The sequence below is a fragment of the Neovison vison genome, chromosome 3 (genome assembly GCF_020171115.1).
Source record: "Neovison vison isolate M4711 chromosome 3, ASM_NN_V1, whole genome shotgun sequence".
NCBI lineage: Eukaryota > Metazoa > Chordata > Mammalia > Carnivora > Mustelidae > Neogale > Neogale vison.
Window position 1 is genome coordinate 136663551 of NC_058093.1, and position 287488 is coordinate 136951038.

Sequence of the window (287488 nt, forward strand, 5' to 3'; positions counted from 1 at the left end):
AACATGGTGTCACATAAAACGGAGTCAGTCTGTAGTTGAAAAATTAATGTTTATTGCATTTATCAAAGTAATGTACAGAAGTGACATTTTTAGAGTCATAAAAAGCATTTGTTAAAATCCAGTACCCATTTATGATTTATTTATTTATTTATTTAAGAAAAACCCTACAAGCTAGGAATAGAAGGGAGCTAATAAAGGGCATCTACAAAAAGGAAAAAAAAGAAAAGCAGTACTGTAGGAAGCATCACACTTAATTGTGAATTATAGAAAACTTGACTCTCTTGCTATCACCACTTCTTTTCAACTTTAGACAGGAATTTCTAAGTTTAGAGATTGAAAAGGAAACAAAATTATTCTCAGATAACATTGTATATGTAGCAAATCCAAATTAATCTTAGAATTTGAATTTAATAAGGTTACAGCATGCAAAGTTAATCAAATCATGGTGTATATCTGAGCAACAATTAGGAATTGAAATTATGAAAACAATACCAATTATAATTGCATCAGATATCTCAAGTCTGAAAGATGTGCAGACCTTCACATAGAAAACTAGGATACATTACAAAGGAAAACCTGAGTAAATAGAGAAATGGGCCTTGTTCATGAGTCAGAAGATGGTTGAAGTATCAGGTCTAACCGAGTTGAATCTAGACTTAATGTAATCTCAAATCTGATATGTAGATCTCTGCACATCTATGTGTATATTCTCTAATCCCCAGACACAAAAAAAGATGCTTAACTAATCGATGATTGAAAAGAAAAAATATTTTAAAGTTTGCATCTATTTTTATAATAGTATGTTTCTCCTAGCTGTATGTTTCTGTTCATATACATAGAAATGTAACAAGTTTTTTTTCACCTCATGTTCATTTTGTCATTTGTGGTTAGTGAGATTTTTATTTTTATTTTTAAATTTTCTCTCCCCCTTTTATCTTCAGGTATATTTTCAGATGTCACCTTTTCAGTGAGAGATTCTCTGGTCGTCCTATTTAAAATTGCAATCCCTCCTGATGCTCCTTATACCCATTCCCTGCTTTATTTTCCTCTGCAGCACTTACCATGTAACATGCTGTATAGTTTCCTATTTTTCTTACTTGTAGTTTTTTCTGCTAACATGTATGTTCTGTGAGAGCTCGGATTTTCTGGTCTTTCTTTCCTCTCTCTCTGCTGTATCTTAGTATCCGGAACAGTGCCTGGTGCCTGATGGGTGCTCAATAAATACTTATTGAGTGAATGAATCTGTAATTTTTTCTCAATCTGAATACTTTACAATAAGTATGTAGTATTTTTGCCCCCCCCAACCAGTCCCGCACATTTTTACTTTAAACAAAGAAAATTAGGAATGAAAACAAATACATCAAGAAATTAACAGTGGCTAAATCTGGGTGGTAGCAGTATGGATGTTTGCTAAGTTTTCCTTTGTTTTTTTGGTTTGTTTTTTGCTTTTTTAAATAATTTTTTTAAAGATTTTTTTTTTAATTTATTATGTATTTGACTGACAGAGATCACAAGTAGGCAGAGAAGCAGGCAGAGAGAGAGGAAGGGAAGCAGGCTCGCTGCGGAGCAGAGAGCCCAATGTGGGGCTCGATCCAAGGACCCTGGGATCATGACCTGAGCTGAAGGCAGAGGCTTAAACGCACTGAGCCACCCAGGCGCCCCAAGTTTTCCTTTGTTTTTATCTTTAAATATTTTAATTTCCCGAAATAAGCAAAAGTTTTTAGGGAAGAATTACAGTTGGGCCAAGAGCTGATCACAGGAATTTGTCTCCCCCTTTGGAGCTCTATAATAATAGGAAAGCTTTTAAGAGAGTAAAAAAACAGAACGGCGTAGATAGTCATCAAACAAATGTACTTGGGAAGCGTGCTCTTCCCCCAAACTGCCCTTGTGCTTTTGGGAATGCCCTTGGCCTCCCGCTACAGGAACCAAAGTGGGGACATCCTGTTTTTCCTCCATCACAAGGCAACCCTCATGGGCACCCGACCAGCCATGATGCATCAGGTGCTGCCATCCAGGTCCATCTGTCTTGAGCACCACAAAGATGGCAGGATGTTAAAAACAGAATCAGCATCACTAGCATCTGACCCGATGGGAATCTGGTAGCTCATGGTGAGACAGCGAATTACACGATGGTCTGTGGTCCCACAGAATGAAGTGCCCAGTGAGGACATAACACGGGAACTCCTTCCTAGCTATTATAGAACAAAATGAAGGCAAGGACTGCTGTTTTGAGGTTAGGGCAGGGAGAGAAACCCAGGGATCTAGGACTATAAATATTCCTCACATTCACACTATCAAAAAATTCAAGTGAAACTTGGTATTTGTGCAGTTACCAAGTGATAGCAGTTGAATTCAGATTCAACAAGTTTTGTGGAGTTTTTTGATTTTTTAATGTGAAGGTAAGGAAATTTGGGAGGCAAAGAGCAGGGTGCATAGTATTGGGATGTGCATATTTATAAGGATTTGAAGGATTCTGAGTCTTGGGACATACCTGGAGCACTCTGGGCAGGAATGGAGTATTTTGATGTTCAGTCAAGGAAGGGAGAGCCGAGTTTCAGAAATGATCAAGTCTTAATGATAAGGGTTCAATCAACAGACTGAATTTAGAATTTCAGTTTGAGCTGCTGGGAGTGGTTTTAATTGCTTCGGTGGTTGAAGAAACAACTCGACAATCGAATCGGAACTCCATTAATACATAATGCAGAAGGAAGAACCCAGTATCTTTAGGAAATAGAAATGCTGGCATGGATTCATCTTTTGAGAACCTTCCCAAGGCTTCACTGTTCCCAGGGGAGATTCATGACCCAGCCCCCTAACCGAGCCTTTGATAGGTGAAAGGAAGACATTCCCAATTATTTTACTGGCTCTTTGATTTCGTCAGAGCTGAAAAGATCCTTTGGTTGCAGAAGCCATGTTATGTCAATTAACCATTACAAGCCAAGTGGACTTGTCAGCATATGAGGCAATTAGAACGTGCATGCGTGACAATTAGAGCGAGCGTGACAATTAGAATGATCTTCCCCACGGAATTCATAAGCAATAATTCAGTGATGCTGGGATCCTTGGGACCAGAGTAAATGAAGGTGCTACTTCCTTAGTATGACCAAAAAACCAAGCCTGGCCTCCAAGAGGCCTGACCATCATGGCTTAAAGCACTATTTTCTCTCTTGATTGCTGTGGATCAGGAGCTCACGGGGTCTAGCTGGGAACCATGCGCACAGATGTGGTCAGAGAGCGGCTGGGGCTGGCATGGCAGAGCGATGAAACTCCGGGGGCAGTAGGGGCAGCTCCATGAAGCCTCAGCGCGTCCCCAGGCAGTGTCTACGTGGAGCTTCCGCCAGGTGGTCAGGACGAAGGCTTTGAGATCCAAGTATTCCAGAGAGGCAGAAAACTTTGGCAGTCTCTGTAGCAGTCTCAGAAGTCACACTGCATCACCACTGCCGTACTGTATTGGTTGGAACAGTCACAAAGGCCCTCCAGTTTCTAGGGGAGAGGATATAGATCCCACCTGTCACTGGGAGACAAGGCAACACTGTGAAAAAGGCATTTGAGTTGAAAGATATCGTGGCCATTAAAAAAGAGAGAGAGACGTACAAGAACCAAACCTAAAAAACTGAAAGTGCTTACTCCTGGTGGAGTTGAGGGTTTGAGGGTCAGGAACTGCTGATTTATATTACCAGCCCACTCTACTGTGGCCAGTACTCTTTCCATCAAAAAATGAAATGAAAAAACATCAAAACCACCCAAAGATAAAGCAGTGTCATGGTTAAAAAAATTATCAGATATTATCTAAACCATGTAAGATAATATACACGAAGAAGAAAAGTAGGAGTATGATAGAAATCTAGGTTCGCGTAGAACTGAGACGTACTTGGCTTTGCCCCTAATGTGCCTGCCTTCAAGAAACAGAGTTCAGTTCAACAGACAAATGAATCAGCGGTTAGAGCGCAATGCTTTGAGTTCATGGACAGGTCTGTGTGGAGACCCAGGGGACTGGAGGACAAGCACTGAAGAAAGACTAGAAGTAGAGGGTGGAGAACCCTATTTGCCATCCTTGGGGAGTGACTGACTCTTCACCTTTCTGTTCTGAAAATTAATCATGGGAAAGATGAAGCATTCACCCTCCATTCTCGGGAGGAACAGCCATTTATACCAAGTTGACAGAAAACTGGTGCTTTTTCTCTCCCCCTCTTCTCTCTGCCTTCTTTCTCTCTCTCTCTCTCTCTCTCTCTCTCTCTCTCTGCTGTAGAGAGAACAGCAAAATTTAAACTCTCCTGTGGCAACCCCAATGAAATAATTGACCCAGGCAAATATCAATGGATGCTAAAACTACCGCATGAAACAGAATATTTACATGGGATTTGTTTCCTATGTTGCCTGAATGACAAACCACTCAAAATCCATGTTGGCCTAAAATACCATTTATTTTTTTGCCGTGGCTGCAAGTTAAGCAGAGCTCCATGGACAGGGCTTGCCTCTGACCATGTGGTGTTGGCTGGGATAGCTTGACCTGGGCTGAAGAATTCAAGATGGCTTCACTCCTATCTCTGATGCCTCCAGCTGAACTGGGGGGACCTCTCTCCTCTTCATGCTTTCTTACCATTCAGTAGTCCAGCCCGAGTTTCTTTACTGGGCAGCTTGAACCCAAGAGGGCAAAAAGAGAAGCTTTAAGGCATCTTAAGGCCTAGGCCCCAAAATAAGGATACACCACTTCTACCACATTACAATTACTTAAACTAAGTTACAAGGCCAGTCCAGAATAGGGATGAAAAAGATTTCTACCTCTTGATGGGAGGGGCAGAACATGCTAACAGAAATGGGAGGAATTATTGGTGACAATCTGCCTACATTTCATGGTGTCACTCCCAGGTGACCTGCTGATTACAGAGGGGAATATGATCTTTACAATGGAGAGAGACGCTCATCACCACCTTACCCAAGAAGTCCAATTAAATTGAGCATCACTTACAGTAGACAAACTGATATGTGCTGCTGGGTAGGAAGAGATACAAAATGTGCTTATCCTACCAAAAATGTGGGATCTGAATCTCATCTTGAAACAAAAATGTTAGCCATACACCTAACAGCAGGGTTCCAGGAAATTCAAGGGAGAGAGACATAACATCGGGAAGAACCAATCAGACAAATGAGAATTATAGGGCATCTACTAGATAACCAGCCTGGTCTCCACAAAGTGGAGACCATTAAATGAAATAAAAGGTTGAGAGACTCTTCTAGATTAAAAGAAACTAAAGACAAAACCCAATAACCCAATGGCTGTCATGCCAAGACATTTGGATGTAGCCAATCCTTGATATAGGAATAGTTGTGTCTTAGAAAGTTGCCAGACCTCCAAGACTTCTATCCTCTTTTCCCAAAGACTTCTAAAAAATTGTCAATAGATTCATAACAGGAGATAAATGTCTAGTGTACCAAGTAAGTCTGTTACTGGTGTTCTTATTGCTTATGTCCAGAGACGTTCCTTAGCTCTCCTCTTCCACGCCAGGAATACAGTAGAAGAATCTTTGCAGAAGGCTGGACATCTCAGTGCCATCCTATCTGAGGATTGGCCACTGGTGTGTGTCCATGGGTCCAACCCTTAGAACTTGTGAGGTGAGAGATTCTGTCCCCATTCCTTCTTGGAGCCTACAAATTCTCTTTTCTCCTCTTGCTCTCAAAGGTCTTTCACTTAATCTCTTCAGTGACAAGAGAAATTAGGATTTGTTAGGGGGAGTCAGCCAATATGAAAACATTTTGCAGGCCAAGATGCTTTTGTCTGTGTACACCGTGCAAGTGAAGCCTGATATCCTCACATGACACAGGAAGAGAAAAGCCAGAGAGGAAAAAAACGCATGTCTTAATGATGCTGCCACACGTTGTGAGGTCATCCCAAGATGTTCTATGAAAGGTCTGAAGCCAGCTATCTCTCTGGGTGATAGCATGAGTAATAATTTAAAATTTACTCTTTATTTTCTTATTTGTTTAACTTTATGAGGTGAGCATTTGTCATTTTTACTGTAAAAAATACATGACATAAAATTTACCACATTTTCTATTTTTATATGCCCAATTCAGTGGCATTAAATACATTCACACTGTGTGGAACCATCACCACCACCCATTTCCAGAATTTTCATCAACCTGCGTGGAAACTATTAAATAATAGCTTCTCACCCCACTCCCCCCAGTCCCTGGCGACCACTATTCTACCATCTTCCTCTACGAATTTGCCTATTTTACGTACCTCATATAAATGGACTCATACACCATGTGTCCTTCCGTATATGGCTTATTTCACTTGGTGCAGTCTCTTCAAGGTCCATCCTTGCTGTGGCATGTTATTAGAACTTCATTTGTTCAAGCTGAATAATATCCCATTGTATGTACATATAAGCCACATTTTGTTTATTCATTTATCTGCCAGTGAATATTTATCTTGTTTCCACCTTTGGCTATTGTGAGTAATGCCGTTAAAGACATGGGTATTCAAGGATCTCTTTGGGTATATACCCAAGAATTGAGGCCCTTTTGGGTGTATACATAGGAGTGGAACTGCTAGGTATGTAGAATCATCATATGCTGAATCATCACATGGTCATTCCACGTTTAACTTTTTGAGAAACCACTACAGTGATGACACCATTCGGTATCCCCATCACCAATGAGTTTTGCCACATCTTCACCAACACTGGTTATTGTCCATTTTTGTTTAATTTAGTTTTTTTATAATAGTCATCATAATGGATGTGAAGTATATTTGTTATTTTTCAAATCAGAAAAAATGTTGTCATCAACAATTTATGAGGACCTAGAATGAGGTGCTTTGGGGTGATGACCGCAGGTATGTGACCCCATCACAAACCTCTGCTATTCATTCAGTCAGTCATGTGAAGATGATCTCGATAACAATTTTGATATTTTAAAATCATGAATATTTTTTGCATTAATTTTTAATATCATCTTAAAATGCCATTTATGTTGATGACTGATTATTTTGGAATCCCACCAAACTTTGTTCCTGAGTCAAGTGCCTCAGTTGCTTCCCCATTCTCTTGTCCTACCATGTTTGTAGACTGTAAGTATGGTTGAAGGTACTAGAAGTAATGTGAAATGCAGTTGACTAGGACTTTTCTTTGCTAAACCTTTTAAGTGAACAGTCACATGTGTTCTGCACTAGCTTTTGAGAAAAGAGCTCCTGCTCATGTGCAGAAAAGCATCATTTATAAAGTACTACATGTAGCAAGCAACAAAGAAAAGCATTTGGAATTTCCTAAATAACTTACACTGAATGTAAGCTTTTTTTGTAGTTGGGTCTAAATTCTAACCAGGTTTATTTAACATTTTGGGTAATTCAAATGCTAGAATTTTCTAGCATTTCTAATACCAAAGAAGGGAAGTTGCCAGGTTAAGGGCTGGGTGTTACGTGTTGTCACAAGTTGAGTTCTCCAGAAGCCAACAAGAGGAGTTTGGGGGGCAAGATGATCCCCTGTGAAGAGAAGGAGGAGGAAGCAAACTAGGCAAAAAAAGAAGTCAAAATCTACAATTTGGGTAGGACTCAGCGTGGATGGTTCATCTCTGCTGGTGAGGCGTCACTCACTCGGCGGGCAAGTTGGTGTTCATGATGCTGTGGCAGCCATCTTTGGAAAATAGAGTTCCCTATGAAAATACTTCTCCAGACGAACCACTGTTACACTTTTAACAAAGAACCTAATAGTTTTGTCATTCTTTTTCTCAATATTATTATATTCATTATTTTTAAGTCTCTGGACTCTAACAGCCAATGATTAGAGCTTGCATTTTGCATGTGTTTGCTTTGGTTAGGTGTCATTTCATTCTCCTGACTGGGTTGCCACAGAAAGGAAATAAAAAAGGACACCAGGCATTCAACACAGTTTGAGGAGCGTTGCTGAATGCACTGATCTCAGCCGAGATGGAGAAGGGCAGTGCTGCCTGCGGGGTGCCAGCCAGCCCTTCATTACACAGAACAACCCGGATGTAGCAAGAGCTGTGGTAGCAGGAGACAATGTGATCCCGTCAGTCAGGAGTGTTCATTTCCCTCTTCGTTTCTTCAGGCTGTCATTAGAGAAGTTGATGTTGTCTTATTTGCCTCTATAATTACACCTCATTTGGCCCCATATCCTCTACTTCCTTTGATAATGTCTTAGCCCTTTCCCATAAACAACAATAAAATACACATCCTTCCCCTTCCTTCCCAACTCACCTGATTTGAGTCAGTATTTCTTCATGCTTACCTTCGTGGTGTTAAATGTTCATACTTGGATGACTTGATTTGTCAGCTTGAAACGATTCCTTTGGATTTCAGTTATAAATGACACCATTCATGAAGTCACTCCCACCTTCCTCATCCTCCTTCTCCTCCTAAAATGCATTTCTTTGATTATTTTTTCATTGTTAAGCTATATACCAATTACATAGCATTCTGTTCCCTAGCTCCTACATTTGTTTTAGTTCTTGTTCTACTGTTAAATATATTTCATTTCTGAAATTCTCAAAAGGCAGTATCATACTTTTCCGGTTATCTTTCAGCTGGCTACATGCTGAATATTTGTGTCCTCCAAAATTCATATGTGAAATCCCAGTGCCCAACAGGACGGCAAGTGGAGGTGGGCCTTGGAGAGGTGATTTTGGTCTCACGAACGGGATTAGTGCTCTTCTAAAAGACAGCCCAGAGAGTTCCCTTCCCCCTTCTGCCACATTAGGTCACAGTGAAAAGACATCGTCTATGAACAAGGAAGTGGGCCCTTACCAAACACCGCACCTGCCAGCGCCTTGATTTTGGACTTCCCAGCCTCCAGAACTGGCAGAAATAAATCTCTGCTGCTGATAAGCCAATGAATCTGTGGTATTGTTTTATAGCAACCCAAAGGGACTAAGAGCTCCATACTTGCCTCAAGAAACATTCATGGGAAAAACATTTCCTTACTTACTGCATGCTCAGTGGGTGAAGTACAGATTAGCTGGGTAAGAAACCTTGACTCAACATTCTTTCTTTAAGGATCTTATAGATGTATCTTTGTTCTCTTGTGTTGAATGTCACCATGGAGAAATCTAAAACTAGTCTGATCTCTTTTATAAATAAGCGACCCGGATTTTTTTTTCCCCTGACTGACCAAAAATCACCATTCTTTGAAAACCCAGTGTTTTTTCTAATGGTTTTATAGTTTTACATTTATGTCCATGATTCCTTCTGCATTAGTCAGGGCTCTCCAGAAACAGAACCAATAGAAGATGGACTATAAGGTATTGGCTTATATGATTATGAGGGCTGTGAAGTTCCAAGATCTACAGGTGAGTTGACAAGCTGCAGGCCTGGGAAGAGCCAAGATTTCAACTCAGGTCCAAAGGCAAGAAAAAAAGCTGATGTTCTAGTTCAAAGGCCAGCAGGCAAGAATAATTTTCTGTTACTTGGTGGAGGGTAAGCTTCAGGTTCTATGTCAGCCTTCAACAGATTGGATGGGACCCATCTACACTGGGAAGGCCCATCTGCTTTACTCACTCTACTGATTTAAATGCTTATATCACTATATGCACTCTTGCTGAAAAACCCAGAATACTGTTTGACCAAATATCTGGACACTCCAGAGTTTAGTCACAGTTACATAAAATTAACTATTGGGCCATCTGAATTAATTTTTGTGGAAGATGGAATGTCCAGGTTGAGGTTTATTTATTTATTTATTTTTTGGTCTATAAGTGCCCAATTGTCCCAGCACCATTTATTAAAAAGGCTACCTTTCCCTCCATTAAAGAGAGGAGAGGTCAAAGGGAGAAGCAGACTCCCCGCTGAGCAGGGAGACTGATGCAGGAGTGGATCCCTGGGCTCCAGGATCATGACCTGAGCCTCAGGCAGTTGCTTGGCCAACTAAGCCACCCAAGTGCCTATTCTTTTCAAAATAAAGTTTTAGCTCTTTTTGTTTCTTCACTTTTACATACAAATTTTAGAATACTCCTGCCTCTATCTACAAAAAAATCTAGCTGGGATTTTGATAGAAGCATATTAAACAGTATATTCACTTGGAAATGTTGATTGTGATCAAATACACATGACATGAAATCTACAATCTTAATCATTTTTTAAAGTCAACAGCTCAGTAGCATTGAGTATGTTCATACTGTTGTGCAAACATCTTGACCTTGGTCTCCAGAATTCTCTTCATCTTGCAAAATGGAACCTCTGTTCCCATTAAACACGTACTCTCCATGCTACCTTCCTCCCAGCCTCTGGAAACTGATATTCTACTTTCATTTTCCCTTCTTACTTCATTCTTTCTCTCTTTCTGTTTCTCTCTCTCTCTCTTTTTTTTTAAAAAGATTTTATTTATTTATTGGACAGACAGAGATCACAAGTAGGCAGAGAGGCCGGCAGAGAGAGAGAGGGGAGGAAGCAGGCTCCCCACGGAGCAGAGAGCCCGATGCGGGGCTTGATCCCAGGACCCTGGGATCATGACCCGAGCCAAAGGCAGAGGCCCAACCCACTGAGCCACCCAGGTGCCCATGTTTTTCTCTCTTTCTTTCTCCCTTCCTTCCTTCCCTCCTTCTTTCTTTCTATAATCTTCTCATTCCCACCAAGCCCGAGCCTCCAGTAACCAGCATTTTCTTCTCTGTTCCTATGTGTTCTGCTTTTTTTTTGTTTTAACGATCCCACATATAAGCAAGATTATGAAATATCTGTCTGTATTTCTGTGAAATCTTTCTATAGTCACTTAGCATAATATCCCTAGGTTCCTTCCTGTTATCACAAAGGGCAGGATTTCCTTATTTTTAAAGGCCAACTAATATTTCATTGTGTATATATTGTCTTTATTCATTCACCCATTGATGGGCATTCCGATAGTTCTCCCTGTTGGTGAAGTCCTAACAGGGACTATATTTGGGCTGGGCGGATACAGAGCTGCAGTGGTTGATGGGATTAGGTGAAAGTCTGGATGAAATGCAGAACGTCTGAACTGCCTCCGTGTGAAGTACTTGTGTCTCCTTTATGTGACTGTACTATGGGAATGGATTTTGTGTCTGACGGGGGAGAATTTCCTCTACCTAGTACTGTAAAACACAAGGCAGGCAAATCTGAGCTCCAGGCAAGATTGCCTGACCCTCTTAAATAGGACCCGATAACATTGCCCAAGCCCACATACATTGTTTTTAACAGTATGGGTTACCTGGTAGATAAGAGATGCGGTAAGACCAGTGTCTAGTTGGCTTCTTTGGATTTTGGAGGGTGCATATTCCACATCTGGAAATACTACTAGATCGTACCTGTAACACAACTAGAAGGAAGTCCTAGAATCCTTACTCACACTGGGGCTTATGGCAAAAGGCTGTGAGCATCCCCTATCAATGACTACTGTGACTTCAGAGAATTTCCATCTCAGAGCCAATTACTAGCTTGCCACGGGACATTAACTGAAACTGCCCCGTTGACTGAAGGACATAAAATAATCTGGAAACCTGAAATACATAAAATGTCTCAGGTGATGTCAGAGAAACAGTCTCATGGAAAAAGTAATGTCTAGACGAGTTCCATGATACAGCGGAGCTGGTTTTGCAGGAACATGGTACCAGGGGACAAGGAGGTGCATGTGTGTTCGCAAGCAGGTAGAATCTTTTCCCCTAGGGCTGACTTTGGAACCACCTGAGAAATTGCTAGACCTGTAGGCCCTTGGGCAGTGCCTTACAAACAGCTCTCTGTGGACCAAAAAAGAACTGCTTGGCTTACAGAGGTCAGTCTCAAGGTGTATAGATCACAAGATGTTTGGAGGCCGCTGCTCTGATAGAAGAAGATGAGAACAGATCAGTCCAATGAGCTGATTTATGTGGTGTGACCCGTATGTTTGGGTTTTGAACCAACTCATGAGCAATGGCTAATGTCTTGGCCATGTGGTTAAGTACAAGAGCAATGGAAAACTTGCCTCTGTTCAAGGGATGCTATAGGGGGCACTGCCTATGGGAATCACTATGGCCATCAAGGGGAATATCAAAGGAGGGCATGTCACTGTTCATTAGAAGAACCTTCTTTTAGGACTGAGAGGTGATTGGAACCAGCTGGTGAATATGCTGTTGTGCTTATTTGGGTTGGCCACCTGGGTCCATGGCATGAATGGATATGGGGATGGGGTGGGGAGTGGCACAGCAACACAGAGATGGGATGAATCTAGACATTGTCCTCTTGTACCCTCTGGAGATGCCAATGTGAACCTTTTTGTGGGCCACCCAAACTGACAGAGGCTGCAGATGGCTGCGGAACAGATTCCCTGGGGAAACACAGAGCTGGTACCTGGACTGATGCTGGGAGCCCTGGAAGGTTACAGATGTGGTTTGACAGGAAGAGACACACTCTGGACTGGATTTTGCAGGCCTAGAGTTAGGAGCAAATGATCAAAATATGATAAAAGGACTGGACTAGATGATATCATAACAACTTGGACCACCACTTCCATGTCTTCAGACCAAGGAACGCGCTTTTCAGCACACAGTGTCCAGTCACGGGCAAAGAGATAACATCAGGCGCAAGAATCATGTTGCATATCATCTTGAGTAAAGGTCTGACAGAGAATTGGAACAGGCAATTGAAACATTTATTGTCTGAAATGGGGGAGGGAGGGGGCGCCTGGGTGGCAAAGATAGTTAATCGTCTGAATCTTGGTTTCTGCTCAGGTCATGATCTCAGAGTCATGAGGTCAAGCCCTGTCGGGAGTCACGCTGGAAGAACAAGAACAAAATGGCGCATGCGCTTTTGAGGAACTAGATGTGATTGGCTGACAGCTTATGTAAGAGGTGCATGAACACTGCGAGACCCTTAGGTGGTGGAAGGGAATGAACATGCGCGTGCTGCATGTAAGGGCTGCTCATTGGCTGTTGCAAACTGTATATATATGTGTGAACTTCCGTGTAGGGTAGGAGCGCGGGGCCGCGGGAGCGGTAGACCAGCACGGGTTTCGGGGGCTGCAGCACGCGTGGCGCAGACCCCCGCGGCCCCGGATGGGGCTGCTTCGAGCGGGGCTTCCCAGGGACAGGACTGCCCCCAGATCGCGGAGCAGGAGGAGAGGCTATGAAGAGAGCGCAATAAAGAAGCTTGCCACCCTCTGTGCCCCCCGGGTGGTTCTTGATGGCGAGAGCGACAAAGCCCCGTATTGGGCTCCACACTTAGAGAAAATCTGCTTAAGTTTCTCTCTTCCTCTGTCCCCACACCCACCCCCATGCACTCTCCCTCTCTGGAATGAATAAATAAATGTTAAAGAAAAGAAAGGAAAAAAAGAGGAAAAGGAAAGGAAAGAAAAGAAAAAAAAAGTAAAGAAAATGGGGCGGAAGAAATAAAGGCACGAAGGGCTGACGTCTACGTCTTCCTGAACGTGTTGCCCATTCTGAGAGATTTCTCCACTCTTCTGGGGAGTCTGGAGAGGGTGAGGGAGAATACCGGTGCGACTACGCAGCTCTTCCCACGCAGAGAAGATGGCATGACCTTACTTCCGGGTTTGTTTCTTTTTCTCCACATTGCCTCAACTTTCTTCTTTTTCTCCCCGATACAGTGATCTCAAGGGCCAGGGCTTCAAATTCAGGTGGTAGAATCAAGGATGATCCCCAAGCAAGAAACTCTAACTCTATTTTTAAACCTTTATACTAGACTTCCAAGATATTAATGGGGGTGATGGTTACGCCTTCCCTCCATCTGATGAAGTTGGGGTTGACAGCGAACGCGGATGTGTTGTGTGGTGGTTGCCGGAGAAAGACCACAGGTTGTGCGCCTCTGTCACCTTCCCCCATATGAATGGGAATGGACGGCGGGGGAGGCAGTTGCTCAATTAGTAGCAGTGCTAGGAGTCTGGAACAGCCTAGAACTAGGCTGAACCTAGCCTTTCTTCCATTGGGAGAAAGTCTGGGTAAAAATAAGTCACAAATAGACAGAAGGAGAACTAGTAGCTGAGGGTAAAAGAACAAATAAATGGGCTATGCGACAAACATAATCCAGTGTTACATCAACACCTTGAAGGAGGCTCACAGCAAGAGATGATATTGTCTCCTATGAAAGCTCAATTATACCAGATGTCTTAGGGGGTGGAGAGCACCCCTGTTTCTAGAAACTGATAGAGTTGAATGGAAACCTGCAAATCTGAATAGAATGACTTTCGGAGACATGTGACGTGATGATGAGCTGGACCAGTTGTTGATGACTGAGTGACATTCCAGTGACAGGCCACTATCTTTTGGCTCTTATTTTTCAGGTTATGTCTACAGCCCATCTTGTGATATGGTGTAACACCGGCACTGTCTTATAGGAGTGAAGGTAGGAAGATTGCACTACTGATATTATTGATCAAATCTATTGGGAAATTGAGTTAAGAGCCTCCTACTCTACCCTACCTCCTCCAAATGTTAGGGCATGTGTTTGTTTTGCTGTAGGAGAGCTTTGGATAAAGGCCAGGGAGTGGCCTGTGTAGTCAAGAATCTGGGCTTGCTGGAAGTTCTAGTCTTTGTCTTTGTCTTCTTGGAGGTAAGCTGTGCCATAGCTAATAGAAGTGCCTTTGTTTAGATGAGGTAGGCCAGTCTGGACTTTGAGGTGGGGGCTGATCATGCCAGAAAGACCAACCATGTGATTTAGGTGGAAAGTTGTATCATCAGTTGACTAAGACTGAGTTCAGCCACATGTGTAATCAGTCAATTGTACTTACACACTGGAAACACCAATAAACACTCTGGACACCAAATAAGCCTCCCTGGTTTGCAGTACTCGGTGCTATTATAACACACCCATGCTGGGAGGGTCACCTGTCCTGACTCCACGGGAGGTGGCAATAGGAGGCCTCCATACTTTGACCTCCGTACTTCCTCGCTTGGCTGACTTTGTCATGAACCACAACCACGAGAATAACAGCTCTCTGTGCGTTCTGTGAGGCGTTCCAGAGGATTATCAAAAGTGAAGGTAGTTTGGGATGTTTCTTTAATTTTTACTTTTTTCATTTTGAGGGGAACCCCCAAATTCATAATTGGTGTCAGGAGTCTTGGGGACTGTGCCCTCAAGCCTTGTCATTTGCCTAACTCTGCACAATAAATTAAGAAAGAAGAAAAAATGAGATCAATTTGCCCCTGAGTTCTTGCATGTTTCTAAAAACAACAACAGAAGGCAAAAGCAAGCAGGCAAACAAACAGATGTTCCTCATGCAAATCAAAACCAGAAGGAAACGTCACACCCCCTAGGAAGGCTATAATGAAAAAGACAGATGGTAACAAGTGTTGGTGGGGATGTGGAGAAACCGGAACCTCATACGTTGTGGGCGAGAATAGAAAGGTCTGGCAGCTCTGGTTAAACACAGTTACCCTAGATCCAGCCATTCTGCTCTTAGGTGTAGATCCAAGAGAAATGAAAGCGTAAGTCCACCCGAAAGCTTGTACATGAATGTTCACAGCAGTAGAAATCCTAATAGCCCTCAAATGGAAAGAGCCTCTTTCTGTCCATCCGTTGGTGAACATAATATGTGGTATACTCATACCAGGGAATACAAGTTGGTGATAAAAAGAATGAAGGGCTGTTGCATTGTACAACATGGGTGAACCTCGAAAATAATATAAGTGAAATAAGTCTGACAGAAAAGGCCTATATTGCGGAATTCCATTTATATGAAATACCCAGCTTGGGCAAACCTAGAGACAGAAAGACGGGTGGTAGCCTAGGACTGGGCAGGGGCTTGGGAGGAACCAGGGAATGGGGGCTGATGGATGCAAGGTATTTGGGGGGGGGTGTGGGCGAGTGTAACTAAACGTTCTAAAATTGATTGTGGTAGTGGTTGCAGGAGTCTGTGACCGTACTAAAAACTGTTTATTGTGCGCTTTAAATCGGTGAATTGTAGGGGATGTGAATTAGATCTCAATAAAGCTGTGCTTTGTTTTATTTTGAACGCAGCCTTGGGAAAGGGGATGGAGTCTTAAGCTCAAGGAAATTCGATCCGAGTGGCTTTTTAGGCTCCACGGTAAGGCTTTCCCGGTCCTCTGAAACGCGATCGTGGGCTGTGACCACGGTTCGGAGCACGCCTAGAAGGCCTGACATGGAGCCGGGAGGTCGGCTTGATCTCAGGGTTCCCCCCTGCGACAGGGTCTGCCGGGCCCCAGGCCGCGGCTTCGAGCGCCCGGGATCGCGTTCCCCGCTCCGGCGGCAGCCCGGCGCGAGCGCGGAACCGGGTCCGGAGCGGCTCCCGCCCCCAGACTCGGCTCGGGGAGGCCTGGAAACCGGCCTCCGCGGTCCTAAGAGGCACCCCAACCCCACCCCTGAGCGTCGCCCGGGCCCTTCGGGAGGCGCTGGCAGGTGGCGCCGCCGGGGCCCCGCCGCCCCCGCGCTCGGGGACACCCCGTCCGCCGGGAGGTCGCGGGCCGGGCCCCGCGGCTCCACCACAGGGCCCCCATCCTCGCGGCCCCGGCCCCCGCCTCCGGGAAGCGCCGCCCCGCCGCGGTCGCGCCCTCGGCCGGCTCCGCCTCTTCCCCTCCGGCCGCCGCCCCGCCCCGCGCCGGCCGCGAACCCAAACAGCGGCTCCTGCTGCGCGCGGCCGCGCGTGATCGCCGCGCCGCCGAGCCCCGCGCGCCCGCCCTCCCGGCCCGGCCCGGCCCCGCCGAGCGATGCTGCTGCTGGCCGCCGCCTTCCTCGTGGCGTTCGTGCTGCTGCTCTACATGGTGTCACCGCTCATCAGCCCCAAGCCCCTCGCCCTGCCCGGGGCGCATGTGGTGGTGAGTGGCCTCCTGTTGCTGCGCCGCCGCCGCCCGGCCCGCTCGGCCGCCCCGAGCCCGCCCCCTGGCGCGCCGGCCCGCGACCGAGGCCCAGACGCCCGCGTCCCTTTCTCCGCCGAGGGCCACCTGCCGCCGCGCGGCCCGGCCCCGTCCCTGCGGGGGACGGCGGGGCCCCGCCCTCCGCCGCAGCTGGCCCTCCCCGGGGCGGGAGAGCGGGGCGCCGGGGGCTCGGGAGCCGCTCGCTAATCCCCGGGGCACCCGTGGGGCGTGGATACTGCAGCGCTCGGTTTTCCCGAGGAGTCCACCGAGGGGCGGAAAGGCTGAGAAACTTTGCCAAGGACACCGCGGTCGGTGGCCGCGCAGGGCGAGGCGCGCGGTCCCGGCCGGGCCGCGGGGAGGCGGGCGGCGGGGCAGGCGTCCCAGCCGCCGGGACCCGCCGAGGCAGCTCGGAACGGGCAGACGGCCTGTGCGAGCGGCAGAAAGAGCCGTTGCCAGAGGAATCCAGGAAGTGACTCACCCTGGGGGGGAAAACCGCCCCGAGCCCGGGGGGCTGGCGGTCCCGGCTCGACGGTGTCGGGACGCTTCTGTCCCGTCTACACGGCTGGCCTGTCGGAGCTCGGCCCCCGGGTAGGCCATGGTTTCGGAGTCCGGCGGACGAGCTCACCGACCTGCTGGTGCGGGAGGATGCGGGTGGTGTGGGTGGGTTTGGGTCCTTTCCTACCGGAAGCGAGTGTCTTCAGAGATCCCTTTCCTGCAGGTGTCGGCACCTTCCTTCTCACCTGCGCGCAGCCCTTTGCCACTTGCTGTGGCTTTCGCATCGGTTTTCTTACTCGGATCTCACCAGCCCGAGGCACACCGAGGTGGGCGGTGATTGAATAAGGAGAGTTAGTTACTGAGCGGGCGGCAGGAATCCTGCCAGAGGGGACGTGTGCGAGCCGGTGCCGGTCGAGACGGAGCCTCCCTACCGAGCTGACCAGGCTGGACTGGTCATTCATTTTAGTGTGCTTTAGAGCTGGACAAACGTTTGTGAATGAGAACACATATTTTTCTTTACATGGTCCTTTGTAAAAATATTAGTATGTTCCCAGCTCCTGCTGTTGCTGGTGTGCAGGGTGGATGAGGTTAGTGTAAATTCATTTCGAAAGAGAGCGAGAGAAGCCAAACTTTCCACGGAGGCCAAATTCTGAAAGTGTCACATCTCCAAGAGAACTTCTGCCTCAGAAGCATGGCTTTCAAAGTTGAAATCTTGCAGAAGTTACGCTTGCAGAACGTAACTTGGAAAAAAAATGTAAAGCCAAAAGCAGGAGTGAACATTTCGATTCAGTATTTATAAGGGAGTTTCACTTAACCTTGACTCCAGTCCTTCTCGCTTCATTGTGCCGCAGGCCCTGAGTAAGATAATGAGTCTGTTGGGGTAAACTAAGAAGAATTTCTTATTTTCACCATCCCATTTTAATACGCCACTATAAATAATGTGAGGATGACATGAATAATTCACATGATGTCACCATCTGTCTTCTTTTTTAATGTCACAAGACGAGGGAAAGCGCCATTCTTTTTCTTGAGAGTTGTTAGGACCGGACCAGGTGGTGTTAGGAAAGGGAGCTAGCATTCCGAATGTCTCCTTATGTGAAAGCATGAACAGACTTAGGTCACAATTATTGCTTTCTATTTAGAACAGTTCGAATATACTAGTGTTATCTCCCTAATGACAGCGGTGATACTGCAGGAGTCTTACAGGGTATGTACTTGTGTTTAAAAACCTGTTTAATCGACTTGGGGAGAACTGGAAAATCAGGTCCTTCCTTTTTTGGAGATGGCTGGGAGCAGTTCTTGCTGCAAACCACCCTGTTTCTTGTCCTCAATAAGAGGCGTATGCTGTGATGAAAGAGATAGAAACATTTAAATGATATTTTGCATTGAATCCTAAGAGGCAGTGATAAGGAAAGAAATTAGGCTGTTATCTTTCACACCTGGGCCCAGTTCACCAGTTGTCAGGCAACTCCATCCGTGTTTCCCACTTTTCTCAGCCCTTTGGAAAATCTCTTCCATGTTGTTCTGCCATTCAGAATAGCACAGCCTGGACTTGGCTGATGTATACTCTTACGTAGTCTTAGATGCTTAAGCATTAGCTTAATTAGAAGGTTAGTTTCTCACGAGGTAGAACCGAAAGATCGAAGCCTTACCCTTGCTCTTAAGGAAAAGACTTAGAAGTGATCAGGTTGAACAGTCTCTCGTCTGTGCAGTGCTTGGACCCCGCCAGCTTACCTAGCACGGTCTAGAAAAAGGACAGCAATCACAGCAGGAGCACTTTAGAGAATGTAGGTTTTCTCAATACCCTTATAACTTCAGCTTCCATTAATTTATCGAATAACAGATAGGGAAACTTTACTTCCAATTTTTTGGCATTGTCTATTTCAGAGAAATGGTACCCTTGCACCACTCTTGGAAATGAATGTTGGCTGAGTGCTCATTTCGCAGCGGCTTATGCCAGGTCCCGTGCTCAGAGTAGGGGGGATAGATTGGACTCAGTGCTCGTCCTCAAGGAGCTTACAGTTTGGTCACGGAGCTAAGATGTGTACACAAAGTGGAAAGGGACAGGTAAAGGACAGGACTGAGTGACAGAGTCAGAAAGGAGTCCTGGAGGACTAGGATAGGGTAGGTAGGATTTGGATAGGTAGGTATGCAGGGGATGTTGGGTGGAGGGACATCGAGGCAGCAGTAACACCATCATAACGACGGCCGGGGGCATATTAATTGCTGTGGAATTGGAATGTCTGGTGAAATTTCAAAAGCCAAAATCACCCGTGAAATATCTCAGCAGCTGGGCGCCTGGGTGGCTCAGTGGTTAAAGCCTCTGCCTTCGGCTCAGGTCATGATCTCAGGGTCCTGGGATCTACTCCCGCTTCGGGCTCTCTGCTCAGCAGGGAGCCTGCCTCCTCCTCCTCTCTCTCTCTGCCTGCCTCTCTGCCTACTTGTGATCTGTCAAATAAATTTTTAAAAGTCTTAAAAAAAAAAAAAAAAGAAATATCTCAGCAGCAAAGAGCTCCTCAGAGGCAACTGTTGGCTGGGGCAGCAGGTAGATTTTTACAGTAACCTTCTGGAGATCATTGGTTAATTACCTGCCAAGGAGGTCTCTTCAGTGGTGAGGACTTGAGGCTAAAGAGAAGTAGGGGACCCTCAGCATCCATGGAAACTGGTACTTTGTATAGAAGTGGCTTTGTGATAATTTTAAAATCATTGAGATGGGGTCAAGGATGTTCATTACAGCATGATTTATATCTAACAGTAAAACATTTGAAATAATCCAAATGTCTGTTAGAGGGAAATCGTCAACTAAGTTTTAGTACCTCTCCTCAATGTAATATAGTGGAGCCTTTTAGTTTTTTGACATAAAACATTTTGATATGTATTTTTTTATTCTATTCTATCCTATTCTGTTTATTTATTTTTAAAGATTTTATTTATTTGTCACAGAGAGAGAGAGAGAGAGCACACAAACAGGGGGAGCAGCAGGCAGAGGGAGAATCAAGGTTCCCGCTGAGTGAGGAGTGCAATGTGGGACTTGATTCCAGGTCCCTGGGATCATGACCTGAGCCGAAGGCAGACGCCTAACCAGCTGAGCCACCCAGGTGCCCCGATATGTGTATTTTTAAAGTAGGATATGATACCAGGGAAGGTCAGATGCTTCTCTCGTACTTCCCCACTCCCTTCACCCGACAACCCTGGGCCCCCATTCTCTTCCCCTATAATATATAATTTCAAAGGAAAAATGACTAGAAAGATAATACTGCATTTGTCTATGAAGTTTAATGTATATCAAGCCCTTCCTATTTGCCAGGCACTGTCCTCTTAAGTGCTTGGGATATAGTGGGAGCAGAAATGGAGATGGTATTTTTCTGGCATTTATGAGGCAGTGATAGGAGAAATGGCTGTGAATCAAATAATCACACAAATAAATGCATGGCTGTTTGAGTATGTAAGTGCCAGAAAGGAAAAAGGATGCAGTGCTAGAAGGTGGGTTGTAGTTAGGGAAGGGGCAGTCAGTAAAGGTTTTCCTGAGGAAGTGATGTTTGAGCTGAGATTTTTTTTTTAAGATTTATTTATTTGATTTGGGGGTGGCATGCAGAGAGAGAGAATCTCAAGCACACTGCCTGCTGAGCACCAAGCCTGGCAAAGCAGGGCTGGATCCTAGGACCCATGAGATCATGGTCTGAGCCGGAACTGTGCTCACCTGACCTAGCCACCCAGGTGCCCCTGCGCTGAGATTTAATGGGTGCATGGGAGCCAGCTGGATGAAAAGAGGGGAGAAGAGCATTTCTGGCAGGGAAGTAGAATGTGCAAAGGCCCTGTGGTTGGAGGGGGGGCATGGAACTCAAAGACAGCCAGTAGGGCTGAGCTAGATTGTGAGGAGCAGAATAGTACAAGAAGGAAGATTTTACCTTTTAATATTTCCATGTGATCATATATTTCTTTTATAATAAGCAGTCATGTAAAATATTAGATGATCTGTCCAGGTGGCTCTTCTTTGCATCTCTTTTGAAGATAGTCATACAGAAGATATGCAGTTAGAAAATAAGATTCATTTGAATTTGGACCCAGAGGTAGACTAATGTATTATTTATTAGCTCAGTTTATAGGGCACTTTCCTTCCAGTGAATGCAGAAAATCATAGGTGTGCAGTTAATAGATCGATACTGAAAACAGTCGGCAGCAGGACCCGCTAACAGTGACATCTTCCATATTTGCCCTTCTTTCGTGAAGTCCGGGATGAAGAAACTACGATCACTAAAAGTCTGGTTCTCTTAGATTGGGTTTTTGAGCCCATCGTTATTTTAAATGAACTTCCCGGAGAAGGGAAATTTCGAGAGCTAAGAAGATTTTATTATTTTTGCTTTTAGGTTACAGGGGGCTCCAGTGGTATTGGAAAGTGTATCGCTATCGAGTGCTATAAGCAAGGAGCGTTCATAACTCTGGTGGCACGGAATGAGGTAAGTCTTCTGGGTGTGTCGTTACCCACTTCCTTTTTCGGCTTTAGATTTGCGGGAGAGGCCGTGCCCGTGTCCTGGGATTTGGATTTCTGGTTCCAGGTGTGATTTTTGAACCACTGGTTGTTTCTCATATTCGGGGCAAAGACTTCTCAGTTGAAGCCAGGCCAGCTTCACAAATATTTATTTAGTTTCACCGACTGTTAGGCAACATGGGAGGCTCTGCGCTTTTGGGTGGGAGAGGCCTCAGGGAGCCAGGGAGGGCGTCCACCTGCCAGGAGGAGGCGGCAGGGCGGATCACAGGGCTGATAGCCGCGGCCTGATCAGGACGGGCAGGTGTCTCCCTGGAATTTGCTTATTATCCAGATGATGTCCATCTCTAATGAGACCCACACTCCACCAGGGACTCTTGTTGCTCCCCAGCACTGTAGCAAAACATGTGTTTTTCTGTGTCGAGTCAACACAAGGTCTGTTTTTCTTTTCTTTCTTTCTTTTTTATCCCCCCAGGGTCTGTTATTCTTGCCACAGCTGTTTCCACAGCCAAAGCAATGACACTGTGTTCACACGAACAGTTGTGGAGTCCTCTCGCTCCGGGGAGGCATGGGGAGGCGCGGTGGGGGAGGCGACCATGGCTGTGTTGTCAGCCACCTGCCATTGTTCCGTGCCTGGTGCCATGCTTGGCTCCTGGCGGGTGCTCAAAACAGGGTTGTGGGATGGAGACATGAAGGGAGGCTGGTGGAAGGAATGGGGACGTCTGTGTGGCATCTTTGCCTGGGGACTTCGGATTCTCATATGCCAAAGGAGGGCAACGGTGGGGTGACGGACCACTCAGGTGGGGGTACACAGCTACCCAGGAGCACCTCGGGAAGGGGGGAAATGTTTAAATATTGGCACAGAATTAGGCTTCAATGTTCATAATTTCTTCTTAAAATCAAGAAAGGCAGAATTGCTACTTCCCGTTTGTCCTGATATCTCTAACAGTGAATTTGCTTTGGCATTAAAGCCACTTTATGGGAAGGAAAATGTCACTTTATTTTATTTTATTAATGACTTTGTTTATTTACTTTTGAGAGAGAGATTGAGAGAGCACGAGTGAAGAAGAGGGGCAGAGGGAGAAGCAGGCTTCCGGCTGAGCAGGGAGCCTGATGCGGGGCTCGATCCCAGGACCCTGGGATCATGACCTGAGCCCAAGGCAGACGCTTAGCCAATTGAGCCACCCAGGCACCCAGAAAACATAACTTTAATAAAATGACATTATTTGAGATGTAAACAATGTTGAGATTTGATACAAGATAGATGAAAAGGAAGCAGGGGTGGCCCCAAGTTTCAGGTGCTCAAAAGCTCTTTCTGTGGGTCCTTGCATTGCTAGACATGAATGAGCAGATGAGCCTTCTGGCTTCCAGAAATTCTTTATTTTCTAATATAATTATTTATTCCAATTGTGACAAAGGCAAGTTGTGTCTATATTTATTAATAGAATATTATTTTATTATAGACACATCCATGTTCAGAAGCCCACGTGTCTTTCTGGAGGATTCCCCTCCTCTCTTCTTCTCTAGCTGTCTTGATTTTTTTTTTTTTAAGATTTTATTTATTTGTTTTACAGAAAAGAGAAATCACAAGCAGGCAGAGAAGCAGGCAGAGAGAGGGGGAAGCAGGCTCCCTGCTGAGCAGAGAGCCCAATGCAGGACTCGATCCCAGAACCCTGAGATCGTGACCTGAGCCGAAGGCAGAGGCTTAACCCACTGAGCCACCCAGGCACCCCTGATGTTTTTAAATTACAACTTTTAGAACAAATTGTGAACTGCCAACTGATAAATCTCTCTTCTTGAAAAATGAGCCAGACAAGCAAAATTGAGACCTTGGAAGAATCTCTCAGTTACAGGATGGCTTTTCTTGTTCAAGATTATTCTCGGAAAGTAGCCAGGATTAGGTTTCCTCCATCTATCTAAAAGAGTGATTTTTTTAGTATATTTGCTTTTATGGGAGAGGAGGAAGATATCGGACACTCTCACAAAAGCACACTTGATGTGGGATCACAGGATATAGCAGGGCCATGTGGGGGTTCTTGGTTTATGTCACACTCACTGATGTCAGATCCAAACATTTATTAGCATTGAGATGGTGCCTGTCAGCAATTAGTACTGTTAATTGGGATTTTGCAGTTCATTTATTTTTCTGTTATCTTTCAGAAAACCCTTGCTATCACTTAAAATCATAGCTGAACATAACTTTACAGCTCCTTTCTTTCATACCCTGTGGCCCAAAGCTGTACAGTACAGAGGCTGTCTTGAGAGTTTTCTGAACTTTAATAAATACTTACACAAATAATTGCTTTTTCGCCCCATTTAAACAAACAAGCAGACAAATAGACAATCGCCAGAACTAATCGTTGTCTGTTGCTTTCAGGACAAGCTGCTGCAGGCAAAGAAAGAAATTGAAAAGCACTCTATTAATGATAAACAGGTATGATCCGTCTTCGGGATACATTTTCTGAACTAGTCAGCGCAGCTGTGTAGAGGGAAGAAAAGTGTTGTTTGAACTGCAAATAGTTCATGTAAAGCACGTAGGATTTTCCTAGTTAAGATACGTATTAGACAGTTTTTTAAAAAGTGGAGTCGTTTGAATTATCTTCGAGTTCAGGTTGTTACCAAAAACGTATAGACTTTGACTTACACGCACCAATGATCAAATAATGTTTTTCTAGAAAGTGATTTTATTTCAGTTATTTATTTAAGGTAACTAACTTTATATAAACACTTAAGGGGAAAGGGGCACTACATTTATTTTTTTGGTTATGGTATTTTTTGATGAATAAAATGGTGTGTATGTATATATGTATGGTTCAGTATGAAACATAATAACAGATTACTGTGGCACTTATCACCCAGCTTAAGAAATGAGATGTACTGGGCCCCCGGAGCGCCCTCTGGGAGCCCATATCAGCTGCCCATATCCTCTGGTCTCATTTCTAGAGGCAACCCCTGATTTATATGTTGATTCATCCTTTGCTCTTTTCATAATTTCACTAGAGGGTGTACATAACCCTAAATAAGATACTGTTTATTTCTGCTTCTCTTTGAACTTGATGGCACCATCCTTATTTTTTTGGTCAGACTTCTTGAGGCATACCTCACGTACCATTGAGTTCACCAGTTCAAGTGTACGATTCAGCGCCTACCCGCAGAGTTGCACCACCTGCGCCAGAATCGCTTTAGAGCTTTCCTGTCACCCTGTAAAGAAAGTCGGGACCTTGTCACCCCCATTCCTCCCGACCCCCCAGCCCCAGGCAATCCCTAATCTGCTTTCTGCCTCTGTAGATTTGTAGGACGTCATTCTCTAAGTATTTTTGTGCAACTTGATTTCTTCCCTAGAGACTGCTTTAGAGATATTTCTGCATTGTTGCATAAAGTCTTAGTTTATCCATTTTTTACTGCTATGTAACATTTTCCTGGATATATTTAGAAGACCTGTTGTTCATCAGTTCTACTGTTGGTGGATGTTTTGTTTCCAGCTTTTTGGTTAGTTTTACATCTTGCTGTTACTGAAGTTTTTCTCCATGTCTCTGTGCGTGTGTGCAAGGATGTCTGTGTCTGGAAATGGAATTGTGGAGGTAGAGTTACAGCGCACACGCATCTTCCGCTTCAGCGGAGTGGGCGCACGCCCACCCGTAGTGCTCCAGGCCTCCTGTTGCCTCACATCCTTGCCAACACTTGGTATTGGCAGGCTTACTAATTTTTGCCTTTCGGATGGGTTTTAAATGGTATTTCACTGTATTTTTTTGAAATTTTAAAATTATTTTTTAAAAAATACTTCATAATTTGAGAGAAAGAGTGTCTGTGTGAGCTCAGGGGAGGAGCAGAGGGGAGGGAGAGGGAAAGACTCTCAAGCAGACTCCACATAAAGTGAATGCAGAGCCGGGTGCAGGGCTCGATCCCACCACCCGACACCCCGCGATCCTGACCTGAGCCAAAAGCAAGAGTCAGACGCCTAGCCTACTGAGCCACCCCGTGCCCCACACTGTAGTTTTAGTAGCCTCTTTTTCCCCCTCCAAAATACGTGAGAGCTCTTTCCACGTCAAGAAAAATAAATCAGCCTTGCCTTTTGTAACTGCCGTAGCAGTCTAGGGACCCACTGGTCCGCAGTCGTCCCCCAGGCGGTGCCGCCGCCGTGTCCTCTGCTTTGGCGCCCTGTGCTGCAGGTAGAGGTCATCGTCTGCATCGCCTCGTGTCCATGTGTGGCGTCTTCCCCAGTACCTTGGCTTCTGTGCCCCCTTCCCTGGAGCCCGAGAGCTTCGGAAAGCTGCCATCTCAGCAAATCTCCCCGTTTTCTTTTTTTCCATAGTCATGTGAGTTCTGATCGAGGAGGACGTCTCCCGTCAAAGCGCGGCGCTCGCGTGCTCCTGGCTGAAGGCCAGGCCTGCTGTCAGCAGCCTCTCCCTGCCCTGGACTCGTTCGCCCCGACTCCCGCCCCCGCCTCAGCCATCAGAAGGCTTGAGGTCATGTGGCAAGTTCCTGGCACCTCCGTCAGGGAAAGGGAGGATGGGCTGGGCCGGGCCAGAAGGGCTTCGCTGCACAGCTTAGCACAAGCAGAGCCGCGGGGACACGTTTTTCCTGGTGATTTGTGAACCCCCCCCTTTTTTTTTAAATTTTGCTTATCTGTGGGTTAGCTTTTATTTATAGTAAATGATCTAATACTGTATAAAAAGCCTCATATAAAAATCCTGGTTACAGGAATAAAACCCAAGGGCAGCGCCTCTGGAATATTCCAGGTCACATTTGCGAAGGGGGTCGTTTCCTTTCCTTAGGGATTTAGCTCCTTTGGATGGCGCTCCTTCCTGCATCAGATAAGACTTCCTGCCCGCCGCATCAGGTTGTCGGGCAGCCCCCTTGTGTCGTGGCTTTATTCTTTGCGTCGTGTCTTTTCAGAGCTGGAAGGGAGCTTTGTGGTCACTAGCTTCTGACACCCTGGCCGGAGCAGGTGAGGCCAGCGCCGCCTCCTCGGGTCCCGCCCAGCTAGTGGGTGAAGGGGCAGGACTGGAACCCAGGCCTGCCAGGCCTGCGCCTGTACCTATGCCAGCCCCTTCTCCCGCACCGCACACCCCCTTCAACTAGCAGCCACGCACGGGCGCGTGAGTGGAAGTGGACGTGTGGACGTGCCCTCCTGTGCACAGTCCTTCTGTCTGTCCCCCAGCTTGGCGGCCAGTCTCCACCCAGAAGAACTCACGGAAAGACTGAGAAGTGGAGAAATGCCTTTCTGCTTCTCTCCGCGACCCCCCCTTGGAACACAGAACATTCCGATGTCAGAGGCTAAGCTCTGGATTTGAAAACGTTATCCAAAAAGGGAAATTAAAACAATAGCTCATTGTTAGTCCTCATTAGTATTTTGAACTGCTATTTTATCAATTTTTGTCCAAGTAAGCACGGAAATAAGTGCTTTTTTTCCTCCCCCTTCCTTCTTCCCTTCCTTCCCTTCTTCCTTTCCAAAGACTGAACGGAACTGTTTTCCGTGGCCAGCCCGGGCTGGGCTCTTCCTGGCGTCTGTCTGTACTGGAACCCCTGTGCGTGGCCCCATTCGGACTGGGTGGGCTCTGGGGCTTGATTGGTGACCCCTGGGAGTGGGCGGCCCGTCCAAAGTCAGGCACCTCAAGCTCCCACAAGCCCCGAGGGACCCTTGGCCTTGAAAGATAAAGTCACTGGGCTCAGACTCAAAGTAAGGGGGCTTCTGCGAGTAGGTGGTGTTTGCTGGTCTCTATTCCCCCCCGACGAAGTGGAGCCCCAACAGGGCCATCGGAGCTCGGGGACTGCTCCAAGGGGAGTATTTTTTTGAGCTGATTTATTAGATTTATCGTTTTTATTTTTAACGACCTTAGATGTTAACAGCTTGAGATGCAATTCATATACACTTTATTTATTCTTTATGTAATTTATGTGCTCTTTTTAACGGCCGGAGCTGTAATTGATGTCCAGTAAACCACATCCATGTGAAGAGTACAGTTCGATGGCTTTTGACAGATGTATACGTGTGTAAAAGTGGCGCTGACATCCAGACACGGAACATGTCCCTGCCCGCAGGGTTCCGCTTACCTCCTCGTGGCCCAGGCCTCCCTCCACGGCGGGCCGCAGCTGGTCGCAGAGCTGCTTCAGTCACTGCAGATCAGAGGCATGCCCCGAGGAGCGTTCTACATTTCTTTTCCTTTCTGTTTCCGGGTGAAACTGATAAAAATTGTATGCACTTAAGGGGCACAGTGTGACGACCTGATGCACGTTGGCGTCGTGAAACGCTTGCCCCGGCAAGTTGATGCACACACCCGTCACCTCACGCGGTTCCTTCGCGTGCGTGTCGAGAGCACCTAAGAGCTGCTCTTCTGGGGACCTCACGTACACACTAGAGTCGTTCCTGTTGGCAGTCAGTGTTCTGTCCATGAGACCCCCGGGACTTACTTATCTTACGCCCGAAAGCATGTACTTTGACCCACATTTCTTAAGACATGTTTTTGAGTTTGCGCAAGAGAGTTTTCTGTGAAAACTGCCAAGAAAATTAGGCTCCACAGTTGCGCTGTCAGCAGATTTCCAACCGCGCAATCTGTGCCTACAGAGGCAGACTTCCCAGCTATTGGAAAGAATTGCCTTTACGTTAAAAAAATTCTTTAAAAATTCCTTTCAGACACCTGCGTGGCTTTGATCATTTTTTTTTTTTCTCTTCCTAACAGGTGGTGCTTTGTATATCCGTTGACGTTTCTCAAGACTACAGCCAAGTAGAGAACGTCATAAAACAAGTAAGAGGTTGGGCTATAGCTGGAACTCATTCACTTGCCTTTCAGTTGGTTCTTCCCGTCCTGGTGTGTGGCTGGGAACTGACGAGCATCTCTGGCACTTTGATAGTTGTTGTCATTGATGTGCTACAAAGTGATTCTTCTCTTCTTTTACTTCACGCCTGCTCTCATAAATTTTTCCAGGCACAGGAGAAACTGGGCCCAGTAGACATGCTGGTGAACTGTGCGGGAATGTCACTTTCGGGAAAATTTGAAGATCTTGAAGTTAGTACTTTTGAGGTAAGTAGCCATTTGCTTTTTTTTTTTTTTTTTTTTAAGTTTTATTTCTTTATTTGACAGACAGAGATCACAAGCAGGCAGAGAGGCAGGCAGAGAGAGAGGAAGGGAAGCAGGCTCCCTGCTAAGCAGAGACCCGGATGTGGGGCTCGATCCCAGGACCCTGAGACCATGACCTGAGCCGAAGGCAGAGGCTTAACCCACTGAGCCACCCAGGCGCCCCGCCACGTGCTTTTTGCTCATCGGGCAACTCATACGCTCCAAGCAGAGCAGGGCCACAGGAGAAGGCTTTGCAACTGAAACAGATAAAATGCATTTGGATTTTCTAGAAGCTTTAGAAGGCTGGGGGAAGGTTGGACAAGGTTTTGATCCCAGCGCCATGACCATCCAAACTTAAGAGCTTTGACGTGTCTCTGGACCTTGGTCCACCCGGCTGTACGACCCCCAGCCTGACCTGCATCACGGTGACCATTCACCGCGGGCCTCTCTGCAAGAGGTTCTCTGTGAGCCGAGAGATGCTGGATTCTCACCTCAGCCATCGGGGTTTGGAACAGCGGTAAGCCAGCAAAGTTTAAGAGCAGACTCTTTGGGGTTGCGAAGTCAAGACGAAAAGACAACCCATCCTATTTTGGTTTGTATTTTTAAACAGATTTGCCAGGGACCGTCTCTTAGTAATCTCTGTCAGCTCTCAGTAAGTGGACAGCAGTTGTGCAGTCCTTCTAGAGTCCAGGAGAGTTTTTTAGTGGATGTTGCCTCAACTGTCTTTTCCTTCATGATCCGCGGTAGTGGATTTGGATGTTTTACTCCGCGAAGGTCACGTTTGCGGAGGAGGGCACTGGGGGAGCTTCTGGGGGGCTGGGGAGGCGCTGTGAACTCTCCGATTTAAAGCCCGGTCGGGAGCGTCCAGAGGCAGCTGGGAGCCGAGGGCCGCCTTATCTGGGGCCCGAGTGTCGGCCGGCCCCTTTATCAACTCGGCATGAAAGGCGGTGGTCGGGGCCGCTCGCCTTGACCGCAGGTTATCGGGGCGAGGGGGGCCGGTTCCCGCAGCTGGGTGCAGTCGGCTGGGGAGGACGGCGGACACTGCGGAGGTGGCCCGCGCCGTCGGGTGTGTGGGAGGGTGTGTGGACGGTGTGAGCGTGAGTGAGTGTGTGTGCGTGAAGGACTGTGTGCTTGTGTGTGTGTAGGAGACAGAGAGAGCAGCTAACGGAGGGGGAATGCGCGGACTCCCCCTGACCGAGTGTGGGCGGTGAGCTCACCAGGAGGCCGGTATGGGGCGGGGGGGCGGTGGTGGTGGTGGTGGTGGTGGTGGTGGTGGAGGAGGAGGAGGAGGAGGAGGAGGAGGAGGCTGAGGAGGGCTGGGGGGTGAGGGGTCAGCTTCTGGAGCGTGGTGGGGCGGAGCAGGGGCCAGAAGGCCTGGGCCCTTGAAGGCCACCACGGGGAATTTGGCTTTTAGTCCAAAACCCTTGAAGAGGCCTGAGCCCTGCCAGGCATGGTGTGTCCCGGTGTTGAGAGGCTCTCTGTGCCGGCTGTGGCAGGGCGCTGGGAAGGCGGTGTCAGAGGCCGGGCGGGGGGTGGTGACGTGGCGGCATTTGGGGGTAAACTCGGAATGAGGGGGCGGGGGGTGGAGAGGGGCACACGAGGGGCTGTTGGAAGTGGTCCTGCCCCAGGGAGACCCAGACTTTGGTAACCCAAAGCCTATGGCCTCTGTCCCAGTGACAAGGCCTCTTCCCAACTGCCCTGAATGCAGGCATCAGGCCACTGTACTCGGGGCGTCCCTCTGTCTGGCCCACACCTGCCCCCCGCCTTGCTTTCCCCCCTTGTATGTGTCGGTCCCGCAGCGTTTTGGTCAAGGCTCCTCGTCCAGAAGTCCTGCCGGAACCCACACTGCCAGGTCTGATGCATTTTCTGGAGACATGCTTACCTGTTTATGTAACATGAATTCTCTCTTATTTTTTGACTTGATTGTGTTGTTTTGGTTGCTTATCTCGTTTGAACTCGACTGAGACTCACAGGGTCCCCAGCACAAGGGTTCCCTGCACAGGATGGTTGACTGTGGGGTCACAGCTCACAGCTGGGGGACCTCAGCACGTGCCGCGTGGCTCCCCGGGGAGAGGCCTCTTGGAAACTCGTGCCTGCTTCCTCTGGACTCTGACCCTGGTGCCTCTTGCCCTTGCTGATTGTGCTTCGTGCCCTCTGGCTGCCATAAATCTGAGTCCTGGGTACGACGAGGTGTGGCGTCCAGGAGGCCGCCCTGGGAGTCACTCAAACTGGAGGTGGTCTTGGGGAGCACCGGGGCACCTCTCTTAATTTTCCTGTTTAATAGTTTTCTTCGTGGATTCTTAGAGCAATATCCTGTTTTATCTCCCTGTGGTTGTTAGTGATAATTATTTTCACTTTTTGATTGGGATGACATTGCCTCTATGAATTCACGTGGGGAGAGCTGATTCTTAACAATATCAAGCCTTTTAACCTCCGAACGTGGTATATGTCTCCATTTATCTCAATTTTCTTTCATTTCTCTCAGCAGTCTTCTGTGGTTTTCAGAGTATGGGTCTTGCACCTCATTTTTCTGTATTTCCCATTTTCTGATGCCATTAGAAATGGTATTTTTGATGTTAGTTTCTGAGTGTTCATTGCTAATGTAGAGAAATTCAATTGATTTTTGTGTGTTGATCTTGCAGCCTTGCTAAAGTCCATGATTAATTCTAGTGCTCACAGTAATTCTGGTCTAGATTTTCTGCATTTAAGATCGTGTCATCTGCGTTAGTTTTACTTTTCCCGTTCCCATCTGGGCACCCTTGTTGTACCAGCGAGAACGTCCGGCACAGAGTAGAAGTGGTGAGAGCAGACATGCTTGTGGTGTTCCTGATCTTGGGAGAAAACATCTTTTTTGCCATTAAGTATGATGTTTTGTAGTTCTGTTCTCTTTTGTTGTGTTTGGACCGATGCCCTGTACCAAGTTGAGAAACTTCAATTCCAAGTTTACTGAGAGCTTTTTGGTTTTTGGTTGTGTTTTTTGTTTGTGTGTTTTTGAGAGAACATGCACAAGTCGGGGGTGGGGAGGGGCAGAGAGAGAGGGAGAGGGAGAGAATCTTAAGCACACTCCACACCCAGTGCAGGGCCCAACATGGGGCCGGATCCCAGGACCCTGAGATCATGACCTGAGCCAAAATCAAGAGTTGGATGCTTAACCGACTAAGCCACCCAGGTGCCCCAGCTGAGAGAATTTTTATAAGGAATGGAGGTTGAATTTTGTCAGGTGCTTTTTCTGCATTTATTGGGATGATCACAGAGTTCTTTTTTTAGTTGATATGGTGAATTATACTGATTAATTTCCAATGTTAAACCAGCCTTGCATTCCTGGGCTCGACCCCACTTGGCTATTAATCCCTTCTGTGTTCTTGAGGGATATTAGTTGGAGTTTTCTTTTCTTGTATTGTTATTTTCTGATTTTTGTGTAAAGGTAATGCTTGCATCTTGCATAAGTAGGAAAATAGTCCCTCCTCTTCAGTTTTCTGGAAGGATTTGTATAGAATTGATGCTATCCTTCCTTAAATGTTTGCTAGAATTTGCTAGAATTTAGTGAAGCCTTATCTTACCTTATCTCTATGGAAAGTTTTCTAACTGTAATTCAATGTCTTTAATAGATGTAGGGCTACATTTGTATCTTTTTTTTTTTTTTTTAAGATTTTAAATACTTATTTGAATGAGAGAGAGGGAGAGAGAAGGAGTGGGAGAAAGGGCAGAGGGAGAGAATATCCAAGAAGACTCCTGCTGAGGGCAGAACTTGATGTGGGGCTGGATCTCATGATCCGAGAGTCAGACGCTTAACAGACTGAGCCACCCAGGTGCCTCTGCATTTTTATCTTCCTTTCTATTTCTTTCTTGAGTGACCTTTGGTAGCTTGTGGCTTTCAAGGAATTTGTCCATTTCATCCAGGTCATTGAATTGATAGGCACCAAGCTGTTCATCATATTCCCTTCTCATCCCCTTAGAGTTTGTAGTGATAGCACCTCTCCCGTTTTTTATTTTTTTTTAAGATTTTATTTATTTATTTGAGATAGAGAGAGACAGTTAGGCAGAGCGGCAGGCAGAGGGAAAGGGAGAAACATGCTCCCCACCAAGCAGAGAGCCTGATGCAGGGCTCAGTCCCAGGACTCTGGGATCATGACCTGAGCCGGAGGCAGACTGAGCCACCCAGGTGCCCCACCTTTCTGGTTCTTGATATTGATAGTTGTGTGTTTTATCTTTCCCAACCAGCAGGACTTGATATTTATTAATTTCATGGCTCTTCTCAATAAACAGCTTTTGGTCATATTAATTTTCTGTTGTCTTTCTCTTTTCTTTTTCTTTTATTCCCTCTCTTATTTTTGTGATTTCCTTTTTTCGGCTTACTTTTGTTTTAATTTGCTCTTCTTTTTGTAGTTTTTTAGGTGGAAGCTGAGGTCATGCATTTGAGGCCCCTTCCCTCTTCAAATGCAGTGACCCATGCTACAGATTCCAGCTCAGTGATGCTAAGGCAGCGTCCCACACATTCTCATATGTTGTGTTTTCACGTCAGTTCAGTTACAGATACTTTATCATTTCTCTTTTCATTTTTGCTTTGACCCTTGGATGGTCTAAAAGTGTGTTATTTAGTTCCTGAATATTTGGGAGATTTTCCTAAAATCACTTCCTTGCTGATTCCTGATTTAATTCCATTGTGGCTAGTGGACATACTTGTGTGACTTGACTCCTTTAAGATTTGTTGAGACTTGCTTTTGGCCCAACATGCAGCCTCTCCTGTGGCTGTGCACGTGGGAAGACCATGTATCTGCTGTTTCTCGGGCGGAGTGTTCTCCAGTGTCTTTTGGGTCTGGTTGGCGGAAATGTTGTTCAGGCCTTCCATGTCCTGACTGGTTTTGTGTCCCCTTATTCTTACAGTTACTGAAGGAGGGGTATTGAAATCTTGGATTATAATTGTGGATCTGTCTGACTATGTTTTAAATAGACTTTTAGGGGTGTCTGGGTGGCTCAGTTGGTTAAGCGTTCAACTCTTGATGTAGGCTCCGGTCACAATCTCAGGGTTTTGAGATCGAGCCCCGGGTCGGGCTCTGAGCTGGGTGTGGAGTCTGTTTGAGTCTCTCTCTCTCCCTCTGCCCCTCCCCCGCTCCACTCATGTAGGCCCGCATGCTCTCTCTTTCTCTCAGAAGAAAATAATAAAAACAAATAAATAAGTAAACAGATTTTTAGCTGATACACCTGGGTTTTAGCCCCATGCCTCACCTCCTGCCCCCAGAGGTGCTTCTGGTGCTGCTCAGGCCTGTGGGGCTTCTCTGTGCAGGCCCCCTCTCAGTTCCTCTGTTCCTTGCTTAGCATTCGGCTGTCTGCTACGCTCGTTGTCGCCCACCATTCTCTTTTTCAGCTTCCAAAATGTTCTCGCTGTTCTTTCTTTTCCTGTTGTCTATGCTTCTGTGGGTTGTTGGCGTTTAAAAAATTTGTTATCTTTTCACCAAGATTTTAGTGGGGTCTCTGAAGGGAGCGGAGGTTAACACTTGGGTTCAGCATGCCTTCTTTTTTCAGTACTTTTTTAGAGCATTTTTATTATGAAAATAATGTGATGATATCAAAAGACATTTTGGGAAAGATGGGAAATCCCAGCATCCTAACACAATCACTTACAAATTTCCTTTATTTATTTATTAGAGAGAGAGGAGAGAGAGAAAGCGTGCACATGAGTTTGGGGAGGGGTAGAGGGAGACTGAGAGAGAGAGAGAATCTCCAGCAGACTCCCTACTGAGCCCGGAGCCTGTCTTGAGTCTGAGATCAGGACCCACGAGATCATGACCTGGGCCAAAATCAAGAGTCAGACTCTCAACCGCCTACACCTCCCAGGCACCCCACAATCACTTACCGTTTTCTGTACTTCCTGTGTTTGGTACCCGTGTGCTCGTACTTTTATTTAATATTTGAATTGGCTATAGTCCCAGTGTAAATACAGTATTGTATGCCCTCCACTTTTGTAAACTTGCGGAATAACTATTTCCCCATCCTCCTGGTGTTTCTGGTCACCATCTCTAAAAGCCACGTAACTTCTGTAGACTTAACATTCCGTGGCTGACTCGGGGTTCCGCAATATTTGGTTACACAGGCTGATAGAGCTAGTATTTTTCCAGGACTTTTAATATAGAGTCATTTTGATGCAAGTACTTTTAGACTTCCAAGTTAAAATGTAAGGTTTTTAAGAGTTCCTAGGATGAAGGAAAATAGACTCTTGGTACCTACGTGTGCTCTTAGCCACCATAGCCCAAGAGCCAGTGCTGGTCACGCGCTCACTGCAGCCCCGGGGCTGTGCTCTCCTTGACTTGTGTTTCCTCGTCCAGTTCTCGCAACAGCCCTCTGAGCGAGTACGAGTGTGAGGCCTGGGTTCAGCTGCAGAACTAAGTAGCATGTCTGACTTTCTTCATCACCAAATAGGTAGGAAACGGTCAAGCCAAGGCTTCAAACCCGTCAGTGCTGTTAATCACTCTCCTAGTCTCTTTGTGATCTTTCTGTGATCTTCTAGTAGGATAGGAAACATTTGGGGGCTTTTTCCTAAGACTGTCTTTCAAAAAGTATTACCCTCAAGACATAGTGTACTTTTGGTAAGGAGAAAACTACTCCTGACCGGTTTTCAGCAAAGACATCCCTGCGGTCATGGTGAGAATAGCGGACTAGACTGAGACAGGCTTCCGAGGGCAGGTCACGGGCATCCCGGCTCATTTACAGGCTCATGGCTTCATCCCTTCCCTCCGCACATCCACCGGCTCCCAGTCACTCGGGCTCCGCTGCAGAACTCAGAGCGGGAGAGTGGATAGAAGCCCCATGAAGCGCAGCCTTGAGCCTTGGCCCTTGCTCACCTGCCGCGCGGCTCTTTGTTCCTTGCAGCGACTCATGAGCGTCAACTACCTAGGCAGCGTGTACCCCAGCCGCGCCGTGATCACCACCATGAAGGAGCGCCGCGTGGGCAGGATCGTCTTCGTCTCCTCCCAGGCGGGACAGCTGGGGTTATTCGGCTTCACGGCCTACTCGTCCTCCAAGTTTGCCATCAGGGGACTGGCTGAAGCTTTGCAGATGGAGGTAAGCACTGTGCTCAGTTTCCCGTGTCGGTCTCCCAGCTCAGGGGCGCGTGGTCCCCTTCGGTTTGTAGCCGCTTTACACACGCCGTTGCCTCAACTCAGACATTTGTAGACTTGACGTCAGTGAAGGGTAGTCAGCCCAACCCTTGCGTTCTGCAGGTAGCGTTTTTCATCACATGAGGATAATGATAGAAGCAAAATGGGCGTGAGATGTTTCACTTGCTTCATTTAATACACAAAGTACTACTGTTTACACAGTATTTTTGGCCTCATTCCGTGTGAATATGCATCAGGTTAACCAGATACTTTATTCTCTGGCGGTGTTTCTGTAACAAAAAGATGTGTCCTTAATGACTGAATAATGAACGTAGCATGTGTTTGAGGGAGAAGCTTAAATCCGCTACAGTCTAGCTCTCAGCATTTAGACAAATCATTTAACTTGGTCTGCTTCCTTTTCTGAAAAACAAGAGAGTTGGACTAAAAATATCATTTGGCTCTCTCTCTCTCTTACATCTTACTGTCTTAAACAAATACTGATGAGAGCGAGTGCTTTTTATTTTCCCAGTTAATAGAGCATGTTGTGAAAGAGGCTTAACATCCAAATAAGTGCTTGTCATGATGTGACAACCTTCACACAACCTCGCTTGTGTGAGGCAGACTTCTGCATTGTTGTCAAGTGGGGACGCCTGGGGACACATACCCATCCTAAGTCACACACTGAAAAGGCAAGGTAAAATTCTCTTGTGAGATAGATTAAAATAACGCCACATCGTGTTAAGAGCCCAGAAGAGAATTCATTGTGATCAACCTTCTTGCAGTAAGAGTGTGATTTGGGGATTGTGTTTACTGATTTATATTAGGAGTTAGCAAATTTTTTTCTGTCAGGGCCAGCTTATAAGTATTTTAGCCTTTGAGGGGTAGATGGTGTCTCTTGCAACTACTCCAACCCACTGTGAGAGCAGGAAAGCAGCCGTGTGTGATAGGTGAATGTACAGTTACGGCTGTGTGCCAATAAAACTTTGTTTTTAAAAACAAGTGGAGGGCCAGATTTGTCCCACAGGCCATAGTTTGCTGACCCCTGATTTAGAAAATCCCCAGGAGAGTCCTTGATGGTATATGACAGACCACACTGCCCAGCTGTGGGACAGATGTAGTACAGATGAGCTGTCCAGTCAGTGACACAATCCTGATGTGCCTCTTAGGGACTGATCGACTCTGCCGGGTTCATCAAAGCGGAACCAGCCCCCAATTTCCTTTTTATTAAATGGCTTAATACTCTTAAGTATTAAGAGTATATAGGGCATTATAATGTTTAGCTAATGAGGCCCGTGTGGTTGTGAAATTTCAAAACAAGAATATCAGTATTTCTTTTGAAAGTCCCTTTGCAAATAACCACTTGATTTCTAGAACAGTTCTGTGAGGTATGTGGGCAGACGTGGTTATGCTACCTTATAGATACAAGAACACAGAATTTTCAGTAGTTCATGGAATTGCTCAAAGTGGCACCGTTATTTTGCAATAAAAATAGTAACAAAGTCCTTGCCTCGCCCAAGTCCTCTGCCTGTCTGCCATGGTAGCTGATGTGTCTATACTTCAGGTCAGAAGTTGCTGGATTCATCTGGCTAGTTGTCTCAGCCGTTCACTTTGGTCTCAGACACCTGCTAAGGAAACGACTATTTTAGAAATGAAAAATCTGCTTATTAAGGCTTTTTGTTCCTAAGTCTTGTCTTGCAGAGCTTCTCCAGGGTTTGCTCATTGAGGGCAAAGTGTGAAATCTGGGTGGCCTGGTTTCACTTCGGGTAGAATGGGATGTTCCTAAAGAAGAGGGAAAGGAAGTGAGTTGCTAGTAGAGTCCCCAAAGCCTCTTTGGGACAAGTGTGATTCACACGCTGCTCGTAGCTAGTTTGAACTTGAAGGCTGCTTGACTTTGTTCCATATTTAGACTCCATGAAAAATGTCCCCGTGTAAACACAAAATAAAATTAACATGTACCACGAGGGAAATAAATTCAATAATCAAAATCCAGTTTTATTCATAGCAGACTTGCATCAAAACCATTGTTTCCCTACAAACGTACGGTGCTGGTTTTGGAAACCTGGCTAATTCCATTGACTTTGCCAGGGTGGTTGTGTTTTCTGGGCATGAAACAGACCTTATATAGAATTGCTCAGGCTCTAAGTACTTTTTGATAATCCTTTCTGGTTTAATTAACTCTTAAGCCTTCCTGTCAACCCCATCCTTTGCCCACAAACTAAAGTAAGACCCTAGAAATGTTTTGTGTACAATGAATAAGTTTGAAAGAATGCTTTTTTGTATTTTTTGGTCTTTCTTTTTTTTCTTTAACTCAGTCTTTCAGATATAAATGTAGGATTTAAAGATTCTAAAAGGTAATTTTTTTGGAAAGCAGATTTTTTTTTTTTTAAGATTTTATTTATTTGAGAGAGAGAGACAGCACAGAGGTAGAGGGAAAGGCAGGCTCCCCACTCAGCAGGGAGCCCGAGGTGGGACTTGATCCCAGGACCCTGGAATCATGACCTGAGCTGAAGGCAGATGCTTAGCAGACTGAGTCACCCAGGCGTCCCTGACATGGGTCACAGCCAAAGATGTAGTAGCAGAGACCAGGTAAAAGCTTCCCTCCAAGGCCATCTTTTCCCACAGTGTGAAAAGGAAGCTGAAGCTGACCTTCTGGAACTTTGCCTCCACAGCTCTGCTCCTCTCTCCAGCACCCCCGCCCCGCCCCCCCACCTTCGTTTCGCTGGAATTAGGAACTACACATTTTAGGTGGGATTATTTTGATGATAAATTGGTTCTCGAGCAGAGGGTTGGCCTTCTGGTTGAAATGGAGACCAGGGAGGAGGAAGAAACCGATAAAGGGACGGTAGGGGCGGAGTGGGAGGACAGAGAACGGTCAGCAGGAATGAGGGCAAACGCACGGTGGTGAGGTAAGCAGGGGAATCAGCCAGTGAGGTCCCGGCCTATTAATTCTTAGAGAAGTGGTGATCTCTGGGAGTCAGCATTGTCTTAGCAAGAACATGTGAAACCAAATTAATCGCCTTTCCTTTTCTGCTGGGGTTATGGGGTTAGTTGATTAAAGGAAAGTGATGATGTAGTTTGGTGTATTTTGATTTTTACCAGTTATTTGACCCAGAGTTTTGGGAGACCGTAAGCTCCACGAGGGCGGAGACTCTGTCTGAGTTGCTGGCATCGTATCCTCATTCATAGGCCAATACTGGCACACAGTAGGCGCTCAATACGTGTGTGTTGGATGGAGAAATAAAATGATTGGGTGATTAGCCACTGGAGGTATTCAGCCGTGGGTGGAGAGAGTCATTGTGCTTCATGATGACAGCAGCTCCGGGAAAGGGGTGGGACTGGTTTCTCCCAGCCCTGACAGTCTGTGCCCACCCCGGGATGAAGCTGTTCTGGAGGGCCGTTTCAGCCCTTTGGCAGCCCAGCCATAACCTTGAATCTGAGAAACACGGTTCTGATGAACTGTCTCCTGTTAGCTTAGGCCACAGTCCTTATGTGTCGCAGGAGGAAGGGGCACAGAAGCAGCGGAGAAACGACCGTGTCCCAGCAGATTTGGCCTCAGGCTTCCTAGGGGCTGGTTACTGCCTCTTGGCTTTTGGGGGTTATTTTTGTCTGGTCTGTGCACCACAGAGGGCAAGGCCGTGGGAGACAGATTTTAAAGTCACTGTCTCAAAAACAAGTGGAAGAGAAATCGCTTGCTCATCAACCTCACAGCCTGGCCTGGATCCAGAGCTATTTATGAGCGTAGCTGGGCCTTGAAGCCGCGCGCCCCATCCGTGCTGAGCGAACGAGCTCTCTCCCGGCCCCGGGGCGCTGGAGCTCGGCCAGCAGAGACATCACCTCGGCTGGCGTGCCCGTCAGGGCGGCCGGCCGGGATCTGCTGCCTCCATGCTTCTCCCGACCCGTCCAGCTCCTCCCGCAGGCTTAGAACGCCGCCTCACAGAGGGACCCCAGGAGAAAAAGGCCCGTGTGAAAAGATGGGGCCCCGGGATGCTCTGAGAGGCTGTTGTGTGAGGAAGGGTCTTGTCACTCCTCAGCCCCCGTGAGGTACGTGGGGGCCTCCCCACCACCAGCTGCCTGTCCGCTCTCAGCTCCCCTCGGTGTCGTCCTGGGGCCGAACAGTGAGCCAACAGCGAGTCGAGGGGCAGCAGTTTTGATGGTATGAACTGTCGCCATTAAGAATCGGGGCCAGATGAGAGTGTGGAGCAGGGCCGCTGACCGGCAGCATCTTTGGGAGGGTGTGTCCTGGCTGACTAGTGGGAGAATCTTCTGGAGTCTTCTTGTTCGGGGCGTGTTGATGAGTAGAGAATTTCAGTGGAGGCCTGGTGGTGAGGTAGACAAGCCTAAGAGCCCGCGTTAAGCTGGGGAAGGAGTTTCTGCATCTAAGTAAGGATGAGGTGGCCTTCGGAGAGGTGCTTGGCCGGTCTGGCCCAGGACTCACCAGGGAGAATCCTGTTGGCTGGTTCTGCGGTGGAGGGCAGAGTAACTTCTGATGCCCTCGTGGGCGGAGGCTGGTTGCCTGGGGAGTTCTTGATCAGGCCAACGTCTTAGGGATCCATCTACTTCTCAGCTGGGGCCTGGGGGGCACAAGAAGGGCCTAGGGAGAGGGTTTTGAATGGTCTTCATGTATTTTGTAGATGAAATCAGTAAGAGTTTTAAAGATTTTATTTATTTATTTGAGAGAGAGAGACAGTGAGAGAGAAAATGAGCGAGGAGAAGGTCAGAGAGCGAAGCAGACTCCCCATGGAGCTGGGAGCCTGATGCGGGACTCGATCCCGGGACTCCAGGATCACGCCGTGAGCCGAAGGCAGTCGTCCAACCAACTGAGCCACCCAGGCGTCCCGAAATCAGTAAGAGTTTTAGAGGCAGCCATTGAGGAAGCCAGATTTGCAGTCTGATGGTGGAGGAGCAGACCCGTCCCACTGGCCGGCATGCAAGGCCCCAGTGCTGTCGTGGTCGGGGAGGGGCACCGATAGACTGCCTTTCAGCCCCGGCCTTCCTCCTGGACCGCCCCCAGGGCCTCACCTGGGCCGCGGGGTGGGCAAAACTTAGAAGGAGGTGAATCTCTGTACCTCGGGGCCAGCCGCCTTCTGAAGTAGAAGTTGTTGGGGCGGGCTTTTTGCCTTTCTTCCTAAATGATCTTCGTGGAGTGGAGTTTTCGGACCCCATGAGGGCTGGTTCTCCACCTGCAGAATCACCCTGCTGGTCTTGCCAGCTTCTGAGAGAGTCAGGGAGGTATCTGTCGCATGTGCCCTGCACTGACTAGTGCAGGAAAATAAGGGAAGAAGCGAGATCATACTTTGTTTACTGAAGGGACACGTTTCGTTTCTGAAATGCAGGTGAAGCCATACAACGTCTATGTCACAGTTGCCTACCCGCCAGACACAGACACCCCTGGGTTCGCAGAAGAAAACAAAACGAAGGTAAGTGTTTGCCGGTGTCTGTTTTGATGTTGTAAACCCCTTTCCCAATTTTCTGACTTTCCGCCCATCAGCCTGGAGTCATTTTCATCAGTCAGAAAATTGACTGATTTTCAACTAATGCTATGTAGACGTGTCTGGACTTTCTGGATCTTCCATGTGGGGTCTTAGAGAACACAGCCTGTATTTCCCAAGGCCATGACTTTTGCTAATAATCTTCAAGGGCTTACTTAATTAATAAGCTATTTTCTTGGTGAGGTTGAGTATGGCATGTATTTTTTAACTAACGAGATGATATTCCTTAACAATAATATTCTCTCCTCTGAACTTAAACACCTGATTGTCGATCCTGACTTAGCATTTCAGAAACGGATCTTAGGATTCCCTCATTCTCCCTCATTAACTTCTCAGCTCCTTGCCTGGTGCCCAGCGTCTGCCCAGTGCTCAGGCCAGTAACGGAGAAGCCAGCCTTGGTTCTTCTCCCACACCACTCACCCACTTGACCACACATCCTCTTGGCTCTCCTCTCCCAACTTATCCTGAATTGGACCTTTTTTAAAAGCAAAACAAAACTGCGATGACCAGGACTAGCCTCTTCTGCTCCCCTCCCTCCCCATCCCGTCCGTTCTTCACATGGGGCCAGTAATCCTTTTAAAGAGTAAGTCAGGTCTTGTCACTGCCCTGTTCAAACCCCTCTTGTGCAAAAACAAAAACAAAAAGACCCTTCTTGTGCAGCACAGTCTAATAGAATTCTCTAGGATGGAAATGTTCTGTGTCTGCACTCTCCAATATGGTAGTCACATTGTGGCTCTTGAAAACACTTGAAATGTGGCTAGTGGGACTCCCCATCATAAAACTGAATTTTTTTTAAAGGTTTTATTTATTTTTTGACAGAGGCACAGAGAGAAAGGGAGCAGAGCAGGGGGAGTGGGAGAGGGAGAAGCAGGCTTCAGGCTTCCTGCTGAGCAGGGAGCCCGATGTGGGACTCGATCCCAGGACCCCAGGATCATAACCTGAGCCAAAGTGGATGCTTAATGACTGAGCCACCAAGGAGTCCCCCCTTGCTTCTTTCTGTCTCTGTACAGACTTCACCCTGAGAGGCCTTCCCTGACCCTCTGTATCTCAAAGGTCACTCCCTTGGAATATTCACCCTCCTGTCCTCTGGCTTTATTTTTCTTTATAATGCTTATTGCCACTGGACATTTACATTATATGCAAGGACAGTCCTGCTGAGCTGAACGCAAACTTCGTGCTTTGTTCAAAGGAGCCTCTTCTTTAGCACCCTGCCAGCAGGGGAAGTGAGTGGAGAAGAAGGGAATGGATCAGAACTTACTGCCTTGAATGGGCGTGGATTGGTTTCCTTCTCCTTTATACCAGTGCTTAGTAAGTGTGAGGCTCTGCGGCATAAAAATTGGCACTTATGCACCATAGACTGTCTATTTGCAAAGAAATGTCTACGATTTAGAAGATTTTTTTCCCTTTTCATTTCTCTTTGGCTCTGCCTCTTAAGATTACAACTATTTCAAAGAAGTAAATTTAAGCCAAATGCCCTGTGTTAGAATAAGCAGGGGTCTGCTAAGCAGATTTGCAACATTTGGTAACAGTCTTTTCGTTGGAAGCCAAAGCTGACAAGGAGTGGTGATTTCCCTGTGAAGATTGGATTTTGATGTTAAGTTGGGTTTTTTCCCTCTAGCAGTAGTGTTGAGCCGACTTCTTGGGATAAATGAAACCGTGTGTTGGTGTGTAAGCCCTTTAGGGGGCGCCATAGTGCTTTAAAATCTAATGCGCGTGTGGCCAGGTTGTGCCAGACTGGTCTGGAAGAAGGGACAGGCCCTTTCAGAAGAGTTCTTCTTTGAATTCAGGTTCATCAAGACATATTTGACTTTTATGAAGTGCTATGCTTTTCTAATTTAAGAAAATGCATCCTGTGCTTTTATTTTAATATTCTCAAGCCTACATGGTAAATAAAAGTTACAGTTTCCTGCCATTTAAGGCTTTAGTTTTCAAATGTCTAATTGAAATTCCTTTTTAAAGAATTTCTGAGCACATGTTCATGTCACTGTAAAGAAGATTTTACAAAGAAAAAAAAAAGAAAAAAAGACCTTGTCCACAAGGAACTTAGGAGGCAAAGTGCAAATACACTTGTAGCTGTAATATCTATTAAGGCAGAAATATGCAGAGATGAGAGGAGAAAGAATTCAGGTAAGAATTCAGGAAAGGCTTTTGAACTAGGTGGCTGCCTTTCACCACCTCGGATTTGGGGTTCTGATACAGCAGTCCGATAATGAACCCCCAGCCATGCCTGGAGGGCCCTCAATGTTTTCTGTCCCATCTCCTTGTTACCTCCTCTGCAGGTCTTTTAAGACACAGCTGTGTTGTTGACCAGGGGCTGGGCTGGGGGCTCGCTCTGCCCAGGGCCTCAGCTCCGTCCACATGTCAGTCCTTTGCTGGCCTGCAATGTGGTTGCAGCGGTGATGCTGGTCATAAGGCAGACTTGCTGAGGGCGCGTGGTCCAGGCTCTGTGTGAACACTGGCGCTCAGGTGTCTGCCTGGGAGTTGAGGATGCCCCCAGCCTTGCAGCAGTGACGTGGTCTCAGGCCAGCTTTGCTGGTCATCGCTGGAGCCGAGACCACGCATTGCCCCACGGAGAGCGGCAGGGGCCTCCTTGTTTCACTGCAGCCACCGGGGTGAATTTTATGCAGTGACCAGGTAGAAACTGGTAGAATCCAGACAGACCTGCTTCCTGATTTGAGTAGGAATCTGCTCAAAGGTAGAAAGCTGGAATTCTTTATGAAGTAGGGGAGAGACGGTTGTAAGAATTATTTGTTCTTGAATTTAATGGGTGATAATAGGATTGATAAGCCTGTTCTTTTTAACCCGTTTAGCCTTTGGAGACTCGCCTGATTTCAGAGACCGTATCTGTTTGCAAACCAGAGCAAGTGGCCAAACAAATTGTTAAAGACGCCATAGTAAGTACAATTCTTGTTTTCTTTCTTAATGGTTGTAGCACTAGATTTCTGAAAAGAAAGAGTGTGTTTGTCCCAGAGCTTATTTCCCAACATCAATTACTGTGTCTTTCTGGTCTGCTTCATATGTAATGTCGGACTCTGGTCTTCTTCCCTGAGATGCTTTATTGATCCCATGTTGATTTGGAGGCTCCTAGAAACTAATTATACATTTAACCTGAGGAACAGATTGATGACTAAGGATGCCGGGGAACTACGGTTCTCTCAGAAGAACACGAGACTTCCTGTGCGTGTAAATGGTATGTCCTAGATCCTGTCCGGGGCCCGCTGCCTTTTTATAGCTTTCCCACAGCACTTGATGTTAGAGATTGGTTTTAGGCACTTTATTAAATGCTGGACTTGTTGATGAAGGATTTTTTTTCTTCGACCTTCCTGCTTCTTCCCAGGATCATTTTTGCAAATGTTCACTGACAAGGCTGTGTGCCCAGGCCCACTGGGGCACCATCCTGTCCCCCACTTATGAGCGTCCAGGCTATGAGTTTATCTGGAGTCAAAAGTGGTATCTGTGGAAACCACGTGCCTGCCATTTTGTGGAACCCACAAACGAGCCCACAGCCTTCTGATGACATCCTGTGAACCTGCCCCCAGCACAACATGCACTGATGAGGGGTGTCGGTGAGCATTAGGTCTACACTGCAGGTAGGAAGTTTGAGGACCCTTGGAATGAGGTGTCAGTGAGCCATGCAGCCACCGTGAGGCCCGCACATGCTGCTTAGCCCGGGCGAGGACTGAGTGGGATACAGGAGACACCGGCTCTGGGGAGATACACACACTCGCTGGAAGCACCGGGCGCCACCTGTGTTCAGAGGCCTAGAAAGACGGTCCTGGAGGGTGAGGGTTGTGTTTCCTGCTTCCCCCAGATCAGAACAAACACACTCAGGGTTTTCAGTGATCCGAAGTAGCTGTTTGTATCTCGGTAGGATTCGTCTAGTCCGGTGGTTTTCAAACTTCATTTCTTGACCACTTTACACACGAAACTGGTGACAGGCCCAGTGATGTCTTTCCACGTGTGTGTTTATCCATGGTGGCCATGTGAGAAGTTGAAACTGCATAATCTTTTTTTTTAAGATTTTATATATTTATTTGAGGGAGAGAGAGATAGCACAAGGAGGGGGAGCAACAGGCAGAGGCAGAGGGAGAAGCAGGCTCCCCAGTGAGCGGGCAGTCTGATGTGGGAATTGATCCCAGGACCCCGGGATCATGACCTGAGCCAAAGGCAGATGCTCAACCAACTGAGCCACGTTGGTGCCCCAAAACTGCATGATCTAAAAAAATATTTACTTATTAATCCATTTAAAATAGCCACAGTAAACCTATTACACTTTAATGGGATCTTTCTACAATAGTAATTTTCCAAGACAAAACTTAAGTGAGAAGAGTGCCTTTGTATTACATTTCACCAGTGTCTTTAATGTTTGTGTTAATCGAAGACAGCTGGATTCCCATTGCTGCTTCCACATTCAGTCGGCTGTAATCTGTTTTTTGGAGTGAAGGATATAAAGAAAATCTGCCCTTAGACAGATAAGTAGTTAGGAAAGGGAGGGATATTTAACGGACTTTTCAGATAACTGTGGACATTTTTCTTTGATATTAAACCCAAACTGGGTGAGTAATAGTTTCTTAAAGGTTAATTACCGTGTGGATTTGGAAACTACATTAATGAACTGTTTTGTTCTCTGTTACATTAAATTCCATTGGTCTTTGCACTCTGCATGTTTTGTACCCATTCATGATTTTGTAACATTATGCATTAGTCATTTGGAAAATATGGGTTCACTGAGTTATCAGAAAAATTGTATCCATTCATATTACTGCTGGTCTGATCATGAAAGTCTACATATTACAAAGCTGACAATCTCACAGTGGCAGATAGGTTTTCACAAGTCTTAATTTTTTCCTTGAAAGCTCGGATTTTTAACACTGACTGTAAAGGCTGCCAATTCTCCTTGAAGTGACAGGCTCATTTTATTCATTTTCCACAAAATGTCTTCCAAATACCGAAGTCTGAATAACCGTAGGTTAAGTTTCATAACTTAAACAGTGGGAGGAGGGCTTTTCTGCAGGGCAGCTGTCCGCCTTGGGGACGGAACCCAGTACAAGGCACTGGGTGTGTATTCTCTTTTTGACACCCAGAGTATTAAGAAGACTTGCCCATTAGAGTAGAGATTTAATAAAATGATTAATTTTATTGCTCTATCAAGAACACTTTAAAGCAAAACTGACCTTTTAAAATCTTTGAAAGATTTTTTAAAAATTCCCTTTACTTATCGCTGCAAGTGTGTGTGGCCATGGAGGGGTGCCGCTCCTGTGATTGGTGCTAATGAGGCAGCCGTTTTGCCCATCAGTGCAAATGTCAGTGAAAAGGCAGTTAAGGTCTTAGTATTAGTATGACAGTCATTTTGTCCTCCTGGGTCCCCTGAAAGGGTCTCAGGACCCCCAGCCGTTCTTGGACCTACATTTTGAGAACGCCCTGCGTAGCCATTCTGGCCCATCGGCTGAGGCCACATTCGTTTACGAGCTTTGACATAGCTTGTTACCCTCTCATGCTGCCTAAAGTGGATGCGCTTCATTGTTTCTGCTTTTTTAATTTAATTAATTAATTAATTAATTTTTTGAGAGAGAGTGTGCAGGTGTGCTTTGATGTGAGCAAGCAGGGGCGAGGGAGAGAGAGAACCTGAAGCGGGTTCCTCTCCCAGCGTGTCGCCCCGTGCGGGGCTCAGGCTCACGACGCTGAGATCCTGACCTGAGCTCAGATTGGAAGTTGGACGCCCAACTGCCTGAGCCACTCAGGCGCCCCGCACACTTCGTGGTCTCTGATGTGCTGATTCCTTTCCTGGTTATGATTGTTGCCTCTTTTCTCCTCCTTCTGTTTCAGCAAGGGAATTTTAACAGCTCCATTGGCTCCGACGGGTACATGCTGTCGTCCCTGACCTGTGGAATGGCTCCAGTAACTTCTATTACTGAAGGGCTCCAGCAGGTGAGCTGTGCTTGTAACCAGGCAGACGGACAGACAGACACACAGTGCCTCTCATTAAAACCCAGTGAGCAAAGGCTAACAGAAGACTTGGCAACTTTATCTGCGGTGTGAAGTAGATTCTCTTGCTGTGGCCGCGATGAGAAAGTAGGACATAGTGAAGGACAGCAGCTGAGGGGTTCAGAGAGGGGAGAAGTGTTCTGTGCTCTGGCCCCGTGGAGTAGAGGGGTACGCCGTCTCTGCTCTCGGGGCGTTCACGCGGGTTCTCTTGGGAGAACCGCAGGTGTTTGCGGTAGAGTGAGGTAGGGTACTGGGCATCAGACCAGAACCCCCCTTCCAGGGGAGTCAGGTCACAGGCAGCCATGCTCAGGGAGGTACAAGTCAAGGGTTCACCGCACAGCGTCCTCTCACCCATGCTCGGCTCATCCAGCCACGGAGAAGAGAGCCGCTCGTCGGTGCGCCCGGTGCCGTGTCGGCTGCTGCAGACTCGGGGCAGCCTCTGCAGCCTCCGGGCTCACGGTCTAGTGGGAGTGACGGGACACGAATGCAGCATGACAGGACAGGAGCGGTCCCCGAGGGCTGGCTCTGCACGGCCCCGATGAGGGCTGGCGGAGCGTAGGCGGAGGGCCGGGAGGCTGCCTGGAAGGGGGGTGCCCGCACTGTTGGGTAGTTTATGACCAAGTCCTGAGCTTTGTGTGGTAGGCCGTGTCCAGACTGGACACCCGAAGGACTTGGGTGTGGGCTTTCTCCACTCTTCTGTTCCATGACTTTGTTGACTCTCTCTTAGAGGTGGACGCTGTGTTCTGTGTAAGCTCTCCGAGGGCAGCCCCTTACAGCCCGTGCCTGGCACATAGTGGGAGCCTCAGGTCAGCACGTTCTGTGTGGCCATCTTGTCCCCTCTCCTACTTCCACATGCGTGACGCCCGACAGAAAACTTCAGCCCATAGCTGTTTCGTCCGCTGCAGTTCTGGATAAATTTCCCTGAGGTGTTTTCCCTGGGCTGCGACCTCCCATCCCCACTTCCACATGCCTGCAATGAAGCTGTGTTCCCCAGCATCCCGCCCCACCTCCCCATCGCCGAGCCTGTTACTGCCTCTGTGATCGGGGTCCATGTTCACATCCACTCAAGAGCTTGACGAGGAAGCAGTGTCATCCTGGACCCCGTCCCGCCCCTCATGTGAGGGGTCAGGTCTGTCTCTCCTCTGACTCCCCAGCTTTCCCAGCCCCACTACTGCTCCCCTGGTTCAGGCCTGGGACACTGCGGTCGCCTTTCCGCTTGGGTCTCATGCTCTGAGTCAGACGGTCACCGGGGAGCGTATGGGCCCATAAAATGTTTCGTGTGGTTCATCTGGTATGTAAGTGTGCAGGTTGACATGAAATGGTTTTAAAATTAGATGTCCATGAAAAGTCAGATGTTTCATGGAAAATCAGAAGGCCCAACAGCACACGGTCTGCATTCTCCCCTGGCAGTAATCACGGGGGCAGGTGGCAGCCACTCCTGTTATACGGGACATGGCCCCCCTCCCCGTGGCCTTACAGCACCCTGTCCCAGGTCCGGGTGCATCCGAGAGCCCTCACATTTCCATGCCCCTTCTTCCAAACTGTATAACCCACCCTGCAGGGCAGCCCTTGGCAGCTCCCCAGGCGTGCTGACGGAAAGCTTCCGCTCCATCACATGCATAGCCCTCTGACCTTCGACCTTGCTCACCTTCCTGCCCTCCTTCTCTTCCCATGACTTCGTGTCTGTCTCCATCCCCAGCCTTCCTGTGTCTGACCAACTTCTAGTCTTCCTTCAGGTCTCACGTTAAGCATTGCTTTCCCAGAAAACTGTTCAATTCCTTAGACTTTTAGCATTTTAACTATTTCATCATTTTGGTGTGCTGTGTTCTCATTGCTTTTTCTTGATTTTGTTCCTTTCTTTTTTTCTTCTTTTTTTTTTTTAGTAATAGACTTTATTTTTCAGGGCAGTTTTATGTTGATAGGAAATTTGAGTTGAAATTATGGAGTTCCCATACACCCCCCCTTCCTGAGCCCACAGACTCCCCCGTTACTAGCATCTTGCTTTAGCGTGGCACATCGGCACAGGTGATGAGCCAGTAGGCAGACGTCATTATTAATGGAAGTCCATGGTTTACATTAGGGTTTACTCTTGGTGTCACATGACCTTCTTACGGGTTTTGACAAGTGTACACTGCCATGGACGTCTGGTGCCACATGTCCACCGTCCCCCTGTACAACATGGAGTCATTCCCCAGCCCACACATTCACCGGTGCTCCTCCTGGTCGTCCTTCCCTCCTCCTCCTGAACCCCTGGCAATCACTGAGCTCGTCATTGTCCCTGTCGTTCTGCCTTTGTCCAGCTTCCCTTTGGTTCTTTCATTTTTCAAAGTTATCCTTACATACCCTTCAGAGAACCGGTGTTTTCAAGGCTCTGTGGGAACAACAGTGGCCCCCCTTTGGCCTTCTCGGACGTAGCCACACTGTTCTGTGGCCTGGGCCTCCACGTGTCCATCTAGAGTATAAACTTATGTGGCCGCCTCCACGTCTCCCTCCAGAGCATGTCCAGAGTGTAGACTTACGTGGCTGCCTCCACGGATTTCTCAGCTTGGGGTCAGGCATGGGCTTCCACCAAGAAAGAGGAGGATTTAGCTCCTCACACCCTCTCCCTTCCGTTTACAGCCGCCTCTCCTCCGTTCCCACCCTCCCTTTTTACTTATATTATGATTCTGGTCAGATCTGTATTTGAGATTATCATTGTTACAGCTACGTCAATGCTCTTCACAGCTGAACTCCGTATTATACATAATTAATTTTCCTTTCTTGTATAACCTTTTGTTTCCCCTGAAACTGTTATTGGCTTTTTTCTATGTATTAATAATGACGGTCTTCATTTCCTTTCAGAAATATCAGACATTCTATCAGTTTTCCCTTCTGGAAGCCAACCTTCCTGGAGCCTTCTGAGCTACCCGTCAGGACACACTGTCCCATGTCTGGGGTCCCCTCTGCCTGTCATCTGCTTTGGGGATCCCCTGCCTCCTGTGTCACACGACGTTCCCTTTCTTCATTGACCCCTTAATGTGGCTTTTTTAGTCTTCTAGTGCTTTTCTGAAAAAGGGCCCATGGGAGGCAGCATTTGAGAACTAGTGTATTTGAAAATGGTTTTCTTTGTAGTTCTGTGTCTGGAAAAAAATTCCAGTCAGAGGTGTTGCCGTGAGAGTGTGTGGACAGGAATCCTGGTGGTTAACGGACATCCCCTGTCTCCGCCTAATGTAGTCATTGTCCTCCCCCAGTTGGTCGTCTTTCTAATTATCGAAGAAGCTTGTGGAAGGCAGGCCCTGTGTCTTTCTGCTATGGTGGTAGCACTTAGAATAGGGTCTGACTTTTCTGTTCAGAACGTAAGTCTTTTTTTTTTTTTTTTTTTTTTAAGATTTTATTTATTTGACAGACAGAGATCACAAGTAGATGGAGAGACAGGCAGAGAGAGAGTGGGGGAAACAGGCTCCCTGCTGAGCAGAGAGCCCAATGTGGGGCTCGATCCCAGGACCCTGGGATCATGACCTAAGCTGAAGGCAGAGGCTTTAACCCACTGGCCACCCAGGCACCCCCAGGACAGAAGTCTTAAACCAGAAAGCCTTGATGACAGTTTAGGTATTGGGGATGCCAGGGTGGATATTCTCTAGCTATTAGAACCCAAGGACTGCTAAGAATACCTAATTTGCTTTTTGTATAATTTGAATTTATGAATTGGGCAAACATTCGGCTGTTCTAACTCTGACAGGCACAAGCCGTCCCGGGGTGCAAAGTGGACAGCTTCTGTCCTCTGTGCTCTCCTGATGCTTACAGAGTTATTTTATTTTATTTTAAAGATTTTATTTATTTGAGAGAAAAAGAAGAGAGAGAGCAGGGAGGAGGGGCCATGGGAGAGGGAGAAGCAGACTCCCGGCTGAGCAGGGAGGACATGGGACTCGATCCCAGGACCCTGAGATATGACCTGAGCCAAAGGCAGACATGTAACCCACGGAGCCACCCGGGCGCCCCAGTTCGGGAGTTTTCATCATCCTTGGAGCAGATTAGAAGACATGGCTTCGAAACTCTTTATGGGAGAGGACCTGGAAAGCCGCTGAGGTGAGGTGCGGCCCTGTGCTGTGGGACGAGCTCGGGGTCTCTCTGTGTCTCGCAGGTGGTCACCATGGGCCTCTTCCGCACCATCGCGCTGTTTTACCTCGGAAGCTTCGACAGCATCGTGCGTCGCTGCATGATGCAGAGAGCAAAACCGGAAATTGCAGACAAAACTGCCTAATCCGTACCCCTGGGGAAAAGACTGTTTCTAAATAACTGAACAGCTTGCTGCTAAAAGGGACCCGGTTTTTGGCCTACAGACACGTATGTATCGCTTTTGAATATGTGAGATGGGACCAGTGCTCTTCAGAAACCTGGCTGCGGGCGAGGGGAGAGGCGTGCGGCGCGGTGATGTTATTAACACTATGCAAATACGGAGCAGGAGACCCGTGGCTCTCGGGGGCGGGGAGGTGACGACCCTGTGGGAACGAACAGCATGTGAGCAGGGTGAAGACGGTGATTCCAGAATGATCATTTACATGTGTCTATTCATTCTTTTTTTTTCCCCCCTCTATTGAGATTAAGTCCAGAAATGTACCTTATGAAATATAAGATGCAGCCTTGGGCACTTTTTTTAACCTTCCACGATAGGCAATTTATGGGTTTCTGGGGCTCCCCCCCCCACCTTTGGTCTTTTTAACATGGTGTATTTTACTCAAGAGGAGTTTTACACATTGCGGGCAAGTCTGAGTGTGTGATGATGTCCCTGACTCACTGTCTTCTGGTGGCCACTCGTGGCTTCTCTCTCTCTTTGATCCCATAATAATACAGGGGGATGAGAGAGAGCAATGCAGGGGAAGGGCAGGAGAGAGCGATTTTCCTGTAGGAAAAATAGTGATTTCTTGTCTTCTTTAGACTCGAATGCGTAGAGCACTTTTTGTTTTTCATTCCCGGGGAAAGGCAGCCTCCTAAAATGTTTTCTGAAGAGAAATAAAATCTTAGAAGCTTAAAAGTTTACAATTTCTTCAACAGCCATGAGGACGCGGAGCTCACCCATCCCATTAGAGTGTCTTGTCATTCTTCCCGTCTCTCCCTCCTGTTTTCCTGATACTGCTATAATATTTTTATATATAAAAAAAAGACTAGTTGAAGTTTTTTGACTTGACTTTTTAAATTAACTCGTGAATTAATTAAAACAGGTGAAAAAAATTAAAAAGCGTGACATTCTTCTGGTAGCATATATGTAGCTTTTACGAAAGGCTGATGATCGTATATTTACATTTTCCTCGTTAAGAGAAAGAAGATAGGACAAGGCCGATTTTGAAGATACTCATTTTCGAAAGAAAATGATCACCCATTCTTTCTGTGACTCCCATTTAATCGGAAAACCGTCTCTGCACAGCACGTTAAGGAAGCCCAGTCATCACTCCCACAGCGTAAGCCCTGGGATCCTCTCGGCCCCGTGAATGTTGTTTTCACATCACAGGCTCTGTTGCTCAGTTAGTGGATTTCCACAATAAGTGCCTCTCATGGGTTTTGGCCAACATTCCCTGCTTCATCCTGTCACTGTGTGTGTTCCCTACTTAGGGACGGTCCCCTTCATCGTAATGCTACGCCCCCTCCTGCACACACAGTGTGCATATACTGTGCATACAGAAGATTAAAGGCCTAAAAATTACAGCGAACCTTTTTCTGCTCTTGAGTTTTTGAACCTCTTGACTTTAAGATGACTTAATTTTTTTAAAGTGAGATATTTAATGACTTTAATCCTTGGCATCCTTTTAATGAGGATCTGAGAATGGCATATTTTAACACTGACAAAGATCGAAGAAATTATTTAATATAGAAGTTGCTTGGAATGACTTCATTGCAGTTTGTGGGGGTGGGTGGATGCCATAAGAGTTTCATGAATCTCTCTGTCTTCTGTAGCCATCGTTTGCAAACTACATTAGGTCATACCTCGCAGCCTCTTAAGATAGAATAATGGCTCTATTTCCCTAATTCGCAGAAAACAGTTACACATTAATGCCTGGCTATTTCTCACTTTTATTTTTTCTGGTGAATATTCCTTGTTGGCACCTCCAACTGCTGGTCCAGATGAAAATCTAGCCCAAGATGGTGTCTCGTTTAGTACGATTATTGGACCACAGTTACTTCCGTAGACGTTGTCCAGGTTTCCTCGTCATCTGTTCTGTCACCTCCAGGTAATCTGCTCCCTGAACAAATTTAAGAGCCCCCATTCTGTGGTGGGAGATCCTTTCCTCAAACCTGTTGTAGCTCGGGCATGAGAGCAGATTTTGTGGAGATCATATCATCAAGGAATGGGCTTCTTTGTCAGATGAGTTAAAGGGCCAAAGCTCCGTATCCAAAAAACTTTGAAAACTAAGTTGTTGGGGTTTTTTCCCCCTCTTTTCCTAAATTTGGTGCCATTCTTCATTTGATAGCAAAACCTGACTTGAACTGATGTGTTAGAGTTTTGATTTATCCATTTTATGGACTCTTCATTAATTTTTTCCAGAGAAACAACAATGAGTTTGATTCTAGGTATTGCCCTAGATTCTACGGACATGTTTTGTAATATCCGGCATATGCCCCACATCACCTTTTTCCAAATCTAAAAAATTAAGAATTCTGAAATGAGTCTGGCCCGAACAGTTTGGATAAAGGATTATAGACATTTAGCCACGTCACACAAAGATCTGACTTCCTCCAAAACATGAAAATATTACAAAGGAAAATTGTATTTTTTATCTTTTTTGGCTCAGTTTTTGTACATTTTTTATACTGACTTGTCTTTTTTTTTTTTTTTTTTTGCTTGCTCAGGGGAATTAACAACAACAACAACAACAATGCACACACACACAAAACCCCCTGAGTCAGATTGTTCAGGAAACTGTTGCCATTTCTTTTTTCTTTTCTTTTTTTTTTTTTTAAAGGGGTCATTGATTCAACACTTTGTACTGTACCGGGAAGTGGGTGTGTCCTACCTGTGGCAGGAGTTTGATTACAATTCTGTTGAAGTGTTGGCTTTCTATTTGTGACCAACTACTGTTTATTGTGTGTGTTGGTTCTGAAGTGATTGCCTCTGCTGGGCTTGGTTTTACTGTTTTATTATAGTGTATTTGTGAGTATATTTATTTAAAAAACATGTTGAATGTCATTCATCCATAGAAATTCCAAAATATGTTCAAGGACCCTCTATAATTAAAAAAGATATAAGATATAACCCCCATTTCTTTTTACAAAAACAAAGTCCAAGAAATTGTTCTTTTCTGTTATTTTTTAAAATTTAATTTTCACAGCTGAAAAGAGAAAAAATGAAAAATACTGTCAATAATGGCTTCTTTGCATTAATACTTACATGTGTTCAGTTAGAAGTCTTCTGGTTAAACCATATATCACTGATTCTTAGAAGCGAACTTTGGGAGTGCATTTCTAATATTTAGATGATAAAAGCATTTTGGAAATAGTAGCTTCAATTCGAAGAATTGTATGTCTTTGTCTTTCTGGAAGAAGGCAATACCATGATAATTTTTTTTTACTGAGTTTTATCATCAACAGATTTAATTTTATTACCTCATGTTCTAATTTAAACATGTCTCACTCACATGAGGACACTTTTAAATATTCATAGTTTTTGACATATGATGCTTTGTATCTTTCTCATGTCCTTAGTTCTTAGTAACTCAGCTTTAAAAAGTACACTAACCATAACCTTCCATACTCTGGACTAAATCTTGTTTAGTTCAGCGCAGTGACGGCAGATTTGATATTTTGAAGAGGAGATAATAGCTATTATATTTTACACTTGCTTGATGGGACAACTCTAAAGACATTTTTAAACTGTAAGAATGCACTTGGCTATTTTGATATATATTAGAACTTGTGTTTGCTACTTTAGATGCTTTTGTGGCAAAATTGTAACCTAATTTTCATATCTTGTATTTCTGAATCACAACAAAAAATAAATGGGGAACAAGCTTTACAGATTTGAAAATGTATTTTTTTTTGAAATTTGTGTTTAAGAGTCATTTAAGCAAAACACAAATCTCTTTCATAATATTATTCTAACCTTGCCTCCTAAACATTGACAGGGCTTGATTTTGATCATTTTTTAGGAACTAATATTTTCAGAGTAAGTTACGTGGCATTCAGAGCGCCTATTTCAAATATGTTCTGTGTTTGTGTGACTCAGATATGGGAAACATGAGTAAAAGGTGGTAGAAAAGTGGTAGTAATATTTCTTAATGTAATACATTTCATATAAAAAACAAATAGATTTCCCACACTTTAAACCTGCATATACTAACAATGCAATATTTCTTAGGTTCTGAAGAACACAGAAGACTGATATATAAAATAACACACCTTAATAGCCCTGTCTTTAAATGGGAAAATTTGGTTTCCATCGTGGAGAGATTCCTTGGACATCTTGGTTTACAAACTTGAGCATTCTCTAAATTTGAGCATTGTATATACCATAAACAGCATATGATATCTCTTCTATAATTTTTGTATTTGGATGTTTAAAAAGGAAAAATATATATATTATGTTCCACTCCTGATTTTACACCCTCGATTTCCCTCATTCAACATATACTTACTGAGCACGGCAGCCGGGCCCCTGGGGATACTACTCTGTGTAAACAGTTTGTCCCTCCCAGGTGGTGATTACATTGCTTCTTTCTTCCCTCCCCACTTTCATCTCTCTGAAGGCCCTTACAAGTCTTCTGGACTTCCTTTCTTCAGCTTAGAACCTCTGGATTTTATGCCACAAATGTTTGAGTGTCGGACAGTATTCTAGGCTGGGAAAGCACAAAGGAAAGATACAGTCCCTGTCCTCCAATAAAACTAGCCCATGGCGGTCACTGTCATGAGCGCATCACATTGAATTCACCTCAATCATATGCTGCCCCTCCAGCGGTACACTTCATATCCGCCTTATGCGGAGGCACAGGCACAGAGAGGTTAAGTAACTAGTCCACGGTAGCAACTACTAAGCTATGGAGCCCTTATTCAGTTTTCTGCCTATACCCTGTCCTAACCTTCTTCCAGTGGCACAAGGGGGCTCTGAGGACTGCGCAGGGAGGTCAGGCATGGTCTCATGGGTGGGGGGGTGGTCTGAAGATGAAACTTGAGGAATGAGGATGAATTCCCTCTGAGAACGTTCGGTGTGTTTCAGGTAGAAGAGCAGATGTGCAAAGGCAAAAGGCACGAGAGATCTTGGTGTATTCCAGAAAGCACAGAGTTAATATGGCTGTAAGAAGGGAACGCATAAGGAAGGGGGGGCACCCGGGGGGTAGATTTGCACCAGATCAAGCCATGTAGAGGAGTTGCAATGTTAGCTTCCGAAGAACTTTGGGCAGAAATATAAAATGGCCAGATTTGAGTTTTAAAAAGATTATGGTGCCCCTTGAAATTCAGGGGTTGCTGAGCCCTGAGCCTTGAGTAAAACATTGTTGTTAGTTTGGAAGATCCCATATTAGACACATATTATTATGGGTTGAGTTGTGCACCCTCAATAGATGTCATCAGTGTCTTAACCCCCAGTGCCCGTAAATGTGATCTTACTTGGAAATAGGGTCTTTACCAACATAACTGAGTTAAGATGAGGTTATTCGGCTCCTAATCCAATATGGTTGGCAGCCTTACAAGAAGAGAACCCAGAGAGACATGGAGAAGGCCAAGCGACAACAGAGGCAGATCAGAGTCAGGCACGTACATGCCCAGGCCCCCCAAGGACTGCCAGACACCACCAGAAGCTAGGAAGGGCGAAGAAAGATCTCTCCCTAGAGCCTTCAGAGGGAGCCTGGCCCAGCTGCACCTTGATTTTAGACTTCACACTTCCTGAACTGTGGGAAAATAAATTTGTTTCAAGCCACCTGGCTTGTGGTACTTTGTTATGGAAGCTCTAGGAGATAAAAACAGTCACCTTGGTTTCTCTAAACATGTTCATCAATAAGTAATAACCGGGAGACACTGCTCTGTACCAAATCACTTAAGAAAATAAAAGTCAGGGACGCCTGGGTGGCTCAGTTGGTTGGACGACTGCCTTCGGCTCAGGGCGTGATCCTGGAGTCCCGGGATCGAGTCCCACATCAGGCTCCCAGCTCCATGGGGAGTCTGCTTTGCTCTCTGACCTTCTCCTCGCTCATGCTCTCTCTCACTGTCTCTCTCTCTCAAATAAATAAATTAAAAAAAAAAAAAATCAAAAAAAAAAAAAAAGAAAAGAAAATAAAAGTCATTGCACAGAAGAATGTCAGTTCCTTGCCTATTTCCCCTTCATACAATGGTGTTATCCCGTTGTTTGGGTCTGTGACTGCATTTTGATCCAATGAGGGCAGTAGCCATTTGAAAAATGTAACTCCCGGTGCTTATTTCATTTCACTTATAATGCCAAGTCATGGATTTGAAGGGAAAAGAATTGCCAGGAGTATATTTCCTGCCCTTGCCTTTGTGAACCAGAAGGAAACGGGACTTGCCTGCTATCAAATTCACACAGCAGAATGATTCACCTGCAGTTTTGGCCTAGCTGCAAAGGTTGTTGCTTAATTGTTTCAAACATTTTTTGAGGTTTAGGGCCCACCGTACATGAGTTAAGTAGGTTTGTCAGTTCAACTAAGGCCTCTTGGTTTAGATTTGGTGAAAGTGTTTCCTTGTGATGACAAGGATGGTTTGAGAGCACATAGCGGACAAATCGTTTGCAATCAGTCCTATAGCAGAAGACGGGCTCTGGGGCATTCATGCATTGAGAACAGTGTTACTGTTAGTACCAATGCTAATTGGGAATTAGTATAATATTATCCTATAATAATGACCAACAACAGATGCAACCCATCTGAACGCACATGACACTGTTTAGTGTCAAGAGTTCATAATATCTAAGCTGTGTGGATTATATTGCAATAAAGCTGGAAATGATAAGTTAGAAGACATTTGAAACTGGAAATTAGTATTTTGCATTGCTTGTCTGGGAGATGTTTTTTAAGCAGTTCCTTTTTATGCAGTTATGTGAACTCTTTGTTCTTACCCTCCCTGGTCAGTTCATTTCTTTTATGGATGCATTCCACTTTAGTTTGTCTAAATGGCTTGGGGTCGTGTTTTATATTTTTAACTCACCTTATCTATTAGTCATCAGTTTCCTCTCTGTTAATGAATGGGGTTTTTGTATCCCCATTTTAAATAAAAAGTTTAATAGTAAGACTTACTACGTGCCTATATATAAAACATGTATGCCCAGATGGGAATAATGTCCTTTATGAATTTCATAACCCTTGGAAGTGTTTCTATTCGTGATGGACGAAGAGAACTTTCTGAATGATACTGTTAAACATCAACCAGTAGGTGGCGAAAATTGGCAATAAAAAGCTTTTTGTTTGGCAGACCGGAGAATAAAGGAAAACACAGGCCTTTCAGGCTCTTGATACAATCTCCCTTCCTTGCATCTTGTTCTTTTCTCTCCCTGGTGCTACCCTACTCCTAGAATCCAGCCAGGCAAAGCTGCCAGCGGGGTAGTCCATTGGCTCTGAAAGGTAGAAGTTGTCTTGCGAAGTGAAAAGCCTATATATAATGCCTCCAGGTGGGAGGGTGTTGGAAGGTCTCTGGCAAGGATCTGGGATTCAAACCCAGGACTCCTGGCTCTGGTCAGGTCTCCCTCCACTCCCTCCCCAATACCCAGAGACAGTTACTCCACACACTTCCTACAATACCTGCCCTCACACTTGAGGGTGTAAGCTAATAACCCAATCTGAATGGAGGAATGGTTTCACTCTTTCGATATGAAGAGAATTCAGAACATTCCTGGGGAATATATAATCTTAGTCCAGGACTACAACGCAGCCCTGTCCTGAGAACGGCTGGGGATGGCCAAGATGCCCACCCCTGGGGTAAGTGAGAAAATCTGTCAAGTGAGGCTCTCTGGGAGCAAAGGGGAGGGGGAAAAAAATAAATAAATAAGGAGGCTTTTCTTTTTCCAGGAATGGGGAATCCCGTTTCCTTTTGGGGACCCCTTTGCAGAAGTACAATCTCTTTTCCAGCTCTGTCCTCTCGTTCCCTCACTCCCATGCTGGCTCACAGAAGCACGAAGGTTTTCAATTCCTCTGAAGTAATTTTGGAGGCCTAAGACAAGCTTCTGAGAAGATCCTTAAACTATCATGCTGAGGCATTAGTATAGGTCTCTACTCTTTCTGTGAGGACATACACCCCAGGTCAGTCTATACCCAATGTTCATCTCCAGGCCAGACCCTGCATCACCACCGGCCACCCCAGTCCCACCACCCTCCAGTGCCATGTCTCATGAAAAAGCAGGAAGGAGCATCTTCATTCCTTCTTGCTGGGATAAGTTTATACGAGGCACCCATCCCTACTTGCAAGAGGTTGGCATGTTGTTTGGTTGCCTATGATAAATGGGATGGAAATAATTTATGCTTATTTTGCTCAAGAGCACATGCTTTGATTTGAGGCTAGGAACGAGACAAAATAAAGATGGTGTTGGAACACGTTTGTACACGTTGCCACGCTCATTTGTCACGTTTCTATGAGCGCTCTAGCCCAGCATCCCTCTCTATCTGTATTTGAGCCCTATCAGGTAAGCTGCTGGGCTTTTAGTAAACATTTGTTTTCTTGGCGCTTTATTTGCCAAAGACTTTCTGAGATGATTAAAAAAAAAAGTTAAACGAGCACAACTTGTTTGCCCTCTTGTGCTTTTCTCCTAGGGGCTGTGCAGGCTGATGAATGAAAAGACTGTGGGCTTGCGTGTGTAATATATTTATGTGTGTGATTGTGTGTGTACACGCGCGTTCAGGTAACTTAAGCTGCAGCCATCTGGCACTGGCTGCTAGGCGACCCCACAGGCCTTGGGAAACCCACCCACCCCGTGTTGGGACCTTTTTCAGGGCCTGAGAGTTACCCGGTAGCCCTCCCGCAGCGCCCAGCCCCAACCTAGTGCCAGTCCTGTCAGGGGCGGAGGCAAAACGTTTACTTAGCCATCTTAGAGCCCTTGACGTCCTCGACTCGCCCCTCACGGGCCCGCTGAGGGCTGTCTGGCCTTGGTCACGGATGGTGTCCCCAGGGTGTGTGTTCCGCCTGCACACCTAGGAAGCAACTTGAAAGTAAATACCACGCTCGAGGCTTCCCTTGCCTCTCTCTCCGCGGGCGGCCACGCAGAGGTCCCACTGCTCGGGGTCAGCGTGGGCCTGGTCTCCTCCCTGGCAGCTGCCAGGAGCCGGCAACACGGTGTGTACACGTACACACACACGCGCGCGCGCGCACACACGCGTGCACACTCGGTTAAAGGGGTCGAAGCGATTCTCGGCGCGCGCGCACGGGCGCGCGCGCACACACACACACTCGGTTACAAGGGTAGGAGCGATTCCCGGCGGTTGCGCCCTTGGCGCACCCACCCGGCAGCGGCCCTACCGGCCGCGTGCAGACCCCGGGCGCCCCCGGCCCCTCGCGGGCCCCTGAGAGCGCGCCCGGCCCGCTGCAGGCCCGAGGAGGCCCCTCGCACACCCACCGCGCCGCGGCCGCGCGGGAGGCCTTGCGCCGCCCGCGCCACCCACCGGCCGGGCCCGGCGGGCGGGCGGGCGGAGCGGAGCGGAGCGGGCGGGGCGGGCGGGGGCGTCCCGGGCGCGCCCTCCCCGGCCGCGGGCCCTGCGCGCCATGTGTCCTCCGCGGGGCGCGCCGCTCCGAGCCCGGCCGCGGCTCCTTTAACCCGGGAAGGGGAGCGGGGCGGAGGGGCGGCGGGGCGGCTCCGAGGAGGGCTCTTTCTTTCTTCTTTTTTTGAATGAACCGTGTGACGTACGTACAGGAAACCAGTCGGTTAGAGAGAATGAAGTAAGAGGCCAGCCCCCACCCCCCCCGCCCCGCGCCCGCCCCCTTCCTCCCCGCCCCCTCCCCCGCCCGCCGCGCTCCCGCCCGCCGCTCTCGGTTTCCCCGCCGAGCCGCCGCCGCCGCCGCTGCCAGCGAAGGTGCCGGGCGCCGGGCCCTCCCCGCCGGCGCGGCCGTCATCGCCCGGAGCGGGTGCGCGGCGGGAGCGCGGAGGGGGCGGCCGCCGCCAGCGCCGCCGCGCAGGAGCAGGAGGAGGAGAAAGGGTGCGCAGCCCGGAGGCGGGGTGCGCCGGTGGGGTGCAGCGGAAGAGGGGGTCCAGGGGGGAGAACTTCGTAGCAGTCATCCTTTTTAGGAAAAGAGGGAAAAAATAAAACCCTCCCCCACCACCTCCTTCTCCCCACCCCTCGCCGCACCACACACAGCGCGGGCTTCTCGCGCTCGGCACCGGCGGGCCGGGCGCGTCCTGCCTTCGTTTATCAAGCAGCTTTTCGGAAAATGCATTTGCGGTTCGGAGTTTAATCAGAAGAGGATTGATTCCTGCCCCCGTGCCCGGCTCGTCCGGCGGCCCCCGGTCCCTGTCTGTCTCCCGTGGAGGAGTGAAGCGGTCCCGCGGATAGAGATCCATGTCTGTGCCCGCGCGTGTGTGTGCGTGTGTAAATTGCCGAGAGGGGGAAAATCACAGGACTTCTGCAAATACGGGACTGAAAATTGTAATTCATCTGCCGCCGCCGCTGCCTTTTTTTCCTCGTGCTCTTGAGATCTCCAGTTGGGATTCCTACGGATTGACATTTCTGTGACGGAGAAGTCTGGGAATCAAACTGGAAATTCTCCTAATTTTTTACCCTCCCTCCCCCAACTCCTGATTCATTTGGAAGTTTCAAAGCAGCTATAACTGGAGAGTTCTGAAGATTGATGGAATCTTTGCCTTATGCATTTGTTTTGTTTTCACAAAAAAGGAAACTTGACAGAGGATCATGCTGTCCTTAAAAAATACAAGTAAGTTCTTTGCACAGGAAATTGGTTTAATGTAACTTTCAATGGAAACAATTGAGATTTTAACTTTAAGTGCATTCGAGTAAGTTTAATTTCCAGGCAGTTTAATACATTCTTTTAAGCTGTGTTTCTTGTAGTGTGTATGCCCTGCGTTCTTTCACCCAGTGTATAAAGGAAAATGCACCTGATTTTGACTTAGTTTTCTTTTTGACCTTTCAGCATCGCAGAGGAAGTAGACTGATATTAACAATAATTAATAATAATGTGCCTCATGAAATAAAGATCCGAAAGGAATTTCAGTAAAAATTTCCTGCATCTCATGCCAAGAGGGAAACACCAGAATCAAGTGTTCCGCGTGACTGAAGACACCCCCTCATCCAAGAATGCGAAGCACATCCAATAAAATAGCTGGATTATAACTATTCCTTCTTTCGGGGCCGTGGGGCGGGAGCAGGGGCGAGAGGTGCTGCTGGTACCCGGCTGCTTTTCCTCGGGGGAAGGATGGCGCACGCTGGGAGAACAGGGTATGATAACCGGGAGATAGTGATGAAGTACATCCACTATAAGCTGTCGCAGAGGGGCTACGAGTGGGATGCCGGCGACGCGGGCGCCGCGCCCCCGGGGGCCGCCCCCGCGCCGGGCATCTTCTCCTCCCAGCCCGGGCGCACCCCCGCGCCCGCCAGGACCTCGCCGCCCCCGCCCCCCGCCGCCCTCGCCGCCGCTGCCGCCGCGGGCCCTGCGCTCAGCCCGGTGCCACCTGTGGTCCACCTGACCCTGCGCCAGGCCGGCGACGACTTCTCCCGTCGCTACCGCCGCGACTTCGCGGAGATGTCCAGCCAGCTGCACCTGACGCCCTTCACCGCGAGGGGACGCTTTGCCACGGTGGTGGAGGAGCTCTTCAGGGATGGGGTGAACTGGGGGAGGATTGTGGCCTTCTTTGAGTTCGGTGGGGTCATGTGTGTGGAGAGCGTCAACCGGGAGATGTCGCCCCTGGTGGACAACATCGCCCTATGGATGACTGAGTACCTGAACCGGCACTTGCACACCTGGATCCAGGACAACGGAGGCTGGGTAGGTGCACGTCTGCTTGAGTGTGCGTCTGGGCTGGACGTTTCCAGTCGGGGGCTGAGAATCCGTGGTTGGAGTGTGGGTGGGCTCCTGGGCCAAGGGCAGGCTGATGAGCCAGGGAAATAAAATCAGGGTGCCTGCTTCCCTCACCCTACCCCCGCCCCCCATGAAGGTCCAGATGCCAGACCTATTGCTGATTCCTTCTGGCCAAAAGTGTTTTCCTTGCTTGCCAGCCGTGGAGGGTTAAAGATCCAGCATTTGCTATCCAGTGGGATCTCGGGATAAATGGTATCCTTTCAGGGTTTCTTAGACTGGGGGGTCCAGAAATCCTCCCCCCCCTGCCCCCAACCGCGCGACAACTCATGAGCTAGACTCCAGGTTGGGTTGGCAATCCGCGTGTTAGACAAGTTCCCCTGGGAATTTATTTGCACTACAATTTGGGAACTACCCAGTTAGAAGAACAGACTCCACTAGAGGACCAAGGGCATGCCTTTTCTGGCTCACTTGGTAAGATCTACTCTAAGAGGAAATCCAGTGTAGCCGGCTTTCCCTGGATAACCTAGATGTGTTTGTAAAGAGGTAAGTTGGCTTTTGGAAAGTGCACAAACTCCATCCTGTGGCGTGTGCCACATGGTTCCCAGTGGGCATGACTGAGTGTCTTGAAGAACATTGGGCCATGGATACTTTATCTCATCGGTGACATAATTTGTTCTGGTTGCATACTTTGCATTCTATTTCTGTACTAGGTGTATGACTTTAAAGTTTACTGTAATTTTAGTATCTTTTACTTTTCGCCACCTAGAGTCCACATCATTTGGTGGTCTCTGCAGGAAAAACTTGCATCTACAGTATCCGTAGAAAGCGGAGACACATTAATTCTCAGCTGTGGATGCTGTCATGCTTTGAGGTTAGTTGTACTGATCGATGCCTGTAGCTTTGAAGAACGTCTGTGCGGTGATTTTTTTTTTCTAGTGCTAGATAGAGCTTCCATCATGTTATTATAAAGGTATTGTTTTGTACGATTCTTTGGGGGAGGGGTTCCAGATCCTAAGACTGAAGAATTGTAATTGAGATCTGCATCTTATATGTAAAATTACCAATTTATGGAAAAGTAAAAGAGAAATCTTGTCTGAAGTTTTTTCAGACTTTTTGTTTTAAGGTGAAGAATTCTTTCTGAAAAAGGATGCAATGCAGTCCTTCCTTGTATTGTCTCTAGGGAGAATTACTGATGTTATTATTTTATAGGACCTAACAGGACCACAAAGCCTAAAAATGATTACAAATGGATTCAATTTCAAGAAGCACATTACATATTTTACTACAGTTTACAAGCGTGCTAGTATTAAGGCCAAGAAAAAAGAGAAAAAGCCAAGAAAGTAGATGGCTGACATGAAAATCTGATCCTATTTGATCAAAGTTGACAAAATTCTGATGCCACTTTCAGTGTTTAAAACGAAAATATCCCCATTTAAATTTCTAACAATTAAAATGCTCCTTGTGAATTGTCTTTTCAAGATCCTATATTGTCAGATCTTTAGTAATTCTGGAAGAATTTACTAAAGGGTAAAAGAATATTTTTGTTAAAAGTTTGGTTAAGTAGGTGGTTTTGTTTTTAACCACCATAACCAAAAAGGTAGAGAGTTCCAGACTCCCAAAAGAATCTTTTTAAAACCAACATAAAACTTAAGTTGACAGTTCATATTTTTATGAAAAAAAATTTCAAAATTTTCTTTCTAGTTGAAAGAAATCAAGGTGGTAACTCTCATCTGTTAAGAAATTTAATGAAAAGCTAGGCAACAGACATGCTATGATAGAAATTAAGATAGAACCCTGGCCTTTGTTATGTTGCATTTTACTATGTTAACATCTCATGCAGTTGAGTTTACCTTTTAAGTAAAGGCTCACTTTTAACTCCTTTCGAAATAGAGTCTTCATAGTAGAGCCTGTCTCTCTGGTCAACAGGTATTTGAGATTGATAAACGTCGAGGCTGTATTTTATGATGCCAAACCACAATGACATACCATAGAACATGATAAAAAAAGTTTTTTTGACAAAACCTTTCAGAGTAAACATAAATCATATAGAGGAACAAATAGCTGATGGAAAAATGTGTCGTTTTCAGAAAACATGTTGATGGATGACTGTATAGGAAAACAAAGGAATTTGGCCAAAAAAAGCAGGTATCAGGAAATGTAATCATAAGTGGATACTTTGGAATCAGAGTGGTAGTATTTGAGAGTTACAAATGATTTACCTATCCTTTCAAATGGGCATGACTAACTAAATGTCTGGTTTAGGAATATGGCAAACAGATTCTCCACACCCCCCCAAAATTTGCACCAATCAGAGTTGCGCCCTTAATACTGGATTGTGTCTCACAGTGTTAAGTACTCAGAATGCCCATTGTCAAATGTCAGAAGAGAGCTAGTACATTCTTCCGACTTTTGACAATGACTTGTGTGGCTTCTAGGACTCAGTGGATCAGACTGCATGTAGAATAATGGGCATTTCGGATCTGAAGTCACTTTTTTTCTTTGCTGCTGTTGATGCAAAATCAGCCTTCTGAGGTTAAGGAAAACTGTTTGTATTCTGCGTTCCATAGCTTGGAGAAAGTGTCTTGGGAGGAGAGGCGTCTGAGACATAGCCCCAGAAGCTTACAAATTAAATAAAGACTAAAGAAGAAATTGGGTTAAAACAGAGTGTAGCTTTATTCCTAAGTTTGAATAAGACATTGTGAGAGAAGCAGGACAGAGGGAGTACAAGACACCATTAGTTCTAGGAAATGTCTGAGACCCCGCTACTCCAAGTGGGGTTCACAGACCATCACCTGGGAGCTTCTTAGAAATGCAGCTTCTCAGGTTCCACCCCATAGCCAATGAGTCTGAACCTGTGGTTCTCGGAGATCCGCGTTGTCAAATGCACATAAAAATTAGAGATGTTGACTATTATCTACCATTGGTTCCTGGGGCCATCTTTTAGGAAGAATGACAGTGTGGGATGGATCTTCCACTGTCCCATTCCAGCAGCCTCCCGGGTTTCTAGTATTACCTAGAACACTGAGTATTCCCAGATGTCCACTAGTGTGATCTGATCCTTGGATGAGATACCCTGGAATGAAAGAAAGGAGATAAATTATCGTAAGCTCCCATCTTCTCAAGAATGTTTTTCATGGTAGCTATACAGTTTGCATTGGCACTATTGATCCCAATAAAATAAGTAACAGTAAGTAAAGTAAAATACAGTAAGTAAAAATAAGTAAGCCCTTCTATTCCAATTAAAGGCAGGGGATTTCTCCCTTTTGATAGCTCCATTAGCTCCATTAGTTATTATTTTAACCCTAGTAACATGGTTTGAGTTCTGTGGATGCGTTGACTAACTAAGATTGCTTCAAGGCGAAGGGGCTCTTGGAGGGGAAGTGTCGAGATAAGGGCACTTTGACCATGAGTGAGGTTGATAGCTCCCTCCAGGCCAAGGACATTCAGCTTCATGTCTCATAAGAGAGTGAGGTGTGGGCTACTAAAAGAAAGAGAAGGCTTAAATGGGAGATTAGCTTCATTCTGTTGATGAGATGGTGGCGTGACTTTTCTTTTTCCTTTTTCCTTTTTTTTTTTTTTTTTTGGTCTTTTAGTCTTGGTGGTTTAGGAAGACAGGAACTTACTTCTCCACATCCAGTAGAGGTTAGCTTCCTTTTTATTAGTTGGTCGGCAAGCAGTTTCTATCTTCTGTTGGCAGTCCAGATCCACCAAAACACTTGATTAACTAGAAAGCAATGCCATTCTCATGCCAGTGTAGGAAATAAGTGAAAAAGCATTATTTTCCTGGCAGCCAAGTATCAGCTGCTTATGGCCAATTTTGGCAGCGAAATGTTAGGGATTAAAAATAGTCTGAAGATGGTCCAGTCTTAAGATATTTAATGATGAACTTTCCTTGGGAAAGTGCATCTTTCTCCCTGCTAAGGACCACGTGACTCCCTGCAATAATTTATTCTGTAGGAAAAAAACTACATGGTCGCCCCTGGAGTTTGCAAGTCACGTGCTGTTGAGTGATTGTATTTGTGGACCTTTGTAAAATTTTATAGTTCACTTAGTTCCCTTTTCTGTCATAGGGCTTTCTTTGCCGTTCAATGTCTGTTGCAATCATGGCTTTCTTTCCTGCGTCCTGTTACTTTCAGCTGTGCTTTCTAGTGAGAACTGATTGATCTTTTTAACAGTCCTTAATTGACCTGGTACATTTCAGGTTGTTTAAATGCACAGAACGCCAGGTAACAGAAAGCCACAAGTTGTTGTTTTTAAAAGCAAACTCAGAGTTTTTCCTGAACCTTGTTTCTAGTCCTAGTTGGTTTTTTGGAGGAAGAGTAAACTCCCTCAGAAAGCAGGTGTGTGGGTGCTGTGTGTATGACTAGTGGTCCTGCTCCGCTGTCCCCATGCCCATTTCTGTGGTCGCTCATCGTGTCTTAGCAATAATCACGCAGAGCAGTATCTCAGCCCAAGTGCAGTTGTGCTAGAAAAACAACACTGTCTTTGTCATGTACAAGTAGAAAGGTGCTTCCCCCACCCCGCCCCGCCCCGAGATAGATTGTATTTGAGGTTCAAAGGTTCTGTTAAGCCTTTTTAAGGTAATCTAATATCATCACCTTATTCAGTCATAGCTGTAACCTTACAAGCTGGCCACCCCTTCCCCCAGCTACATACAGGAGACCACTCCATGAATTTATTTCACTAGGAAGCTTTTCTTTTTCATTCTTCTTGGTTTGATTCAAACAGTGTTAGTGCTTGACGTAGAAAGAGGATTAATGATGAAAATCATCCAAGGACTGAGACAACTTTTCGACAGCTGTGATTGCCAGTCTTTATGTACCTGGCCCTGGGTTAGGTTGGGGACACAGGAAAGACAGCTTTTACCCCCGCGTTGGGTGACCTCATGGGCTAGTGTCATAGGTGTCTAAGTGAACTCATAGTTACACGCAACCCTATTAGCATGATCCTAGAGGCTCAGATGTAGAGAGAAAAAGAAAAAAAAACCCAAGTATGTATTATTTTGCATACACTTCTATCTTTGTCTAAAAAAGTTACTTCTAACCATATGGCTGTTCATGTGTGCATTAGGTCTGATTTAAATAGGAGGAGAAATATAGGTAATTTAAAAAACACTGTACAATACAAACACACACTTAAGAGAACTGAAAGGCCAGGGGAGTTCCCTTGTTAAATATTTACCCATTAAACACCCTTAATACACATTAAGAAGACTTAATAAACACCTGTCTTCAATTTTTAAGGTATTTCAGTAATTCTTTGTATTTAAAAGACAATCAAGGCTTTGAATAGGGTGATTAGACTAACTTAATTTGAAGAACTGCCTCTCTTAAATCATCCTTGTATGCAGAAAAATACAAGTTGATTTTGAACAGAACATGGCTCTTCCTTTGGCAGAGATTTAAAAAAAAAAAAAAAAGCTTTTGTTTTCTTTTGTTTTAGGTTATAGTAGTGTTCCCTTTATTAAGAGGCTTCTCTTCCAAAATCTGTTTATAGAAATTTCTAGTCCACTGTAGCATTTGTGGTCCCGAAAGGCAGGTCTTGTACTGTCTAACTGCTTGCACTCGTGGTCCTCCTTCTTTAAGTGGAAGATTGTAAAACTTTTGAAATTACAACCAAGTCTTTTTCCTTCACCAATTTGTTCTGATATATGCTCAACTCTATAGTGCTGACATTGTTTCTCTGCTTTTTACTTGCCAGACAACAGAAGGACAGACAGCTGTCCTTCAGTAAGAATAATGATTACATGACTGTTTCTAGCTCTTTCTCATGGGGACCCTGCCCCATGACTGTCCCCTAGCTGCCCATCATCCCACCCCTGGGAAACCTCCAGGATGTAGCTCCTGTGCCTTCCTGGCACACATAGGGTAGGAGTCACCTGAAGCAAAGAATGTTCTGCCTGCATTCCAGCAAGAGGGATCTGAAGAGGGCTGTGGCCAGAGCTGGAATATAACCTCGACTTCAGTCTTGCTGCCGGCAGCAGGGCAAGGCACAATTCTGTCCACAGAAGGTGACACTTTTTCCTCAGAGATGTTGAATTCCAGCCGCTCTGGGTAGTGGGGGGGAGATAGAATCCGCCAGCAGAACTTTTGCTTGCTCGGATCTCTGCAGTGTGAGATTAGAGGGGTTATTCCCTGGCCAAAGAGAAGTTTTGACTAACTTAATTAAAATAGCTTCTACTCAAGACCACTTCCTCACCCGCCCCTTAAACGTGTTTGAAAGGGAACGTCCCTGCCATGCTGGGGTGACTCTTTGTAGCTATGTACTGAGAGTTACTTGGGTGATTTTTCTTGGGGGATTGACAGGATTCTGTGAGAAACTTCTCGACAGAATGGGGACCTCTCTTCTCCGTGACACACGGAACACGCACTTCCCTGGGAAACTGTTTGGAAAATCTGTGTTTTCATCCTGCTCCTTGTTTTGCCTTCAGAATGTCAGGGATAGAGCCATATTCCATTTTTAGTTAATAATCAGCTCATCGGCTCTCTGGGGCTTCAACATAATGAGTCAGAAGCTTATGACTGACCCCACTCTCCTCTTTTACTATGCCTCCTGAAAACAACCCGAGGACCCACGACGTCAAGTGAAGCTTTAATATTTCAAGGGAGATTTTCCATCGAGGCCAGTACAGCTTTCTCCTGACAGTTCCAATTACTGTATTTCTCTCTTTTTAACTATCTTTTCTTAAGCTGCGGAAGTTTCGGGAGTTTGCGACTTTTAATGCTTGGAGCACCGAACAAAGGATCAGTGTTGCAGGCTGTCTCTTCTTGACTATCTCCGCCGCTTCTGGGCAGAGGACGAAGATGGCTTTAGCTGGCAGCACCGTGAACGTTGTATCTGTGTAGTGACCCTGAAATTGAACAGCAGCCCGCTAGGCCACTCAGGTGCATTTGAATTTTCCAGGAGAATCTGGGACAGATACTTAGTCCTCTTCATTCACTCCCTGTTTGCTGTATGTATTACCCTCTCGCAATTAGAATAGGAATAAAATTAACTGCAAATTATATGCTCAGCTTCAGAGATTGATATTTCATTCCACTAAAGGAAAAAAAAAAAGGCAAGCCCATAAATGATGCCCTTTGGCACTTCTGAGTCTAAAATTTCAGGGCTACCCCCTCGTCATTTCCCTTAGGAATTCCTGCTAGCATCTCTCCCTCTCTCTCTTTCATTTTAACACTGAATGCTTTTAGAGGTGGTGTTGAGTTTTTGTAATAACAAAATTGTAAGTATAGTGAGGCAGAGCCACTTATTAAATATTAAAGTAACAGTATAAGAAGAAAAGAGTATGAAGAAGTCTTATCAAAACAAATGAGCAGCCGTTCACAGAATTTAACTCACGAAAGGCAGGGATGGAAATGAAAAGAGTAATGAAGCTCTTGTGATTTTGCATTATTATACACATTAATATTTTTTTTTCATTGAAAACCTGTTAACTGAGGGTCTGCTATGTACAAGGCTCTATGCCAGGTGTTTTAGTTGAGTAAAAAAATGTGTAAGATCAACTTTGTCTTCAAGGAACTTGCCTAAAAAGATGTAAGTTGCTGTAATCTTTGCCACTCTTTAATGGATGGAGAGATCTGGTCCAGCAGGAAGGGGACCTGGAGGAGTTTCATGCAGGAGGTGGTCAAAGAGGTGTGGGGAGGAGGCATTTTAGATAACTGGACTGGAGAAGTCAGAGCAGACAGGAATGGATGAAGCCTAGTTGGACAATATTGCAAATAGTAAAGAGTCTGACTTGGTTGGGACGCAGAGCTCTCTCATGAGATATGACTGGGTCCTAAGTTGAGACGTTTAAATAAATTTGGTGAAGTGTAAATAAACTTGGTAGACATTAAAATGAGTATCAAAAGGGTTCTGAGGCAAGGCGGGGTGTGTGGGCTTGCTGAACATTGCTGGACAGTGAGAGACTGGGTAAGGGGTTTGAACCATGGTGGCAGAGTGGGGAATGGAAAAGATGGTGCAGATGTGGGGGGCAGTGCTGAAGGGAAAGCAAAGGACTCACAACAGGTTGAAGAAGCAGAAGACTCAAGTCTGAAACCCGGCTCATTCAAAAAGTGTTATGTCCTCAAGAGAAAGAGGAAAGATAAGAACAGTTGCTGTTTTGTGGGGGTAAATGTGATGAAGTTAATTCTGGACATTTTCAGCTTGAGTTTCCAGTAGGATATCCAAGTGGAGATGCCCATTAGCAGTTAGCCTTGAGGATCTGGGGCTCAAGAGAGAATCTGGGGAAGGCTACGATATGCTATTTTCTCCCCAAGCCAGGTAGATTTCCCATTTCCTTCCTGCATTTCCAGAAGTGGTCCTAACTGCCCCTGCTGATTCTATACTGCTTTCCCCCAAAAGTCCTCTACAGACTTCTGTGGATTAGATGGAGGTGATTAATGTGGGCTTGGCTTTCCACTACCAGTTTACGTACTTAACCAGTAATTCAACTTGAGTCAATTTAATGTTGTCCCAATATCCTAATAATAATCCCCATTTGTGCAGATCTTACACAATCAAAGTGTTCTCCTTCATTGGTACTTCATTATTTAGAAAAATATTTCTCCTATCCTATTTAACTGGCACCTAGCAGAGTAGATCGTAAGTATGTACAATAGTTGTTTATTGAATGAATGAATGAATGAATGAATAAAAGATTATGGAAGAGGCACTCTGAGCATCTAATTCATCCCAACCAACTAATGTTCTCCTACTTTCCTTAACTGTGGAGTGTGTCTGTGTTCCAAATGTCCCCACGTCACAGATTTAATAGAAATGAGAAAAAGGAAAACACCTGTGGAGTATTTTGATTTCATCACTTATCACTGAATTGAAAAAAATCTGTCGTTCATACTTGAAGAGAAGTCTCGATTTACATTAAATGTATTTTAAAATTTAAATTGAAAATAATCTACATTAAACCTTCAACTTCAATAGAAGTCTTTAATGCTAATATTAGACACTAGGCTGTGGGTGGTCACCTTAGATCTGTTTATACAAAGAGGGCACACAGCCCCTACATATGTGCGTAGCTACTCTCAGTCCCGTGGTTCAAACCTCAAGCCCAGGAGAAGCCTTAATGGCTGAGATTTTCATCTCCTTATCATTGAAGAAATCAGGGCTGTCCAGGGTTCTCACAGTGGGTACAAGGTGGTTTCCTCCCTCCCTTAATTCGTGTCGTAGCTGCATTATAAAAGAACGACAGCATAGAAGTCACGGCGATAAATGAGCCCTTAGTTCTTCTCCCACGAAAACAAGCTGCCCGTCGAAGGTGGCAGTCAGTCGAGCTCAGTGTTCCCAGAGGTGAGAGAGCCTAAGATTTTACCTCTCCAGACCCAGACCAGCAAGAAGACCACCAGGGGCGTCCTGGATAAAAACCACTGGCCTGGCAGCTTTGGACTCAATGCTCTGTATTGCTTGAAGCCGGAATCACTGCCTCTCTGTGGTTTTAAGAACTGGTGGAATTTTGCATTTTAAGAACCCTCATCCCTTGGCACGAAGCAAACTCAAAGTGTTACTGCTCATCCTTTGTCATCTGTTTGAGAAAGATCGTATGATTTGTTTACTTGTAATGAAGCTTGACCATACTTCTCCAGGGGCTTTTTAAAAAGAAGGATGTGTCAGCTTGCAGATTTGTCCCCATGAATGAAACCACAAGCAAATTCTCTCTCCCTCCCCTCCCCCCTCTCGTTTCTTTAGTGACCATCTGTGCATTACGTTACCATTGCCAGACCCTCTTCAAGTGGCTTATCTATGAGTGAATTCAGAAACTTCAAATTATAAAGGACACCCAGATAATTGGCCTGTTCTCCCAAGGATCTGTCCCCCGTGCTGCTGCCAGATTCCTTCTTAATGAACACATCGAGTGACAGTGGGATTCTTGAGCTTGTCCGCATCCGTGAGAAAATGAGCTTCCCTGCTTTGTAACAGCTTGTGGCTCGGGGAAAAAAAATGACAGCCATTGCACAAGTCTCCTTTGAAAGTCGTCTTCTTTCCCATAAATGATACTTTGAGAACACACTTAAGGGGTTATTAGTTTTCTATTTCATGCTTGGCCTGTGTGTGAGAATAACACCAGCTGTCACTGCAAATCAGTAGCTAAACACGCTTTGTCTGGTTAATGTGAGCATTTAATATTTGGCTCAATTAAAAATTAACTGATGAAAGTACATGTCAAATGGAAACTGAAAATACCTTTGGAAGGAATATTGAAAGGGCATGGCCAATGAGGAAATTAGTGCTTTTAAAATGTGGGGACTTGGGGGAAACTTAATATGAGTCGAGACCCTTGACTCTTCCTACGGACCTCGCTACCTGTTTGACTCAGCACGGTACTGAAAAGGATGTCCTCATTCTTACGATGTAGGACCCAGTGGCATTTCTGTATTTTCTAGAGAATAACTAGGGTGTTTTGTTTTGTTCCGTTTTATGCTGAATGATACAATGAAAGCAAACGGAACAAGGGATCATTTATTCATTTGTTCCACTTTTTTTTTTTTTTAAATGGAGCACGTGGTTAGGCCAGGCCCTGGGAAAGTGGGAGTGCTCCCAGTTTGTGGGGTGGAGATCATCACCCCAATGATGTGGAGCCTCGAGAGAGCCAGGAGAGAAGATAGACAACCACAGCAGCACTTATTAGAGTCCAGGAAGTCTTCCCAGGAGAGGGGGCTGGAGCCTGAAGGAGGAGCCGGAGCTAACCTAGAGGCGTGGGAAGGAGGAGCGAAGTGTGGCCAGCGGGAAGAACCTAGGGAACAAAGGTCAGGGACGCCAAGAGCCAGTGGTGGGTGGGCTGCTGGCAACCGGGAGTCCAGCTGGGCTGGAGCGAGGGAGGAGAGCCAGGGGGCAGATCAGAACCGGCAATGCGAGAGTTGCACTGGGAAGGGTTTATTCTACAAAGGTCCTGCCTTGGGGCGCCTGGGTGGTTCAGTGGGTTGGGCCAATGCCTTCGGCTCGGGTCATGATCTCAGGGTCCTGGAATGGAGCCCCGCATCGGGCTCTCTGCTTGGCGGGGAGCCTGCTTCCTCCTCTCTCTCTCTGCCTGCCTCTGCCTACTTGTGATCTCTGTCTGTCAAATAAATAAATGAAATCTTTAAAAAAAAAAAAAATAGAAAGGTCCTGCCTTGAATGAGACAGGGAGACGCTAGCTCAGCAAATGAGCTAAAGACCTGTACCTGACCTGGACGAATGGTAGTAGGGACAGCGAGAAGCTGATAGCTTTAAGCAATGATTAGGACTAGAACGGACAGATTTTTATTTAGGAAGATAGAGTGATGGACTGAATGCTTCAGAGCATGGCTCATTTCTCCTTCAATTACAGTGCTCTTTTTCCATAATCATTTTGAAAAGAATATGGTCCTCGTCGTAGTAGTTACATGAAAATATATGTTTTTCTTATTTCCCATTTGTTTCAGTTAACCCTGCCTGACTGGAAATTTTATTTTGTTAGGAGTCTCCTTGTAATAAGTCGTCATAAATAAGTTAACAAAACTGTATTTGAAGAAAGAAAGAATTCAGTTTTGAGAGGCAGTTTTCATAGAATCTTCCTCCGCATGAAAAAAATCTCAGGAGTGGGATCTCACCTTGACGGAGGATTTTAAAGATTTTATTTATTTATTTGACTGAGATCACAAGTAGGCAGAGAGGCAGGCAGAGAGAGAGGAGGAAGCAGGCTCCCCGCTGAGCAGAGAGCCCGATGCAGGACTCGATCCCAGGACCCTGAGATCATGACCCGAGCTGAAAGCAGCAGAGGCTTAACCCACTGAGCCACCCAGGTGCCCCTTGACTGAGGATTTTAAAGTTTCCACGGGAATTTTGTGTCTGCTGGCCCCTTCGGTCTTCATGGCGACCCTGGACCAGGCAGGTGTTCTAGTCCTACTTTCTCCGCCCACACCCTTTTTGTCCCCTCTTTGGTCCCATGCAAAGAGAAAGTTCTGGGGAGTTGCGGGGGAGCCAGAAAGGCCAGAGGAGCTGGTACTTGTTCCCAGACTCAGAATCCAGTGGTTCTGTCCTTACACGGCGCTGCTTCTCAGGGTCTGTTTTCACAAGGACACCAGATTCCTCGACAGAAACTTAATCCAGTATATCTAATTTTGAAAAGTAGTATCCTCTGCTGCCTTTTACCTCAAAAAAAAAAATGTCAAGGAAATTAAAATGTAGTCTTTTGTTTCAGGTTTCTCCCCCCCCCTTTCGATTTGGCTTTTTGAAGGGGGCTTCATGTTTATGGGATGGGCAGAGGGGCACCTGACCTCTTGCCTTGTGAGGCCCACACGTCCGCTCACGATGCCGCGGCTGTGCTTGGCGGCTGGGCAGGACTGAGCAGGCAACGCCTCCAAGGGGACGGTGGTGTGAGGGACAGAAGAGTTCTCGAAACTCAGCATGAGGGTTCTGGGACACAGCAGGGCAGGTAGAATTATATGAATGTAGACAGTCACTTTGCTTGTTTGGCATCTAACCAGCAATCTGCGTTTTTGTTAACTCCTAAGATTGGCCTCTTTAGGTAAGCAACATAAAGTTGGTGATGAAAGCAGTTTCTGAATTTAAAAAGCGGTGGAGCCTTCATCAGCAAGCTCCCGGAGCGTCTAAAGGGCATGTGGCTATGTTAGTTCAACCTCATTTATTCAGCAAATACTGAGAAGAGCGCTGGAATTGTAGCAGAAGACGTGGCGGTCAAGAGCTGTCCCTCGACCCCCTCGTGAATCCGTTGCGGACGTTGGCACAGTAAGCAGGCAAATCATCACCATATAAGGGACTACAGTATAGCAGAAAGGGGACAAACTGATGCGAGAGAGAATGTCGATGGGCCTCGTTAACTCTTGCGGGAGTCCTGGGGTTCCTCTAGTGGTACCGCAGATTACACAGGGAGGGTAAATGGCAGAAAACACAATGTTCTACCTTAGTATAACACAGCCCGTGTGTCAGTTCAAGCGTGGGGGGGGGGGTTACATGCACAATAGAGAGTTAGAGAAGACTTTCATTTTTGGCCAAAGTGTTTGGAACCATTTCCCCCCTTACCCCTACTGGTCTTTTCATTTCCCACATTTCTGTGTATCACAACGTTGTTCAATGGCCCCGGCCCCAAAAGCCAGGAGGAAGGAAGGAACTGATTTCACCCCACCACATGCCAGACTCTGTGCTTAGTGCTACGATGGATGGGAGATAATTCAACCCCCATAACCTCTTCTGAGGGTAGGAAGTGGAATTACAGATTGAGGAAGCAGAGGTTTGCAAAATCAAGGAATTTTCCCCAGTAAGAGGCAAAACCAGATCCTTTTTTAGGCAATCCAAGCGGTCATGGATATCCTCTAAAACTTAAGGAATTTTTTTTTTAATGTAAAATAGAAACCTATTAAAAAGAAACACTTGACTGCATGTAACTTTTTGGTTTCTTTTGTGTTTCCTTAGGAAGCCAATTAGTCACCTTTATTTTAGTAAGGAGGAGGTGAAATCTTTCATAACACGAACTTTTAAAAGTTCTTTCATAGTTGAAAAAAAAAAAGAAACATTTTGTTTCTGTCTCTCTCCTCTTTGGCTTCAACAGTCCGTGTAAATAGCTTTTGAAAAATAAGTAGTAATGACCGCTTCATACTGGAGACCAGACACCTGATTCCGAAACTGTCCCAGGGGTCAGCGTGTGTGTGTTGGAATAACAAATGTGCAATGCGTTCCTGGTTCAAGAGAAATGACCTCACTGTCCAATTGTAACCTACCTGATGCCTTAATCAGGAGGTGGGAAAAGTCTGTGGTTTTACCTCTTGGGTCATCCTCAGCCCTCTGCTGTCTTATTTTAGGCATGACCTTAGTGTTTTTTTCCAGAGTCCAGAGGTGGAATGACATGTTACTCAAGCTTACAAGATGATGATGTATCCCTTTTTTTATATTTAGCTGTAAATTTTATTCTACTCATAAACAAACCCACTTTCAGCCACCACGGTGTATCAAGGGAGAGTTGTTTCCATCTCCCTTGGTTTAATTTGGATACATTTGACCTAGAACAGCACAGTGTTTCCACAATAACATTTGAACAGGATGCTTCTGGGCTAGTCTACAGGGTTCAGGGAGTTTTGGAGTGGGCCAGGAAATGACTTTCTTAAAAGAAACCTAAACACTAAGACCTGACAAGATAGGAAACTCTTACTAGGCTCCTTATTAGACGTATCTCTGTTTCCCCTTGCTTTCTCATTAATTTCTGTATCTCTTCGTGTTATTAAACAGTATCGGTTGACTAGTTAACTTAAGTTCATGTGCTAAATGAGTCACTCAAATTCAGAAGGCATAAAATAAAAACAAAATTGTTTGAAGGGGTTTGTTTAAGAAAGCATATATAAATAAAAAATTAAATTAAACGTGTCTCCCAGGCACAGCACGTTATAATTTTTAGAGTAGAACTTCATGGTATTTCATAAGGAAGCAAAAAAGGAAGGGGAATTATTATTCAGGCAGAGAGACAATAGTAACCTTTTATTTATTGAGACAGAGTTCAAAACCAGGCTCCCCAAACCCTGGGATCTGTGTTTGCTGAACTGAACACCCCACTAGCTATTTCCGCTCTCTTCTGGGGACTAGCCTGCTTTAAAAATGTGGGTTCAATATAATTAAAGTGTTTAATTTATAAGCTCTAACCCAACATGATAATGTTTAAAAGTCTGCTTTATGTATTTTTACAAATTCTTAAAATCTCAAGGACTTGAGATAATTAGGACCTTTGTTTTTTAATGGCTTTCTGTGTGACCTCTTAGTGGTAGCAATTGATCTTGGGACAAGAGAGGGGTACATTTGGATTCTGTGCCCAGGACGGGCTCCCTCCTGTCCAGCATGAAGAGGAGAAACCTCTTTCCTTTCTCTGCCTCAGTTGTACGTGCGATTTTTTATAATGTTGACGTGGAAACGAAGAGCACTCGTTTGTCACCAGGATTGTAATTGGTGGATGAAAAGTCTTTATGACCGCAAAGTCCATTAACACTCTGTTTAGTAATTATGACGATTCTAAACACAACTAAGAACTAGGAAGTAATTTCAGCCCCTGCTATGCACAAGGGTAACACAAAGGTTACACGCCAAAGGTCATACCCATTATTCATAAGAGCTGGGCCATCATTCTTAACAGAGTTGGGGTGTGTGTGCTGTGTGTGTGTGTGTGTGTGTGTGTGTGCACGTGCATGCGCCCGCAAGTGTGGGCTTGGAGAGAAAGAGACAGAAATAGACATACCTGATAGTTACCATTTTAACCATTTTTTAAGTGCATAGCTCAGTGGCATTCTATCAATTCTCAGTGTCATCCCATTGCGCTCACCATCCGTTCCAGAACGGTTCCACCACCCCGAACTGAAACTGACTCCATTAAACGCAAACTCCCCATTCCCTCCTCCCCTTGGCCCCCTATAACTACTTTTTTACTGTCCCTGAGAATCTAACCATTCTAGGCACCTCATACAAGTGAATCACACAGTATCTGTCCTCTTGGGTCTGGCTTATCTCACTAACAATATGTTTTCGGGGTTCATCCATGTTGTAGTCTCTGTCAGAATGTCATTCCCTTTTTTGAATTTAAAAATTTTTTTCTTTATTAACATATAATGTATTATTTGCCCCAAGGGTACAGTCTTACACACTTCACAGCACTCACCATAGCACATGCCCTCCCGAGTGTCCATCAACCAGCCACCCTCTCCCTTCCTCCAACCCCCCCAGCAACCCTCAGTTTATTTCCTGAGATTAAGAGTCTCTTATGGTTTGTCTCCCTCTTGATCCCATCTTGTTTCATTTTTCCTCCCTTCCCCCCATGATCCCTGGCTCTGCCTCTCAATTTCCTCATATCAGGGAGATCATATGGTAATTGTCTTCCTCTGATTGACTTATTTTGCTCAGCATAATATCCTCTAGTTCCATCCACGTCATTGCAAATAGCAAGATTTCATTTCTTTTGATGGCTGCATAGTATTCCATTGTGTATACATACCACATCTTCTTTATCCATTCATCTGCTGATGGACATCTGGGCTCTTTCCACAGTTTGGCTATCGTGGACATTGCTGCTATAGACATTCGGGTGCACATGCCCCTTCAGATCCCTACATTTGTATCTTTAGCTTAAATAATTTTCCACTCAGGGTTTTTTTGTTTTTGTTTTTATTTATAATACATCTTCTCACAAGGTCAGTTACCATTTTTTTCTGGTTTGTAGAAATGGCACAGACAGTCCATTAGTCCCGAGTGAGAAGCAGAGCCTGCAAATTATTAGAAAAATTACGTGGAGAGTCTGACTGTTATCCTCTGATAACAAGGCCACGAAGCCCCGCTCAGGAATGCCAGACCCGGCCGTGTGAGGCTTCTCTGTGTGGGGCGGATGGTGACGAAGATCATAGCAGTCCTCGAGGTTGTCCCTGGGTCGTGGCTCAGGCCAGGCTTGCGATGATGCTGGGTCAGCAGGACGGGTCCCTTTCCATAAGGGCGAGTTGAAAAGTTCAGGGAAAGTGGGTAGTCTGTTTCTGAAATGTTTCCCTTCCAGATGGTTAAGATTTTTTAAAAGTTTTGGGTTCAGTCATCTGAAAAATGGGCTTATGGGCCACGATTCATTCCAGAACACAGGGCGAGGGAGGAGGCAAGGCAGTGGCAGTGTGAAAAAGAAGCAGCAGACGAGGCACCCTCACACGTGGGCTCACCTGCACCTTCCTTTTCTTCGACCTCACTTTCTAGGGCCGAGCATGGAAGGGATCTGGACTATGGGGCATGTGGGTGTTGGTGTCTCTGGGGGGGTTTCTGCTGGAGTGCTGTGGCTAAGTTATCCTCACTCTGCCAGAGGGACATTGTTGGCATATTTGGAACAACCAGGCGCCCTGCCACGTGCCCCGGAAGGGCTCGTGTGGCCTGACTCAGAGCATCTGCTCCTGGACTTCGTTTCCACTGCAGGGCAGTGACATATGGCCACTCGCTTGTTCACCAGGCTCAATGCCTTTGAGGTTTCTCTGTGTAGTCTCTGGCCTTGTGGAGGGCAGCCGCCTGGGGAGGCAGACCCTCCATTGGAAATCTCGCAATCCAGTGAGTTCTTCCTGAGGAAGTTAAGGATGGCTTCCTGGAGGTGGCACCTTGCAGGCTGGGCCTTGAAGGTTACATAAGAGCTTGCCCTGTGGGGGATGGGAGAGGGTCCTGTGTGCAAGTACAGAGAGTCATGGGAAGGTTGTGACGAGTTGGGGATGGTGCAGAAGTCAGCATGACCAGAGTATAGGTGTTGTGGGATGGAATGCAAGGAGATGAAGCTGGGGGCAGGGGGCGGGGATAAGCAAGGCTGATGCACCAAGGCCCTGAGGGTCTCCCCGAGAACTTGGATTTGGTCTTTGGTCTTTGATGTGGCAGAGGGCCGGTGACGGTTTCTAGCAGGATAGTAATTTTTGTTGGAGGGGGCAGTCCAGGTGGGAAGAAGGGGCAGGTGTCCCTCTCGGGACGGGGCTGAGCACCTGCGCCTGGACACCTGCCTCTTCTTCCCACCGGGATGGGACAACTGTGAAAGACATTTCAAAGGTAAAATCTGTAAGGTTGTGCATAGGACTTGAGGAATGTGGATGCAACTTGACCATCCCTGACCTCTCGGTGCTCAGCGCAGGGCAAGCCCACAGCGGTGCCCCGTAGACGCTGACCGACCGACCGACTGACTGACTGGACAGTGTGCGTGGATGGTAAGAGCAGCACCGGCCGCGTCAGAGGGACAGCCCGGCCGTATCACGGTAGAAGAGCTGTTTGTGCTGTGTGCGTGCGCCCTGCAGGATGCTTTCCAAACAGCCCATCTCCATGAATGTATTTCTTTCTTAGGACAGTCCCAGGAGCTTGGTGCGCTTTTGTCCTTGTAGATGAGGACACGGGGGCTTGGAGAGGTGACTAACGCCACTGCTTCAGGGACTGAGCTGGGATTTGAACTCAGGCATCCACAGGGTACTCGGTGCCCTTCTCCACAGCACTATGGCCTCTCCCCTTCTGGAGTTTCCTGGAAGCTGCTTGTGTCAAGGCCCCAGGAGTGATGAGCAGGCCAACAGAACCAGCGGCGGGAGGCACAGAAGCCTGCCTAGGAAACCATTTATCTCACGTAGACATACCATCTGAGATGACCTTAGTAGAAATAACAATGGCAGTAATAACAGCGCTGCAGTCCTTTCCCTGGCATCGGAAACCAGCTTTGTAATGAAAATGGAATTTCTCTGGGAAAGAGTCCTAGAAAGAGATGGGCCTTTGAGATAAAATAACAAATTGTAAACTAGCATCAAATTGTTTTCTGTGTGTTTTCCCTTGCAGGCTTGCCTTCTCTGTTGTGTCCTTTACTTTGTCCACTTGGGGCCTACAGATCCGTCTCCCATCCCCCACCCACCCCTGCCCCCTCCCCCACCCCGTGACCCAAAGGAAGAGGAAGGAGCATGCGCATCTAGGGGCAGTGGCACCCTACCTTGAGTTGACCCTCAACGAACCTGGGGGGAAGGGGAAGGGGTCCTCTAGGGGAAACATTGCTTTTTGGAACGGAAGCCTGTGGCTTTCTGGAATGAAGGGTGGGGAGTTTGGTTTCCCAGGTGGCCCACAGGCCGGAACGTGAGCTCCCCGGCTCAGGTGAGCGCGCCGTCAGGGATCGTTAGAGCCCCGACCGAGGCTGTGTTGTCATGCCATAGGTCAGAGTCACATAAAATAAACTCTTGTCATAACAAAAGGACGCGGCAGCCAGATTACATCTCAGAGGTCCTCCACTCCTTTACCCCAGAGGACAGGATTTTCGATCATCGTGGCAGTGTGGGGAAGGGCTTCTATTTTTATGCTGATTCCAACCAGGGGTCTGCCTGGCTCTCCCACCCTTGTAAGTGGTGATAAATAGTGGTGGCCATAGCAGCATGGAGAGAGTGTGGCCTGGAAAGCCAGCCAGACTCTCTTGGCTCCCATTTTATGCAAATTCGCCAAACAGAATGCAAATGATTTCACAGTAATGTGGGAGGTGGGGGGGACAAGTGCTCATCTGTTTTCAGCGGTCTCCCTGGGCTTCTGGCAGGGGCCCCTGTAGAGGCACCGGGGTAAAAGGTAGCTGGGAGGGAGGGGCTCCCACTGTCAGGACAGACCTCACCTGGGATTTCACCAGGGCAGCAGCTTTCCCTTTGGCAGCCTGCAAGCCAGGACTTCTGGGTTTCAAGAATAGGAAAAGGTCAACACGGACTAATGCCTTTCCAAGTCCTTTCTGCCTCTTCTTATCCCATGATCACAGGAGACATCCAAACACTTACCATTCTCACACGTATCGACTGGGCATTGAAAACAGTGTGCTAGGCATCGAAAAAAGACTCGCAATCTTCAAAGCGTGAAACCGTGACGAAGTGTGTCCCAGATCCCCTCCAGTGTCCGGCAGTGCCGTAGCCACTGGGCACGTGATGTGTGGCTAGCCTGGCTGGAGATGTGATTGGAGTATAAAGTACCCACCAGCTTTCAAAGACTTTGTGTGAAAAGATGAAGGCAAAAATGCTTTATTAGTATTTTTAGGTTAATCTTTATGTTAATTGTATGTTGCAGTGATAGTGTTTTGGATATATCGGTTTAAATAAGAATATATTAAACGTGGCCACTCAAAAATTTAAAATTACTCATGTGGCTCCTGTTATATTTCTATTGGATAGCACTGGTCTGGACTGCTAACCGTTTATTACACAGTGCGGTCACCTTTTTACTCCCATCTCTGGATATTATTACATGGGAGGGTAGAAAGAGCTTCCTTTTTGCCCAGACGAGGTATAGTTTAGACAGCTTTGTGGCACGCTGTGTGACTCTTTCCCAAGTGTACTCGCATCCAGGTTCTCATTGAGCCCACGCGTGGTGCATGCAGGGAGGGCCTGGCCACACTTTTAAAGGTGAGTATCTTGAAGTCAAAGAGGAGGCTTGCCCACCTGCCTCAAGAGTTGGGGTTGGGAGTACAACGTCAGACTTTCCACCGCTAGTCCGATGTCTGCTAGAAAGAAACTAAAAACTTCCGGTAGGAATATCTATTTCAAGACAACGGGACAGGATCCCATTTAGAAGTAAATATGTCTGTGTTTGTGAATGTAGCATGTCCTGCCACGGACTGATGTGACACATTCATCCAGGGACGGAGCCAGTACTCAGTGGAAAGGTGGGACTCGCGTCTTGGGAACCATCAGGTCAAAGTTAGGGAAGGGTTTGTGCGTGTTGTCCTGGTAAGGGGATGCTTTCTTCTGTTGGAAGTCAGCTGGGGTCCTGTCCTGTGCCTGGCAGTGTGCAGCAAGCCAGCAGATCTCACCTGCCAGAAAGTTCTGAGACTGAGTTGGATTGTCCACAAGATGGAAGGACAAAGCAGCTACCCTGGACAAAAGAGGCAGGAGATCAGATCCCAGGAGTCCTTTGTGAGTTACTGGACTCCCAGCCCTTCTAACAGCAGATGTGGAAGGGAGTTCCTCGCCCCAGGAACCGGTTCTCTGAATCTCTGGACATCAGCTAGGCGTCCTACCATTTAATTCAGTTTTGACATCGACTACCTGGAGTTGGCATCAGATCCCAAAGCCTGCCCCCTGCTTTAGATACCAGTGTCTGAGCCGCCCACACTTCTGACCCACCAGTTATAAACCAGAGGTTTTCACTACCCTTTCCTCACATTTGATAATTTATTGGAATGGTTATCATTGGAGTGGTTATGACTCAGGAATATACCTGACTTACTACGACTGGTTTGTAATGAAGGATCCAACTCAGGAACACCGGAATGGAAGAAGTGCATAGGGCAAGGAATGGGGGAGGTGCCGGGGAGCTTTCACAACCTCTTGGACCGTTCACCAACCGGGAAGCTCTCAGAACCCTGACAGTTCAGGGGTTTGAATGAAGCTTCTATTATGTAGTAGGTATGACTGATGAAATTATTGGCTGTAGTGATTAACTCATTCTGTAGCCCCTCTCTCTCCAGAAAAGGTTCCGGGGATTGGGGCTGAAAGGTCCATCCCCTTGTCATCATTGAACTTTCTGGTGATAGGCCTCCCCTCCGTCCTGAGGTGATACAAGACCACTGGCCACTAATCATCTAATTAGCATACAAAAGACACTCATCAGTAGAGATTCCAAGGGTCTTAGAAGCTCTTGTGTCAGGAACTGGGGACTGAGGCTGCGTATATTACAACAAAAGATACCGCTATCACTGCTGTCATTCAGGAAATTCCAAGAGTTTTAGGAGCTCTGTGCCAGGAACCGGAGGTGAAGACCAAATGTATATTTCTTATTATATCACAATATCACACACTCAATCCAGACACAGGATGGAGGAGGTACACTTGTAGCGAAGAAGAAGCTATCAAGGTCAGGAGTCTGTGGCTGGTCTAGCGGGTGAGATTAGCCCAGCACTGAGGGCGGGGGGCCAAGAGCCCTGGGTCGTGTCCCAGCCTTCCGAGCCGTTTGCTGTTTGGGTGCGTCGCACGCTCCTCTGAGCTTCCGTTTCTTCATCTGTAAATGAGAGAGTTGGATTAGAGGGCTTCTCACTAGATTTTGTGATTCTCTAAGTTTCGAAGGCTAGGGAATCAAGTAGGGTGGTATTAATATCCAATCAGTGATAGCACTGGGGTTTGGTTTTACTGCTTTTTCTTTTGTCTAATATACTCGGGGGCCCCTGGGATCCGTGGTAAATACCATCACTGGCTTGGACCAGTTATTTGGCCCTGAATGAGTCAGGGGATGGGTCTAGGATTCCCTTAGAGCTTTGGCCTGTGCATGGGTGTTGTAGCGTAATGTCTACAAACATGTATACGTATTTCTCTTTCCTGGCTCTCTTCTCTTCACCCCTGTCCTTTCTGTGAGTCATAATTATTTCTTATCTGATCTCTTGGAAGTCTACCTGTTGTGCAGGTAGCAACTCTCCCCCACGTTGATCAGATGCCGTAGAAAATCACTGCTCGTTCTCTGTCTGCAGCTGTGTGTCCTGCTTTGCACCGCCTATGAACTAAAATCTCCTGGGCTACCCATGAAGACTTAAGAATCTCACTCCTTTCCTTTGTAAAGACTAGGTTTTAATTGCTTTGGGGAGGTGTGGGGAGACAAAAACCCTTGGATCTCGAGGTAGCTATGTACTTCGTAGAACATCACCCCAGGACCACATTCCCCCACTGAGGGTTCCAGCCACCTCTTCCGCCTCATTATACTTTGCCGAGTGCTGAGAAGCCTGGCATCGTTTCTGTTGGAATGAAAAGATTGGCAGAGCTGCCCGAGACAGCAGTAGCACAAAACACTGTGGCAGAAGGTTTGGTCTATACCAAGGCAGCCAGAGTATTAATTGCATTCTCTGTGATCACAAAAAAAAAAAAAAAAAGAAAAAACGCGCTGAATTATTCTCTTCATGTTTTAAGAATGACAGGCTTTCGCTCCGCCAGCTCTAAGTGTCGTGGTATCACATGGCAAGGAGATGCTAGATTTGAAAAAAGAAGTGTCGAAGTGAAGATCTCTGGTAGGCAGCTAGTTCTTAAAAAAAGATCTAAAGATGAGCTCTTTCACAGTGGGTACCTGTAGAAGATAGGAAATGGGGGGGGGAATTTGTCTCCATAAATTTATGCAGTCTCTTATATTTTCCCATTTCGAGATCTTGTTTTAAATTTTGAAATGAGACATTGGAAGTTTCTAGCTACAGTTTGTTTTTGTGGGTGGGTTAGTGAAAACGTGGTCAGGAGGATTTTGAGATGTGCTTCTCTTCCCCCAGACCCTGTACCAACAGGCTGGGGAATAACCAAATGTCCGCACCAGGCACTCACCCGCTTTGGGCCTCTGTGGGGAGCGTACCCCGTTCACACCCCATGCTGACAGTATGCCCCCCAACACACGCCCGGTCCTCGCCCGGTCACCGTCACCCCCAGACCCGCAGAGGATATTTTGTCGAGACTGTTTGTGATGATTTAACTTGGTTGGGAGGAGAATAGATAAAGCAGGTGTCAGCCTGTGTATTGGGGATTTTCCTCTGATGAAAATTGTTGTTCTGTGCCGCACCCCACCCTCCCTTCACAACCCCGAAAAAGAGAAGTATGTGCGTTGCTGATGTTCAGGGTTTGAGGGTGTTTTGGTTTAAAGTGCTCAGGGGATCAGAGAGCATTTCGTTCTGGGTAGTGCGGTCCCGAGAAGTGTTTTGGTTTCATGCGATTAGACCTGTCTCACCAGTCCTGCTGCTTGGGTGTTTCTCTCTCTCTCTCTCTCTCTCTCTCTCTCTCTCTCTCGGGCGGCGGGAGGAGCAGGGGGAGAGCGTGCGGGGAAGCAGCCGCTGAGAGCCTGGCTGGATGCTGGTAGGAGGAGGCTGGGTCCCACCGGCTGCACCGGAGGCTTCGAGCCCGGCTCCACTCTTCTGAACTTGCCCTGCCAAAGCGAGGCTCCTCCGGCAAACACCGGCTTGCAGTGGGAGAGCCATTGTTGACATGACTGGTCATCCGCAACGGGAAGATGCCAGCTCGTGAAGACCTTCCGTCTTCGGGCTTCTGAGCCCACTCCGCTCAGTAGGGAGCTCGTTTTCCTTCCTGGTGCATGGTGTGGGAGAGCACTTCACTCCATGGAAACTTCTGCAGCAGAAGCCTTTTCTGACAGCCCCCTTCCCCCCCACACCCGTTTCACCCACAGAGTCAGGGAGAACCGTTAAGCCAGTGCTCAGTGCCCTATCTCGTGGCCAAAGGACCATTCATTGAAGATGTGGGAGAGAATGGCTCTGCTCTTCTCACCTGCTCAGTGCCACGCACGAGCCCCTCTTCTCCGGGGGAGCCCTGCTCTGGGATCAGAGTGCAAGGCCCTGCCTGGAACTGGGGATGTAAGGCGGTATGTAAAGCCTGCATCATTTCTAATCCATGTTCCTTGGTTCAGAAGAATAAAACCTTTCTAAAATATTGTATTTGTTTCAGTGTCCGCCTTAATCTGTCAGATTGCTGTCCATTCATATCTCTGACCATAAAGGTTACTGTCCAAGCTGGGACCTTACAAGGGTGAAAGGAGGCGTTATTAATTACTACACTGGGACATCGGGAGAAACTGGGATGGTCCCAGGCATGGGCAGCTATAGGCATAAGCCTGGATATTCACCTTCTTAAGGATCTGGCATTACTTTTTTTAAAAAAGGTTTGTGCTGAATCCTTTCTGCATTTTTCTGAAAACCAAATGGACTGTTTTGTAGGTTTCCATGTTGGGACAAACCGCCCTCCATACATCTCCCTGAGAACCACTCTAGCTGACCTGTGACGTCTTTCCCTGGGTGCTGTCTGGACTCCGGGTTTCCACGCCACAGAGCCCCACGGAGCTCTCCCGTTCTGTCTCACTCCCGTGAGCCCAGCACGGCTCCCAGGCTTCTTGGGCTCTAACCCAGCTTTCTTCCCGTGGTATTCCTCTGCTTCACCAATACACCCCCTTGTTTAGGAGTCCAAGATTAGGAAAAAGAGACATAAAACAGGCTCCGCATCTCTTTCAGTATGGTCCCCTTCCACTTTTCCTCTATGGGAAGGGAGAGCATCTAAAACGTTCATGTTCTGGTCTGTTTTAATGAGGAAGAAAAAAGAATACTCAGGAGTAGTCCAGGACCTCAGTGGATAGTGTGCCAGAGAAGGTTCCAGATGAACAAGGTAGTTCTAGGCCGCTTGCTCGCCTTCGTGCTGTTGAATGGGCCCCCGGGTGCTGTACTTTGGCACGTTGGGAGAGGACACCTTGGTTTAACTGCAAACCCCAAGAGGGTGTTTTCTCTGTTCCGCCTTCTGTGAGTGACGCCAGGCGCAGCAGGCTTGTGGCGCCCTGGACACCTGACGAGTATCGGTTTCCAGAGCTGATGAGGGCCTGTGGAAGGGCGCTAGGCCGCGTGTGCCGGTAGCTGTTCAGCCGGGTAATGCTCCCGTCAACACGGGCCTGTGAGTCCTTGATAAGAAGAGGGATGACTTTTTGAAAAACACAGAATATTTTTCTCACAGCCATGAACTTCCATCTCCTCGGTCAAAATGATAATACACTTTGGGAACAATTTAGAGATTCTTTCAACAAATGAAGAATGTAAACCCAGCACATGCGCCTCAAGAATTTGACACTGGAAGAAAATCTGCTTCATCCCACTAAGTAACTCTTGTGAAAACCTCATCCTTTTTTTTTTTTTTTTTTTTTTGCTTTTTCTGCACTTTTCAATGTGCAGCTAAATTAGGCCACAGGAAAAGGATATCGTACCTTCAAAGAGCCAGCGGGGTTGGCTAGGTTCTTTCTATTCGTGGAAAACAGCTGTGGGTGCCGGGGGTAGAAGTCAGGCTTTTTGTTCCACGCTGAGGTGGGAAGGTTCGGTGGTGAGACGCAGGGCTCCGTTGTGGAGGAGGGAGCAGATGCCGAGCGGCTTTATCAACATCTTCTCCGCGTTTGAAATGTGTTGATAATGACCTGGGACAGAGAGACGGGTGGGACGCGGGACGCGGGTGGGAGTAGGAAAGAACATTCCTCCTACACAGCGCGCACATCTCCTCTTGTTTTTCTGTCTGTGGTGGCTGCAGATGAGGTGAATCAGGTTATTCGTTTCCCTGGCCTTCTACCCGGCACGAGGGTTTCTTGAAGCCCGTAGGGGCTATTGGCCTGCCGGGCGAAGCTCGAAGGAAGTCCGTGGGAGGAGGGCCGGCTTGAGCAGCGGGCGACATGCTCCTCCTTCCATCACACTCCCTCTCAGGTCCAAGGCCACCAGTGGGATTCAGCTTGGGTTTTGTTGAAAAGGATTGCTGCTCTGGCCCTTATGGGTGAGATGTGGCAGTGTTTTCTTTGTTCCAAGTTAAAAACCAGGGTTAAGAATTCTCTTTTGCTTTGAAAACCATGTTCTGAGGCGGGCATGCTGAGTAGATGGCTTGGAAGGCCTTTGAATACTGTTTCTCTCTCTTGTTTCCTGACTTTCTTTCCAGGGACATTCTCTACTCCCACAGTTTCAGTAGTGCGCATAGGCGGCTAATTCCCGAATGGCTGTCTCTGCAGAGTCCAGTTCTGTCCGTGTGTCCTAGGTCCTGATGAACCTTTCCTCCCAGGTCTCCTGTGGGCAGCACAAATGTAACGTATCATCACAAATACTTAATGCAGGAATAAACTCATTATCCTTCCAGAACCTTCCTCGGACTCCACCATTCGGCTCCATATGGGCATCCCCATCACCCAGAGGCAGGACTTAGGATGCCTTTCTCGTGCTTCTGCTCAGCCTGTGCAGGGAGCTCCAGGCCCTGCCATCCTCGGTGACTTCCTAGGCTGGCTGCCACTGCCCTTAGTAACTCTTGCCTCAGAGATCCCATTAACCTGCTCCAGTGTCTGCTTCTTCCAGTTTATGCCTTATAACAGACTTGATGAAAATTCTTCCCTGATTAAAAAACAAAGAGGCTCCTCTTCTCCTAGAAGGAAAAGGAGCTTGCTGCTAAGTTCCTCCCTTGCTGGAATGCTCGTCCTTCAGCGGCCCCGGCTGCTCCGTAGCCAGGTTGGCCAGGCCTCAGACCCATCCTGTCTTCTCTGCTCTGGGCATTTTTGTTCCTGCTGTTTTTAATGCTCATAGTGCTCTGCTTCCATCCATGTTTTCCAAAATTCTGCATCTACTTAGTTCCTCTGGAGGAAGGAAGGTGTCCCTATCGAAAGCGACTCCACTGACCTCTACATCTCTACCATGCTTCCAGCCTTCCCTGGGCCTCCCTTCCAAGCTCTGATTCTGCTCTGAGGCACAGATGTTTGCTTTCCTTGTCTTTCTTCCTCTCCTAGGCAAGAAGCATGTGGAGGCCCAGCCTTACCTCTTCTGCATTTGTCTGTTCACCCCTGTGCCTGGTGGTCTTCTACTAATGGGTGCTCAATGACATCTGCCAAAGAAATGAATCAGCAAATGAAGTATAGTGGTCTTGCTGTCCCTTACTTTGAGATTCGTTCATTTCCCTCCTGGCTTCATTCATTCATTCAGCCATTATTTAGCGAGTGCCTGCCTCAATGCGAGGCATCTGGCTCCAGCAGCAAGCAAAGCCAAGATCTCTACTAGAAGGTGCTTCCATTCTACCTTCTTGCCAAAACTCCCCATCTTTGCAGTCACCCTACTCAGATCTTGAAGAAACAGAACTGCAGTTATTTTCAATATTATTAACTTTACATTTTGTTATTTTGTGAATAAACCTTGCTGCCAAGAAGTTCTGCCTTCTTGGTGCTTTGCAACTTTGAGGATCTTGTTCTTAAAATTGGCGACGTATCCCCATGGCTGGGAGGGGGTTGGAAACACTTCTTCTTTTCGCTGCCTGACAACCAAATCAAGGCATTTTGCAAATTGCTCTGAAAGAGTGATAAAAGTCTCCTTGATTTTGAGGGTTTTTTTTTGTTTTTTAATCTGCTGCATTGAAACTTTTGCTAGACTGCTGCCCCTGGAGTAGGAACAAGTAAGTGCTCATCTTCCTTGGTTAATTGCTACATATTATAAAACAAAACCAAAAACAAAACAGCAGTGAATTACATCTGGGCATCAGTAAGAATGGAAAACAACTGTTTTTCAAAGTTTGATCTGTATGTTACCAATAAGGAAGAAATTTATCCTTTGTAGTATAGGTATATGAAAACAGGGTAGTGTTAGTGGAAACAGATTTATGGAGAAAGTGCCTAAAATTTTTATTGGATCCATATCGTTCTCTATTTGTGATTTTGAGTGACTGTTGGTCACAACACACAGACTCGGAATAATGTGCTGTCTTCACGTAGGACGCTCTAGCCACAAGTTCTTTTTTATCGTAGCTGCACTGAAACGGTATTTGTGGAAAGATATTGCTTTCAATGCCAAAACCCAACAATTTTGTTTTCAAATTCCTGAAAACTAAAAAAAGAAATCTTGGTGACATAAATGTTCCAAATTCAAAATGTCCAAAAGTGAACTCATCAACTTCCTCCTTGAGCTGCTGTTCTCTGTCTGTTCTGTCTGGGTAATGATATCACCATCCACCCAGACAAAGCCCATACTTTTAGATCATTTTCAACTCTGTTTTCTCATCTGTGAGGTAGAACTTTCCTGGATGATGTCTGGAGATCCTTCCCAGCTCTAAAAATCTATAGTCTATAGTTCCGTGGTTCCTTCTCGACACGAATTCCCCATACATCTCAAGCCCATCTTTGAAGGGTCTCACGGGGAGAGTTCTGAATTGACCTCACTCTCTTTGAGCACCTGTTCCCAGCTCTGTTCTTTCTCTTTGCCAAAATATCTTCCTAAAACACCTGTTCTAGACCTTGAGAAATCCTCATTTTCTCAGAGCTTCTGTTTCCTTGTTAGTTCGTGGCTGGTCAAGAGTATAAAACTATTAGCTTCAAAAATTCTTTTTTTTTTTTTTTTTAAAGATTTTATTTATTTATTTGACAGACAGAAATCACAAGTAGGCAGAGAGGCAGGCAGAGAGAGAGAGGAGGAAGCAGGCTCCCTGCTGAGCAGAGAGCCCGATGTGGGGCTCCATCCCAGGACCCCGGGATCATTACCTGAGCTGAAGGCAGAGGCTTTAACCCACTGAGCCACCCAGGCGCCCCAAAAAATTCTTAATACCTTCTAAGAAAGTTGGTTCATGGAGAGCCCCTTTGTCTTCCCAATTCAGGTGACTGGTGGGAAGAGCAGAAAAGCAGTCAGTTGCTCTGAGCAAGAAATCGTGCCGTGCAGCTGCTGGGGTAGGAGAGAAAGAATGTTAAGGGAGACAAGAGGATAGCTACAGAGGATAAGAGGTTGTGGGGAGAGGTGTGTGCAGAGGTGGTTCAGGGTGAGTGCTGCCGTGAAATGTGCTGATTATCTCCTCGGTGTCCTGCATTGGAGACCTGAATTCCTTCAAGGCCCTCAAAGCTATGTGGGACACCTTTAGGATGGGTCTTCATATTGTCACGGGAGTCAGGAGACCCAGATCCACAATGGGGGTAGTAACATCTACCCCTGGGGCACCGAGTTTTCATGAGGTTTGGGTCCTAAGGAAATGTTGACCTCCTTCCCATGATTCGGTGCCACCTCCAACCTCTCATGTCACCTTCCACCCCTCACCCCGAAACTGCGCCCAAATCCTAACTCCGTAGCTTCTTATGCAGGGGCTTTCTGGGCTGGCACTGGTCCTCATTCCCGCTTACCTCTCCCCTTCTGTCTCCTCTCTCCTTCCTGCTCTCCCCTCCACCCCCAACCGCCGCAATCTCTTCGTGGAGTCAGTCTCTCCTTCAATGAGAATTAACCTTCCTTTCGTCTGGGTTCTCTCGGTGTTTATATAAGGCACAGTAGCTTTGGATTGTAATCATTCATGTATGTCCCAGTGTGTCCTCCCCCACCAACTGTGTAAGAGGTTCTCAGTTCATATCTGATGAACTGAAATTCTTTCCTGGACAATCGCGTCAACTTTAAGGATCGTAAAAGGAACAGCGAGGCCGTTCTTTTACATGGCGCTCCCGTTTTGTGTACGGGGAGCTCGCCTGATTGGGGGCAGATTTTATCTGAACCATGTCCCGAAGCTGTGACTACCTCACGTGTCTGTGGTCTGTTTTCAAACAGCTGTCATAGGGTCAGAACCCTCCAGGAGACCCTTTTGGGATGCAGTCCAGATACACGCAGTGCAGGACGGGCATCCTGGCCCTGATGGAGCCTGGCAGGCTGCTCCTGTGGAAAGTGGGTGCAGAAGCCCCCGCTTATGGCCGCTGGGAACCGATACGGGTACCTCCCACCTCCTACACCCTCCTCCGGTCGTCGGGTGTAAGTGGCCACCAGAAGGCAGGGAATACGGAGACGTGCTTGGTGAATGAAATCGAGGGGGTGCACTTCCACCCTCCTCCAAGTACCCCCCATTCATTCTCTCTCCGCTGCCAGCACCCCCTTGCTCTCACCGTCCCTCCCTTCTGCAGTGAGCCCCTTGGTGAAAGCCCGGCTCAGCGTTCCATTCCCGTGTCCGATCCGCAGCACATGGCTCGCATATGTTCAGTGTGTGGCCCACACAGGCCTCTAGAACACGTCTCCCGTCCGGCACCTCCCCAGCCATAACCCATGTTGTATTTGCATATGTTCCCCTTTCACAAGATCGCGGGAGGGGGGCGCTCTCTTACCCACATACGGCCCCAGTTAAGGCCGTGCAGCCTTGGGGAGACGACTAGAGCATCGCAAGCGCCCCTTCCACCGCCTGGGGCTCAGTTCCTGAGGTCAGCCAGAGACAGAACACAGCAAGGACAGAGCCCCCACCGACATTTTTCTTCCCACCCAGCCCATCTCCAGGGCAATGGTCTTCAGCAGAGAACAACACGCCCTCATTCCTTGCCAGGGGAGTTGAGTACACAAGGCTCTTCTTGGACGAGTGAGAAGTTCCCCTAATGACCTCTGTTTTTCCATTCAAAGCGAATCCTCGTTCCAGCCCGCTTTCCTCCAGCTGCTGCTGATAGGCCCTTCTGGGTCCCTTGGGTGGCGCAGCCGCAGGTGAGCGGGCCGGGGCCGGCCCTGAGGACAGGGCGAGAGGTGGGGAGCCTGGTCTCGCGAGAGCTCTGGGCCTCCGCGACGCGCTGCCAGCAGCTCCTTTCCCCTTTCCCTGGCGTCTACACTCGCTGGAGTGGAGCCCGAGAGGACCTACTGTGACCTTCCGGGTTCTCACAGTCTGGATCCAGAGCTGCGTAAGCCTGTCTTGGGTCTGGGGGAGGAAAACCCCACACTTCTCGCCTGCGTCACCTAGACTACGCTGCAACCAGAAATGTAGGCAGGAGGCCCCATGGCTTTTTCGGATGAGGTGTTCGAACCTTTAGGGGCAGTACGGGGCTCGGCTCTGGAATTTTAGGCCCTTGAGGCATGGGTTTGAAGGTAACTTTTTTGGATCTAAAGTTTCAAAGCAATCAGCTGGTTTTAAGGTCCCCATAGAGTGTTGGGAGAAGCCCCGCCACAAAGGGCCTGCAGAGGCCGCACACGTGGTGTAGGGAGGGATTCGGAGCCTCACGCCCGGGTTGGGGGTGGGGGGGGGTAGGGCACAGCCGTGCACGGCCACCTTGTTGGGAATGACTCCTGTGGGGAGCCTGAACGCCTTTGGTTCGACTCAGTTCCTGGGAGTATCTCCTTCTGGGGCCCCCAGAGAAGGGAGACTATAATTAGGACCACATTTGGGTCCTTGCACGAGAGCCCTGCAGAATTATGTGTGATCTTCCCCTACCCCCACCGTCCCCCGCCCTTGTTTGGGGAACTCTTAGGCTTCTGAGTGGGGAGAAGGCGATGGCTGATCTGATCCTGGGGCTCCTGAGAGCAGCGGCACCCTCAGCTCAGCCCTGACGTCATTTACCTCAGAGCACTTGAGTGGGCTCCGGGCCCAAGGCCCCCCCCCCCAGGCCTTAGCTTGGCATGGGGGGATCTCCACCCGATATTTGGTCGCTATAGACTATATATGTGTCCCTTCCCAAAATTCATAGCCTTTGGGAGATGAGTAGGTCATAAGGTGGGTCCCTCATAATCTGATTAGGGCCCTTATGAAAGAGACCCAGAGAGCTCCCCAGAACCGTTAGAAGTAAGTTGCCGTTGTTCATAGATCGCTGGGTGGATGCTCTTCGCCCGTAGCAGCCTGGGCTGACTGACACTTGGGGGTCTCAACCTTGGCCACACATTGAAATCGCCAAGGCAACATTTAAAAATCCCAGGCCACGCCTCAGACCAATTTAATCTGGATATATGGGGGTGGAGGGTGGGACCCGGGAATCGATGCTCCCCCAGGCGAAGATTGCCAACACCACGCTTCCAAGCCTCCCGTGGCACACAGGTACCCCTTTTGGTGGCCCGCTACAGTTAGGGTGACAAAAGCTGGATCCCGGTTGCACAGGAAAGGAAAGCTTCTTTTGTGTCACTGAAGGGTCTGAAGTCAGATTTTCCACTGGACTGAGACACAAACGCCAAGTTTATTTTAAAAGTGCTCTTGATCTACCTCAAACTAGGAAGTCTAGAGAATCCTCTGGGAGCCATTTTTTCGCACATTCGAGTGCGCCTTTCGCTTCCCCTGCCCGGAGCCTGATGGTTTTCTCCATCACCAGAGGGGCCTTGGGGCTTACTGGGAATATAATTGAACTGAAAATTCTGGGGTTGTGCACTTGGGTGACTGGGAAAGTGACTGAAATGGTTTTTCACCACCCAGTGAAGAGTGATTTGGAGGGAATGGGCGTCTCTTTAAATTGCCCGCTTTTCTGTCACGTTTCTAGTTTGGGACGTGGGTCTCACAAGCAGAGGGGTCATTCCTGGCTGAATCTGTCCAGTGACGATTTGTCTAAAACTTTAAAAGGAGAAGAGCAGCACGGTACATTTGCATTCAGTTAACCATGCAAACCTTTTTAAGCTAACAAAATAAACAACTAAATTGGTGGTTTGTTTTATTACCAAAATGGTCAAGTGGCGGAGGCAGGAAAGAGTCTACCTCCCAGGCTGTAAAAGGTTAAGTGTTCATGTCAAGGAGGACCAAAAACTTGAAAAGCTTTACTATTTGGTCGAATTTCACTGAAATCAGAAAGTGATCCGTTTGATAGCTAGCAAACAAAAAGACCTTTAGCGGTGACACAGAATGTTTTTAATTCTGAGGATGGGCTTTGCAGAACTCTGCAAATGACATTTGTTTTGGCTTTTGGTGTTTTTGTTGCCATGTTTATTGCCTTTAGTTCCAAGTGGGAGTAGTTTTCTGCTCCTAATTACCCAAAAGGCAAGAAAAAAATAACTAGAATTAAAAAGGGGTGGGGAGGGGAAATATGTCCTGAGAGTTTCATTAATTGCAAAATGAAGTTAAATGGTGCGTTCGATAAAAGTACTTCTCAGAACCGAAGGAAGATTTCTCAGAAAGAGCCCATTAAAGCTGGATCCTCTAAGGCAGTGGAAATCCCAGGAACAAAAGCCAAATGCCTGGGAATTGAGTTTCAGAAGAATTTTTTTGAATTGGTGCAGCTTGGTAATTTACAAAATGGGATGGAATCGCACACTGTTCTAAAATCTGTTCAGCTAAAATGGGATAATACATTTAGCTTACACGGACCACGCACGCTGGCTCTTGCTATTATTATATTATTTACTGCCATTTATCAAGCATTTTCCTGTGGGTCAGGGCCAGTGTTTTGACAGTGGTGATTTCACTTTTGATGATTACAGAGATTCAGTGCCTTTCACAGAAGTCATTAGTAGATCATACAAGGGTCATAATGCCAACTCTTCGGTGCTTCGAGTAAAACCTGTGACGGCCTTTCAAGTATTGTTTAGGTAGATGTTAAAGCTGAGCTTGAAAATAAGATTTCATTTCACTGACATGCTTTATAAATTGGATCTCTCTGTTCAGGAGGAGAAAAGGAAAATAAACGAAGTCAACTTTCTTTATTGCTTAAACCAAGGTTTAAAGTGGATATGGGAGCGGCTCATTTTCAAGGCCACGATTAGGCTCTTGCAGACCAATCTGGGTTTTGAAGATTCGAAGCAGTTCTGATAAACTTCCAGGGTAAATTCTGATCTTTTGGCCTATGAGAGAAATAAGTACTAGTTGCGTCTCATGGATTGAAATTGCTATTTAAAGATAATCGGAGTTGCAGTTAATTACCATTATAGGGTGACCTGTTGCTTAACCTTCTTAATTACCTATGCTGAGAACTTGGGGGTAACGGCGCTAACTGAACTGAATTATTAGGCCGAGAAATATTAAAGCCCTTTTAATCAACGAGAATCTTTAATTTAGCCATCGCCATTACGTTTACCTTAGCTGATGACGGCTGTGGGCTACGGTTACACTACAAATAGAGTATTTGGTAAAGCTGATAATACTGGTTACCGCTGTGGACTCCTTTTAGTTCACTCCTTACCATTAGAAATTCCTGTTGGTGTTTATGTTGAAACATGGAATAACTTAGGGAAATTGTTCACTGATCTTGGATGGAATCGTAAAAACCCAGCAACTACCAACAGCCAGACGGATAAACCACGAGCTTCTACGGGTATCTTCTCTCAGTTGTGCACGTATTAAAGTTACCTTGTCTGGCTTGTGGAAGTTCCTTACAATTACTGTTGCTACCATTTCTGTTTTCGAATTTTAAAGTAGTTTAAAAAATTGTGGCAAAATATATATAAGATGAAATTTACTACTTTATTTTGGAGCTGTTCGGTAGTGGCGTTTGTTCGGTAGTGGCGTTTGTGCCGCCGTCCCCATCATCTGCCTCCAGAACTTCCCGCATTTTCTCAGACAGGAGCTGGACTCCTTAAACACTCACTTGCCATTCTCCTCTCTCCCTCGGCCCCTGGCAACCACCATTCTCTTTCTGTCTCTTAGGAATTTGATGACTCGAGGTCCCTCATATAAGCAGAATCATATTTGTGTCACTTAGCATTATGTCTTCAAGGTTCATCCACATTGTAGTGTGTGTCAAAATTTCCTTCCTTTTTAAGGCTGAATAATATTCTGTTGTATGTGTAGACTACATTTTTGTTGGGTGCGTATCGAGGAGTGGAGCCGTCATCGGGGCAACGCCAGCCAGTTTCCCAGAATGGTTGTATCAGTTTATACTCACACCAGCTGTGTTTGAGAGTTCCCGATAGTTACACTGCAAACTTAGAATTGTCAGTCTCTTTATTTTGGCTATTCTAGTGTGTTCGTAGTGGCATCACACCGTGGGTTTTTTTTTTTTTTCCATTTCTCTGATAACCAGTTATTGATTACTAATTGTTTTTCATGTTTATTGAAAAAGTTCAAGTCTCTTGCCCATTTTTCATCTGTGTCTGGAATAAAATGACTGTTTCAGTGTGTCTGGGTGAGACAGCTACACCAGACGTCATCATGGTGTGGTCACATGTTCGGGATCCCCGAGTAGGATCCCAGGAAATGTGGCAGCCCTCAAGGCAGGTGCTGCAGATGTGTTATGTGGGCAACTTAGTGACAATCAGTGTGGCCTTTAGTGATGTGAGATTTCTGAAGTGGTGAACAGTTCTGAGGGAAGTTCTAAATGACACAAAGTAGATTGCTCCCTATTGTGTTCCCAGATTGTGTGCTTACGCTCATAAGAATCTCAGATCTCAGAGAAGACACTTTGTGTTAACATGTGAAATGCAGTCAGTTTCTCCCTGGAAGGGACATCCAGGGGATGGTGGAAAGTCCTAGGGGATGTGCAACATTTCTTGATCAGGCTGGGCCATCCCACGCATTTAGGTTGTGATCCTCTAAACAGCATTGGCGAAGAGCCTACCAGGACAGTCCCTGTGGATTTCCTAAACGCCCCCGGTGTGGTCTGCTCTCCTCAAGAAACATGTAGACCCCGGCACACTCTCGGAAGGATTTCGGGTTTTGTTTTGTGTGGGATGGGAAACCAATAGATGGTTCTGAGGAGAGAAGTGAGGCGATCTGACTTAGGTTCTGGAGGAATCTCCTGACGATCAGTAGAATGGAGAGTGGGGTTCAGCGTCTCTCAGTGAGAACTTGTTCCCTGAGAGAGAGCTGCAAAGGGGCCGAGCTGACCTCAGTCTTTCCCCCATGAAAGCCTGTCTGTCAGCCCCTGAGCTTCCCAAATCCCCCATCACAGGGCTTCTGTAAGCAGCTCAGCCGAATTGGCTGTCCACCTCAATGTACGGGCCCCGTGGTGTCCCCATGGTGTCACTTGTGCCCCAGACCCTTTCCAAGCACGGGTGTTGGCCGTCCCCTTAGGTAGCTTCCACCGTCACACCCCTCATCAGGTTTTACTCCCCTTCCTGCAGGAAGTGACAGATCTATACAAAGCAGTTATAAGTACTTGAACTTCACACTTGACTTCTTTTGCCAGGGCGGCCTCCCCCTCCAGAGCATACACACCCCTCTTGGATATGCTGCCCTGTGCTCAGGGCTTTGCTTTGGGCCAGCAGTCGCAGGAGCATTTCCTGTAACCGGAATCCCCCATGCCAGGCCTGCCAGACAATAGATAGATAATTGGATAAATCCTAAACTGGAAACTGCAAACAATAAAAGAGAACACTGCACGTAATGTAGTGCGCCCTCCTCCTCGCTCGGCTGTTTACATATGAAACTACTTAAGCAAGTCCTTTATTTTTCAACAACAATGAAACTCATTTAGTCATGAAATTCAGGGGCCCTCTCAAAGTGTGTTTAAGAAAAGAGTCAGGGCTGTATCGTGTTTAGCACCAGAGTGAAAAGGCACGTTCCAAGTTCCCTTCCAGCCTGTGGGCCTGTGGGTGTGGGGATGTCAGCGAGGACGGTGAGGGGGGCTGCTCGGCGCTCACCCTGTGTGGGTGCAGGGGTGCTGGGAGAGGAGCATGGAGTCGTTGCTGTGTGTGTGTGTGTGTGTGTGTGTGCGCGCGGGGGGGGGGTGCTTGTGAAATCTCACATGATTTAACCCGGCCTCAGTAACTCAGTGGTCTTTAGGTCACCCGCACTTTGGCCATCAAAAATTATTTCCAGATTTTTTTGTTGGTCATGGAGTCATGGATATTGGAGCAAAAAAAATGAATGTGTAGACCATAGTGGCTGAATAAATACTTCCTCAGGGACCACACACACACTTAGGAAGGCAGAATCTCTTTCTGTTTTTCAGGGTGTCCATGAACAAATGTCTGGGTTCCTGAGGGTAAGAAGATAATAATAGCGGGACTGTACACGTCACAGCTTGAGCATTGCTGGACTTGGAATTTTCTATCTAAAAAATTATGCTTTTATGTAGATTTACCAGCTAGATGGACGAATGCCTGGATTCAGCCATGTTCCTGAAAGTTTCTTCCTCTGGAGGGAGGGGAGCTCCGGGTGGAAATCGCCACAGGCCGCCCCCCACACAGTGCCTTCGCTCATATGTGGCAGGTGGAAGAAAACTTTATTGCTTCAAATTAAGAGTGGGAAGAATTCAAATATTGACCTTTGTGGGTATCCAGTGTGGGAAAAGTGTTATTTAAAATACCTTTAGAAAAGGTCAACTCCTGTGGTAGATGGGCCTAATCAGAGTTTAGCAGGAAGTTCAGGTATCAGTGTATGAAATGATAGGAATGATCCAAATTTGGCCAAATCAGAAGAGAGAGAGAAAAAATATCTTTCCCTTCTTTTTGATCTGGAGTGAGATTGGAAATAAGAAGAATCAGGGCCTCGAGAATGAGAATGGAGAGCATAGACTATGAACATGGCTTCCTAGAGCCTTTCTTGAAAAAAAAAGTTCAGAGTTTCCCCAAAGTGCCTTTTTCCCCCTTCACAAACGTGTTTTTCTTCCTTATTGAGAAATAGCATCTCAGTAATCTTGGTTCATCCTTTTATCCTCTCCTTACTATTCCTTTGATCTGAGATGCTTAGGACCCAAGAAGCAGAGAGCATCCTGATTAGGAAGGTCTGAGAAAGATCTCGGCTTTGTCTGCTACTATCGCCTCCCAAGTCCAGAGTTAGGGGGGAGCCACACAGCCTTTGATCATGAACCATGGACGGTTAGAACTGGAAGGAACCTCAGAGTCACCTTGTTAACTCCCTCATTTCATAGATAAGAAAAATAAAGAGTTAAAGAGACTGTCAGGACCTGAAGAGCTAATTGGTGGCTAAGCTAGCCATCTAAGGGTAGATTTTTGATGAGGAACTTTCTGAAGTTCTTCAGATAAGCTCATATAACTGACACAGAAAGTAGGAAGGACTCGGAGGTTCTTTTTTTCTTTTTTCTTTTTTTAAACCATAGGCTGTTTTAATTCTTTATGTGTCAATTTACTTTGGTTTGCCTTTGACCTTCACCGCCCCCGCTGAACGCGTAAATTGTGGTTGTTAATTTGCTCTCTTTGACATGTTTGTGAAGGACTCTTCTTTTTAAGGAATCAGTAGGATTGAGAAGGCAGAGTGTTGTGCATTGCATAGCTCTACTTTGCAACCGAATCCAGGGTGACCTTGGAAGTTCTTAGTAGGCTGACACAATGGAAAACCCGGATGGTAGTGCTCTGTGCAAGGTTGCCGGTGCGATCTCCGCCTGCACTGGCTGATTAATTTTGCAGGAAAATCTGACCATGAGAACTCATTCCGCCCCAGCATTGGCTTTGTTCTTCATGTGTCCAATTTATACTCTCTCTGTTCAGTCTTTAAAATTCGCCACTTAGAACTATCCTTTCGTAGAAAATGGACTTTGTTTTTTTTAAATATATATAGAGTTATGGAAATGTTGCTGCATTACCAAACCCTCCTAAAAGGTTGGGAGGCTTATTTTTATTTGGTCCCTGTCTTTCCTGTGATTTGATACTATGTTATAAAGAAGATGTAATGCTAAAGGTCTACCAAGAGATGTACAGCAGAAGCAGCCTCAGAAACAGAAATTGAATTTATAGGCAGTGAGATAGGATAATTAGTTTTTATATTTAAAAATATCCTCAAAGTGGAAGAGTCTGTTGTCTAAGATAGGGAACGGAATTGAGTTTGAGTCCCAGTATCTCAATAATAGTTCGATGGAAATTGTCTGCTTTGTATAAAATAAACCTGTGGTGTATATGCGTATATACAGATGTGATGGGTATATTCCTCTCAAACACATGAATTAAAGTGTCCGATTAAAAACATTCAGACTGCACAAACTGTACTTATAGTTCTTAGCCTTAAATGTTGTTGATACAGCTAAAGATGATTGGATTAGCCCACTGTCTGCCTTTTTTTCTTTGAGTAGTTTATTTGGAGTTCAAAATCAGCCAGAGATCTTTTCTGCTTTTCGCATGGAGGGCAAGCACTGTATCTGATGTTTACTCAGTTTTATGTTTTGCCTCCAGCTGTGGATCACTGCAGAATGTACATTGAAAATGCTCTCCGTAGATAAAATGACGGAGGTCGGGAGTATGAGGTGTCTGCTGGTGTTAGATATGCATAAATTCAGCATAAATTCAGAACCTTCTGTTCTGATAGTGTTTTCGCCACTGGTCTCTGTTGTTCACAATTGGCAGAAACCAGATCTTGGTGTAGGATCTTGTGCGGACTTTTTTATTTCCTGGGTTGCATCGTGGCTCTGGGAGGGCATCCCCTCTGCAATGTGCCGTCTCCCCAGGCGTGGTCAGTGGTGGGGAGACACCCAGAGGAAGCCAGGTCTTCCTCCTCATGGGTTCTCCCGCCTCTGCCTCCGCGCAAAGAGAAGTCCGAGGCCCGTACCCCTGGGTACCTGCCGTCCGGATCGCAGAAGGATTCAGCAACACTGCAAGCTTTCTCTCTTTCTCTCTCTCTACCTCCTGTCCTAAATCTCTGTTTCCAAGGAAGAAAAGGAGATGGTGTATCAAGCCTAAACCTCCGGGTCCACCCTTGTTACGTCAAACTCCGAGATGACGTCCGAAACCTCTTGCCGAACTGAAATGCTAGGTCAGGTGCTGGGGCGGCTCGTGGCCTGGGGCTGGGAAATCTTTCTGTTGGGGAAAGGTAGAAAGGCGGCCTGTTGGTTGGGGTGTGGGTGTGGGTGCGGATGTAGAAAGTGGGGCAGGCTTTGGAACACCATTCACCTTACGGATTGTCTCGGAGGGGACTGATTGCAGAAAAAGGCAAAGCTCAATGCACCTAAACACTAGAGACAGTCAGCAGGAGAGGCCGTCTTGTTCCAGAGCGGTTTTGGTTCAGGTGCCGCTCCTTGTGGTTGCTTGAAGTTTCCAGTGTCAGATCAGATCAAGTTTTCTTTCTGGAGGAACCCACACCTCGCATGCTTGTCCGCCATCTGTTCCTTTCCATTGCAAACTGCTCTTTACACAGTGTTGCTCGGTGTTAATTAGAACATGTGTCTCTTTGTCACTCATCCGGGGAAGGGGTTAATGATGATTTATGTCCCTCTAATTGGTTTTCCTCCAAATGGTTATATGTCATTTATTATTTTATAAGAACCCTAAGAGAATGGAAAGAGGATGAACATCTAATTTTTATTTCCCATATTCTTTGTTTAAGAGATGTGGTCCTCCAAGTTCTTTCTTTCTTTCTTTTTTTAATTTGAGACAGAGAAAAAGAGACTGGGTGGGGGGAGGCGGGAGGTGCAAAAGCAGAAGCCGGGCCCCATGGAGCAGGGAGCCCGACGCCCACTCGATCCTAGGCCCCTGGGATCACGACCTGTGCCAGGGACAGATGATTAACCAACTGAGCCACCCAGGCACCCCAAGTTCTTACCAAGTAGTAATGCACATTTACAGCTTATCAGACAATTTATTATTATTCATGTTTGTTGACATATGTGAATTTATTTTTGAATAGGTAACATGGTCACATGATTCAAAATTCAGAAGATCCCCAAATCCCAAAAGGTGTGCAAGGGAGAATCTTCTTCCTGCTGCTATCCCCAGATAACAGGTTTCCTTTTCCAGAATCTATGTTATCAGGGTTTTTGTGTGTGTGTGTGTGTGTGTTGTGTGTACTTATGTAATTCACGTGTGTGTGTATATATGTGGGTACATGGAGATGTACATGTATGAGTTATGTATATATGTATATACTTATTTTCCCCCCTTTTTTATACAGAGCATGGCAGACATACATGCTCTTTTGCATATGTGCTTTTCACTTAAATGTATTTTGGGATTCAGTGTGTATCAGGAAGTTAGGGGCAAGCATCCTCTTTCTTTGTTAAAGCTACGTTGTATTGATGTACTATTCACGAGTCCCTTACTGACAGACATTTAGGCTGTCTCTAGTTTTTCCTGAGGCAATGATGTTGTGAATCGCTTTATATCACATGATTGTGTGTATCTACAGGAAAGAAATCCCAAAAATGGAACTGCTGCAGCCCCAAGTTGAGTGCATTTGTCATTTTGCTTGACGCTGTCACATTGCCCCTCCTAGAAGCGAGCACTTTACTGCTCCGACAGCTACAAACAGCCTCGTGAACATTTGTGGCAGTGACCAGTGAAGTAGCTCTCTCAGTTCATGGTCTCCTTTATCTCATTTTGAGTGATGCTGGCTAGAGTGAGCCATTCAAAGTAACAGGAAAATACCTGTACCTGGCTGTATGTACATCCATTTCAAAGATGGAAACCTCTTTGTGCTTTTATCCTCTATCCCCTCAAACACCAGTAAACTCTGGTTTCTAATAAATTAGATAGCAGCTTTATACATTGCTATGTTATCGACAGCCTACCTGCTGCAAACGCTGGAAGATACCTAATCCTGTCCTTTATGGGATTACCCAAAGCATATTGCTGAAATCAGATTTCAACCGAAATTATTTTTCAAAATAATGCATTTCTAACTAATCCAATTAGACTTTGATTTGTAGGGGTATCTTATCTGATATCTTTTAAGATACAGTATTTTAAGTCAATTAAACTCCATATATGTTGGTTTTTGTGAAAAGTACATGGATTCTAGAGAAAACACATTTTGACAGATAACGATAGGAAAAATGTCATTTTAGATGAAAAATGGCCACCCTGTCCTTGATATTTTTCTTTGTATTGAGCTTTAGATGGCAGTCCCTCGTGGCTATTTGTAATGACTATTGTCTTGCTATGCTAACTGCATCCATCTAGATGATCCCATGACCCCTAATGGAGAGAGAAATCAGGAAGTCAGTTATTTGGGTTAGGTCTCCTGGCCCATGTTCCTTACTTGCTGTCAAAGGTTACAAAAATCCTGGGCGCCTGGGTGACTCAGATGGTCATGCATCTGCCTTCAGCTCAGGTCATGATCCCTGGGATCCTGGGATCGAGTTCCGTGTCAGGCTCCCTGCTCAAAGAGGAGCCTGCTTCTCTTTCTGCCTGCTTCTCCCTCTGCTTGTTGCACGCATGCTCTCTCTCTCTCCCTCTGACAAATACATAAAAATCCTAAAAAAAAGAAATTACAGGGGCACCTGGGTGGCTCAGTGGGTTAAGCCTCTGCCTTCAGCTCGGGTCGTGATCTCAGGGTCCTGGAATTGAGCCCCACATCAGGCTCTTTGCTCAGCAGGGAGCCTGCTCCCCACCCCCCCCCAACCCGCCACCTACCTCTCAGCCTACTTGTGATCTCTCTCTGTCAAATAAACAAATAAAATCTTTAAAAAAAAGTTATAAAAATCTCTACCAATTAGAAAATACATTGTTCATTTCTTGATGGACTGAACTTTCTATCTTACATTGTTTAAAGGTAAGCTAATAATTTGCACAGTTAGAGATGGGTACTGTCCATGGCATGGATGCTGTCTTCTTTCCCCTGGAAGTCCCTGCCTCCAGTTTCTTCAGGCCATGAAAAGACATGGCTTCTTATGATGAATATAAAATTTAAAAACTGAGCACCTGCTGCATGAGAAATAATAGGGTTTTCCCTTTGGGATAAATCTACTTGCCACAAACTTGCAAATACTGAAACAAACATTGTGCATGGTAAAATAGGAATATTTCTACTGCCCAACCAGGAAATCAACCAGTCTCTAAAAATGAAGTCACTTGAATGTTTAATGACAATTTTGAATTGTTGAAGGAATCCATGCTCCCCTGAAACCAATTTTAGTCCTCCCTCATATCTAGACTCATGAATTTTTAGAGCTAGAAGGAGACATGGAGATGGTCTCAGTTGTATCGGAGAGAAAACCGAAGCTGAGAGAAGTTTAGCATCATTTTGGTGAGAGAGGATCAAAGCTGGCATTCTTGAATCCTGGCCCCGGACCTCACCTGGTGGATTGTTCCAGAAGTTTTGCTTAAACATGATTTTAAAAACTAGAAAAAATGTTTTAAAAAATTAAAAAAATAGAACTAGAAAATGTACACTCTTGATAAATCAGTTCTAAGTTCTCTTAGTAAAACGTTTTGGTAGGTAGACTTAAAGTAGGGTTGATTTTGCCAAAGACCCTCCTCGGGAGAAAACCACAGTATGCCCAGTGACCTGTCAAGCTTATGGAGAAGGCTTATGGGGAAACACAGTCTTCAAGAATGTCCCCCATGTTGTGGAAAATACCCCTGTGGTACAATGAGAACTTTCTAGTGACCTCAGCTGTGCATGAAGAGAGAAGCAGGAGGATGGGAATGTGAGAAAAAATGAAGGCATCACCGTTGGTTATCTGGGATTGGTTAGAAATGCACTGTTTTGTGCAAAGCTTTTGGGAAACCTCTTGTAAAGACTTCAGTTCTATTTTTAGGAAAGAAGGAAGACAGAAGAAAGGCAAAAAGAGAAAAGGAAGAAAGGAGAGAGGGGCGGAGGGAGGAAGCATGGGTCTTACCGCCTCGCACACAGGCCACGTATCTTCTTAAATGTCTCTTCTTGGACCAAAGGGACCGTAGCTGTTTGGTGGCAGCTGCCCTAACCATTGTCTAGAACTTTTAAGTATTAAAAATTTGTCCTGTACCTTCCAGAGCTGTGTTAGCTTCCCAAGCCCTTCATCCAAGGTGTAGACACCAGTAGCTAAATATGGATTACCCGTGTGGCCTTTGAACCTCGACAGGTCTGGGGCTTAATCTACCATCTTCCCTTCTCCTCCTACCGTTCTGTATATGATCTTTTCACTGAGTTGCATCGGAGTCCTCTAAATAAGCCAGGTCAGAACTCTGGGATTGTCCCCAGTTCTACCTGCAACTCCTCTCCCACCCCGCCCATCCTTCCTCCTGTCCTGTCCTCTGCCACAGTCTCCCTTCACAACCTCGTCATTTCTTGAGTGCTGCAGCAATCTCCAGGAGGCCTCTGCCACCCAGGTTTTGTCTCTTTCCAACTTGTCTTCTAGATTGTTGCCAGAGAACGCTTTCTAGGAAAGCCTGTCCAATCGTGGAATTCCCCTGCCTGAAATACTCCATTTGTTTTCCATCCCCCACGGAGATACTGGCCTGACTGACCCACACTCAGTCCTTTACGCATGCCTCTTGCTGTTCTGCATCTTCTCAGGCCACACACCGTATAACCCCCCCTTCCACTCCCCTGCCCTGCCCCACCCCCGCTCTCAGGCGTACCACTGCGTTTTCCTACCCCCTGACCTTTGCACATGCTGTTCCTTCTGAGCAGCACCTTCTGCTTCCCCCCTGCTTCCCTCTTCCTTGTCTGATTCTTACTGATATTTCTGATCTCAGCTTAGACGGCTCTTGATTAACAGACACTTGTGCACATTTACCATGTGCTAGGAGTTTTATGGGTTTTACGTATATTTATTCATTTACCCCTCAATACCTCAGGAGAAACAAAGGATTATTATCCCTATTTTATGGATGAGGAAACTGAGACTTTCTCTGAGTGATAAAGTAGCTTCTCTCATTAGTCTGCTGGTTACAAGGCTGGGCCAGAAGCCGTCTTTCGCCACTGTTTAGCCCTTGATCTTGCTTTGTATGTAGCGTGTTATCGATTTCTATCGATTCGTATATGCATGTGTGTATCCATACATATGGGTATGTGTGCATTTGTATTATTCTTTGAGTTGGTAATATAAACACATATTATTAAATTTAAAAGATACAAAACATACAGTGACAAGGAGGCCTCCATCCTAACCTTGTATCCTTCCCCCTTCTCCCTCCCAAACAGCTGTTGCTATGAGTCTCTTTTGTATCTTTCCAGGGGGTTAGTATAAATATAGATGTGTGCAACATATAATTCTGTTTTTACATTTGTGATAGCATATTCTTCTTGCCGTTTTTAATTTGCTTTGTTTATTTAGCAATAATCCTTGGGGCTTGTTCCATATCAATACATTAAGAGCTTCCTCTTCTTTTTTATGGCTTAATAATAGGCCATGATAGGTCTATATATGTTATTTAATCGGTCTGCTCTTGTGGGATCTTTAGATTGTTCTCAAACTTTTGCTAGGACAGACATAGCTGCAAAGATTGGCTTTTTACAGGTACCATTTTGCACACATATGAGTTTTATCTGCGGGATAAAATCCTGGAATTGAAGTTTGGGGGTCACAGGGTAAGTGCACTGATAATTTTGATAGATAGTACCAGATTGTCTTCGTAGCGGATGTATGTACTTATCCTTTGGGTAATAATTTATGAGAGTACCTCTTCCTACCCTCGTCTGTGTACGTGATGAAACGTTCTGATGTTCCCTGCGCCTGAAAATTTTGCTCTGCATTTTTCTTATTATGAGTAAAGTTTCGTATCTTTTAATGTGTCTGTGAACTGTTTGATTTTCTTTTATATTAGCTGACTATTCATTTGGCTTGGTTGGGTCTTTTCTTATTTATATATAGGCTTTCCTTATATATTGATGAAATTAGCCTTTTGTGTCAGATTTATGTTTCAAATAGTTCTCTGGTTTGTCATTTGTCTTTTGTCTTTGTTTATGGTGCCCCCACTCCCCCACCCCCTCGGGGCAGAAAATTGTTGTATTCGTGTAACCAGGTTTATCAGAGGTTTGAGTCACAGGGAGACTGCCCTGTGCCATGCCTCCTTGGTAAAATTCTCTTCCATGTGCGTGCACGTGTGCATGAAGTTGTGTCAGAGAGAATCGGTGAAGTATACAAGCTTAGAGAACAGATCCTGGGATCCTACTGACCTAACTCTTACCTCTGGCTTCATCTCTAACTAGTTCCACAAACCTGGAAGAAATGTTTAGATCGGTTATTGGTGCCTCCGCCCCGGGGTTACCGTGAACATCAGCTGGGACAATAGGAACGTGTCTTGCGTTTAATTACTGAGAGCGGCCTTTACTCTGTTATTATTTCTTTTCCAAATGCAATCATCGTTGCAGGAGGACAGAAGGCCTTTCTTCTCTTGCTCTGCATTCCTCCTGCCATCCTCCGGGCGCTCCCAGCCCCACTCCCAGCCTCAGCCCGTGCTCTGCTGGAAGCGCTTGAGCGCTCATTTTGATTGCTCCGTGTTTATTTTGATCTGAGAGGGCGAGGGCTGGAGTTCTTGCCGGAGCCACCTGGAGTGCCACAGGTGCTTCTCCAGACTCCTCACTTGCCAGGGGTCTGTCTTTCCAGGCCCTCGAGGACCCTGGCGACTTACCAGACCGTGAAGTTTTGTTTCTTTCCCCGGGTCATCAGTGAGCATGCGCAACAGCCCCCCACCCCACCCCCCGCCCTTGCGTCTGTGCCTTCCGCCTGTGGACATTCTTTCTCTGGCTGTGTCAACAGTCGCCTCACCTCCCATCCCTGCATCTCTGCGGGCCCCTGCCCTCCTTGCTCCAGTCCCGCTCGGAGCGGACTTGCTCCTGTGTGCTCCACGTGGTAGGTGCTCTGAGCTCTGAGCGAAGGAGCAGAGGAGTGAGCCGTTGGGTGCAGGGACTGATGGCAAGAGCCGTGCGCCGCAGGCTGGGTCTCCACTCCCATAGAGCCGGTGGGGCGCTATCACCCAAGGTAGTAAGGTGTTTCGTGGATGATCCCCCTAAAAATTTCTGTGCTGCCCCGTCTGTTCATGCTTCTTACAGTTTTGGTTAGTTGCTGTCAGACTTAACTCCTTTAAAATATTTAATATGATTAAATAATTACTACGATATTTAATGTGCCTGCTGTTCAAAGACACCAGTAATTTGGAGGCAGAGCCAAAAATTAGGCCTTCTTTTCTTGATTTTTATCTCTGTTGGTTCCTTTAATTCTCCTTTGCCTCTTTCAGTATTTCCTTTGTGTGCTTAATTTTAATAGTGGCCCCTTGCCATTCCAGTGGTCGGAAATGCAGTGGAGCAGCAAATAAAGTCATCTCGCATTTAATTTTGCCACGATCCTCGCCACCAGTACAATCATGCTTGGAGCACAAGTGGTGGGCTTTATGGTGGGGTCTGTTGGTTGTGGGTCATGACTAATCCAAAGCTTGCCAGGGTGGGGTCAGGGAGTGAGCCGAAGGGCAAAGGCAAAGGACAAATTGGAAAGAAAAAAGCGACACAGAACTAGGACATCAAGTTGGTTTAATTTTGTGGGCACCTCCAGTGCCATCGGCCATCCAAAAATGAGTAAGTCACAGACCCCCAACTTCAAAGGCAGGACCTCCTGGGTGCTGAGCACCATCCTTACATTTTTATACTCGAGATTTGCCAAGAATCCTAAAAGGTGGGAAACTTTATTCCAAGTTTTATGGATAAGGGCATTGAGTTGATAGGGAGTTGAGTAACTTGTGATCCCAGAGGGATCTCAGAGCCATGGTTATAATGGCTGAACCTGGTTTTAAAGCCCAGAGTGTCCGGGTGCGTTGCATTGCCTTCCAGGAACGCAAAAGGGTAGTGGGTCCTAACAGTGATGTGACTTGTTTTCGGTGGAAAAGTAAAAATAATGATGTGAACATGAGAGAAAGGTACGGTTGCCCTTGGGCTTTCTTTCTGGTTGGAGCTTTTGGCTCTGTAGAGCTGTTCAATATGGTGAGCGTTCAGGAGAGAAAGGTCACTCATCAGCTGTCCTGCTCCCCCAGCCCCCACCTTGATCAAAGAAGTCTGCTTACCACCTGACTCACCTGCAGGTAACAAAACAGGTTTTTAAAATATGTAATAAAGGAGCACGGCCTGTTCCTCTGGCAGTGGTCCCAGTGGAAGTAAAACTGTACTCCACTGCCTGGAACCCTGGGCCCAACGGGTTCATTGAAAAAAGCAAAATGCTCGAGGTTCCAGACTTCCATTGGGATGTTACTAGAACATTCTGGAGCTTGCCCTCGCAACCCTCACTTACCACCACCGATACCTCTGCTGCATATTTGGGGGCAAGTCATTTCACTGTCCACGTCAGGTGCCCCTAAATGTTAACATTCTCTCTGAGTGGGGAATTTTCTTGGGAGGATTTCAGCCTGTCTGTGAGAGATGTCAGTTATCTCCTCTGTTCCTTCTAGAAGTAGCTTCTTTACCCCAGCTTGCGATCTTGTTGTCTTCCTACGTGTTTTGGAAACAAAGTGTGTAGTAGGAGAATTCCTGCTTTGTGAATATTGGATCACTTTGTTCCCTGGCACAACAATCTCTCCTTTGTATTAAACATCCGAGAACAGAAGTTCTAAATAACATTTTTATATTCCCTGTTGATACGGGTTCTTTATTTGGGGACAACAGTTTGGTGTTTGTGCCTCTTAGATTCTGATGTACTTTCCCTTTCTCCAGTGACGACGTCCCATACCCACAGCCTGGAATCGCACGAGTGTCGTGGTGATGAGTGGTTGCCTCCCCTCTGGGGACTTTCTTCTTCCGTCCCTCTTGCCTCCAGTGAGTGACCCATGGCATAATGGGATGACCAACTGGTCAGAGCACAGGCCGCTAACCCGCTGGCCCGACCGTGAGCCGAGTGGCTGAGCCAACCAGCTACCAAGAGACCAGATGGGCAGACAGACCAAAATAGTCACTTATCCACCTCCTTCCTGGAAATGCAGAAGGGCTGCCCCAGAGGTCCAAGAAGGCCTAATTTGGTCAAAAAACCTTCCTTACTCGGAACCGGAGGCTGAGCTGTGACCCTGGTATGAGTTCCCTACCTCCGGTGTTTGATTTTCCCCAAACCCATTTGTCCGTCCACAGGTTGGTCAGCCTGGTCAGCAACAACAGACTGAGAACAAATACCTTAAGGTTAAAAAACTTCTGATTATTTTCCTTTTTGTACTTGTACAGAGTGCTTGGACTTTTACTCCAAAGAAAATACAGAAATATATGTGTCTTCTTCTGTAGGCAAACCCAATATTATCAAAATTCAGTTTTTTAAGACAAAGTAGGACAGTTTTTCCCCCCACGGAAAATTTATCACCACATCCCATAAATGGCATAGACAGCATAATAAAAATATTATTTATTGCCCCCAAATGTTTATATTTCTGGGTAAGGTTCAAAGCGTGCTGGCTCCTTGTGTTTTATCATTTGGGGTCAGAGAAGAGTTTCTTGCTCCTCATTTCTTCAGGAAATATTTGTCTTATGCTTCTTGGGGGCCAAGGATCGTGCTGGTCTTCTCCATGTCTGCTTTGTTCCTGATGGGAGCAGGTGGATGTCGTGGGTGCTTTTCTCAGGAGGTTGGCTCTCACGCACGAGCCAGAAGCTCGTCCAGGGACAGCCGGGATTTCTCCTGGGAAGCTGCACCGACGGGAGGCCCCTTGAGCCTGAGGCACTGGGATGGATTGGATTATTTTCTAAGTGGAAGAACATTCTTCTCCTCCTGTTCAACCTTTCCTTGCAGTCTAAAATGGGGAAATCACTCCAAACAGACAAGCTCAAGGGAGAATAAAAAATACCGTCTTCTAGGCAGCCTGATAGTGCCTGCACTAGTCAGTGTTTGGATAAGGACAAGCCCCTCGAGGGGGAATGGAACCCTTCTCCAGACCTTAATTGATCTTTGTGTTCATTCTGCTTCTTCTAATTCTTTGTGGGAAAGTGATTTGTAGCGCAAAGTGGCTTCTCGTGTGATAGGTGCTGTATTATGTAAGACCGTTCTTATCAAAAGATCATTTCTGCTAGTTTTGATTTTTTAAATTTCTGATCCAGCCCATGTTTATTGTTCTTTTTTCTTTTTATTTCTTCTTGTTTATACAGTCATTGTTCCTCTTAGTTCTGTCGCTTTACCAGCCCCCATCATCTGCCAGGCATATGGGAGGAGATGGGGGCACTTGGTTTCTTTTTTTAATTGTCAAAACCAATTGGCTGGACATCTTCAGAAATGGTCCCTTCTTCCTTAGTGAGTTTGTTACATAATACGGAGCTTCATTAGTTACAAGTCTGACCCCTAAGGAGTTGTGTTGCATTCATTCCTAAGGATTAAAGCCTTCCTAGCCTGATTATCCCTCTGGGATCTGTGCCATTCTGTGTGCCTGATGACCAGGGCGAGCCTGGCTCAGGAACAGGGCAGCTCCTTCCAGAGGTACCCGGTCCTGTAAGAAAGTTCTACAGAAGAGTGGTGATGAAGATCTCTTTTGGTAAAATGAGGTTGTGAAGCCGTCAATCATGTGCCTGTTAAACAATTTATATAATAAATCCAGAACTTGGAGATCCAAAGGGTATTGGCATGTTTTTAGTTATGTTGCTAGGGAACTCTGCCTGTGTCCTCACATGATACATGGCTCTGTGAATGCGTCCGTGTGCATGCATGTGTGTGTATGTATGGAATGGGGAAAACGAGACTGCCCATTGTTAGGTACTATAAGGAAGGACTCGCTAGACTTCTACCATAACTAATAGGACTGAATTTGTTTACAGCAGTAGTAATGTGACCAAGAACAAAGCAGACGAGGAGTAGCCAGGCACGATCAAAGCACAACTAATATATCAGGTTTCTGGAACATCTGAGTCTGAGCGTTTGGTTTTCATCACGATATGTTGAGAGGTGATGCTTTCAAAGCAAGAAAGGAGAAAAGGCCAGCTACGGGGAATGGTAACTGAGACACTCAGAAAGCAGATGCGTGCGCCTGAATGCAGTCGGCCACATTTCCAGGACCCACACTCTGTCCTGTCTTGGGGGCCGGAGGGAGAGTTCTGAGAAAGGTCACGTAATAAAAATCGAGCCCCTCTATGCTTTGTGTTCAACATAGGTCCACACATTTGGTGGCTTTGTGGATTGTGACTTGTTTTCTTGGGAGCACAGTTCCCACCTGTCTTGGGAAGTCCATTCTGGGGGACCTTGCTGCCTGCAACGCGGAAGGGAAAACACTTGCTGAGTCTGGATGTTTGACATCCAGGTGGGGCAGGAAGGGGACCCCCTGGGTGGTTCTGCAGTGTTACCCACGGAAACTGAAGGCTGGGATGAAAATAAAAGCAAACTGTTTCCCCTTGGGCAATGGATCGACTGCAATCAGGATTCTCCTCCTGATAAAATGCTGCCCCTTTGTTCTGCTCCCTGCGTGTTTATCCCTGTGCTGGCTGTGAGACCGTTCATTCAGTTTTCATCCACCTGGCACGGCTTCAGCGCCAAGTGCAAGGTGCTCCCCAGCTGCCGCGGGGAACTGCATGCAAACAGTGGAGCAAATGCCCTCGGTGTACACACACACACACACACACACACACCCCACGTTTGTCTGCTGCGTTCTGCTTCTCTATCCTGGGGCATGCCGGGAACATGATCACACTGTCTTGCTCGTTCTGTGGCGGGGGCTGGTGCCCTTGAACTGGATTCCCCACAGTCATCAATAGGCCTGTTCATGTGGGAGGTGACAACACATTTTGCTGTGGCATTACAGGCTGCTGGGCTCAATGTGAGCATTCTTCTTGGAAGGAGCAGAGGGCACGGGCCTTCCTCCGGCCGGGAAAGTCACAGCCTGCGCCACACAGCAAAGATACTCGATCCAGGCCATGGGGGAGCACTTAGCTTTCCTTTTTTGTGGGCTAAATAAAATTTGATGAGCCAATGTTTGTGATTAAGCCCTATTGTGAGGTTTTCAGATAATGCATCACCTAATCGCTGAAATCTTTGTCAGACACTGTTAATCTACGAAGGAAGCCAGTGACGAGCCTGTGACATCCTCTGTTTTCATTATACTCGATTCTTAATCCTCTGAATCAAAAGGAAGAATTACCATCATCGATCATACAAACCCAGGAAAAGTCCAAAAATACTTTGCGTTTGATTCCGGGCCGCGGGCTCTAGGCATGTGAGCGCAAACACCCGGCCGCCAAGCCACCCCAGCTCTCTCCCTCCAGGCTGGGCTCCAGCTTTCCCTGAGAAGGGGACAGGGTCCTGGAAGTGGGGGTGTCCCCTGGAGTGGAGGAGGCGGGGCTGTGGGGCCCAGTGGAGAAGGTGGTCATCAGTCCACAGGGTGTAGCATCGGCTCTGGAGAAAGCTGACTGGGCTGCTCTGATGACATCACATGGGTATTTTTTTAAGATTTGTTTTAAGATCAAAGTAGCATATGTGTATGGCGAAAAGCCAAATAGTCCGGAAGGCGTTTAATGAAAAATAGTGGCCCTTGCATTGTTCCTCTTCCCCCTCTGGCCCGCTTCCCAGAGGCAGCATCCAACCCTCCCGCCCTTTTCCAAAGTCCTCTTGGTGATCACCTTCGTATCTTTAAGTAATATATGTGGACTAGTCTCTTGGGGTTGAGGTAACCAAGTACCACAGGCTGGGTGCTTCCAAGCAATAGGAACATCTTCTCTCACAGAGAGGGCTCTGTCTGAAGGCCCTGGGGAGGACTTAGCTGGCCTCTCCCAGACTCTGGAGGCGGCTGCCCATCTCTGGCATTCCTTGGCCTATAACTCATCACGCCAGTCCTTACCTCTGTCGCCCCGTGCCACTCCCCCAGGGAGTCCTCCTCTTCACGTGGCGTTTCCCTCTTCTTTGGAGGCAGCAGCCATATGGGATGACAGCCCGTCCAGTGACCTCATCTCAAGTTGGTGACTGCAAAGACCCTGATTCCCACAAAGGTCCCATTCACTGGAACCTCTTTTCAGGGAACACGATTCAACCCATACCACCACTATTTCCAGCTTCTAAACACTTGGCTTTGCTGACCTTGTTCTAGGACAGAGGAGGTTTCTCTGCCTTCTTCAGTCCCATCTTCGCCTTGAGCTTCTTGCCTGTACTTATGTTGGTCTTCTCAGTCCCTCCCCTTAAAGGACTCTGCAGAAATATCAAATTCTTGACACTTCATTTCTTATTCTGTTAACCGTAGAGCGCATCACTTAATTATCCATTAAAAACCAGAACATTAGTGCTCCTGACTCCTCTTTTCTTCCACCCCCCAGTGTCTGTCACCTGCTTCAGGGCTGCCAGCACCGGAGTTCTTCCTGGCTAACTGAATGGTTACACCCTCTGCCATCCATCCTCAGGTGCAGAATCAATATTGGCGTGTAGTTCTGTAGAGAGGATCTATGAGTGGAAAACCGGTAAACAGCGTTTTCATTCATTGTTGTTATGCCGATATCTGCTGGCTTATATTGCCTTGTATGCCCTCTGGGTTTTCATTAAAATGCTTTCTGCCATTTGAAGAATGACAGTATAATGTATGTTTGTAGAGTACTTTAGGATCTATGTTGTATTTAATTTTAGACGGCAGCATACTTCTGTGTTACTGTTTGGAAACTCAGTTTATTAGTACAACTTGCAATCCATTTGTATTACATATTGAAATAAAGCTCTTTGTCTCTTATTAGGAAATGTTCAATCACATGAAACAATACTGATGTGGGTCTCTACTCTTTATAAGTTTTTAACAGCAGGTAATTTCTTCTAAAGCAGTGCTAGTCAAACTTTTGGATTTCAAAACTTTTGTTTTCTTTCTTCCCCCTCTCCCCCTTCTCTTTCTTTCTTCTCTTTCTCTCTTTTAAACTCTAAGGACCAACATAGATGCTAACTTTTTACTTTGCCAAGTTGGGATATTAAGAAATTAGCTACTGTTTGCTCTCACTGGTAAGTAAGTAAAGAAAGTTGAACACCAAAAAGATAGGGGAAACATCATCTCAGAGTAAATGACACTATTTTAAAATAGAATGAATTTAATTATTAAAAAAACACAAACCCACTCCCTCCCTTAATTTTGGGTTTCCTGGGTCAGTCTTGTTTGATAAAGAGGTATTTGGTTTTAATGGATATTGAGCATAAATCTTCATTACTTGACTTACTCTGTGGCTGGTTAAGCCTGTTACGGATACTTGAGGCCTGGGGACAGGCTCCATGTGGGATGGGAAGGTTGGTCACCGTATTTTGTGACCTTTAGCTGTAAATGGGCCCCTGTCCCCCCACTTCATACCCCTCATCCAGGCCAGCTAAGCCAGCTCACGAATGTGGGGTACTGGGCATGGAGGAAAAAGGTGAGTGGAGGGGCGCCTGGGTGGCTCAGTGGGTTAAGCCGCTGCCTTCGGCTCAGGTCATGATCTCAGGGTCCTGGGATCGAGTCCCACATCGGGCTCTCTGCTCGACAGGGAGCCTGCTTCCTCCTCTCTCTCTCTCTGCCTGCCTCTCTGCCTACTTGTGATCTCTCTGTCAAATAAATAAATAAAATCTTTAAAAAAAAAAAAAGGTGAGTGGAATTTGCGATTCGTCATTTTCGTAGACATGGCTCGTGAGTAAGTCACCAATTGACTCATTAATTTCTTGGTTTCTTAAGTGGTCAGAAGGCAGGGTCATTCCATGGCTGACGTGTCACAGCTGGCAAGCCTCAGCGTTCAGCAGATGCATGAACACAACATCTTCAGAGTATTTTCACACTCAACTAAATCTCAGACAGAATGAGGTTACTGGTGACCTTTGTCCCATCAAATACATTTGGTCAGTTAACCACTGCTTCAGTTTTTCCTCTCCTTAAAGGACTTGTAGTTTGGGACATCGCCATCACTCTCCTTCAGGGGGTTCCCCTGCTGTTGAATTTAGTTTTCAGAATGTTGATGTTTTTAATGTTTTTGTGAAATCCCCCAAATAAGAGCAGAGTTCCTTCCGGGGCACGTGTGTGGCTCAGTGGGTTAAGTGTCTGACTCTTGATTTCAGCTCAGGTTATGATCTCAGCATTCTGGGGTTGAGCCTAGGATGGGGCTCTGTGCTCAGCGGGGATTCCGCTTCCAATTAGAAGCACAGAGAGTCTTGTCCCTTGAGGGCTCTTGTCTTCCTGGGGTCCAGTCCAGTTCTGGTAGGGTAGGAAAAGGGGCTCTGCACCCTGAGCATGTCTGAGTTTGGTCATTTATTGGAAACAATGGTCTGGATACAGCGGTCTACACTGTCACTCTATTTCATTTGTGACCAGTAACGTACTCTCCAGAAGAGAGTCACCTAGAATTTGTGGAGCAGGAAGAGGTGACCAGTGCTGGCCTGCACTGCTCTGTGTCCCTCGGCTCTTGGATGTTTGCCGAATCGCCAGTAGAGCGGGGGAAATGATACTAACTTCCCGAGGCAGGGATTGGAGGAGACCTTCCTGCTGCACGTCTCTTGATTCTCCAAATGCCTGTAAGAGGAATTAAACTTGTAACCACATGCTCTCTGGGGCTCCACACCCCGCAGGAGGGTCCCCAGCCAGATCCAGGTACAGGCGGGGCCCAGGTTCACAGCAATGCATTCTGCCCCTCTCCCTTTCACCTGCGCTCGTGTGACCTTCAGAAGCCCTCATGGTCATGGTGTGTTTGTTCCCATCTGATGGTTTTTGCTGATGTCCAGAGAGTGTGGTACGGGTGCCGTCAGGACGGTGCCCCTGGTCACCAGCTTGAAGAGGTGATCTTTGCTTACTGAACCCTAACCCTCAGTGTGAAGGACGAGGATAGTCCAATGCCAAGGTTTGGACGGCTACAAACGACATCTCGTCCGTAACCCATATTTGGAATATATGTATTAATTTAGGATATAAACATTTGGAAGTTTTCAGCAACACCAGACTATAAAAAAAAAACTGGCATCGACGATCGTGATCCCACTACTTGCCAAGGGAAGGTGGAATTCAGTTTGAGCACATTTTAGTTTTTGTCTGATCATGTTGTACATGGTAATTGTTATAAAGCAGAAAAACCACCAGGCATCCCTTTATCTCCCAAGCAAACATTCTAAATAGTCAGGAGTTTGCTGTACATAAAAGGAAGCTTTCTCTTACACTGAAGCTTGCCAAGCAAATTGTGACTCCTAAAAGTAAAGCCCGGAGAAAGAATGACTTAAACAAGCTTTCCGTGGGTGGAAAATAAACACTAACTTTATATGTATTTCAAAAAACCTAAAAGACACAGGTGGGAAATGAAGCCTCGATAAGAAAGAAATGCTTAGTTGGGTGGAAAAAAAAAAAAAAACATTCAGCAGTTTTTGGAACCGTGCAAGTCCAGACAGTTTCTTTCTTTCTTTCTTTCTTTTTTTTTTCTCTTCTGGTTAGCTGCTCATAGCCACAAATATGTGTATTATTTCCTTCTTGCCCACAATTATACTAAGAATCATCTTTCTAATATACTGGGGAATCCCAAATAAAAATCTCATTTTCCTAAAAACAGACAAACCTTTAACTCCAGCAATTAAATTATTCAGTTTTCCTACCTGGAACGTCAAGGAGGTCATTCAGTTGTCGTTACAGAAGTCTCTTCCGACCACCTCAGATACTTCCCTTCCCAAAGTTATGCTGTAAACAGCTGACGTCCTTCAGGAGGGGTTTGCCCATCACTGAGGTTCTGAACGAGCCTCAGAAACCTCCTTCAGGAGGCCTATCCGGTGAGGCAGCTGCCCCAGTTTTGTCATAGAGAAGTAGGACCACAGATAATTTTAACCCTTTTCAGAGTATCAAAAGATATCTATATCTATCTATGTATACACACACACACACACACACACACAATGGAATACTATGCAGACATCAAAAAACCACAAAACCTTGCTATTTGCAATGATGTGGTTGGAACTAGAGGGTATTACGCTAAGCAAAATAAGTCAATCAGAGAAAGACAATTATCATATGATCTCACTGATATGAGGAATTTGAGAAACCAGGCTGGGATCATAGGGGAAGGGAAGGAAACATGAAAGAAGATGAAACCAGAGAGGGAGATAAACCATAAGAGACTCTTAATCTCAGGAAACAAACTGAGAGGGGAGGGGGGTGGGACGGGTGGGATGGCTGTTATGGATATTGGGGAGGGTCTGTGCTGTGGTGAGTGCTGTGAATTGTGTAAGACTGATGAATCACAGACCTGCACCCCTGGGGCAAATAATACATTGTATGTTAATAAAAAAAAATGAAGATATTCTTATATGGGAAGCGACTGTTAACTACTTTGAATATATTCTTATATGGGAAGTGATTATTGACTACATGAAATTTGTGTCTTATCCAAGCATGTCACAATAGTACACCCTGCTAACTTCATAATTGATCATAAGGTGTCAGGTCTTAGCACGTGGGGTCCCATGGCCTGCCCAGATTCTGATCTCAGCTCTTTGGTGCCTGGTTTCTGACGCTCCCTCCTCATCTGCAGAGCGCCCACTCTAACAGTACCTGCCTTCCAAGTGCTCTTGTGCACTAATATGAAGCAAGTGCTTAGATCCATGCCCAGCACGCCCCAAACACCACGGAAATGGTAGCCCCTCTTTTTTTCTCTTTGTCACGGTGAGGTAAACGAGGAACAAATCCAAACCGTACTCAACCCAGGAATAATTATATTTACCATTAAAATATGTTTTTGTCTATAGAATTGGTATCTGCTCTCTGTGTATTCACTTAAAAAAATTTGGATCTGAAACAGCAGGTGCTAGGAAGTTATTTTGCCTTTCCTGCTTCCTTCTTAATTTGTGTCTGCTCCCTGTTCTAGGCTGGGTCTCGATCTGATAGATTGCTTCGTGCAGGATTTCTCTATGTAGAACCTCTGTAGAACTGACCCTATCCCATTTACTTGGATATGGGACGACGGGGAGTAGTAGCTGACCAGTAGTAGCCAATCAGAGCTCTCCCACGAGCACATGAGGACATAGGTGGAACCTGGATCCATAAAGGGAGGTTGGAATGTTCGTGAAGCAGATGATAAAGTCAAGCAGGTGTTGTCAATTCCCTTGAAAGTAACTTTTGCTGTCCATAATCTATGACAGGAATGGTCAAGATTTTACAATTCTCTTTCCTTGTAAATTTCTGCTTCCTCACTGTATCTCAAAATCTCAGTGAATGACAGTCTCGTTGCTGTCTTTTTTGAGGTATGAGGAAAATTTGCATCACTCATATTTGAGGAATAAGAGATTGGTGGAGAGATAAGTTGTTGTTGCCTTGCTTTTGTTTTTAATTTCCAGATAAGCCTAATGCTAAAATTTACCACAGGTACCGACTGAAAAATTTGTCTCGGCATTCAAATACAAAATATTTTTCTTAGTCACTTTTTTCCTTAAGGTTACATAGTCATGCTTGACTTAAAAACTGAAATTAAAATTTTCTCCTTCTATGAATATTGAAACTCTGTGTTATCCATAAGATGAGTTGCACAGTAATTATTATAAAGAGCAACATAAATCCTCCCAGGCCAGTGTTTTATTTAACCTGATTACTTATGGATTTGTGACCATAGTTTATTGCCATCTTTTCATTTTTAAAGATTTACTTATTTATTTATTTATTTTTAAAAGATTTTATTTATTTATTTATTTTTTAAGATTTTATTTATTTATTTGACAGAAAGAGATCACAAGTAGGCAGAGAGTCAGGCAGAGAGAGAGGAAGAAGCAGCCTCCCCGCTGCGTAGAGAGCCCAATGTGGGCCTCGATCCCGGACCCTGAGACCATGACCTGAGCTGAAGGCAGAGGCTTTAACCCACTAAGCCACCCAGATGCTCCGAAGATTTAGAGAGACAGAAGAGAGTACAAGTGGGAGGGGCAGAGGGAGAGAGAATCTCAAGCAGATTCCATCCTGAGCACAGAGCCGGACATGGGCTCCATCCCATGACCCTGAGATCATGACCTGCCGAAACAAGAGTCAGACGCTTAACCCACTGAGCCACCCAGGCGCCCCTGCTGTCATAACAACCATGTGTTGCTTCAGAAATTCTCCAAAAGATAGTACTTATACAAGTAAAGTGGGAAAAAACTGCTTACTAGTATTCGAAGTACTTAAAAAATGCAAATAAAGAAGTTTGAATTTTTAAATTTGGATTACTGACAGATAAATATGAAAAAGATGACTCTCATAGTTTATCAGCTGATCACATGTGCTGGGAGTCTCCTTTTCCCCATTAGCACTAAAATAGTTTTGAGTAGTCGATGTCTTGGTATGTAAAATGAAAATATATTGCTGCCACCGCCATCATCATCATATTAACTGGACTTGTGCCCACCATGGATTCCAAGAGGCATAACCAAAGCAAGTCAGTACTTGTCAGGAGAAGCCGGTCAGCTCTAACGTTGAGTGGTCGTGCAAAACTTTGCAAATACATTATTTGTGATGTGCAATAATACCAGAATTTAGTTCTCATTTGACTGACTTGATTCCATTTTCACCCATTAAAGTTTTTCATTTCATTAATAGTTAGTTCAAAAACTTATGCTCTTCTTCACATTCACAAATGATGGAATATTTTGATGGGAAGCAAAGGTTAACTTTGTGTTCTTCCTTGTAGTAGTGACGATAGTCTCTGCCCCTAACTTCAGATATGAAGATTCCTGGTTTGATGTGTGATTCAACATGCCCTTACTGAGGGCCTCTTTGTGAAGGGACTAGAACGCACTGGTTGGAGTATGTGTTTTGGAGTCAGACTGTTCTTGGCTCAGATCCTGGGACAGCGACCTGCTTGCTGTGTGGTCTTGAGCTTCCTTGTCATGTAAATACCTGACCTACAGAGCTGTCAGGAGCTCAGAGAGGACCAAGGTGTATGCGTATGGCCTTCCATGGCTTCCATTGGCAACCCCACCCCTTCCCACTTGGGCCCCCCTGTTGTAATTCCTGTCCACAGTGTGGATGGGAGAATGGAGCAGAAGTGCTTGACAACACCCTTGCTTTTACAGAGCTAAACATATTGTATGATGACAACTTAAATCAGTGTCTTCACCGCAGAGGCCTTGGTTAACAACTCTGTTAAATTCGGGTGTTGACCTTCACTTTATGATTATTTTTTTTTAAAGATTTTATTTATTTATTAGTCAGAGAGAGAGAGAGAGCGCACAGGCAGAGAGGCAGGCAGAAGCAGAGGATGAAGCAGGCTCCCTGCCGAGCAAGGAGCCCGATGTGGGACTAGATCCCAGGACGCTGGGACCATGACCTGAGCCGAAGGCAGAGGCTTTTTTTTTTTTTTTAAAGATTTTATTTATTTATTTGAGAGAGAGACAGTGAGAGAGAGCATGAGCGAGGAGAAGATCACAGAGCGAAGCAGACTCCCCATGGAGCTGGGAGCCCGATGCGGGACTCAATCCCGGGACTCCGGGATCATGACCTGAGCCGAAGGCAGTCGTCCAACCAACTGAGCCACCCAGGTGTCCCAGGCAGAGGCTTTTTAAGAGCACTTCCAGACCTGACCTTCTGTGAGTCTGTGATATTATAGAGCTACAGGTTAAAGAATAAGAAACTAACAGTAGGGTATTAAATGGGTGGTATCGACCCCAGTAATACATCCTAAAGGAAGAATCAATCAGACTTAATGACAGATTAGAAAAGATTAGCCATTCATCAGAAATTACTCTAAGGTAGCATTCCCCAACACATCCTCTACAAAATACTAGTTCCTCAGGACGGTAACAGACACTAATTAGGAAAAAGTTTCTGAAAATCATTTGAGGAATGCTGAACCGGACAGGTTTCTTTTCTGTAGGACCTCTCAGCAGCTTTCCTACATGCATGTACATTATGATTTGGAAGTGGGGGGAATGTAAGTAATTGTAGAAGCATTTCCAAAATGTACTCAGTCTGGAAACAGAATTATTTGGCATCCAAGTAACATTTTGTCCAACTAGGATTTTATGGGATGTATTTTGCAAAACGCTGCTTTATGGATTTAAACCAGGAATGGTGTAGGATATGGATACTGTTGACTTCACCGACTGAACATGCTCAGCACGTTCAGGGGTCCCATGGAAGCCAGAGATGAATGAGATCCGGTCTTTGCCCTATGTCTGGTGACAAGGCTTCACGTATAGTGTTGTGTTGTTCACAAGGCTAAGAGTAGGGATGCCCTGACCAGAAGACAGTTACCCCAGCAGATTACTGACACAGAATCAATGGAGGCAATATCCTGAGGGCAATGGGTCTTGGCTTCTGCCTTGAATGTATCTCTTTCTCTCTCTCTCAAGTTCTTATAATGGTATTTGCATCCTGTTCACCTCAGAGAAATTCTGAAGGTAACATGAATGTATAGCGTCACAGCTTAGGTGGTTGGAGTGAAACCAGTCCAAAGTTTCATTCAGGAGGGGATTTAACCAAATTTAGTCTGAGTTTTGCTTTCGAGTAAAAGCGTAGTGGTTTGACCACCATTTCAACACAAAATATAATCTAGTCAAGTCAAAATATAATCTAGGGAGAGAAACCTGAAAAAAAACGAACTACACACATAGGCAACGTGCTTCTTTATGAGGGGACGCGGAAGTGAAATGTTGGCCGCACCCTGATGGCATCATCTCTTCATGTATTCTTCATTTCTCATGGATGGGACATGGGCCTTGGGGCAGAGTTTACTGGGATGAACCTTTTCTTCTCACCAGTCGGGTCTGTGGACTCGCTCACCACTGGCTTTTTCTGCCTCTTAGGCCTGAGGAAACATTTTGGCAGTTTGCACCGTTATTTTGCTCATGTTGTGAGCAGCATTTCTCTGACCTTTTGTTATTTACTGAAACAGTCCGGCCTGTTTTCTTTTAAGAGAAGCGTGAAACGAAGGGGAGTCAGTCAGCACAGGCTTACTTTGGTATCAGAAGCCTAACATCAGGCTCCTCAGCTTCAGGTATATTTTTAAAGTTAGGGGGTTGTTGGCCTCCTTGCTTCTTATTTTCATGATTTTAAGGGGTCTTTGAGGGGACCATTTTTTTCCCCTCACTAAAGCACATCATTTACTTAAAACACGTCACCACATCTAAAAACACAACCCGCTAGGAATTTTCTTCTGACATCTTGAGCATGGTGGGTTGTCCAAAGCCTTTTCTGCTTTGAACAGTGATGTGACTTATTCCAGGGGAAGACAGCTCCAGACTGATGATTTGGGGACAGGGAAGCCTTCACTCCTGAGCTCTCATGACCCTTAGGAGTCCATGCAGTGGAGGTGGTGACATCATCTAGGAAACTCTTAGTGTCTCACAGGAGCTCCTTCTTTGTTCTTTCTACTTCCCTGTGCCACCATCCCCGCCATCCCTATCTCCCTGGTGCTTTTCTCGCCCCTGCCAGGAAACTCCCCGTTCATTGCAGGCTGAGCTAGAAGGGTAGAAGAAGCATCAAGATCCCGTTAAATCTTTGGAAATGAGAGCGCGCACACACGCTTGAGTCTGTGTGTGTGTGTGTGTATTCAGATAGTTGTTCCTGTCTCCTCCCCATCCATCTCCTCACCCACTACTGGTCTGTTTCTACCTTAAACAGAAAATTCAGCAGGAATCATGTCTTTCCATTGGGATTCCCATAGTTCTCAAACTCTGCTGTTAGCATTAGAAACCACCACTCAAATTTTTGTCGTGTTTACTCCCTTAGCCAAGTGTGAAATGACCTTGGTATATGTAACCAGCCCGAGTGATTGTTCATGAAGGCTCTTTGTCATTTAGTAATGATCTGTTTGAGAATTGCCGTGGTCTAATGGCCATTGTTTTAGAGATGTATTCTTCATTTTCTCGCTCATTTAGGCAGTAAATAGTTACTGTCCTGTCCTCAGTGTTGGGGATATGCTGGCGAACAGAGGGGACGGGCTGCTCCTGGAGCACATATGTGAATGCAGAGGTAGAGCTGATAAATGAGGAAAGAGACAGGTAAGGTGATAGCGCACAACGGGAGAATAAAGCCCGGTCGCTGGGGCAGGGGAAGGCATATCCGGATCAGAGTGTCACGGGATCTTGCTTTGGCTCCAGACCTGTAAGGTGAAACAGAGCCACAAGAAGTCCTAGGAGAAGCTTTTGAAGACAGAAAAAAAGGAGCTGGGTCTTGGCCTGACCTAGACTCCTCTCTCCACCCCGTGCCTTCACTAATGGCCTCATCTCTGTTTGCCTCGTAGAGCGAGGGCCTGATTGCAGTTTAAACCTCTGTGTCATTAGAAATCCCCACAAACCAGCTGAAAGATGCTGTCTTCCCAGAACGCTGGTTGTGATGCCCGATGCTGGTGAGCCGGGTGTGAGCCATTCAGAACCCGTGACCCCTCCCCGGCCCCTCTCCACCGTCTTCCTATTCAGAGAGGCCACGATGTACAGATGAGAAGATAGGTTGATTTTGTTTCTTAGAGAAAGGTCATAGGAAATACTTCAAAATACTATAAATAGAAAAAAGCAGCAGCCTCGATCTTCAAATACAATTAAGCTAAGGTGGGCGAGCTACTGCCAGAGAAGTGCTAACTTTGTCTTGCCACTTTTTAAACTTTTTGTTTTGCAGTAAATATAGACTCCACAGGAAGTTGCAAAAATAGCACAGAGAGGTCCCATGTACTCTTCATCTGGCTTCCCCCAGTGGTAGCACATTTTTTTTTGAAGATTTTATTTATTTATTTGAGAGAGAGAGAGCATGAGAAGGCGGAGGGTCAGAGGGAGAAGCAGACTCCCTGCCAAGCAGGGAGCCCGATGCGGAACTCGATCCTAGGATTCTAGGATCATGACCTGAGCCTAAGGCGGTGGCTCAACCAACTGAGCAACCCAGCCCCCCGACCCCCACCCCACCCCAGTGGTAGCATCTTGGCTAACTTGAGCTTTGAGTCTAATGTATGTAAAGGACACACCTTACCAATGCCGGGAAATTGACATGAGTGAAATCTCCAGACCTCCTTCAGATCACACATGCCCTCATTGGGGTGTGGACCCCTGTGTGCACTTCGCCCCAGGTCCAGGTTCCTGTAACCACCCCTTCTGTCAGGATACAGAACGATTCCATCACCACCAAGAAACTCCTTGTTTCGTGGCACTTCTGTGTATGAGGAATAGCCTTGGACACCATCCTGCGTCTCCAGTGGATCATATTCTGGAGGAATCTTTAGCGAGCTTGGATGAGTCTGTACAATCTATCACTTGGTTTGCCTCTGTGGTACTTGTAATTGACTGACGGGTGGAGATCCTTGGTCTGACTTGTATAAAGAGCATTTGCAAGCCCAGAACAAACAAACAAAAACACCGGTTTGGATAAATAACTCTTGACTTTCATCCTGGGAGCCCATCAGTGACACCCAACTGATTTCAGAGGCTCATACCCATCATGGGACCTCAGTCGTTTACATCTTCTTCTTCTTCTTCTTTTTTAAGATTTTTTATTTATTTATTTGACAGACGGAGATCACAAGTAGGCACAGATGCAGGCAGAGAGAGGAAGAGAAGCAGGTTCCCTGCTGAGCAGAGAGCCCGATGCGGGCCTCGATCCCAGGACCGTGGGACCATGACCTGAGCCGAAGGCAGAGGCTTTAATCCACTGAGCCACCCAGGCGCCCTCAGTCATTTACTTCTAAGAAGAGCACGACCTCTTCATGCCACACAACTTTGGGGCCATAACCTCTGTACGGGGACTTTTCCTACAGTATTTCTTAAAGGTGGCTGAGGAACACACTGGAAACGGGTTAACAGTTTACCTGGTGAGTAGGTGCGTTCCTCCTTCTACAAGAGAGAGCAAATTACTGAAAAGTGCTTCTTCGTGTGTGGCAGGAAGAAGCCTCTAGGACGTGCATTTAGTGAGGTCTGGAGGTGCAGGCTGACAGGGAGGCGGCTATAAACAGATTGAGGGAGAGACAGCGGACTTAAGGGAAAACATCTGCCCACTGCCTCTGACATCCAAAAGCTGCATCTGTGGCCTCGCGTCAGGCTTGTGATGCTTAGAGAAGGAATGCAGAGGGGCCCGGCACGGGCTCTGAGAGTTTCTTTTTTTTTCCTCGAGCTTTTCAGTTTGCTTTGCCCAGAATGCTGCCAGGGGCTGATGGAAGAAACTCACATGGGCCCACTTCCTGAAACCTAAGTAGCATTCCTTAGCAGCCACCTTTCAAATGATTGATTTAAAAGACATTTTTACCTGTATTGTTCTAGGCACACTAATCAGAGGAACCCACTTAGTTGGCTTAAATGAACCCTCTGGAAATCTCGAGATGGACTCTTCAAAGATCTTGCATTTCAAGAAGTTGTTTTTGGTATTAAAAAAGATGGAACCCAGAAGAGAGAAGCAAGTCATGTTCTCATGGAGCCTCAGGGCAGATCAAGAGCATCTCTCTCTCTCTCTCAATGCTAGATTGCACATCACACTTGTCAAATATGTCCCGTGATTTATGCATTATTTTTTTTTCTCTTCGATCCTTCGTTTGTGTCCTGTGGGCACGGCCCAAAAGGCTGATTCAAAGGAAATAAAGATCAGAGATTCTGCAACCTTATGCCAGGTTCTCGGGGTAGAAGCGAAGAGGGTCCTGGGTGATGAGTTCTGCTCTTCGCTCCTGAGCCTTGACTCTGCTGCTCACATGACCTTCCTGGCCAGTGGCTGGTTCACGTACAGTTCATGGTCAGTGACTTTTCCCATGCAGAATGTCACTAGGACCGTTGTAATGGAGACGGACCGAGCTGTCCTAAGTATTGTCAGCAGCCTTGTTGGACATGCCATGGCTTTATAATTCCCTCTCGGTGTCTACTCCACACAGATTCCCCCCTCTGAACTCCTGTCTTGAATCTTACACATCTAACCCCCAACCAAGATGGCGAGAAGACTCCTGTGTCCCATGGCCACACGGGACATAAGCAGTTGGCAATTTTAGGAAATATGAATGAAGTCTGTATAAATCATATCACTCCAGCTACATGACGCTCTTGGTTGGAGCTCTGTTCTGCAAAACTGGGAGGAGAACGGCCTCCGTGTTTTATAGGGGGAGGGGGCTGTTGCAGGGAGGAGGGATGTGTAAGAAGGCAAGACTAGAAGGATAGGAAATTAAATAAACAGAAGAGAGGAATTGGGGATGGTTTTTGGGCTGGTGTTGCGGAAGAAGCAGTAAAGGATGGTCCCTTGCTTTGTGTGCTCAGAATCTGTGGCATATTCGTTTTCTACTCTGACATGGGCACATGATAGATTCTCAACATTTGGTGAAATAAATCAGGCCATACACTGGTATGTTCTCCATTCTCCATTTTGCACATTTCATCACCATTTATATTTATATATATGTATATGTATATATATATTATTAAGACTTGTGTGTATATATATCTTAACCCTGTGTTTAAAAAGGACAAGCTACGTTGAAGTCAGATTTGCCTCAATTCACATAGATTCAGTGTGGTAGATTTGAACTCAGGTCTTTTGACCTGAGTACCTTCTATTTGCAGTCAGTGTTTCCTATTCCTTTTGCAAGTCAGTCGTTCCTCATTTTCTTGAGGCACCGAATCCTTCTGGTTTTTTGAACCTGGTCCCGGTGCTGAGGAGAGGCTTGGAAAGACTCAAACTTTCCTTTTCTTTTTTTCCTTTCTTATGAGAAGCCTCTAGAACTGTTTCATGATACCCTGGGGATGCCGGACAGTTTCAAGATCCACACCTTAGAGGAGCGCGTCTCAAAAAATGTCTGTGGGTGCCCATGTGTATGTTGTTCGCTGTGTATTTTCTCTTAGGAAAAAAACTGGCTGAATTTTTCCAAACCAAGCAGTTGACCTTCGCCTTTGTATCCTTTGAGCTCCCGTCACCATTCCGATGCAGCTGCTGCTTAAAGGCTTGTATTGTGTGCAAAGGTAGCTGGACAGTGAGAGGACGAGAAGGGTGGGTGGGGCCTGCGCAAACCAGGTCAGGGTGATCAGCCTGGGACATCTTGTTTTCATCAAATTCTTGTAGCTGCCCTTTACTTCTCTGTGTGTTTGCTGGGCTTTTGAAATTCTGTTGTGCTCTGTGTAGCTGGATGTTTTCCAGAGGGTCATCAAGAGAAAGGAGGATGTATCTTCTGCATTAATAACCTTTGGCAGGAAAATCAGACCAAATGATCTGGTAGAGAGCGGGAACGAGGGGGGTGCATTTATTCCCCCTTTCCAGGAAAGTGTCAAGTTCACCATGCCCCAGCACCAGACTCTTTACCCAGTAACTCTGAGATCTTGTATCAAGTTTACTCAGTAATGATGAGGTCAATGGCAAAACTACTACCCCATTTTTGAGGGATAAGAATTTTTCCTTTTAAAGGCATATGATAAACAAAATAAGGCACCATGAAATATACTTGAAGTAGCAGCTAATTTCTGTATGTACTTTACTGGTTGGTGGTTGTTTGTTTTTTTTTTTTTTTTTAAGTAAGTGGATTCATTAATACGGAGTTCCAAAACAACTCTTAAATATTTACATTTTCTGCACTTTATCTAATTATTGATAATCATAGGGAACATATGAAAATTTAGAGAATATACTAAGGTTTATGGCAGAGATAATCACCATAGATCAGGGGTTCAAAAACCATGCCCTGTGGACCAAATCTGGCTTACTACTTATTTTTGTAGATAAAGTTTTATTGGAACACAGCCATGCCTGTTTTGTTTATGGATTGTCTGTGGCTGTTTTCCTATAATAGCAGCAGAGTTGAGTAGTTATCATAAAGATCATATATCTTAAAATATTTACTATCTGGCCCTTTACTGAAAAAGTTTTCCAAGCCCTGCCATAGACATCTCCATGATATTTATTTACTCATTGATTCTTTGAACACTACGTTATAGACACTCTGGGGAAATATAAAGATGAATAAAACAGTCCCTAATGTTCATGAATTTAGAGTGTAACAGAGACTTGTACTTTGAGAGCCATCCGACCAGGTAGACTGCAGCACCTATTATGGGCGAGAAATAATTAAATCGCTGTGTGGTTCAGAGGATGAAGGCCCCTGGCAAAGGGAAGGAATTGGGACCAGCAAGAGGATATCGCTTTTGTAACTGTGGTTCACAGCGACTTCCCAGTGGGAACTTCACGAGAAGTAAGAGTCATTTCCTTCATGGAATTTTATAAATTGTAGTATCCAAAAGGTGGAAGTGATTTAGGATATTACTTAGCGTCCAAATTTCTTTATCTGGAAGCATGTTTCCCCTGTAGTTAAGGGGAAATCATATTTCTAGAAAATGTTTAAAGGTTTGAAGGAAGGCTTTCTTCTTTAGGTGGGAAGACAGACGAAATTCTTTTTCCTTTTTTACTAACTGTTCACTGACCCAAGGAATCTGAGATGGTGTGGGCCTTAAGGAAGGGATCTTCATGTCAGATGAATTTAAAACGAGGTAAAATTTCAGAATGCCACTGTGAATACACAGGACTCTGTGACAGTTCTCTCTCTTTTCTCTCCACTGTGCTGCTGTGTGCACATGGACATGGAGCTTTTGGTAAAGGTCCAGGTCAAATGCCACCACACCCTGTGAAGTTTGCATGCAAGAAGCTTCCTGAACCCTTCCACGATCAATGTCTGCCTCTTCATTCCTGACCTGTGCGAGGGCGGGGTTCATGCCTTTTTGATTTTCATATCACCACTAGTGCCTACCCCGTTATTTGTGTTTTCTAAATATCTATTGGTTTAACACGAATTGAATGCAGACCTACATGGTGCATTCAAAGGCCAAGTGGCTGATTTTGGTAAAAGACCTGAGAAGCTCAGGTTAGTCTAAAAAAAAATGAAACAATGGGGCGCCTGGGTGGCTCAGTGGGTTGAGCCGCTGCCTTCAGCTCAGGTCATGATCTCAGTGTCCTGGGATCAAGTCCTGCATTGGGCTCTCTGCTTAGCGGGGAGCCTGCTTCCCTCTCTCTCTCTGCCTGCCTCTCTGCCTACTCTGTCTGTCAAATAAATAAATAAAAAATCTTAAAAAAAAAAAAAAAACTTAAAAAAAAATGAAACAAGTGAGACTTTTTCCATCCTGCTTCCATTAGAGGAGCAGAATTGTTGGCGAAATTCTGGCCGTCCATTCTCTCTATACTCATAACGATGAAGGTGCTGGAGAGAATGTGGCTTCATTGGGTTTGGGAGTACGACCCTGTGACGTTTTCCCCATGGGAAGCATAGTGTTTTGACTGATGGACCCTGGCTGGTGCGAAAGTGACTCAAAAATAATATTGTACCCCTACCAGGTCATATGAATCTTAGGAAGCACCAAGGCCAAATGTTCCATATTGCTTCCCTCTAAGTAGGAGAACCCCCGGTGCTGGCCCCAGGAAAGTCTCTGGGGCCTTGGCCTCCCCTTTCCACAAAGCCCAGACCATCCTGTCTCTGAATGGTTCTCATTGCTGGCTCTCACCATAGCCTGCAGACCAGTCTCCAAGAGCGTGCCCTGGCTAGAGACTGCAAGAGGGAGGCGGGCCCCAGAAGGCCACCTGGCTTGTCCCCTTCCCATCCATTAGCCTGGAGGGGGCTGTCCAGCCTCGGACAAACCTATACACAGCGCATGCACACTCAAGGGCCGCATTCTGTCCAAACTGTCTACAGCAAGAGAGCTGCCGTCCTCTCTGAGTCCCACAGTATACTTATGAATGGGATTGCTTCATCGTCATCATCTTCTCATGTCAGTAGCTGGGAAGTCAGAAAGCATTACCTCTAAAACGGGGGGGAAAAAGCCCCTGTGGATGCCTGTCTTTCCAGCCAGCTGTGCCGTAACCAGCAAACAGAATTACTTCACCCGTCATCATGGGTCCCCTCCCTGTGGGATCTTTCCCTAGTTCTGATTTAGAACGCTCACTTTTGAAGGCCTAGAAAGGCATAGGTGAGATTAAATTACTGATTATCCCGGAGCCCTGTTTTCACTGGAGCCTTTCTGGACGGCCGCTGATTCTGTCCCGTTGCAAAAGCGTTCGGTGGCATGAATCCACTCGGTTTCTGCCCACATCACTGCATTCCTGGGATGCCTTCACAGGCCTTCGCAAGATCATCTGACAGCCGCCTGTGGGGTCAATGAACTTTATACATAATTAAACATTCGCTGCTGGGAGAATTAATTTTTTTTTCCCTCCCCGAGAAGCAGGGAAGCATACACGCTCTCTGGCCCTCCATGTACTCAGTAGAAGTTCTGGGGCGCGATCAGGCTAGTTTCACATGATTTAATGCTGAACCGAGGAAGAAAGTGATTGCATCCTCTACCGGGCCTCACAGAACGGTCACCACCCACACTGTTTATTCAGACTCGGATCTTGGCCATTTGGGGTTTAAGCCAGAAGAAAGGGGAAGAAAAAAAAAAAAAATCCAGCCCTGGAATGAACGCTTTTGAAACTCTGTATTCTTCATGAAATAAGGCCAACGATTCTTTTAAAAATCTATTTAAAATCAATTACTGGGCTCCTATTTTCATTTATCACGGATTGTTAGCAACAGCTAATTTTCTCCCTTTCCATCCAGCTTTGGGGTTGAGACTGGAATTGGAATCATCGCTCTGTTTTGCCTGGGTATCTGATGCTACCACCAAACTATGTGTGGGTAATTGGGCAACTCTGACCTTCGCCCAGCTTTCCGTAAAATAACAAGGAGAGGCGTGAGGAGGCAGGGGATGGCACGAAAACAAGCCTGTGGGCTGCCAGTGCAGTGTAAGAAGATCTACAGGGTATATGTTATATGTATATGTATATGTATATGTGTATGTATATAATAGGGAATGTAAATAGCATATATATTAGCATAGCATATATAATAATGAGAAGAGTAAGGGAAGGCAAGAGGCCCGAGCCGGTGCCTGGGAACAAGGGCCGATCAGACACAGGGTCCTTCTGTCTCCAGGCAGGATTGCAGAAAGTCGTCTCCGATATGTGAAGTTGTATCAGGTTTCTAACCATCTCTAGAGGAGATCCTGGAACCTCCCTTGGTTACCCACCCTACGATTTGGCAGTTCCTACAACCAGGAAATTCTTTCTTATTCCCAGCCTAAAATGTGCGTGTAATGCTGCTTCAGGGGCTGAGTTGTTGGTCGGGAGCCCCGGCCCCCTGCTCCCCAAACCTTCCCGTGGCGTGGGTGATTATAGGGACGGAACGGGGCTTACTGCTTGCTGCTCAGGTAAAGCTACAGTCCTGTGACCTCCATACCTAACAGTTCCCTGACTCCAAGAGTGGGGACGGCGCTGGGGAGCAGGGGGGAGGAGGAATGTTTACTGGGCATTTGGTGTATGTCACCAGGGGGAAAGAACATAGCTGGGACATGGCCAGGACTGAGCCTCAAAACCCTGTGCAAATACTAAATGCAGAAGCTCTGTTTCAGATTTTAAAAGAAACGGGAAAACAAATCCTGAAAAACAGGGGAGGTAGATTCTAGAATTTCACTGGCCTCGAGATGGCAGTCCACCTTCTCATTCTGAAAGAGCTGAAAGGCAGAGCATGGAAGGGAGCGATCCCGGCCCAGACCTGAAGCTCGCGTCCTGACGGCAGCATCCTGTTTGCCCGGGGTGCTGGGCTCCAAGGCGAAGCGGCCAGAACCGAGGTCACTTTTCTCACTTCCTCCTCCTCAGCAGGTGCACAGTGAAGGGTCAGCCTCTCCACGAAAGAATTACGGATTCATTGAAAAGCTGTCAGATGACCGGGCCAGCCTGTCTTCTTCCCTTTTTATCAAGTTATGTCATGGCCCTTCCCCAGGCTGCGGTTTGTTCCAGAAGGGAAGAGGCTGTCTTCTCCTTCAGCCCCCAACCCTACCCTAAATTGCGCCATGTCCCAGTTCCCTGTGTTACATAAATGACTGCATGAGTGGAGTGAGCGTCGCGCGGCGATGCCCGGGGCCTCTGAGCCCGCGAGCGGTAAACCGTGTGCCCGCCTGTTTGTTCCTCCCTCACCTTCGTCGTCGGTCCCTGAGAGTACCGCTTGCCCCAGCTGCCTTAGAGGGCTCCCAGGAAAAGGGATGATGTCTCTTGGTATCTTTAAAATGTGCAGAACACAATATTTTTTTTTATTATGAACAATTTCAGGCAACAGGAAATATGGAGAATAAGATAGCAAATGCGTGTGTGTTATCACGTTGTCGTATCTTTATGCCGTATGTGCTTTAGACCTTCCCACCCACCTGGAAAAAAGAGAGAGAAAGCACTTCCCCGTCCCATTCCCCTTCGCCCTTCCCAGCGTCAGTTTCAGTTGGATGCTAATGATTACCGTGAGCGACTGCACATTTTCCACGCATGTATCCATAGGCGGACGGTATATTTTTAAATGTTTTTAAGCTTTCAGTGATCTCATTGGGTTTGTGTTCTGCCTTATACTTATAAGATTAATCTGTTGAGAAAGATGGCCCCGCTACATCATCCGTGTTCCATGCTGTGTAGTATTCAATCAGAGGAAGGACATTAGCATTGTCTCTAACTTTTAAAATGCCCTTTTGAAGAATATTATACTCGTTTCTAACTTCGTGACATTGCAGACAATGCTACAACATGCACACGTGCTTTGGACGCTTGTGGAAGAGTTTCTCTTGGATGTGTGCGTGTGTGTGTGTGTGTGTGTGTGTACTACATTTTTTGAAGATTTTGTTATAGGTGTGCTGGGCTGGCTCAGTTGGTAGAACATGTGACTCTTGATCTTGCGGTTGTGAATTGGAACCCCATGTTGGGTGTAGAGATTACTTAAAATAAAATCTCTTTTCGGGGCATCTGGATGGCTCTGTGGGTTGAGCCTCTGCCTTCAGTGTGGGTCATGATCCCAGGGTCCTGGGATCGAGCCCCGCATCGGGCTTGGCGGGGAGCCTGCTTCCCTTCCTCTCTCTGCCTGCTTCTCCGCCTACCTATGATCTTTGTCTGTCAAATAAATAAGTAAAACCTTTAAAACCTTTAAAAAAAATCTTTTTTTAAAAGATTTCATTTATTTGAGAGAGAGCAAATTTATTTATTTATTTATTTATTTATCTCACATTTATTTGAGAGAGGGGAGGAGGGATGGGGGAAGAGGGAGCAGCAGGCTCCCTGCTCAGCCGTGAACCTTGATCCCAGGACCCAGAGACCGTGACCTGAGCCAAAGGCAGATGTTTGACTGAGCCACCCAGGCGCCCCCAAAATAAAATCTTAAAGGTTTTGGGTTTTTTTGTTTTTTTTTTTTTTTTTTTTTTAATAGCAAATGTTACAGTTAGTCTCTTCCTACCTCACCCTGATCTCATCTCTTCTCAAAGGTGTAGAGGCAGACGTGCAGTTTCTGGGTCTGAGGGCAGAAACGTCATCAACCTCGGTGGACATTACCAGGTTGCTCTCCCCGCAGTGTGGGGGGAGGGGGTCTCCTTCTTGTCTTCTCCAGCTTGGCTTCATCAGGCCTTTATGTGCTGCTTATCTGATGGACTGTAAAGGTATCTTACTCTGGTATTGATTTATATTTCTCTGATTCCTGGTGAGGTTCTGCTTTTCTTCCTCGTGAACGTTGGTGGTAGGGATTTCTTTTTCTACATAATTACCTCTTTGTAAACTTTGATCATTTTTTTTGTAGTGGATTGTTTTTATCTTGATAGATTAAAAAAATCCTGGATTTTAAAAAAAATGCCAGTATCATTCCCATACAGTGTTATATTAGTTTCAAGTGTGTCGTGTAGTGATTCAACACTTCTGTACGTTACTCAGTGCTCGTCGCCTGAAGTGTACTCTTCACTCCCCTTCACCTGTTTCCCCGCCCCACTCACCTCTCCTCCCCTCAGGCTGTTCTCTGTGGTCAGGAGTCTCTTTTTTGGTTTGTCTCTTTTTCTCTTTGTTCATTTGTTTTGTTTCTTGGATTCCACACATGAGTGAAACCACATGGTATTTGCCTTCCTCTGACTGACTTATTTCACTTAGCAGTATACTCTCTAGACCTGTCCATGTTGCTGCAAATGGCAAGATTCCATTCTTTTTTATGGCTGAGTGATCTTCCATGGTGTGGAATATATTATGTACAGACACACACACACCTCATCTTCTTTATCCATTCATCTATCGATTGGTACGTAGGCTGCTTCCATAATTTGGCTATTGTAAATAACATTGCACTAAACATAAGGGTGCGGATATCTTCTCGAATTAGTGTTTTCATACTCTCTGTATAAATATCCAGTAGAGGAATGACTGGATTATATGGTAATTCTCTTTTTAATTTTTTGAGGAATCTCCAAACTCTTCCATAGTGGTTGTACCAATTCGCAGGCCCACCAACAGTACATGAGGGTTCCTTTTTTCCCCACATCTGTGTCAACACTTCTTTCTTATGTTTTTGATTTTAGCTATCCTGACAGAGGTGAGGGGGAGAGCCCGTTGTGGTTCTGATTGGCATTTCTCTGACAGTGAGTGATGTTGAGCTTCTTTTCATGTGTCTGTTGGCCATCTGGATGTCTTCCTTGGAGAAATGTCTGTTCATGTCTTTGGCCCATTTTTAAATTGCATTGTTTGTGGTTTTTTTGGTGTTGTGGAAGTTCTTTATATATTTTGGATACTAACCTTTTATTGAATATGTTATTTGTGGATCTTCTCCCATTCTGTAGATTATCTTTTAGTTTTTTGATGGTTTTCTTTGCTCTACAGAAGCCTTTTATTTTGATGTCCCAATTGGCTTTTTTTTTTTTTTTAAATCTTCTATCTCTCAGTGTATTTCTTGCAGTTAAGCTTTGTCTTTTTGGTGTCTTTTGTCACTGGAGTTTCAAAATCAAATTTATTACTACTTTTTCCCTTTTTTTTTCCCCATTGTATCATTCCCTAGCCCAAGATTATAAAAATAGTGACTGTATTTTTTCCCTAACATTTTAAAGTTAACTATCATTCTCTCAGAACTCATTGGTGCATATAGGGTGGATTTGAGTCTATTTTTTTCCCATATGAATAACCAGTTGTCCCAAACCATCTATTAAATAGTTCAACTTTTCCCACAGTTTTATGATGCTACCTCTGTCTCATCTCAAGTTCTGATACATGGAGGGGGTCTCTCTATTACATTGGTGTAGTTATCTATGTCTGCCCCAATCCTAATGTGTCTGAATTATAAGGCTTAAATTAATGTCTTAATATTTAGCAGGACAGTGCCCACTTTACACTTTTTCACTATTGTCTTGGGGGCATCTGGGTGGCTCAGTGGGTTAAGCCTCTGCCTTCAGCTCAGGTCATGATCCCAGGGTCCTGGGATTGAGCCCCATGTCGGGCTCTCTGCTCAGCAGGGAGCCTGCTTCCTCCTCTCTCTCTGCCTACCTCTCCACCTACTTGTGATCTCTGTCTGTCAAATAAATAAATAAAATCTTTAAAAAAATATATTGTCTTGGGTGTTTTTTGACCTTAATTCTTATATGTGAATTTTTTTTCTTCTATGTGAATTTTTAAACCAGCTAAAAATGTCCATGGAAAGGTTTTCTGGGATTTTAATATGAATTACATTAAATTTATATATTAACTTAAAAGGAATTAATATTGATGTTGAATCTTCAACTCTCTGACTGTGATATATATCTGTTTATTTAGGTCTTATGACTTTCAGTGAAGTTTAATAATTTGCTTTAGATTTATTCCTAGGTTTGTCATAGTTTATTGCTATAGCTAATGGAATCTTTTAAAAACTACATCTTCTAATTGATTGTTGCTGATAAGAATGTCATGAGTGTTTGTATATTAATCTTGTCTCCAGTGTTCTTGCCAAACTCTCTTATTACTTATAATTGTTTGTAGTTTCCTTTGGATTCTCTTATGTAGACAGTCTTATCATCTGCAAATAATGCGTCTTTTGTTTCTCTGTTTCTAATCCTTATTTCTCTTACTCCTTATTCTTGCTTTATTGCATCAGCTCTGTATCTCACACAATGATGAATGGAGGGGTGCTGAAGAAAGCGTATTTGTCTACTTTCTGACTTTAAAGGAAATGTGTTCCTGAAGTTAACTGTAGGTTCTTCATAGAAATTACTTCTTAGTTAAAACTTCCTTCTGTTCTTGGTTGGCTAGGTATTTCATTGCATTTTAAAATTGTGAAGTGGTGTTAAATTTCGTTAAATACTTTTTCCTACATCTATTGACATGATTATTTAATTTTTCCTTTTTAATCTGTAAGTGTGCTGAATGACATTAGCTAATGTTAAATCTTTCTTGAGGTTCCAGAATAAACCCTACTAAGGCATCACAAATACACACACACACACACACACACACACACTATCACACATTAATCACATGATAAACATGGTATATATGATACATCATATATGTCAGTCTAAAAATCATATATTTTTAAAGAAATAGTATAGACTTATACACACACCACACTCCTGAATCTGTTCGCTGATATTTTATTTAGGATTTTTGCATTGATATTTTGAACTGAGTTTGACTGTTTTCCTTTTTTGAACTGTCAGTCTATTTCTAAAATCCAGCTCTAGACTGAACTTACAAAAATACATTCAGAAGCATTTGCTGTTTCTCTATTTTTTGTGTTTCAATTTTGGTAACATATTTTTCTAGGAGATTTTTTATTTCATCTGTTTTTAGATTTATTGCTTTAAAGCAGAGAACAGAATTCTCATACTTAAAAGAATAATTACTGTATTTGGAGTTATGGGGTTTTTTTTATGCCTAATGGTGTTTGTTTCTGCCTTCCTTTATTTCTCTAATTCATTCTTGTTGAATATCTACCTATTTTATTAGTCTTTTAAAAAAAAAAATCAACCTTTGTTTTCTTCCTACTCTATATTGTTTCTTTGTTTTTACTTTATTGATTTGTTGTTGTTATTACTATTGCCTTCCTACTACTATGTCCATTTGTAGGAAAAGCATTTTCTTCCATTGTCTTTATTTTATTGCTCTTTATCTTCATAATTTTAAGTTTTTCTTGTTTTTTGATACTGCATTTAATGCTAAGCATTCCTTCTACTGAGTCTAGGGTTTCAACTATTGTTCAGTTCTAAATGTTTTGATACTTTCATTTCTACTTCATCTTAATAACTTAGTGTGTTTTTGAAATTTCAAATGTACTAGGGCTTGGTGGCTGTGGTTTTCTTATTGATTTCAACTTTTATTGTATTTTGGTTGATGGTTGTGGTCTGATGTTAGCAGTTCTTTGAAATTTGTTGGGACTTACTCTGTGGCCTAGAAGCTGGTCAATTTTTGTAAACATTTTGTGTATATTCTTTATTGGGTGGAGGGTTCTCTTTCCATATCCATTAGATCAAGTTTTTAAGATACATTTTATAATCTTCTGTGTCTTTTTCTTCTTTATTGGCTTGGTCTATTAATTTCATGAGATGTGTGCTAAAATCTCTTACTATAATTTTGAATTGTAACATTCATAGAATTAACTCAGCTTTTGCCATATATATACTTGACACTGTAGTGATAGGTATATAACAGGCTTCCTGGTAAATATGCTTTTATTGTTAAGCAATGACCCTCATTATTCCCCAGCAAATGCTCTTGCCTCTGAAGTGTATTTGATTGGACTCATTTATTTATTCAATTAAAAGAAATATTTATTGAATATTTATTATTTGTAGGGACACTTATTATTTGAATACATTATTTTATGTGCAGCGCTGCTGTGACATTATGTTTTAGGCTTCTCTCTTGTAAACAACTAGAGTTTTACAAAATTCAGTCTGAAGATTTCTGCCTTTTAATGGATTAGTTTAAGCCATTTACATTTATTTGATAAGTCATATATTTGGAATTCACTAGGAACCCAAATGTTTTCTATATGCCGTGCTCCTTCTCTACTTACTTTTTCTTCCTATTCTTTTATTATATGGCTTGAGTTTCCGTGTTGATTTTGCTTTCCTTTCCCTGTGTCTATGCCTTGCTCCTTCTGCAGTGCTAGGCCCCCTGGCCATGGCTACCACACTCAGGGTCTAGCCTGAATCCCAAGCCCAAGCGGATAGATTCTTTGAAGACAGAGGACCTACTCAGGAGTTATTTCCCCAAGACTTCTGAGCTGGCAACATTTGTAAAGGATCCAGCTCTCAGTGAAGCTAACCTGAGCAACATGAAGGCCCCTTTGGATGTTCTGCTCCTGATCCTGTGAAAGGGGAAGAGAAGGAAGAGCAGCAGAAACTACGGGAGAAGGAAGAAATGGATTAAAAGATGAAAGTGCGAGCTGAAGGCCAAGGTTTTCCCAGTAGCCCAGGAAATGGCAAGAAGGTCATGATCCTCTTGTAGCACCTGACACCTGGGACTGAGGATGTCCCTGAGCAGTCTGCCTGGTCCTGACCTGGGGACACCTTAGATTGAAGAGAGGGTCAGTTTTGCAGTGGCTGTCCAGCAGGAGGTGTGTGAGCTGATAGCACCCTTCACCCGGAGCTGGAAGCCTCCCACACTCCAGTCTCCAAGGACTCCTCTGAATGGGGCAGTGTAGGCAGGCAGTCCCATGGGTGTGGTGATCCAGAGCTGGTGTGTGAGCTGGATGAGGCAGAGTCACGGGACTTGGGTGGGTGGTTATGGAGATTCCACCACCTTCAGGAAGCTCAAAAAGCCCAGGGGAGAAACAAAGGGAGTGATGGATTCAGAGCCCACCATTTCATTATGTGATGAGCCCAGCAGATACATTCGTGCCTCTCACCAGAGCTCCAGACTTTCCCCACCTCCCTCCTCTTGAGGTTTCTCCCTCACCTTATGTTCCAGGCACAATAAATACGGTTATACCACTAAAAAAAGGATTGCTCTTTTCCTTTTGAGTTGTAATGTAGGTGATTTGTTCCATTATTTTAGTTGCTACCCTTAAACCTAAAAATTGTATTTGAGTAAACAGAGTCTAAAATTAAAGTTTATCTCTATCTCTGTTTGCCTCCAAAGCAATATAACAACAGCCTCCTTAGAACATTTTAATGAAGTTTTTCTCTCTCATGTGATCTGATAGGACACCATTGGATATTTTATCGTCTTTCATTTTGTTTCTTTTTGTCCCCAACCGCTTTTTTCTTTTAACAAATCTACTTTTTAAAATCTATTAAAATATATGCCATTTTATTTACACTGTAGTTAAGAGCATGAGATCTAAAAGCAAACTGCCTGAATTTGAATCCCAGTTTTATTGTAAATTACTTAGAATGGTATCTGGTATGCAGTAAAGTACAGAGTAAGCCCTCAATAAATGTTACAGATGATGCATCTGTTCATCCTTTCTCAGTTCAAATACTTCTAACTGAAGTACATCGTGGGGTGGTTATTTCATCATGGATTTGAGAATATTAAACTATGTTTCTCAATTTCTATCTGAAAATATCTTTAATTTATCCTCCGTGGAATAATAATTTTCTAGGTATAGAATTCTATGTAACTACGTTTCCTTGGCATTTGAAATGATTACTTCATTGCCTTCCAGCACCTATCATTCATCAATGATAGGTGGAGTTTGACTCGTCTGTCGTTTGTTTAGGTGTGTCTATTTTTTCTCTTCAAATGTGCTATAAATTTTTCTTCTTTTTGTCCTTGTCTTTGATGATCAGCAGTTTCACAACAATCCTGTCTGGGTTTCAATATGCTTCTTAAATATAAGGATTCCTAATATTCATCAGTTCTGAAAAATTCTCGATCCTAATCTCTGATTATTGTCTCTCCCCAGCTGTCTTTGTTACAGCTTCGTTAGCCCGCTGTTACATGTATGTTAGACTTTGGGATTCTCTTCCTTATGTCTCCTAACCATTTTTTAATATTTCTCATATCTCTATTTTCCTGTGGTTGATTTTTTTTTCTTAATCTTCCCCTATGCTTTCCCTTCTTGTCCTCCTAAGGTAAGCAACGTAAACATCTGGCATGCATCCTTCCACACATTTCTTGAAGCTCATATAAACTAATGGCACATATATATCCATATAAATTAAATAACAGTATTTTAGTTTTGTTTGCAAAAAAATCCAAACATACCATATGCATTACTTCACAACCTGCCTTGTTCTTTTAGTAACATATTCATGATATCCTTCCAGATAAGTAGATAGGAATTTAACCAGTTTTTACAAATAGCTAAGTAAATTCTAAGGTATGGCTATTTTATGATTTATTGAGCTGTTCCACACTGTGGGTGAACACTTAACGTTATTTGTTTTATGTCTTCATAAACATTGTAGAGAAAAACATCCTTGTGCATATTTACTTACGGGCTGTTTCCTTCATTTCTTTCGGAACAAATTCTTCCCTACCCTGCCTTGCCCAGTCCCCCTCCCAAAGAACATCACTTTCTATATTTTAACTTTTTCTTCAGCAGATATAAATTTATATATACATATATATGTATCACCATATGCCTAAGTAATATGTATACTGTTTTTAAAATTTTTTTATCAATTTTGCTTCATGATGTCGTAACTTTATTCTAGTAAAGACCTAGCTTTCTTACATAACTGTATCCACTGCTTACCCTCTGCTTTCTCCCAGTATAATTATAGTGCAGTGTTTAATTAAATCAACCATTAGTGTTTTCCCTATTTTGCCTATGTAAATAGCATTATCAGTGGAACTTTTTATTTTCATGAAGTTAATATCTGTCTTGTTTTCTCATTTCCTTAGTGTTCTTCATACCTGTTGCAGATTTCTCCTCTATCTTGGATAGCCTCACAAGTACATTTTGCCACAAGGCTAATTCCATCAGTAATCTGTTGGTTCCACTTATTTTCTTGGCGACATCCTTTCTACAGACTTCCATTTTCCTTTTAACTGAACTTTTCTCTAGGCCGGCTGTACACCTGTCATGCTGGGACATCTCTTGTTATTCTAGAACTTTCCATTGCCTTTCTTATGAGTTGGACCCCCTTTTCTGATTTATTCCACTGCTTAAGGGATCATGTTCTCCAGCAGGTCATCAGAATTAAAACCCAGTGCAGTGTGGTGGCCCTCAGTATGTCTTTCTCTTGATCCACCTGGCCCAGTCTGGATGGACTGCTGTCTGTGCCTGGAGCCCAACTATCTGCTCCCTTCACCACTTCATCCCTCTACACCTCAGTCTTAAGTGGAATTGCGTAAAATTCCATCTTCTTTCCACTCACTCATTTTTGTGGCTCCCAGCCTGTATAGCCTATCAAAATGGACCCACGAGAGATATATATAGACATTTTGAATGTCTGTAAAGGTCTTTATTCCTTCTTCTCACTTGATGTCTGTCTTGCACAAGGAAATCTAAGTCAAAAATACATTTTCTTCTGAAGTTTGAAGATGTTGCTCTTACGTATGCTAACTCCCAGTGTTGCAGTTGGAAGACTAAACTGATTCTCATTCTTTATGCTTTGTACCTGATTTTTTTTTCTTTTTCCCTAGAACTCATAGGATCTTGCCTTTTTCTCAGGATTCTAAATTTCACATAATTTTCCTCTTCATGAATCTGTTTTCAGTTATTGTACTGAGCATTCAGTGTGTTCTTCCAATCTGCTGATATTTGCTTCTCTTTATTAGCCCCAGTTTTTTTCCAGAACTCCTATTATTTGGGTGTTGTACTTTCTAGGCCAGTTGTCTGATTTTCTCACATTTTGCTTCCTGTTTTCTGTCTCTTTATCATTTTGCTCTTTGGGTTGTTGGGGGGCATTTCTTAAACTTCAATTTCCAACCTGTCTGTCGGGTTTTCTTTTGTGTTATTGTTTTAAATCTCCTCTTTTCATCTATAAATAGTTGGGTTTTTTTTTTAAGCATTCTGTTTTCATGTGTGTGACATTCTCTTAGCTTTCTGAGGAAAAAAAAATGTATTCTCTTTTGAAATTTTCTCTTCCCTTCATGATCTCTGTTTCCTCCCTGTTACCTTTTCTTCTTTGTCTGTTTTGAACTCTGTTTTTCATGTAGATGGTCTCCTTGCATGTCTGGTAACCCTTGACTATCTGCCTTTATTCAAGAATGAAGAATTAATAAGCTTATTAGAAGCCCTGAGGATGTGTGAGGGGCTGGCTAACTTTATGGAATAATATGTTTATGCCATTTGTTGGGGAACCCTAAAGTCAAACCCTAAAAAGGGGGAATATCAGAGATGGCCAGAATCTCCAGAGAACACTCTTCCAAACTTTCACATGGAGGGTAAAGAATTTCCTGTGAGAGCTGAGAGCTTCAGGGAGGAATAAGACTGGAGGGGTCAGTATTCAGAACACAACTTTCTATTTTGTTTGATGGATGGCATCTCATAATCCAGGAATCTTCCCTCCAGAGACCAAACCTCCATTTTACCCATTGGGATAGAAGCTGCTGTCCAGTAGGATGGAATTGAAGAGGGGACCTGAGATCTGGAAATATAACTGGTTCTTAAAAATCTTTCACTCCATTCTCATTTTAGTTACCTCTCTTCTCTTCTCCATGCCCCATTCCAGACATAACTAGTGCTATCTGTTCCTGGACCTTTAGAACATCTGCTGGTTGGTTCCTAATGTTCCCTGTTCCTAGTTTGGAATTCAGTTTCCTTTTATGGCTAGTTCTATTGCTGTTTGTCCATCTGTTTTCCATCTTCCAAAATCTCGTTACTACTATCTCTTCACCTGTTCTTATCTTCATGGGCTTATGTCTTTTAAATAGTTGTTTCCCCTAGTTTTAGTGAGAATTCATGTGAGACCAACAATAGACATGTGTGTTCAATTCTCTGTTTTTATTTTGAAGTCCTTTGTTACATTTTAGTTGATTTCTTCAAATCTATTCTTCTAGTTCATTAGTTCTATATTTGTGTTATTCTACTATCTAACTTTTCCAGAGTTATTTTAAGAGTTTTATTTTTTAGTTGTATTTTGTTTTATTTTTTTCAAACCTGCCTATTTTTTCATTTCCTATTATCTAAGGAATTTTAGTCGTCCTAGAATTGTGTTTATGTTCATTTCTCATAATGAATGAATCTAGGTTTAGGACTATACCTAGATGTATAGATAGTGTAGATTCTGATTCTACACCTGAATATGGTTCATGTTTTGGGTTTTGGTTTTGTAAAGGTATCCTAAGCTCTGGATATAAGGCAGTTTTCTGCCCTTCACCTTTGGCCTAGTGGACAGAGTGCTTTTAATTTCTTTTTCATGAATAAGGTCTTGTTAAGGCTTTGAGATTTATGAATGGGGCTCAGTTCTGGACCCCCTGCCTCATACAGGACCAATATCATGTCCCTTCACGAGCATTAGAATCTAATCACAATCCTCAGATCTCTAGGGACATTTGTGTAAGTCTGAAACTCTCTATGGGTACAATGGAGTCAACTTTTCATTAAAGCTCTGGTTTCAATTTTTTTTTTAAGATTTTATTTATTTAAGATAGAGAGGTAGAGGAGCAGAGGGACAAGCAGACTTTGCACTCAACATGGAGCCAAACGCAGGGCTGGATCCCATAGCCCTGACTGAGATCATGACCTGAGCCAAAATCAAGAGTTGGACGCCCAACTGATTGAGCCACCCAGGCGCCCCTATGTTTTCAATTTTTATCTTCATTCCTGTATCCTGTGCTTCTTTCTTTTCCTTCCTTTTTTCCTAGCTCTGCTCTGTGATGTTTTCTTGAGAATTTCATGTCTTTGTAATGGGAAGAGACCCACAGAGTCAGCCCAGTGTTAGCCATTTGTTGGAAATTGATGCTCACACCCACTATTGACAATGCTACACCTAGAACATTCTAAACAAAAGCTGGAGTCAAATGTAGAAGGTCATGGATTGCCCCAGATCGAAAGGTTCTTAGAGACTACTTCATCCAACCCTAGCATTTTATTTAAGGAAACTTGGGCTCAAAACTGATGAAACCACTTGCCCACAGACACTTGGCCAGTTAGTGAAAAGGCTGGGGATAGATCTCAGAGGGTGGCCACTTTTTTGCTCACCACATCACAGAGAAGAGCACTGTCATCTTATAGCTAGCACTTGTCTGGTTGCAAGACACCTCGATCAGATGATTGTGACTTAAATCACTGTAAGATTTTGGGAAAGCCACATAGACCATTGTGTTTCTCTTGTCTTGTTTTTATCTTCTGGAATGGAAAGTAATAATGCTTGTAGGATCACTTAAGTCATTTATTCCTGCTTCAATTTTGTTTTCCACTTTTATGTTTTAGAGAACAGTATCTTTTTCTCTCCTTTTTCTTTCCTTTAGGGCCCAGTTCAGGTTTTTGTCATCTTCCAGAACCTTCCCTTAAGACTGAAGCCCAGGGAGGGTTTTTCTCTTCTCTGGCTCCTTTTAAAATTGTCATTTGAACCTCACAGTTGGTAGCATATTATGAATATTTCTGACCTTGTTTAATTACTAGATATGTATGTACTTACCCCCAACTAAATTGTAATGGCTAGTTTGTAGAAATCCTATTTATGCATATTTACCATTCCCCAAAGTGGTTTTCTTGATTAATTCATGAGGAAACAACTTAGAGGAAATATGTTCTCTGAGATAGAGCCTGGCTTTGGTGTCAGGAAGCCTGGATTCTGTCCCTTTTCTCAGCATCAACTCCCTGCATTTGAGCAACCTAACCTTATATAGACAGGCCACTGAAGTCCGACAGTACACTCGTAATAGAGTGGTCATGTAATTTGTCATTCAAACTGTGACAGTTATGAGGGTAAGGGGGCACTATTAATAATTTTGCGGGGACAACAGGTGTAAAGCAGTATCCTCCCTGACAAGCTGGGACATATGGCCACCTTGTGTCATAGATCACCTTGGGCTCTTCAGAAAAATTTGCACAGCTGCTATCAAAATACCAGTCCTCAAGCCCAAAATTATCATTCCTTACACAGGTTTTCATCAAGTAGCACAACTTCACAGGTAATAACATTTTTAGTTTTACCAGAACTTCATGTTTTCTCAGCTACTTTCAAGGCTTTAAATGCTCACTGTAACTGAAGTTGACATAAATTATGGGGTTTGAGACTCAGTACTGCTGAGAGATGCCCTTATTTTCCACATCAACCCACTCTCTGTCCTGGAAGAAAAGAACACCCCTGATTTCTAGAGTCATGAACCTTCTCTTCTTTGGGTGCTTTTTGAAGCATAGGATCTTCCCTCTGCTTTACCTAGTGATAGAGGGAAGTGCTATGAACGGTTGCGGATCCACAGGGGTGGGTGTGTCTTCAAATAATGGTGGATTTGGTGGCTTAGCATAGTGAGGTGAGTAGGTCTTTAACGAGATGTTTTATAACAGCACCATGCCTCACTAGCTGGCTTGCTTCTACAGCTCCTGCCATAATGCTCTGTACATAGTAGGGGCTCCGTAAGGGTTAGCTTGAAATTCTGAGAAACACTTGGAAGAAAGTGCTGGCTAAGTAAACTCACTTACCAGTGCTAGTAACTTCATTTCTGCCTATGCTTAGGAAGTCCTGCCATGGTTGGGCCGTGGTGTTGGAATGCAAAGAAAAACAGATACTATCTCTTCCCTCCAGTATCTTATGATCTAGAGGCAGCTTCAGAGCATAAACAACTTAGTCTAAGAAAGTTCAGGAGAAAGAACGATCAGTTTTGATCTGGGGGAGTTAAGGGGCTTTGAAAAGTGGGATTTTTCTTCTAGGCCAGAGAGGGGAGAAGGCCATTTCACACAGTGGGAAGAGCATGAACAAAAACCTGTCAGAGGACAATTGCTTGGTATGTTTGGGGAATCCCTAAAAACCCTACATGTTTGGAAGACAAGCTTTAATGGGTGATGGGATACGAAAGGCCTCAGTCCCTTGATGTCAAACTTGAGAACTCAGGTTATATTATGTAGACAACCGGAATCATGTAGTTTTGTGCAGTGCAGGGCTATCAACTGACCCATGTGTAGACTGATAACCTGGTGGCAGGGAGACCAGTCATGAAAAGGCTGCTGTGTCTAGGAGAGATACAAAGAAAGGAGGATAAAAAGAAAAAGCCAGATACAAAATACAGGGCTGGCAGTTGGTTGGATGGTGGGCTGAGGAGGAGGGAAGAACCAAGCACAGCACCAGGGAGCTCAGTAAGTGATGACTCCATGAAAAGACCCTAGAAAACCAGAGGGGAGCAGAGTTGGACTGGTAGATATTTCTGGAAAGGTTTGTGAGGAGTTGAAGTGAGATAGTGCATGAAAAAAGCTTTGAACAGTGCTTTGCATAAAGTAGGTGTTTAATAAACACCACATTAAAAGAAGGGGAGGAAAGAGAGAAAGGAAGGAGGGAACTTCAGTCTCCACATTGTACCACAACAGGGAAGACATTTAGGAGATCCAGCAGGAATTGTTCATTAGGGCTGTTCCTGTCAACACACTTGCTAATTATTTCATGTCAGTTGGATATACAGACCAGGAGAGAGCTCAGAAAAAGCTAAAGACCAGAATTTGCTGGGGCCAGACAGAGGGGAGCTTCAAGCCAAACTTGAAAGAAGAGAGAATTGGCGTGATGAAGAGGGTCTGTGGAGATAGAGGGAAGCAAGAAGGCAGACTCGAACACACCATCGGTCCAGGGAGCAAGAAGGGTGCTGGTTGACATGGGGGAAGTGTCCACATGTGGAGAAATGCCATTGGGTGAGCCATGGGGGAGTCGTTTGGAGGAGGACGTTGCTTACTTTCTGATGAGCCTCTCCTGAAATTTGGTCAGAAGAGCCCTGTTCCCTGTAATAACCAGCCCTATTCCTCCTACATTCTTCCTGACCGTTTGGATGACAGGCAAGAAACAAAGAAATCAAGTCACACTGACTTTTTCTGGGTAGTTGTTTCAGGATAACCCAATAAATCCTTTTGTTGGAAGTACCGGCCAGTACTTCGTTTCACAAAAAGAAGGGAAACAAATCACGTTTTACTTCATTTGGCTTCTTGGCCTCAGTCTTTGGTTATGGCGTAAACATTTTAGTTTGATAATTACATTGTTTTTAGAGGGTAATGCATGGAGTGGGTTGCTACAATTGTTTGCCTTCAGTTCTATCACATCTGCTTCAAGAATGCTAGAAAACAGAAAAACAGCTTAGTCAGTTGCTCAGAGCATCAGAGAGAGCGAAGGTGTAAAATCTGGCAGTTGGCATGGTGTCTCATCTCGAATGAGAAGGTCTTGAAGCGGGAGGGTTTTTGGAAGCCTTCTCCTGCCACCTTCTTCAACCTGGTGCCACCATCCCCCTCCTGAATGCTTCTCCTGAAGGGAGTTCCCAGAATGTGCCAACTTTTTAGGAAAAGGCAAACCACAGCTGGATAAAAACTTTTAAGTTAACCTCTCCTGACACTGGTTCCACACCTGTGATGTTTGGTCACTGTATGAAATGAGTGCAACCCTGAAGTTACCTAGGAATGTTTTTATTTGATCTACAGAACCCCAGAGTCTGAGACAGTGCTTCTAGATGACGTATTTCTTTTTTGTGTGGAGAAAGCCTTGTAAGGTCATCTTCTCATGTAATTTTTCTTCATCTTCATCACCATTGACTTATTTTGTCTTTTCCTTCGGGTGTCATGCGTTGTCTTGATATGGGTTCCAAGAAGTGTCTACATTCCAAGATTTGTTACTAAAAATGGGCCAGTCTCAAAAGCAATGACAGTTCTGTATAATTTTTTGATCACATCACCTGACTTTGACCTGTGGCTGGGTGGCCTCAGGCATTCATAGAAAACTTTACGAAGTGCCACTGAAACCTAGTTGTTCTTCCCCCGCAGCGTTTCACTCATCCATCCCTTTACTTAGAAAACATCAGAGGCCTGCTCTTTCCACCATTTCCTCTGTATTTGGGGCCTTTAACAACCCCCACTGACACGCCTGCTTCGTAAATGGGTTTTAATCTTTGCCTCCGGGCCCACTGCCTAATATCCGAAAACCTCCCTTGGATGACTACGCCATCTTACTTGAAAGCCTTCATGGCATAATTCTTTTAAATAGTATATTATTTCGATTATGAAAGCAAGATATGGTGTGTTTTTTGCAGAAAATTGGGGAAATAAAGAAGCAAAAAGAAGGAAAACAAATCACTCATAATCCACCATGCCACAAAACCGCCAACCTATTGTGTTTTTTTGTTTTTTTAATTTTTTTTTTTTTTTAGATTTTTTTTTATTTATTTGATAGAGAGAGATCACAAGCAGGCAGAGAGAGAGAGAGAAGGAAGCAGGCTCCCGGCTGAGCAGAGAGCCCGATGCGGGGCTCGATCCCAGGACCCTGGGATCATGACCTGAGCCGAAGGCAGCGGCTTAACCCACTGAGCCACCCAGGCGCCCCGCCAACCTATTGTTAATCTGTTGGGACACTTCCTACAAGTTGTTCTCCTCTTTGCCTGGCACTGAAAAGCTTCCCAGTGTGGTCCCAGCTCGATGTTACAACCTTCCCTTTCTGCTTGCTTTTGCTCTGGGGACCTATACTGCCTTGTGGGGGATGTTTTCATATGTTCCCTTCAATGATATATATTTTTTGATTCTATAAATAATAAATGTGGTTGTAAGTTTTTTTTAAAATACATATAAGGAATAAATAAGACTTATCTCCTGAAACAGCTCAACCTCCTGCAATAAAAAACATTGATATTTTGCAGATCACCCCATCATCCTCAGTTCACCTCCGTGTGCCTGAGTGCACACACATGATTTCCTATAAATGAGATCATAGCATCCATGTGGTTTTTATGGTTGACATCTTTCATTTTCATTTACTACTTCCCTCCCACTTCCTTTCTTCCCTCCTCCCTAATCCCTCTCCCCTGTGTTGCCATTGTTATCGACCTTGCATATATCCTTCTGAGCTTTAGTCCACACTCTTGTCATTGTATCGGACGTGAGATAGATATTCACACATACTTGCTGTGATTCTTGTCATTGATTTATAAAATCAGATTATAGCATTTGTCTTCTCTGTTTCTTGCTTTTTCCTCACTTAAAAATGATATGTTGTTTAAATTCCTCCATTCTTTTTCTTTACTTCTTTTTTTTAGACAGAGGGAGGGGCAGAGGAAGAGAAAGAGAGAAATTCTTTTTTTTTTTTTTAAAGATTTTATTTATTTATTTGACAGAGAGAGATCACAAGTAGGCATAGAGGCAGGCAGAGAGAGAGAGGAGGAAGCAGGCTCCCCGCTGAGCAGAGAGCCCGATGCGGGACTCGATCCCAGAACCCTGAAATCATGACCTGAGCCGAAGGCAGCGGCTTAACCCACTGAGCCACCCAGGTGCCCCGAGAGAAATTCTTAACCAGGCTTCACACCCAGTGCAAAGCCCAATGCAGGTCTCAGTCTCATGACCTTGAGATCCTGAGCTGAGCTGAAATCAGGAGTCAGACGCTCAGCTGACTGAGACACCCAGGTGCCCCACATTTTTCTTTTTCATGACTGCATATTACTCCTTGGTTGTCTGTAGCATGGCTTAGTAAATGATTCTATAATAAACAACACTGTAGTGAACATCCCTTTGTTCATGTAGGCATGACACAGCCTGACCAATGGCAGTATTTTTAAACTTGGGTAGGTATTGGGAAAGCAATTCAGATTGCTTTCTAAATGGCACAGAAGTATCTGCTGCCACCCACAGTGTGTGAAAGTACTTTTTTCTGTATCTTTCCATGTGGCTATGGCATTGTCACCACCAAGGAACAATGCCTTTAAATTGCAGAAAGGATGGGGGTGCAGCATCCCTTTGAAATTTCAAACTTAGATATAAATATGGGGCCATAATAAAATCATCACAGTGATATATATAGAAGAAAATTCATTAGGAGGAGATCATGGTTTACTAGAGTTGGGTTTGGGGGAACTAATATTTGTAGAAATGAAGTGTTATTTTATTTTTAGGATTTTTTTTTTTTTTTTACTTAGCATTGCAGCTAGAAATTTCCCTCTTGGCTTTAATTTGCTTCTTTACAGTTTTTGTCAGAACTGAAGAGGTAAAAACATCACACATAAGTTTTGAACTTTGAGTCAACCTTGAAAATATGCAGATGGATGTATGTCAGGGTGAGATCTGGTGAAAGTTTCCATGAACATGGTTTATATTTTAAATGCTTTTAAAATAACTGTCGATGTGGTGTTAGAAGCAGGTGGAAGGGCTGCGTCTCACAGACTTTCTCCTGAGCTATGCAGGGATGTTTGTCTCCCCTCCAAATGGCAACATAGTACCATTCTCTCCCCACTCACGGCCTCTCTGCCTCTATGTCATGGACTGTCTGGTGCTTTCTTTGCTCATTCTGGCTGCAAGATCTGCCACTACTACTCTTATCCTTCTTTGTTCTTTCTGCCTCTCTTCCTTCCATTTCTCCCATATTTCTCTGCTTTCCCACAAAGAGGCTTGGCTTTTGCAGCTGTTGCCAACCACTGAGATTGCATTTTTGGACCAGCAAGCCTGCCCTCCTACATCATTTTGGGTCCAGCCTCAAGGTCATCGGCCTCTCTTAGCTGCTTTTATTCCTAATTTTTCTGTTGACAGACCCTCTGCCTGACACAGATGCTTCTCCCATACCCCCTTAACTTTGTTTTATCTGCCATCATTTAGGAACCTTGAGTCCCTGCAGGCCTGAGGCTTCCCTGTTCTTCGAGGTAGAAATAGATCTTATCTCTGAGCGAGCTCTGACCAGCCCGTTCTGTTGGCTGCTGCTGTCTTACCAAGTAAAGAACCTTTGGGTTATTATGGATTGTTAGAACTGTGTGGAGAACAAATGAGGTAATCTAGAATATTGTTTCATTGTTCCTCAATGACTGTTCTCAGTGTCAGGGACAGTCATGAGTAGGATTCTGGTCCCAACACCTTAATGCCGAGTCTGCTCACATTTGTAGGTTAGACAAAGCCTAAACATTATTCTGATATTGTGTGTGTGTGGTTGAATATGTACAACTTGTCTGAACACAGTAGCTCTGTGGTTTATCTTTTTACTGAGAACTGCTTTTTTTTCCCCTTTTCTAAGAAAATGCCAGTTTTCTAAACTGAAGTCCTTCTCGTGAGCTCATTAGCAGTGAGGGGTGTTGTGTGAGGACGTGTTTGTAATAATAAGACCAAACAGTTGCCCGATTCAGGTGACTTTAACACCAATCACGTTGACTAAAATAGTATTATGTGACGCTGGCATGTGACATTTGAATTTTTGCCAAAGAAAGCACTCAGGTCACTGTGACTGGCTGCAAGAGTGAGAGATTTTCCTGTTTTACTGTTCTTTTTTATACATTTTTGTTTGTGAATCTGAAACCAAACTTTATAGTTTGGGGAGGGAAAGTGACACGGACAGTCAGCATGAATCTGTTTACCTGCTTTTCTCTTGCATGGCTCATAAGAATTCAGGTCCCTTAGTCCTAATCAACTGCAGTGTATAAATTAGGGGACATGCACCTTAACAACTTTGACATTTCCAGATAGTCTTTCTCTCTCATACCTCCTTCCCCAAGTCCTTCCCATAATTTTTCATCCTTTATGTAAAAATAGCGATCTATGTTTGAAATAGCTTAGAATTCACACCTAAGATACCTGGGTCCCACTTGTGCCTTGTGGCCACGTATTGCTGTGACAGTCCCTCTAGCCTTGGTTTTCTAATCTCTAAAATAGGACACCCTACCCTATCTACTTCATGTGGCTGTTAAAAGCACCGTAACTTCCTGCCTTTCCTTCTTTCTTTTAGAGAAACTCAGAATTTTCAAAACTATCAAATGCAGTATTTTGGGGGTCATTTAGAAGCTGCCCCTAACAAGAGAAGACAACTGTGGAAATGCCATATTCTAATATCATATTTGTTAAAATCTGCCGCCTTCACGGAGCAAAGCGGTGACATTTCTGATAAAACCTGATTACATCCTGATAAAGCCTGTGCAAGGAACAGGACAACTGTACACATGCCCCTGACCTCCCAGGATCTCAGACCTTCACTCTGGTGCCTCTGGAGAAGGACCTTTTGCACAGGGCGGCTGTGGGCAGACAGAGATCGCAGCCGAGTTAGAGTAATGCCAAACGCCATGATATATTCTATTCGGAAGAAAAAGAGCCACCTGTCAGCACCATTTATTGCCGAGTCCCTGTTTCGCTGCACATGTCTGAAGGACTGAAAATAAGGCCAGACTCCCTAAAACAAAATGTAAAAACTCAGGGGCTTCCAAAACTACCGAGCTCTGCCTCCGGGAATTCACTAAGTATTACCAATGACCACTTGTGGGCTCTTGTGGACTCAGAGACTCTCCTGGGCTCAGAAATCCGAAACATGGAGGATCAAGTCAAGAGAACCATTCAGAAAACTGCCCTCAAGAGACAGTTTTCGGAAGGCTCTGGAAAGACGGGAAGAAACAAGAGGCCATGAATGATGAGCGGCCACGGCAAGGAGAGAGCAGCCGTGAGGTGAGGACTTGACCTTCGGAGTGAGCTGTACTGGAGTCAGCGAGAAGGACAGGAGATCTGGAACCGAGTCAGGACACTCTGGTCCCGAGTGGGGATCCAGAGTGCGAGAGACAGGGTTCAGCAGGAGGGCCCGGGTCTCCAGGGTCGGGCTGAGAGAGAAATCACTGGGTTTCCATAGCGGAGTTGTGCAGGAGGGGGTCGGCAAGAAAGCAGCAAAGCCACCACGCTGGGGGGCGGGGGGCGGCAGGCGGGGCTGAACAGCCAGGAAGGCAGGAGAGCCTCGTGGGCAAGATAAGCACGTTCTGACCACGACTGAACTGAAACCAGAGAAAATATTCCCTCAATCCGGTGTCTTTCATTCGTTACAAGTTCAGTGTCTTTGTAGTTCATTCACAACAGAGCCAAAGGCATTTAAATGTATATCCTCGCTCCCAGAATTGTGGTTAGAAACTCGTGCTGATGGGAATGTTAGGAATGAAGGGAGTTGGACCCGGAGAACATGGGAACAGGGCAGCGCCCCTTGAAGCCCTTGGTGAGATAATAAAGACACGGCACCAACCTTACATTCGCTATTTTGTGAAGAATAAAGGCTCCTTCTGTCTTGGGCCTGAAGTCCGTGCTACCCCTGCCCCAGGCCTCCCCCAGGAAGGCCTCCAGGAATCGCTACCCAGGCACTCACCCTCTGTCCCCTCTACCTCTGCCCTCCCTCTGAGTGGCCAGTCCGGGCCTTGCCAGGGGTTTCCATGCTTCCCTCACCTTCTAGAATCTTCCCCATCTCCCCTCTACTGCCTCTGCATGTGTTCCGGGCTCCGCGTCCTAGAAACAATCATCTTCCCTCCCGCAGCATCTCGGCCCTGCTGCCGGCTTCCTGTGGGGTTTTGAGCTCCTGCAAAGCTGCGTGGTCTCTGAGTCCCCTTCCTCACTCACCGTTGTCCTCCCAACCCTCCAGCGAGCGGGGCTTGTGTTTCTGTCGCTCTCAAAAAACACCCATCTCCCTAGTGGGTCACGTACCCTTTTCTGATGACATCCAGAGCCGCGACGTTTTCCTTTTCTGTGGCAGTCGGAACCTGGGGAAGTGTCTCCCTTGAAACACCCACCTTCTTGCTTCTGTTACACAAGCCTGGTTGTTCCTCCACTTTCCCTGACCAGGGCCTCTGGTGCAGCACCGCCCACCTGGTGATTGCAGACGTCAGCCCCAGGGCAGGATGGGCTGCTTCTCTCCGGTTTCTCCCTCCTGGAGATCTCACGGACTCCCTCTAAGCCTTTCAACTTGAATGCAAGGTGTTCCCACACCCCCACCTCCAGACCTGACAGACAGGTCTCCCGCTTTCACGCCGGATTTCCAGCTCCCTGTTGGTCCCAGCAACATGGATGACCTACTGCTGTTGAGAACCCCGCTCTGCCTCTTCCTCTCCCAAGCCAGTCTCTGGTAACGGGGGCACCACGTCCTGGTCCCCGCATCTCACTCATGTTTGGTTCCATCTTTCTTTCTCCTGTGTCTATACTCTCACTGATCTGTCATGTCCTCCATTTCAGACTCTGTCCTCATGGTGTTTTAGAAGTGAAATGGATGGTTAGTCTATTACATCCTTACTTGATCTATATAAGCACAAGAGGTCTAGGTCAAGGGAACATAAGTCTAACTGGAATCATAAAAACAGAGAGTCACGGCCCCTCTGTCAACTCCCAGTCTTGAGCCACTTTGCAGACCCAGAACCCTTAACTCGGGGTGGCTAGGTCCCCCATTCCACCACCAAAATGTATATTGTTAATCTTTCTCCCAGTCTTCCCCGGAGGGTCCTCCAGCCTTTGATCAGAGCAACTGTGCCCTGGGGAAAAGAATAATCAGACCTTTTGAGGATTTTTGGACACTCGCTCTGAACAGACATTAATCCCAGAAAACCCAAAGTGTTGCTGGGGGTCGCCCGTCCGAGGTGAGGTGATCCCGGCAGCTTGAACTCCGTTGGGCTGGTCCCCACAGCACTTTGTGCAGGTGGAGGGGGCTGGCCATCCTCCCTGCTCTCGGCACTGCCAAAGCATGTCTCCACCCGTTTTGTTCCTGGGCTCCAGACTTCCACGGGTGCCTGGTTCTGGGAAAGAGCCAGTCTTCTTAGCCTGATCGTTAAAACTGTCCACTGAGAATTCTTCCCCTCTCTGCAGCCTCCTTGGCCACAAGTCCTCAACCCAGACCTCTGCCCTGCGCCCTCCGCATCCCAGCGTACAGCCCCCAAACAGGGCATGCTTTCTTTCCTCTCACTTTTGCCTTTACTCCCGCCGTTCCCTCCATCTGGTATTTCTTCTTGGCTCCCTTCTCTGGATTTGTGTGGTGCCTGTTTTTAGCACAAATATGCCATGTCCCCTTGTAAAACCTTTTTCTGCATTTTGGTCTGTAACAGCCAGGGAAATGAGCAAGAAAGCGTGGATTGATTAATTCACCAGTCTTAGGGGAATAGTAGTGGTCCTTCGAGGTGTGGGTCGTTCCCAATCTTCGTCAACAAAAGATTGCCTTGTTTATACCTGTCCTTCATAGTCAGCATTTTCTGAAATCTGCTTAGGGTGAAAGTGAGTTCTTTGTGTTTTAAAAAATCATATGGGAAGCTCAGAAATAAGAAATGTTCATTTTGTTTAATGGCAGGCGTAAATTCCACGACAGGTGGCCTCTCAACTTGCCCAAATGAAACAGACTTGGTTGGCTGACACCTAGCCACAGAGCGGGAGCAATAATGGCCAGGTGGTGGGACCAGGAGCAGATGGGAAATATTTACTTAGATCTTCAGTTCTTCTTGTTAAGGGTCCCTCTAATCAAGTACCTCCCCTCGGCTGTGAAATAAACTTTCAGTACGTTTGCATAGTCTTTTCTTTGAAAAAGTAATCTCTGTGCCAGTTTCTCCTTTTTTCCAAAGTCGGTGTTAGAATAACCAGACATGTCAGTGGAGTCTGTCAGGCCTGACCACTCCCAAGTTTTATTAAAAGTTTCCAGATCTCAGAGTCAAAATCAAAACAAAAGTTAAGTTGAAAATGTGATAAATTTGGGGATTTTGGGGGGGGGGGCGGGGGGATCAAATAAGGCACTGTCCCACCCCCGGGGCACTGTGCAGGCTCTGCACAGAAGACAGAACGTCCTCATGCCTGGTCAGCCACCCCAGCCCTCTGGTAGATCCAAGCCGTCTAGTACCCTAGGTATTAGATCCCCTGGAGCTACCTTTGGTCTTCAGGAAACATAATTCTCCATACACTGTTAGCCCTTAAACGACTTCGAATTATTCTTCTTTGACTTGGGCAGCATGGCTCTGTTGCTGGTTTTCTTCCCATTTTTCTGACTACGCACTTCCAGTATTTCCGAAGCATTTCTGTAGCACCTGCTGGGGGGGGGCCAGAGCCATGCTTAGGTGCATGGATCCGTACAGAGACGAATGGGACATGTCCGTGCTCTTGAGGGGCTCCCCCCACCGCCCCTCCTCTCCTCTCCTTCCTCCATATGGAACTCTGAGCACTCGTGGTGCTCCCCAAGACCTTTCCCTCCTTCTCCTCTCCCCCGTGCTCTTGCTTCTTCAGAAAGGCCTTTTTTTCCTCATGGTTTCAATCATAAAACTATATTCCCAGTTTTATTTTCTAGTCTGTAGTCCTGAATTTTCTCTTGCTTTCCCCCAGAATCAGTGTGTCCCCAGGCCAACCAGCTCCTCACAAGTGCTCCCCTCCTCTGTCAGCCTCGGGCCAGGTTTCCTTTTTTCCCCCAAACCCCCAAATCTGGAAACCATCATAGGTCATACACTCCTCTTTTGTCTGTGCCCAGAAATCAGTGTTCATGTTTCCTCTGACCTGCCCATTGATTCTTTCCTTCTTTACCTTTTGTACTGCATCCGTTCCGCCTGGTGCTGGTGGGCACCCAGTGGCCTCAGCCCTCCCAGTGAACCCTGTACATCCAAGCCAACATCCCCTTCTTTAAATCCCACCTAATGGATGTCCCTCTCCTTACGTGGCAGAGAAGGTGTCTTACTCTTAGATCTCTGAGAGCATCTGACCCAGCTCCTTGCACATAGTAGGCACATAACCAGTGCTTCTTGATCTGTTGTTGGCAAAGGCATACCTGGATTTTAGATTGTCAGCCTCAGCTTTCTTGTTATCTTTACCTTGCAAAAACCTCCAAATGGTAATCCCTGCCATGACAGCCCCTAGTGTTGTAGCACTGGGACCAGTGCAGCATGGCGGCAAACAGTGAAACAGATCAAAAACTTGGGAAATGAGCTCCACAAGGGAAATTAAGGAAATGGAACTATTGATATGGGAGAACCCAAGATGGTGAGAGTTCATAGTGGGGTACTGCGTAGATGGCCTGCCTCTCCTGAGACAGTTGTCTGCACGCCCTTCATTTTCACTGTTACTTATGCACGTCCTTTAATACTTACTACCTTACTGTCTACCTCATTATTGGCCTTGGCTCTTATCCTGTGTTGCATTCATGGTGGGCAGACATAGCCAAGGCCCCGTGGTGCTTTTGGACGGTGCAGTCCAGGACACACCAGGTTTGGGATGTCTCTTCATGCCGACCCACCAAGTGCATCCTAGAAGCAGAGATGTGGCCCCAGCTGTGGAGGTGACCCAGACTTCCTCCTCCAAGAGGTCAAGTTTTCATAGGGGTCACACCTGGAGGCAGCAAACTGTATTAGAAGAGGAAGAGGGTAAGGCACAGTAGGAAAGGTACAGATTCAAAGTAAGGGAAGGTTTCTAGTGAGAATAGTCAAACCCCGAAATAGGTTACGGAGAAAGCTTGTTGGCACCCTCTTTCCTAGAAATGCTGAAGTCGTAACAGACAAACCGTCCACTGGGGCCTGAGCACAGACTTCTCCAGAAGCTGGAGGATAGGAAAGAGGGCCACCGGTGTTCCGTTCCCACAGCCCACTTAGCTGGATCGCTTCGTTTGCTTGGCAGGGAGTTGGCTGCAAGCTGCTGCTTACTCAACCACAGAAGTGAAATTTGTTACTTATGAGAAATAATAAAAGATCTTTCTTTTTCTAGACTTCCTCTAGTCAGATGGGTCTGTTTTCTTTCTAAATGGAGGAGTTTGTTTTGCTTTTTTTTTTTTCCCCTTTCGTGGCATTCAAATTACCTTTTGTATATACTCTGCCCAGTAGTTCAGAGTATGTTTACAAAAGAAGCAAAGCCCCAAATCATAATGAATGCTCACCATTTTCCTCGAAGATGGTGTGCGGAGTATGTGCACAGATGGAAGAAGGTAGGCTGTTGAGGGTTTGATGGAACTCACCAGCCTTAACAGTGGACATTTTTAGCATCGTCAGAATGTTCTTCTGTATTTCTTTGGCTCAACAACCATTCACTGAGCAGTCGCTCTGTGCCCTGCCCTGTGCTTGCTGGTTGCGGAGGAAACAAAATGCGTAAGACATGGTCTCTGCTTTCAAGTCACTTACAGTCTAGAGGGAAGATAGAATGTATTACAAAAAAAGGATTACCCTAGTTCAAAGGAAGGCCATCGTGGAGAATCATGGGATAATTTGTAATAACCACTTTGAAATTCTACTTTTTCAAGCTTTGTCATTTCCGTCCTATATTAGCCTGGTTTTTCACTTAAAAATTATTTCTGATCATCCATTCACATGGTTTATAACTGAAACAATTCAGAAAGGTCTTTATTGATACATTTCACTGCCACCTCTGTCCCTCGCTACCCAAGCAGCTAGTCTCCTATTCCACTGAAACAGGTATGTGAATTCCCTGAGTACAGATGTCCAGTGTCTCCTCATACAAAATAATTCCATTTGTATTCAGATTTTCCCTCCCTCTTAAGGCAGAATACTATTTGCGTTATTCTTCACTTGGCCTGTGAATGTAACAGTTCACCTCAGAGGACTTAGCATGTCAGTCGGCAGAGTGGATCTCCCTCATTCTTTGTCGGTAGGACGACACCGTCACAGCATCCCACTGTTTCGGAGATGCCTTAGTAGACGGGTTTTCTATTGCCACATAATAAACTGCCCCAGGACTTTGCGGTTTACGACAACAGTTTTATTTGTTCACAACTTTGTGGATGAGCTGTGTGGGGTCAGCTGGGTGGGTTTTCCTCTAGTTTTGCCTGAATTTACTCAAATGGTTGAGGTTATCTGGCAACCTGACTGGGGCTAGACGCCCAAGATGGCTTCATTCCATGTCGGTGACAGAGTGGGACCACGAGCTGGACTAGCTGGACTCGTCCGGGTCTACTTCCCGCCGTGCCTGGATCCCAAAGACAGAGAAGAATCACGCCCCCAGTGCAAGAGGGCTTCTTGAGCCTCTGCTCGTATCTCATGTGCTAATGTTCCATTACCAGGTCGTGGGGCCAAGCCCAAAACCTCTGTGGGAAGGACCTTCACAAGGGAGGGAACACCTTCAGGGAGGGGTTCATCGGACGTCCCTGTGTTACTGTCTCCCACACCTGTCTCATAACTACCCTATGGATGGACACCTGGTTATTTCCAGCCTTTCAGCGTTACAAATAACGCTCCAGTCGACTGCCTTGTCCATTTTTCAACTCATACGTGAGTAGGATAAATTTCCAGAAGTGTGTTGCTGGGGCAAAGGGTAAATGCTTTTTAAATTATCTATCTATTCTATTTCTGTGGTGCTGTTTCTCTGGTTATTTTAAGCTTGTGTCCTTCTGTCACTTGTGCAGGAGCTTTGAAAATGTGAAAAAAGTTTGGATAGGAAATGCATTTAAACTGAATTAATTAGAAACTCATTCCTAAAATGGAAAAAAAAAAAAAAGCTATACTAGAAACCAAATAATGTTGAATAAAGTAACATGCAGTTGAATAAATAGGCCTATTATTATAATGGTTTACATTACTATTGGGTTTACAGTATAAAAACAGTTTGCTTGTGATAACTTACATAATTCTTTCTCACAATAATTCTGTGAGTTAAGGGTATAATTGGCCCCTATAATATATCTGTAGATTGGCATATATATACATATATGTATATATATAATGTGTGTTTATTTTTTAAGACTTAGAGAAGTTACATGACTTGCCCCCAACCAGTGGGTTATAGCCAGGAGATAGATAGATAGATAGATAGATCCCCAACCCTATAACAATAACCTTGACCTTTTCCCATTCTCATTTGTAGGGATTTGTGTCTCGTGTCTTAGCTTAGCTTCCGTTGGCATTAATTCGCTCTACTTGCTGACTTGCCATGCTAATATATCACAACCACAAAGGAAGCTCTCTTTTAAAAATGACAAATACTTTGTTTCTAATTTCCAAACCCTTGGGAAGCATCCCTAAGGTTTTCTCTTGTTTTGCTGGTGGTATCGTTGTCCACATTGAGAACTCCCTTGCTGATCTTAGTCACTAGCAAATCTTGAAAGAGGAATTCTCTTTAAGCCCATATGTTAGCTTTCAGCCTTTAGGAAAGAGGAGTTATTTTTAAATAAAACCTTGTCTTGGCCCTCCTGCAGCGGGCATGGAAAGTAGACTGTTTTCTTTTTTTCATTCACACTCAGACATTTTCATAGGGGCTTGGTCACGGCAAAGTGGGCCCCACGTACAAACCACCCACTTCCCTGAAGCATGATTGATTAGCAAAGCTGTTCTGCCCAAGGGCAGCCTGTTTGCCTGAGCCGGGATGTTGACAGGTTCGACATGCCCAGATTTTAAAACAGGTCTGTCATCCCTAGGCTGCAGGCTGTGGGCCAGGATGCTTGTTCTTGAGGGAGAAGAGAAGAGAAAGGATACACTTTGGGGAGCAGAGCAGGCTGCATGGATCAGGAACCACCTCACTTTCTAGAATTCCTGAAACATGGCAGCTCAGGCCAAGGTTTGTACTTGCTGAGAGAGCGCCTAAGGGTGCCGGGCCATGAATACCAAATTGCAGAAGAAATGTCAAGTGCAGGTGAATGGCAGGCTGCTTTGGCCAAGCCTGTGGGAACGAGAATGGACCCCATTTGATGAATCTCTCGACTTCAAAGGGAGGCATTCATTTTCAAGGAAGACAAACTTTGATGCCCAGTCAACGTCAGGTATGCCGGAAGCTTGGGAATACAGCCAAGCAGTGACCCTCCCAACCCGATGGGGTCTTTCATGTCTGTCTCCTTTGGGGCCTCCATCAAGGTGAATTGTATAGAGCAGAATCCACATAGATGTGTGCTCTCCAAATTCTAAGGCTTAAGGTGGACTTAAAAACCATCTTGTCGGGGTGCCTGGGTGGTTGGGTCAGGTGAGCGTCTGACTTGATTCAGCGCAGGTCATGATCTGCTGGTTGTGGAATCCGGTCCTGTGGCGGACTCCACATTGGGCTCTGTCTGCTTGGCATTCTCCCTCTCCATCTCCTTCCGCCCCTTCCCTCCCTGCCCGCACCCCCCTCCACTCTTGCGCACGCACACTCTCTTTCAGTTAATTAATTTTAAAAAGAGAAACCATCTTGTCCGGGCCTCACTATTTTGAAGATGGGTAAACTGAGACACAGGACGGTTGGCTCCATGGTCTCATAGTGTGCTGTGGCAGGGCCAGGTCTTCTGACTCCTCATGATGACAGTAGTCATAGAGACGTGCTGCCGATCTTCTAAGGAAGGTTCAGTGAATGAAGGAATATGTTAATTTCCTTTTTAAAGAAACTTCTTTAAAAACCACTCATTCAGGAAGGCCGCATAGGGTCATCTACTTCATTTACTTACATACTAGCCTTTGGTCACCCCAAGGACATTCCGTCAGGGTGATAGGAAAGAGGGGGTAGTTTATAAAGACAAATCGATTAGTGTCCTCAGAGAGACTTTCAGGAATCTGGGTTTCGAGGCATTTTGGTCATTGTATAGAAAGTCTTCAACATCAGCGTTGGTTGAAAACATGGACTTTCTTACCGTGATGTGTTACCTACTCAAAGTGCAGATGGCCTGATAGGGAAACTTCAGCCCGATGCTAAGATACAAGTCTTCACAACATTTTGACACCTGCCAAAAGAGTGTCTTGACTCTTACTTTCCTCTCCAAGGTGTAAAGGATGAGTCATATCTCCCTTTTTGGGTATAGGTCCATCAGTGTCTTGCCGGCCATGGAGAATGGCTTAGAAACCCATTTATCAGAATCTGCAACTGTGTTTCACATTTGGTTTCCTGTGTGTCGTGGAGGAAAAACCTGCAAAGAACGACAAGGAGGGATTCCAGTGAAATGCGGGCTCTGCTTTGCTCTAGCTGGTGTGAGAGGCTGTGTAACTCTAAGAATACCGGTAGTGGTATCTGTCTACATTCTAAGAATTTAGGGAGGCGAGGTTTGTACAGAATTAAGTCACCCCATCATATCTGTGAGGCTTCCCGCAGAATGCAGGCAAAAATAAACCTAAACAAACAAAACAGGAACATGTCTGAATACAGGGAGATGCACGCTTCTCAAACAGTAAAGGTTTTGAGTTGGCCCTCGAATATTTCACTGGAGACCTACTTGCTTAAAAAGATGCTTTTCTCTCTCTCTCTCTTTGGTAGTGTTCTTTTGTTAATTGTTTTGCTTTTGGTTCTCACTATCATTTTTAACCCGTGTGTAGTTGGAAATGTCAGGGTTTTCTTGATAGAAAGTGGAGGGAGGATAAGATTCGGTCTCCCACACCACACAAGATTCCAGATGGACCTAGCTGGAACGTGCATGTGTGTTTCTACATGTGTATGTGTTTGTGTGTCTGTGTGTGTCTGTATTGTATCTCCATATCTCTGTGTGTGTGTGTGTGTGTCAGTACATCTGTGTTTGTGTTTCTGTGTCTGTGTGTGTCTCTACATGTGTGTATGTATATGCTTGTGTCTGTGTGTGTCTATGAGTCTCTGTGAGTGTGTCTATGTGTCTCAGTGTGTGTGTGTATCTGTGTGTGTGTGTGTGTGTGTGTACGCAGGTACACAGCATTGTCAGGCTAAACCTTCCTTCAGTGTCATGCTTCCCTTTTCCTCATCCCGAAACCACTTTGCTTTGTTATTAAAGCAAATAGCACCACTTTCTCACAAACTAAAGACCAGGTAACCTGAAGAGCTCAAATAAAATCTACCTCATGACCCAATATTAAAAAACAGAAATTTTCCATGGAAAAAGCCCCGCACCAGACTGAGGAAGGCAGACAAGACTTGAGTCTTTTGCTTGCTGGTACTTCTTTTTTACCCCCTGCAAAGAGGGCCAGCTCACAGACTCCACATTTTGGTTCTCCGTATCTGCCTGATAGTGGTTTTTCATTTGAATTTAAAATAGTCAGTGATCCTTGGAGAAGGATGAAGAAGCTAGTTATCTTATGAAAGCTTGCCTCCTCCTTTCCCCCTTCTCTCTTCCCCCTCCCCCCGCCGCTTCCCTCCCTCCTCTCCATGACTCTGCCTGTTGTTTGCTCTGATTTACCAGATGTGAGCCAGCACAAGGCCCACTCTGGAGGGGACAGCCACCTCCCAGGCACTGTTCCTCCCTCCCAGGCAGCCGCCCCTGAGGAACTTTGTGGAAAATGAAGGAGTAGTTCAGCATTTAGTGGCATCTTGCCTGTTTGGAGCGGGACAGACTATAGCAGCACGTGCTGATGGGGACAGCCCCCAGAGAGGGGTTCTCACCATGTGACAGACCCTGGGCTAAACGCTTACCTGACCCCTCTGAGCCCTAAAAACCCGCTGGCAGGTATGAAAATTGTTCGTCATTTTCGGACAAGGAAACCGAAGCTCCGAAAAGTGAATATCTGTCAACAGGGATACAGTTCGGAAGGGACGGGTTGGGCCTTGGGCCAGACTGGCCTCCGAAGGCCACACTGTTGGCCCCCGCAGCCGCCCCAGAAGAAGCCGAGCCCCTTCATACCCTGTAGACTCGATTTCACCTATGAATTTGGTCGCCGCGTGTCACCAAGCCAAAATGCTCTTCCCTGTCTGGGGAAAAAAAGTTACTTTCCCTCACTGGGTGTTGATCATCACCCAATTTTCTATTCTAAGAAAGAGCCGCACGTGAAGGAGATAGATTCAAAAAAGGATTGGGTTTTATCGTGAAGTACAGCCCAGGAGATAGGGTTGGGATGCTCAAGTTTTGGGATTTGTATTAATGATTGTATGTTTATTTTAATGATGAAGGGGAAAAGGAGGTTAAAATGTGAATTCAGAAATCTGAGAAATGTAACTTTTTAGCCAAAGCTGCAAGGAGCCCATAGCTGTGATGCATCCAGGGGTGGGAACACCAGGCTCCTGTCTGCCCAGCCTTCTGGAAGGCTGTTCACATTTTCTCCTGTGTGGTAAAGGCCCCGCGCGCTTCTTGCTGCCTGGCTTGACTAAGCGTGTTTACTGCGTGCGATGCTCAGCTTCTCATTAATTTTCCACGGGCTCACTTGGCTTTGATCTTTTCATTTCGGGCCCAAAAAGACCATATGGAGGGAGAAGGGATCACGTTGTATCTCCTCCAATGTGTGTCATTTGACCCCAATGATGCCTTTTAATCAGAGAAAAGATTTTAGTAACCAAGTGACTAAATTAGACCACTACCCTTCCCCCGCCTCCTTTACCGAAATTTAATTAGTATTGACTCTTGGCTAAATCCCATTTCCAAACCTGCAGAAACGAACTTTTTCTGTACCTGAACCTTTTAAAGTTACGTATTTGAAATATTTTGAAGCCTAAGAGAATAGTGTTTAAACAAGTTACGCATTGATTTCCTCTTACCCTGAATTATTTCTCGCCTGATTTTCCTGAGGTTGTTCCTGAAACATTCTTTGTGGTTCATTGAACACAAAAAACAAACCATGTACCAGGTTGGGTGAGGCTAGAGGGATAAAGGAAACATGGCAATTGTTCCCAAGGAACGTACGTCTCGTCAAGGAAATAAGACACTTCAACAAATAGCCATAAGGTAAAATCGAAAATTGTCAAGTGCTATAATTTTAATGTTGATTACTACCTACCTAAAAGCTGGTTTAATTACAGTTTTATTGAATGCTAACGAATTATTACTCCCCTCCTGCACAGAATTTTTAAAACCCTTTGCTTTCCCAAGCTTATAATTATGGTGACCACATTTTCCGTACCCAAAATTAAGACACATGGTCTGACAAAGGATTCTTGTGCCCCTCCTGGGTCTGAGACCACCCATAGTTAGATTTTTTTTTTTTTAAGCAGGCTTTCATAGGCAGGCTCTATAAAAATAGAAGTTTGTTAAATAGGCATGATTTTAGACTTTTCATTAAAAGCAACCATACAAACAGTTATTTTATTTTGTATCTAAATCCACATGTTAGATCCTAAAGCACTATTTTATAGCTGAAGGGTATGTGTTAGCCTATTCATAAGAACACACTGCTGGATCGAGTAATAATACCGGCCGTTATCCAGGTGTAATAAAAAGGTCCCCAGCGGTCTGCTCCAGGTCTTTAATTTCCCTTTTGAAGGTAGAACTCCTTATTTTACTTTCAAGGTTCCACGTTTTTGAAACTTGCAAATGATTCCCATCGAGGCATGCCAGATGTGAGCAATTGGGAGCAATGCTTCTTGAAACGAGGCTAGAGGAGCGGATTGTTCGTCCTGGTGTTTGCCCGCTGTTCTCATTGGCCGTTTCGATACACGTAATTTTTCACAGCAGCGAGGCCGTGTGGGTGGGTATCAGCCCGGGCCGCCATCGTCCCAGGCATGGCAAATTTTGAACTTCAAGAGATAAATTAGGTCAGTGTCGGTCATTGAAACTTGGTGAAACCGAAGTGTGTTTGAGCAAGTATTAAATGACTTTCCCAAAAAGCCACACAACCTGTCGGTGGCCAGGCCAACTCCCGATCCCCAGGTTTCTGACCAGCCGTGGGTTCCTGCTTTGCTGGGGATCATTGCTGATCCATGAGTCTTTGGGACCGGACTTTTCCCATAAATGCTCTGCGGCTGAAGGATATAGTTGAAGCCACTGCTCTCTTTAATAGATGATTTGAGCCTTTATTCAGTAAGATGGCTGCATGTCTAAGTTGATTATCTGAATGCATGTCCGAATACATCTCTTCTCTCAAAAATACGGGCAAGTCAGCGATGAAGATGATTTCTTGTTCACGTTCAACCTCATGTCACTATAACCTCCCATTCATTTATTCAGTGCCTCTTGATTAAGCCTGTGCTCTCAGACGGACACCTGCTGGGTCCCGTAGCTACAGCTTTGAACAGACAGACATTCCAGTACTTTTGTGGCATATATGGCACTGGATGATGTGAATAAATGTATGCAAAAGATTAAAACACTTTGCTTGCTCTAAGGTGGGATGACCCTGGGCGCAGAAAGCCAAAGCAAAAGTGAACTGACTTTTTTTGGATGTCTGCAGCTTTGTCGTGCACTGGGCTGGATGCCTGCGAAAGATGAATATGATTATCACTGTTCTTTACAGATGAGGAACCAAGGCTTGGGAATATAATCAGTCTTGTTCAAGGTCACGCTAGCAAGGAAATAAATCTACCCTGGTGTCTTCAGGACCCTTCTAGATGTGGTCATATGCATTTAGAACTGTGTATTTGCTGTATGGCCACATCTTGGAAAAATAAGTTGACACACTTTTTTGCCCATGTTAATAATCAAGATCAAGAAATGTCATGTCAGGGGGTGCCTGGGTGGCTCAGTTGGTTAAGCGTCTGCCTTCGGCTCAGGTCATGATCCTGGGTGCCAGGATCGAGGCCCGAGTCGGGCTTCCTGCTCTGTGGGGAGACTGCTTTTCCTTCTCTGCCTCGCCACCCCACCACTCATGTGTTTGCTCTCACTCACTCACTCACTCACTCAATAAGTCAGTCTTAAAAAGAGAGAAAGATCATGTCACTGGACTCACTTGAAATGTCACTTGAGACTAAGCTCTAAGTCCAGGTTCCCTTCACCATTTATACCAGCTGGTTGACGTTTCTGAACCACCGCATGCACTCTAGTTCTCTCGACTTTCATAACAAGTATCTTCCACAGACACCTCCCCCAAGATCAGCCATTTGATGACCACAATAACATGTGCTTCTCGGATAACATAACACATGACCTTTCATTTGGCTCAGAGCTTAGTGGTTGACTTTGCTAAAAATAGGTCTTTAATGGTTGAGTGTGACATTCATCATGGGGTGCCGGTACTCGGGAGTTTCTCTCTTCGTATCATGAAACGGGCCCATGATGGCTGCCAAATTACTGAGCCTCATTTCTTGGATGAGACACGTTAAGCGTGTCAAGGATAGTTCCCTGCATTTTGGTCCCCAGAAGTAGTGAACAGGGAAGTGTGGCAGCTGCCACTGTTTGGGGACCCTATCCCTTTGGTGTATCTGAACACAGAGGCTAGACCGGGATGGGATTTCAGGGTCAAGGAGCGAGAGGCTGGATTAGGTCTGGAAGCTGGGACTTGGTTGAGGGGTGAAGGGAGAGGTCTTTTGTTGACTTGGATCTTGACCGAACGAGGGTTGATGTAATGGCACGTGCTGTGGTTGTGGTGTCGTGCTGACGTCATTGCAAGAACCCAGCGGCCATCAGGGCTCCCTGGAGCCTCACCGCTGGTTCGGGGGGTGTCGGCTGCTTCAGGCCCTCTCCTCCCCGCAGACTTTGGTCACCTCTCTAGTTTGGGGACTTTGTGGAAGGGGTGTATGTCGGTTTATCTATCACCCCAAATACTTCCCATCATCCTTGGGCCACCATCCAACTTACAGCTCTTGAGCTCATCTGTGCACACCTGTCCTTGGCTCGCTGGCCACACGGGCTGAGTCCCTGATCCTGTGGCCCAGCCAGCTCACCCCTCTCTCAGGTCCTTCCACTACCTGTGACCTCTCCCTGGATCGCACTCCTCCTGATCGTCACAGCGCCCCTCTTTCTGGCCTTTCAAATGTTGAAATGTCACTTCCTCGCAGAAGCTCCCCCGATTCACCCAGGCCTTCCCTCTCCTGTCACCCCACTTCCGTTCCCCGAGTATTTTCATATTACGCAGTCAGTGTTTTACGTGTATGTTTTTGAGCTCCAAGAAAGCAGGGGCCATGCCTGTCTTATTTGCCACAACATCCCCAGCCCCTAGAGCATGGAGCATGTAGTAGTTGAATGAACAGCTGTCAAGTGAAGGAAGGAGGCACCCAGATTGCAGGCGACTTAAATGCCACAACTATACTTTCAGGTGATTTTTCAACATTGCAAAAGAAAAACTAGTTGTTGTTGTTGTTGTTGTTCTTCTTCTTCTTCTTCTTTTTCTCATTTCCCATTTCACCTTGATATTTAGCCATTTCTGATTGGTCAGCGATTAGTTAATTACATGGGAACAGCCTGTCCTCAGGGGACCCAAGCCCACTGCTGTTTTAACCTTCGCAAACGAACTGTCCTAAAACCTTACTCTCTGGCACCGATTTCAGAATCTCTACTTAATGCATCAGAAACCTGCAGGGCTTCTCCCAAATTCCAAGGCTGACTTCATTTCTTCAGAAAGCAGCCGCTGTGCACGGGTACCCGCAGCAAGTGATTTCACAGAAACCTGCTTCAGATGCTTACAGAGAGTTTGATGTATTTCACACACACGAAAAGCACTTTTTCATTTGAGTAGGTTAGTGACGCTCTTGAATACAAATGACCTGTTTCTGAATATACCGGAATCTCACAAAAATTTTTCTGGCTAGAAAGTCGAATTCAGTGGAAGAGTGGCCTGTCACAGACAGATCAAGGGGATTTATGGTTACTAAAATAAAGATTCTCAAAGTGGTTTCATTTTCTGGGGGCAGCCCCATCGTTTCTCGAGCTCAGACGCCGTTGCCAGGGACTTGACCTTCAGAAGGAGAGACGGGAGAATCCTGCCCGAGGGGTTGGCGGTCGTGGTCCTGCTGTCTGAGAGTGGGAGGTGGGCTTCACTCAGGCCCGCAAGAATGTTGGTGTCTGGCTTCAGATACTTTATGGAACATGTTTGTACTTGGGTGGGGGGAGTCTTGTTAATTTGGGGAGAAAATGTAGATTGAGTTTCAAAAACCTGATATTTGGAAAACTTTCTGAAAAAATGTCTTTTCATATATTCGTGTGCCTCGGCATTAGTGAATCAAAGAGAATACACTGCGGCGTAGTGTCTTGTCGGCAAGCTCTGCATTCCAAACCAATTACTTTTTTGGTCTAACCTCAGTGATGCAGCTGTTAAGCGGGACATCGTTATTCAGGGCGTGTATGACAGAGGTCTGTTGGACTCTGAGTAGGGTAATAGTCTTGTTCACATTTTTTATCTTGGGAGGGGAGCATCTCTTCTTGTGCTCAGTTTGAGAGCAAGAGTGACGTCAAGACTTAAGTACGGTCAGTTCTCTAGTGAGCCGAAAGAAGAGAGAGGTGTCCTGCTTAATTCAACTTTCTGTTTCACCCGGAGGTATCCCAAAGACCACTTCTCTATGGCCAGTGTTTATAGAACTCAAATAGGTCAAACTATATGTGACACCAAAACCATACCAAACACCTGTTCATCTCTTTCAATGGTCAGAAGATATTTCTGGATCTCACCAAGCCTCGGGTTATCAAGGGAAACAGCAGTTATTAGGATTTGGGGGCCAATAGAAGCCTGGCCTGTTACTGCTGGCTGAAAGGGGCACTTGTGTTGCCCTTGGGGAGAGTTGGGGTGGGGGCTGGGAGAGTGGGAAATGGGGGAGAGAGGCTTTGCTATCTTCATCGCTGTCACCAGAGGTGAAGGACAGTCATTTTTCCACGTCTCCTCAGGTAATCTGTGAGGCTTTTATTGGGTTTATAAATACTTACAAATAGACCCTAAAGTGAGATAATGTCTGTGAAGTACCCAGTGCTGAGACTAACACACGGAGAAACCTTGAGAAGTGCAAGGTAACTTAGATGCGTTTGTCTGTGATTTGGTTTGATTTATTGTAGCTTTTTTCTTTTGGGGGCCAGAGAGCTCTTCCTGGCCTCCTTCTTGGCTGGAGAGACGTAGATACCTAAGCTAGGAGGAGAACCTTCTTGACCTCCAACATTGTTTACATTTGCAAAGGAAGCATCTACAGATGAGAAAAGTAATAGACTATCATGAAGTAAGGGTAAATATAAAAGGGTAAATATTTAAATCAGTTAAGATTATGAACTCAGGTTGTACCTTCTTCTCTGGGGCACGTCTAGAAAGAGAGAGAATTAGGAGAAGCAAGTGTAAAACAGAGTTTGGGGGGTTCCCCCACACACACACCATTAAAGGAAGGTATAATCTCATGAATTTTTGGAGGACAATTTTGACCTCAGTTTTGAAAATACTCAGCAATTTCACTTCCAGTGTTTTTTTCCCTATATATATGAAAGACATCCATCATAGCATTGTTTTACCCTGTTTTTGCGGCAGAAGCATAAAACAAACTAACTGGGGAAGAAAAAGAAATATAAAGAAATATGTGTGTAGAGGGTTGGCTAAATGATGGTCAATTGATATTATGAAATTAAATACGGCTATCAAAAAACATGATAGATGTTCATAAAGTCAGGTAGAAAGATGTCTGAGATCACTGTAGAGTAAAAAAGTTGAAGTCTGCATGGAGAGTACGATTTCACAGATGAGAAAAAAAATTAGATGGATAATATACATGCACATACATAGATTTTTCTGCAAAAATATAAAAATACTGTTCTAGTAATATAATATAATTGGATAATTATGGAGTATTATAAATTAAGATTAATAATTATGATCTAAAGTAATACAAAAGAAGATCATTGACATACCCATATTGTTTATAGTAAAATGGGTATTATTAAAATGCTTAAAAGTTGTCAGTCTTAAGTATGTTAGCTACTTTCTGGTTTGCATTATAATTTATTTCTTCAGCCCTTATGCATATCACATAAACAATTAAACTTCAGTCCAGCTTAGAGTCATTCATAATTTCCAAATTGATGTTTTTATTGTTCAACCAATGGTGTCAAAGACAATGGTGATCACACTGGTCAGTATTACTGAACTAGGTGCTAAGCACTTCTATTTTCTCTAAACCTCACAATATCCGGAGAGATGGTGAAGAGGTGGAGACTATACCCACTGACTTAAGTAACTTGCCAGCGTTGTGTAGCCAGGAAGTATGGGAGCTAGCTCTCATCGACGGCCTACCGCCAAAGACCATGCTACTTCCATATGCCGTTCTGAGGTATGGCACTGGTGAGTTAATTTCTCAGAGTCTGTTTTGTTGTTGAAACAGATAAATTTGAAAAAATATGTAACAGAACACATGCTTTGTTTGCTATTTTCTTGCTTTCTAGCACATTCCATTCACCATTGTTATTACTTATTCTGTGCTTCACATTTGTCTGAACTCTGAACATATAACTATGAAGCTAATGGAAACTTCCCAAGCTCGTTTGATTCTGCTGATATTTCCATAGTGGAAATGCCAGCCCTGCGTTAGCGGGGCCAAGTGGAGCCCTCCATCTGAACACTGCTCCCGCCTTCAGGGTTGGACCTGATTCAGATTTGAACGCCATACCGTGGTTTCTTTTCTTGAGATAAAGAACAAAGAAAAATTTTGAAAAAGCAAAAGCTGCTTTTGAAACACTCAAGTAATGTAATTTTTCTTAGCTGAACTAATTTTTAGGCTTGGCCTGGTTTTGATTTACGAGATTGCCGCAGTTCCGTCGGGAACACGCAGGGTGGCTGCATACACGTCACAGACACAGTCGGAGGAAGGCTTTCCCCGGGGTGCCTGGTGGCTCTTGGTTTCGGCTCAGGTCATGATCTCAGGGTCATAATATCAAGCCCTACGTTGGGCTCCGTGCTCAACAGGTGGTTTGCTTGGGATCCCCTCTCTCCCTCTCCCTCCCCTCTCTCTCTCTCTCTGTCTCAAGTAAAAATAAATAAAATCTTTAAAAGAGGGGCAAAAAAAGCCCCTTCAAAGCCTCCATCTCCTTTCCTTGCTTTTCTGCCCCCGATATCCATTCTTCCATTCAACCCTTCCCTGAGACCTGGTCTTCAGGTGATCCTGCAACGTTCTAAGGTCAGTGGGGTGGGCAGAGCTATGGAACTGTGCCTGCCAAATAGGGAATCCAATCCAGTCTTAGGAAAATGTTTTTTAAACTCAGTCCTACAGGAAAAATAATCAAATTGCCCAGTTACCTGTAAAGAGAGAACAGAATGTGCAGAAGCCCGGAGGTAAAAGAGAATGCAGCATCTGTGAAGCTGCGAGTCTCCAAGGGCCGGACCTTGTCTTTTGAATGAGGATATTGACTACAGATTAGTTCCTTGACCTGGTTCAAGGCCCATAATATCAGGGTACAGAACCTCCTAGAATAAGTGGTTTTGTTTCTAAACATCCTTCCAACACCCACCACTGCTTCTGAGGCTGTTTAGGACTCATATCTCTCGTGGCTGGTCCTACCTGGGTCATTGTCCTAAATTCATACTGGCAGATGACACAGCTGGGCAAGGGCAAAACCTTAGGGGATGCCTGTGGAAGGGAAGAACTGCTGGTTCCTGGACAGGAGCAGTCAGCATAACATCCTTCTCCTTATCTTTTTTGAAGATTTATTTATTTATTTGAGAGAGAGAGAGAGAGAACACAGGCGCGCATGCGTGTGAGTGGGTGGAAGGGGCAGAGTGAGAATATCTCAAGCAGACTCTCACTGAGCTAGGAGCCCATGGGGCTCAATCTCAGGACACTGAGCTCATGACCTGAACGGAAACCAAGAGTCAGACCCTCAACCCACTGAGTCACCCAGGCGCCCCATATGTCCTGTTTTTTAAAACAAGGAAATGCTTAAGGCTGACGTTTCTGCTTTCAATAATGAAGATGGGTATTCACATGAGGGGACAACAAAAGGAAACAGAATACCCCAGCCTTAGAGGCTAAGCATTTGGGCTATTTTTATGTGTCACTGACAGAAACATCAAATGACAACTCTTGTTTCATTTCTCTTTATGCATTGGACACTAAGGCCTGCTTTTAAATCTTAAGTTCTGTTAACCCCTCACAGTGCACAAACCTAGTTTTGCAGTTTGTACACACCAGAATTTTGGGCTCTTGTCTGTCCTCCAGCCAGTTAAGGAAGCCTTTCTCCGCATTCTTTTCCTTACTCTACCTTATCATCTAAATTTATTTTTTGCCCATGAATATGAAAACCGAAAAGATGAAGACCAAATTTGAACATGCATGTGTGCCAATGTGCTCATCAACCTGAAAAAACAAGAATCATATGTATATTGAACTTCAGAAAGTCCACTGAGTGAAAAAGGCAATTGTACTTGAGGTTTTAAAATGACAGATCTATTCCAGTTCAAAGTCAGTTATACATGGAATGGTGAAGGATAAGAAATAACATATGTTGGGGGGACCTGCGTGGCTCAGTGGGTTAAGCCTCTGCCTTCGTCTCGGGTCATGATCCCAGGGTCCTGGGATTGAGCCCCGCATCGGGCTCTCTGCTTAGCAGGAGAGCCTGCTTCCTCCTCTCTCTCTGCCTGCTGCTCTGCCTACTTGTGATCTCTCTCTGTCAAAATAAAATAAATTTTAAAAATCTTAAAAAAAAAAAAGAAATAATACATGTTTACTATTCAGGGACAAGAGTGGTCGTATCATGTACAAAATGAATTTAGTTTAAAAAAAGAACCAACAAAATGCGATTCTTCTAATTGTCAGCAGATTTCCACTAATTATAAATTATATGTAGTCAGTAAATCCCTTAGATAAAAAAGCTAGTTGAAAACTGAGAATCCTGTAGTAAATATGAAGTCTTCTTGGATATATTAGTCACATGTATGTAATAAAGACAATAAATCGACATAAGCAAAGTTATGATGAAATGTGTATAAAGCACTTTGAACTCCACAGAAGTAAGCAAAGTATAAATAGATAGCGTGCTCAGGCGGAGAGAAAATCAAGCGCTATTTTAGCACTTGGTCTAGTGGTGATTTATTATTCAGGCTCGGCAGCTGAGTCAATGTTTATATGGTGTTTTATATTAACTGAGACAAAAAGGGTCTGTACACATCAGCGTCTCGGATAGATCAGTGAGTGAGCAACAGAAATGGCACCCAGTGGCCACTCCCCGACGAGCCAGGGATGTATGATGTTTTCAATATTCATCCTAAAAATTGAAGATGTTCTGACGATTTTGTCTGATAACGAATAGGACTTGAAGAGGGGTAGTGGAGCCAATGTGATGGGAGAAGCCAGGGACATGGTTAATATTCCAAAGCAGGACCCAGACTGCCGGGATTCAGATCCCAGCTGTGTTGACCTTGGGCAAGTCACTTCTCTGGGCCTGCCTTGTTTGTTCATCAGTAAGTGGGATCGATAGTGGTCCCCACCTCCCACGCTGGTCGCGGCAGCGAAATGAGCGTCAGCGATGAGACAGTGAGAGCAGCGTGAGGCGGAGCGAGCGGAAGCCCTTGTCCTTCCTCCGGCCGCGCGCGTTTCACGACCATCTCTCGAGCACCTCCCCGTCCAAGGCACTTTGTTCCCGCCCTGCTCAGCCTCGTGCCTACCTTACGAAGTTGCAAACGGCTAAGTCTATCTGACTTCAAGACCCCACCTTTTCTCGCAACAGACAGAGCAGCTTTTTCTTAGGACCCATCTCATAGAAAGCCTTCTGAGATTTTTTCCGCCCCATTCTGGCTCACTCCTTTATCGGCGTGGGCTGCGTCTTCATTTGTGCCACTGACCGTGTTTGGTTATTTCTTGCGTATACCTCCCCTCTAGATCCTGTGTTCTTTGAGAGCAGGCATCTCTCAGACTCCTTCTGGGCAACCCTTCGGACTGGAACTCAGGCTGATCCTAGTAGAGTCAGGGATGGTTGAAGGAATAAACACCAGAATTTATGGCTGCTGTGAAATTTCCCATGGAGCTAAGAAGTCGAACGGATGCTCGCTTCTCCTTGCCCGTGGAAATTACGCACAGCCTCCAAGCCCTGTGAAACTGGTCGTTTCTGAATCTAGTCTTCGCTCCAGAAAAGTATCTAAATTCAAGACGTAGCCATGGAAGGTCTTCTACAGTGTTTGGGCTACCTGCATGGGAAGACGTAGAGTGGGACCCCAAGAGACTTCTGAAGTGTGACTTTTGGGACTCACCACGTACAGGGTCTGAACCTCATCTTGGCTTTGCAAAGATTGGGTGGGTCCATTCCCTAAAGACAGATCCGTCTCTCAGGGCCTGACTCCCATGAATGCCCCCCACCCCCACCAAGCCAGGTGTTCAAACCCCAGTGCCAGCACATTGATTTGTAAGCAGACACGTGTGCTTACCTGCCCCAGCCCCGGGTCTCTCTGTGGGTAGATTTTCTTGGGAAGTCAGGTGACCTGAGGTCACGTGTTGAGCCCAGAGTCTGAACAAAGGAAGCTAGGAGACTGCGTTGGTGGTCGAAGGAATGGCACCAAGATGATGTCACACACTTATTCCTAAGAGAAGGAGAAAGGTTGGCGGGAACACTGCCAATGTTGGCCTTTCCAGCTGACGGAACAGCAGCTAACAAGCCTCTATTCTGATTGGTGTAGTCATCCCTGAATGCATCATTGGGATGTAGTCACACCTTTCAGGATCCTGTCCATTCTGTTTCTTTAAGGTGCCTTTCTCTTTCCTGCTTCGGCTGCCCCATGTCTGTGCCAGCGTCAACCCGGAACGGTGTCTGTTAGAGGGGCAGGGCCCTGGGGCCCGTGCTTCACGGTGCACCCCCTGCAAAAGAAGCTCCAATTCAGTCAATAACAGAGGAGCAGAGTTGTTCTTGCTAAAACAAATCGCACCGCTTCAAGTACACAAGAGACGGGAAAGAGAAGAGAGCAAGGGAGCCTCTCCAGCGCATGTTTACTGTTCCCACTGCGGGACTACAGCTCTCCGTGCGGAGATCTCAGGCACGCTTCTCCTGGGGGCCCCCACCCACGCAGAGGGCGACCAGGGTATCCTCCCCCTCTGAAGTCCTGCCGCGCACGTGGCCACCCGCACGCCACCCCTTGTCCTCCGTCACCTTTCCCGAGTTGGTTTAACTCTTGACGCTTTTGGAAACCCTCTCATTGAGAAGCTGCCCCAAATCTCCGAGGTACCCACAGGCACAGCTGAGCGGGTAGCCAAGCGCGGGGCCCCGGTCTGCAGCTGTCTCTCAGGAGGAACAGCTGTGCTAAGCCAAGTGAGTGACGCCTCTGTCCCTTGCCATCTCCGTGCACCCACCTCCACGCGGCACAGGCGCAGTCCACAGGGAGCCTTCTGGGATCTGGGACGGGTCCCCGGACACGAGCTCTGCCGGAGGCCCGCTTTCCTCACCTGGGGAGCCGGGGGAGCGGACACACCAGCTCTGTTCTTCTCTTCCTCATTCCTGGCCCAGAGCCAAGCACAGGGGCGTCCCAAGGGGTCTTTTCTGGCTCTCCCTGGTGGCTTTGCACTCAGGGGGTGCCCTTGCCCCGTCTGCACCCTGATCTGCCGGCTAGGCGTGCTCCCCGTAGAAAGTTCTGCGTGTTAACCTTTCTCAGCGTTTCCTTGTCTGTGGTTAGTAGTGGGTTTAAACTTCACCTTCAGTATGACACACATTTGCTCCTTCAGTGGTGACCTCCATGCACCAGGCTTGGTGCCAAGAGCTGGGGATACAGTGTGTGCTTTCCACAGCCATCCCCTGACTTCTGTGGGGTGTGGAAGCCTCAGCTGTTTGTGTAATGCTCCGTCTCCAGCCAGCTCGTCGCCGGTGGGCCACAGTCCGTGTTATGCGCACTGTCCTTTGCAGTGAGTTGCTCTTGTCCTCAGGCGAATGCCCAAGGTAGGAACACGGGGTTTGGTAACAGTCTGAAAGACCGCCTTAAGGAGAGTGGTGCAGAGCAGGGCTTGATGTAAAAGTTTCCATCCTCTGCCACGTGTGTGTGTGTGTGTGTGTGTGTGTGTGTGTGTGATGAAACCAGGGAGCTGGCTTGCAGAATGGGCCAGTAAGGCTAGTTTTAAGGTCTCCTTTCTGGTATGGGGCTCACCAGGAGAGCTGGGTGGACGCAGGCACCCCTTGTTTCAAGAGGGCTAAGATGCAGGCGGCTGTGCTTGCTGCTCTCTTTCTCTGTGCCCAACTTGTGGCCGTCACCTGGTCCCCAGCGGAGACCAGCCAGGCCGCACTTTGCCCGTTGAGGTGTCAGGATCCTCACTCCCTGTGTTCCATGTGCCTCCGGGATAGCCGGGTGTCATCTCAGCTAATATGAGGTCACTGGAGGCCGCCTCGTGTTTCTTCACGGCGCCTTTCTTTATGACAGCGGGCGTGTGGTCAGCCACCTCCTCGGCCCGGGCGTGTCCAGGTGACATTCCTGGTTCTGCCAGCTGCATCCAGCGGGCCTCAAGGAAGTAGGTCTCCGCGACCCTAGCTGCTCGCGAGCATCACGCAGGAGAGTTTGTCTGTTTATTTATTTATCAAAGATTTATTTCTTTACCTGAGAGAGAAAAAGAGCGCACGGAGAGGGAGAGAAGCAGACTCCCTGATGAGCCGCTGAGCGATTAGCCCGGCATGGGGCTGGATCCCCCGACCCTGAGATCACACCCTGAGCCGAAATCAAGAGTCGGATGCTTCTCCAGCCGGGCAACCCCGGCACCCCTCTCGGATGGCCCGGAGTGTTTAAAAATCCTGATGTCCAGGCCACATCCCAAACCAGGTCCACCAGCCGCTTAGCAGGTGACACTCAGAACCTTCTGAGTGACATCGCCGCATGAGCGAGACTGAGACTGAGCATAGCTTCTCTGAAGAAAGGAGAAGCGGTGACGGCAAAGCAAGACAAGGGAGAAGGACGGAATCAGGAAGAAGGGGAGCGACTAAGGCTGCCGGGGTGTGGTGGGGCCGGTGGTAGAGCCAGCAAGTCCCGCCTCCCTCCAGCTCCCCTGCAGGACAGCCGCGTGCCCGCCCAGCCCCTGGGGGTGAACGTGCAAAACGGAGGCAGCTCTGGGATTCAATCGTGCGAGAACACTTCTGGGCTTTCCCGCTTACTGGCCGTGCATCCCTGGACACAGTTCACGTGACCCTCTCTGAGCTGCTGAGTCCTTATTAGTGGAACAGGGATGCCCGGTCCCACCGAGGGGGCTGTGTTGTGGGTTTGCTGGAATGTCGGTGAAGTTGGGCGCATGCCAGGCTGTCGGGGATAATAGCTTGATAATGCAATTAGAAGAAATTTACATTGCTGTTTTGATAAAAGTTCACCAGCTCTTCTCATCAGTGACTTCTCTCCGCTCTCCTAAAAGGCAAGGGTTCTGCAGTTCTTGGTTTAGGAGGGCTGACAATAAGTACAGAGGCCTGGGCTCATGCAGGAGTCAGTCTGTATTTTTACCAGGTCCCTGGGTGATTCTGATACAGCCCACGCCAAGGGCCTTTCTGTAAGGGAAAGCCAAGTCCTCGCCTTCTCTACAAGGGAGGCCCAGGACATGCTCTGTACCTGAGCCTCACCGTCTCCCACCTCCTAGTTTCCCGAAACTTCTAGTGATGTCTGTGAACTTCTGCCACACCCCAACACGGAAAACGGGTTGTGAGGCATGTTGGGGCCCGCAGCCTCACAGCAGGGTAATTCCACCTTTCATTTACAAGTCAAACTGAGATTAACTCTAAAACAGGCAGCCTCCAAATTAGTAACCTCCAGCCAAAGGAGGCAAAAATCTCTTCATTTCTGACTAGGGAGGCAAAAATGAGTGTGTCTCTCCCTTTTGATACTGAGCCTTCAGTCATCAGCTATGAGAGTGCAAAACGAAACCAAGCACCCCCCGGCATTAATATTTATCTTTAAGGGCACAAGGAGCCTCTTGGACCAGTGACTCGAAGAATCTGTGCATTGACAAGTTTCCATGGGCATCATGAGAGGGCCGATCCACGGAGCCCACCAGGACCCTCGGTGGCTTTCCTGCTCCTTGCTTTGTTGTAACTGTAATAGGAAAAGAGGTGTGTCTCCCCAAGGGAGCAGCTCCTCTAGGGGCCCTGCTCCGAAGACCCGGCCCTCTCGGAAGGGCTGGAGAGGCAGGGAGCACTGGCGGTGGGGCCCCAGCACAGGAAGGGGGTCTGCTGAGTATTAGTGGGAGCTCCTTGTGCTCCTCATGGCAACATCAATCCCTGTGGCTTCTTGGAGGCGGAGTTCTCACCAGATCGGCCTAGCCATTTATGTGGCTGGTGGATAGCTATCATTCACAGGGCTCTGGCTGGCCTGGGAAAGCGGAAAACATCGAGGAGACTGAGCCCGGATGGGGCAGGCAGGCAGCCCTCTCCCACCTCCTCTCTCCAGGGAAATGAACGCCATTGCCCACCGGAGGAGCCCTGTAAGCACAAGGCCGCTGGCCCGAGCTCTCACTTCCATTCCACAAAGGGAAAGAGGCGATTCCTGCTGCAGTTTTTGCTTGAGGACAAGAATTCCAAGCAACACCAAGGGCTTCTCTTTTGGGGAGGAATTTCAGTCGCTCGCTCTCCCCCTGCTCTTCGCAATTGGGCGAGGACTTTATACGTGACGTTCATCTTCATGCTGCTGAAAGTCATGTTCCATAACCTGTCAGGGGCTGGAGAAATACCTGTTGGGACTCTTCAGGGGATTTGGAAGGGAGAGGAAAGGAGAAAAGGGAAACGAAGGCAGGAGAGTTGCAGCAAAGGAAGGGTTTTTTAAATCGTGTCAAAACTCGTGCTTGCTTGGTAGACAACAGAGCCCGCCATAGGCTTCTTTAACTGGGGACCCTGGAGTTCTTTCATGAATGAAGGGGGACATTAAACATTCATCAGAATACCTTTGTGATATGTGTCAAAAGTTCATTGAGTGCCAGGTTCCATTCAAAACACCACACACGTGAGCTGGTGTCATCTTCATAAGAACCCGAAGCTGTGACGTAGGCACTTAGTGCTCTCAGAATGGAGGACAAGCCCACGATGACCATCTCATGACTTGAATCAAAAGATTTCTTTAAGCAAGGAGTATTTCTTCGATGTCAGCATCCATCTGAAGAGCAGTGGGAATATTCAGGCCTGGAAATGGCCTAGGATCTTGGCTGAGATGCACTCCCTCCCTTAGGTGGAGTGGGAGCCTCTGTCCCGCACCCCACTGGGTAGCTCTCTGGGACAAACCCATGGGATGAGAACTTCTTCAGTGTGGCCCATCTTTCCTTGTTTTACAAATGGAGCAGGAGAGGAAATAGGGAGGGAACCCCATAGATGTAGCCGGCTCGGCCACTTCTAAAGATTTGGAACCAGATGAGAATGTCAGGGTCTCTGGGGGTATTCAGAGCTGTCTTCCTGAAGGCGGGGTGTCCTGTGTAGTCTGAGAATCTGGCAAGGGTGCCAAGCCAGGGAGCTTTCTGGCAGACTCTCTCAGACTCTCTAGTCTTTCCTGTCCATGCCTTGAGAGCTCACATTCTTTTTCTTCCCCCCTCCAACGCCAGCAACTTTGCTGAGCACCTCCCTGGCCCTCGGGAAATGTTCAGCCGTGGGTGGACCATTCGTCCTCACTCTCTACTGCAGAATCTTTGTGTGTCGAGGGCAGAAAAGTAGGTAAAAAAGGCTGCTTCCTTGGCACCCTAGCCGTGCCTTGGGAAACCTGCTCCAGGATTCCCACGCAGGCTCAAGAGTGAAAGCAGAGAACGAGCCAGAAGATCCTTGCCGCTTTATTTTACTCTTATTTTTAAGTTGCGAACTGGTACTTTTCCATTCATTTTAATTGCGTCAAGGCCCATGACTTTTGCGATCCTCAAATCCTCCGTAAATTCACTGCAACTGGCTTTTCCCACCCCCCACTCAAACCCCACTCCCTTCCCTGCCTGGGAACCTGCCCTTTAAATTTGACATGGCTGGGATTTTAATCTCTCCTCAAAGGCACAGTGACCATTTCACAACAAAGCAGAGAGGTTGGGTGGTGGGTGTGGGGGGGGGGGTTGTTTTCTGCTCCCATTAAGAGAGCAACTGTTCTGTCTTTGTCTCGTGGGGCCAGCTTTTGGCACCCGACCGGGGAGACCTCAAACTTGGTGTTGCAACATCCATCAGACCCAAGTGCGTCTGGGATCCTTGAAGGTGAACTGCAGCTGTTTGGATAAAATTCTAAAATCTTGTTTGTGAGATTCTCGGGCCTTGTTTTACAGTCGTTCTTCTTGGCAGAGAGACCAGGAAGTTTTACTTTCCCAGGATCCCAGGCAGGTAATTGTTTTCCCAAACTGCATTTTAATCTCAGACGGGAAAAGGACATTTTTCATTCTGAGAACCTTCACCCACATCTCTAAGCTGTTTTCATTCGCCCTGTGTGTTGGGAGAAGCCAGACAAACCCGAGACTCAATTACAGAATGTTCCCCACCCCCAAAGCGCCCCCTAGATGCATTTCCATCTCTGGTTATAATTTAGGGACATTTACATTTCCTTTTTAAAGATTTATTTATTTGAGAGAAAGACAGAGCACGAGCAGGAGGGGCAGACGGAGCGGGAGAGAGAATCTGGGCGGATTCCCTGCTGAGCACAGAGCCTGGCAAGGGGCTTGAACCCAGGACCCTGAGATCAGGACCTGAGCCAGGCTCCCCAGGGCCATTTATATTTCTAAACAACAGTTAGGAGCCTTTCAGTCTCTTGGAATCTTGGAGTGCTTTTCTGTTAGCTGGCTGCCCATGTCCAGCAGGCGGGTGATCTCCTAAGGATGAGAATTGGCAAAGTCGGTTACTCAGGGCCATTTTTAAGCAAAGCTACTAACTAGCTGGTAGTTTAGGCCAGAGCCGGGTACCTTCGTGGCCCCCAGTCTCCCACTGATTTACCCTGAGGCCCCTTGCGTAGAGGACCTAGGCCAGAACGAGCGCCCCAGAGCCCCCAGTTCTCTTCCCGCCCCGCCAGCACATGGGACTGTCCGCTCAGAGACGTGGCTAATGATGTCGAGCAGTGTGCACACACCCGTGACGCTGGCTCAGTGGTGCTGTTCTTTGGAGAAGGACGGGTGAGTTAATTTTCCACTCTTGTCTCTTCCTGGACGTAGGGGGAGCGTGTGACGGGGTGCCCACCCGCCCTTCCATGGTCAGCTGTCTGTCTGCGCACACACAGGTCGGCTTGGGAGCTGGACTCCTTGGACACGTCCTACGCCCCACTTCTCCAGCCCCCCGCCCCCCGCCACCGTGAGCCACTGCCATGTCGTACCAGGGCTCTGTTTTGTGAGGGTCATTAAAAACCTAAAAGCCAAAACCCTTCATGGGGAAAAAGCTGAACTTGCCATAGTGTCTTTGTTGCTCATCCCCAGAGAGCCACCTGTCAAGCCTGGTGCTAGGTTCTCTGACCCTGGAGAGGTCGAAATCCAGTTTGAAATGTGAGCAAAGATTCCAGGCCAAGGCCGCCTTCAGCGGGCGGCCGGGGCGGTGGATGACAGAGGTGTTGTGAGGAAGGCCTGCGGGGCCGCGTGGAACTTGTCTGTGCTCTCCTAGGTGGGCTACTGAGGAAAGCAGGGAGGAGGAGGACAGAGCTTTCTAGGCTGGGGGGACAGCATGGAGGTGGAGGGCCCAGGGTGGGTGCTCAGAGGATGGCGAGGGGACCTTCTGGCATATTGCCATGGAGGGGCCGCTCTGCCTGGGTCGTTCTGCCTGCTGTCACATGCCCCAGGTCAGCTGTTTGGGATGTTTTTTTTGGTCAAGTGTTCATTGCTAGTCTTCATTTTTGGAGAGGCAGGCTGGTAGAGGAGAATTAGATGGGCTAGACAAAGGAACAGCTGAAGACTTAGCACTACTCCTGCCCTTAGGAAAGGCGTCTTTGGTACCTTCTCTCTGAGGGATCCCAGCAATCGACCCAAGTCTGAGTGTCCCTGTCCTTGGACATACCTATCACTCACTCATTCCCTTATAACTCATCCATTCTTTATTTCACATATTCATTCACTCATTCAGTCAACAAACATTTACTGAGCAAGTGCTTCCTCACGCCGGGCACTGCGAGGCGGACAAATTCCTGTTATGAGTCAACAGCAGGAAGGTTCTAGAAACCTGGTCCCCAGGGGCCTGACCCCCACCATGGGCCCCCCAAACCTCCCTCACATACTCAGTGTGGGTCTCTGGTGTCCGGAAGGTATGAAGAAAGGGTGAGCGACCGAGCCACTTTTCTCAGGCTGGGTCTCATCGTTATGCAAAACTCGGGTTAGCCTGCAAGCGATTGTATCGCCAGCTTCTCTCAGCACTCTGTTCCGTTCCCGCCACTGCCCCCCACCCTCAGAAAGGAATATCCTGTCAGCAGACCATGCAGAATGCTGACAGGAGCGCCCTGAATGGCTCGTCTGGGAAGGTTCACAACCAAACGGCCGTGTCCATAGTTGGAGCCGAGATCATTTTTTAGCTTTACCTTTGCCTGAACGTACCATCCCCAACTGTCACCTCCCTTCCCATCATCCTAAGTCACATCTCTGGTATGAGTGCTTCCCACGGCTCAGGCTCTGAGGATCCTGGCGAAGCTGGTGCCACTGACCAGCCCCGGGTCGCTCTGCTCTGAGAGGTGCGAGACCCACAGAAAGGTCGAGAGCAGGGCTCTCCTGTCCTCTGGGCTCTGAAGGTGTGTGTACGTCGGTAGACTGCTGACTGTCCCAGTAGCTTCGTTGTCCCCGGCCTGGGCTCCAGGCAAGCTGGCCTCCCCCGCCCCCACCTGCAGAGTGGGAGGAGGGGAGAGCAAGGGTCCTAGGATCTGCTTTGAATCTCATCTCTAGTGTTTTGTTGACCAGCCGGTTCGGGCCGCCTCTCAGCTTCTCTGAGCGCAGCTTCCTTACCTTCGAGCTGTTTCTTGGACCCATTGGCAACACAGGTTTAGCACCATTAGGGACATCAGAGAACCGAACCAGGGCTGGAATTCACCTGGCATGGCTCCGCACCGCTGTGTGCGTTGCTTACAGCCAGCCCGAGTCGCCTCTCATTGGCCCGGTGCACCCCGTGCTGGCTCTTCAATACTTCGAATGTGACTCCTGGAAGTAATTTGTGTGAAAGAGTTTGCAGACAGAATGGCACACGGTTAGCTCATTTCACGTGGCGTTCGAGTCGCTGCCTTTCCCAGGTCGGACTTAGAATACATTCCCTCTGTGCAGTTTTTCATCAGCTGACAAACAAAGAATCTTCAAATTCGCTTATATCCTTCGCAGCTCAACGAAGGAGAAGGACTGCAACGTTGAAGCTTAGACCTTCTCACCCGGCATTTTCTGGGAGTGCTGATGACTCGGCTTCCCGAGGTTCTGGGGAAGGAAATGTACTTGAGCCTTGGAAAGTGTCTGAAGGACCGCTCATGGTGGCCTTTTGATTCGAGGAAGGTGACTTTGGACATAATATGGCAGAATTCTATAGAATGTCCAGGTCTCCCTTAACTTGGATCTGTGGTTCAGTGTGACCTCTTCTGTGAAATGGCAGGCAATAAGCATTTTTAAAAGGGGGTATGCTCTGTGGTTCTTAACAGAATTCAACAATATAAAATGTGTGTGTGTATATAATAAATATTCATATCTAAATCTCTGAGAATTAAAGCTATGTGCCTTCTCCCCAGAAAAATTCATAGACACAGGAAATTTAGCCTGGAAATTTAAGGGAAAAATGGATTCCCCAAAGCTGAAATTTCCTAATAAAGGATTTCTGTTATCCATGGGAGAAAACCCTGGGTCTAATGTCCTTTTCTTTGCTAAGATTCTCGCTGTGTTTTTATTCACTCAAAAAGAAACTACAAATCGGGCACCTGGGTGGCTCAGTGGGTTAAGCCGCTGCCTTCGGTTCAGGTCATGATCTCGGAGTCCTGGGATCGAGTCCCGCGTCGGGCTCTCTGCTCAGCGGGGAGCCTGCTTCCCTCACTCTCTCTGCCTGCCTCTCCGTCTACTTGTGATTTCTCTCTGTCAAATAAATAAATAAAATCTTTAGAAAAAAAAGAAACTGCAAATCAAATTTTATCATAGTCAATATTCTACCATAAATAAGCACCATTCTCTGAAATTTTCCTGCTCCTTTTGTCAAGACTGTACTCAATGAAAAAAGATCTGGTACAAAAAAGCAGTTTCATGTAATTATTATAGTTCATAGTAACAGGGCTTGATATATAAAAGGGAAAATTACTATACGGATGTGTATTAATTTATTTCAAAGCTTAACTCCAATACAAGTAAATGTTTTTTTAACTCCTCACTTGTACAGGGTGGAGATGGACTTTTTTCTTTCAATTTGTTTTTCCATGTCTATTTAGAGCAACCAAAATGGGAAAACTACTACACAGGTCCTAACATTCACTTCCTCCACCCTCTTTCTGTACTCTGTCCCAGGTCTGATGAATATAACTTTTTAAACATGTCATTTATTTTTATTTTTATTTTAGTCTAAATGTCCCTTCAGAAACACCACGGGAAAATATTTTTAGCTTCACTAAGAAAACAAACATGTTTAAACAAATAACACCCAAAATGTCCAGGTGGAATTAGTGTTTTCGGAGTTCGCGGGTTTTAACGGGGAGCCCCATAAAATACAGGCTGCGACAGAATTTTTCTCGATCCTAGGTGTGCCCTTTCTTTCAGGAGTAAAAACAAAGGGAAGAACTAATCACAGTTTTTACACCGGAACCAATCTTTTTGTTGGTGGAGGATTCCCTCTGGCGTGGGGCTGGGGACTGGGCCTTTTCTCCCTGAACACCAGAGAGGCAGAGAGGAAGCAAAATGTAATGTGCCTCCCTAGAGTCTGCAAGGGTAAGTGAAGGTCATAAACAACAATTCAAAAGAAAAGTAGGGCCCAGGTGCCCAAGGTATGAATCGCCAATATCAAACACATACTGTCCCAGGCGCCATTCCTGCCCTTTTCTGTAGTACTGTGCCCCTTTTAAAACCCAGGTTCCTAGAAGCTGCCTCGTCTGCTTGGTTTTGATCGGCTCTGTGATTTATTCCTTCTTGATGGTAATGCTAATAGCTAACAGAGTACTTAACATGTTCTGGGTACTACTTTAAACATGTTACATGTAATGACTCACTTAACCCTCATAAGGACTGAATGAAGTATGTCCTGTCCTTATCCCCACTTTCTAGATGAAGAAACTGAGTCACAGTGACACATTTAGCACCTTGCCCAAGATGACAGACCTAGTTGTGCCTGAGCCAGGATCAGCCCCGTGTTCGTGCTCTCAGCCACCATGTCAGGCTTCCCCTCTGGAGACTATTATCGTAATACGGCCATTGATTATATGGGTTTACATTGAAAAAGGTGAAAGAATATAAACGAGATAATCTCTGTTCTCTGCAAAGATAAAATTTAAAAGAGGATTGAAATTACCTCAGTAGTGTCCACTGGTGTCTATCCGGAAAAGAAAACACGACTCCTGTCTGCGTTAAATTTGGAAAACAAGGGCTAGTTGCTGCTGACAGCTCCAGAGAAGCCCGCCACGGAATCAGCTAGGGAGTAAATGTCACTAGACTTTATTGGGTGCCTGCCTAGGCCTGTAGACCCATGAAGCCCTTGTCAGACTTTAAGAATCCAAGAAGGCAAACCAGAACCTCAGAATCAGGCCTCTTGACTCTGCTCGTTGGCCAATAAGCAGCTCTAATCAAAGACAGTTAAGCCTGCTCAGTGTGTATGAAATGGTGTTTATGTCCAGCTGTTTGGCCTGGGTTCTAGTAGAGAAAGCGCAGTGACCATTGGTCGGCAGAGTTTCCAGATAACGTCCTCGGATTTACCTTTCCTCTTCCCAACGATGTGCAGACCCCCCCCCTCCCCCGCTTCCGGAAAGCCTTGTCCTTCCACGGGGACTTTTCACTCAACAAAACATGAGGGAACTTTTGGAAATTTATGCTACAGAGGCCAAATTCACCAGTGAGAGGAGCTGTTTACATTTCCCTCCAATTGGAAACAGATCAGAAGCTTTAGGGCATTAGAAAATGCAAGCTACATAACAAAATTCTGAGTTCAAGCATTTCATGGATTTTTGGCTCTTGATGTCAGTTATGGATGATTATAACCCTGGTGTGATTCTCAGTGCGGAGCTGGCAGTCTTTCTCAGAACGGCAGCCAGCTGCAACAGTGACCTCTAAGACCATGGAAATGTACCCTTCGGGGCCGCCATTCCTCACCTCAGCTTCTGGCCTGGGCAGCCAGGCCCAGCACTGGAAGGGTAACAGCTGCTCAGGGTCCAAAGAGACTTACGGGTTCTTGGCAACAAGGGAAACAAGGATGTCCAGGAGCCCTTGAAAAGTCCTCTGGTTGGCCCTGCTGCCTTTAGGCAAGACCACCCCACCACCCCAGCCAGATGAGAACAATCCCGTTTTAGGACCTGCAGAGAGGGAACTGCAAACTCCCTTCGTCAACTTTTACTTCGGCAGAATGATCTTTGCTAGCTTGGCTGTCCCGGCAGCAAGAAGAGGAACCTGTCTTAGAAAGTTGTGTGATCTAAAATGTTCCACAGATAGATGCTAGACAGATAGATGGACAGATAGACAGATAGATAGAGGGAGGCAGTAGACAAATAGATGGTGGGTGAAGAAAGGAAATGAAGGAGAGAAAGAGGGAGACAAAGAGAGAAGATAACTGTGAAAGATAGTCAAACCCAGAGCAGTGGGACACATGAGAAACATTTAGTACAGAATTAAGTGCCAGAGGAGTCCACTACAACCCACGGGAAACAGATGCCGCCCTCCTTCATGCTCCTGGGGCATTTTCCACCTTCCTTGACCACACCTTATTGGATCGCAGTGTGAGAATTTGTTAGCTGTTGGTCTCCTAGGCTGGAGTGAGAGCTTCGTGAGGCAAGGACTGTGTCGTATTCTTGTGTGTCCTCTTAGCGTCTAGCTTGGTGTCTCGCTCCGTGGAAGCGAGGGAGGTAGGAAGAGAGGGAGGGACAGAGGTAAGTAGGTCAAGCAATATCAATTCAGATCCTTTAAGGAGTTCCTCATTCCTATCGCTTCAGTCCTTAACATTTTCCCGCCCAGACTTAACCTGATGTCACATTTTCCCTCCATAAATTGTTACACTCAAAGTCGAAATGGTTTATAACCTGCCCAGGACTGGATTTGTTAATACTTACCTCCGTTTGACACTTCCTAAGAACACCAATTCCTTGTAATGTTATTTGGATCTGAAACTATTTCCCCCCAAATATATTTCATTTGAATTTGTTGTTTATATATGCACCTTTTCCATGATCTAGGTACTGTTGCATAGTCTTGGCCTGTGTGAGCTGGTGTGACACACTGCAGGGTATCTTCTGGGTCAGTGACTATTACTGTACCTTATGCAAATGTTCCCAGCCAGTGTGTCCTCTCTGTGTGTTACAGCACCGTGTGTGTTCTGTCTTGTCTCTCTTTCTACTGTTGACGTCCAGTGGCTGACAAGAGGTGTGGGAGTGAAAGCGCCAGCTCCCTGTGCCATCAGGGGAGGTTAAGGGAAATGGGCAAAGGCCAGCTGTCAATTTAGCTCGCCAGGAAGTCCTGGGTCCCGGAAAAAGGACCGGTGTCCTAGCCTGAAGGGTCACTGTGAAGGGGATGGGAAGGAACGAGAGAGGCAGGCGTGGCATGACTTTGTGGGGATTTTAGGGTAACAGGAGGTGACAAGAGTATGAGGCTGGGGACATCACTCTCCAGGGACCTTGAGTGTCCAGGATTGCGTCCCTGAGCCAGGCAAGATATGCAGTCCTTTGCCCTCCCCCCACCCCCCAGAGCTCCTGGCAGCAAATCTGTCTGTGTGACCCCCCTCCCTTCCCAGATCCAGATCCTCTCATCTTTCAAGGCCCAATCCAAGGTTTGGCCAAGCTTCTCCTCCTATAAAGAATATTCTTCCCCTTCCCTTGGAGCTGTCTCTCTTCTCCGTAGCACCTCCTGGTGTCCCTCTTTTCCTGCTAGCTCGCTCTCTCTCTGGGGCACTGTACTGGGCTGTGTATAAAGCCTGGCACACCACACCACAGATCCTTGCTGCAGAGGGTGAGCAGCTCCTCCCACCAAGGGCCAGGCATTGTTTCCTATGGGCCTCCAAGCACATCCATAACCCATGTTGAATCAGTTAAGGTCCCTGGTTTAACAGAAAAGGGACGGCCTTTGTCACAGGTAGACAGGATGGCCGGTCAGGCGATCTGCTCATTTGGGGCATTGCTTTTTGATGATCACTGTCGGGACCAATTAGACCCTTCCTGGGAATCGTTGCCATTTTTAACATTGTCATATAGTTTATTTGTGCTTTCCCTTGGCCTGAGGTCTTTCTTATTCCTTCACTACATCAGAAAGTCCTAGGGGACAGAGGCTTACCGGATCGCTCTTTCCTCGCCCGCTGTACCTGGGCCCCTGGGGCTCTTGGAGCGGGTGACTGTGATGCACGTCGCCCTGATGGCTTCACCCAAGGAGTAGACTCCTCTCATGGCTTCCCGTCAGGTTCTGCAGCCAACTCTGCGAGAGAGACGGGGATCAGAAGGGGCTCTCGGTGTCACCGAGTGGTGTGAATTGGGCCACCGAGCTGGCGAGTGGAGGCAGTAGCTGCAACCAGCCAAGGATGTGGTTGGAGGGATAAACACAGAAGATGCCTGCGGGCTGCCCAGGCCAGAGAGGTCTGAGGCTTGGGGTTTGGGAGACGGGGACCAAAGAGTCCTAGAACAATGAAAACTCTTCATGTCTCTGACGGCCAGAGACATGAAGAGTGACAGCCGTAAGACCACAGAGAGGGACAGACACACAGAGATACCAAAGGATGTTCATCCAAACTGGAACATGTTTGTCAGTGCAGACTCCTGCTTCCTTCCCCGGACGGTGACATCCTCGGGAGCTGGGGTTAGATTTTGTTCCCCTTGCTGCATTCGGGGGCGGGGTGTCACCTGTAGCACGTGCCCAGGGCCTGGCCCACAGTCGGCTCCCAGTCAGGTTTTTAACTTGGGCTGAATTGATAGGAGGATTTCACAGCCTGTCTTGACAGTTTACCCGGAGGGCTACCAAGGGTTCGATCGCCTTGAACGTTATGAAGTTCTCTCCCTTAAATCCAACTGTGCTATCTTGACACAATTTAAGACCGTTTCCTCTCCAATGGCTTAAAATGCAGGGCATGGTTTTTCAGCCATCCAGGAAGAAGGAATGCTGTGTGTCGAGCCTGGATTCAATAAAGCCAGTTTTTTTTTTTTTTTTTAACAGTTCTTAGCATTTTCTACTACAGACACTGGTCTGGGCAGGGCTTTTTACTTTATTGAATCCAGCTGAATAGCTTGACTACATTAATAATGGGGCTGCATTTCCAACCACTGCCTCCCGGTCTTTTCCCCTAAAAGCCTGACGGTGCTTAAGCAACTGCTAATACGTGAATAATTGCCGGTGGCATCATTTCCTGCCACGATCTGACCACCAGGATGAGGTTTTTCTTCTTGCACCGAATCTGGATTTCTCGAGCCTGCCATGTGCGGGCTTGCTTGAGAATCATATTTAAAACACCGTCAGCAAATCGAAGTGCAGCTTTGAGTGGGGCTGTGTTGCGTTTCTGTGTGTTGAACTTTAGGGATTTGGGAAGACGCTGTGGAGTGTACAGTAAAATATTGGCCTGAAGGGGACCCTCACCTCAAGGTTGTCTGGAGGTTTGAACCTGGCAGCTCCACGGAGCATGGACAGTGCCACTTTGCAGGTCCCCCCGGGAGGGACTGGGAGAGTCACATCCCTGCACGTGGAGAAGACGCTGTTGACTTGGCTGCCCTGCCGCCATGTTTCTTTTTGAAGTTTCTGGGGCAGATGACGTCTCATCATTAGTTTTCTTTACGTGGGGCTTGAGCAGTGGTGGGTTTTAGTACAGGTTAGTGCACCCAGGCATCAGTGGGGAGGACAGGCCAAAGCACACAGCTGGCACACGAGGAGCGCAGAGGACCCACGTGGTCTGGGTTTGAATCCAGCTCGGCCACTGTGTATCAATTACCTACTCTGCCTTGGTCGCCTCACTTCAATAACACTACTTGCTTCCTTGGGTCGATAAGAAGTTCAGTTGATATTTGTTGGATACTTAAGTCGATCCTTGTTCGTGGTCCCATGTAAGTGCCTCTGCTGGCCTGTATTTGTCCTTTTGTGGAAGGGTCCACGCGTGTACTCCTTTCCCCATAGCCTCTGACAAGGATGAACAGGAATGTCTGCCTTTCAACTGGCAAGCAGGCCCAGTTCACAGAGGGCTAAAAATGAGGCAAACCTCGCCTATTATGCTTTATTTGGCAAAAAAAAAAAAAAAAAGAATTATTTCTTTTGATCTGGAAGCTTAATGTGTCCATTTCTGTGGGCTGGGTGCTGGGGGTGAAATTCCTCCATCCCCACCTCTGAGAACTTGCATCAAACTGCAGCGACATGACTATTTCATAATCAGTAGCAAACTAAAACCGGGGGGCAGACATAATGAAGGATGGCAAGAGCGGAGGAGACGTCCCTGGGAAGATAGCAGGCAAAGGAGGTTTTAGATTTGGTTTAATAGAAAAAAAGGAAGTGAGAAGGAGGTAGGAAACACTATCTAGGGTGCTTGGCAGCTGTGTCACCCGACGTCCTTCCTGCAACAGGCATGTCGCTAAGCTGGGCCTTGCACCTTCTCCAGTGACAGAGGAATACAGACAAGCTGGAGAAATAAAAACATGTTAATATGTGTGAGTTACCAAGTCAGACCGCAGCAGATCCAGAGATATTTTTCTGCTTTAGAAATGCAGATACGGTGGGTCGGGAGCATGTGTGTGTGAGAGAGAGAGAGAGAGAGCTGTACATTAAGTCTAAAATCTACAAGGACAGAAAGAAACAGAACTGAAGGAGTTGTTGTTTATGTGGCTCTTCATCGTATTAGAATTTTATGGGTTTTTCTCAGAGCTTCTTGATGGTCTACTAATACAAAATAAGTTTATTAGGTCGTTCGCCTGCCTCTTTTCCTCCTCGGGACCTTTTATTTTCTCTTGCTGGATGCTGAGCTGTGTTTCCTCCGCGGGGGCCCATCCCAGGCCCGAGGAGGGAGCCAGCAGTCCCCAACAGCTCATCTGTGTCCTGTCGCTCAGCCCCTGCGAAATGAAGGGAAATAAACAGCACGTGGGAGGGGGAAATCTGTGTTCTAAGAACTGCTTTGGTTTATACATCTATAGATACACTTAACCAGCGCGGTGGGTCACATGTACCGGCTGGTGAAACTGAGCATGACTCACTTTTAAACAACTCATAGAACAAGAAATGTGTTTCTGAAAACCAGCACCGTTGGCTTACATACGGAGCCGGGGGAGGGAGCAGGCAGCCTCAGAAAGCACCCGTGCACCGTGCATCTGGTGGGAAGAAAGGGTGCCCAGGCCCAGAGAGCTCTTTGCCAGACGTTGTATTTGGAGAATCACCCTCGTTGAAGACCCCCACCCCCCACCCCGGTGCTGGGGCTAGGTGCTTGGGATAAATTTTCGAGTTAGTCCATCTTTCTTTCACGGGCTGGCTTTGTGATTGGCACTAGAACTCTTCGATAAGTCGGTCTAGTGATGGAGACCACACCAAGGGAGCCTGAGGTATGGAAAAGTATGTCCCTTTACCCGAGGTCGGGTAGGGAGAGGCCGAGGAGGGAAAGGTCTGAGAGCATCGTGGAGGGCAGGGTCTTCATTAGAGCCTCGAAGGGCTTCGTTGGCTGGGAAGGAGAAGCAATTCCAGCCCAAGCAAGATGGAAAAACTATCTGGGCATAAAGAAAGTAGAAGTGACAGAGGTCTCACTCGCAGTTTTTGTTTTTGTTTTTTTTGCTGGGCGGGGGTCCACTTTTTTTTTTTTTTTGGACATAAAGAATAGAGTTACAAGACAAGAGAGTCACCAAGGGAGCCCAAGGCACCACTTGCTAAATTGGTCCAAAAGAGGGATTTCACCAAATGCAAATGAACAAAGAACAATACATGTGACTCAAAATATCCGTTATGCTCTTATGCGACAGGGTGTGAGGCAGGGAGGTGACCTTTGAAAGGTTTTAAACTTGTAAACTTTTGCAACCACATTGTTTTGATTGCTGGGGGATTTAAGAAAGGATTACCTCGGGGTACCATTTTGGAAAAGTGATTTTTTTAAAAAAGAACTACTTCCTGCACAATATTTTAGGATTTTTTTTTTTCATTCTGTGTTTGCTTTGAAGACCTACCATTCCAAAGGTCCATGCTCAGCCTTGGACGAAAAGTGAACGCCCAGAAGGGTAGAGGGGCCTGGCTGCTACTCTGCCTGTCCTTCGACTCCTGGTTCCGCTGCCAGTTCGGGTCACTGGAGCAAGGGTAACCCCCACCCCAGATGAAAGACGTGGGGCCTTGGTTTTGCTCCCAGCCTAGTCCCTCCCCCCTTGGACAGGCCAGCAGGGCACCACCATGTCAAAGCATTGTCCCTTACTCTGGGCCAGACATTCCCTGCTGGTCTCTGAAATTTGGGAAACAGGAAATGTTAAGAAAATGTCTAATTTGCCTGATCATGTGAACTCCCTCTGATGATGTTGCAACAGAATTTTGGAAAGCAGTGCCGTGCTCCGAGCCCGGCTCACTTGCACCCTCCTGACCGGAGAGCATTTGCTCCTCTGAGACTAGGGTAGATTTGACTACCCAGGCTCAACTTCCCTCTTTCTAAACATGTAAACCCCGATGCCTAAAGAACCAAACCAGAAAAACCCATGCAGACTGTCACATGATCAAACACCAGTGGGGTTGCCCAGAGGGGCCTGCGTGCCTGTCCCTGAAAAGCCCCTTGGCATTTAATGAAAGCACCCAACCCCAGGCCAACAAGCCTGAGCAGGCTCCCGCAACGTCTTTAGAACCTTCACTACCTGTGTTTGTTGGAGATGATGGATGATTAGCCTTTCTTCCCACACATTTGGCTTTGATAATCTCCACGCGAAAACATTCAGATGCAAATGATTTAAAAACAAAGTGGCTTCAAGGGATCTTTCTGGGGGGATGGAAATGCTCTGTATCTTGATGGGGGAATGCGTTCCAGGGGTGTATGCTTTTGTCAAAATTCATCAAAGGGTACACAGAAAACGTGGTCATTTTGCTCTATGTAAATTATACCTTGATGGGAATTTTTAAAATAATAAAGCAGCTCGAGTTTAGAAAAAAAACAAGTGGGTGTAATGTAAATGACCCCATTTAAAGAGATCTAGAGACAGAAGGTCCGCCAGCAGAAACTAATAAATGCGTGTATGTGGGCAGTCCCCACTGTGCGGGAAATCTTTGCAAGGTGAGCAGATCAGGCCCAGCTCACAGATAGCACAGCTGGCTACGTGCATGCGTCTATGTTTTCATGTTTTGGTTTTTTTAAATCTTTATGTCCATTTTTTGTTTGGCTTATTTCCCTGTTCAATTGGATTTTGTCTTCTATTTCCTGACTATGACTCCCCCATAGTACCTAACATCCCAGGCCGGCAAGAAGCGAATGTCCAATAAATGTCCACTCACCCCCTGAGATGCAGTGCTTTCCCTCCCTCTGGAACGTTATGCTGAAATTAGCCAGCGTGTGCTGGCCTTAAATGCCGATGTAAGACTGGAAAGCGAAAGGAGAAAGAAACATCCATACTTGTGCTAGTTTTGAGAAAATTCCCAGCGCTCTCTGCTTCTAAAAACATCTACTTCGGAACTTAACTTTGGAAAAACTACGTTTGCCCCACAAGGAAAAGAAAACTTGTACTCCCTAAGTCGTGATAGTTATTTTAAAGCAAGAAAATGGAGTTAATGATTATGTCTGAATGTGGGCGAGTGAGGGCAAAGGTACCCTTGCTTTTCCTCCTCTTCATGGCGAATGGGAGCAGGTGTGGAAATTCCGACCGGTCACACTGTGTCCCTTTATACGTTTGTATACAGAGTTTCATGGTTGTTGTTTTTTGGTTTTTGTTTTTTTTCTGAAAGTCTTTGTTTTGTCATCATCTCATTTTGAAACTAGAGAGGAAGGGAATGGAAGGGCAAATTGCTAATATCAGAGCCTTCTGGAAATTCCCCTTTTATGGTACATGAGTCTTTCTTAAGAACAGTTCTCTTTCAGTTGTGTTTTTGTGAGTTTAGTTAAAATCACTCTGCCCAGCCCTGCCTCTGGTTTCCTTAAGCATCATCCCTGCTGTCTAGAACATGGGGTTGCCTAAACACAGCCAAGGGGTGAAAATTTGATTTGCGCTGCTTGGGCAGGAAGGGTCTCATATAAGTACTTGGTTTTAAAGTAGATACATGGAGCAAAATCCATATTCACACAATTTAAAATAATGAACTTATCCCGTATCTTTTATACACTGATGGATCTCCTGTGAACTAAGGAACCATGCATGAGGAGCAGACAGGGAGCTGTGTGAACGTCTCCTGGGAGTCTCTGTCCGGGTACACGGTCAGTCCCAGTCACAGCCTGGCTTTATCGAAGCCGCCTGATCAAGTCAGAGCAGAGCCAATTTATTTTAAAGCAAAATGCTTTTTTCCCTCCACATAGCTTCGGAAAGCTGCCTTCTGAAGGTTGTGAGCTTTGGATTCTGGTGCTGGGACAGGCTGGCGTCCGATGTGCCCCCAGGTGGACTGGGCCGGTGTGGGGCCCGCAGGTGGAAGGGAGCCTCCCCAACGCAGGAAGGGAGGTCTTGCTGCTCCTGGGACTGGTTGGCAGGCTGCCTGGGGGGCCTCGGAGGGCCCAGCCCAGACTGATGCTTGGAATGTGGAGAGCATGTGACAGCCAATCCCAAGGCTGGGCTTTGAAGGACTATGCTAATCAGCAGAGCCAGTGCTCGGGTCAGGTCACTGGGCGGCCAGGTAAAGAGTATCAGGTTATTTCTGCCCTGGCAGACAGACTGAGGGGGTGGGCTGAGGCCTTCACTGCAGAGTTGTTCTTGGCAGTTACTTATTAATTACACCTCAAGGCACCGCTAGGTAAGACCAGAAAAATACTCCTCCAGCAACTCTCTCTGACTTCCTCTCCCTGTCCCCCAACATCCTCACAATCCACTCCTCCCGCGTGGGAAACTGGGGAGACCTCCTACCTGGGGACAGCTGGCCTCCCAGGCCGCTGGGACACACCGCCTGTTCGCTCCTCAAAGGAACCCTAGGTTCTAGGCCAGGTGAGTTTAGATGCGGTCAGAGCTCTTCTTATGAAAGGTCTTGATTTTTGAGGGTTGTTTTTTTTTTTTTTTTTCCTGCTACACTGAGCCCTCTATATGTTTGTTTTCTTTCTAATTTTGGCTTTAAAAATAAAAGAATGTTTGGGTACAGGGTAAAAGTTTTGTCATCTCCAGATTGGAAACTCCCTAGTCACCCTGAAACCGGACAGGTGCCTATTTGTTTCTCTGTCGATAAACAGTGTGTGCTTCGCCCAGAAGTAAACTGCTGCTAGCCACAGAGGACACGGGCCTGTGGCGGTGTTCGAGAAGGACCCAGTGGCCCTGACTTAGGAGCAAAGCCTGCCTCTCCCCTTCTTTTTTGATCTTCTGATAGAGACCACATAGTGTTCTCTTCACGGTATTTTGATGGCACATGGCGTATAAACACAGGTGTGACCTTTACACCATGCACAGAGCTACAGTATAATAAGTGAGAGAAGATCAAACCAGCTGGAGTTGAAGGTTCAAGTAGAAAAAAGCTAATACCGGTTGTCACTGAAAACATTCTGTCCCAGAGCCGGCCCTGGGCCCCCTCTAAGGGACTCTGACCAGTAGCCCCTAGCATGGTTTTGCAGACCAGCTCTAGGCAAAGGGTTTCCATGAAATAAGCCATCTCTTGAGGTGTAGAAATACTTGCAGATGCCCACTCTGAGGACGCCATCTGGGACAGCCCCCCTGGTGCCCGCTGGAGCGGGGGGGGGGGGGGGAGTGTTGGAACTTTGGCATTTCCCTTCTTTGGGACTCCCGTTTCCTCGCTTAAAAAATAAAGGGACTTGGAACCCATTCCTTCAGCTTCTTGCATTCTGGGTTTTTTTCTGGCTGGAGGCACAACCTGAAAGCCTAATGCCATTTGGGTACTTAATTCCTGAGAGGGGGGAATACAATTAACTTAATTGTTTATTTGTGCAAAGGCTTTCTTATTTAACTCCAGAACTTGCCATCTAAATTTGAAGGAGGGTGGGTTCCTGTTCAGAGAAGTCACTGCTGTTTCTTGTTCTTGCTGAGCAGGCAGCTCCGGGGAGAGGAGCCAGAGAAGCTGGACAGCAAGTCTCGAACATTTGCACCTCCACCCCAGAGCAGTGTCTGGGCAAACCCTTTCACCTGAATCTCTGGTTGGCCAGGAAGTCAGGCCTCTGGGCGCGGGGCCCCTGTGAGGTTTATGAAACCCCCTGGTTTGCTGTTACTGAGCAGAGCAAGAAAGGGGCCCTCAGCCCGGGACATGGGCCTCTGTTTCTGTTCCTGTGAGTGTCACATGGCCGGGCAGGTGGACACACGGCGTTCTTGCGGTGCTCAGGTGAGGGGAGGGGGGCGGGGGAAGGAGAGCTCTGGGCATTTGGGGTGGGCTACCATCCTCTGAGGCTGGGCTTCTCGCCGGTGCTGAGTGCACCTTCCCGCAGCCGACGGTAGGTTGGCAAGGCCCGGAGACGGGCCTGGTGGTTCCAGCCCGGCACGGGGTTTTCATTTGAATTTAGTGGGTAGAGGCCACAGATGCTGCTGAACGTCCTAGGATGCCCTCCCCCAAGAGGGAATTACGTAGCCCAAAATGTCAACTGATCTAAGTCCTAGAGCTGGTCGTATTTGCTAAGTTGAAAGCACAGGGCTGGGGCGAATGAGAAAAGTTATTTGCAGTTTTATCCCCCCAAGGGACAGGCCACTGTTGCTCTGTGGCAGGATAAGACCGTGTTAACTAGAGCTTCCCGCACTACTCTGCCCTTCCCTCAGAATTTTTTATTTCTTCTTTTTCTTGTTTCTTCTCCATAAACTTCATGAATATTTACTGGGCATTCAGGGATAAAATGGTTTCTGGCCTTGAGAAATGTCCTCAGGCAAGACCGTGAGAATGGAAGTCCCAGGAATGCTCAGTGCACCTCACCTTGGTCACACCGTGGTCATGTACTGGCGTCCTGGGGGACAGAGGATGAGCCTCTGACCCGCAAAGAGAAAATGAGGGGGCAGAGGAGAGGGGGTGTGACCAGCGCTCCAGGGAAAGAAAGGAGGAGAAGGTTGCAGGTGACGCCCGTGGGCCCAGCCCGCTGTCTTCACCCCACCTCCTCCACAGGCCCCCAGCTGCTGCATTTCTAACCCCCACCGCCTCACCTGCCTGTCTCCTCCCTCTCCATCCCAGCCCCTATCCTACTCTTCCCCCTACACACCGACAGGGGGCAGCAGAGAGCAGCTGACAACCCCCGCAAACCCAACCTGGGAACCAGCCCATCACCTAGACTGCAGAGTGCCCTTTGGCTTCTGTCCCAGCAAGCTGGTGCTCCGAGACCCTCCTCCTCCACCAGCCTCCCTCCACACCCTGGGACCCCGGGAGAGCGCCCTCCCTGCCCCCGCACCGCACCCCCTGCGCCCTCCCAGCCACGGATCATGTTCCGGCAGGTCACGCATGCGATGTTACTGACTTGCTGTGTGGTTTCTCAACCTTGCAGATGAGGCTGTTTTTGCCTCGTCCAGCTCCTGGCCATCCCCGGAGGCTGGAGTTCGGCTCTGACCCCTGCTGATTCCCCCAGGCCCTGGACCAGCGCGGTTCCCAGAGTCTGTGTTCAGGCCGGTGGTCTGATGGAGAAGGCACGGCTGTGTCCCCTCAGACGCACCCTTGCCCCTGCCTCGCAGACAGTGCCATCACCCCCTCATCGTCATGGGTAAATAAGAGGTGCAAAGGCATTAGACATCTTGACCGAGATTTTAAAGCTGAGGAATAAGAGATCTGGAAATCCAAGTTGACATTCTAGACTCTACCACAGCCCCCCATGGCCAGTCCAGTCCCACGCGGCCCTGCGACTCCCTATAACGTGTGGTAGGTCCACCTTCCTTGAGCCCAGCACCGTCTTTGTGGATTGTGCTGTTGAACTCGTTTGAATTTTGCTTCCTTTATTTACTCACTCCCCAAACACAGGCACCGTGAGAGCCCCCACAAGACCGGGATGAAGGGTGGGCCCTTCCCGTGGGCCCTGGAGGGGAAGGAGGTGGCCGTAGCAGCAAGCCTGGTAGTGAGCAGAGATGGGTATGGTAGGAAGGTGATGGGGCTTAGTCAAGAAGGGCTTCACCGAGGAGGCGACGTGTGAGCAGAGTGCTGAGAGGCACGAGGATGTGGTGGGAGCTGGGGTCAGCTGGTGGTGTGCGGTTTGGGCCGACGCTGCCTGTAGGTCTGTGGAGCTTAAGGCATGAGCTGGGTGGGGCTCGAGGGCCAGTTCATCCCCTGGGTAATGAGGACTCTCGGGGCATGTGACTGAGAGAGGAGGACTCGCTTGTTTGTGGTTTAAGAAGAACCCCCAGCAGCAGTGCTAAGGACAGGCTGGAGGGACATGGGGGACAGTGTAGACACATGAGGAGCGATGTGGGATGAAGGGATGTGACATCAGAGGACTGGAAAGAGGAGCCGTCCATGTAGCAGAGAAGGCAGTGACAGGTGTGAGTGGGGAAAAGAGAAGGAGACATAGGGAGTCCCTTCTGGGCTTCCCACTAGGTAGTGGCTGCCGGAGCCTGACTGGGGTTTAGAGACAGATTTTGGGAAGGCTTAAGGTGTGCCTTAGGTCTGAGGTACCTGATGTATTTGTGGTTCTAGATTAATGTTTGATGGCTCATTGGACAGCCACGGGCATAAAGGGCCCTTAGCAAAGTTGTAGCTGAAATCAAGAAAGAGAATGAGGTCTCTACCGCTTGGGGCGGCTGGTTCCCTAAGTCCACAGACTTAGGGAAGACTCTGCACAGAACAGTCCTTACTGCCTTATCTGTGTCCCTAAGCTTCCTACTCAGGTTGATGGGAGTGATCCACAGTTGGAAGGTTCAGGGAGGTGATGAATAAATAATTTCCTTCCTTTCTGCACCATTGAGAGTTCACGAATGTCCCCAAATTCCGCAGTCAGACGGCCCCTGTCCAGGGCCACATCTCATTCGTAAACTTTATTGTCCTGTGGGAGGCTCCTCTCCTCTTGACGATGCCAGCGGTCCGTCTGCCTCTGGATCTGGCTTTGGCTTTTTGGAGTATCCAGCTCTGCGTGGAGCATTCCAGGTGGGGCCCTGATAGCTTAGTACAGTTAGATGTCCTTTCTGTTGCTTTATGAGGACCAGGCTGGCCTTTCTGCACTGAGATCTGGAGGCAGTACTTTCTGCTGACTCAGAACTCTTCTCCTGGGCTTGTAGGTGACCCAAAGGCATAGGGTCTAGTTTGAATTTTTTTTTTTTTTTTAAAGAAATCACCTTGACTAATAATGTCAGGCAGTAGGATTCTAAGATCAAAAAATAACAAGCCCTGCAAAGAGAACTCTACCAGCTTCAGACTTTGCACATTGCTACTTTCACGTGTGCATTTCCTACCAGCTCCTTATAAAGTCCCTGGGAGAAGGACATCGAGATCTCAGACAGTTAAAGACGAGAGAAGAATGGAAGGGAATTGCAGTTACTGGATGCCAGCCCCTGTATTGAGTGCTTCACAGAGGTCCCTTATCCTGGTGATGACTCTAGAACTAGGGTCTTAACTTTCCATGTTTTATGAATTAAGAAATGGAGGCTGAGGGTCATTGAAGACCTCATCTCACATGAGTTACATGGAAGCATTCCTGGGAAAGAAAGGAGAACAGGTAACTCGTCCAACTCACTGAAGCAGCTGGTAACGTGCAGAGTCCACGTGCCCGCATCTGCCTTATTCGAGCGTTCGTGCTCCTTCTCCTCCATCAGGCTTCGTCCTACGGTGGTGGAAGGAGGAGGCACAGGATCGGAGACTGAGGGAGGTCGTTGGCCGGGTGAGGGAGAGCTGAAGTGGTGTGGGTATGCTAGCCTCTTACATTTTCTGCCAAAGGAGCCACTGTCCACTAGGAAGAATATACCAGAATTGAAGACACGAGGCGACCTTATCGCCTGACCAGTCCACCATCCTGCTCTAATGGGTATTCCCAAACCCAAGTAATCACTTCTTCAGGTAAGAAAGGAACCTCTAGTAGATGCTGAGGACAGGCCCGTGAGTTCTTATTCTTTTGTCTCCTGAGAATGCTTTTCACTTTATTATTCAGGAGTAGGAACATTTCAGGGCAACACTCTGCAGATAGATGGGTTGGCTAGTTTGACAAAAAGCCCTGTGCACAAATGCTAGAAAAATCAAAGAATAGATTTCATCATCACGCCTCCTTCTGACCTCACTTAACAGCAAAAATCTCAGGGATGTGGATGAATTTGGGGGAAGGTTTTTGCCAATGACTGGGGAGAAGAAAAACCCTTTAATTTTAGAATCTCTTGGAAGAGATCTGTTTTTAAAATTTCAAGTACCTAGAATTGGGCACACACGGAGTGTTGTTGCCAAGTGGAGGCCCCGCGTAGCAAGTAATGACCACATCAAAACACCGGGCTCGGTATGGTGTGCTCCGTTTCTGGTCCCCTAACAGTTGCATCAGTTTGGTGTCAAATACATGTTTCTGAAGAAGCCGAACATTGTTTTCTCTGAGTTAGATAAACAAACTCCTTGAGGTCTATTTATAACTATTTGTTAGTGAGTCTCTTGTGAGCTGTACAAGGCGGTTGGAACCCAAAGGAGATGTTTTGCAGGTTGGCCGTTGAGTAGAGACTGTTTTGATCAGGGTCTCAGTAGCTCCTACCCAAGCCCCTACTTGCTGCTCCGAATTAGTACTTGCCAGAATGTCCTCCAAAGCTGTCCCACCAGCTGCTGCTGATTAGATACGAGGAGAGCTGCTACAAGCTTTGCTCCTTCCTGGGAAGGGGCCTGGCCTTGAGAATTAGCCATAGGGCCCATTTAACTCTGCTTCCTAGCTCAGCGATCCAAGGGCTCAGTGCACCACAGAAAACCTTCCTACAACAGAGAGCCAGTGTTCGGGGGGCATTTGGTTCCAACTTGCTTGTGTTTGAACATTTATATTTATAATAGTGCTAATCTCTAAGGGACTCAAATCACATTAAGAGCTTTATCTAAGGCTGCCAAGGAAATTAGCATGTATCCACATGACTGGGAATGATGAGAAATGGGGTTGGGCCTACAGAAATTGAATAAGCTCCTACTTTCATTTCCATTATCTTCTTCATGAGATTTTGCTTTTAAACCCACGCAATCAGGCCTGGGTAGACACTCCCCCCTCTGCGTCCAGCTCGTGCCATCCCCTCACTCTCCCCACTGTGGCCACTTTGCCTGGATGAGCTGGCCAGCTTCGCCTCATCCTTCTCTGAACCCCCCAAGGCCCATGTCTCCAGGCCACTTAGGTCATTCCTTTCTTGTATGGCTCCCTCCTGGCTTCTCACAGACGCGTCTCCGACTAGAGGGAGAAGAATGTTTGTGGTTCTCTCTCGAGTTCACCTCAGAGTTTAGGTCATGCTAGTCCCATAACTGTACCCAGTCAGTAATGTGGGCTGAACGGTTAGTCAGGCAGGGGGTGCACTGGTGTGGTGGGAGGTACGTGGGCCAGAGGGGAAAATAGCTTAGGGTCGCCACAGATACTGTCAGCGTGGGGAAGGGAATTTTGGGGGGAAATCTAAACAGATTAATTTGATCAACCAGGCTAATTTGTAGAAAAAGCACAAGAAAGGGAAAGTTCCCTTTGAGCAATGAGAGAGATGAAAGAGAAGCAGGGAAGGCCCCTGACTGCATTACAGAAGGGGAAACCAGGATGACTTACCAAGTAATTTGTTGAAGCTAAAATGAGAGCTCGGTGTAGCCGGGGCGAAGAGAGGCCGGCCTATTTGCCTGCTCGGTGGAGACATGGCTTGGTACTCTTTGAAGACAGTTGCCTGTCAAACTAGAAGACTATGACTGGAGTCACCCAGGGGAGGTTGGAGAGTCGACCCCCATTCTCCCAACCAGAGAACTCCTGTGCAATCATCAGAGTTCAAGTTGCAGCCCGACCTTCCTAGAACTGTTACTGCCAGAGTCCTGCACAGTGACTTAGCTAAGCTTTCTCGGTTTTTGAGGCATCCCTGTGTGAATTTACGTCTCTGTTCCTCCATGGAGACTGCTGTGTTATCAGACTGAAACAGCTCACTGAAAGCCAAGCGGAGTCTGGTTTTAGCATTTGTTCAGGGCTCTTGGGTACAGAGAAGGCTTAGTAATTACAGTTTCACAGCCGACAGGGAATGTAATTTGAGAGGAGAATGATAGGAGCAAAGACAAATGTGAAGAGAAAGGGTGATAACAAATTAATAGGGATAAGGGAGGGAGAAAGAAAGAGTAGATATACATAGCAATAAGAGAAGAAAAATCATTACAATGCCCAGTGGACCCCCAAAAAGTGGTTTTTCTGGATTTTTCTGTTGTTGTTGTGTTGTATTTTGTTTTGCTTTTCTCGTTTGGGCCCTCCTGGATCTACCACTGTTGCTAGAAGATGAGAGCAGGTGCTTTTTGTGGAACCCATTCTTGAAGCAGCATTGCCGAAGGGAGAGGAGAGGCACCACAGCAATCTTCCTACCAGATCTCTGTTTTGTTTTTAGTTTTTGTTTTGTTTCGTTTCATTTTCAGGCTGACTTAAGCAAAGTGGGGGAAAATTGTATCTGGACAAAGGAAACTTCTCTCCCTAAATCTAAAAGCCTATGTCAAGAGAACCCCTTCTGGAGGGAGCGTATAGTTAAGCATTGTGCTTGATTCCAAACAAAAACTAGATAAAGGGTTAGAAATCAATATTATTAATGGCATCTCCTCTCTTCCTTGCTGCTAAAGCCTCTGCCAGGCCACTGTAATAACAGTGGGAAGGAAAATTGGAGATTCCATCAAGAAAAGGCTTTTAAAGGAAGGCTGTGTTATTGCATTACTGTTTGGACTCTCTGAACACATGAACGCTTCCAGGTTTTTTTTTAAAATATGGGTTGAGGGTGGCAGACTGAAATCTCCCTGGGCTAGAATAGTGACTTGGGCAGAAATAAGTCAAAACCCTCTATTATCAACCAACATTTATGATAGAAATTAGCTTGATTTTTTTTTTCTCATAATTTAATTTTTTCCAAAGAGACAGAGATGTTATATGTGAGCAAGTCCCTGCCGCATTCAAGCTTGTGACATCTTGGCTCTGGGCAAGGCCATTTTGCTGGGTGTCGTTACTCTGTTTAGAGAGGCTGTGTGACAAAGTGGAGAGGCAAGGTACTTGAGGTCAGAATTATGGGTTTGGGTGCTGGATCCACTCTCGATTAAGTGTGTGTCCTGGGACAAGTTACATATTCTCGAGCATCTGTAAAATGGGGTGGCAACAGTCATAACTTACCTGTGGGTTGTTGTGAGGCTCCCGCTCGTTGGTAAATACAGGGAGCACTTTATCAACTATAGTACGCCAGGGGAATACTTGTTTTCATTCACAACAAGTACCTTTATAATATTGGGAAAGAGAAGGCTATCCTTTCATTTTCAGTGTATGTTCACTTTTTATCTAATAACGCTTTTTGTGTCCCACCATGTTCCAGCAGCAGCAGCCGGGAGGACCCGTTGTCACTTCCTACTATGACACTGCGTTAGCATGACGTTTAGTCCTTCTCCGGCACCTGATAACTTTTGGCCTTTAAAAATAAGGATAAAAGTCCCAGGGCCAGAAAGATTAAGGATTAAGTTAAGTTTTAAAATAACACATCTTTTCATATATTCTCTTCTCAGTTTTATGGTACTGGTAATTTTTAAAATTAGATTTTCCTCAGGGCATTTCGTACTAAAAAATGATGAAGCTCCTTGTCCCTTGTAATTGCATTTCTTTTGATTTTCTTTTATTATGACTTGCATATCACTGACACTTTTTTCCTGGAATGTTAAAAGTAGTCATCATCCAACTAAAAGGAAAAAATACTGTCCTAATGAAAATGGAAAAGAGAGAGTGGATATTCCTCTCTTTTGGTTCCAAACAAGGCTAAGTCTTCATTCCTCATACTTTGTACATGCCAAGGTTGATGTCATGGATCCAAACCAGTTTTGAGTTATCTGAAATGAAAAAAAGAAAGAAAAAGAAAAAGGCACTTCAACAATCTTCTGAAGCTTGAAAAACAAATTTTCCACAGTCTGATAACCCAAAAATGACTGAATGGATTTTCTCTGTAATTAACAGTGGGTGGGAGCCTGGAGGGATATGGGGGGGAAGGTTTAAAAATGGAAAGTTTCAGTTCAGAGGGGGTGCTCTAGGAGATCCAAGAAATGCTAGAGGGGTTGGAAAGGAATAACACGCTTCTCCTGGGTAACATGATCCTTTTGTCTGAGGAACAGGACTGAAAACCATAAAGTTCATTTTGGTTGATGCGTTAACTTACCGCTAATGAATATTGTTGAAGAGTGATAAGTAGGACACATCCAGGGAAAGCGTTTGTTAATTCTTCATAAAGTCATCTCTCATTACTGAGATACGGCTCTCATTCCGTTTGAACCATAATCTTACAGAGCTGTTGGAATAGATGGGTTGAGACTTCAGGAACCATCCCTGGAATTCTCATTTCTGGTGCCTTGATGCAGTTGGGGCAGTTGTTTCAAATCATGTCTAGAATATCAAGCACTTTCCTAACTTCTCTCTCTCTGAGGGCAGTTCCTCCCAGGTTTCCTCTCCTGAAACCAGCTCTAGGATTCAGGCTTCCCTCTGCACCTGGAATAGACAGAATGGCAACTCTGGGACTTTGAGTGAGATCCAGAAAGGTCCTAGTGGCTGTGTGTCTGCCAGTGGACCAGTTACATAACCCTTTCCATCCCCTGCTTCTGACACGCAGACACAAAACAGAGTTCCCAAATCTACGAGTTGTGTAAACTTAGATCCCCAGAGAGCCTGCAGAGGCCATGTGGGGCCTTCTTTTCCTGTCACTAATGAGGCTCTCGAAACCTGGAAAGGTGACTCCCTTGACAGCAAAAAGCGAGGCTGAGCCCATTGTGGACACACGGACCCCACAGCTTGCCCCCTGTGTGGATTATGGGCAATGTGTGATGAGCTTCTGAGCCAGCGCACGGCTGTGCTCAGGCTTGTGCCTTTGGAAGGGTGTCTTCCATCGTCAAACATTAAAACTTGGAATTCTTACTCTTTTATCGGAAGATCCCATAGGCTTGATGGCAGTAATTCATTATTCTTTTATTGAGATATAATTGACATATTACATCAGTTTCAGGTATAAACAATGATTCAATATTTATTTATGTTGTGAAAGGATCACCACAATAAATCTGTGAACATCCCTCATCCCACACAGTAATTGCAATGTTTTCCCTGTGACGAGAACTTTTAAAATCTACTGCCTTAGCAACTTTCAAATATGCAATATGGTGTTACTGACTGTAGTCACCACTGTGCACTATATCCGTAGGACTTACTTATTTTATGTCTGGAAGTTTGAGCAGAATGTCTTGTGGCCATGCAAATGAAATTATAATTTTTTAATATCTAAGATTACCATGAATAAAATGATCTTTTCCAAGTGATGTACCGAGTTAGTATAACTTACCTATTTGAAACTGTAACCCATCCACCATAAGCTTATGTCCAGAGCAAAACCTCTCTCAAAACCCTCTAGGTGTGTGTGAAATAACTTGAATATTTTGTTCGCAGTTTTTCAAGATGTTTTAGTAGGTTAGGAATACCTCAAAAGGCATTTAGCTATTTTTTTTTTTAAGATTTGTTTATTTTAGAGAGAGGGAGAGAGAGAGCGCACACTTGTTTGTGCACGTGGAAGGAGCGTAGGAAGAGATCATCTCAAGCAGACTCCCTGAGCGACTCCGTCCAGCCGGACGTGGGACGCGATCCCATGACCGTGAGCTCATGAGCCAAGCCAGCATCTGGTGTCGGATGTTCAACCAGCTGTGCCAGCCGGGCACCTGTACCTCAAAAAGCATTTCAGTGATGTTTCAGGTTTAAACAGAAACGAAAAGTATTTAAGTTGTAAGGTTAAGAACGTCAAGAATTAGGCAGAGGTTAAAAATCAGAAAAAGCGACATTTGGACATTGTTGTTCTGCTCTTTAATCCACTACATGTCCCCCTCCAGTTGTCCCATCACTACCCAGTCAGCATTTAAACCCACAAGGGTTAACAGAGGTTGTGCAGCAAGCACCTGGCCCGGACTCCGGCCGGGGTCACAGGCCTGGCATCCGGTCTAAGCGCCACAGTCAGAGGCAGCAAGGACATGGCCGCCCATGACCTCGTACCTTCTCCTGCAGGTTTCAGTCTGGCCCAGATGCTCCCGTCGCGCCCATGACCAGCGTCCCTCCACCAGGATGAGGGCTGGCAGGGCCCCACGCAGCTATGGGCAAACCCTTCCCGGGCCTGTGGAGGTCTTGTGTTGGCCAGTAACTAGTCCTCTTCCCGTCTGAGAGGGTGGGGAATTACCGTCTTCCAGAAAATGCAGAGCAGGCAAAGGGAAACCAGGGACAAAAGAATCAGAGCCGAGGAATGAACTTAAGCAAGACGAGGAGGGAGCAGGACAGCAAAGCAGCAAAGACCACAGAGAACAACAGGGAATTTGGGGGGTGGGGGAAGGGGCCTGGGGTGTGAGACGAGCCACCTGCACCTGCGTATGTTCCAGTGGGGTCTGGAGCTCGGTGGTGAGGTTTCGGAGGACAGGCTCGGGCCCAGCCTTCTCTGCCCATCACTGGGGAGTAAACCCACCCGGCAGGATGGAAGGCGTCCATGTGGAGGCGGGAGCTGAGGGCAGAGCCCCTCGCACAAAAGGAACAGACCCAGGGATTCGCTTTTTGCACCTCCGTCCGGCATTTGGAGTAATGGAGCCATTGCCGCCGAACATCTTTCTTGTCTTACAGCTCCTGACATTGTAAAGAAAGCGTTTCTGGCTTGCTGGGCCCGACTGCCACAATCGCAAACTTGCCCCACAGACTCGCCTTCCAGAAACAAACCGAACCAAACATTAAAGGATTAAACACCCAGCGAGCAGATGGGTTCTTGTAAAATGCTCTGTGGGCAGGTTCCTAGGAATTTAAAGGTCTCTGGCTTTGTTAAGTCATGAAAATTTTCCAAATTTAAGTCAGCCGAGCGAGCTGTTAGAGTCATGAGAGGAGTTGCTGGTGCCTGGGACGGGGAAGACCGGCGGGGCCGGCTGGGGGCCTGCTGGGGGCCACGGTGGTGCTCGGGGGTGGGGGCCGTGCCTCCCTCACCCCTCTCTCTGCCTGTGATGGGGGAGCTGCTCCTGTTCCTGCCTGCTGGGGACTCGGTGGCTTTTAACTCAGCAGACACCCTCGGAGGGCCCGAAACCTGGTTATGGCTCTGGAGGCTCTCGGGCCACCTATAGGCTTCGAGCCGATTTGTTTTTGTGACTCCAGGAAATCTTGCCTCCTTCACATTCCAGAATTCCCCGTGAAGCCGCCCTGGTAAACAGGAGGGCTCTTCCTGAATGCTGCGGGAGGAATTTCTCCTTCGGGATTCATGCCTCTGTCTTCACGGCCTTTTTAAATACCCCGGAGGTGGCGCGTGAGGCCAGACCGCAGGCTGAGGACACACAGAGGCCCCACACGTTCCCGTGGGATCCAGCTCCGCAGAGCGCCCGGGGCTGGTGGTGAGGGGCTGGTCCCTGAGGCTTGTGCTTTCTTCCGAATCACGGGGCTGCTTTCTGCCCATGTAGCCCTGCTCGCTCCAGCTTGCCTCCCCGCCCCCCACCCCGGCTGCACACACAGGCTCCCCTTAGGACCTGCCGTGGCCTGGCTACGAACTCCCACCTTGCTTCCATGTCCTAAAATGCCGTCCCTCCTTCCCTTCCCTCATGCACCCTCCTCCAGGCTCAGCCCCTGTCCCCTGCAGCCCGTCCCAAGGACCCCTGCGGCACTCCCTGAGCCTCCCCGTCACTCCTCAGGCTTTTTGTTGAACCTCGCATCCTTAATGCTCCACCACAACTGGGTGTCCTACGTCTTCTCTGTCTCCCCCAAGAGAAGCACAGTGTGGTGAAAAAGCACGTGCCTGGGAGTTGCCGAGACCCTGATGCAAATTGCAACTGTACCGCAATAAGCTGTGTGACCTTGGGCACATTGTGTAACCTCTCTGGCCCCAGTCTCTTCTGTATAATGTCATTGATAAGAGCCACCTCGGGGGCTTGGCGGCACAGTGAGCTCTCTCTCCTCATCCCAGGAAGAGACACTAAACAAACCCTTCCCTGAGTGGTATGGCCGTGGCTGATTCCTTGATGCCCACATGTCCAAAGGAGAGATCGAAGCCAGAACACTCAGGGCTACACTGACAAGAGAGGACCCAGGCGGGCCGGCCGAGCCCTCCAGAGTTGGCACTCACTTGGTTAGGAAAAGCGTGTCGCACGTGGATCCGAGCTTCATACACCTGGCCAAGGGCTTCCCTTGGCAATAACAATCAGCCGGACCCAAAGTCCTGCCTGAAGGCTCCACCAGCCCAGGCTTGGGCTGCTTCTCATGACCTTAGGGGTGAGCTGTATTTCCAGGAAGACACTGCCGTCTCTGATCGTCCCACTGGAAGAGTGTAGAGCTTTGGATTTGGGTCAGGCACCGAATCCGGTTTAAGGAGTTTGTGGCTGTACACACAGGCCCCGACCCCTGCCACTCGCTGCCTCCACCCCCACCCCCAGCCCCAGCACCGAGTGCCGGGCTGTGCACCGAGCAGGTGCCCCTTGCCTGTGGGCCTCATGAAATTCCCCTGGAGCTGACCAGCTCTCCAGGCTGTCCGCGACGGCAGGAGCCAGCGGGGCCGTGCGGGGGGTGTGGTTCGGCTCCCATCCTGGGTCCCGCCAGCAGCTCTGTGAGCAACTTTGGCGGCCGCCTCCCGCGGGCTCCCTGCCACCAGCCAAGGCTGCGTCCCAGCACACGATGGGCACGATGCTTACCTGGGAGGTCAGGCTCCCCGGGGCACAGCTGCTCTCTTTCTAAGTGTCCGGCCACACGGACAGGCCTTTCTCGGCGAGCATGTGTCATGCTCTGACCTCGTGGATGTCCACAGCGGGACAGGCAGCGGGCGGTTCTCCCCCTGGAAGCTGTGCTGATGGGAGATTTCAGCCCCCGCTACCGGCAGCTCCTCGGTGATGGCTTTTAGGCTCCACGTGCATGCGTGTGTATGTTCCTCTCTTTGAGTCTCTGTGTGTGTGCGTCTCTCTGTCTCGGTCTCTCTCTGCACACATGGGCTCTGTACCGTTCTGGCAACAGGGATCCTCTGCTGTCGGAAGTCCTCCATGGTAAACCTCTACTGACGGAAGCCACGGCAGCCTCTCTGCCTCCCTGCGTGCGTGAGCCTGAATCCACATCCACCGCAATGACCTTCCGTCCCGGCACGCACAGCTGCTGCCCTTGACAGAGACTTTGCGTTTTCCTGTGACAGAGAGGTCCACTGTCCTCCCTGGACACAGGAAGACGGTCTGATGCGGAAGGAAGAGAATTGTCAAAGAGCCAGGCAGTGCGCCTTGAAATGCATCTGTTTTTATTCACGTTGAGTCTTTCCAGGTGAGCTGCACTAAATCATAGGCTACAAAATGAAAGCAGATTTTTTGTAGCACGTCCATAGGGAACCCATGAAGTGGGCTCACCACCATGCTTCTGCCTCTTCCCCAGAGCAGGGAGGGCATACCTGCTTGTCCTCTACAGAGGCCGGACCCACAGTGTAGGGGACAGGCTTCTCCCATGGGCTGCATGGGGATCGCCTCACTTGTTTTGGCTGTCGCACAGTGACTCCCGGGGCTGCAGAATTGGGGAAGGGGGAACAGGGTAAGGCTTAGTACATCTCAGGATGCTTTGGAACAGGATCCTTTTCGGCATCTGGGAGCCTTAAGCAGAGCTTGCAACTTCCTTGCTGCAGACTGAGAACACTGCACCGGCACCGTCAGGGGCAGATCTGGCCTGAGACAGATGTTTGAACCTGTCGGCCAGGCACGGACCCTGGAGCCAGCGCACCACGGAGCTTCCAGAATAGACGTCCATGCTGATTTCTTAACCAGTCCTGCAAGCAAGGGTCAGGCAGGCCCAGCTGGCGGCTGGTGGTGCCCTGCTGAGCCTGGCACCCTTGGAAGACCTATTCTGCTTTGCTCTTTTCCCTCTGAGCTGTCCCCTCCAGGTCTGAGGCCACTTTCAGCAAGTTCCTATTAGGAAATGTGGGTTCTTTGTACTTCCCAGCGCCACTAACCTCAGTCAACACTTGCTGATTTAAACAAGTGAGCATCAGACGTTCGGTCCCCAACTCTGGCCTTCCACGTTTAATAAATGAAGGACCCCCTTCCCCCACTGCCCCCCAGCGGTGGTGTCTTGATGACAGCAATTAGGTCACACTGCAGAACTCAAAAAGCATCTGCTTTCAGTTCTCATTTTTGGCATATTTTCATGAATTAACTCTTACAGTGGCAGCGAGAGGGGTAGGGACCTTGGCCGTGTCTTGCATTTGCAGGCCGAGGGGTGGGCGTGGTAGAACACTGAGTGCTTGGCCCCAACAGTGACCTGCAGGGAGCACACTCACCTGCCATGTGGCACATGGTGATGACATTCACGCTCATGTGTACCAAGGCAGGTCCAGACTGTGGGGAGGGAGCCCCGCCGGTGGCCCCAGATCCCAAGGAAGAATGGTTGGTGGCTGTCTTCCAAATACTAGTTTGCCCAAGGTGTCTCCTGCCCACATCAGGCCGTGGAGGATCTCGTCTTCTACACAGGAGAAACAAAGCTTCCCCAGCTCCTCCCCACTCTGACGTCACCAGTTCTAATTATAACTGGCGTGAGAGGCAGAGAGGTCTGTGTGACAAATGCCCGGATTGTGACCAGTAAATTTTCAGATCAGGGAAACCTAGTGCCCAGATGATCAGGTGAGTTGCTCACCCAGATTGGCACCAGCAATCCTGACTTCTCATCCGGGACAGTCTTCACCCATCATGCCATCTCCCACATTTGTAAAAATTCATGAAAAAGAAGACAGCAGTGGTGCAAAGTTTCAAACCAAAGGAGCCCCCCTCCCACATACCCATGAAGCAAGGGTTACAGAACAATGAGTGTTTCTGTCCAATTCCAAGCTGTGTAAAAAGAGTTGAGTCCCCTTCGTGTAGCATGAGAAATGTAATTAAGGTTGGTTTGTTTGTTTTTATAATTGACATTTCATAAAATTCAACTTAAAGTGATTGGTCCATTGGCTTTCGGTATATTCACAGAGTTGTGCAATCATCACCGTTGTGTAATTCCAGAATGTTTTTTATCACTCCAGGAAAAAAGAAAATCCCTATACTCATGAGCAACCACACTTCATTCTCTTCTCTCCCCAGCCTCTGGCAAACACTGATGTACTTCTCTCCCCATGGATTTGCCTGTTTGGCACATTTCATATAAATGGCATCACACAGTATGGGACCATTTGTGCCTGGGTTCTCTCACTGAGCGTCATGTTTTCAAGGTTCCTCCGTGTTGTAGCTTGGATCAATGCTCCGTTCTTTTTTGTGCCTGAATAATATTCTTTTGTATGGAGGGACCTCCTTTGGCTTCCCTGTTCACCAGTGGATAGACACTTGGGCTGTTCTTAACTTTGGGCTATTCTGAATAATGCCAATGTGAATATTTATGCAGAAGTGTTGGTGTGGACATTTCTTGTTAATTACCTTGGGGTCTCTATCTAGGAGCAGAATTGCTGGTTCACATGGTAGCTGTTCAACTTTTGGAGGAACCACCCCTGGTTTTCACAGTGGCCCCACCACTTTTGTTCCCATCAGCCATGTGTGAGGTCTCCAGTTTCTCTTCCTCCCTGCCAACACTTGTTATTGTCTTTTACATTTTTTTTGTTTACATTTACATTTTTTACATTATAGCCATGCTCTGTGGGTGTGAAGTGACATCTCATTGTGGTTTTGATTTGCATTTCCCTGATGATTAATGATATTGAGCCACCTTTTTGTGACTTTCTTGGGCATTTTGTGTCTTCTTTAGTGAAATGTCTCTTCAGGTCTTAAATGGTTTCTTAAAGGGGCTATCTGTTTTTTTACTGTTGAGTCATTATAATCACACTTCCATGTGCAACACAATAGCATCATTTGCCCACACAGTGAAAATAGCATGGGCCCGAAGCAAGAAGGGGCCAAGTGCCAGAAAATGCAGGGCACGCAGAGGCTTCTAGCCAAAAGAAGGTAGTGGACTAAGGAAGGTAAGGAAGAAAAATGAGGGAACTTTATTTTAAGTCCAAAACATGACAAGGCAGATTGATGTGTGTCTGTGCGGGTAAGGGCACACTGCTTAGGGCTTGGACGGCGTGGGTAGGCCATGAGGTCAACAGCACGTGTCTCTTCTCTGCTCCCCAGAGCACTGCGGAATCAGTGCACCTACATACACAAAGTACTTTGAATGTAAAATGTAAAATGAAAGTGCTCATGCGTGTTAAGGTACTGTAAACGCTTGTGTGTGTATATATATATATATACATATACACACACACACACACACATTTGACTGAGCCTTAAAGGGCGGGGCTTGTGTCTTATTTAGCTTTAAGATTCCTCAGCATCTTACAAAAATGTTTTGCGAATGAATACGCAACCTGAAGATGAGATTTCAAGGTCTAGCATACACGTGGCCTTTAATCTCCACCGTTTGGGTTTATTATATGAACACAGTGAACCAAACGGCACAGCTGTTAGCATCTTTTCAGCACACACTGCCCATTTCCACCTACAATCTTCTGCAGCCCTGAACTGTTCACACCTCCTGGCAGGAGATACCGAGGCGGGCAGGTGGCCTGTGCCCACCCCCTGCAGTATTTGCATAGCTGGTGTTCGGTTGGGAAAGGGGGTGGATTTGTCTATGCAGCTCACTCCTGATGGTCCCGCCTACCTACCCCAGCCCAGATGGCAGTTAGCCTAACAGAACCTGGGACAGCCCAGGAACGGCCAGCTCAGGTCTCCTCCAGTAGGTGGACCTGGCCTGGAACCTAGCTCCATGGCCTCGGGATCCCCAGAACAGACCCCCTTGAAAGTATTTTCATACCGTGCCCAGCTCAGAATCCTTTGGACTTCTCATTTTCTGCCCTCCCTGGCTCCTGCAGGGGGGCCCCAGCCTGATTTGCATCCTCCACTCAGTTTGCATCACTAAATAACACCCAACCATCCCTGGACCAACTTGGGGAGGCGGGCAAGTTTTGTGTTGTGTTTTGTTTGTGTTTTTCATCTCCTGCCATTTCCCTAGCAGGTTTCTAGTTACATTCAGATGACGCGTAGCTTAGGTTTCACTTTATGTCCTTGGCCCGGGATGCAGCGAGCCCGTCCTCCCGGACTCGGAGTCTCCCCAGGGTGAAGCCCGGCTCACTACAGATGGCTTGGGGTGGGGTGGGGGTGCACAGGTCTGCAAGTCTGGGAGAAGGGAGTCACTGTGGCTCTCACGTTGGGTTTCTCTTCGCCAGACAGCTGTGTGTCCTTCAGTTATGTGCTCCCCAGCCGTTGTTGTTGTGTTTTTTTTTTTTTTTCCCTTTCCTTTTCCCCCCAAACCCGGAATCAGTATTTTGGGAGTAAAGGGGGGAGGCAAGGGAGGAAGAGGCGCAGGGGACGAAGCTGGCAACTGCCAAAGCAGCTCTGACATGTACACGGAACCCTCAAGACTCATTCAGCACAAAGTGGCTGCAGAGGAAATCCTGCCGAGCCCACGATAAGGGGGAAATGGAGTCACTTCCTCACCAGCTGCTGTATTCAGGTAGAAAAAGTCCTCACTTCCTCGCGTGTGCTCTGCTGGCCACAACTCACAGAACCCCAGGCAGCTTGCTTCCCCTTTTGATCTCAGCCCAAGTTGTCATCCAGAGAATCGTTGTCTCCTCGGGCTTCGGGGAGAGCTCTCATCTCTTTTGGGCGTGCCCCCCTCCCTCCCTCTCACCTTTGAGTCCTTTCTTTCTACCAGCATCTTCACTCTTGCCTAGGCTGTGTGCCCGGGGGCCATCATAAAGACAGTATCTGGAACGAGGCCCACACCCCTTCGTGGAATGCCTGCTCGTTACCACGGGGTGGGGGGTGGTCTTTATGTCCCCATAGATGTCCACACACAGCATGGGACCTCTGAGCCCCTCCTCCTGTCCTATATAAGGGGCACCAACGTTGCCTCTCTTCCCAGCATCCAGGATTATTGCTTTGTTACCTCCAGGCAGCATTTCCAAAGTGTAAGACATAACACAGCAGGAAGCTCCCTGACAAGAATAAATGGTCAAAGGAGTTTGGAAAATGCACATCTTATCCCTCTCTTGGAGACTCAAGGCACACAGGTAAGGATAATATTCAAAATATTGAAGAACTGGTATGGAACAGACACTGACAAGTCCGATCCGATGCTGACTTCCAATCTGGCTGAACATCAGCCCCCCATAGGAAGATACCAGAGACGGATGCCCCCCCCCCGGCAAAAGAACTAAATTTTGTTTTAGCCCATCGTTTACTTGTCCTTTGAATACCCTCCTTTTAAAAAGATCATCTATTAAGATATGTTTGGGAAAATTTGCTGTATAATGAAAGGAACCCATTATTTCAGTTCCAGAAACATTTGCTGAGTGCCTAATATGAGACAGACACTGGCTCTGGGGATCCAGAGATAAGATGGATTTCCTGCACCTCCAGGTGCTTAGAGTTGATCAGGAGAAGACAGACACGTAAACAGATCATCTTCAGATTATACAGTGAACAAGGAATAGCTGAAGATTACCTAGCTCAACCAAGGGGCTTAGAGAAAATAATTGCACTGAATCCTTGAATGATCCAAAGTTCATTTACAAGTGACCGAGGCTGAGCAGGAGAGCTAGTTTGGGGTCAGAATATTAAGTCTCAGGTACCTTGTTAAGGAATTGAGACTTACACATGGAAGGGACAGAGGTGATTCTGAATACAGCACTCTGGCTGCAAAATGGAGAGGAGATGGAAGGTCAGGGCACCAGACGGGGGGCCGAGAGATCAAGTGGGAAGTGATCGCCGCAGTCCTGGAGAGAGAAGGTAATGGGGATGGAGCAATATGTAGGTGGTCACATCGGTGGTACTTCTGTTGCCCTGTCTGATTCCCTTTGGTCCTCACTGGCTTGGCCTCTAGCGACAAGATACAGCATCTGCCTCTCTTTCCCTGAGGGCTTTCTACAGCCTCTAGGACCCACTTGTCTATGTACACACCCGGACTAAAGTGCTGGGGCATTAATGCCTCCATAGGAACAATCCTCAGCCAGTGAGTGGAAGGTGATGGTGTATAAATACCCCAGGTCCCCAGCCTACCAGTGGGATGACAAAAGGTACTTGATCTGCAGGCCCCCAGTTTTCCCAGCAGGATTAAGCTCCAGGTGCCAATGGTAGTGACCTGCTTGATAAGATAATTTCATGGCTCCTTCCCCACTCCCCTGGTAGTTTCCTGGGATCGTCTCCCAGATAGACTGCTTACACTCAAATCTTCATCTTGGGGTCTGGCTCTGGGAGAACCCAGCCTCAGACTGTGGGCTTTGCCAATGAATGAGGGGGGCGGTGAGGAAGAGGAAAGCCTCTAGGAGACTCTGAGAGTGTGGGTTTACTTGACAGCACGGGCATGGGGAAGGTAGGAAAAGAGGCAGGCTTGCTTGAGGGGACGATGATAATTCCAGTTGGGGACAGGCTAGGCTGCCTTGTCACTTCTGGTGCGACACCATAGAAAGCAACTGGAATGGAATCTAGCAGTCAGAGGAGCAGGTGGGACTCCATATGAAGGTTTCAGAGTCATCATCAGAGGGATGGTATATGTAAGACCATGAGAGGGAAGGAGACTGGTCAAAGAGAGAAGATGGTCCCGACAGAAGCCCAGGGAGCACTGAGTACCCATCAGGGCAGGCAGAGGAGAAGGTACCCATGAATGAGGCAGAGAAGACATTCTTCAGGATGCAAAGATTTTCGGTGGGTTCTGAGTCCAGGTGCCAAAGCATTCAGTAGATGCAACCTGAGACTCATCTAGTGAATTTAGCCATGAGGATGGTGCTGGTGGTCTCTGGAGGGTGTTTTCAGAGGTACAATGGGGGAAGCAGCTGGGCTCAGTGAATTAAAATGTGGGTGAGAACACAGCAAGTGAGGGTGGGTTTAGTAGCTTGTCCAGGAAGACCAGGAGAGAGACAAGAGTTAAAGTGCAACAGCATCAGCCTGGACATTTTGAGGAAATATGAATGTTTATATACAAAGGAAAAAGAGACAGAAGAAACAATGGGGTTGAAATTGTAGTTGAGAGCATGAACAATAGATGGAAGAAGGTTCTAGAAGCAATGGGAAGCAGTGGAATAAGGATGCAAAGTGGAAAGGAGCAGAGAAGGACAGATAGTGTTGTAATCAGTGGGTGTGCCAGGACAGGAAGCTGCGGTGATTCTGGCCCAGTGGCCCCGATTTTCTCAGAGAAGAAGGGGCTAACCTCAGGTGACAACACGGAGGAAAATGGTAGCTATTCAGAATGGTCATGGAAGGGAGCAGAGTAAAGATCTGACCCAGGGTAAAGAAAAGGAACGTGTCCAGAACTCACTGAGTCTAGAGACCATGAATTTAGAGCAGTGCTGGGCTCCATGGTTGGGTGACTACTTCAGCAACCCTTGGAAGGCCAGATGAGGCTGCTGTGGGATGGGGTTAGGGCTGGAGGCAGAGGAAGGTAGGGATGGGAGGAAGCAAGCTCAGGGAGGCAGGGGGAGGTGCCCAGGGAGATAGAAGAACCAACTGCTGGCCAGTGTTCTGATCTATTAAGCGTAGGAAACAAACCCAGTTTCTACTCTCCTCCTCCACCTCGCATCTGCTAATCAGTGCATACTGGCAGTTAAATTCACTGTGCCTGTCTAGGTTTCATTTGTCTCAAACTACTACAAAAAGGGCTGATGTCTTTACTGGACATTGTTATATCGGTGCAGGTCTGGACTGACTTGGAGGTTCCTTCCAGCTAAAGCTTTTGCCATTATTAGGGTTCACCTTCTTCTTTTTCTTTTCCTTCCCTAGCCTTGAGGTTGTCAAGAAGAAGGTCACCCATGGAGACAACATTAAAAAGCCATGAAAAATAGAAAATATCAAAGACATTCTATAGCGGTGTTCGATTTCCTGTTGGCACTATCTGATTTTCTTTTTACTTTCCTCTTACTGCTGACAGAATCTTCTGCTCTGTGCAGGATACAAAATGGCAGCATGAATTGGTTTCATTTAATTCAAATGTCCCTTAGAGACATCATCTCTCACTGGATTGTATGCTTAGTGAGGGCAGACTGGTTTTCCCCTTGGGATCTCCCATGACTGTATAAGGTCCATATCCACAGTCAGCTCAGAGATTGTGGAATGTAGCTGAATTTCTAGTTTGTTTATATCCAACAGGGTCATATTTATGTTTCCCAGTGTTTAAGGAGATCTTTGAACCACCACGAGTCAGGGGCCTGACCTGGCTGACACTGGTTTAGCTGTCACATGTTGCACTCAGAACTATGTTAGGAACGTCTTTCCTGGCCAGTAAATATAGGGTACAATTTTTATTGGCTGAACACCATTCCACTGTATTGAAGTGCCATGAGTTCACCTAACCAGTCATATTCTCAGACATTTCACTCCTCTTCGGGCTTTATCTCCGATAACCAACCTGTGCATTTTGTTATTTTTTCCTGCTAAATAACTAGGAGTGGAATTCCCAACAAAAGGATAATATTTTTAAAGCTTCTGATATGCCTTGCCAAATGCAAATACAATTTATCTTTACCTGGGAGTCCACCCATTTTGTTAGAATATCTGGGCCTCCCACCCCTAATTCCCACCCCATCCTTTTTGGCGAAACTCGGTATTCTTTTCCGTTTTTGCCAATCTGACCCATTTGGTGTTTAATCTCATTTTATTTGGAATCAGGTTTAAGTGAAACTTCTTGAAGGATACTGGAGGGAAAAGGAAAATTTTGGGGGGGCGCCTGGGTGGCTCAGAGGGTTAAAGCCTCTGCCTTCGGCTCAGGTCATGATCCCAGGGTCCTGGGATCGAGCCCCGCATCGGGCTCTCTGCTCAGTGGGAAGCCTGCTTCCTCCTCTCTCTCTCTCTGCCTGCCTCTCTGTCTACTTGTGGTCTCTGTCTGTCAAATAAATAAATACAATCTTTTAAAAAAAAGGAAAATTTTGGAGAGCAGCTGCCTCAAGGGAGAGGTATCCATGTGTGTGTGTTTTTGAGAGAGAGAGAGAGAAAGAATCAGGTGGGAGAGGTCCCATGAGCAAAGTTGAGGAAGCCTGAGGACACTTTTGCTGTCCTCCCTGCTTGGGAGTCTTGAGTATGATCTGCTCCTGTCCACACCTCCCTGGCTTACTTCTAACTCTGTAGCAAGGGTCTGGGGTCAGGGAGTCCAGCCATCTGCCCTGGTGGGCCAGCTCTTGGTGGGACTCAGACTCAATCTGTGGCCTCTGAATTTGAAGTCCATGGAGAAGCCATCTGCGAAGGAGCACCCAGAGCTGGGGCCCAGCCCACCTCGTCCATGGGGAAGTGGTGGGGGGTCAGCTAAAGGAGAAAGGCCGGTCACCTGGGAACCCGCCATGCATTTCCGGGACTCGGGCAGCGCTCCTGCCCATGCAGACGTGAGCCTGGGTTGCGGCGCCCTCCAAGTGCACAGACTGGGATTTTATCCGAATCATATGATGATGGCTCAGGTTTTCTTTTTCCCTCTTTGTTGCTTTTAATACATAAAATGAGCATGTGTTTATTTAAAACAGCTTTCAAACTTAAACAAATAATGACAGACTGTTCAAACAGACTTCGGAAATCGCCCTAATCAGGATGTTTGAAAAAGCAAGAAGACGCTCCATAAAAGTAGCTTTTAGGACCTCCAGTCCTGAAACCACAGCGTCTGCTTTGCACTTTGCAGTCGTGGATGGGCAAAGCTGGGGGGCCAGATTCAGTCTGGGGGTGGGGGGTCAAATGATGCCCCTCATCCCTACCACCTGGCTTCGTGATTTCTGAGGAAGTAGAGGTGGGCAGTGCGTTACCACTTCCCATCTTTGACCAGAACATGTCACATGTATATTTGTACATTTTAACTCATAACTTCTATAGCAATGACCAGGCATCTTCAAAAGCAGACTCCTTTCGGGGCTGGGGCCGCAGGGAGCTAGTAAATTGCTCCTGTGAAAGAGGGGACTCGGCAGACCCTCTGGAGGGCAGGCCAGGAGTAGGAGGGATGGAGCAGGTTTGCAAGAGGGCGGACCAGCGAACAAGTTATACGTCCACTAGTTCACATTCGAGGCCACGTTTACGAGGGGCTCTGAGTCACCTATGTTAATCTTCATTGCAGCCAATTTTGTGGATGAAATAAATAAGGCTTGGGGTTGGATAATTCACTCAAGGTCAGAAGCAATAAAATGTCAAAACTGGGATTTCACCCAGACCTCCTTCTCCAAGTTGAGAGCCATCCCCTGACCCCTGGGGCTGCGTCAGCAACTCTATGTTCATTCTTTGAGTCAGGAGATGCTATTTTAGCTCATCTCACTCCAGAAATGATGTTTTTTTCTTTCTAATGCACACCAGAAATGGCCCATCGGGTCCATTAGGAGCACAGTTATTTACGTCAGGGGATGGTGGTTGGGAGAGGAAATCGCTCAGCCACAGAGAGGTAGGGGTATTTGGAGAGGCATTTCTTGTGCCCCCTGGTATCTGTGTCGTGTCCCAGGTGAACAGGGAGAAAATGCCAGCCCTAGTTTGTCCCCGCTTCCCCCACTTTCTCAGAATGGCTCCATGGCCAGAAAGGTCAGATGGCAAGGGGCTTAGTCTCTTTCCCATTCTGCCAAAGAAAACCCCCCTGGTAATTAAAGAAAGGCAGAACACAACCATCAACCTCAGCGCTGAGCCAGTCTGCCGACAGCACAGGGCCTGGGTCCTGAAGGATTCCGGGCATCAGCTGCTGTAGGAGGTTCCAGCGAGAGAGCAGCCTGGAAGGGTGGGCTGTGAGCTGTTTGCAGCCGTTGTCTGTGGGATCCTGGGACGCACTTTACAAGAAGCAGAGTTTCTCCTGCTCGTAAATCTGTCCTGACCCATTCCTGCCCCATTTGTCCCTGATTATATATAGGGAAGGTGTGTTCCTTGACTAGCAGTCAGGGTTGTTACCTCAGCTTTGTGCTGAGAGCACTACACACATATCTCATTGATGTGTATTGCCTTGCTTTCCTAAGGCTCAAATTTAGAAAATGTCAACAATGGATTAAAAAAGAAGAAACCCTTTGCGCCCTCTCCTGGCAAAAGTTAGCGTAGTGCGTCTGTAAGCCCAGGGCACCCACTTCCTGGGGAGCAGTGCTTGTCTGGGCTAACTAACTCATCTTGCGTTAATCTGACCAAAGCCATTGACACACAAGATGGACGAGTAGGGTTTCTGTGGTCTGTGATCAGAGTTTCTCCTACACCTTTCTTCACATGGTTTCTCAGCTTCAAGTCTGTTGGCAGTTTGGCTGGGGACTGTCCTGTGCATTGTGGGATATTGAACGGCGTCTCTGGCCAAATACCCATTAAACGCCAATAACACCCCTACCAAAAATGTTTCCAGACATTGCCAAATGTCCCCTAGGGCCAAGATGACCCCCAGTGAGAACCATTGCCCTAAACCCTTGTCTGCCTTTTGTACAGGGTTTCCTTGGTCAAGGGCAACCAGAGAGAGTGAATGAGAATATCTCATCAGAAACATTTTGTGACCGTCAGGAACAGCAGTTTTGATGACCGATCATTTGGATTCATTTCTAGGAATTTGTCCCCAAAAAGCAAACTTAGCAAATGGAAAGAAATTCATGTTCAAAAATGTATCATAATATTATTTATGACCGTGAAAGTTCCAAAAAGATAAAGATTCGGTGACAGAATATATGACAGAATATATGACATGGAATACTAGACAGTCCTGAAAATGACTGTGTGGATCTATATTTAATAACATGAGAAGTTACCCCAATTATGCACTAAACGCTCACCTTTAAGACCACTCCCAAGATTCCCAGAGGTTACATATAGAAGGAATCCTTTCAAACAGGCAGAATAAACATCTGGTGAAGTATTAGGCCAAAGACAGAATTCAAACCAATGACTGACTTCAGAAAACATTAAGTGTCAATTGAATTGATACTTATTAAGTGCCTCCATGTGCCAAAACCAGGAACAGCTCTGGAGAGACAAAGCTGATCCCTGCTCCCTCGTGCAGCACTTGCCTTAAACAGACAGAAACGCTGAGCATTATCAGAACTCCCTCCACACAGCAACGCTACAGGTGTGGGTGTGTTACTGTCTTGTGTGCTCTGATGCCACGTTGTTGGGAATAACTGGAAGTATGTCTTGTTCTCTTCATGCCTGAATAAATCATACCAAGCAAAAAGAATTTTAATTACTGGTTTATATATGCAGATCTACTTAGAGAGTTGTCCAACTACTCATTGGATCCAACAAATGTCCCCCAACAAATCTAAGAAATGAGCATTCAATCCAATCTCAAACAATCCAGATAACTTGGCCATGACTCCCATTGGAGCCCTACAGACCTGACTTCAAGGCAGCAATAAGAAAGGATGAGAGGAGCCATCTTCCTTCCTCGGGTCCGTGTGTGTTCAGTGACACCTAACTGACCATAAGTGACCACATGCTTTGCGAAGTTCACAACTTGAGTTAAATGCAAGGTTGTGGTCATCCAGCCTGGCCACTGCCAGACAAAACCCTGAGACAGCTTTTTTACCCAGGAGAGCCCATTGTTGACTTCAGAGTCTAGGTATGCCACCCTGCTTGTGTGCACCTTGCCAGCGTCCTGGACAGACCAAGCACTCTCACAGAGGTGCCGTGAGCCGTGGGAGGGCCGGAGCGACTCAAGAGCACTGGTTTGGATCTGGGTTCGAATCCCGGCACCGCCGCTTAGTAGACAAATCCCTTAATGTCTGTTTTTTCCACACAGGTTTCATTTTCCTCTAATCAAGAGAAGCAAATAAAATGACTCCATAATATTGGTATGAAGAATAAATAAAATAATAATTTGAGGCATTTATTACAAGTGCCTGGCCTATAGCAAGTGTACCATAAAGGAGCATACTTGAACCTACTGTTTCTTACTATTTTTAGGGATGGCCATGCTAGCTAAAATTGCTAGCCTTCAGTATTTTCCAGCTGCATTTGCTGTTTTATTTTTCTCCTTAGCACCTAGCACTCTCTCGCACACTCTCTGATACATTTATCTTGTTTGCCATCTATGGCCTGCAACGAGATAAAAGCCGGGCGAAGTAGGAACTTTCAGCCGGCTTCCCTCACTGCTGTGTCTCTGTGGTGCCCGGCTCATCAACGGGATTTCAATGAATACTTCTTGAATGAGAGTTTGAAAAGTGGGTCCGAATCACCGCCCCAGAAGAGCGTTTCACTTTTCCTCATGCCCTGAGGAAGGCGCCCGGCTCCTGGAGCTGGATGCTATCCTCCCCATAGGCCGACATCCTGTGCTCTCTCTCTCTCTCTCTAATTCTCTTTCTCTCCCCCTCTCTCCCCTGCAGGATGCCTTTGTGGAGCTGTACGGCCCCAGCGTGCAGCCTCTGTTTGACTTCTCCTGGCTGTCCCTGAAGGCCCTGCTCAGTCTGGCCCTGGTGGGAGCTTGCATCACCCTGGGTGCCTACCTGGGCCACAAGTGAAGTCAGTAGGCCTGCCACAAACAAATATGCAAAAGGTTCACTAAAGCAGTAGAAATATATGCATTGCCAGTGCCGTACCATGAAACGAAGCTGTGGTCTCTTAAAAACAAAACACAAAACAAAACAAAAACAGCTTTCAGGCTCAGAGTCGAATCAGCTATTTACTGCCAAAGGGAAATACCGTTTATTTTTTACATTATCAAGAAAAAAAAAAAAAAAGATTTATTTATTTAAGACCGGCCCATCGAACCTCCTGTCTTTGGAAACCCTGCCACTAATTGGCAAGCCCCACCTGTGCAGCTCCACCTGGACCTCCTGTGCCTATAAACACGGATTTGTTTTCCATGTTGTTGGCTGGACTGACTCACCATCTGAAGAGCAAACGAACTGACTGACAGAGGACTTGACGGTTCCAGAAGCCGGGTGTCTGGCTGCTGGAGGTTAGGAAGAAGGTGTTCATTTTCCTTGCTCTTTTTCTTTTCTTTTCTTTTTTTTTTTCTTTTTGCCCCGGGGGGCTGCGATATGAAGAGAGGGAAGGCGCTCGATGGGAAGTCCATTCTTCCCTGGCCTGAAGAACAGACACTTAGCATTTGGCTCACATGGTACAGACCCGGTTGGAAGAAACAACAACAACAACAACAACAACAACAAAACCTGGGAACTTCAGATGGAATTGGCGTCCACCAAGATTTCCGCACCGAAGGACAGTGATGGGGAAAATGCCGTGAAACCATAGGAAAGTATTTTTTTAAGCTACCAATTGTGCCGAGAAGCATTCTAGCAATTTATCCAATAGCATCCAGTACCTTAAAGCCCTGATGTGTATATTCAGACATTTTGGATACTCCACCCCCCCCCCCCAGATACTGGCTCTGTCTGTGTATGAAACAGAATCCTCCAGGAGGCGAGGAAGTGAACGTTCTGGTGACTTATCCAGAAGCATCAGGCCGCCACAAGTGCCTGCGTTTCCCTAAGAGGCCACGGCCTGCAGTCCCGCCTTGCCCCGGCTCGGAGGCCTCGTCCTGGAACGGAGCCTGGGCGCTCGCTGGCTGCTCGAGGCTTTTACACAGAGCAGTGCGGTCTCCGAGCGCCTGGAGCCGACAGAGCTCAGAATCCCGCTGTCGAGAAAGAACAGTCGTGGCCCCCCGGGCCCCCTCATTGGGCCCTTTTCCTCGTGGAGCGGGGAACCTGGGAGCCAAGGCTCTTAAGACGTTTATCACTGTGGAGGGAAGGGAACAGGCACTGAGCCTTTCCCTGCGGAGGGCGGTGGCCTCGCCGCCACCGGCAGGAAACCCGGAAGGAGACAAGTGCATCTTGGGCGCCGCATGGCCACGGCGCATGCGTGTTGGCCGCGCGGCCGCCCGTCTTGGCGCACAGTTGAGAGCAAGGCTTTTCGTGACCTTGGGGAAAGTCGTAAATGCTAAAGGAAGCGTTGGAATGAGGTGTCATGGATTAATCAACCCATGTCTCTGGAGTTACGATTTAAAACATTACCTTGTCATTGTAGTTTTGTTTTGTTTTGTTTTGTTTGGAAAACCTGACAGAGGAGGGGGGGAAAAGTTCCAGGTGTGGAATGTGGAAATTATCTGTACATCCTGGGGCATTAAAAAAGAAAAGAAAAAAAAAAAAAAATGGTGGAAACTCTAGAGAAGTAGCAATGAAGTGAAATCTGCAACAAACAAACTAGAAAATGTTTTTTTCAAGTTTAGAATCAGCTTTGAGACGTTCATGGAATAACTGTGGCATTATTGCATTATATACCATTTATCTGTATTAACTTCGGAATGTACTATGTTCAATGTTTAATGCTGTGGTTAATATTTTGAAAGCTGCTTTAAAAAGAGAAAGATACATGCATCTCAGCATTTTTTTTTAATTGTACTTAGTTATGGCCTCCACACTTCGTTAGCAAAAATTATCATTTTTCTGTTTGAGATTTTTGTCTCAGTTGTTTCAAAAGCATTTCTGAGAAGGTGAGAGAAGCCCCGGGTCTCAGCTGCTGAAAACCCCGGAGCACGTTGGCCACTGTGGAGCTTCGCTTCAACCTAGTTATGTGCATTTCCACGTCAACAGAATTGTTTATTGTGAAGGATATATCTGTTGTCCCTTTGACCTTGTTCCTTGAAGGTTTCCTAGTCCCTGGGCAAATCAGAATCTAACATATTATTTAGAATGACATACATGTTTGGTTAAACCCATGAGATTCATTCAGCTGAAAATCCAGACGGGAAATGACCAGGGGATTAAATTCTGGCCATGACGGTTTGACCTTCAGAGGGTTGCTTTATGTGGTCTGCTTTGACAGAGACCCGTCTAGAGCACTCCTGCCCTCCTTCCACAGGCCCTTTTCAGTGGCTGTCCTTCGGATTCTTCCTGAAATACAGTGGCGCCTGTGCCCCACTCTGAGAAAGCAGGAAACCCATGGTATGAAGCCAGACCTCCCTGGCAGGCCTCAGGGAACAGAATGATCAGACCCTTTGAATGATTCTAATTTTTAAGCAAAATACTATTTTGTGAAAGGTTTACATTGTCAAAAGCGATGAGTAGGGAATATCAAATCCTGTGCTGCTATCCTTCCAAGATCATGGTAGTGGAGTCAATTTGCAGTACACTCCAAGTGGCAAAATCCTCCAAGCTGCTTTAGAAGTAACCATGAAGAACACAGACATTTTTAATATAAAGCCTGTTTTGTCTTTTGTTGTTGTTATTGTTTGTATTGTTCAAAGGCGGAGTATTCTAAAAATGTATATATATATATATAAAAAAAAAAAAAAAAAGGTCATGGGGGCTAATTTCTGGCCGGTTTTGTTTTGCCACGGGCTTTGTTCTCTGGTTTTAATGGTAAATGTTCCTGGCTGCCGAACCCCCAAATTGTACAGTATTGTGGCTCCACTCACTCTAATAAGAGTAGTCAATGTTGCATTTTTCTTGTTCTAAAAAACATGTTAGAAGCAATGAACATATATAAAAGCCTCAACTAGTCCTCTTTTTCCCTCCTTTCTTTCAATGTGTCCATTAATTTGCGGTCAAACAACAGAGAAGTATTCCTACCGATTTCGTGTTGAGAAGGGATTCGTACCTGCGTTACTCTCAACGTGGTGTGTATATGGGCCAAGGTCAGGGTTAAATAGAACACGAACATTTTCCAAATTGGGGTCAAGGGCTTTAAACAGAGCCACAAGGAGCAAGCACCCAGGAGCCACCTTGGCCCTCCCAAGCCATCACAGCAGGTCAAATGACAAATGACATGCTCCAGAGCACACTATTCATCTCCGACTTTGCAGAGGCTGAAAACTCTCATAAGTGTAAGATTTAAAGTAAAATCACATTTCAAATTAAGGAAGCACCTTGCTATAGTTCAAGCAAAAACAACAACAAAAAAAACCACCACCAACATCCTCTGCCCCAGTCTACTTAACCTCTGCATATTCAGGTATGACCTTCCATTCAGATGTGACTTGTGTTTCATTAGTAACTGTTTATTGTTTCTCATCTGAGGACCCAGGCCTGGTCCATTATGGGAAATTAGGAAGCGATTATAAATCAAGAGGAGTTATAATCATCAAGAGGAGGATTAAACGTAAATAAGTAGTCTACAATTAAACTTAGGCTAAAATGACATTTATAAATGTGAACTTCAGTGCTAATTTCAATTGTACTTTTAGGGAAGAGGCTGTTTTTATACTTTCTTATCACTTATAGTTAGTAATGGACACCTACTCTATCAGAAAAAAACAGGAAGGGCTTGAAATATAAGCCATTCTAAGGAAATTAGGGAGTCAGTTGAAATTCTATTCTGATCTTATTCTGTGGTGTCTTTTGCAGCCCAGACAAATGTGGTTACACACTTTTTAAGAAATACAATTCTACATTGTCAGGCTTATGAAGGTTCCAATCAGATCTTTATTGTTATTCAATTTGGATCTTTCAGGGATTTTTTTTTTTTTAATTATTATGGGACAAAGGACATTTGTTGTCGGGATGTGAGGGAAGAATTTTCAGAGGAGCAAAACATTCCCAAAACTGGATTAGGAGGTTTTCAGAATAGCCAGGCTTGTGGGGTATGAAATGGAAGCAAGCGGGACCTTTACAAGGGTCTATGTGATACCTCTGCAAAGGACCTTCTGCAATAAATATTTTTAATATTTTAATTTTAATATTAATTTTAATTTGATTTAATTTTAATATTAATTTTATTATTTTTAAGAAATATTTTTAAACTCTGCAGTATGTGTAGATTCTAAAAACATCAGAATGTCGACATCTAGCTCTTTTTTTTTTTTTTTAAGATTTTATTTATTTATTTGACAGACAGAGATCACAAGTAGGCAGAGAAGCAGACAGAGAGAGAGGAGGAAGCCTGCTCCCTGCTGAGCAGAGAGCCCAATGCGGGGCTCCATCCTAAGACCCTAGGATCATGACCTGAGTCGAAGGCAGAGGCTTTAACCCACTGAGCCACCCAGGTGCCCCTAGCTCTCTCTTTTAAAGCTGTTTTATTTTATTTTAAGAGCGGGAGGGAGAGAGAGAATCTTATGCAGGCTCAACACCCAGCGTGGAGTCCAATAAGGGGCTCGATCTCAGGACCCTGAGATCATGACCTGAGCCGAAATCAAGAGTCAGATGCTTAATCAACTGAGCCACCCAGGCGCCCCCAACTCTCTTTTAAACACTTAGCATCAATGGTATATATTTTAAGTCTGGATAGGTCTAATGGCTCTTTAAACAACAAATTTTGTTTTAACCAAGAGGAGACTTAATGAAAACTTCTGGTTGGTAGGGACATCTGTTCCTAAATACTTATTATGCAGAATACAGAAAAAAAAAAAGTGTGAAACTGAATTAGGTAAGTGGTATACAAGTCCCTTATCCTTACCCAAAGAATCACTCTGTTCATGACTCTGCCCATAGGCCAGAATTTGGACAACTGTAAAATATGCATCTCCCTGGGCATGAAGAAAACCAATGGAGCATGAGTGATGTTGTACCAATTCATAAGGACAACTCCAGAAAAATAAAGTCAATATCTTATTGATGACGAGGTTGTTCGCTATACCACACGTTTTCAGGTGAACAACACTGTTCACAGCTTACATCCATAAGAACAAAAAGCAAGAATAGACTCAATGGTGACTCTAGCTCCTTCTAGTAATAGGTAATTTCTATTACTAGAAATTGCAGGGGGAAAGTGGAAGGGAATAATCCAGCCCCATTCATACCAGTAAGAGGCGTCTTTCCATTAAAATTATTTTTTATATTTAATAATTATCAAAATTTGCAACATATTTGTACATCTTAATAATTGGATAATAAGGGTGCCTGAGTGGCTCAGTCAGTTAAGTGTCTGCCTTCGGGTCAGGTCATGATCCCAGGATCCTGGGATTAAGCCCAGCATCAGGTTACCTGCTCAATCAGGAGTCTGCTTCTCCCTCTCCCTCTTCCTCTACCCCCTGCTTGTGCACATGCACTCTCTCAAATAAATAAAGTTTTTTTTTTTTTAATGGACTTCAAATCCAGGGTTCTCTCTCAGAAAAGACCTTTAAAGCAAGAAAGGTGTCATTAACCAAAAAACAGCCAATGTTTGATTGACCTGTTTTAAGATAGCAGAGTGGGGAACCCTAACTTCTCAGGATTTCTTAATCCCATAAAGTCTATCTGGAAATTACTCAAGCATTTTATCAAGAATCATAATGACTTCACAGAAGGGGTTGTAAATTACATCATGCAAAAATGTTCTACCATAGCCTGTTTTGGGACAGTTTTCTTTCTCATACTATTAACAACGCATTGGAAATTAAATCCTTTGCAACTGTTTACATTTAAATTTTAAAAATTAGATGTCAAGTTAAACATGTACGAGGGCGGAACTTGTCTTTAAAAAACTTCTTTCAGTGGCACACCAGCAACTCCTCAGAAGACACCTCAGCATGTCCTCCAGACTCTACTGAGAGCGCCCTAGAGGAAAGGGGGTGGGGGGAGAAGCAGAAGATACACTCCCTCCCTCCAGGACCCGGCAGGGGCTTTGGTATTGAAGCAAATCATTCTGTCAGCACCAAGGAAGTAGGTAAATGGATAATAATAATTGCAATCAGTACTCATCCAGGAAAAAAAAATAAGAACAATAAAGCCTTAAGGTCACAAAAAACTCATTTAAAGGCATTGGTTTACTTTTCAATGGTTTGAGTAAACTGGTTTACTCATTTAAATGCACTGGTAAAAAATAGAAGCTAATCTATTTTAACTATATTCTTTTGGTTGCAGATTTATGTTAAAATTCCTTTTCTGAGGTGGGGGGAGTTTGTTTTGCATTTAAAAACCCTGCAGCCTCATTGCCCCCTGTACCCTACTCAATTCTCTGTCTGTGTGTTCTTGGTTGCATGCTCTCTACCATCCTTAATTTCTGCTGCTGAAAGATCGGAGCCCACATCCAGAATGAAAGGCATGCCCCCAAAGCAATCAGGCCTGGCTCTTTTTCTCTCTCTTTTCTTACCCCGAGAGAAGAACTTTCTGAGTTGCCTTCAATTCCAGCCCTCTGTAGTTCTATAGATACAGTCTCCTATAGTTCCTCCTTGGACCCAGAGTGGGAATCTCAGAGAGGGTGTCAAAAACTGAAAAGTCTGAGATTTCCGCACCTCCCCCCACCCCAAACTTGAAAGCCAGCAAGTCTGCCTGCCACCATTTAATAGGAGGCTCGTTGAAAACATAAGGTTCCTGAGTCAGAGACAAAGGACAGATTATTACTCACAGCCCTTGCAGTAGCCAAAATATCTATTTTTTTTAAAGATTTTATTTATTTATTTGACAGAGAGAAATCACAAGTAGTCGGAGAGGCAGGCAGAGAGAGAGAGAGAGAAGCAGGCTCCCTGCTGAGCAGAGAGCCCGATGCGGGACTTGACCCCAGGACCCTGAGACCATGACCTGAGCCGAAGGCAGCGGCTTAACCCACTGAGCCACCCAGGCGCCCCAAAAATATCTATTTTTTGAGCCCGGTCCCCAAGCACCAATTCCCACAAGACCCGGTGAAAAGGACCAGAAGACATCTGCACACATAGTGGATTGGGATACAGGAAAGGAACAGAGTTTAGGAATTTAGGCAACTCAAATCATTTATAATGAGCAGTAAGCAAGTCTGGCCTTTGCTCCGGAAGAAGGCCTGGTGTCCGTCCTTGCTGTAAAGACAGCCTTGGGAAGTCTGGAAGAAAGAGCAATCAGTGCCTTGCTTGCAACATGAGCAGAAACATGGGGAAACCATGGTGGATCGTCTCCAGCAGGAGCACAGAAGAAGTCTACCCTTGCTGCAGGTCAAGCCCCTGAATGCCAAGTCAGCAAAATACATCTGTGTGTAGATAGATATATATGTCCTGCATGGACACGCCTCATGTATCATTTCATCTCTTTAGTAAGATTACACCAAATACGTCATAGTTCCTTAGCTGGGAGTTGACGTGATGCTGCTGATTATCAAGATAGCCTTGAATCTCCTTTCAGCTCCTTGCTGTCCACGGGCAACTGGTTATTTACCATACCCTCAACACATCGACCAAATCTAATGTACAATCTGGTCCCAAGATGAGGTCTTTCCCTAGCTTCTCCTTTGCTGTCAGTGGTATTATCCTTTCCCAGTTTTCCATGCTAAGTGCCTTGGCACATCATTCCCACTCAGTGCTCTTAAGACCGGTTGATTTTTTTTTTTTTTAAGATTTTATTTGTTTATTTGACAGACAGAGATTGCAAGTAGGCAGAGAGGCAGCAGAGAGAGAGGAGGAAGCAGGCTCCCCGCTGAGCAGAGAGCCCGATGCAGGGCTCGATCCCAGGACCCTGAGATCATGACCTGAGCTGAAGGCAGAGGCTTTAACCCACTGAGCCACCCAGGTGCCCCTGGACTGGTTGATTAATGGATCCAGGCATCCAACAAACATTTGGGGTGCTCCACTCCAAGCACAGGTGTGGGGCCAGGCTCTAGGCTTTAGGAATGATTAAGATCCAGTCTTTAGCCTCAGGGAATCTCATTCTCATTCTCGTGTTTTGCCTATTTGCTTTTTCTTTTCTTTTTAATATTTATCAACTCCCATTTAATAGGCTCATTGTTTTCTGGATGCAACTTTAGCATCAGTCAGGATTGACTTGCTGTTTACAGAACTACATGTTGTCTTTCAAAATGAGTTGTTAGGGGCAGTTTCCCACAGACAATAAGCATCTCTCTCTCTTGCTAACCAAGCCTTGAATCTTTCTCAGAAACAACTGGCTTCCATGCTTATGTAGCTATGGATTTTTCTCTGCATTCCTTCTGTGTTTTTCCAAAGTTTTGGGACCATTTCATCTCAGGCAGGCGGGCAAAGACTACGTCAAACTCAGTGGAAAGTAGACCCAGACTGGCTTTGATCTTCCCTCCCAAGGGGAACATCACCTCCTATATCCATGTGGAACTCCTCAGCTGGCGAGCAAAAGAAAGAAAAGGAGGAATAAAATATTTATAGGAAAATTATTTCTCACAAGCAAGCATTTGTTCTAAAAGCTTTTAGAAATGTAATTATTTTTCTTTTTCTTCGGCTTTTCTGTTTTTAATATGAAACACTTTCAAGTCCCCTGGTTCCATTTCCAGGAAGCAATAATCCATTTTGCCTTGGGCGGAGTTTAGGAAAGAACTAGGTTGCAGAAATGAAAATGTTTCCTTTGAAATTGTCACATGGAACTCTTGCTGCTTCTTTAATGTCTTGCATAAGAAGGGCCTTGTTCCCAAGGGCACGGTGGACCAGCTGTCCTCTGGCCCTTTGCTACAAGTCTCTGTCCTGTTTTACTCACAGCTGGACTCCTGGCCCCACTTACCCTCACCTACGAAGTGATGTCTTATCCAAAGGGGAAACTTCTGGACCAGCGCTGTTCAATAGGAATCAAATGCCAGCCACAGATGTGATTTTTCATTTTTAGTAGTGACATTCAAAATTAAAATAATATACGAAATTAATTTTAATAATGTATTCTATTTAATGCAATATATCATGTCAACCTCTGATCCATACAAAAACTATTGAGGTCATTTCCATTCTTTTTTTACACGCAGTCTCTGAAATCCAAACTTACCTAAAAGAGTTCTTGGTTTTGAAACATTTGCTGTCAGTTGAAAGCAAACTAGATTGTACTGTGTTCAATGGAAGTGTTTCAAGCTCTATTGGCAGGCTTCGAATGCTTGGTGTCTGGGCCCCGAATTCTGGCTTACTAAAAACATTAGCTTGGTTAAAGCATTCTGCTTCTTTGAGTCTTAAGTTTTTCCTCCATTCAACAGGATGTATCCTTTGTTCTACCGTGTCCTACCAGCCTCCTAAGGACAGTGGGGGAGGAAGATCAAAATGGCGATGCAAGGGGTCATGATGGCATGTGAAGTGGAAAATAACTATTTATTATTCCAAACCATTAAAAGCTGTGCAACCACAGAAAACACGAAACCATGATAGCTACAAAGACGGGGTAATCACTTAAATTAAGAAACCGAAAAAAAAATTGTAAGAAACTGAATGAAAGAAGCAAATTCTTGTAATTAACCACAAGGTCAACAATTTTTTTAATCATTACCAAACCCTGACTTTTCATTTTTATTTACACACACATACACACACACACACACACACACACAGGATGATAAATGACCCCCAGGATAATAATCAACTGTGGTCCTAGGAGCCAAGTACACATCATGAGAATTCATCTTGATGATGCCCAGCTATAAACTTAGTAATAATCTTGACAATGACACTGCAGAGAACATTGCACATGGACCTTATTTTCAAAGACCAACAATTTGAGATGTCTATAGAGACTTCCTGCAATATCTCTATCCCATAACCACCTGGATATTTCCTTGCCCTGATAGCTTTTAGATTAGTAACATTAGCTTCTAACATTCCCTATGACACCACTTAAAATCTACCTTCTCATTGTTTTCTTTAAAATGAGAGCTGTGTGCAGGGGACTGGGGGAATATGTTGTCTTCCTTCCTAAATTGTTCTCTCCCAAGTGTTCCTTTAAAATAAAATTCCAATTTTGGACTTTTCCCATTTGCCTCCACTAATTACTTCTTTTTTGTTCCACCCAATGGTACCATAACTAATTCAGGTTCCAACAGAACTTAGTCACTATTTCATCACACCCCTGTCCTACTCCAGGGGAAGCCATGTATAGTCTACAAAGATAGAAACTGAGAGGGGTCTCGGGCCTTACAAGGCCACAGTTGTCATGCTGAGCCAACCACATGTGACCAGTTTGCCCTTGTCCAGGAGCATAGAGTATGTTTTCACCCCCAAATCCACACTTGCCAGTCGTATGACATGTGGAAACAGAGACCAACCAAATGAGAACAAGCAAAGGCTATTTATTCAGAGCCCGCTATATATAGCGAGGAAGTCAGCCACCATCACTTGCATTTGGCAGAGACTCAACGGCAGACAGAGGGAAAGCTTTACAGTGAAAGAAGGGAAGGCTTTGGGTACGCCCCTGTTGGAGGCTGTTGGCGCGGGGAAGCCATAGGAGGGCCAACGAGAAGTCAGCATCCTACATGATCACTTGGGAAGCATATGCAGCTTTCTCTGGCTAGTCCTAAGTTGGAGGTGGGGACATCGATAAAGGAGGTTGATGGTTATTAATCAGGTCCTGGTCATCTGGGACCCATTGTTTCGGAGGTTATTGTTTCCTGGATTGTTACTAGAGATAGAAGTCTGACTTCCAACAGTGTGATTCATAGAGAACAGGCCAACTTCCTGGCCTGGTTATTGTTTGGGCTGATTTCCTGGGCTGGTTACTGTAGATTGGAGGTCAGAGTTCAATGTTTCTATGTGGTCTGGCCATTGTCCATCTAGATATTCAGTCTCTTGATGCAAAACAAAGCCAGGGAAGATGGCAGAAATCTATAAGGGGATCAACACGAGTGATCAGGAAATCGGATGAGGTCACTGGAGTCATGCAACGCCCTGGTGGCAGCGCAGCCATTCGTTAATGACATCCTCTGAGTCCTTACCCACATCACAGCCGCACAGCATGGTGACGTTTTCCAGTCTCCCCTACCACCTCATGGAAAGAGGGCCTCCAGTGCACTTGTGGTCCCACCCACACCACCGACGGCATGGCTGTGCGGGGCTGGAATGCAGGACTTTGGTCAGATGTCTGTGACAGCTTACCCAGAGGGGACTCTGGGGTTCCAGAGTTTCCTGAGGTAAAGGACTTAGAAGTATCTCCTTGGGCTCAGCAATTCTAAAATGCTTTGCCATGGTTTCTTTGGAAGAGCTGTGCCTACTTCCAACTGCCCCAAGTTGTCTTCAGGACAGTGTAGTGGGTGGGGTTGAAGACAGACTTGGTGGGTGCCTGTGTGGCTCAGTCAAGGGTCTGCGTTCGGCTCAGGTCATGATCGCTGGGTCCTGGGATAGAGCCCCGCCTCTAGCTTCCTGCTTAGTGGGGAGTCTGCTTCTCCCTCCCCCACTCTCCCGCTTGTGCTCTCTCTCTTGCTGTGTCTCTCTCTGTCAAATGAATAAATACAATCTTGAAAAAAAAAATGAGAAAGCCACCCAACATTTATAGGGTGGATACTTTTTTGCTAAGTCCTTTAGATCCACTGCATCATTTCACCTGTCCCAGACATCCTATGAGGCAGGTTCCCTTCATGTTGAATGTTATAGGTCCCACTGGGCAAAATCAAGGTATCATCAGAGCCGCACTACTTCTGGAAGGCTCTGGGGGAGACTCCGTTTCCTTGCCTTTCCTAGCTTCTAGAGGCGCCTGCGTACCTGAGCTCATGACCCCTCCCTCACATCGTTCCAGCCTCTGCTTCGGTCAGCACCTCTCCCTCGCCTTGGCGCTCCTGGGTCCCTCTCACAGAACCCCATGTGGCACCGAGCCCACCTGGACATCCGGGAAAGCCTCTCCATCTCGAGGTCATGAACTAAATGACATCGGCAAGGCCCACTGTACTGCGTAAGGTGGTAGGGTCACAGGTTCCGGCAATTAGGACAGGCACATCTTTGGGGTGGGGGGCATTGTTCAGCTTTCCTCAGTAGAGAAACTGAGATCAGAGAGGTTAATTCATCTTGACGAAGCCTCACAGCTCATGGTAGTGGAGCTGAGGTTTGTGTTTTCCACCTACATCAGACTTCCCTTTCTGAGTTCACCGGCAATGACCTAGGGGCCGAACTCAGCACATTGTCACATGTGCAGACCATGACCTTCTCCCCTGCATGTGCCCAGGCCTGTCGGTCCCATCGACACCAGCCAGCACAGTCAGCTTTCTGGCCAACTGCACCTCTTGGTCCGGAAGCTCTAGCGTCCGGGAAGACCATCGTCTGTGGGGACAAGGTCTGGCGGCTGCAGGGGCCCCTCTTGAACGGCTCGGCCTCTGTTGCCACAGCCACAGCCCAGCAGTTGGGCTTTCGGTTCCTCTTGCTTCCTGCTCGTCCTCCGTGCACCACCTCGCTTCCACTCGGACCTTGAGGTTCTGCCATGGTGCTGTCATCCGAGCACGCGGGAGCACCCAGTGATGATGATGAGCACCCAGAAGACGATGCCTTCTTCTCTCTGTTTCCTCTGGCTGATAGGTCAGGGGTCAGGAAGGATATCTGCTTTCACCAATCATTGGCTAGTCAGGGCTCTGTGACCTGTTCTGGGAACCAGCACGGCCCATCTCCAGCCTGAGTCCATGCACGTTGGGGGGAGGGCAGTCACAGTCGCCTGGGAAAGAGGAAGGTACTCTTGGCACTGCCACAAAGGCCTGACCTTCTGTCCCTCCTTAACGCTTCCTCCGGACTATAAGAAAACTCAGGAAGCCCGTGCTCAGCCAAACAGGGCAGAATGACAAAGGATAGCAGAATACCGCTGTTGCCTACGCTCATTCTCTGACCTTCTGGGTTCTGGTCCTTACTTGCCAGACCTGTAGTATTGGATGGACACTCCATGCCCCATGTGGTCTTCCTGCCACTGTGCGAAGATCGAGGCTCTGCTGCTTTGTGTTGTATTTCTTGACTGCACATGGATGGACGAGGGCTCGGAGAATGGAAGGAGAGGTATTCATTGTAAAGAGGAAATTAATAAAGACCATGGTGAGCCCAGATTCTTTTATCTTCTCTCTACACCATGGTTCATTTGACTCTTAGAATAATTGCAGATCAATTTCACTTAATTAATAACTATTTATTTATTTATTTTAAAGATTTTATTTATTTATTTGACAGAGAGAAATCACTAGTAGATGGAGAGGCAGGCAGAGAGAGAGAGAGAGAGAGGGAAGCAGGCTCCCTGCTGAGCAGAGAGCCCGATGTGGGGCTCAATCCCAGGACCCTGAGATCATGACCTGAGTCGAAGGCAGTGGCTTAACCCACTGAGCCACCCAGGCGCCCCTCACTTAATTAATAACTTAAAACTATTGCCCAGAATTCCCTTTGATCTCCACTTGGGCCAAGTGTATACAGGGAAGCCTAGTGGAAAAGCTGGCTCGCATAGGAAGTTTCTGGTCCTCTCCTTTGGGGGATCTTTTTCAAGAGTCCCTGAGTCCTGAATTCCCCGTCTTTAATGCTCTATGACTCTTCGTAGTTGTTTTCTGCAGCTGAGCAAGGCCTAAGCCTTCCCACCCACAGTGAATTCTGGCCCCCAGTGATTTCTTGCATGAAGTACTGTATAAATCGTGGATGCGGTCGAGTGAGGGAGACATTTATTGTCACGCAGTGCCTAAGTGTTTTCGTGGAGACATGTGCCGTAAGCCTGCACCACTGTCCTCCCAGCCGGAGTCTGGCCAATGATATAATTCTAGGTCCTGTGACTCCAGGGCTCAGCTCACCTAGTGGCCTTCTCATGTGACTGATTCCAGTTTCCCAAGTGTCTTTTGGAGCATAACAATTATTATCAACACAATCCAGGGTAAGGAATAAATGTAGCCATGTTTCTCTGAAAATTATTCCAGTCTTGCTCTCTCGTTTGAAATTCACAGGTCACTAGAAATTGATGAATAATTTAAACATCATGGACTGTACCATGTCGGGCATCCCCCCAAAGAATTAGTGTTTTTATATTTCAAGACCATTGTTATGTTAGATTATTTTCCTTGCAAAAATCAAATATACATTCAATATAGAAAATTTCTTTCAAAAATAAAGTTTAAGATAAAGGACATCCCGCAGGATTCCAAGACAGCCAAGAAATGTTTTCATAATATGTCCCCAGAGATCCTTGGAAATGTCATTTACCTTTATGGGTATTATTTTCTTAAAATTCAACAAAAGTGAAGATCTTGGCTGGGTACACTCCAAGACAGTGCAGTTCAACAGAACTTTTCACAATGATGGAAATGTTCTATATGAATGCCTCCTGATCTAGTCGCCACCATGATCATTTGAGACAGGCTAGCATGGCTCGTGTGGGAGAAGAACTCAATCTTTTTTTTTTTTTTTTAAAGATTTTATTTATTTATTTGACAGAGAGAAATCACAAGTAGATGGAGAGGCAGGCAGAGAGAGAGAGAGGGAAGCAGGCTTCCTGCTGAGCAGAGAGCCCGATGCGGGACTCGATCCCAGGATCCCGAGATCATGACCTGAGCCGAAGGCAGCGGCTTAACCCACTGAGCCACCCAGGTGCCCCAAGAACTCAATCTTTAATTTAGTTTTATTTAAACTTAAGTTGTCCCATGTGGCAAGTGGCTCTGTATAGGACAGGGCAGCTGTAAGGAAAATTAAAAGGGAAGTCGAAGCTGATATTCTAGGCCTTGGATCTACACTTAGCCTGCTCCAGCTACGGAGACCCACTCCTCTGCTACGAGCATGCTCTCAGACGATGGTAGCTGGCGGAGGAAGTGAAGAGTGTAGGACCCATGAAAGCCCGTGCCTGCCTTGTGATCAACAAGACCGCTTCAAATTCAAAGGAAAGAGGTACTGGGTGACACTTTCAGGTCCAACCCACTAGCGGCAAGGCATCTGAGGAGAAAGAACAGCACAATGTCTTCTAGGATTCCTTTGGCCTTTCCTGAATGTCTTGGGTATTTGGAGAGAAAGTGAGAACTTTGTCTAGTTAGGTAAGAGAGCTGGCTCCCTGCCACCAATCAATCAGAAAGCTTTTAGGATGGGAGTCTATGAAAAATGTATTAAATACACACCCCCAAAATAAATCAAATGCAGTGAAGTTTTGAACTTAGAAGCACTCCTGAGGGCCAGAGGCTAGGTTCTCACAACCTAAAACCTTCATGAAGACCTCATTCCATGCTGAGCTCAAATCCACCTCTCCTAAGGGATCAGTGAGGTCCATCAAGGTTGTCCCCCTTTTTTGGGGTGGGGGTGGGATCTGAAATGTGGTACTTTTCTACCCTCCCCCAGAGCTCGTTTACTCCCTGAAAGAAACAGAAGCAAGGGACACACTCATTCGTGCCATTGTGTTTGGTACAATCGCTGGCCTTTAAATGACCACATGAAAAACTCTTTGCAGGGCCCCGTGGAGCTAGGCGATTATGTTTAATATAACCTTCTGGGTTTTGGTTTCGCACAGACCAACAAAGAATATGGAAACATGTAATTCCATACTGCCCAGAGTACTTCTGCAGCCTTGAGTCTCAATTAAAATGTTTGTTTACTTATCTACTAATCTCATTATTTTTTCTAACTCCGCACTCAGTGAGCGAAAGTTCAGAATCTGAAGTTCAACCATTTCTGAAATATGACCAAATTGGAGACCTGGAGAGAGTTCTATTCAGCTGGGGAGAGAAATACATAAACCCGCACATGAATGACTTGGAGTGTCCTTTCACTTTCCCCGAACAGAAAGCCATTTGCTATGGAGAAGGTATGTGCACAAAGGAGTAACTTTTTAGAAATTTACCAGTGATTTTATCGTGGTAAATTGAGCCACGATCCCAACGAGAATACTTGCTATTATTGCTAGAAACGCATAGAGCCTGTATTTATTTTCAGAGGGGTTTGGTATCATTTTATTAGTTGCTCTTCACAAAAAGCAAAACAGAAACCACCCAAACCTCTGAGAGGTAGATCAGATTTTATCTCTCTCTCTCTCTCTCTCTCTCTCTCTCCCCCCCTCTCTCTTTTTCTTCCCGAATGAGGAAACCACACAAAGTGTTTTGCCCTGGGGTCAGCTAGCCCATCGGTGACTGGGCTGGGTTAAAATGTCCAGGTCTCTAGACTCCCAAGTGGCTGATTCGTCCCTGGAGCTGATCCTCCCGTCTCCAGTGGGGACACGCCTCGGGGCGCTGTGCAAGCCGGTAGCTATGTCGACAGACAGGTCCTCTCCCTAAATATTCCCCATTTCACCACCTCCAATCCCCAAGGGCTACAGACTGCCTCACCAGGGAGACCTTCTCAAGTGGTTCTTTCGCTTCCTTTGTAACTAACACCACCTGGACGGCGTCCAAGATCCTTCCTGTTCTGAATTCTCTTCTATGGCAAATAAGTCACGTTATTATTTTTGCTATGATCTGGCTGGAACCCCCAGGCTGTTCTAAGGTCCCTGTTGGTTGTCTTTCCCCCAGGCCGAATGTTATTCTGACAGAGCGCGACTCTCCCCAGGTATGGTGGAGGATGGGGTCCTGGGGGAGGGGGGCATCCCAGGCTGGCACCAGAGGGCTGAGCAGGGCAAGGTCATCCCCGTCCTCAGGAAGGCTCGAGGACGGTCATTGTCCAGGGGAGCCCACTTCTGCCCGCAGGCCAGACGCGGGGCCAGTGAACGCGTTGTCTCAAGGCTCCCCTAAGCAGCAGACTTGGAGGAAGTGATCCTGGCTTCTAGAAGAGGACAAAGCAAGATTAGGAATGCAAAACAAACAGGTAAACTGCACAGGTTCGTGAAACAAGAGCCTCGGCTCTGCATCCACATTTCCAAGTTAGCGGATTACTCACGTTTCCCATGGTTGACCACTATAGTGTTTCCCAAAGAGTGTGCTGTGGAACACCAGCTCCAGGAGGCACTTTGTAGAAACGGAGTCTCATTGTCAACAGGCTGCAGAAATCCCACATGTTACATTCCCCTCTTATAGAGTCACATTGGCATATCAGTCACACGGGCATATCAAAAGTTATGAGAAGTGCCACAACAGGAACCCTTATTTTGCTCCAGAAATTCAAGGTAGGGCAGAGTGTCTTTTGAGTGGAACCGGGCGCTGCCCCTCCTGAGAGTTCCGTTTCTGCTCCTGGTGTTACCTCTCCAGCCACCCCCTCTGCCCTACGCCCCTCGCACACACTTCTGTCTCATGCTGAGATGCCCTTTCACTCATCCTGTCTCTTGCCACCCCTCCACCTTAGTCAGGTCCATGATGCCCACTCTTAAGCATTCTCCCTGCTCTCTAGCATCTTCCAGTAAACCCTCATGTGTTCTGTTCAGAACCGCTTTCTCCACATTCCCACAACGGTCAAGACCAGCCAAGTCTCCCTATGGCTTCCTGCAGCAACGCTAGAATCTTCTGAGAGCTCCAACACTGACACTCAATCCCCCTCCCGTCCACCTACTGGTCCCCACTCAACTCTTCTCTATCAACCTCCGCCAGGTGGGCCCCACGAGAAGTGTGATTAAGAACAAGAGTTTGAACCCAAGAAATAGACTCTTCACTAGAGACAACAAACTCAGGGATACCAGAGGGCTTGGTGGGTGGGGGGAGGGGAAATAGGTGATGGGGATTAGGGAGGGCACTTGTCAAGATGGACATCAGCTGACGCATGGCCGTGCTGAACCACTGCACTGGATACCTGAAACTGATATAGTGCTGTGTGTTAACGATACTGGAGTATAAGTAACATTTAGAAACTATATTGGAATTAAATTTTTAAAAAATTAAAAATCAAAATCAAATCTTCAAAAGCAAAGACACAAAGGAACAAGGGTTTGGAGATATTTGTGAGTTCAAATTCTAGTTCTTTCCCCCATGGACCCTGTGGCCTACGTCAGTTTTCTCTTCTGCAAAATGAGCAGAATAATAAAGTTTCAGGGCTGTTGTAAGGGCGGGGGAAGATCACACATGCAGATGTATGGCCTGGAACATGGGAAGCCCCCAGATTGTTGACCATTCTTCCGAGCCATATGTATATCCCCTGCTAACCTACTTCCAGTCTTGGGTTTCCTCTGACAGACACACACACACTTGCACACACACATACATACCCCTTCTAGAAACCCTTCCCTCCCTTCTCCATTATCTGGACCATATCCATCCTTCTGGGCCCAACTCATTCTCACCTCTTGCTTGAATCCTGTCTTGAAGACACATGTGCAGAATCCCCACTCCCACATGCCTGGCCCGAGTTGTCCTCTAATGCTTCCAGACACAGTCACCCAGTTCCCCAGGAAGACAGCAAACTCTTGAGAGCAGGGGCCTGCGTGGACCCACAGACCCCCGCCCTACAGGGATGGGGAGCTGACCCGGTTCCATACTCAGTCGGGTAAACCTAGTACATACTCCTCCTGACTCTTAGAAAGCCCTGTTAGTTTTCATTTTACTATAACTCTTGAAACCTGACCTCGATGGCCTATTATAGGGAAAAAGGAAAAACAAACAAACAAACAAACAAAAAAAACCCAACCTCCCAGACCTGCTATTGTTTTATATTCCAAATACCAAAAGCTTTTGTGGTTTCTTGTTCTCCGCCCTCTATTCCCGCTCAGCAGAACCAAGTCCTCTCTCCTCCTGATCACTAACCAAGGTCTTTTGGAGTGATGTCCTCCAGCCTTCTCCAGCAATCTCAAGTGCTCCCTTCTCCTTCTTCCTGAAATATTCACACTTGCGTGCAACTGCTGCCATGCACAGAAGTGTGTCCCCACACCCTCCCACGTGTGCATGTACACACCTACAGGCACGCGCAGGGGTGCATACACACGTGCGTGCACACACCAAGTCCCCATCCCCATCTGCGACCCCATCCTCCCGCCAACCTTCATCCCAGGTGCAGACAGCTCCGCACAGCATCGACCGGAGCGCTCAACCGGAGAAAGCAGGGGTTGCCGTATGTCTGTCCGCGCCTCTTCGTTACCGCGGAGCTAATCATAAATGCCGAGATTCTCGGCCCCCACCCCCCGGGCCCCAGGAGGATCCTTTCGCACCGCAGATGTCCATCTACTCGCCCACAGCGCGGTGGCAAGAAGCCGGGGCTTCCCAGGTGCGCACAGGTGAGACAGCTCCCGCCGTGCTCTGGGAGCGGCGGGAGCAGTGACCGCAAGTGGAGAAGCAGAGGCGGCATCACGCCCAGAGGGGCCAGAACCAACTAAGCAGAAAAAGGTGCCATGATTCTGAAGGCCACTGGGAACAGTGGAGAAGAGTCTGTTCTTCTTGAGCAGCCCGGGGCGGAGGGTGGTTTCCCGGAATCCCTTTATAGGCTACCTGTGAACTCTATCGTCCTTATCAACACTCTCTCCCGTGACCGCCCCCCGCCGCCCACAGACAGTTTCACACTCTTGGTGAGCAACCGGTGGTCGCGCAGGAGGGGAGAGATGGCGGCCGCGAGGGGTGGATGGTGGGGGGTTGGGGATCACATATGCAGAGCAGAGCCAGGGAGGGCAGGCTGCGGCCGCTGGCCCGGACCACCGCTGTTCAATTCAGCGGGAAAACATCAGCACCCGGCAAGACTGAGCGCTCCTGGGGGGCCGGGGCCGGCACAGAACAGGAATCGGAGGGGGTTCGTGGAGACAGGCAATCGCCAGTGTGGGATCCAAGCAGCCGGATCCAGGCAGGCAGAGAGGGCGGCTAGCTCACCTGGCCCCCACCCCCCGCAGCTCACCTGGGCGCCCAGGTGAGACCTGGGAACAGTGGGCGGGCAGTGTGCGTCCGCACCTGCATACCCCGCGGCGGCGGGGGGGGGGGGGACTGATAGTAAAGCATTGAGTGGTCCTGGCAGCCTTTACTGGGGTGGCGGGGGGGGGGGGGGGGGGGGGGAGCCTCAACGTCCTTGACCGTTCCTCGGAATCCTCAAAGCCCTTTTGTTAAGGGACTTGGAGCTTCATCGAGCCTCCTCCCCTCCGATGTCTTGGAGAGAGCGGAGGTGACCTGACCACCGCCAGGGAGCCCGCCGCGGGCCTCCCAGCCGGCCATTGCCCTCCACGCTGGCAGGGGGCGACGCCGGTGAGCAGGGGACTCAGAGGGCCACCCCCACCCCCCACGCGGGCTGTCCTCATGCTGGCTCTCCTGGGCTCAGGCTTGGGTCGCTTCGCCCCAGGGCCACCGACTCAGGTAGAGCGAGCCCAGGAGCAGGGCAGCTGCTTCCCCTTCTCCGTCGTTGATGCGTTCCTTGCTGCTCTTACTCTTGTTTCTCTTTTCTTGGGCCTGAGGTCCTGACCCTGTGCTCCCAGCCGTGGCTTATCCCCGCTTGGGATTTAACAAGAGCCTGCCCGGGATGGTCGCGCCGCTGCCCCGGGACACGGAGCTTCCTCTGTGTGACATAGAAGCCTGGCAAGGCTCCCAGGGCGCCCACGATCGCCTGGCGGGATCGGCTTATCATCAGGTAAAAACGCACGTTTTCTGTCTTTGGTGCTTCCGTGAGGTCTTGCACGTGGTGCCACGCAGATGCCCAAGATCGAGATGAACTCGATGAACAGCCGTTGCCCAGGAAGGGGTGAGCAGGTGGGGTTCATCCGAGGGGAAGGCTGATCGCTTCTCTGTGGGGAGACCTTCATGGCGGGTGAGGACCTCATTGGAGAGTTGAGGGGGTACAAGCCTGGGGACACAGCTGTCAGAGAGAATATTCCTTCTGCAGTGAGTGAAAGGCTTTATGAACGCACTGAACATGCCCCAACCCTGACTTCCCTGTTTGCCCCGTGGCTGGGGTCATCCCCAGGTGAGTTCCCACCTGTGTCCTGGGACCTGGAGGTGACCGAAGCTGGCCAAGGTTGACCAGTAGCTCCCAGCACGTCTTGAGTCAGGAAAGAAAGCCAGAAGAATCATCCACCATCCTACACACACACACACACACACACACACAGCCAACTTGAGATAAAAATAGGGGATATACAGGAGAGGATGGAGAGGACAGCCATAAAGGAAATTCGTTTTTGACCATAGGGGTAGGGAAAGGCTCGTCTCCTCCCTCGGTTGGCACTGTGGTTGATGGTGCAAGCGGAGCCCGGCCCAGCCTCTCGTTTGGGCTGTCAGTTAAACCGCTGCAGGGGAAGGAGCCCGACCACGGGGCTTCGTTCAGCTCCTGCTCTGAGCTGGGATGGGTCGGGGATGGACCCTTCCAGGTGCTGGCTGTTTGCTCAGAAGCCCTGCAAACCCCCACCCCCACCCCCACCTCATGCGCCTTCTGCATCCAGGCACTGGACTCCCTGCCGACAGGAGAACTGTGAGGCTGTGAGCTAGAGGCCCACGGCCTGGAGTTGAGGGGCACCCAGAGCTGCCCCTGGCGCCCACCCCATTCAGGCTGTGGCTTCCCACCGAAAACCGAAACTGAGTTAATAAGTCAACCATTTACAAGCCGCCTTCTAGCCTTGAAAGATAAGGGGTGCGCTCGACCTGGCCATAAACACTGTCCAAGGTCAGAAGTTTCTGGGGGAGATGTCTTTGAAAATTTGCTCTTTCCTACAGTCAGGGCTGTGTCGGCCTTCCCAGGGCCTCCCAGAAGAGGCACAGAGACAGGTCACATGCACCCACTGGACCTCTTGGGGCCGTGGGGTGCGCATTCGGATCCCTTGCCCCTCAGGCTGGCCCCGGATCCTGGACTCCAGCAGCCCGGTCTGATTCCTTCTACAGCCCAGCTCTCGGCCGAGGCTGTCCCATCCGCCCCCTCCCTTGCCTCCTGTGAACAATGGAAAGAGTGTGGTGTCTACGATCGATCGTGCACTTTAAGAATAAAGATTCCATCGGTTTAAAAATTCTAAAGTTATGGTTTTCTAATAACGATTACTTGCATAACAATGCCTCGGCTTCTCGTCCCCCTCCTCCTTTTCCTCTTCTTCAAGTGTCACAGTCTTTCAAAACATTTATTTCATTTGCTGTCCCTGCTTGCCTGGTGGCTTCCCAGGCTGCTTCGGCTGCTTGGTGCTGGTGTCCTCGGTCTCTCACGACTTGCAGCTGTGAGATGTGACCCGGCCTGAGCCCATCAGAAGGTCCAATTCTCCAACTCCAGTAATCCTTAAGTTGCAGGAATGGGTACAGCTGGTCTGTTTAAAATGCGCTCAAGCCGGGGTCTGCAAGACCGAGGTACCTGTCCAAACTCTGCCTCTAAAAGCCTCTGTCTCCTCGGTCAAAGCGCAGAGCCTCCCGGGACTCAGTTTCCTCAGTGGTACAATGAGGACGTGTCCTCGTCTGTAAACTGGTTAAAAGCTCGGTGAGGTTCCTTCCAACGACTGCGGTCTTTGCCTCGGCCCTCTGCTCTGGACAGCGTGCGGCCCTCTCCTGGTGGGCCCTGTGTCGCCTGCCTCCTGCTTGCTTTCATCCAGAAAGCTATCAGGGTCAAGATAGTGAGAAAAGACTGAACAGCAATTCACTCTCCAAATCGGGGATTCGGATCAAGTTGGAGGTGGGGGGTAAACTCCATGCCCAGACCTGACACGTTAACCACTGGATGAGTTATTTTCACTTCTGTGAAAGGCTTCTGCTATCTCTTCACCAAGAAGCCTGCCGCATCTTAGACCCACCAGTGTCACGAGCTGTCTTCTGGAAGGTGGAAATGGGCAGGATGTGGTTTGAACAGACAAAAAAATGAAGCAGCCCGTTCCTTCTCAGGAAGTTGGAAGTGATTGCAAGGCATGAGGCGAGAGAGACCCTGTCTCCCTGGCTTGGAGCCAAATGGCCAGCGGGGGGCCGGAAGCAGCCACTCCAGTCCCTTCGAACCAAGATGGTAAAGAACAACAACCAAATACACACGCGATCGCAGTCACCGCCGACAAGCAAAAGCAGACAGATCAGCACCAGTTCTGTCTGCCCATAGCAAAACCTTGTATCGATCTGGCAGCTTTCACACCGTCGAAAACATTCACCTACACTTGGGCCTTGCAGTAACCTTGAGAGAAAGGCAGAGCTCTGCTGGTGTTCGCAGTGTCCAGAGAAGAACACTCAGTAGGGTATGGTTGTGAGCATGGCAAGATGCAGAGCGGGCCCAGGAATCCGCAGGTCCTGATGTCTGATTCAAATCTAGTGTCTGCTGCTTCTGAATTCTGTAAACAGAGCCCCATTTTGGAGGAAGCAAAGGATTCCCAAGGCAGAAGCCCCCAGAGCCATCATCACAGGGGCCAGATGGTACAGCCGTGGCCTGGGGCTGTCTCACCACTTCACCCTCTGCCCCCTGCCTGGCACCTTCCTGGCCCGTGGGGACACTCCGTGAGAATCCACCGACTCAACCGTCAACCGTCAATAATGAAAACACGCAGAGGCCAACCTCCGAAGATTCAGAGCCAGAATTCTCCATGCTGCCGTGGGGTCTTGTGGTAGAAAGGTTTTTGCCCTGCCCTCCTAAGCCAGCTGACAGATGAAAAGCTCTTGCCTTCTTAGCTTTCTTGGAAAGGAGAAGAGTTGCTGTGAAAAGGCAGGAGTGAAATGAGTACCTGGAAATGAGCGGCGGTCTGCTTTTCTCAGAAGAGAGACTTCGCCTGGCTTGATCACTTTCTAGACTCACAGCTACGTGATAGCGCTTTCCCCAGGTCCCATCTGCGGGGACCTTCCTCAGCCTGCCTGTGGACACTTGTCTGTGCTGAGAGGAAGCGTTGTAAGGAAGGGAATGCTCCCATCACCTTTGTGGGTGGGCTGGCTGAGCCCCATTTTAGGCCATTGCTCTCCCAGAGGGTTCTGGGGAAAGTGACAGGACATCTCTGGGCTTGGTGCGTCCTCTCTAAAATCAGGGTGATGATCACAGCAGCCACATGGTGGGTGGTCACGAGGAGGGACTGATGTCTTCCCAGTGAGTGCTAGAACAGTGCCCGGTGTGGAATGAAGGCTCAGTGCGTGGCGCTCCTACTTTTCAAGGGTTCTCGAAGCAGTATAAATCATAAAACCTCAGCCTGCTCGTTTTCTTCATAGACATTATCCAGAACAGCAGACCTTGTTTAATGTTCCCCTGGCTTCCTTCCCTCTGTTTTCGGTCTCTGAGGAGGAAGGGGGTAGGGCTGAGGGGAAAGGAAGGACATCCACATGTTGCAAACCCCACCCCTGTAGTAGCACTGATGAATTCACAGCACTCAACTGAAATTACTTTTTATTTTTAGCACACATAAGCATTTAATATATGATGAAGGTTACACTACACACCAGTGGGGGGAAAAAGACCACTCCATAAATATGAAACTGGAACAATGTGGCCAGTTATTTTGGAAAATGTGAGTTTGTTTGTATTATTAACCACCCACCACAAATTCTACAGATGGATCGGAAATTAATGGTCTCCTAAATCCAAAATCAAATAGATGATTTTCAGAATGAGGCATGCCTTTTGAAGCATAACGGGGATAGACACACAGATTTAAGCACATGAAATACAAGCCTGTGAAAATTGCAGAATAATATAATCAAAGAATAAATGTCATGGCAGATTAAAATATTTGTAACATATGTGAAAGCCCATGACTGGGTTAACTTATCTTTTTATTCAATTGTGAGAGCTCTTTGTATATTAAGGAAATTAGCACTTTGTGTCTCCTTGTGTCATTTGTCATCATCGACTTGCTTTTGGTATCCTCTGTCTTGCAGAAGCTTTTAACCCCATGCAGTTAAACTTGTAAATCTAACAGAAATTAATTATAAGCTGACTTAATCGTGTATATATCTCTGTAGTCACCTTTAATGTCACCTGAGATCTGAGCCTTGCCAAGAATGTTGTAAACTGTGCCAAAGAACCATCTGTTTTTAAAGAGTTTTAGTTGAGAGGGTTATGTAGAACTTTTGATCTCAACTCTCCTGTTGCCTTAATAAAGGGGGAGGGGAGGGCGAGCCTGAAAACTATTTTTGTTGGAATTTTGACCTGAAGCTGCCATTCTTAAAGCTTTAGAGCCCTGTCTGTTTTAATCCATGCCCTCATTTCTTTGTCTGAAATACCAGCGAAGTCACCAGCTTTTACCGCATGTTTTCAGAGGCAGAAGCCAGAAAAGTTACCACATCGGCGAGTGGCTGGCTCCAGGCTGAGTGACGGGCATCAGATGTCCCATGATGTCACTCTTCCTACCTTCCAAGGTCTCCTGCGTCCATGGAGGCCGGACAGTGATTCACTCAATTCCTTCACTGGTGTCCATCCGGTTTTTCAAAGTTGGGAATGGAATTTCCAAATACAGACTAGAACAGGTAGGCAGGGAATCAAATGCTCCCGATTTCATTAAGTGTCTCTAAATCTCCATGAAGTTTTTATTAGTTCTGGTAAGCAAGTGAGCAAGCAAGCAAGCAAGAAAGGAAAAACCCCCAGCAAGTCATTTGTTAAAGTCATAAAGCTGAACTAAATGGATAAGGTCCTCTCACTGACCTCGAGGAAGCTCAGGGACACTGTAGATCAGCTGCTAAATGACTTGTGATGTCTCGATTTCGAGAAGACGTCCGGCTCCCTAGCAGATTTGTCTGCCCATAAATTTCTTGATTAGGCTAAAGGCCTCTGCCAGCGGAGCCAGATCTGCAACTCGGCATGGCCACTTGAACCAGCATCGACACAGAAGGCGCGTTCGATGTGGGCGACACGATATTTAAATTTAAACTCGTGTTCATAGTTCGTTTCCAGGAGATCAGTGCCTTAGTCTAGGTGGGAGATGGGAATCGCCAAGGTTGTAGCTCTGAGGCTCCTGGAGATTTATGAATTGAACCTGCGGGCTGGAGGGGGCACTCCTCCTGCCTTCATTCTGCCCACGAGGATGCCTGCTTTCAGTGCATCAGTGCCCCTTGTGGAAAGAGACTGTTAAACATTTATTTTTGATGGTTCCGTTCAGGCTCCGCAGCACTTCACTGACATGCCCAAAGTCAGTTCTTAGGATAAATCCGTGGCATCGAAGATAAGCAAAGAGCTTCTCACTGTACCTCCGCTGTCTCTTCAAAAAGGACAAGAGGTTAGAGTAGCCGCGTGAATTTGGAGGCTCATGTGCCAACATTTCTTCTCTTCAGCTATTGGAAGTGAGAATATGGATAAAATACTCCCTTTTCTTTCTTTCGTTTTTTATCTTTTTTTTTTTAAAGATTATTTATTTATTTATTTGACAGACGGAGATCACAAGTAGGCAGAGAAGCAGGCAGAGAGAGAGAGGAGGAAGCAGGCCCCCCATTGAGAAGAGAGCCCGATCCCAGGACCCTGGGATCACAACCCGAGCCAAAGGCAGAGGCCCCAACCCACTGAACCAACCAGGCACCCCTCTTTCGTTTTTTAAATGTAGGCTCTGTGCCTAAGGTGGGGCTCGGACTCATGACCCCAAGATCCAAAGTCACGTGTTTCAATGACTGAGCCAGTCAGGTGCCCCCAAATACTCCCTTTTAAATGACCATTTCCCTTCTTTCCTTTTTTCTTTTTTTTATTCCTAATATTCTTTCCATCAAGAAAAACAAGCTTATCATAGAAGAAGTATGAAAATCCTGCTTAGGAATGCTTTAATACAATGCAAAGAAACAAACCTCAAAGGTTTTTATTTTCGGGAACTTTCTTTTCCCAAGCAACTAACCTATTTTCTCCTGGGGAGGAATTTCCTGCTACCAGCTATAACCTAAAGAGCTCTCTCAACCAGGAAGAGGCAGTACAAAAAAAAAAAAAAAAATCAATAGCTGAAACCACAGATCCTGCCAAAACAGAATAGCTCTGGGATGAAATTACTTCTGCCAGTGATTCCTTAACAATGGTCGTCAAAGGCATTGACATTGGATCACATATCCCGAGCATCTTAAATGAACCGAACATTAAAGAAATGAGACCAGGCTACTTGATTTCTACTTCTGTTTCTAAACATGAAATGGAATATTCAGGCTGTCTATTCCAACCCCTCATGGAACCAAGTCACTCGTAGGGCAAGTGCTTGGGAGAGCCGAGAGCCTGTAATCGGGAGGTGTACTGGTATTTTGACCTTCCTATCATCTTACGAATTTCCTTCCTATTCTTGCCCTCCCATCAGCTTTACAATTCCCTAATTTCCAGAGACAAAAGAAAGCCTTGCCCTTCTTGTAGCCAGCTCACAGGGGACCTAGAATTTCATTCTGAGAGGCAGACACCCCCTTTTTCTGCATAGGAAGTGCCACGATTGTCCCCCAGGCATAAATAGGGAAAAGCTTTTTTTTTTTTTTAATTCCCCAGAGGTATAGAGATTGTTAGTGCTGTATGGTATGTGTGAATCTCATTCTACAAACTCAGATGTGAAAGAAATAACACATATCTTTACCCAAATAAATGAGACTAAACCTCCCTTCTAGTGGCCTTGGCAGAAAAATTAATCTCATTCTTGACTGGCAGGGGAGTTTGGGAGCCCCAGGGTCCAAGACTGAGCTTCATCAGGTACCCCCAAAACCAGGTAGTGCCAGGGAGCAAAGACTGGGCTCGCTTCCTTCTCAGGGGAGGCCACCATACTGCACACATATGGTCCCACATACGGATACATTATGCCTTCTTCCCATCCCCCACCTCTCTCTTTACAGTGAAGAGCTTCCCTGCCCTCCCCCAAATATTCTGTCTTTTCAGCCTCCCTGCAGTCATGTCCAGTTGGAGACACCTTATGGTGAAGTAATGCTACTTGCCTATGTCCCCAAAGGGACTTGCCCTTACACCTTGCACCTGGTCCTCAACTTAACCTCCTGGAGAAAGTCAGACTTCTCTGAACACAATGGGGCTGTCCGCAGCCAACGTCCATTTTCCCGTTGCAATCAGTACCTCCTAGACAAGGCTGAGTCATGGTTTATGGTCTGTTGTTTATTATAATTTAACCTGCATTTATTTATTTAAACACATGGAACCCACCAGTTTCATCATTGGTCTCTAATCATTCTAACACCTTCCATCTTTGTGACTTTTTCTGTGGCTGCTGGTTCTGTCGTCTCTCACATATGGTGACTTGATTCCTCCCATGTTTGCTGATCTCTGTTGTGAACTCATGTCCCCTGGAACTATACCTGTGGTGAGCCTGGATCTGAAGTGTGTTCCTTCAGGAGAGGTTTTGTGTTTGCGTCTGCCTGCCACATGGGATACTGTGAGCCTGGAATCCTCTTAAAATTTTGGGATTAAGATTTGGGGGGGCCTTGAAAACTATGAAGTGTGGCCACAGACCATATGAGTGTAGGCTTGTGGTTAGGAACTTTCTTGGGAGACATTTTTGGGAGTCTTGTCGTGGGAGACCTTTGGTTTCGTGTCTTCCTTTACTGGGAGCCAAGATTTAGACAAGCAAGCATCCTTATTGTTCTTTTGTCTGGTGGTATTTTCCTAGTTCAGGAGTGGCACTCGGCAGAGGTCCCGGCTTTAGGTGGATTTCTCTGATCTGACATTTCAGCGTGTGTGGTCCTCGGCTCTACCCACTGCTACCAGAGCTGTAACCTCTTAAAACCCAAGGTCTAGAACACTGTGGATAGAAAATGCCTGTGAGGTGAATGGCAGCTTTGGTTTTCTCTGACATCATTTCAGGGCTTTAACAGTCTCCCTTTCTTTACCTTTCCCTTAACCATATATTTGTAAAGTTCGGTAAGGGAGGTTTCTTCAAAGCCCTAGGCCGCCATATTGCCCACATGACTTCCTACCATAGTCTCTCTTTTTTGGTTCCTATTGTCGTCTCTCTCTCTCTCACTCACTCACACTCTCTCTTCCCTTAGTCCTTCTGATGCTTTGATAATCTAATGCCTGTATTAAATCTTCTCTGGAATACTGACAGCAGTTTCTGTTTTCCTGACTGGGCCTCTGATGCAGACACGATTCCTAAGCCTGACTCACCTCCTCAGCCCTGACCGCCATCTTCCTTCTCACCTCCCCACTGCAGGGACCAGTAACTGGAGCTGCAAAGCGGGTTGTGGGTAAGAAAATACAAAACTGGAGCATCTCTCACGCATCAGTTAATGCCATTGCATAAATCAGCGTACGGGAAAGAAAAGGAGTTCGGGAGTTGGTGCTTGTTCAGATTTTCTGTGAACCTGCTGGCAGTGTTACCCGAGGCAAGATATTGTGCATATGTGCTGTGGGATGAATTATGTTCTGCAAAAAAGATACGTCGAAAATTCACCCCCCACCCCAGTACCTCAGGATGTGATCTTACTTGTAAATAGAGTCACGCAGGTGTAGTTAGTCAGGGTAAGGTCTTATGGGAGGAGGGTAGGTGCTTGTTCCAATGTGAGCTCCTCTTACAAGAGGAGACACAGACGCCAGGACACACAGGAGGAGCGGGCCTTCGGGGAGCCACAGACAGAGTGGAGGGATGTAGCTGCAAAGCAAGCACCCCAGGGGACCACAGCCGCCACTGTGAGGAGCAGGACAAGGGAGGATTCTGTCCAGAATCTCGAGGGAGCATGGCGTTGTGGCTCCCTCGACTTCAGACTCCCAGGCCCTAGCGTGAGGGTAACATTGTTGAGGGAAGCCACGTGGAGTGTGAAGGCAGCCCGAGCCAGTGACAAAGGAATCCGTTATTTCCTCATCTATAAAATGGGATTGTGGCACTTACCGAGTTGTTTGAGAGCTTCAGTTGAGACAACGTGTGCATGGCATCTGGCCCCGACAAGGCAGACAGGAAGTAGGAGCCGCTGTCCTTCCTGTGCAGTATTGAGCGAGCTGGCTGTCCACACGACTCCCTGCCCATCCACTGTGCCAGCCTCCTTGCACGCCCATCCCCGCCCACGCGTGCACGCACACACTCTTCTGTGTGTACCCCTGTGTTATGTTGTAGCAAAGCCTGATGTGCTTCCCCCCTCCAAAACTTGCAGAATGTTCATTTTCCGCCAGGCTTGACCTGGGTGAAAGGTTTGGCCCAACGGGAAGGACTCTGGATCCCGAGATGGCCCAGGAGGTGGGACCGCTGGCGAACACGATGTTCTCAAAGTGGCCTCTGCTCCCTGTGGCTTTAACATCTGTGGCCTGAACTTACAACCACAAGGGGTGCAAGTTAACTAGAAAGTGCAATTGTTTTCTCTTTGCCAAGGTGTTTGCCCAGTCGGTACAAGTGGCCTAACTTCTTCTCTTCACGTGCCCTTATTCAAACAACAACAACAACTTTTGCTGTGATACCCCAAATTCAGACAGAGGGGGACAGCGTGGGTTTGTTTTGGGTGAGTCTGAGTCTGCGCGGGGATCCCAGGGAGCACGGGGATCTCCGAGCACGTGATCCCACCCCGGGTCCCCCAGGCAGCTGCTTGTCCTTCTTTTTTTTTTTTTTTTTTAAAGATTTTGTTTATTTATTTGACAGACAGAGATCGCAAGTAGGCAGAGAGGCAGGCAGAGAGAGAGGAGGAAGCAGGCTCCCTGCAGAGCAGAGAGCCCCATGTGGGACTCGATCCCAGGACCCTGAGATCATGACCTGAGCCGAAGGCAGAGGCTTTAACCCACTGAGCCACCCAGGCGCCCCAGCTGCTTGTCCTTCTTCCTACCATTTAGGAACATGCAGAAAATCACTTTGCAAAGTAAGTGGGTGACTTTCCAAACTGTCCACAGTGGGAAAGAGAAAGAGAGAGGCTGCAGCCTCACACACACGCAAGGAGAGCCCAGCTGTAGTGAGAACACGCTGTGCCCACCTCTGGCGTCCCATCCCCTCATTTCTGGCCACCAGCTGCTCCGAGCTGAGATCCGAGCGGCCACAGACCAAAGCCACCGCCTGCACATCTGTGCTTACGGCTCCTCCCAGCGTCGGCACTGCTCGCTCCCTCTCTTCCAGGGGCCAAATGAATCAGGATTCTAGAAAAAAAAAGAAAGCAGAATTCAGGGCTGACCCGCTCCCCATCTGAGTCATCTTACCTTCGAGCTGCAGATGGATGGAGGTGGAGAGCAGAGCCATTAATAGCCCACCTCTCCGAGCAGCGCGGGGCCGCCTGGGGAGAGACAGTCCCTGGGAACTCTAAACAGCAATTAGGCAAAATCCTAAATTACAGAGTTCTCACTCCGCAGAAAAATGCAAATTATAATTTTGCCTCCTCCAGCAGCCCGCAGCCTGATTTCGCCCTCCATCTCCAAAATGCTTCCCTCCTCCAGAGCAGATCCCCCGAGAGAGGCTTCCCTGGGCAAGCCAAGAAAGGGGACGCAGCGTGGGTCGGGCCAGCCTGTGCGCTCTTCCCGTGGGGACCCCGGAGGCGGGAGACAGACACACAAAGGCAGAGAGTCGCTTCTGCAGTGTGTTTATCAGCGCAGGTAGGTGTGGGGCCCTGACTCTGTGCTGTGCCCTGTTGGGGATAAAACAAAGTAGGACACCTAATCCTTATGCCCAAGTAGTTTCCAAGAAAAAAAAAAAAAAAGAAAGAAAAAAAAAATCCAAATGTAGCAGTTTCTTCAAGCACTTGATTTTATGCCACAGGTGCTTATGGCTGCAGAAATTCAGGGAAGGGGGAGGCTTTCCCTCCGGCTGGAAGCCAGAGGAGGAAATGCTTCTTAGAGGAGAAGGAACGTGGGGTGGACCCCACGAACAAGTGGAATGAACCGAAGAGATGGAGGGAATGGCCCAGAGGAGGGAAGGCAGCCGGGGATGGCCACATGTGGAAGAAGCCACGCTCACCCTTGACCGACTGCAAGTGGCCCTCTGCCCTCCCCGCTGCCTCCAGGACCCCGGGCCAGCCTGAGGCCTCAGTTCCAGCACCTCCCCGGGTGGAGGGGCCAGGGTTCCCTCTGTCCCCTCTCCACACCTTGTTTTCCAGCCATCAGCCCCGTGTCCCCCAGGGGCCTGGCAGTCCCGGGGGACAGGGCCTGTCCTTCCCTTCGCTGCCAGCCCAGAGCTCGGTGCCTGGGACACAGCCCACGGCTGACTTGTTGAACGAAGGGCGAATGCAGGAGAACACCGTGAGCTGAGAACGAGCGTGGGGGGCCACCTGCTTGCCCACCTGACGGGTACTTTACCTCACCTTCCTCTCCCTGGGCTCAGGAGTGGTCAGTGGGCTCTCAGTGTGTGGGGGCACGCCAAGAAGGAGTCAGAGGAGTGTTCTGGGAGGCCGACCCCTCCCCCATTTCTCCCAGGCACCACGGGCTCCCCTTTATTGGGTTCTTAGTAATATCTTCAGAGCTGCCTCTTCCAGCTCCAGCCCCCCCTTGTTCCCACAAGCGTGGCTCCAGAACCAGTGAGCTCCCAACCCCGCAGGACACGGGGTGTCCTCCCCTCCTTGGTGGGGTTTGGAGACAACTCCGCCGTGTGACCACAGCTCCGCAGAGCCCCAAGGGTAAGGGCGGAGGCCGGCCCCACCAGTCTGGCGGCCCGGGCTGTGGGCAGCAGAGCCGAGCTGGGCCTGGGGAGCAAGAGGGTGAGGCAAGGGGTACCAGGAGCCCCCTGGAATGTGCAAGAATCAGGGCCTGCTGGGGGAGCCGTGGGAAGGGGTCAACTCCCCAAGGACCTTGAGCCTGAGAGGGAGAATTTAGCTGGTGGCATAGGAGAGAGCCGTTAGCGTGTTTTCGGCAGAGGAGTTGTGGTTCAGTCTGGTTGGAGAAAGATGTGCCCAGCTTTGATATTGTCAGCGGTGAAGGCTTGTGTGGGTTTAATGAGTCACTCTTTGTAGGCCTTGTCTCGTGGGCACGCACCCATCAATACCACTCTCTGATTCATTATCCAGACTTGCAGGGTGCTTGGATTTATGGGGATGTGGGAGGTAGTCGAGCGGGGGGCGAGTTCTGGTCGGGGAGCCTTTGAGGCCCCTCTGACCTGAGGAGCTCCATCGCAAGTCCCAGGGCAAAATCTATTTTCTCCACAAGTTCTTTGGGTTTTGTCCATCTCCTAGTTGCACACCGTATCAGAACTCGGTTTGCTGTGTGCTTGCTCCAGCCGTAGAGGGTGTGTGTAAGCATCTGATTAAGTTATGCCTGGGTAAGCCAGGAGCACGTGTGCGGGTGAGTCTACTGTCCAAGGCGGGCACTGTGCAGCACTAATGATAATCCCTGGGCTTGTGCAACGTCACAGAGCCCAAAAGCTTCTACCAGTTGTCACCTCACTCTGAGCCCATAACCAACGGGGCATGGGCTCTCGGGTCAGACTGCCTGGATGGACCCCAGCCTTGCCATTTACATGCTGTGCAACCTTGGGCAAGATACTTTACCTCTCCGTGCTTCAGTTGCTTCATTTATAAGATAGAAACCATGACAGCATCTACCTCTGGAGTGTGTCATAAGGACTGAATGAACCAGCACAAGCCAAGTGCTTGGAATGGCGGCTGGCTCACGGGGAACAGGTTCTAATACATTGTTATTTCTTCTCCTTCTTCTGGCTGCTGAGATATGGCCAGAATTGGACTTCTGCTTGTTTCTCTCCCATGGATTTGCCACTGATTCTTGGTCTTTCCATGTGCAAGGAAGGAGCCCATGGTTGTGTTCCAACATCTGCGAAGTTCTCATCTGTACTTTTTTCTGGCTTGATTCTGGAATGCTTCTGGGCCTGCTTGTTTTCTTGGATCTGTCAGTCCCCATCTATTAGTAATTAACATATTCACAGGTACTTAGGATTGGGTACCTGGCAGTGAATTACTCTAAGCAGTTGTAGTGAATTAAACCAGGGGCATTTGTGTTTCAAGTTTCTAGAATATTCTAGGCACTCAGTGGAGTTTGGTGAATGAGTAAGCAGTGTGAAGGGCAACAACAGAAAGTACCATTTGGGCAAGTGTTGATTCATTATCCGTCACGGACATCACACATTGAGTCAGTACTTATAAAATGATCTCATTTAATTTACTAAGTGTGGAACTTAAATCATACTGTAAAGTGGAACTCCGTTATGAAATCACATCAGTGAATTCTGGTCAACTGACCAGATACATTGTAGTTTAATAAACTCGAAAATGCAATGTCTCTTGATTTAAATTAACCATGACTTAAGAAAGCTACATTTACAAACTTACAAAATGGGCAAATGAGAAGTTATTTGTCTTACAAAAGCATTCTTCAATTTTATAGAAGTATCCCATCGGAAGTATCTGTACATTTCAAACTCCCCATGGTGTTACACATATAATCCAGTTGAATGAAATTCCTTTTCTTTTTTTCTGGGAATACGTTCACTATACAAAGAAATCCAGCCGTGGGGTATTGCAGCTTGAGTAGGAATGGTCCAAGGACAAATGTAGGTACTGGTGAGTACACAGAACTCATCAAAGATTAAAATATGCAGCAAAGATGCAAGAGGGGAGACAGAATGAAAAATGACTAAGAAAGGAAGGGAGGGAGAGGGAGAAGAATGTCGGGAAGTCTAGAACCCCCGAGGAATCAAGGCCCCTGGGATACCCTAAAACAACAAAAGGAGTTTGTGTTGTCGGCCCTAGCTTAGGAGAACAAAGATAGCTAGATCCCAATGGGGCAGACAGCAGGGTATTAGCAGCGGGTAGAGAGAAAGAAGTTTCTTAGCATTTTGACTTAAAACCCAGCTGTCTCCACTCTTGACTACTCCAAACTGTTCCAACCTCTATGCTTGGGTTCTTTTTCTGGATCGAAGTTCGTCAATTGGCTCAACCTTTGATTCAACCTTTGTTTCTCATTCTTCAACGTAATGTTTTGACCATTTCAAGATCCAGGATCTCGGGGCACCTGGGTGGCTCAGTGGGTTAATAAGCCTCTGCCTTCGATCTCAGGGTCCTGGGATCGAGCCCCGCACTGGGCTCTCTGCACAGCCAGGAGCCTGCTTCCTCCTCTCTCTCTGTCTGCCTCTCTGCCTACTTGTGATCTCTCTCTCTCTCTCTGTCGAGTAAATAAATAAAATCTTAAAAATAAAACAACCTGGGATCTCATGCGGTTGAAATCCCGCAGCCACCCTACACCTTTAACATACATCCTTCAGTCCTTTGTCTCAGTTCTTAAGTCTCTTTCCTCCCTTCCTCCTTTGATAGAGCTCAGAGATTGGAAGCACAGAAGCTGTGGACCCGAGTATACACTGATGAGAGCAGAGGGCTTGATAAAGCTGCTCATTTAAATCTCGGTGGGACAGACTGGCAGCTTGCACGCTGCAGGATGATAGAATTGGGTCAGCACTGTTTCCCAACCGTGTGTTATGGGATTCCACAAAATGATATCCGTACACACAGACACACATAATAAGCATTCCATGTTCTTAACAGTTCACTGGGCACAATTATACTCTGAGACTTTGGGGTGTTTTAGATTTTTTATTTATTTTCATGTTTAATTTTTTTTAAAGATTCATTTATTTGAGAGAGAGAGGATGGGGTGGGGAGGGGCAACGGGAACGGGAGAGAGAGAATCTGAAGCAGACTCCCCACTGAGCATGGAACCCCAGTGGGGCTCAATCCCACGACCCCGAGATCATGACCTGAGCCAAAATCAAGAGTCACGCGCTTACCCGACTGAGCCTCTCAGGCACCGGAAAATTTTGTTTTGTTTTGTTCTTTTAAGTCAATCTTAATATTTAGAGAAACAGTTCCTTCATCAGACACATTCTGAAAAACCCTGAATTTGGGCACTATGCCAAGAATACTCCTCAGTGCTAATTGGTGGAGACGTTTCTAGTCCAGATCAAAAGGCTTGTACTTGTCCCTGCTCAGCTCGACTTTTTTTTTTTTTTTTTTTTTTTTAAAACCCATGACTTAGAGTAAGAGTTAGAATCCATGCCTATCAATTGGTGGTGGGAAGACAGTTACTATAACAGAAGGCAGGATGACATGTAAAAATAATAACTTAAACAATAACTCCTCAGTGTTCCCTTTCGACCGGAATCCTGTACTGTCTGCACTATGGGAAGAGTTAATTGCACAAAAGTCTACGAGGGGAAACCGATTTAGCAACAGTTCACGCACGGCCCACAAGCACAGTATGAGTCAACAAGATAATGTTAATACAGTCCAAAGCCGCATTAATAGCAGTTTATCGTCCAGACCATGTCTGGAGTATATATTCTATCCTAGATGCTGCATTTGAAGAGGACCACTTGAGACTAAATGATGGGTAGAAGAGGTTGGACAGGACGAAAAAATCCATTGTATGAAGACTGTCTGAAGCCATTAAACATGCGTAACCAGAATAGGAGAAAACCCTGAGAGGAGAGAATATGGATTTGTCTTCACATGTAAAAGATTATCATGTGTACCTCGCATAAGAATTGATCTGTTTGCTCAGAGTCTTGATAGTGAACCAGAGGGTAAATTCAAATTTTACCCAAATTTCAAAATTTCAAATTTCAAAGTTTACCCAAATTTCACTTCAAAATGAGACCTTTTTATGTTTCGGGGCACCTGGGTGGCTCAGTAGGTTAAGCATCTCTCTTCAGCTCAGGTCATGGTCCCAGGGTCCTGGGATCAGTCCCTGTGTCAGGCTCCCTGCTCAGCGGGGAGTCTGCCTCTCCTGCTCCCTCTTCCCCTCTCCCTGCTCATTCTTTCTCCCCCCCACCCCGTCTCAAATAAATAAATAAAATCTTTTTAAAAAAAGACCTTTTCATGTTTCATATGGTCCAATGATGGACTAGGTCATCCTTTAAGTAGGAAGTGTCCCATCGTGGGAGGTTTTCAAACAAATGTTGGGTGTCCCGGTGTATGAGCTAAAGAAGTGGTGACATCAAAGGACACTTTGGGATTAGATTCCAAGAGTTTTTCTGGTCATTTAAATACTTAACTACCTGGGGTGCCTGGGTGGCTCAGTGGGTTAAAGCCTCTGCTTTCGGCTCAGGTCTTGATCCCAGGGTCCTGGAATCAAGCCCCGCATAGGGCTCTCTGCTCAGCAGGAGCCTGCCTCCCCCCGCCCCCCCTGCCTGCCTCTCTGCCTACTTGTGATCTCTGTCTGTCAAATAAATAAATAAATAACCTTTAAAAAATATTTTTAAAAAATTAAATAAATACTTAACTACCTCATTTAGGGGGATGAGAGCTGGGATTACCCAACCTGTCCTTTTGACTTTTTTGGAATCTTGGCTCACATCTAATCCTCTGCAAAGTTTCTGCTTGTAATTCTCTGTTTGGTCTAAAAATGAGAAATGCTAGGAGCTGCCCTCCCCCTCCTGCCCTTCCTAAAGGTCATGTGTAGCTCATTCTTCACCACTCTGAGATATCCCCCATATCTTTATGACAAAGTCCTCTTTTAGTTCATACTTGGCATGCCGTGGTTTCTATTCCTGACAAATTAAAGAACTTTAGTTATGCCCCCGTCTAGTGCCTTTTATAATATGATCTCATCAGAAGAGAGTTCAAGCGAATCTGATTGGAGCCTCATAGTCATTCATCCTCAAGACTATATGGTATTGGTAAGAACCCAAAGAAGGCTGCTGTGAACAGATTTATTTACATTTTAATTTTTAAAAAATATGTGCCCTGCAATGCACATTTTATTTGGAAGGTAACCTTCCATTATGCAAATGCTAATTTCTCTCAGAAATGTCTCACTAATGGTGTAAGTTTTATACCTATTGTTTCTGGCCTGGAACCAAGAAAATGGCATAGCCACTAAAAGTTCACTTGTTACACAGCTGGTCTGACAGTTAATTAATGGGCTTTATTAGGCTGGAGGGCGGGAGGCCTCCCTGAGCCAAGTTTAGGACCCAGTTGGCTCTCAAAGGTCAGGTGCTCTGATGGAGCTCAACGTCATGCTGTTAACTCCCCGAACTCTTGGCACAGCACAGCTTTCTGTTTTGAAAGTTCTGGCCTCATGTCTCTCGTGAACAGGTCCTGTTAGAGATCAAAGCAATCTTTCATAACCTTGTTTTGATGAGTTAAGGGAAAATGAACCAGAAACACGGGGATTAAATGTCCGTTAAAACTCCCCTTGGGATGTAAGTACCGAGAAGAATGTGTTGGGCCAGACCATGTATGGGTTTTATCAGACCCCAAATGTGTGGGGGAAACAGAGCAAGGCTTCTGACAAATTGAAATATGTCTGGGTTTGCCCCCACCTAATTGGTCTGTATTATGGTCCTGAAGTGGGGGGGCTCATTATGGAAAGGGCCCCTGTGCTTCCTGGGGGTCTGCTCCCACTCCCAGAGCTTCGGCTCTTCAAATGGCGTGATGGTGCCCCTCTAACATTTAGGTTGTTACTTTAGCTTCAAGTCCCTTTTCACATTGAAGTGGTTCTGCATGGTTACAGGTGTCTCATAGGGCTGCAGGCATAGGAGAAATGAGAATTTTTTTAAAAGATTTTATTTATTTATTTATTTGCCAGAGAGAGCGTGGGAGAGTGAGCACAAGTAGGCAGAGAGGCAGGCAGAGGCAGAGGGAGAAGCAGGCTCCCTGCCAAGCAAGGATCCCAATGTGGGCCTCCATCCCAGGACCCTGGGATCATGACCTGAGCCCAAGGCAGCGGCTTAACCAACTGCGCCACCCAGGCGTCCTGAGAAATGATAATTTTATGATGAACAAAAGTGGTTTTATCTAGAGTCACTAAAAGCACAGTCCTCTCAAAGGCGTGTCTAGATGTCTGTGACGCCAGAGAGGCATGCTGACTCTATCCGTCTCTGTTTTTCTGTTTTCAGGTATCTTTGCATCTGATCTAAAACATTTATCCTGAAATTATGAGCAGCTCCAAAACTACATTTAATCAGAGGAATATCCACAAAAGATAGAAAGGGGGATTGGGAGAGAAGTGGACATCTAGGAGAGGAAATACAGCTTGGGAATAATCTGTCTCTTCGATGTGCAGTGATTATAGGACCAAAGAAGGCTTTGTTTGTTTGCTTTTGTTGAGGTGAAATCACTTAACCTAAAATTCACCTTTTGAAAGCGAGTAGGTCCGTAGCGGTCAGTACCTTCACCGTGGTGTGCAGCCACCACTTCTGTCTGCAGAACATTTTCCTTACCCCAGAGGGAAACCCCTTCCCCAGTAAGTGGTGGTTCTTCCATCCTCCCTCTCCCGGCCCCTGGCAAGCACCAGTCTGCGTCTGTTTCTGCAGACTTAGCTCTTCCCGAAACGTCCTGTCAGTGGAATCAGGCAGTAAGTGATGAGCACGTGCGGCTTCTTTCACTTGGCGTGAGAGTAACATGTATGGACGCTTCATCCCTTTTGGGGGCTAATAGTCCACCATCTGTACGTTTGTTTGTCTGTTCACCCACTGGTGGACACTGGGGTTGTTTTCACCTTTGGGCGATTGGGATTTGTGCTGCTACAAACGTGCGCACCCATGCGTGTACATGTATTTATCTGAAGACCTGCTTCCAATTCTTGGGGAAAATCCATCACAAAAATAGGAGTGGAATGGCCAGAAGACCGTTTGATGCCTCGAAGGGCTACTCTGCACATCCGGTTTCCCTCAGTGCCCTAACACGCGCAGGTGACAGTCCCCACGGCTGTAGATTCTCTGGATCTTCTGTCAGCGGACCCATCGCTCGCTCTCCTGGATTGGAACTAAAATGGCCCCGTGGCATGTCAGTGTCCTGAAGCCATGGAGGGGTAAGAAAAGGGGTGATCGCTGGAGGGCTGGGGCTACCTGTCGAGGGCAGCTAGGAGAGCTACCGCACAGAGGGGCAAGCCCAGTGTTCATGGAAGCTGGGGCTGTAGACCATAGGGCGTCTGTACGTACTGGCTGCCCCAAGGTCGAGGGTAGCATAGGACTACAGCATCCCCGTATGCGTGGAGTCGCCAAGGAGTCACACTCCTCAAGACTAGGGTTTGGGTCACCTGGGCAAGCACAGAAAGCCAGCTGAAATGCTGGCAAAGGGCAGGGACAGTGTGGAGAGAACGGCTCTGCAGCCAGCCTCCGTCCTGTGATCAGCTGCGGAGAAGCAGGCCGACAACTTCACCAGCACTTCCTGCGCGCCGCTAGTCTGTAACGGGTTCCCTCTTTCTCCATAGCATTTGCTCACTTCCTGTCACTGTGTTGCATTTTGGCAATTTTTTTCAATATTTCAAACATTTACATTATTATACCTGGTATGGTGATCTGTGATGAGTGATTACAACTCGACGAAAGCTCAGAGGGTCGTTAGCCTATTTTAGTCATAAAGTATTTTTTTTTAATAATGGTATGTGCTTTTTCTGACATTATGCTATTTGACACTTAATAACTGCGATATAGTATAAACATAACTTTTATATGCACTGGGAGACCAAAAAATTCACTTGGGTCACTTTATTGTGATATTTGCTTTATTGTGGTGGTCTGGAACCACATCCGCAGCGTCTCTGAGGTATGTAAGCCGGTAGAAGAGAAAGAAACCTGTAGAGTAATACCCCTTATAAATGGAGACTGAAAGTCTTAAACAAATGTTAGCACATTAAATCCAACCTGTGTATTTTTTTTTAAATGACCATTACTAGTTTGGGTTTACCCCAAGATTGTGAGAACATCAGAAATAACCACCAGTGAAAGTTTACCATGTACGCAGATTAAACAGAAATACTATAACATGTCTTACTCTATAAATTTAATACCTGCTCTTATTTAAAAGAGAAATTCTTTGGAAAAACTAGAAATAGAAAGGAACTTCCTTAATCTGATAAAACCGAGAGCAGTAACATTCCAGTTCTGGAATATTCCCATTAAGAGCAAGAACAAGGCAAGAACAGCATTTATTGCTGCCACAACTCAACACTATGCAGGAAATACTAGCAAATGCACTCAGAAGAAAGGAAGAAAGAAGGAAAAAGAAAGGAAAAAATGTGTGACGTTCAGAAAGGAAATGAAAAACTGCTTTCAGACATAGAAAAATGCATAGACATCAGAAGATAAACTATTGGAAGTGAAAAAAAGAATTCAGCAAGGTCGCTCATTACAAGAGCAACATATAAAACTCAATGTTTCTTTGCCTATATTTCGGCAACAACAAATTAAAAAATAAAATTGAAAAAAAATCAGCCAACTCACAACAGCAGCAAAAATTGTTCAGAACCCAAGGAACACATATCACATAAAATGTTTAAGAGCTTTATGGAAAAAATTATAAAACTTTATTAAGGATATAAAAGAAGATCTGAGTAATGGATAAAAAGACTCAAAAGCATTAAAATGTCAGTTCTGTCTAAATGTAACTAAATTCCAAACAAAACCTGAAGAATTTTTTGAGTTTCCAAATGGATCATGAAATTCGTGTAGAAATCGAAACTAGGAAAAGAAATATCATTTTGAAAAAGAAGAACAGTGAGGTGGGCAGACAAGTTGCCCTGCAGATAGCAAACCAAGCTACAGAAGTGAAAATACGGAGGGCTGGGGTGGGGGGAGCAGGTGCTGGAACAGAATAGAACACCCTCCCCAAACCCGTGTACATACAGGAAAATGGAGTATGACAGCAGTGAAGGTAGAGATGAGTGAGGAAAGGATGAAAGCTCTTCATTAGATTCCTATGCTAATTATGCAAAAAACAAATTCTGGAGGAATTGAAGACCTCTACATGAAGACCTGCAACATAGAAACTACTGGAACGTGTAGGAGATTATCTTTACAACCTAGAGTGAATATACCATTCCGGAATGCACCAAGATCTTCTGGCTACCCTGGCCACCTTGTGCTAGCTCCCTACACAGGGAGGCTTGCTTTCTCAAAAGAAGCAGTGTTTACCCAGACTGCTTCCCGACCAGGGTGGAGCATGTGACCCAGGCCGGCCAATCAGACACCACAGAAGGCCTCCGGCGGAAGTGAGGAAGCAGGCTGACTGGGGACCTCGGGGGACCTCGGGGAACCCCCGGAGACCTCCACTGTTTCACTGGAGCTTGGAGGGGCTGAGGTGGTGTGGCTCTGGGACTAGTGGCAGATTCCTGGAAGAGTAGTTGGTTCTGGGAATGATCCTTTCATTGAAGTTGAGGCCTCTTTGCCCATCACTCCCAGATATTGTGTGAGCACTTGTCTTGCATAAATTTCTCCTCTGCTTAAACTAGTCAGACTAGAGTCCATTGTTTACAACTAATAACAGTAACTGACACACAACCCCTTCCAACCTGAAAGCATTTTTATAACAAAATATACCATAATCAAAATTAGAGTTAATGATAACAACAACAAAAAAAAAATCCTTGGAGAAGTGATTTTGCAGAATCCATAACAAAAGAATTGATTTTAATAAATAAATAAATAAATATTTATTTATTTATTTTATCAGGGAACTTATATGTAATGGGGAAGGAACCTAAAGAAGAGAAGGAAACACCCCAATGGGGAGTGGGAGGAAAATGAGAACAGGTAATTTTCAAAAGTGGAAATCCAAATGCCTTTATTTATATATATTTTTTAATTTAAAAGACTACATAAATAGAATCCTTTTCATAGAGACCAAGAAGAGCTTGAACTGGACCCCAATGAGATCAAGACCTGAGCTGATATGAAGAGTCTGATGCTTAGTTGGCCACCCAGGCGCCCTTGTTATTCCTAGTCTATACATTTTTTCACTCAAGGAGGACACTTATGAGAGTTCAATTGCATCTTGAGTGCAAAAATGTATAGAGTATGAACACCAGAATTCTATGTACATAAAATATTAAATAAAGCAACACAGGTTATTTATGAAGATGTTAAAAATGCAAGAACCAAACAGGTGAGAAGCTGGAAGCTTTTATAGGAAGCTACGACAGAGATGTTTGGAGGTAGAGAGAAAGGCCACTGAGGCTGTCAGTCAAAGAACACCAAAGATTTACTTGCATTTTGTTTCTAGGGGAAAAAAGTTGGCAGTTGTTAGTGGTCCATCTGAATTTTCTACACCATTTCCCACACTTGACGTAGGCATTATCATTTGTTAAATGTGCCCCCTCTTTTTCTGTTACAAATGGGAGAAACACAAACTCACTTTTCACTCTCTGTATTATAGGATGTGGTGATAACATCATGCAAGAAATAATAGCATACTTTCTGTATAAAATTACAGAGGAAAAGCCCTTGTTGGATACCCCAAAAAATAAGCTTTTAAAAAAAATTTCAAGGGGCACCTGGGTGGCTCAGTTCATTAAAGCCTCTGCCTTCAGCTCAGGTTGTGATCTCAGGGTCCTGGGATCGAGCCCCGCATCAGGCTCTCTGCTCAGTGGGGAACCTGCATCCCCCCGCCCCATCTCTCTCTCTGCCTGCCTCTCTGTCTACTTGTGATCTGTCTGTCAAATAAATAAAATCTTTTTAAAAAAATTTTAAGTAAATTCCTGTAGCTTTATTTTCATCTCAGTTTTAAATTATACATGCACTTAGGCCTTCTGAAATAAAGATAGAAGTCCACAAAGATTCATTTGTAATGACTTTAGGTCTTTAAAAATAACGAATGGTTGTTTTTTCCACTGGTACAGCCATGTTCTTTGCACCAATTCTGTACCTCTGTGTAGCCACAAATCCAGGTCTCCCAAGGCCACAGCTGTGACACACACTTGTCATTCACAAGCCAAACCACAGGATGCCACTGTTGCATTTTTGCTATAGTAGACTTCTACTTAAGTTGAGATGAATAAAGAAAGGGGGGAAAAAAGGAAATCTCTTCTGTTATAAAGAGACACATGACGACTATTTGAGGCTTAAGATTCAAATTTTATCTTTCAAGTTCTAATTTTTTAAATCTCTTTAATTTGGATTTTAAATACCACATATTGAAGTCACCTGAGTCTTTTAGGAATTACATTCCAGAGCCAAACAAAAGCAAATTATTTTGGAACTGTGAAAAAAAATGTGAGGACCCACAAATTCATAGAACAAAGTCCTCTGGGAGTTAAATTTGTGAGAGTGCCAGCTATGTGGAATCAGTTGCTGTATTTATACTCGTGAAATTTCTTTGATATGTTATTTGCTGAAACTGACAAGTAATGTCTTCGCTAGTATTAAAGCTATCTAAAATTGTTTTTTAGTTGCAGTGATGTATTTTTGAAATCAAATTGTTGGGTATATCAAATAATGGTTTCCCTTTTACTTACTCAAAGATACTTTGTTCACATTTCTGATCGAACCACAATCAATAATTATACTTGGAACTTTAGAATTTCTTTCTGACCCTATCCCAGACTCTAGCAAGTAACTAAAGGTTTATATATTGACAATTTCTGGTCCCAGAGAAACTGGTATTTATTTATTTTACTTTTTTTTTTTTTAGATTTTTTTTATTTTTTATTTATTTGACAGAGAGAGATTACAAGTAGGCAGAGAGGCAGGCAGAGAGAGAGGAGGAAGCAGGCTCCCTGCTGAGCAGAGAGCCCGACGCGGGACTCGATCCCAGGACCCTGAGATCATGACCTGAGCCGAAGGCAGCGGCTTAACCCACTGAGCCACCCAGGCGCCCCAGAAACTGGTATTTAAAGAGAATTGTTCCTTTTGTCCTATGAGTCAAGAAATTGTACAGAAAGGCATTCCCCCACATAGAATACATCCCATTAAGAAGTTACAAATACCTGGTCATTGCATATAGGAAATGAATTATGGTCCCTCAAAGGGACTGTGTTCTAATTAGGGACATACGACACATCCATGTAAAAAAGGAAACAATGCCACTAAGGATATGAAGTGCCAAAATGTTTTAAAGTGCCCATTTACAAAGAGAAGAGTCCCCAGGGACTGGAATGGCCAGGAAGGGCTTTGGAGGATGCTGAACTTGTGGGCAGTCTGCCAGGCTCAGTGTCACTTCCTTGCAGAGAGCCCCCTGTCCTCTACTTGGCCCAGCCTTTCCGCTGCCAACTCAGTCCCTGCCTTCTGAAGATTTTCAGAGCTCTTTGAGCATATGTTTAGTTATCACTTGCAAAAAAATTGCTCAGGTCGAAGAATACAACCAACATGGTCCCAGTACCCGGGCTTCTGGTCTCTTAAGTGCATTGCAGTGATGTGCTCCCTTGGCACTTGTCCCCCTCTTCCGGGGACTGAGCTACACAGTGTTGACAGCCCCGAGGACAGAGCAGCACAGAGGAATGGGCATGAAGGCTGGTTACTTGAATGGTGTGCCAGCACGGTTAGAGGCAGGAAGATCAGAAGTGTACACAGTTGTCCAGCCAAGGGCTGCTGGGAGAAAAGGGAAAGTTCAATAAAGAAGGTGAAAGAAGCGAAAGAACTTGGTGTGTCCCACCAGCGGCAAGGGAGAGCACGAAGACCACCTCCCCAGTTAGCATTACACAGTGGGTTTGTGCGCTAATTTCTTCATGGACCCAGGGCACTGGCACCCCTTTTCTGTGACAGAGGTAATTGTGTGCCCTCCTGGTTATTGTGGAATCAGTATGCCTAACCTGCAGTAAGCTGTGACCCTGCAGTAAAGGACAGGCCCTGGAAAGATCTCCCCCGAGAGGCCGTCTGTCTGCTCTGTCCGCTCTGTCCTGTGAGCTCAGCATGGAGGTGACAGGCCGCTCCGGGTACGTGAGTCAGGATGCACCGGGCCAGGCTCTTCACGGGCCCCGCCCCCCGGGGCCTCAGTTAATTTAGAGTTCAAGGCAGTTCTTAGGGGGTCAGCGTGACTCATAGGAGTAGGACATGAGCAAAGCGATGGGCTGAGCGGTTGTAAGGTCATAAATTTTTAAACTTAACCAAAACAGCCCGAGTCTGAAGTCAGGATATTAGTTGCCTGAGCAACAGAGAGGTTAAAGTGGCAATAAATTAGGGCTGGTCTTACCCAATAGAGCCGTTACGGCTTTACAGCAGGGAGCGGGCACCCACCGAGATTGCCAAACACAGGTCAGCGCGAAGAATTATCAGCGGGTTCGTATCAAAGGAGAACGGAAGACCATGACCCCACTCCCAGGCCCGTGCAGGCCAATGTCTTATTCTCGGCCAGTGTAGAGAACAGAAGGCCTGGGTCCTTATCTCTGCCCTTCCCAGTCGTATGACCTGTGGGCGGCTCACCGGGCCTCCCCCACCCTCGTCCTGCCCTCCTGAACGGAAGGCTCCGGTGAACTGATACTAATGAAAATACTCTCAAAACAGGAGAATATGCTGCAGAGAAAAAGGCGTACTGTCTCTGAAAGATGAAAAACAAAATTAGGGGGCGCCTGGGTGGCTCAGTCATTAAGCATCTGCCTTCCTCTCAGGTCATGATCCCAGGGTCCTGGGATCCAGCCCTGCATCGGGTTGGGCTCCCTGCTCAGCGGGGAGCTGCTTCTCCTTCTTCTCCCTCTGCCCTCCCTTGCCCCTGCCTCCCACTTGTGCTCTCTGGCTCTCTCTGTCAAATAAATAAATAAAATCTTAAAAAAAAAAAAAAAAGGAAAGAAAAAGAAAAAGAAAAAAAACTTAGTTGAGGAAGAGCAACAATAAAGCTATAACGTATTACTAAAAACTTCCTGTCAGGCAGTCTAGATGAGTAAGATTATCTGAACAAAAGAACCCACATCTCTAACAACTGTAAAAACTCATTTTATCTTAACACTCGCACTTGACCTTCCGAGAACCGCTGTTGTGCGCAGGTCAGACATTTTTGGCAAGGTCCCAGGTAGAGGCTCACGGCAGTGTGGTCCTTCCCTTCCGTCTTACTCCCATGTTTGATTAGTTTTGCTAGCACCGCCGTCTGTCCAGATGTCCGTCACTCATTTGAGACCTTGCTCACCCCTCACCACCTTGGGCACTCTCCCCCCACCCCGGACCCCTTTTGCCTCTCAGCCCACACCTAAGTTCTTCTTCCAGACAAACTGATTTCCTCTCCTACATACATTGCTCATTGTCCTTCTGTCCTTGAAGACCAGGTCAGAACTCACTGTCCGAAGAGGGGGAGGGCTACGAGCTCTTAGACCTTTGATTGAGCTGCAAGAGGAATGTGTGCTGAACAAATGGCTGATTTCATGCTTCTTCCTGTCCCAGATGTAACGAGGATTCAAAGACCAACACCTCTGAGCTCCACCGGCGAGCCACATCTGGAAGGCTCTGAGACAGAAGGAAGTGTGACCTCTTGTCCTTGAATTTTGCCTTCATGGTCATTAGTGTATCTTCTTTTGTGTCATGTCTATTTTGGTCTTGCTCATTTAAAAACTGGATCATTTGTCTCTTTGCCGTTGATTTATAAGTTCCGGGGTCAAGTCCTTTGTCCGATATTTGTGCTGCAGATATTTTCCCCAGCCCGTGCAAGCTCATCTGTTCATTTTCTTCACAGTGTCTTTTGATGAGCAGAAATTTCTAATTTCGATAATGTCTAAGTTATCAGTTTTGCTCTTTGATGATGATTGGTTTCTGGGTTTTATCTGAGAAATCTTTGCCTGCCACAGGATCATAAAGATAGAGTCCTGTATTTTCTTCCATTAGCCTACAGACTGGATTTTATATTCAGGTCTGTAATTCAGCACATATTAATTTTTATTTATGGAGCAAGGTGGAGGTTGGGGTACATTTCCCCCCCCCCCATCGTGTCTGCTTTTCAGCAACATTTGTTAAAAAGACCTTTCACCAGTGAACTGACTTGGCACCTTGGTTAAAACCAGCCGACTGTATATGCGTGGGTCTGTTTCTGGAGCCATTAACATGTAATTTTTGAGCACACAGTTACCTAGAGAGTGGGCCTTTCAAGATTTCCTCACCCTTGGGCTTTATTTAAAAGGGACTAAGAAGGAATGCTTGGTTTTGAGAAAATAAAGCACATGCTTGTTGAATTATCGTTCTTTGGGGGAAAATATTTTCAAACACCATAAGCAAGCAGCATGGCAAGCATAAATCTTCCTCCACAAATAAAATGAAGGACATGCTTGTTTTATTTTCTTGAATAAAAATTTAATTTGCCTTTGAGGCCTTATACCTCCTTTTTATCATGCTGGTGAGAAGACCATTCCAAGTCTTTCCTGAGATTTTTCCCTCCCTGTGGTTATAAAAGAATCTTTTTTTTTTTTTCAGGAGGTTGAAAAATTAATGGGAGGCGGGGAGGGCAAGGTGGGAAGTGGGACCTTTACTTTCCTGTCTATTAAGGAGATTGATAATATCCTTAAGGATCAAGTCTGAGCAGTCCCTTAAAGGTGAGTTGGAGTGAGAGAGAGGTTAGGGTTCATTTTTTTCCATATGGGTATCCAGTTGGTCTAGGTCCTGTGCCAGATGGAATACGGGGATCTCCGCGTAGGTTGGGAGTGTCTGAGCCCCCATAGGCTACCACCTGCTGCTATTCTCCTCCAAGGCTTTGTCAACTCCTTGGGTGGTGTTAGTTTGTACCTAATGTGGCTGTGGATCTCTGATAGTTTTGTCTGCCTGATAGATTTCTCTTTCTTCCAGCAATAGCACTTCAGTTTCTCTTTGGGAAACCATCCCTCCCCACCCTGGAATGGATGAGGTTAATAAGTGATTGAGCTCCTGACCCAAGATTTCAGCCAGTCCTAATCATGGGAATTCAGCCCCTGGGATCCCTCTATGGGAATTTCTGTCTGCTAGGCTTTAGCGTGGTGCACTGTAGACTTTTCCTTAGTGGATTCTCCTCCATGGAGAGAATCTGCCCAAGACTGAAGCCAGCTCCATGAGCAGATGAGCCATAAAAGAGATCCAAAGACACCAAGTCCTTCTGAGCACCAGAGTTCAGCCATGCCTGAAGCTAGATCCACAATTTCGTGAGCCATTAAATTCTCAACGGTCAGCCTATTTAAATCAGAGTCTGTAATTGCAGTGGAAGAGTTCTGATAGAGCACAACTTGGGCAGCTCAGCAACCTCTGCCCTTCCTAATCTAGGGCTCTCTCTCTTTCTCCTTTTCCACACAGATACCCACTTCCAGCACAGGCTCCTCAAGGAGAGCAGTAGCCAAGAAGGGGCTGTCTTGAAGGAGTTCCCACTTTCTTACCTGCTGTGACTACCTGCTGAGAATAAGGGTAAGGAAAATCAAAGTGAGGATAAACATAAATTACTGTCTCAACATGTCCATCTGCCACGTAGATCTCTTCCTCTGTCCTGCTTGCTTATCCCGGATACATCGTCTTGCCTTCTTTCCCTATCCATTTGCTCTTCGTCCTCTAGGGGCTTATTTTGAAGCCAATTTAATACATAAATCACTTACTTTGTGTCCAGTACTGTTTGGAATCACAAAACATAGCCTCAGCCCTTGGAAGGCTCAGGTGTAATGAAAGAGAATTTGGAGCCAGGACAGAGTAAGTGAGGGGACCTGGGGTCCAGAGGACACGGGGCAGGAAGTCAACACTTCGAAGTTGAAGCAGGTGAGGATGCCATTGAATGAGTCCTTTGGGATGGGGAGGGACTGGCTTGGATAATGGGGAGACAGGTAATAGACCTCTACACTCTTGATTATGAAGGAGGAGATTTGAGGATCCACTAAATTATAGAACCTCTTTGTTAAAGCCGGAGTGATGATCTAATCCGACACACCTAGATCCTTTTATTTCTTTTGAGCAAAATTCTATCCAACCCTAAACCTCATTTTCACAGTTTAATAAACGAGGGGATGAAGCCAGTAGTTCCCACAAGAGGCAGGGGTCAGGGGTGCGTCCCCCCCGCCCACCGAGGTCCCTCAGAGTCCGCTGACCATAGGAACTCGGCTCTTACCTCTTCCATTAATTCTGCCTACTGATTAATATTTGTGAAAGCAAATATCGAAATAAAATTGAAAACCCAAGGATTAGTTCACTTCCTAGGCAGTGCTAACATAATTTCTGCCTTCTTTTGAGCCCCTTCTGCCCCCCAACTCCCCACCCCCACCCCAAGACTTGGCTTTAATTCACCAAGACTCAGAACCCAGATCTTGGCTTTTCCCCCCCTTATCTACTTTGCTGCTTTTGGTACATCACCTTTCATTTCTGGGCCAGAGACACCTAGACCTGTCAGTTCAGCCTGGCCTGTGTTCCATGCTTCAGCCCAGCATCTCCTGCTGCCTTAGGACCCTTCTGCCTGGAAGCTCCGCCCCCAACTCTGCCCCCATTTCCTCTATCGGAAGGAACAGAGAAGGAATTGGAGCGACCCCACTCAGTAGCAGAAAATCAGCTTTTGGAAACATAACAATAGTGGCTGCCACAGGAGGGCTAGAAATACTTTTTGCTTGACAGTACCTCTTTTAATGTGTTGAATGTTAGCTGATTTTATAAAAATAACAATAATTTGAAACCAAATACAGTTAAATAGGAAAAAAAAAACCCTATCTGGAACTTTTCAGGATTTAAATGCTGGTTTGTTGTTGTTGTTTTCTAATTTATTTTTAACCTGCTTTACTTATCTGGGAATGTGTTCATGAAATTTTAGAATTGGGGAAAATGGAGTATTACAAGTTACCAGTTCACATTTTAAAAGTTTTTGTGCATAATATGAAACACCTTTTCTAATTTATTTAAGCAGTCTCCTATTGTTAGATTTTGAGTTGTTTCCAACTAGACGCCTATTGTTGGACATTTTGGTTGCTTCCAACTTGGCCCTCACAGACCAACACAAAGCCAGAATAACTGGATGAAAATAAATTAGGATAAAGGAGAGGGGGAGAAGGAGGAAAACAACTGGAAAAATTCTGGAAAAAAATGGACCAAACTGCTTAAAGAAATAAAAGTTTTAAAAATGCCCTTTTATTCGGAAAAATTGCCAATATTTGTGAAAAGAAGAAGCACAAAACCAACAGTGATTAGAGATTATTCATTTTCAACCAAATTATTATCATTTTTAGGAATCAGCTCAGCTAAGTTGTCTTAAACAAAAGCATGTGAGTGTCTCCTTCTGGACCAGTGCTTCTGTAGCCTCTTAGGGGGTCGCGTGACCATCCAGGGTTATAAACTGAAAGAGCGTTTATTTTAATGTTTGCACAATTGCCCACTACAACCCAGTGCCTTTTTCCCCAATCTCAGATCTGGTGGTGGCCCTGAGTTGCTGCTGGCTGGTGCCCCGACAGCACGACATCACCCGCGTCTCGCTCCGAGCCTTCTCCTCTGGGTTGATCAGCAGTCCCGCGGTGGCCTGTGCAGAAGGGGTCGGAAGGGTGGTTGGGCTCCAGCATCCAAAATGTGCCTGGGACATGTTAGAAACAGAAAGCCACTCTGAGGGGCGCCTGGGTGGCTCAGTGGGTTAAAGCCTCTGCCTTCGGCTCAGGTCATGATCCCAGGGTCCTGGGATTGAGCCCCACATCAGGCTCTCTGCTCAGCAGGGAGCCTGCTTCCTCCTCTCTCTCTCTGCCTGCCTCTCTGCCTACTTGTGATCTCTGTCTGCCAAATAAATAAATAAAATCTTAAAAAAAAAAAAAAAAAAGAAAGCCACTCTGAAAAGAAGTGGTTTCCTCTTGTTCCCAGTCCATCTTCAAAAGAGTAAGAGGATGCGTCATATTTTTCAAATAGAAATGATCATGGCAACCAGAGGCCATGGTCCTAGCATCCACCATGTTGGTCTTGACTTTGACAAGCCTTACCAGTTTTCCTCCAGTCTTCTGAGTTCTGATTCTGTGTTCAGAGTGAGAAATTAAAACAAGACTCAGCCACCTGTAGTCCATAAAGCTACTAGTAGAGTCCCATTTCTGAGAGAGATAGATTCACTTCTAGCACCTAAATTCGCTTATGTGGTTCCCTAGAGCTGCAATTTTAAATCCATTCCCAGGTATGAATTAAATCATCAAGCATTCTTTGTATCTGCTGCCAGGAGCAAAGGTGAAAACCAGCTCAGGTGAGTTCCTCAGAATATACTCGATCCTTCAAGAAAACTACAGCCTGGCTTACCTCTTCCAAAGACAGCATATGACTCTTTCTTTTATATACATATGCGTTGGCAGAACCATTTGAAAGTTTCGGACATCATGACGCTCACCTCTGGATACTTCGGCAACCATTTACCACAAAGGATATTCTCCGGTACGACGACACTGTTATCACACTGAGTAAAACTAACATTAATTTAATAATATCTGATGTCCAGTCATAGTCCACTACCGCAAGAGTTTCTTATAAAATGCATTTCAGGGGTGTCTGGGTGGCTCAGTCAGTTGAGCAGCTGACTCTTGGTTTCGGCTTAGGTCATGATCTCAGGATGATGAGATGGAGCCCTGCATCATGCCCCACATTGCATTGGGCTCCCCGCTCAGAACAGAGTCTGCTTCTCTTCCTCTGCCCCTCCCCCTGCTTGCACTGCCTCTTTCTAATATAAATAAATCTTTAAATATATATAATATATATATATTATATATATAAATACATATGTATAAAATGTCTTTTATTGCTTTAAGAAATTTCATCATATAGCCGTGGTTTGTACATTGCCTTTGGTTGTCATGTCTCTCATAGTCTCAAAAAATTTTGACTTAGAATAGTCTCTCTAGCGGGGCGCCTGGGTGGCTCAGTGGGTTAAGCCGCTGCCTTTGGCTCAGGTCATGATCTCAGGGTCCTGGGATCGAGTCCCGCATCAGGCTCTCTGCTCAGCGGGGAGCCTGCTTCCCTCTCTCTCTCTCTGCCTGCCTCTCCATCTACTTGTGATTTCTCTCTGTAAAATAAATAAATAAAAATCTTAAAAAAAAAAAAAAGAATAGTCTCTCTAACTTTTCATTTTGTCATCTTTGTCTATTTTACATTACTTGATTTTTTTTTAAATTCATACAGTTGTCTTGTAGAATCTCCCACATCCTTGATGTGTCTGACCATTTCCTGATGACTAGACTCAGGTTAAACATTTCGGGCCAGAAGTGTGTACAGGTGATGGACGTGTGTGCTTACTGCATTGTGTCAGAGGGCAGGTAATGTTTGGCTATCCCAGTGCTAAGTTTGATCACTCTGTAGCCAGCTTCTTTTTAAAACATAAACCACACGGTGTACAAATCTGTATTTTCTAACTGCCTCTCTGTGCGATGAAAGCCCAGCGTATCTTTCAAAACAGATTTCATGAACAGCGGCTCTTGTGATATTTTTTTAAAAACAGCCATAAGAAATAAGGCTTCTCTAGTACTGTGAAGGGGGTGAACTAACATTGCTTATCTTTCACAGAATCTGGAATCTCTTCTCCCAAGACCAAAACCAAACCAAACACAACCAGGCGGCTCTTTGCCAACAGGAAAACCTGATCTTCCTAGGAATTTGGAAGCCAGATTCCAAACTGAGACAGATCGCTAAGGAACTGGAGGCAGTGGGGTTGCAGATATGGCTTCTGTCCTTGGTCCAGGGGTCATGGGCCACCTTGCCCAGGCTCCCCCTGCTCAGATGATGGGAACCCTGATCTGCTGCCATCCATGCCCAGCCAAGGGCTGAGCTGCTCCTTGTACTTTGGAAATCAGTTCAACAGACTTCCTCCTGCTGGCTGAGTAACAAGGCAGCCTCTAGCCCCAAAGCAGGCTGCGGGCTCGTACTGAGTTGTCTTGGGAAGAACTGGAGGGTAGGGAAGGAAAAGGTTTTCTTGAATGCGCCTCTGAAATGGCTAGAGTTCTCGTTGACATTTTAGACTTAAAAACCCACTTTCAGGAAGAGACGTAATTTGTCTGAAGAAGTCTGCGTGAGTGTGTCTTACGATTTGGAGGTTGATCAGCGCTTTTTATGATCAGCTCTACAGAGGAGATGTTTCCCTTTGGGGCAGCCATTTCCAGACTTTTCACATCTTTCCTAAATGCAGGCCTAGTTCTGTCAAACCTGATGGACGTTCCAGTCCACACAGTTTCTTATCACCACTTTTCATTTTGGGGAGATACTCTGCTGATAAGAAAATGGGCTGAACGTTTAATCGATAATAGTGACATAAATATTCTCTCGTTGTATAAATAAAACTGCTTTTATGTGAACCATATTTTCTGCTTCTGGCAGCCACAACTTTAGCAAATACCCTTTTGGGAAATACCCACGATAAATATTAAATTGGTAAAGAGTTTTGTGAGCTGATGTCTCACTCCATGAAGTCGCAGAAGACAGATCTTATTTAAAATCAGTTTTGAGCTGCCGTTTGTGGTTGCAAGGTAATGAATTGCCTTACTAATTGAACTTGAGATTCACCTTTCCATTATGAATAGAATTGCAGAACCAAAGGATGGGCGGGGGAAAGTGAGATGGTGGGCAGTCATGTCGAAACGAAGACATCCTTTGTTCTGTCCTTGGTGGGCACGAGAGCCTCACGTCCTTTGTCCTTTGTAAGTCACCCCGGCAGTGTCTCAGAGCATGGCCACCTCGGAGCCTCTCTGCGTTGTGCCTAGGGAGGGAGAGAAAAGATGAGAGGGAGAGAGGTTCTTCTTTGGCTGGATTTCCCTTTATTATATTTATTATATGCTGTTTTCCTGTGACAGCATAAGTTCCAGAAGCTTGTGTTGAGGGGAACTGAAGGGAGTAATGATGAATACTGTAGCAGGGAGATCGCCTCGCTTTGTATCACCTTAGAAGGCGCTTGTTTGTTCAGTAGACGTTTCACATAGATTGAAACAGATGATACTCCTGGGTGTAAATCACTTTGTAAAAGTAAATCAGGCAGTTTCCATAATTCCCTTAGGCCCCTGGGGTGCAGTTTAATACACTAGGCCAGAATTTACTGTTCAGGGGGACCCTTGGGGTGACTTTTTCCTGGGGAAATTATCTTCTCTTTGGGAGGCCACGACAGAGAACCTTTCCCACCTTCTCTCGAAAAGGGGAACGTTTCAGCTCCAGGTTTGGAAGGCAGGAAGTCGGGTCTTGTGTTTCTGGCGCGAGGAGATGTTCTTGATTCTCTGGAACACAGAGGAGACCCCGCAGGAAGGACGACATGTCTCTCCGCCCCGGATCCAGCAGGATTTGCCCCGCCTTGCGTCAGCTGGGCTGTATTTGACAGTTGGAAGAAAGGCCAGCCCAGAACCCTGGCACTCAGGTTCCTTGGGAAATTTTGAATATCAAATACCGTTTCTGTAAGATATTCCTCCAAGACTGTTTTTCTGAGAACTTTAATTTGCATTTCTGTTTGATTGAGGATGTGACCACATTTTTCATGGCTTAAGTCGTATTTCTGATTTACAAAAATAATAACCAAATGGCTGCCCCATCCTCAACTGTTAAAATGAAGGAGTAGAATTGGGGGTGGGGATACTATTCGTTCAGTATTTATAAAATTATGAAATGGAGTCTTGAAGTTGAGAAGATGCATTTAAGAACAGGTGGCTTGCGTTTATTTCAAATGTCGTTACCTTTGGCCTTTGTGATTTTGTTCCTCTTTCACAAAGACAAGAATTCCACAAACAAGGCCGGTCAGTGGAACCTGATATGCAACAGAGGACGGGGGTGATTCCAGGTGACGGTGAATCGCATAAGCCGTCCCTGACCTTCTTTCTCGAGTTCGTAGTTTCTGGTTCTTTCTGCCGCGGTGATGCGACTCTGCTCCGTCTGGAGCCAGTGGTCTGTTTGCTGCTCTCGTGACCAGTCCCCTAATAGCTCTGTAATCCTCCTTACACACCTACGTTTCTCCATCCCACTCTTAGGTCAACAGGATTTAGCCAGCCTTTCTCCGGAGCCTCTTTTTCCATTCTCACGGCTCTACAGTTTTACTTTCAAATTTAATTTCTTCTTTCTAGCCAACGTTCATTGTGTATTTCAGAGGCTAAGGGGGAGGAGGACCCTGGGGATGGTGCACTCACATTCCCCATGAGATCAAGGGTCACAGTTTTATTGAAAAGTCCTAAGGAACACTTTGTTGAGCAACAGAAAGAGGGGTAAGTTTGCAAGAGCTGTGAGTTGTCACGAGTTGTTCTAGAAAATTGGTCTTGATTGTAACGAGGATGTTCAAGAAGTAGCAAAGGGTCTGGAAAATGAGGCTGCAAAGGTCCAGCCTCCAGCTCTGATTTGTGAATGTGTCAGAATCTTCCCTATGCCCAGCGGTGCCCTGGAAAGCCTGCCCCATCCTGTCCCCTTTCAGGAGCTGTGCGTGCCTGGGGCGGGCTGTGGACCAAACAACCTGAAGGGGGCTCTCCTTTTCCCGTGGTTAGTGTCCTCTGTTCGAGTCCCACAGAAGGGGTGAGAGACCAGCCAGGGAAGCAAGAAGATGCCAACTCCTTAAGCACATTCTCTGGAGAGACACATTAGAGACCAGGAATGGCATCAGCCACTCATCACCCAAACGAGAAGAAATCCGGGAAACCAACACACCCTCAGTGGTGGTGATTTAGAAATAGTGCTTCCGGGGCGCCTGGGTGGCTCAGTGGGTTAGGCCGCTGCCTTCGGCTCGGGTCATGGTCCCAGGGTCCTGGGATCGAGTCCCGCATCGGGCTCTCTGCTGAGCGGAGAGCCTGCTTTCCTCTCTCTCTCTCTCTCTCTCTGCCTGCCTCTCTGCCTACTTGTGATCTCTGTCTGTCAGATGAATAAATAAAAAATCTTAAAAAAAAAAAAGAAATAGTGCTTCCAGGTTTATGGGGAGGAGTGGGGTGCCCATATGTATTGAATTTGTATATATATCTGGATAAAAATATATGTTTATGTGTACACACATGTACACATGCCTACTCTAACTTTGGCAGTAAAGACTTCAAACCTGAGCGTAGGACTCTGGCATTACATGGAGAGCTCCTGGCAAGTGGCCCCACGTGTCCTGCCAGCTTCTCTGTGTCCAGAGTGAACCCCTGGCCACAGACTACTTATGCCCTTCTCAAGGCACACTGCTGACTCTCAGCTCTACCACTCACTAACCTCCGTTTCCTCATCGGTAAAACGGGCATAACGTGAGTTCTACTGGGTGAGCTGCCTTATGAGCAACCTCGTCCAATGAGAAAATACGTGTAATAGAAAACACTCAACCAGTTGCTAGTTATTATTACGCGTTATTATACTCCCATCTTAGCCTTTGTCCATTGCTAACAATAGATCTGTGAGTGGGAATCTTCTATGTAAAATACAGAGGTTCTGTGACCTGGGAATTTTTCCCTCTATAGCCTTTATTCTTGGTCAAATGCAATAGAGTATGGAAATTTAATTCATCAGTTATCAAATGACCAAAGAACCAGGGCAAACTTTTGGAAAGTTATAAAACTTTATATATAAACTTACAGAACAGGTATAAATAAAAATGTCCTTAAGACTTAAAATGGTTTGGCAATTCCTGAGAAAAAGATCACAATTTTAAAGTGATTATCACAGTGTACATGTCAGATACTCGATGCACATATTTTAAATAGAAAAAGGTAAATTAAGAAGTAAAAAATAGCTAGATAATATCATAAGTTGTTTTTTTTTTTTTAAACTCAGTTGCTTCTGAAAAATGTCCAGGTCAGTTTTTCTCAGTGTCCTGGATGCCAAGGATTTTGGTGGGATTGATAAGACATAGGTTTGGGGCTGCAGGACCAGGCTCCCCACAGGCTGATCCAAGTGAATCCTCTAAGTCAGTTGGTTTGGAAAGCGTGTTCTTGGGGTGGGTCCGCTCTCGGTGCTCAGAACCCCCAGGGATTTGGGACTGGGAGATCTGTTTGTGATGCCTCTGGCTGCCTCATTTCAGCAACTCTTTTGCCCTACATGCTTAACTTTTTAATTAAAATGATACTTTTCTGGGGGTGCTTGGGTGGCTGAGTTGGTTGAGTATCTGACTCTTGCTTTCAGTTCAGGTCATGATCTCAGGGTTGTGGGATCGAGCCCCGAGTCCAGCTCCTTGCTCAGTGCTGTGTGCACTTGGGATTCTCTCCCTCCCCCACTCATTCTCTCTCTCAAATAAATAAATATTTTTTTTAAATGCTGTTTTTCTGATTTAAAAATTTAGGTGAGAGGCACCTGGGTGGCTCAGTCAGTTAAACTTCTGACTCTTGATTTTGGCTCAGGTCATGATCTCAGGGTTGTAAGATCAAACCCCACATTGAGCTCCCCACCAGGCAGAGACCCTGCTAGGGATTCTCTCTCTCTCTCTCTCCCTCTCCCCTCCAAACCTCTTCCCTCTCTTAAAGAAAATAAGTTAGGGAAAATTAGGGGATGTACAAACAAGTGCAAGGAAATTATTATAAAGTCGTTCACAACCCAGAAATAGCACTGTCAACGTTTTAATGTTTTAAAAATTCTTTCAATTTTATGTACTTATGTATGTATGTATGTATTTTAGAGAGGGAGCGAGAGAAAGGGGGGGCACAGAGGGAGAAGGAGGGAGAATCTTCAGCAGACTCCACACCCAGCGCCGACCTGAGCCGAAATCAAGAGTTGATCACTTAACCGACTCAGCCACCTGGGTGCTCCTAGAATTCCTTTCAAAACACACACATGTGTATTTTATATATTTTTTTCCAAAAACGGGAATGTGCTGTGTGTACTATTTATAGCCTGCTTCTTTTTACTTCATAGTATATTATGACCTTTCTGCCTATACTTACACACATGTAATCCCTCCGGTAATGTATTACTCTGTCTCCTGAGAGGCCCATCATTTTTTTTTTTTTTAAGATGTTTTATTTATTTATTTGACAGAGAGAGATTACAAGTGGGCAGAGAGGCAGGCAGAGAGAGAGAGGAGGAAGCAGTCTCCCTGCTGAGCAGAGAGCCCGATGCGGGACTCGATCCCAGGACCCTGAGATCATGACCGGAGCCGAAGGCAGAGGCTTTAACCCACTGAGCCACCCAGGCGCCCTGAGAGGCCCATCATTTATCTAACCACGCCAGTGTTTCCAGCTTTCTCCTATTTTGAACAATACTGTGGTGTGTACTTATGTCCATCTTCGTTCCTGTGCTTTCTGGCTTTTTTTAAAGCATTTTTAAAAGATTTTATTTATTTATTTGACAGAGAAAGAGAGATCACAAGTAGGCAGAGAGGCAGACGGGGAAGCAGGCTCCCTCCAAGCAGAGAGCCCGATGCGGGACTCGATCCCAGGACCCTGAGATCCTGACCCCAGCCGAAGGCAGATGCTTAACCCACTGAGCCACCCAGGCGCCCCACTTTCTGGCTTCTTGATTTCTTCCTGCACACTGCGGGTCGGAGCTCCTCCCCTGCAGAGATGTTGCTCGAATGAGCCAAATATCCATGTTTCATCTACCAATAAGGGACTTGGGGTTAAGAATGATCTCAGGAATCCCCAGGCACGGATGTTACAGGTAAAATTAAGGCCTAGAGAAGCTGAAGACCCGTCAGGCCCAGATCCCTGGCTCCCCCAGTACCCGGTGCGTGTGAAGGGCCGTGGAGGGTTGGAAACGGGGCAGTCCCACCGGAGCCCAGGCTCAGGCCTCTCCCCGACTTTCCTCCCGCCCTCCCACCAGCTCCTGGGAAACGTGAGAGGGCACTACAGCACAAGTTTGTCCAAAAGCCAGTGAAGCAATGGCTCAGCCAAACCGTGGGGGCTTTGCACATGTGTCGGTGCCTGCGTCCCCGTCTCACAGGCCGTAACACGCGCCCGAGTGTGCTCGGAAGCTCCTTCTCGCCGCCTGCTGCGTGGGGTTGACTGGCCCTCGCCATGTCTTCTTACCAGACTTTTGGCATCAAGCACTTCCTGGCCAAGAAACGAAAAAGCCAAATCCTCGCATTCCCCAGTGGATTCGGATGGAAGCTGGGCACACAGTCCGGGAGAGCGCCCGGAGCAGGCACTGGAGCGGAGCCAAGCCACAGGTGAGCTCCCCACACCACTGACACGCATTCTGAAGCCGCACGACGGCGTCCCGCCTCCTGCCCATCACTCCGTAAGCATCCCTCCTCCCTGGCCAACAGACACGTTTTATCAGGGAAATAACTTTTCTCTGTGACCGTCCCTCTACACCAGTAGGTCGGTTCGGTCGTAAATGTGGGACCTTCCCCTGAACAGTGTGTGCTCTGATTCGTCAAGTACTGAATGCCCCCTCCTGACAGATCTCACGTGCGCCGTCCCAGAGAACTTTCTGCCGCGACAGAAACGTCCTTTGACAACCAGGCATTTCAAGTGTGGCTGCGGCCGCCCGGGTGGCTCAGTCGGTTAAGCTCTGCCTTTAGCTCTGGCTGGGATCAGGTTGTGTTCTCGGGGTCCTGGGATTGAGCCCCACACTGGGCTCCCTGCTCAGCGGGGACTCAGCTTGTCTGCCTCTCAGTGTCCACGTCCCCCCCACGCTCTCTCTGTCTCTCAAATAATTAATTTTTTTAAAAAAGGCTTTGAAGCCAAGATGCGATGCAGATATCTAAGAAAGCTGAGGACAAGTCTCAGAAGATGTCGGGCAGCTGTCGGGAGCCCTGTTAGCTGGGGTTCATGGGGTGCACAGCCGCTTCCTCTCAGTCTGAGCAACCACCCTCCTATGCAGGAGGAGAGTGGGGGGGAGGGGGGAGAGGGGGATTTTCCAAATGATCCCAGAGGCGACTCGGGCTCCCACTTGCCTTCGGCTGGGTGTGAGAGCAGAACCAGCGCCTACGTACGTGACTTAGGCAGGGTGGACAGGCCTGGTGACATCACTTATCAGTGTCAGCAGAGACCTGAGCTGCTGCTGGGAGGTGTCGCTGCCTCGGGAATATAACCCAGTACTTTCCGACCTGGAGTAGACAGCTCGCGGAAGTCTGAATTGCTTTTAGTTCTTTGCAGTTATTGCAAGCCTGGTATTTTTCAAATACCTAATAATACAGTAGTATTTTACATAATTGCCTTCCCTAACATTCGTAGAAAACTATAAATAGTCCTCTTAATATGCACAGAAGTGCTTAGATTCCAGATGTTCCCATGGTGAAGGGACTGGAGCTATAATTTCCACCTATTTCAGAAGCACTGAGACACGGAAACTTGACAAGCACATTCTTTTCTTTTGCCTCCTACAGATTCCCACTTCCCCGTCCTCCAAGCCAGTTCAAGGCGAACTGATTTCCCTTCAGTGCTGGCCACGGGGGTGCCTGTGGCGCTCCTGGGCCTTTTTAGCTCCTTCCATAATTAACTTCCAGCGAAACCTTCCTGGGAGAAGTGCTCTAACCTCTGCTCCAGGAGAGAAAAGTTTCATGGTAGTTTGCTGTCTTTTTTCCAAAGACTTCTGAAGGTGGATTGAGCCAAAGCTTCCCTGTGTTGCTTTATTGGGGTGCTCTTTTCTGGATTCCTGGGGTTTTCATGCCTTAAACAAAACCACTAATGTGTGAATCTAGCAGTCTCTCCACAGTCTGATTTAGAACCTTGACCAGTAATATTTTGGACTTTCTTTAGGCTGAACTAAAATTTGCCGTACTATTTCAGTAATCTTACTGTGTCCCAGGATCAGAGCATATTTTAATCATTTGACCCTAACTTGTACCTCTTGGGACATTGCAATGCACTTTCCAAGGCACCGCGAACCTGATTGTTCCCCGCCGTGGGCCTCGGGTTGGAGAGGGTCTGGGTGGGAGGCGGTGGGGGGACGTCAGGAGCCTCTGGGCCTCATCCATGATCTTTAGCGGAGAGGCAGAAGGGCCACTTCCTCCCCCCAGTGTGGTGTTAGAAACTCTGTCCGCTGGATCAGGACCAGGAGGATTCCCAAGGAGGCTGGGGATCTGGGGGTGCATTTTCATTAATCCAACTCTTGGTAACTTCCCCTGCAAGCCATTGGGCTCGTACAGCAGGAGACACTCCAGACTTCAGGGAAGGCAAATGGATTCTCAAAACCCCAACTTCCCTGGGAATCTGCCTGGTAATGACCTGCCAGAGAAAGGACTAGCTCTCCTTGGCCAGTCTCCCCCTTCCAACTGCCCTTCCTCCTCCGTACTTCTCATGGGTGCCTCAGAACGGGAAAACTAGAGTGCCGCATCAAGCCAAGGGCAATCTGGCAAATTAGCGTTTAATCAGGCATCCTAAACGGGCTGTCTCTGCATATTTCTGTTCAAAGGAAGCACAGCTGCCGAGGTGGGAGTTTCAGTCCAGATTAACTGTTTGGACTATTTTAAGGATATCTCCTCTTTCATCCCCGAACTTCTGGCACAGCACTTGCCATTGGACAGAAAGCGAACAAGTAGGAAAACAGGCAGTGGGAGCAGGGCTCTGCGCTTTCTTTCCATTGTTCTCTGCGAAGTGAGAAGTGATCCCAGAGACACATCTGAACACATTCCCTGGAATTGAGGAAGGAAGGTAAATTCTTTGTAACAGAAGGCTGAAGTCTAATTTGGCTGATTGATTGGACAATGAGGACTGACGTTGTCAATTCATTTACATGACAGTCATCTCTGTAAATTAAATGAGCCAAAGGGTTGCACCCACATCCCAAATAAATAGCTTTAAAGCCCTTGAACACGTAAGAGCATTTTACCAAAAACACTCTGTTGTTAAAGGCATAGTGAAATTAACAGTATTTAGATTTTTAAAAATCTTATTGGTAATATTGGATGAAATAAAATGCCTAAGGGAAAAAATAATGGGTATAATTAATCATCATTTACTAAGTCTTCAGTCGAAACTGTTCGGTTATATTTTCCCAAAATTGAGAAACTAAATGACTCTGATGATGGAATAACGTATTATTATTATTATTATTTTTTGTAAATCGGATGGTTTCTTTCTTTACTTTTTTTTTTTTTTTTGGCTTTTAATAAAATTGGAGGAGGACCTAATTGGGTCGTCAAGGGATAGATTAATAAAAGTAATTTTTGAAGATGGATTAGTATGTGATTTTTGAAATATCCCTTGGAAGGAACTCAAGAACAGAGTGCCATTGCTGTACAAAATGCCGGCTATTTATCTGTCAGAGTCATAGAACTTATCACACGTTAGAAAGAAAACTGGGGGTAGAGTTGAAGCCGAACGAACACTGGCTCGCTCTGGCCATCAGTAATGTTCATCTATGGATGAATGCATCTCTTGAAGAGGGACATTTCCAGGAACATTCTACTTTTGTATGTACTAATTATAGATCAACATTTGAAATATACTTATAGCGTTTTGATCAATGGTGAGCGAGTAATGATTGCGGCAGTCAGTCAGTCCAGATAGAAAGGAATGCTAGGTCACTTACTGTCACTAGAAATTTAAAGAGTTTAAGGTTCCAATGTGTATGCCTAGATTGTTGTCGGAGATGCACAGTACTGACCAGTTACTGCCTGGGAGCTACACCTACTACATGGGAGTAAATCCTGTGGGAGAAGCAGAAGTTCTGTGGGTTCAAGGAGTAAAGGGAACGACACAGCTGTGCTAAGAGTTGAACAAGAGTGGGTCACATCCTTTTTAAATGAATTATGGAGGTTTTTGACTCTTCTG

At 46.4% G+C, this 287488-nt stretch overlaps 2 protein-coding genes and 3 long non-coding RNA genes across 6 annotated transcripts; 3 read left to right on the forward strand and 2 right to left on the reverse strand.

The window, feature by feature from the left end:
* Positions 1-2615: 2615 nt before the first annotated feature.
* On the reverse strand, positions 2616-17570 carry LOC122902834. Its single transcript, XR_006383879.1, has 2 exons — positions 17246-17570; positions 2616-8379 (listed from the first exon to the last, which is right to left on the reverse strand). It is a non-coding gene; the product is annotated as an uncharacterized LOC122902834 (long non-coding RNA).
* Positions 16572-52524, forward strand: KDSR (3-ketodihydrosphingosine reductase). The gene is made up of 10 exons (XM_044242853.1): positions 16572-16728; positions 21630-21719; positions 24126-24182; positions 28429-28494; positions 28675-28770; positions 35674-35865; positions 41234-41317; positions 44200-44283; positions 47216-47317; positions 51495-52524. Exons 1-10 carry the CDS (start codon positions 16621-16623, stop codon positions 51612-51614), a joined length of 999 nt encoding a protein of 332 aa, XP_044098788.1. The 5' UTR covers positions 16572-16620; the 3' UTR covers positions 51615-52524.
* An 8949-nt stretch (positions 52525-61473) lies between these two features.
* On the forward strand, positions 61474-227729 carry BCL2 (BCL2 apoptosis regulator). 2 transcript variants are annotated; one of them, XM_044242854.1, is made up of 3 exons: positions 61474-62197; positions 62414-63265; positions 224613-227729. In XM_044242854.1, exons 2-3 carry the CDS (start codon positions 62696-62698, stop codon positions 224745-224747), a joined length of 705 nt encoding a protein of 234 aa, XP_044098789.1. In that variant the 5' UTR covers positions 61474-62197; positions 62414-62695; the 3' UTR covers positions 224748-227729. The 2 variants fall into 2 exon arrangements, with proteins under 2 accessions (XP_044098789.1, XP_044098790.1); XM_044242855.1 differs by lacking the exon at positions 224613-227729 and adding an exon at positions 72980-73365.
* LOC122902836 lies at positions 175286-177798 on the reverse strand. The gene is made up of 3 exons (XR_006383880.1): positions 177508-177798; positions 176592-177018; positions 175286-176124 (listed from the first exon to the last, which is right to left on the reverse strand). It is a non-coding gene; the product is annotated as an uncharacterized LOC122902836 (long non-coding RNA).
* Positions 227730-240489: 12760 nt separating the features above from the next.
* LOC122901902 lies at positions 240490-241505 on the forward strand. The gene is made up of 3 exons (XR_006383703.1): positions 240490-240542; positions 241243-241279; positions 241417-241505. It is a non-coding gene; the product is annotated as an uncharacterized LOC122901902 (long non-coding RNA).
* The last annotated feature ends 45983 nt before the right edge of the window (positions 241506-287488 follow it).

Coding starts and splice junctions, on each gene's coding strand:
- BCL2 (XM_044242854.1), top strand. CDS start 62,696: ATGGCGCACGCTGGGAGAACAGGGTATGATAACCGGGAGATAGTGATG. Junction 63,266..224,612: donor TCCAGGACAACGGAGGCTGG/GTAGGTGCACGT, acceptor TCTCCCCTGCAG/GATGCCTTTGTGGAGCTGTA.
- KDSR (XM_044242853.1), top strand. CDS start 16,621: ATGCTGCTGCTGGCCGCCGCCTTCCTCGTGGCGTTCGTGCTGCTGCTC. Junction 21,720..24,125: donor CTCTGGTGGCACGGAATGAG/GTAAGTCTTCTG, acceptor TGTTGCTTTCAG/GACAAGCTGCTGCAGGCAAA. Junction 28,771..35,673: donor TTGAAGTTAGTACTTTTGAG/GTAAGTAGCCAT, acceptor TGTTCCTTGCAG/CGACTCATGAGCGTCAACTA.